Genomic DNA, 288,358 nt, shown 5'->3' on the forward strand with positions numbered 1-288,358 from the left:
GAGCAATATGTTTTGATACGATCCACCCTAGCTTGCTGTTCCTTAGAATACATTTGTGCTGATATTTGTGTTTCCAAAAGCACCTCAAAGGTCGTTAATCTGTGCATTAATGGCTATCCAGCGACGAGGAGTCATACTTCACTTCCTTTTCACACACTTACTTTGCAGCTGTTCCGCTGGTTTTGAAATGGCCCCTTATCGTTATTCCAAAGCAGTTAAACTGGAGCCAAACCCGACAGCCAGATTAATTCTCCATCGCTTTCCCAGCTCAGAGTGAATGCAGACACGGAATACAACAGAGCACAGACTTTTTGGTGCTCGCGATGCGGGGACAGGTAGCATTTCTGTGTGCTCACAGTCTCTCCCTATAAATAGCCCAGCCACACCACCAGCAATCTCACATGACTTGCAAAGTGCTGGCATGTACCACTTCTGACTGCAGGGGGGTGGGATTATACCTTTTCCAGATGAAAAAGGCAATCCTTTTGGATCGATCAAGGGATTGGGTTTCAAGTAAGGTGTGTGGCTTGGAGCGAACTCTGTGGCCCAGATAGAGAGGCTTGGGGGGCCACATTCAGTGCGAATTCCCCCAGTCATGCAATGTATCCCAGCTGGTATAGCTCATTTGGTAGCGCATGAGACTCATAATCTCAGGGACGTACTTTTGAGCTCCACGTTGGGGGAAAGATTCCTGCATTGCAGGAGGTTGGACTTGATGACCCTTGCGGTCCCTTCTACGATTCTACAATAGATCGTAAAACAATAGCACGCTGCCGCATGCTGACAGCTTCTAGGAGCCACAGGTGGGAACTGAGTGCAGGATGAAGACCAAAGATGGACAAACTGCCCCATATGGTGCCCCAGACCATAGGTATTATTCTTTCTTCTTTGGTGATCACTCATAGCTGAGTAAGATTCTCTTCCATAAACACGGTTTTAACAGTGGATCCGTAAGTGACTGTGGATGCCAATTCTGAATCCACATGTCCTTCCATAGTGGGGACATATTGCAGGTTTCCAGGTGGGAATTGTTCTTGGTGAGGGTTTGTCAAACAGATCTTCCTCTTAGCACGTTTCTCCCTTTTGTCCTGAGTTCAAGCGTCTTCAAAGCCCATGACACCTTTGGTAAAGGCTGTTCTCCAATTGAAGCGCTCGCAGGCCAGTGTTTCCCAGTTGTCAGTGTGTATACTACATTTTAAAAGATTTGCCTTGAAAGCGTCTTTGAACCTCTTTTGTTGACCACCAGCATTACGCTTTCCATTTTTAAGTTTGGAATAGAGTAGTAGCTTTGGAAGACGGTAATCAGGCATCCGCACAACATGACCAGTCCAACGAAGTTGATGTTGGAGAATCATCGCTTAGATAAATAGAAAATTCTTGGAAGTAACAAATAGGCTTGGGGTAGAATAAGGATATGTGGTAGTAAATATTAAGGATTAGAATATTAATAAAGGAGAAGAAGTTAGTAAATGAAAGGAGTTAATATTATTAGAAATATGAACTTGGAGAACTGTTATAAAGGTGACATAATGAAATTCAGTTAGAGGGGATTTGAGGAAGTCTGTTATCAATGTGATGAAAGTTTGATATTTGAAGAGAGAATCTTTTTTCTTTTTTCTGTATGTTTAGTTTATTAATGTGTGGTGTGTTTCTTTTTGTGTGTGTGTGTATTGTGTTACTTTTGTGATAAATGTTGAAAAGCAATAAATTTTTTTTGAAAAAAAAGAAAAGAATCATTGCTCCGATAGAGATACTACCCCTCCCTTAACACCTCATATACCCCATGGGGATGAAACATAATAGTGTTATTATAATCAACAAATAGATCCAATGCAATGTGCAGGTTTCTGAGTCACACAGAACTCTTTCTCACAAGAACATACGAAGAGTCCCTCTGAAGCAGGCCTAAGGCCCACCCGGACCAGCATCCTGTTCTCACAGTGGCCAACCAGATTCCTGTGAGAAGAATGTGAGCAGAACTTGCGTGCAACAGCGCTCTCCCAATTGGCACTCAGTGGCTTAATACACACTCTCTCAGAAATACGCAGACATCCATGCACGTTGCTTCAGAAACTGGAATGGTATTTTGCCTGCAGTTAACTCCCTAATTAACCAATCTTTGGATTGCAATGGAGGAAAAGCCTGGATGGCTCATTAGGTGAGATTGGTCCCTGTGGCGTTTGCCCTCCTAGGTGGGTCATAAGGAAAGGGTTAAATGAGTGTGAAGTGATTGGCCAGTGGGAACCCAAGGGGAGGAGTTAGAGTTGGAGTTGTTTGGAAGTCAGTTGGGAGTTGGAGAAGGAAGAGGGAGGATAAGTCTGTGGGTTGGTCTAGTTTTAATGTGAGAGAGTGAGAGGAACTGTTAGGTGGAGTCAGATAGATAGTTGGGATAATCAGTTTGAAGTTGTTAGGAACTATGATTAAGAAACTGTCAAGAAAAACTAACTGAAACCATAAGCTTGTTCCTGCATTTAAAAATAAACTTGATTATTTGTTAATGTTAACAACTGTCTGGACTCTGTATGTCCCCGTGAGAAATGGGGTGGTGGCAGCGAGGAGGCAATCACAGTGGTGGCACAGGGATCAATAGACCGTCAAACATCTGGGGACCCTGTATGATCGCCACAGTCCCTTATGCAAAAGATCTTCTGGGGCATGCTGGGGACAGAGAAACAAATGGAGAGCCTCACTTCAGAAACATAATACCCAGCCATTTCCCAGATGTTAGTAGGAACGACAGGTCACCTGCACGTTCTATGACTCTCATAATACTGATATGTAGCCCTCTGGCTGTAGAAAGGCCACATGTCCACAGATACCTATTCCCCCCGTCCCTTCCATTGTGCCCCCTCCCCCCAAACCCCCCGCATAGCGCTAAGCAAAGGGCACCTGTCTAGATTTCTTATGGCTGAAGCATGGGCTGGGAAAATCAGAGCAGCTGCCCTTTCTCTTCTTGAAGTCTAACAAGTAGCTAGGCTCCCTGGAAACAAGAGTCTCAGGCTCCTTGACTTGATTCATGAATTGTGCAGGGGGAATTGAACCGCAGCTCAAGCAAAGGCAGAACTTCTCAGTTGGCATTGGAAATTCAGGCACCTGGGTGAGATCTCTGATGGACTGAGCTCCAGGATTTTTCTGTGGGGAGGGGGAATGGCATAGTAGCCTCCCTTTCTGAGTTGGGTCTACATCCCTAACACCTTTAACACTGCCCATACGCTTGTCCCTGGGAATAAATCTATGACAGTCCAGGCGTTTGGTAAATTACAGACCGAGTTACGGCAATGCATTCTATGTAGGGTTTTTACTTATAGTTGCTCTGGAAGCTATAGCCAGTGCAGAATGGAGCAGTGAGGCTGTTAAAGAGGGTGCAGGTACTAGCTTTTCATGTGAGCCAAGTTTATGGCCTTGCTATTGGCATATAAGGGACGCAGGTGGCGCTGTGGGTTAAACCACAGAGCCTAGGACTTGCTGATCAGAAGGTCGGCGGTTCGAATCCCTGCGACAGGGTGAGCTCCTGTTGCTCGGTCCCTGCTCCTGCCAACCTAGCAGTTCAAATGCACGTCAAAGTGCAAGTAGATAAATAGGTACCGTTCCAGCGGGAAGGTAAATGGCATTTCCATGCGCTGCTCTGGTTCGCCAGAAGAGGCTTAGTCATGCTGGCCACATGACCCGGAAGCTGTACGCCGGCTCCCTCGACCAATAAAGCAAGATGAGCGCCGCAACCCCAGAGTCGGCCACGACTGGACCTAATGGTCAGGGGTCCCTTTACCTTTATTGGCATATAAAGCCCTGGGGAACTTCAAAAAAGGTTACATTCAGGAACATACCCCAGTCCTGTCATTTCGATCCCCAAGAAAGACACTTTTCGCAATGCCCTGTGCTACTCAGGGTTGTCCAACATCCTCTAAGAGAGCCTTTCTCAACCTGTGGGTCCCCCCAGATGTTGTTGGACTACAACTCCCATCACCTCTAGCTAGCAAGGCCAGAGCTCAGGGATGATGGGAGTTGTAGTCCAACAACATCTGGGGACCCACAGGTTGAGAACCGCTGCTCTAAGAGGAGGACCTTCTGTGTGGTGGCCCCTTGGAATGTGCTTCGAAAGAACATTAGGCAAAATTGGCGTATAGGAACCTGCTTTCTGTCTGGTTCGTCAGCAGTGGTCAGTCAGATTATTCCAGGAATCCAAGGAGTATAAAGGTTTTGAACTTAGATGACCTATTGTCCCTTCCAATTCTACAATTCTATGATTCTATAACTACCCCCCTCATTGTTTGACCTTAGCAGCTGATATTTAGGGGTATATGCCTCTGAAGCTGGAGGCTCCATTTAGCTCGCCTGGGCTAACTGAATGTCATTTGACCTCTTCCGTAAAGGGAATCTCATAAATTAACCCCCAAAGAGAGCCTTTTCTGGGGCGTTCTTGTGGATCTGTCCTTTCAGATAGGCCAGCAGAGGAATGGTTTTCATTGCGAGCGATTTGTCAGGAAGGAGATATCACCCTGTGCTACCCGCTTGCATTTTTATGATGCTTTATTTTTACAAGCGTAAACATCATTAAGGCTGTGCTTTGCTCTCGAGATAATACCGGCAAAGGGAGCTGCATATTACTGTGCGTTGCAAATCATTCATCCAATAAAAAATCTTTGCAATTACAAGCGGGGGGGGGGGGGGAGAGGGAGGAATCCAAAAGGGCAGTAAAGATATTTTCATTATTATTAAAATAAATAGGAATCGAACTACCTCTGCTCTGTTCTGCAAAGATTTGTGCTAAGTACTCAGCAGAATATGTTTATAGATGAACCATTTCACACAAACATAATGCTCATGAGGTCTTACATATTCTTTGTGTCAGTTTCTATCTGTCTGTCTGTCTGTCTGTCTGTCTGCCTATAATTTTTCAGTCAAAACTCAGTTCCAGCACCTCTCAGATGGGCACCATTACCATTTTAATAGAACAAGAGAGGAATTCATGATGAGTTCTGGCATCCCATTTTCTAGAAAAAACAGCACCGAATCTATGAATCTCCTGACTTTTAGAAGATATCTGAAGGCAGCCCTGTACAGTGGTACCTCGGGTTAAGTACTTAATTCGTTCCAGATGTCTGTTCTTAACCTGAAACTGTTCTTAACTTGAAGCACCACTTTAGCTAATGGGGCCTCCTGCTGCTGCTGTGCCACCACTGCATGATTTCTGTTCTCATCCTGAAACAAAGTTCTTAACCCAAGGTACTATTTCTGGGTTAGCGGAGTCTGTAACTTGAAGCTTATGTAACCTGAAGCATATGTAATCCGAGGTAACACTGTATACAGAAGTTTTTAATATTTGATGTTTAATTGTGTTTCTAATATTCTGTTGGGAGCCGCCCAGAGTGACTGGGGCAACCCAGTCAGATGGGTGGCATATAAATAATATCATCATCATCATCATCATCATCATCATCATCATCATCATCAATCATCTATCTATCTATCTATCATCTATCTATCTATCTATCTATCTATCTATCTATCTATCATCTAATCTATCTATCATCTATCTATATCTATATGAATCTATATGAAACCTATATCTATATCTATCATCTATCTATATCATCTATCATCTATCTATCTATCTATCATCTATCTCTATCTATCTATCTATCTATCTATCTATCTATCTATCTATCTATCTATCATCTATCTATCTATCTATCTATCTATCTATCTATCTATCATCTATCTATCTATCTTTTTGTAACCGGGATCACTTACAAGGGGGCTATAGGAAAAGGGACAACCAGAATGATAGCAGAGGGGAATTGTGTTTCTCTCTCTTTCTCTCTCTTGCCTATACAGTGGTACCTTGGGTTACAAATGCTTTGGATTACAAACACTTCGGGTTACAGAATCCACTAACCCAGAAGTAGTACCTTGGGTTAAGAACTTTACCTCAGGATGAGAACAGAAATCGTGCGGTGCGGCAGCAACTGGAGGCCCCATTAGCTAAAGTGGTACCTCAGGTTAAGAACAGTTTTAGGTTAAGAACGGACCTCCGGAACGAATTAAGTACATAACCAGAGGTACCACTGTATTTCCTTTTAGCTGATCCCAATTATCCAGCTTCTTTCTCCAGTTTCATTGGATGACGCATGATTCTAGTATTACAGTGGTACCTCTGGTTATGTACTTAATTCGTTCCGGAGGTCCGTTCTTAACCTGAAACTGTTCTTAACCTGAAACACCACTTTAGCCAATGGGGCCTTCCGCTGCCGCCACGTGATTTCTGTTCTCATCCTGAAGCAAAGTTCTTAACCCGAGGTACTATTTCTGGGTTAGCAGAGTCTGTAACCTAAAGCATCTGTAATCTGAAGTGTCTGTAACATGAAGTGTCTGTTACCTGAGGTACCACTGTATGGCGTCTGTGAACACAATGGGCATCTTCTCTGGCCATGAAGTTGTGAGGTGATTACCCCTTCCATCTCTGAAAAGTACCCAGAGCTGAAGCAGGAGGTGGGAAAGCTCTATGTGCTTTTTCGAGGCTCCAATTAATTCTACTGGATCTGACCTGGTCTCAGATCCCTTGGAAAAATGAAGAGCTTTCTCTCTGTCTCTGTGACCAGAAAGGATGGTGCCCCTAGCACTCACTCAAAACCCCATATGTGCCCACAGGATTAAAAAGGTCAGTGAGCCCCACATTATAGCAATGACATGGCACACATCCCTACTCTGAGCCCCACCATCGCTGTGTCTTGTATCTATAATATCAGGGTGTGTGTTCAGGATCAATCCAAGCAACCCGGTTTCACAGCTTGGCGGATTGCAGCCCCAGCCACGTTTTAATCTAATTAAAAGCGAAAACATGGCCTGTGATGATTTAAATTGCCCTGCTCCCATTTCAAATAAAAAAATGCTGAATAAGGTTTGTTAAGCCCATAACTTGACGGAACATTATCGCCAATGACAGTTGTTCATTCGGCACACAAACATTTACATAATTATTACTGTTTGCGAACTGCTGCAATGCCAAATTATGTGCTGACAGCTGAGAACGATTGCCAAAAATGCTGCAATTACTATTATTGGTATTTCAAAAACAAAAATAAACATAAAAAAAAATCTACTACATGGAACCAAGGCATTAGTCCTATGTCACACAGGGGACAGTCTTCTCTTTCCAGAGACAAAAAAAAAAAAAAAAAAAGACAGCTCCATGCTTGCAGTGTCCAGCTGGGTTTAAACGAAGAATAGAAAGCCTAGCTCTCTGGAATAAACTTGTAGAGTGAGCTTTAGCACAGGGGCAAAGCAAGAAGACTCATCTGAGAAAAATGTTGTTGAATCCAGCGAAGTCACAGCGCAAGTGAAACAACGTCCATGGACAAAACAGAACATTCCCTTCCTCTCACCTTGAGCACTCCATAAGCATCCACTGCACCCACAGATTTGGGGGGAAGTAAGGGGACAGTGTAGGAGGGACATGGGTGGATCTGTGGTCTAAACCATAGAGCCTAGGGCTTGCTGATCAGAAAGTCGGAGGTTCGAATCCCCACGACGGGGTGAGCTCCCGTTGCTCGGTCCCTGCTCCTGCCCATCTAGCAGTTCAAATGCACGTCAAGTGCAAGTAGATAAATAGGTACTGCTCCAGCAGGAAGGTAAAGGGCATTTCCATGCACAGCTCTGGTTTGCCAGAAGTGGCTTAGTCATGCTGGCTACATGTACACCGGCTCCCTTGGCCAGTAAAGCGAGATGAGCGCCACAACCTCAGAGTTGTCCGCAACTGGACCTAATGGTCAGGGGTCCCTTTACCTTTACCTAGGGGCACAGCGTGGGAGGAGAGAGAGGGGAAGTCATGTTTGGGGACTTCATGGAGTGACATTGCTGCATGAATCTCTGTATCTGTAAAGGACTGAGCTAGACTTCCACATGTTTTCAAAACTGTGCATGCATCTCTACAGTTTCATCACATATAAAGGTAAAGGTACCCCTGACCATTAGGCCCAGTCGCGGACGACTCTGGGGTTGCACGCTCATCTTTCTCTATAGGCCAAGGGAGCCGGCGTTTGTCCGCAGACAGCTTCCAGGTCATGTGGCCAGCATGACTAAGCCGTTTCTGGCGAACCAGAGCAGCGCACGGAAACGCTGTTCACCTTCAGGCCAGAGCGATACCTATTTAACTACTTGCACTTGACGTGCATTCGAACTGCTAGGTGGGCAGGAGTTGGGACTGAGCAGTGGGAGCTCACGCCGTCACAGGGATTCGAACTGCTGACCTTCCGATTGGCAAGCCCTAGGCTCAGTGGTTTAGACTACACCGCCACCTGCATCCCTGTTTTATTTCATATAGTACAGGTAAAAAAAAAAAAGTAAAGGACCACTGGATGGTGAAGTCCTGTCAAAGGCAACTAAGGGGTTGTGGTGCTCATCTCATTTTCAGACTGAGGGAGCCAGCATGTGTCGGCAGACAGCTTTCCGGGTCATGTGGCCAGCATGACTAAACTGCTTCTGGCGCAATGGGACACTGTGATGAGTGCCAGAGCACACAGAAATGCCGTTTACCTTTCTGCCGCAGTGGTATCTATTTATCTACTTGCACTGGGGTGCTTTCAAACTACTAAGTTGGCAGAAGCTGGGAAAGAGCAATGGGAACTCACCCCCTTGCGGGGATTCGAACTGCTGACCTTCCGATTGGCAAGCCCAAGAGGCTCAGTGGTTTAGACCACAGCGCCACCTGCGTCCGTAGTACAGGTAAGTCACAAGTGTCTCCTGACGCCATATTTTGTGACCGCAAAGGCTTCGGGAAGCTACAATTCCCAGAGTGGTTTAACAATCAATCCCTCTTCCCAGTGATTTCTGGGAATAGTACAGGCAACTGTTTGAATGGAGATTGCGTTCCAGGTCACCCCCAACCCTTTCTGCCCCAACCTGCCCCCTTCCAGGGGCCCTCGAATTTACGGGACCGCCTCTCCTGGTATGCCTCGCAGAGGACCTTAAGGTCCATGAATAATCATAGTTTAGAGGTCCTGGGCCCTAAGGAAGTCAGATTATCCTCCACCAGGGCCAGGGCCTTCTCAGTGATGGCTCCGACCTGGTGGAGTGCTCTGTCCCATGAGACCAGGGCCCTGCAGGATTTAACTTCCTTCCGCAGGGCCTGTAAGACAGAGCTATTCCACTTGGCTTTCAATTTGAACTTAGCCTGATCTTTTATTCCCCTTCCTTCCCTCCTCCTCCCCTTTTTATGAAGATTACCCGCTCTGGGATCCCACAGCTAATTCTCCCCTGGTCTCCTCGCTGGCCCAAATAGGACTAATTTAGCCTGCTAGCCCTGGTGATCATCTAATGTTTATTGGATGGATTTCCCCCCTAAATTGATTTTTGAATTCTGAATTTATTGTTATTCCTCTTTTATACTGTATTTTATGCTGTTTTTTTGTTACATCAGTTAAGTGTTTTAAATTTTTTGTTAGCTGCCTTGAGCCTGGTTTTCTGAACCGGGAAGGGCAGGGTATAAATAAAAATTTATTATTATTATTTATAAAAACAACATGTGCATCAGTTGGATGTGCACAAAATGGTTGCCACCTGTAGTTCTGTGATGGGAATAGATGTCTCCTAACAACTCACGCAGCCGTAGCTATAGTTCCCATGATCCTTTGGGGAAAGCCCTGACTTTTAATGTGGCATAATATTGCTTTAAATGTGTATTGTGGATGTGGCCAAAATTAATCACACATCCGAGTGGTGGTTCTACCCTCATACACTCTGAAAGTAAAGTGTTGTGGGGTTTTCTCACTGCCTCCAGAGTATTAACTTGTGTGAAGTCTCAGCTTACCAAGAGTTTTGGGGGAAACTGTCCTACTTTGGTCTCCTGCTGCCCGACTGTTGATTATAATGTTAAATAACAATATATCACCATCTGCAACACATCACAAAGAACCCCATGGAACCTTTAAAACAAACAGGGAGATGTGCATGATTTGCCTACGTTTAATTAAGATGACAAGCAACGGTGAGACGTGATAGGTTTCCGTCAAAGAGAATGATGGCATCTGTTAAGGAAGCCTCAAACCTGTGTTTTCCCAAGGAAAACAGCACACCGATAATTCCAGCCAATAAGTGAGTCAGGAAACTGTGCTGTGCCACTGACAAACCAGGAGCCATTTATCATGCGATACTGCTGTGAAATGACGTGAGACAGGCATATTCGGAGAGAAATAAAGAGGCAAAAATGGACAGGAGGGAATTAGCTACCTACTGAAGCCTTCTGTCAGGTGGCAAAAGCAGACTCTTGCTCCCATACACCTTGCAGAGTTGCATTTTTGTATAATCTCCCTGGATTATAAGAGGGCATCAATTTACACAATGCTCACATGTTTTTAAAAGTTGCAAAATGCCCAACTTCAGGGATCAGCAGCATGAGCCTTGCAACTCAGTTCGATAAAGCGTGGTGCTAATAATGCCAAGGTTGCAGGTTCGAGCCCTGTATGGGACAGCTGCCTATTCCTGCATTGCAGGGGGTTGGACTAGATGATCCTCAGGGTTCCTTCTAACTCTACAACTCTATTATTCTATGTTTGTGGACACAGTGTGCCCTTGATGGCTTCCCGAGATAATCACAAAGTCTCCAAGAGCCAGTGTGGTGTAGTGGTTAAGAGCGGTGGACTCGTAATCTGGTGAACCGGGTTCGCATCTCCGCTCCTCCACTTGCAGCTGCTGGGTGACCTTGGGCCAGTCACACTTCTCTGAAGTCTCTCAGGCCCACTCACCTCACAGAGTGTTTGCTGTGGGGGAGGAAGGGAAAGGAGATTGTTAGCCGCTTTGAGACTCCTTCGCGTAGTGATAAAGTGGGATATCAAATCCAAACTCCTCCTCCTCCTTTTCTTCTTCTTCTTCTTCTTCTTCTTCTTCTTCTTCTTCTTCTTCTTCTTCTTCTTCTTCTTCTTCTTTGTCCTCCTTCTCTTAATAACGCCTTCTTGGCCATGAGATGTACTTCTCCCTTGAAAAGTACACAGAGCTGAAGGAGGAAGTTGGAAGAGTGACACTCTTTCCCACTTCCTCTTTCATCTCTATGTGCTTTTCAAGGCTCAGATTATTTCTACTGGATCTGGGTTTTACACAGATCTTCTGGGAAAGTGAAGGGTGCATGTGAACATTTTCTCTCAGTCTCGTGGGGCAGCTGATCTCGTGGGGGAGCTGACCGATGTCCTCATGGTCTTAGGAAAATGGGTGATCCCTTCCTTTTTCGCAGGCTTTGCAAAAATATCTGGCGAGGTGCTGTTGGCAAAAAGTTGATGCACTAGATCAGGCTTCCTCAAAGTCGGCCCTCCAGATGTTTTTGGCCTACAACTCCCATGATCCCTAGTAGCAGGACCAGTGGTCAGGGATGATGGGAATCGTAGTCTCAAAACATCTGGAGGGCTGACTTTGAGGAAGCCTGTGCTAGATGGATATCTGATCAGATCTACCAAAGTTCATTTTATGTTTTCTGACATGGCACAGTCCTCTCACAGTCCTAGATGGTCTGTACTGTATGCTTTCTCCAAAAGTTTAGATCAAGGGTAAAAAATGTGTTGCCCTCCAAATGTGACACTCTGACTCCCATCAGACCTAGCTAGCATGGCCAGTGGTCAGGGATGATGGGAGTTGTAGTCCAAAACATCTGGAAGGTCTCTCTCCTGCACTTAATGGTCTTACAGAGATTAGCATTTTATCGTTGTGGGTTGCATTTAATGTCACTCTTTTAGCAGCACAAGGATTTCTGCCTGCATAGTAGGACTCCCCCCCCTTCTGCTCATCCTTTCTAAACATGTTCTAGGGATTCCCCGAACCCTCTGGAGTAGAACTGGAAATCATTGTGCTAACAGCATGCGATAGTTGGATACTGCCCAATGCGTATTGTTTTGCTTCATGGTAGACCAGCGATGCTCAGTATGGGGGTGTTTAATGAGCACAAAATGTGATGCTAGTATGCACTGAAGTTAAAACTTATGTAAAGGTTTGCATTAGCAAAACAAAGAAGTTTTCATTAAGCAAGAGGTTTCACTCTAGGTGAGAGCAGAAGGTTGGTGCTTTCCCATTTTGGAGGGTTTAGGCTACCTGATGACTCATCTGAAATCTGAGCAAGTCCCTCATCAAACCTGAGAAGCCAGCTGTGTTGTGGGAAGCCAGCACAGAGATCACCAGCTCAGTCTGTTGGGAGAAGGAGTTTCCAGCATAATGGAGTCTCTCTCTGGGATCAGAGATAGAAAAGATTGGACTGTATTAAAGGATTTAAAGGACTGAACCGTATTGACTGCTACTTGAGTGCAATGTGTTACTTGGTGTTTTTGTTCCTTGTAACATTTGTATGTAACTAGTTTTAAGACTGTTCTAGAGTAATACTTTGAAACTCATTCTTGGGGTGGAAAGCTCATTTATTTCTACACAAGATTCCAATCAGGGATTGTGCTGAACAACTCTAAAGTGGGAGTGTGTGTCCTCCTGCTCATTTTGCTAAGTAGGCACATGGTCATTTGCCTCCGGAATCCTGCCCTTGACAGTACCCATGAGCCTGAGTGCCAGCTGTGAGGACAAACAGCACAGGATGCCCACCATCTTTGTGCCCCTGCTGATGAGCAGAGTTTTCTGGCTTGGTAGGTAGTGGGACTCAGCACTGCTTGACAAAGGATGCTGTTTCATCGGCAAATCGTTTCACAAAGGATGTTCCCTGCGGAGAAAGCTGCATTCCAGCAGCAAGCTGGCAATTCCAGGCTTATCAATTAAACACTGTACTGTTTTAAAAGGCACTAAAAATAAAAATAAAAATGGAATGGAACAACAGAATGGGTAGGGAATCTTTAAAAAAAACCACAAAACAGGTGAAATTACACTCCTTTTTTATTATTATTTCAAGCCTCTTCCATTTTAATGCCTTTTATGGGCACACAAGTATACAAAGTATATAGGTTCCAGAATGGGTGGGATCTAATTCATTCATTATGCCAGAGTAGGAGGAATAATAGATTTTACAGGCACCAGCTGTTGGCAATCATTCTTCCTGGGGCTCTCAATAGACACCGGCCATAAGAATCGGCAGATAACTTGCATTGGAGGAAATTCAGGGAGTGGGTCAATCGTGTATGGCACTGAATCGGAATATAATGAAGCAGTCAGGAAATTTCCTCTTCCAGAATCAGGATACAAGAAAATATTTTCATTTAAAAATCACAACATCTATGTATTGCTCGTGGGAGGGGGTGGTTTCTGGGGTAGAGTATATACTTTGTGGAGTGAGGAAGACATTTGAATCAGTTCACATTTAAAGGCAAATCTGCCTAATTTGTACTTTCCGAAATTTGTACTTTCCGTTGTTCGGGATTCTCATTTCTCTGAATTTTGCAGTGCAGTTATCCAGCCAAGGGATGGACGCAGAATTATGGAATCGTATAATTGGAGAGTTGGAAGAGACCATGAGGCTCAACTAAGCCAACCCTCTGCAATGTGCGAATCTTTTGCCCAACGTGGGGCTTGAACTCACGACCCTCAGATTAAGAGTCTTATGGGCTACCAGTCGAGCTATGTGTAAAGTGTGCAAATAAATACATAGGTTGGTGAAAATGCAAAAGGCATTTAAGTCAGGCTGTGATGGCCTGGGAATCGGATTCAGAGGCTGAACCTAAAATCCCAGCCTGCACAGGAGTCCCTGCCTCCAGGAGCAGCTGAGCCGGGGCTGGGGCTTGAACCTGAAGGGCCCTCACCTGTGCCAGATCCTCAGGAGCAGACACCAGCTGAGTCTGCTCTGGCTCCTGAGGTGATGGAGGACCCATTGCCTGCAGGTGCTCCACTCTCAGCCCTGTCAGAGGAAGCTGAGGTTGCCTCTGGGTCTGGTAATCCTCCAGCCTCTCCTGAGCTGCGGAGGCTCAGGGCAGAGAGGCGGAGGGAACTAAGTTCCTGCAGGAGGAGTGCTCACCTCCAGGCCAGGAGAGGCGAGTCACCTGTGGACCGGGACCGCCATATGCCTCGGGGCAGATAAAAGCCAGCCAGCCCGCCCAGTCCCAGGTTGAGGGAGCAACATTGTTGCTAGCCTGTTCCTGCCTGCACCCTGTCCTGCTCTTCTGCCAGGGTTCCTGACCCCACCTGACTCCCTGCCTTGGACCCCGCTTCAGCCTTGACAGACAACCTCCATACCACACCCTCGACCTTGGACTGGACTCGGACCATGCCTCATGGTAACCCCCCGGGACCAGCACACAGGCAAAATATGACTGCTGGGCCAAATATGCTGTGCAGAGATGTGTATACTAGGCCAATAATTGTGTACAGAAATATGCATATTCAGAGGAACTGGTTCCAAAATGCTGATGACGTTTCATGAGGGCAATTGACAAAAACAAATGAATTGCAAGCTGGTGTGGAATTGTGCAGAATGGAACTTAAGTTTAGGAAAATGAGGAATAAGGGAACCAGAACGGAAGGGTTCACCTGACCCTAATGCTTTGTACATTTGGTTGGCATCTGTCTGTCTCAGAAGACAATGGATTGAATGTGTCATTGGGGGTGAAGTCAAACCATTGGAGATTTACAGCACCTGCTGTGGCTGTAGAGACTGATATGGGAGGGACATGTTTTGTTGCAGCTGGGGCAGATGAAGGCATCTGGTTGTGCTGCTGCAGATGCACCATGGCCTTTCTTCTCTCTGCTTTCCTCCTCTGGTCACTGCTGTGGATCCACAGCCTGTCTGTCTGTCTGTCTCCAGGCAATGTGGTTGTCTGCGAGGGAAAGGCATTGAAAGGGCCGGTCTCAGCTGTCCAGCACTACAGCTGCTCTTTGAGGCAGGAGGCTTCCTAGCAGAAACCCCTTTGCCTCATTCTTGTTGTTGTTGTTTAGTCGTTTAGTCGTGTCCGACTCTTCATGACCCCATGGACCAGAGCATGCCAGGCACTCCTGTCTTCCACTGCCTCCCGCAGTTTGGTCAAACTCATGCTGGTAGCTTCGAGAACACTGTCCAACCATCTCGTCCTCTGTCGTCCCCTTCTCCTTGTGCCCTCAGTCTTTCCCAACATCAGGGTCTTTTCCAGGGAGTCTTCTCTTCTCATGAGGTGGCCAAAGTATTGGAGCCTCAGCTTCAGGATCTGTCCTTCCAGTGAGCACTCAGGGCTGATTTCCTTCAGAATGGATCGGTTTGATCTTCTTGCAGTCCATGGGACTCTCAAGAGTCTCCTCCAGCACCATAATTCAAAAGCATCAATTCTTCGGCGATCAGCCTTCTTTATGGTCCAGCTCTCACTTCCATACATCACTACTGGGAAAACCATAGCTTTAACTATACGGACCTTTGTTGGCAAGGTGATGTCTCTGCTTTTTAAGATGTTGTCTAGGTTTGTCATTGCTTTTCTCCCAACCTCGGGTTAAATATGCTTTAGGTTGAGCATTTTCAGGCTACGCTCCGCAGCAACGGTTTCACCGCTCGCACATACGCAGAAGCTCAAAATGACGTCATGCGCATGCACAGACATGGCAAATCGCGACCCATACAGACACGCAGACGTGGGTTGCGTTCGCTTCAGGATGCAAACGGGGCTCCGGAATGGAACCCATTCGCATCCAGAGGTACCACTGTACAAATACGCATATATTTGGGGAAAGTGTGCGTTCTAAAAAAGAAAAAAGGCATCTGCTACTGAAAATGGCACACAAATGTATTTGGGGAAATCGCTTGCAAAAATGTGTATATTTGAGATGCGCACACTAAAACACAGGTGAATTTTCGCGAGGACTTAAAAAAAATGGCAAAAAAACAGATTGATGCAGAAGTGAACTGTGGATTTGAAGAAGAAATTAAGGGAAACTAAAATTGACAGGTATCCATCCCTAACCTAAACAGAGTGAATGAAACACAGTATTCAAAGTGGGAGCACAACATAGATTTATATCCAAGCATCACAGAAGTGGATATTTCATTTTCTGTCCCCTTCCTAAGCAAATAATTTCCATTGCTGAGTTCAATGGCTTTTCAAAGCTGCAGCACATTGAAAGAGGAAATCAGGATGGTAGATCACCCACCCACCCCAGAAATTTCAGGTTCTAACTATGCAAAACTGCCTTCCTTTGTAATTTATTCTGAGCTGGGCTTCTGGGACTAGGCATAACATATGGTGTTCACAGAGTCCTAACATGAAGTTAAACCTACCGATGCATCTCTGATTGGAAACGGCGATAATGTAATGGAGAACACAAGAGCCCTCCAAGCCTTTCCCCACAAACCCCTGCCCTGCTTGTTGGAGTGAGATCAGAGAGTCTTTATACGCAACAGCAGAGTTTGGAGGAGGCTGAAGGGAAGACAATCCCATCTCACATGCTGGCAGAATTTTGCGCTTTTGTTTTCTTGAAAAAACAACAACACCGGAATTCTCTGCCAAGCAAAGCTGAATTCCTTAGCCGTCACAAATTATGCAGATTCAATTTGCAGGATTTCTCTAATGCTACATATTTTATACTGCTATTTGGCATAATTTATTCTGCCTCTGCTTTTCGTGGGGAAGGGCAAGAGCTGTACGGAGTGCCAGATCTCCACTTCTGGGATGGGGAACATCTGTCCTTCCAGGTGATGTTGGACTCCAACTCCCATCATTCCTCACCTTTGGCTTTGTGGTTGACAGAATGATGGAAATTGGAGTCCAACAGCTTATTGAGGGCCATAGATTCTTGTTCTAACCTTCATCTATAGCAGCCTTTCTCAACCTCTCAAGGATGATGGGAGTTGTAGTCCAACAACATCTGGGGGCCCACAGGTTGAGAACCGCTGATCTATAGGAACCAATCAAGCTTTGCTCAGACCTTTGACTCTCAGCAGGTGTTGCTCACAAACTCTGAAGCTTATCTTTGCAACCTTATGGTCCAGAAACTTACTTCCAACAACAATCCAGAAAACTCATTTTTTTACTCACGGGTATGTTGTGTGGTTGTTTTTCCTCTTCCTGCAGAGAATTGTGATCTATACAGAGCACTGTTTGCTAAGGCCTTTCACAGATCAATTTAAAAGCAGTTGAACGTAGCTGCTCACGTTGCCTTAGGATTGTTGATGAACTATGCAGAACTGGGAAAAATGACAGACAAATTAAGAGAAAAAAAGACAACAGTGACTTTGAAAAAGAATGGGAACCATTTATATTATACTTGCGGAAACAAAGAAAGTCTATAGACTTGATGGCAGGATTGAAAGAAACATTCACATTGTTAGTATTAGAAAATGTGTAGAAGATAGAGAAATAATAAGGTGTATTCATTGTTATCTTTTATGTTTTTAGGTTTGATGTTATTGTATAAATATGTTATTAGTAACTTTTTCTTTTAGGAGGCAGCAAAGTGGGTGAAAGGAGAAACAAACCAGGAGTGGAAGTTGGGGGAAACCTAGGAGGGGAGGGAGGAAGGAATGCATAGCAAATGTTATGAATATGAGATGTGTGTAATGAATGAAAAAGAAAAATGAATAAATTTTTATTTTTAAAGAACCTGCAACCTTGGCGTTATCATCACACTCTAGCTGATTTGTACGAACAAGGTACTGCACTCGATGGACCACTGGCCTGTTCCAGCTCTTCTTGAGTTCCTGAGGCTAATTCCTGCCCCTTCCATTGTTGAGGAACCTTGAGACTGAGACTTGGACAACGGTGGTTTTGTGTCTTGATGGAACTTCTGTGTAGGGTTGCCACCTTTGTTGTGGCAAAATAGAGGACCGGGTGGTGTGGTTGGAGGGCGATTCCCCCGCCCCAACCGATCTGGTGCTGCTGTGACTTCAAAGCAGCCCATAACAATCTATAGCAGCCTAACAGGGTGGCCCCTCTGGAATTCGTTGCACATGCACACTCACACATACGCATGAATATGTGGATCTGTCTGTACTTGGCTACGGAGAGCTTAAATACATGACCTTTCACACACCCTTCCAACACATGCATTTGGATGGGATCCCTAACTTGGCAGAGGGAGAGAGAGAGAGAGAGAGAGAGAGAGAGAAGGAGAGAAGACCTAAAATACAGGACAAAACTATATCAATAAAGGACATAGCATTTTGCATTGAAATATGGGACAATCCTAGTGGCAACCCTACTTCTGTACGACAGCCAAATTTCCGGAAAATGGGAAGTCTTTTCTTGGGTTTTCCTTGTGTTTCCTTTGGGGCTCTGAATGTGCCTTAAAGTACCTCCCCTTTCCAGTTGTCTCTTTCATTGTGCATCCAATTAAAACCAGCCGTATAAAAAACAAAACAACACCCCTCTAAAATAAGTGGATGCTGTTTGCACCATCAGCACATTGTTATGCAATCCAGATGAGAAAGCAAGTGTGAAGTTATGGGACACATTCCATGGCAACCGCCATAGATGTTGAAAACAGTTCTGCAGCATCTGGTTTAGGGATAGTCCGACTTGCTGCTTATGTGGGTCTATATCCAGGATTTTAAAAATCCAGGATTTTATTTTAAAAATGAAGGCCGGGTGGGGGGTGGGGGTGGAGAAAGATTTGCTGCTACTTCTCCCTGCTGTCTTGCTTGGAGCGCTTATTTTTCAACAGCTTCGTTATTATAAAATGTGAATCTGCAATGGGGTGGCCTGTCATGTTTTGCCGCCTGGGGTGAAATGAGAATGTGCTTTCCCCTCCCCCACCTACTACCATTGTCAGAACGCCCCTTTTCTCACCAGACTTGGTGAGAGCTATAGGGCTTCTCAAAGTGTTGCCACTCGTCTTCTCTGCCCAGGGTGGAGGAGATGAGTGGCAGAAATTCCTTGCCTCTCGCTGAACCCGGAGAGAGCTGGCACGCTCCTCAAGGCACTGCCACTCACCTTCGCTGCCCTTAGTTGCTGGGCAGAGACTCGCCACCTGGGTCTTGGCTCCATTGGTTTCAGGTGATGGCCTGGTACTTAATTGGCTTCAGGGGGTGAGTCCTGTGCTCTCAATCTTGCAGTTCTTCTTCCCAGCCACTCCAGCTGTTCTGCCCTCCTAATCCTCTTCTTGGCTCTTGGAGACACAGGACGGGAGTGTCATGTTCCTCAAGGTTCCTAGCTCCCTCTGTGCTGGAGGGCTGTGTGATCTCTTCTTTCCGGTGCTCCTGTGTCATGGACAGGTTGTGCACAGACGAAGGGTGGGAGGAACCAGCAGTGGAGCCCACAAGGGAAGAAGGCTCAGAGCCCAGGGAGTAGTGGTGGAACAATGATGAGCGGTCAGAGGGAGAAGACAGGGAGGAGGAGGTGCTGGAAGCTAAAGAGATAACAGGGCTAAGTGAGCTGGGAGAGTCCACGGTAAAGAGAAGTCCAGAATCAGAGACAGAAACTGAAGCAGGAGAGGAGAGATGCCAAGAGACAGAGATGAGTCTGGCTGGTGAAGAGTCACTGGTGTCTTCCCCTCCTGCTGTGACAAGCTCCTCTCCCCACTTGTTTCCCAGAATCTGAAGAGAGCTGAAATGGGCAGAGCAGTGGCAAACTGCCTGCAGGCGCAGTCTCCAATTGCTTGGAAAAAGCCCTGCAGAGGAGAGGACTTAAACAGGGGTGGTGAGATGAGGACAACCGAGTCATGGGGCCAGATCTACAAAATACATTCCAAAAACAAGAACAAAACAAGCCTATAAGGTTTATATTTTTTAACCCCCTGGTCTCACAAAACAGTACCTATTTCTGGATTTTACCACTGCAGGTGTGATGGCCTGGGAATCCGATTCAGAGCCTGAACTGGCGGAATCCCAGCCTGCACAGGAGTCCCCGCCTCCAGGGCCAGCTGAACTGGGGCAGGGCCTTGACACTGAAGCGCCTGCACCTGTGCCGGATCCTCATGAGCAGGCACCAGGTGAATCCACTCTGGCTCCAGAGGTGGTTGAGGACACAGGTGCGCCTCTCCCAGCCCTGTCAGGGGAAGGTGAGTCTCCCCCTGGGTCCAGTAACCCTCCAGCCTCTCCTGAGCTGCAGAGACTCAGGGCAGAGAGGTGGAGGGAACTGGTTTCTCCCAAGAGGAGTGCTCGCCTTAAGGCCAGGAGAGGCGGGTCTCCTGGGGGCCAGGACCGCCCCTGGCCTCAGAGAAGATAAAGGCCAGTCAACCCGGTCCCAGGTTGCGGGAGCAACGTCATTGAAGAGCTGTTTCGGCCAGTGCCCAGTCCTGTTCCTCCAGAGTTCCTGTCCTTGCCCGGCTCCTCGCTTTGGACCCCGCTTCGCCCGTGGAGGACTGTCTGCCGACCCTCAACTCAGGTCCTGGACCTCGCCCCACGGTAACCTCCCCCCGGGACCAGCACAGCAGGTAGGAGCTCACAAGATTTTATGCGCCTGATTAAAAAAACATACAACCAACACCCTTCACATGGAAAAGTAGCATGTCAGGCTCAAGGGTTCTAGTTTAGCTTTCTCTCCAGAGAGAGCCAGTGTGGTGTAGTGGTTAAGAGCGGTAGACTCGTAATCTGGTGAACCGGGTTCGCTTCCCCGCTCCTCCACATGCAGCTTCTGGGTGAACTTGGGCTAGTCACACTTCTCTGAAGTCTCTCAGCCCCACTCACCTCACAGAGTGTTTGTTGTGCGGGAGGAAGCGGAAGGAGAATGTTAGCCGCTTTGAGACTCCATCGGGTAGTGATAAAGCGGGATATCAAATCCAAACTCCTCCTCCTTCTCCTCCTCCTCCTCCTCCTCCTCCTCCTCTTCTTCTTCTTCTTCTTCTTCTTCTTCTTCTTCTTCTTCTTCTTCTTCTTCTTCTTCTTCTTCTTCTTCTTCCGGCATGCTACTTTTCTACACACAGGGAAGATTTTCATGCAGAAGCATTCAACACTGTGCCATTTCCCAGCTGTAACCTGAAGTTGTACATTACATAAACAGATCTACTACTTCCTCTGCTCTTTGTGAGAACTGGGATTAAGTGTGAGAATTGGCTAAGCACAGGGGGAAACCTGTGAGTTTCAGCTTTATGGGGAAGAATGCCTCCCACCCCCACAGCCCAAGCCAATCTTTGAGTAAGCGATCAAGATCGTATTTATGAAATTGGTGACCTACGTGAATTGGTGTCATATGCTTCCCTTTTAACAGACTGTATATTATCATTCTCAATGAAATATGACAATGGAGAGCTCTGTTTCACTGGTTAGTCATCTCCAGCTGCTATGAAAATAATATGTTTGGTATAATTCATTTGAGATCTGATGGGTTTAAGGCTCCTCTGACAAGATATAATCAGCTCATTATGGAGAAACAGAAGCCGTCCTTGTTGCAGATAAATTGTTCAGAGTTGTGATTAAATTACGGTATGTTCGGCAAACTGGGGGTGGCTGGGCTTCCAGCACATACAGATGTTTCATTATCGCCAGACCTGCGTGATAAATGTTGAATGGATTCACTTTGTGCTTTTGAATGCATGCATGTGTGTGTGTGTGTGCACGGCCTCTTGGACAATTTGATCAATGGCTGGATTAACCACCACAAACCCACAAACCAGCGAAATCTCCTTACTCTCACTGCCTACATTTTTGCTACTGTTTATAGATTTTTATTTTTTAAAAAAAAATTAAAATATTCCATTCCTTTCTCTCATGTTTGATTTCGGAATCAACACTGACTTATACAGATATTTTAATTTACATCTGACTCAGTTTTGCATGCAGACATCATAGAAGCAGGGTCAATTCAATTTGCTGGGGTTTGGGCAGCTAAAATGCTGAAATGAGATTCCTTGGGTGTTGACATTGTTATAATGTTTCTTAAGCATCCATACATTTAAAGCAGGGATGTTCAAAACAGGCCTTGGTTACAAGCCACTTTTAATATTTCTAATGGACTTGTTGCCTTGGTTACAAGTCACTGTTAACTTTTCTAACTAGCAGGAAGTCTTCCTTACTTCCTCTTCCTCAACTCTAGCTGGTGCCCTCTAGTGGCTCCTTGGACCATTGCCAGATCTTCACCAACACTGAAGATTAAGCTAATTTCACCCCACTGTTAGTTTTGGTTTCATATTAGATTACCCCCAAGTAATATCTGGATGGGCAAATTGCTCCATTTTGGCTTCTTTTGTTTCTCACTTTCTCAATTGTAAATTCAGTTTTCCACATCAGCTTGTGAATTTGCTAAAACAAACAAATGAACAAAATGAAACTCGTGAAAATTCATCAGCATTTTAAGGTAAATTGATCCCAAAATTCACATTTTTAAAAAATGTAGTTTTGCCTAATATACATATTTATGCAGGGCAATTTTCCCCAAGATATTGCATTTTTTAACCTGTTACTTGGCTTTGAGAACCAACATTCCAAAAGTCTGAGAAGTACAAATTTTGAGGGATGGCTATTTTTGGGTTCGTGTATTGTTTCAGAAAGTGTGAATCGGATGAGTTGGTTTGTAAATGTGAACTGAATTCTATCCCTTAGTACTGTTTATTAGGGATCATACATTTTGTAGTATGTGATTTTGCCTCGCTGCACCTCAGTCTCCAGGAAGAGCTAGCCAGCGAAGTGGAGCAGGAGTGGAAAACTTTCCGGATAAAAGGCGTCAAGGTGATCTCTAGTATTAGGAACATAGGAAACTCCCTTGTACTAAGTGAGCCCATTAGTCCATCTAGCTCAGAATTGTCTATCCATGCTCTCAGATGTACTTGGAGATGCTGGGGACTGAACCCAAGACCTTCTGCATGCAAGTCTGATGCTTTGCCACTGAGCCATGGACATCTCTCAAGGTGTTAAAAGGTAAAGGTAAAGGTACCCCTGCCCGTACGGGCCAGTCTTGACAGACTCTGGGGTTGTGCGCCCATCTCACTTAAGAGGCCAGGGGCCAGCGCTGTCCGGAGACACTTCCGGGTCACGTGGCCAGCGTGACAAAGCTGCATCTGGCGAGCCAGTGCAGCACACGGAAACGCCGTTTACCTTCCCGCCAGTAAGCGGTCCCTATTTATCTACTTGCACCTGGGGGTGCTTTCGAACTGCTAGGTTGGCAGGCGCTGGGACCGAGCAACGGGAGCACACCCCACCACGGGGATTCGAACCACCGACCTTTCGATCGGCAAGCCCTAGGCGCTGAGGCTTTTACCCACAGCGTGTCTGGTATTACTGGAAAGAAATACCAGAAAAGCAATGACAAACCTAGACAGCATCTTAAAAAGCAGAGACATCACCATGCCAACAAAGGTCCATATAGTTAAAACTATGGTTTTCCCAGTAGTGATGTATGGAAGTGAGAGCTGGACCATAAAGAAGGCTGATTGCTGAAGAATTGATGCTTTTGAATTATGGTGCTGGAGGAGACTCTTGAGAGTCCCATGGACTGCAAGAAGATCAAACCTCTCCATTCTGAAGGAAATCAGCCCTGAGTGCTCACTGGAAGGACAGATCCTGAAGCTGAGGCTCCAATACTTTGGCCACCTCATGAGAAGAGAAGACTCCCTGGAAAAGACCCTGATGTTGGGAAAGATGGAGGGCACAAGGAGAAGGGGACGACAGAGGACAAGATGGTTGGACAGTGTTCTCGAAGCTACCAGCATGAGTTTGACCAAACTGCGGGAGGCAGTGGAAGACAGAAGTGCCTGGTGTGCTCTGGTTCATGGGGTCACGAAGAGTCGGACACGACTAAACGACAACAACAACAACATTACTGGAAAAGGAAAGGGAGACTTGAGGCCACTGGTTTTGGTGGCAGCTATGAATTTGCTGCCATATCTAGTCCTGAGCCTCTTTGATGTCGAGACAATCAGCTCAAGTCCCCTGAATCTTGGCTAAGCAAACACTGCAAGTGTTGACAGAGTCGTCTGAGTTTTCAAACGCTGGCAGCAGATTAGACTTGCTGAACTGTAACAGTCTGCCTCAGAGTTGTTCGCGGCAAAACCATCTGCCTGGTGCAAGCTTTCCTTTTTTCCTTGGTTACCATGGGGACAGAAGCAGCAGATTCCCGTAGCCAATCGGAGCGAGTCCACCTGAAAGCATTATATGAGAGGATGTTTGCTCAGCTCCTTGATTTGAGCTATCAGGAACATTAATCTATTTATCTGGCGAGAGCTCAAAAGGCAGTGGAGGGTGGGTGGGGAGGGAAGACTAAGTACTTCTGAAGGAGGGGGGTGAGAAATCACTTGATACCGCCATTTAGAAGATGGGATTTAACGAAGTCTGCACATTTTCAGACCTGGCTGGTGGTTTCGCAGCACTGCAGCTCCCTGTTAAAAACCCAGATCACAAACGAAAGGAAACAAGTCTAATAAATTGGGATTGATTTCTGTTTTCTTTTTAACCGCGCCGAAATAAAATCCATCGTATAGACAGTGCACTGTCAATACCAGAGCCATTGCCTCCCGCCAGCAATAAAGAGGTAATTAAAGATCAGTTTATAGAACCAATACAATCATTTATACAATCATTATGAACGTACTAAACAACGCTCCGGCTGTGTTTAGGCACAGTGGATTATGATTAATTTAGTGCTCTTGATTAAAAAAGCATCGGATTCCCTTGCTATGGGCACGGCAGTGTTTGCTGTTCATAAATAATTACTCGAGAATTATTATGGAGTAGCGTTTCGGTTTGTAAGGCTGAGTCAGGAGGCGCTACGCTGCAGGGAGTTTACGTCCTGCATATACCCCTTTTGGTGATGGGAGTGTGAGCATCTCTGCTGCGGCCAAAACTAGGTCAAGGAATCTCAAAAGTGGCCAAGGAAGCAGGCTGATCTGAGCGGAGTAGTACAGTAATACCTCTGGTTACATACCGTCCTCCTTGCGAAAGCTTCAGGTAACTAGCTCTGCTAACCCGGAAATCCGCTCCACTTCCAAGTGAGGAGGAGTTGCGATGGACCATGTGGTCACCCACTCCCCTCCAGGGCTTTGTCTCCAGGGACTTTGTCCCCCGTTGCCCGGGGCATCCTGGCCATGTCAAAGCCCGGCCAGCCAATCTGCTGGCTGGGGTGTGTGGCCAGGTCCCTTTAAGTAGAGGCGCGAGCCGGAGGGCTTCCTCTTTGGCTCGCTTCCTCAATCATCCGCCCTCCCTCCTTATTTGCAGGTTTTAGGCACTGGCCTTGCCAGTGGCGTAGCGTGGGTTGTCAGCACCCGGGGCAAGGCAAGTAATTTGCGCCCCCTAACCCGTGGATTTGCACCCCCTAACCTGTGGATTTGCGCCCCCTAACCCGTGGATTTGCGCCCCCTAACCCGTGGATTTGCGCCCCCTAACCCGTGGATTTGCCCTAACCCCAGATGTTGCGCCCGGTGCGGCCGGCCCCCCCTGCACCCCCATGCTACGCCACTGGGCCTTGCTATGGACCTCGGTTGGCCGCCCTCGAGGGGCCTGGTAGGATTTTTTCCACTTGGCAAATTGGCACCGGCCATTTGGTTTTCACCTACCTCGTAGCAATCGTCACAACTTTGTTAGGGTTGCGGTTAGGCATTGTTTGACCTTGGGGGGGGGAGGTGTGGCCATCACCTGCCCCTCCAAGTTTAAGGGTATTCCGTTAAAGGAATCCGGGGGTGTTGATCTCGTCTGAAGCCCCATCGGGGGCTAGGGCCACGACACGACCCCGATGGGAACACCAGGGGGAGCTTGAGTTGGTTCGCATCGACAGGGCTCCTCCTTCTGGTGGTTTACCCTTACTGGACTTCCTGTGCATCGGGCAGTAGTCAGATATAGTTGGGTCCAATCAATGCCTAAGCCAATACCGCTCACATTCTGTAATTCAATAAAGTTGTGGCCAAATTTGCCCAATAACATAGACCTAATATCCGTGTCCTTGTGTGTGTTATTTCCCAATGAGGGGGTGGCTACGGGGTCTTGACACGCAAGTAGATGCTCCTGGAAGCAAACTTTGCCCCGGCATGCGAGCGGAAGTTGTTTGCCAGAGGCGCACACAGCGGGAGGCCCCATTTGCAAAAGCGCGCCTCATGTTAAGAACAGTTTCAGGATAAGAACGGACCTTCAGAATGAATTAAGTTCGTAACCGGAGGTACCACTGTAGTGGTTGTAAAAGTACAGCTCAACTTTCTCCTTCTCTGCCTTTTCTATGGATCTTTTCTCCTAGCCATAACCAAACAACCATCTGGGAAACATGGCTTGGAAAAAGAGCTGGATGAGCACGTTCATGAGAGCCCAAGGTACTATTTCTGGGTTAGCGGAGTCTGTAACCTGAAGTGTCTGTAACCCGAGGTACCACTGTAAATAAACAATGTATGCACTCTCCCCTAATATACACACCTTGGTACACGCTGTTTGGTTGGAGAATTGTACTGTGAAGTTTATAGGTGGCCGGCTGCATTCTGTTCAGTCTGTTTTGTGAAGTTCAGATGGAGTAGCTTGAGGCCAGGTTCACATTACAATGCAAAACAAACTGAATTCCACCTCCCCTCTCAACACACAACAAGGATGGCATAACTGAAAAGGCTCCGCATAGCTGGAAAGGATCTGTGCACAGTGAAATGAAATTGGCTGTTACCAAACAGCTGTGTTTTGTTTTTCAGAGATGCAATCTTACCTGTAGAGTGCTGAGTCATGGTGAGCACGAAGAATTTTGTTTTGCATATGTGATTTTTCCTTCTTCTTTTTTTAGTGTGTCTAAGGTGGCATGATTTTTTGTGTGTGTGCTTAAGCCATCCTTCCTTGATATAGTGAGGTCCAGCTCCAAGGGCCTTCTGATAGTTTCCTCACTGCGAGGAGTGAGGTTACAGGAAACCAGGCAGAGGGCCTTCTCAGTGGTGGCACCTGCCCTGTGGAATGCCCTCCCATCAGATGTCAAGGAAATAAACAATTACCTGACTTTTAGAAGGCATCTGAAGGCAGCCCTGTTTAGGGAAGTTTTTAATGTTTGATGTTTTATCGCATTGTTGTTGTTGTTTGTTGGGAGCCACCCAGGGTGGCTGGGGAAACCCAGCCAGATGGGTGAGGTATAATCAATCAATCAATCCAGTGGCGTAGCGTGGGTTGTCAGCACCTGGGGCAAGGCAAGTAATTTGCGCCCCCTAACCCGTGGATTTGCGCCCCCTAACCCGTGGATTTGCGCCCCCTAACCCTAAGCCCCAGATGTTGCGCCCGGTGCGGCCGGCCCCCCCCGCACCCCCCACGCTACGCCACTGAATCAATCAATCAATCAATCAGGCTCTTATGTGGGAACAAAGGAACTCAGAAAGGTGCCTTATCCTGAGTCAGGCCATTGGCCTATTAACTCAGTATTGCCTACACTGACTGGCAGAAGCTCTCCAGAGTATAATGCTGAGGATTGAATTTGGGACCTTCTGCATACATGACAGGTGCTCTACCACTGATGCTCTATATGAGCCAAATCGGACACTACAGTGCCTTCAGTGGTGCCACCAGGAATGCAATGGGATCTAATCTGTCCTGGTTAGCTTCCAACGCTCTTCATTTCTAAGCCTCCCTGCAAGCTCTCATCTCCTACTATTTAAGTACAGCTTGTTGCTCCAGCGATGAAGCAGAGCAAATAAGGTCCCAGTGGCCATCCAATTGTTCTTAGATTCCCACTGCCACTAGCCCCAGACACTGCCAGAATTACACACCAGTTCAGTAAGTTACAGTTTAGGGCCTCGGACTGTGATTCTGGGGTGGGGAACTATATATCAAGTTTAGAAAATAATGAAAGGACACACGCACAGAGGAGGTTAAGGGGTGATATGATAGCCATGTTCAAATATATAAAAGGATGTCACATAGAGGAGGGAGAAAGGTGGTTTTCTGCTGCTCCAGAGAAGCGGACACTGAGCAATGGATCCAAACTACAAGAAAGAAGATTCAACCTAAACATTAGGAAGAACTTCCTGACAGTAAGAGCTGTTCGACAGTGGAATTTGCTGCCAAGGAGTGTGGTGGAGTCTCCTTCTTTGGAGGTCTTTAAGCAGAGGCTTGGCAACCATATGTCAGGAGTGCTCTGATGGTGTTTCCTGCTTGGCAGGGGGTTGGACTCGATGGCCCTTGTGGTCTCTTCCAACTCTATGATTCTGAATACCAGTTGCTGGAAACCACAGGAGGGGAGAGTGCAAATGTGCTCAGGTCTTGCTTGCAATCTTCCCATGGGCATGTGGTTGGCCACTGTGAGAGCAGGATGGTGGAGTAGAACCATAGTTGGGAGGGACTTGGAGGGCAATCTACTCCAACCCCCTGCAATGCAGAAATCCTTTGCCTGGTGTGGGGCTCAAACCCACAGTCCTGAGAGTCTCATGAGTGAGCTGTTCCACTAGATGGGCTCTTAGCCTGATCCTGTAGCACTCTTCTTATGTTCATTCCCAGAGTAAGGATCAGAGGGCTCTTTCACAATTCCTTCCAGTGACCACACAGCCTTGCCCAAGGAAGGGTTTAGAGGTGGGCTGTCCAACTGAATGAGTTGGAAAGAGGACCTGATTTCAATGCAGAATAACACTAGAGCCAGAGAAGAGCTCACCTTACACTTGAGACAACCATCTCAAGCTGCTGAAATCCACACTTCAGAGCCGAGAAGTAAGAATCTCAGCAGCAACATAACTAATGAAAAAGTATATCGCTCTTGAAAAGGATCCCTGCGCCCGTTTCACTTCCTTAACGCTTTTCACAGAAATATGCTGCCCATTTAGCGGGTGGGGTGGGGGCATCGTTTGACTCTGGGGAGGATTGTTCCAGGATTTCCAGGGTTAATTTCCAACAATTTTCCAAAGCCCTTAATCTCCTCAAACATATTATAACCCAGCGGTGCCCAGTGTGATGAGGCAAAGAGAGACGTATCGATCTTGGGGCCTCATTACAAGTTGTACATCGTGAACTTAGCATCCCTGGTCATGCCATTAGTGCAATTATCTTATTTCATTAGGGAAAGTGCCACTTTGCATTAGAGCATGTTGGTTCACTTTAAAAAGAAATGATGTTTTCCAGCAAAGGGAAGACATTCATTAATTTCGGAGGAGGCACCCGATCTTTTTGCCAGCTGCTTCAGAAACGTAACTCGAGGAGGAGTCAATATCTAGGCTAGCTGATCACCACAATCGTGGGTAACTCCTTTGAAAAGTTTCAAAACAGTAAGATTGTGGAGCAGAATTCAATGTAATTAATGGCTAAGGGAGCAAACTCTACTCATATCCAGAGTGCAGCCCCTACGATGGTTGGATGGTGCCTTTTCTGACTCCTTCTGGCAACTCCTGTAGCTAAGCTGGTGCCAAACACATTGCTCTGCTTTCCTTTGTTTTTTTATCTATAATCTTTATTAAAAGAAATTCTGTTACATATTTCTTCTTCTTCTTTGGCGATCACTTGTAGTCGAGTAAAATTGTCTTCCATGAACACGGTCTTAACAATGAGTCTGTAAGTGACTGTGGAGGCCAATTCTGGATCCACACGTCATTCCACAGTGGGAACATAGGTTTCCAGGTGGGAGCTGATCATGGTGAGGGTTTGCCAAGCGTGCCTTCCTCTTAGTGCGTTTCTCCATTTTGTCCTGAGCTTGAGCGTCTTCAAAGCCCATGACACCTTTGGTAAAAGCTGTTCTCCAACTGGAGCGCTCACAGGCCAGTGCTTCCCAGTTGTTTATACTACATTTTTAAAGATTTGCCTTGAGAGAGTCTTTGAATCTCTTTTGTTGACCACCAGCATTACACTTTCCATTTCTAATTTTGGAATAGAGTAGTTGCTTTGGAAGATGATAATCAGGCATCCGCACAACAAGACCAGTCCAAAGAAGCTGATGTGGAAGGATCATTGCTTTGACAATAACAATTTATACAATAACCTTAAAGGGAGTGAAAGGCGGGATATCAAATTCAAACTCTTCTTCTTCTTCACCTCGAGCTCCTTAGAGGAAGACGCAAGGTATAAATGCAATAAATGAATGCAATAAACGAATAAATGAAATGAACAACACAGTACACTCCACTCACTTTCACGAATCACAAATTATTATTTTTTGCCCATTTTACAGAAGGAAAACTGAGGTTTAGGTGATGTCTTGGGAGGGATCACCTAAGCCCGCATTGCCATCCTCAGTACCCCGCTCGGAAGTGCGTGTATGTACTCACAGGTGCACAAAGACAGCTATGGCACAATTCCACCCTTTTCGGAGAAAATGGGACTTAATTGCTTTCCTCCGCCCTCTGACTCGGTGATTTTATGCACTGTGAAGAATGGCGTTTTCAATTTGACGTTACAGGGAGTTGCGTCAGTAAACAAATAGCTTCTTTTTCATGCTCTGATTTCGGCCCAGCAGCTCCGGCGAGAGAATAATAGGATCATGGTGTTTACTGCGAAGTCAGGGTAGTGGAAGTGGCGTTCTGGCTACAATCTATGTTAAGTAACTAATCTGCTATGGAACAGCTGTTTCCTTCAAGATCTCTGGTATCAGATGTGCGTATCCATCCCCCCCCCCACTAATCTCCTTTTTCATGCTTCTCTCCCTGTTGCATTTTCGCCTCCCTCCCTCCCTGCAAAACCCAAGGCTCTGGCTGTTTTTCTTGTAAAACTATTCTCAGGGAACACTTCATAATTATCTGATCTCGGAAGCAGATACAAACTTGCCATGACCGCAGAACGAAAATAGAGGACTTACCCAGTAGGGGAGAACAGCCGACAATATCCCTGGGTATATTCGCATCACTTTCCGGGTAGGGAATGCATTAAGGATAATTGCAGGAATGAAGGAAAGGGTTGGAAGCAAACCAAGTCGTCGAAAGCTTCTGCACATCAAGTGCTGGGTCTGAAATCAAAAAGGTTTTGTAATAAGAGTTGTCCATTCTGTCATCTTTCCCAGTAGTGATGTATGGAAGTGAGAGCTGGACCATAAAGAAGGCTGATCGCCAAAGAATTGATGCTTTTGAATTATGGTGCTGGAGGAGACTCTTGAGAGTCCCATGGACTGCAAGAAGAACAAACCTCTCCATTCTGAAGGAAATCAGCCCTGAGTGCTCACTGGAAGGACAGATCCAGAAGCTGAGGCTCCAATACTTTGGCCACCTCATGAAGACTCCCTGGAGAAGACCCTGATGTTGGGAAAGATGGAGGGCACAAGGAGAAGGGGACGACAGAGCACGAGATGGTTGGACAGTGTTCACGAAGCTACCAGCATGAGTTTGACCAAACTGCGGGAGGCAGTGGAAGACAGGAGGGCCTGGCGTGCTCTGGTCCATGGGGCCACGAAGAGTCGGACATGACTAAACAACAACATTCTGTCATCTGGACTAGAGAATGAGTTTGGGTCATTTAAATGTTAGTTCAAGGGAGACATTTGTGGAAAAGCAGTTCTAAAGATGGCTACAGTTGAAGAATGGAAGCCTTTATCGGCCTGTTTAAATACTATACAGTGGACGCTCGGGTTGCGATTGTGATCCATGCGGGATGCACATTCGCAACCCGCAGCATTCGCAACCCACGTCTGCGTGCATGGGTTGAGATTCGGCGCTTCTGCGCATGGGCGATCACCGAAACCCGGAAGTAAACTGTTCTGGTACTTCTGGGTTTCGGCGGTCCACAACCCGAAAAAACGCAACCTGAAGCGGCTGTAACTCAAGGTATGACTGTAGTATGATGAATTCACCATCAGGATTTGAACTATGAGCAACAGAAGGAATTAGAGATTAATGTGTTATTGTCATGATACGAGAGAGAGAAGATAGGGTGCAGCAAGGGAGGGGAAAAAATAAAATAGCACCATAGATAATGGGATGGGAAGTCATCAAAACAAAACAAAAACCCACTATGTATTGGAGTGTATATGCGAAATTTTTGAACATTTAATAAAATATAACAAAACAGTAAAGACGGCTACAGATCTGCTTGAATGCCCAAGGAGAAGCTTAGCTCAGTGGTACATAAGCTTCAATCAGGTTCAGTCCCCAGAATATCCATGTTGGAAAAGACCTTGGAGAGACTCTGCCCATCACTGACAACAATCTGGTACGCTGACTGAGACCTTACCTGTCCACAGACTGTCTTGCCAGAGTGGTGCATGCTCACGTTATCTCCTGCTTGGATTACTGCAATGTGCTCTATGCGGAGCTACCTTTGAAGGTGACCCAGAAACTACAGCTAATCTAGAATGCAGCAGCTAGACAGGTGACTGGGAATGGCCACCAAGACCATATAAAACAGCTCCTGAAAGACCTACATTGGCTCCCAGTACATTTCTGAGCACAATTCAAAGTGTCGGTGCTGACCTTTAAACCGCCTCGGTCCAGTATACCTGAAGGAGCGTCTCCATCCCCATCGTTCTGCCCGGACACTGAGGTCCAGCGCCGAGGGCCTTCTGGCGGCTTCCTCATTGCGAGAAGCGAAGTTACAGGGAACCAGGCAGAGGGCCTTCTCGGTTTTGGTGCCCGCCGTGTGGAATGTCAAAGAAATAAAGAATTCACTAATTTTTCTTACAAGGTGAAAAAACCAAATCAGATTAAAATTCACACCGGCATTTCTAATCATCTGGGTAGGCTTGTGTAAACAAGAATGTTTTTAAGCAGGTGCTGGAAAGAATACAGCGAGGGTGGCAGCTTGCTTTCAATAAGCGGGGAGTTCCAAACACAATAAAACATCAAACATTAAAAACTTCCCTAAACAGAGCTGCCTTCAGATGTCTTCTAGAAGTCAGATAATTTCCTTGACATCTGGTGGGAGGGCGTTCCACAGGGCAGGCACCACCACTGAGAAGGCCCTCTGCCTGGTTCCCTGTAAGCCTACATCAGTGACATGTTGCTGAATATATCAGCGAAAAATCTACCACTTGTATGTGCTGCCTCTGTTTTAATTTGCCCTAAATAAAATCAATTAGGGTTGAACAGATCGGTCTATTTCTAGCCTGTGCCGTTTTCTAATATGTTCCGTCACAGATCTGTCTGCCCCATTTCTGCATTAATCTGTGTTTAGAAAAAGAGCACTGTATGACAAAAATGTATTTAAATGCATATTCAAATGCTCTGTTTTATGCATTTAAGTACGGATTTTATCTCAATGCACCTCTTTCTTGACACATTGCACTTGAAGCAATGCCTTTAAAAACGCATTGCTTTTTCTATGGGCGCCGGGGACAGAGACGTCCAAAATCCAGAGGATCATTATGGTTCCAATCTGCGCGTTAGTCTGGGAGGTGCGGATCGGATAATTTCAGATTCTTCAAGCATCACTGTCCGAGCCAGCTAGCTGACTGACGCTTTCATCCTTAAGTGTGCCAAGCACAGAAAAATATTCAAGAAGAGCCTTCCTTGCCCCTCTCTGGAGGAGATGGCAGGACAGAGAGGTCAGCCAGTTGAAGGATATGAATGGTTAATGGGGCGTCTTCTCCTGCTGAACACAGACAGAACTGCAGTGCCGTATCAATAATTCAGTTTTCACTCGTCTGAGCCAGTCTGGCACTGGTCTTATATGGGTCACAATCATTCCGCTATTTAACAAATCCACGCTTTGCGATGCTAAGGTACGGAAATCTCGCTGCTCACTATAACGTTCTCCTTTCGTTCCTGCTACAGTAATTGGGCTAGGAGACTGAAGTGCCATCTGGCTGCTATATTTAGCAAATTACACATGGATGGTTGGTAGATATCGAGACATGGGTCTAATAACCTGCAGAGATGCAGATAACCCATTGGCAAACTCAGAACGTGACTCCTTTGACCAGGGCTTCCCAAACTTGCATTTGGACTACAATTCCCACCATCCCTGACCACTGGCCCTGGTAGCTAGGGATGATGGGTGTTGCAGGAAACCCTGCCCTAGATGTTATCGGACAACAGCTCTCATCATACCCAGTCAGCAAGGCCAAGGATCAGGGATGATGGGAGCTGTAGTCCAACAACATCTGGGGCATAAAATATTAGACAATTGGTTATCTCCGTATCTGCAGCTTATGACACTCATCTTCCATTGTCAGTTCGACCATCTGACAACATCTGGCTACTCCGTTGCAAGGTTCCCATCATTATGGCAGGTGGAAGGATCCATAATTGCAGAGATCCTTGGGGAGAGAGCCCAGTATACCTATTCATTTGTTGCATTAGTATCCCACCTTTTCCTCCAAGGAGCTCCAGGGGCCATTCATGTCCCCTCCTTCTCCTCATTCAATCCTGCAAGGTAGGTCATGCTGAGAAGCAGTGATTGGCCCAAGATCAGCCAGTGAACTTCATGGCCGAGTGGGGATTTGAACCCTGGTCTCCCAGTGCCTAGTCCGGCACTCTATCCACCTGGCTCTCAAAGTACATACACAGCAGCTCTCATGATCTCACAGAATTGTACAGTTGGAAGGGACTCTGAGGGTTGTCTAATCTAAGGTTACCAGATTTTTTTTTGCAAAGAATCCAGGGACACCTTTTTTTTTTGAAAAGAGAATTTTTTTTTAAAAAAAGAGAAGGAATATCTTCTCTTCTGTGGTCTCCTCTGTTGCGCAGCATTTCTCTCGGCCCTGGCCTGCTCTCTTAGAGCACTAGCCACCGTGGAGAAGGCTCAGGTTGGCCCTGGGCTCAGCCATGTGTCCTTGCCCTCCCGGTGCTCTCCTACCTTTCCTCCTCAGCGGCAAGGTCGGGGCTCCCCTCTTTTTTGTCCTTCCTCTTCCTCTTTCTTCCTTTTCCTTGTCCTCTCCTCCTTCTTCCTGTGTCAGCTCTGGGGTTTTTCCTGGCCCCAGAGCACTGCTGGGCAGTCAGCTGGCTGGCCGGGCACTCTCACTCCCAGCTCGATTTGGGTCGTGGGGCGGGGTCAGTGGTTTTACCAGTTGACGCGCCAGGCGTCCCCGGTTCCCCTGTGGCTGCGGTGGCAGTCTCAGCAGCCCAGAGCCAGCCTGGTAGTGCAGTTGGCTCTGGCTGGCTTCAGGAGCTGATCGCTGACATGGCACCCGCCATTTTGCCTCACCGGAAGTCCCCACATGATGTGTCTTGTGTCGTCGGACCAATGACACAACATTCATTCCCTACTAATAAATCTACAACACTTAAAATACTTAAAGCATTTAAAATATAAATCCGGGGACAGTAAATGAAATCTAGGGACATTCCAGGGATGGATTTTGTCCAGGGACAGATTTGTAAATCTGGGGACTGTCTCCAGAAAACGGGGACGTCTGATAACCATAGTCTAACCCAACCCCCTGGGCCCATCACCTCCTGGCAAATAGAAGGCGAAGAAATGGAGGCAGTGAGAGATTTTACTTTCTTGGGCTCCATGATCACTGCAGATGGTGACAGCAGTCACGGAATTAAAAGACGACTGCTTCTTGGGAGAAAAGCGATGAAAAACCTAGACAGCATCCTTAAAAGCAGAGGCATCACGTTGCCGACAAAGGTCCGTATAGTTAAAGCCATGGTTTTCCCAGTAGTGATGTATGGAAGTGAGAGCTGGACCATAAAGAAGGCTGATCGCCAAAGAACTGATGCTTTTGAATTATGGTGCTGGAGGAGACTCTTGAGAGTCCCATGGACTGCAAGAAGATCAAACCTCTCCATTCTTAAGGAGATCAGCCCTGAGTGCTCACTGGAAGGACAGATCCTGAAGCTGAGGCTCCAAGACTTTGGCCACCTCATGAGAAGAGAAGACTCCCTGGAAAAGACCCTGATGTTGGGAAAGATGGAGGGCACAAGGAGAAGGGGACAACAGAGGATGATATGGTTGGATAGTGTTCTCGAGGCTACCAAACTGCGGGAGGCAGTGGAAGACAGGAGTGCCTGGCGTGCTCTGGACCATGGGGTCACGAAGAGTTGGACACGACTAAACGACTAAACAACAACCCAACCCCCTGCAATGCAGAAATCTCAGTAAGATCATAAATGACAACCTCTGCTCCAAAACCTCCACGGAAGGAGAGTCCACTAGCCAGGGTAACCTAGGATCATTTTTATGCATTTGGGGCAAAGAATGGGGGGGGGGGCGAGTTTGACATAGGGGAAAACAGATCTATGTTCTGCAAGTGGGTCAGAGGAGAAGCTTTAGATGCCTTCAAATGCATACATGCTGTTTGTTTTGGAGGGGAACCAGGTATGGCATCTCCGGGTGCTTGTCTGTTCTTCCATGCTCAACATGTACATTTTTATAAACCTTATCTCAAATGGGGGCAGAAAATGTTCGGCCCTGCACAGTAAGGGTGAGCTGAGTTTTTAGGTTGGGAAAATGACAAATTAGGTTTGGGAAAATGACAAACTGACAAATTAGGTTGGAAAACGACAAACTGACAAATTAGGTTGGAAAAACGACAGACAGTTTCAGCCATCCCTCCCTCCCTCCCTCCTTAATGGTACTAATCCTATTTCAATTTATTCTTCCTCTAGTTAAGGGGGTGGGGTGGGGAAGTTGTGCCAAATGTTGTGCAAGTTAGCTTCATTCAGTATTTCAGCATCCAGGATCTCTTCGTGGGCTGCCAGCTTCAAGAAATCATGTGTGCTTGTCTCTGTATTAGGTACTTCGAATGTTGGAAGATTGTTTGCACCTGATTTTTTGGGTAAATGTTCTCTGTTCTTCCTGCCCCCTTTCCTCTCACTTGCTAAGTAGGTTGTTTCTGCATGAGTGTTTTAACATTGCTCCTCACCAATTTACCTGAAAAGCAGCATCCTGCTTTTCAAAATTTTATTTTGAAGCTAGTAAGAAAAAGTTTTATGCTATTTGATCCTTGATTCACTGGCTTGGCAAAGCGCAGCTGAAATGAAGATGGTTCAGGATCTCTTTTGTGATCTCCTTGCTCTTTAAGATACTGAATTTTCAGGATTCTGTTTCCCGCCCACCCCCCCTTCAGCACCACAATTGACAATTAAAACGACTTGATGAAGTGTAACGGTTTATGGACCTCAAGAGCATTGAAAAGTGCTTTGGGAACACACCGCAATCTTCATCTCTGTTAAACATAACCAACCAATGGTTTCATTAGGCAGTTATGGGGCTGTGACAAATGCCCCTTAGCAGAATATACAATTCAAAGGACGGGAGGATGGTTTTAACTGGCTAAAAGAGAATCAAGCATTTATCCTAGGAAAAGCAGCCGCGAGGCTTTTAAATGCAAAGGCCTTAATGCGTTTCAGTGCTGTGAACAGTCTTCTTTTTGCACAAAAGTTTTGTAGAATGGTTTCCCCCCCCCTCCTTCAGACTGATCCCCTACTTTTGAAAATGGGGACTATTGGGGGGGAAAGGGCTGTATAAGGATCATGACCGAAAATGTCGTCACACGAAAAGATTCTCCCTGTACAGAGGCAGGCAATCATCTGTCTGCCAAGCATCAGCTTTCCTTAGGGTAGTCTTTTTGGGGGTGCGTGCTGCCAGTAGGCAGGGCCAAAGCCAGAAGTGGAGCAACAACAAAAAAGCTCCTCCCTTTTCCCTCTTTCTGACACCCCTGTCAGGAGGGAGACAGATAATTCTTGAAAGAATGCTGAATCAAGTGCTTGTAGAGAGGGATGAGGGAGAAATTTGATTCAGTACTCATTCAAAGCCTATCTATCAAATTTTATGAAGTTGGCAGTTTCCAATGCAATGTGGGAATCGAAGCACAGCCACCCTTCAAAACCTGCACTTACCTGAATTACGCAATGCAGTTCTCCAACCCAACAATGTCTGCTTGGACAGGCGGAGTCCCCCAAACCCTGGGCGGCCCCCGTGCGGAATAACGACTCAAGACAACGTGCTATGGGATTAAAATTGGCCACAACTTTATTATGTTTCAGATGTGGGTGTTTATCCCTCCCAGTCCCCTGCCGGGGATCTGGGGAACATCAGGATTATCCAGTGGGGGGGGGGATGGGCTGGCTCTGGAGAACATATGTTCAAACAGAGAGAGCCCGCCCCCGTTATGCCACCGTTGCAGGGGAGAGCAATGATGACCTCTAGGCGTACGGCCAACGCCTCCCCTCAAACAACCCCTTTAATGGGGAAGCCTGGTATGACCGCCGCGAAGAGGAGAGGGGTGTGGGTCACCGCTGCACGCCTCCCCCATTTAGGGAAGATAGACTTAAGGATTCCGCCCAACGCCTGATACCACCAAAGTTGTGACATTTTGCTTCAGGAAAGGCAAACCTGCCAATGCAGGAGAATTCCTTTCCAGCCCTTCAACAAGGACCTTGACGTAGCAGCGCCTGCGTACCTGTGGAGAAACGGTTAACCTGCAAAAGAAGTCTTAACTGAGGGTGGGTAGGGTGGGAGAAGCTCTGGAGCCAACTGATGATTCCTAGGTGAGTTCTTCCCCCTATTGTGTGGGCAGGGTGGTCCCTCCCCCTACCTGGCCTGGTCACCTTGGCAACGCTTCCCCAGGTGGGATTGGGCAACTGGCTGAGGTAGGCGGAGACCTCCAGGTATCCCACCTGGGGGGAGGCAAAGCCAAGCCTGTGCTAATGGTGCTGCATAGGGTCCAGGGGGCTGCACAAGACCATGCAAAGTGCGCCCCCCATTTAATGTGGGGAGCGGTCATTATGAAATTGCATATACTGCAGGGCGGAGGGAATGTGGATGAAATTAAAATGACATACAGCAACGCACCGTATTCGGAGAAACTGCTCCAGAATTGTGCTTCTTAGGGGAAATTTGCAACGAAACGCAAATTGCTGCAGAAGTGTGGATAACCAAGTTTAAGATTGGAATAATGGGAAAGGGAGAGGACCAAAATGGGCAGATCCTTCTATCCCTACTTGCACGTCTCTTTTGAAATTGATCCGAACCCCCCACTTTTCTTACCCCAACCGCAAGAATTCACTCTGCCTCTCTGTTTCCTTAGCAAAATATTTTTTAAAAGACTGGGAACTCTTCATGTTCTACTTACAGAAATACGGTAAAGAAATGGACTCACTAGCAGGGTTTGTTTAAACACTTGCAACTAAGAAAACAAGCTGAAAGGTTAAAAAACACTTATATGAAATGTAATTGAGTGTAAGACGTACAGTGGTACCTCGGGTTACATACGCTTCAGGTTACATACGCTTCAGGTTACAGACTCTGCTAACCCAGGTTAAGAACTTTGCTTCAGGATGAGAACAGAAATCGTGCTCCGGCAGTGCAGCAGCAGCAGGAGGCCCCATTAGCTAAAGTGGTGCTTCAGGTTAAGAACAGATTCAGGTTAAGTACGGACCTCCGGAACGAATTAAGTACTTAAATCGAGGTACCACTGTAATTATGAAAGAAAATTTGGGATAAAATTGATAAGAAAATAAGCGCATTTAAGTATAAGATCGTAAAAAATAAGACAATTAAGCAGAAGTAGTAAATATTTTAAGAAGTTGAGGGATGTCATGCGGAAGGGGGAGATTTTTATTTATGATAAATGTTATATCTTGTTATGTGGCTGAATATTAAATTGTACAATTCAATAAAAACTTTTTTTTTTAAAAAAGGAAAGCTGCAATAATAATAAAAAAACCTGTCATTCATGTTAAGGTAGAGCCATACCTTGCCTTGACTACTGCATCCTTCTTCCTCCTGGCCTTCCTTTCTATCCTTTGACATCTGTAACAAAACAGTTTGCAAAATAATTTTCTATTTATTGATTCACTAGCAGCCTCATAGCCGGCATTGTTTGGGAATTCCAAGAAACCGAAAGAGCAGTGCAGTTTTGAAAGGTTCAGTCGGCCATATTGATTCAAAATGGTGTCCAACTGTATTCCAACATAGATGGAAAATTGCTTCTTGACCCCAAAGCAAAAGACAATGTGTCTCCAGATGCTTAGAAATAAAATAGATTTTATTTTCAAAGCAGCCAAACACATTTCAGCCAATATTTGTTTAAAGGCCTTCGTATATACTCACTTTTTTGGGGGGGGGGACGGGACGGGACTGAATTGGGTGAAATGGGAAAACAGTCTACAGGGATCTCTGCTAGCTATATCTGCGATTAACAGCAACCCGGGGACTGAAATTGTTATCTGAAGGCAAGAATCGTACACAGGTGTTGTTAATATGCGATAAAAAGTCAAGGTCTTTCCTTTGTAAGCACCACAGGCCAAGAAAAGCTCAAGGGAGCCTCTACAAATAAAATATCGCTTACCACTTTAGTCAGTTACTTTATGGAACAAAATAAATCTGCAACAGGTCTGAAGATTTGGGCTGTGGAAAAGCGATATACAGATGATGATAAGATCTTGTTAAGGAAAGCAAGTGGAGCAGATATTGAGGTTAAAAACTTTGCTCCCATGTGGGATTAATGATGAGTTGGGTCTTCTTTCTCTGTAGAGAGAGAGAACGTTTGTTGATGATCCTGTAAGTCTGTTTCTTCACTGTCCTGTTCAGAAGTGGAAGTCATTAGTTTTTTTTAAAAAAATTATTATTATCCTATATAATATACAACACCTGTGTATGATTCTTTAGGGGGAAACATAATTCTTTAGGGGGGAAACATGTGTAAACATGTTTACTCTAGGAATGTTGTTGTGATGGCCTGGGAATCAGATTCAGAGGCTGAACCTGAGGAATCCCAGCCTGCACAGGAGTCCCTGCCTCCAGGGCCAGCTGAGCTGGGGCTGGGTCTTGAACCTGAAGGGTCCTCACCTGTGCTGGATCCTCAGGAGCAGACACCAGCTGAATCCGCTCTGGCTCCGGAGGTGATCAAGGACCCATTGCCTGCAGGTGCTCCTCTCCCAGCCCTGTCAGGGGAAGGTGAGGCTGCCTCTGGGTCCGGTAACCCTCCAGCCTCTCCAGAGCTGCAGAGGCTCAGGGCAGAGAGGCGGAGGGAACTAAGTTCTCGCAGGAGGAGTGCTCACCTCCAGGCCAGGAGAGGCGAGTCACCTGTGGACCGGGGCCGCCCTATGCCTCAGAGGAGATTAAGGCCAGTCAGCCCAGTCCCAGGTTGCGCGAGCAACATCGTTGGTAACCTGTTCCTGCCAGCACCCTGTCCTGCTCTTCCAGAGTTCCTTACCACGCCCAGCTCCTTGCCTTGGACCCCGTTTCGCCCTTGATGGACAGCCTCAATACGCTCGACCTAGGACCGGACTCTGACCACGCTGCACCGTAACACCCCCCCCCCCGGACCAGCACAGGTGTACTTGACTGCTCTTGTGTTTCACATCCCACATAAGAGGGACATTTGGAGGGTTTGCACTAACTGATAGCAGCTCCCCAAGATTTCAAACAGGGGTGTTCCAACCTGGAGATGCATGCAAAGAAGATGCTCTCCTTGTAAGCTATGGTGCTTCTCAGAAGCTCCAGCCCTTCCCTTCTTTGCTATGAATATTGTTCTTCAAATATTTGAGAAATATATTTGTTGCCGCTGCGAGTTTCTTTGGCAAGAAAGGAGTGGATTATGAGGTGGCCTGGATGTTCCTAATAGCCAGAGGTTTCTTACGACTGAACAGTGAGCGCATTCAAATTTGCAGTCTCTAGCAGCGAGGACATCAAATATTCATTGGAACATGTTTGTAAATGTTGCTTCTTTCTCACTCGAGTTGACATCAGGGTTAGGAGAAGTGGTCCGGAAAAAAATTAGAAGTGACCTCAAACTTCACCCGCCATCCGAACAAGAACTAAAACCATTAGTTTAAAAAAGAAAAAGAAGAAAAACCTGCATAAAGTCAACACTATAGAATAATTCATACCCAAGCTCAAGATTTCCAAAGTGTGCTTAGTTCTCTAATAAGCAGAGACATCACCTTGCCAACAAAGGTCCGTATAGTTAAAGCTATGGTTTTCCCAGTAGTGATGTATGGAAGTGAGAGCTGGACCATAAAGAAGGCTGATCGCCAAAGAGTTGATGATTTTGAATTATGGTGCTGGAGGAGACTCCTGAGAGTCCCCTGGACTGCAAGAAGATCAAACTTATCTATTCTGAAGGAAATCAGCCCTGAGTGCTCACTGGAAGGACAGATCCTGAAGCTGAGGCTCCAGTACTTTGACCACCTCATGGGAAGAGAAGACTCCCTGGAAAAGACCCTGATGTTGGGAAAGATGGAGGGCACAAGGAGAAGGGGATGACAGAGGACGAGATGGTTGGACAGTGTTCTCGAAGCTACCAGCATGAGTTTGACCAAACTGCAGGAGGCAGTGGAAGACAGGAATGCCTGGCGTGCTCTGTTCCATGGGGTCACGAAGAGTTGGACACGACTAAATGACTAAACGAAAACAACAACAAATATAGATGGGTTGGCGGGAAATTAAGTACAAGAGTGCAATGTGTGGAAGCAGCTAACAAGGAACTAGTGAACGTTGCTATTTTTACTGCCCGGTTCTGTTCCTTTGTCTTTAATGAAAGGGTTCGTACACCGCAATTTAGCAAGTGAAGCTTGTTTTTCCTGGAATAAAGCATTAATTGATTGCATTTCTATTCTGTGTCTATCAAGATGTTCTTTCCCCACATTTTATGATCACAATAACCTTGTGAGATTGCAACTAAAAACAATTCTAGCTTTAAGGGAAATAAGAGACAGCAAAAAAGAAATGTCAGCAGTGATTGCCCTTTTCTGAGCTTTTTCCAGGCTGTACAATATCCTTTTTTCCATATTAATAGGGAATCTTTAGGGAAGTTTTTAATGTTTAATGCTGTACTGTGTTTTTAATGTTCGGTTATGGCCGAATATTATATAAATAAACAAATATTTTTATATAAATAATAAATTATTATTATTATTATTATTATTATTATTATTACTACTACTACTACAGTGGTGCCTCTGGTTGTGAACGGGATCCATTCTGGAGCCCCGTTTGCAACATGAGCAGAATGCAACCCACGTCTGCACGTGCGTGGGTTGCAATTTGCAGCTTCTGCGCATGTGCGTGATGTCATTTTGAGCGTCCGTGCATGCGCGAGTGGCGAAACCTGGAAGTAACCCTTTCTGGTACTTCCTGGTCTCCACAGGACGCAACCTGTAAACGCTCAACCTGAAGCAAATGCAACACGAGGTATGACTGTATCCTCATCATCACCATCATCATCATTTTCATATTAATATCTTTTTTCATATTATTTTTACTAAAGACAGATCTCTGGATGCCAGGTTCCCTACTTGACTCCTCCATCTTTCTTAAGCAGTTAAGCAGAAGAGTTTATTTACTGCATTTATTTCCCACCTTTTTCTGCAAGGAGTCCATGGTTCACCCCCTCCTCAGTTAATTCCTTCAGCAACCCTTTGAGGTAGGTTAAAAGCTTGCCACTGACTCCCAGGTCACCCAGTGAGCTTCATGACTGAACCCTGATCTCCCTAGCCTGACACTCTCAACCACTAGGCCAGGCTGCCTTCCTAGAGTTCTTCTGTTATGGGGCTGCTCTGTGAATTAAGTAGGGAAATAATTTGGGGAAAGCAAGATGTCTCTTAGTGAAGATCTGAAATATTTTCCTTGAAGCTTGAATTTGTTTTATTCTGGATTGTTTTACATGTTTGCATGTGTTGTAAATCACTTTGAGATTTTTTCCCTTTCAAAATATAAAGCAGAATAGAAATGGAAATAATAATAATAATAATAATAATAATAATAATAATAATAAATTTATGTCAAAACAAAATCAAAAAAATCCTTCCAGCAGCACCTTAGAGACCAACGAAGTTTGTTATTGGTATGAGCTTTTGTGTGCATGCACAGTATCTGAAGAATTGTGCATGCACACAAAAGCTCATAATAATATAATAATAATAATTTATTATTTGTACCCCGCCCATCATACCAATAACAAACTTAGTTGGTCTCTAAGGTGCTACTGGAAGGATTTTTTTTTATTTTGTTTCGACTATGGCAGACCAACACGGCTACCTACCTGTAAATAAATTTATGTGTAAAAAAGTTTTAAAAGGCACCTAGACATTCCATTGTGGCAACCGTAACCTAGGTTTAGGGTGCTATTTGGCAATTAGCTTATATATCTAAGTTTCTAACACTGGACTGTCCCACATATTATGGAGTGGGTGAACTTGACAGAGAACTCCCATTTATGGTAGCAGCCCTGCGTTTTGCTTCCACCCCACGAAGCTGCTTCATTCTGAATCTGTACTGTCAGTATTGAGTCAGTATTGTCAATGCAGACTGGCCTTGACTCTCAGGACTTCAGGCAGGGGGACAGTGCATGGCAAGTCCCCCCCCCCAGGTGGAAATAATGACACATGACACAACTATTAAGGTTAATGGGCTAAAAAAGGCCACAACTTTATTGGTTACAGGTGATGAGCGGTATTGGCTTAGGCATTGGTCCTAACCGACTATATCCGACTCCAGCCCGTCTCCTTGAAGTCCTGGAAGGGTTAACCACCAATAGGGGGAGTCCTGCTGGTGCATATCAACTAGGAACTCCCCCGGGGTCACCGCTAGGGGGCATGCCTTAGGCCCTCACCTCCCTAGGCTTCGGACAGGGCCATGCCCCCCGGAATCCTTTAACGGACTACCCTTCAATATGTGGGGCAGGTGATGGCGCTACCTCCCCTCTTCCATCTACAGAACAATACCAATGCCTAACCGCCAACACCCAGACAGTTGCGACGATTTGCTACGAAGTAGGCGAAAACCAAGTGGCTGGTGCCAATTTGCCAAGTGGAAAAATTCCTACCAGGCTCCTCAATGGCGACCAACCAAGGTCCATAGCAAGGTCAAGGAATTATAACCTTATAGAGTGGGAGGGTGGGAAAAAGCAGGAACAGCAGGTGGGTGGCAAAGAGGGAGATCCCAGGCCAAGTCCTGACTTTATAGGGCAGGCCACGCCCCCGAGCTAGCCGATTGGCTGGCCAGGGGGTGACATGGCTGGGAATTCCCCCAATTGTGCGGGGCTGGCCTCCGCTTACCGCGCACGTGGAGAGGCTGTGAAGCCTGCAACCCCACCTCCACCTTAGGTGGATGTGGCTTTCCCAACCCAACGTGGAAGTGCCAGGAATTGAACCTGTTCAGATGTTGCTGAACTACTCGTTCCTCCCCAGCTGGTCCACAATGATTGGCAATGGCTCTCCAGGATTTGAGATGGGGTCCTCTCCCAGCCCTTGCTGGAGATGTTGGGATTGAACCTAGGACCAGACAACAGCTGCTCTACAATGGAGCTGCAAACCTTCCCCTTAAACAAATGAGAATCAGATTCTGCTTTGAAGGAGAACTACTGGAAATAGATTTACAGGTAGTATTTAGCTTTGAGTAAGCTTCCTAAGATGTATAAGGCTGAATCAGATAAATGCTGGAGCCGCAAAGAGGTGGAGGGAACGTTTTTTCATATGTGGTGGACTTGTAAAAGTGTATTGGGAAATGATCCATAATGAATTGAAAGAAATGTTTAAAGGACAGTGGTACCTCAGGTTAAGTACTTAATTCATTCCGGAGGTCCATTCTTAACTTGAAACTGTTCTTAACCTGAAGCACCACTTTAGCTAATGGGGCATCCTGCTGCTGCCATGCCTCCGGAGCACAATTTCTGTTCTCATCCTGAAGTATATTTCTTAACCTGAAGCACTATTTCTGGGTTAGCGGAGTCTGTAACCTGAAGCGTATGTAACCTGAGGTACCACTGTACTTTCCCCCCAAAAAACCCAGAGTCCTTTCCGTTGGGGATAATTCAAACTGAAATTCCCAGGTGTCCAAAAAGGTTGTTTATGTATGCCATTACCATGGCCCATGTTTTGTTAGCCCCAAAATGGAAAACGAGCGAGGTCCCAACCAAAGAAGAATGGCAACTTAACTTGACAGAATATGTGCAGCTTGCAGACTTAGCATATAGAATAAGAGAACAAGAAGAACATACTTTTAGAGAAGATTGGAAAACGTTTATTGAATATATGGGAAATAACTGTGTACAGCTGAAAACGCTGGCAGCATTAAGATAAATTCAACAGTGTAAATAAGTTTTGAAGGATGCAATAATGGAATACTGAATGGTTTGGTTTTTGTAAACTATGCAGGGATTTATGATATGTAAAATAAATAATGGAAAGAGAAGAAGGGAATCATTGATATCTTAAGGATGTAAAAATGAGTACTTTAAATGGTAAAACAGAAAATTTAATAAAAAATTATATATATTTCCCTGACTTGTCCTGGGCATTTAATCTGAATTTCTTTTCAAACTCTATTCTCTGCTCCCCCCCCCCCTACAGCATAACTCACACCAAATCATCTCAGCAGCTGGTAGACTTTCCTTCCTTGGAGATTTGAATGTCCCTCGGTCAGGGATTCTGTAGTTGTGATTCCTGCATCCCAGGGGGTTGGACTAGATGACCCTTGGGTTCCCTTCTAACACTGCAGTCCTATGACCCTAAAAGCCCAGTGACTGAAAGAAATAAAAAAACCATGGAGGATCCCCACCAGCACATCCCATATCTTTGCCTTCTTTCAGTTCATTATGATAAAGTACCGGTAATAGAATCGATCCGCCCAGTTGTTTCTCCCACCCACCTCGGGGGAAAAACAAATGGAGAATCTTTTTTTGTGTGTGATGTCCCCACGATTGCTAGATTAATTAAACCATCCTGTTTGCTGTCTTTCTCCTCCTTTTCTCCAAGCCCGGCCGGAAAAGTCAGCAAAGCTGAACTTCTCCAATTGAAACCCGTTCATGGGCACCGTTCCTCTGTCAGTTGCGGGTCTTGGGCGGTAATTGTTTGCTCGGTGGAGAAATTAATCTCCTTGGAGCAAGGCAAACCTAATTACCAATCCCAGTGGAAATGGCTGGCCCTGCTCTCGCTTGCTCAGATGCCCAGCTGGAGGGGAAAGGACAGGGACGCCATTCAATTAATCCTTTTGGGAAATGGTTCAAATCTGCTTCATATCGCAGCCAGTGACAGATCTATTTTAGCATCTGGCGTCTGAACGTGGCTTAAATGCCTGTCAAAAGAAGAAGTGGTCTTAAGCCTTCCTGCCCGCCCCCATGCCATGGTCCCCAAAGGAACATCCCTCCAGCCAGCAACCTGCAACAGAGGCACAAGAAGAAGAGTTTGGATTTGATATCCCGCTTTATCACTACCCAAAGGTGTCTCAAAGCAGCTAACAATCTCCTTTCCCTTCCTCCCCCACAGCAAACACTCTGTGAGGTGAGTGGGGCTGAGAGACTTCAGAGAAGTGTGACTGGCCCAAGGTCACCCAGCAGCTGCATGTGGAGGAGCGGAGACACGAACCCGGTTCACCAGATTACGAATCTACTGCTCTTAACCACTACACCACACTGGCACTCCTCAATTGGCCCTCAGCTCACCTCCCTCCTGAACAGCCCTTGTATAACTCGGCAGGGAGAAGGATGAATGACATAAGAAAATCAGAAGATTCTGCTGGATCAGTGGCCCATCTAGTCTGGGATCTGTGGGATGTAATCCTCTAGAGCAGACAAGTACAACATTTCCTGTTTGCCTAGAGAGAACGTGCATGAGGAATGTTGGTCCAGCCAGTTGAACTTCCTGTTACACCTGGCTGGAGCATCTTCCCTTTGCATGTGACTAGTAGGTGGGCGTGACCTTTCCAGACCTGGTAAAAGGCCAAGTCACATAGCCATCTCCTTCTCTCTCCTTTCTTTTTCATTCTGTCTGCTTCCTGCTTTACCTGGACTGCACTGCTGGCTGTGATGTCAGCCAGCAGTCCCTAAGTTATCTCCCATATGGGGTAAACCTGTTTGTACATACAGTGGACGCTTGGGTTGCGAACATGATCTGTGCGGGATGCACGTTCACAACCTGCAGTGTTCGCAACCTGCAGCTGTGCATCTCCGCACACGTGGGTTGCGATTCGGTGCTTTTGCGCATGCGTGACCGCCGAAACCCGGAAGTAACCCGTTCCGGTACTTCCAGGTTTCTGCATATCTCTTGTATGAATGGTGTCCAGAAGAGTTGGATTTGGGGACATTCCCACCACATATGGAGGTAAGTGCCTGTGGAGGTCCTTCCTCTCCAGCATTTTGGTGAGGGTCCTGGGCGTATTAGCGCTAGTTTCCGTGCTGTTAGGTACCATAGGGCCATTGACTGTTTAATCAACCCAAGGCCTGATTGAAGATGAATGTTTTTGCCTGGTGCATAAAAATATTGTTACAAGCCACCCCAATCTCTGAGTGGTGCAAGATTGTGTTTACTCAAGGTCCTTGTTTCCTTTTGGGAATGAGGCACAGAGGAGAATGTGGTGTCTTTATGATATAGGGTTTATTTGCAATCTGAGCCCACAATGGAGGAGATCCTCTTGCACTCCAAGAGGATCTTGTTTCTCCTGTAGCTGCAACTTAGGTTCTAAGCAGACATCGTGCCTTTACCTTTCTGCCTCCCCCAAGCTTCTAACTCACATTGCATTTTCCGTGAAGTAAAAGGGGCCCCACTCCTTTGCCGTATCTCACAGCATGCCTTTGACGCTCTATTCTCTTCTAAATGGCCCATCCCCAGTATCACCCCATGAGGAATTTAGCCTTGCTGAATTAGCCCTTAACACATGCTAATTCCAGAGGATCAAAAGTGTCTAGCGTAATTAGCTTTTAACGCTTGTTGATTACAGAAATTAGAAGTGTCTAATACACAGCACAGTTCTGTCCTGATGCATGTGAGTCTAAGACACATAGGTCTGGCTATGTTTTAACGATCTAAGCCTTAATTAAATTCTAGCACCTACCGAACCCAGTAATTTAGGGGAGCCTCGCACTCACAAACTCATAACACTTTGTAATGAAGGTGCCAGGCAAGCCTCTCTAGGGAGAGCATACCACAAATGCGGGGCCACCACAGAAAAAGCCCTTTCTCATGTTGCCACCCTCCCGACCTCACAATCGTTGTATGAATTTTCATTTTGTGTAAGTATAAAGGGTCTGTTTACAATGGTCAGCAGTCTTAACTAAAGTTCTTTTTTGGGGTTTCTCAGAACTCTTGAACAACCCTGGGTCTGCGACTGCAAAGCCTCTCCTCCTAACAGAGGGGAGGAGTTGTGAGTGGGAGCTGGTTCTCGCATCGGCAGGGGGGCGTATTTGACCCCCTGCATCAGCTTACCTAGCTGCCACACTGCGCCCATAAGCCAGCTGGCAGCTCCATCTTTTCATTCTGCACCCCTTCATCGTCGGGTATTGGGAGTTAGGCATTGAAATATGTGTCATGTGTTGGAGGGCAGCTGTGGCCATCACCTACCTTGTTGGGTATTCTGTTAAAGGAATCTGGCGGTCATGGATCCTGTCCAATGCCCTGCTGGTGGCTAGGGCCATGGCGCGACCCCCAGTAACATCAGGGGAAGCTTCAATTGTATTTGCATCAACAAGCTCCTCCCTCTGGTTGTTAACCCTCAAATGACTCCCTGCTGAGCAGGGTGGAGTCATGTATAGACTGTTCGATCCAATGCCTAAAGCCAATACCACTTACCGTATTTTTTGCTCTATAAGAATCACATTTTCCCTCCTAAAAAGTAAGGTGAAATGTGTGTGCGTCTTATGGAATGAATGCGGGCTGTGCAGTTATCCCAGAAGCCAGAACAGCAAGAGGGATTGCTGCTTTCACTGCGCAGTGATCCCTCTTGCTGTTCTGGCTTCTGAGATTCAGAATATCTTTTTTCTTGTTTTCCTCCTCCAAAAATTAGGTGTGTCTTGTGGTCTGGTGCGTCTTATAGAGCGAAAAATATGGTACATGCTGTAACCAATAAAGTTGTAGCCTTCTTTAGCCCATTAGCCTTAAATTCATGTGTTCCTGTGTGTTATTTATCTCTAAGCAGGTGGTGGGTCCTTGACTCACAAGTAAATAATACATTTGATGTGTTCTATTGTTGTATACTTTTCACATTGTAAGTTTTTATCACGTTGCAAGTTTAAATGGTTGCGAGAAGCGCACGAGCACTAGACAGGGAGGCTGCTTTTCTTTCTTTCTTCCTTTTTACCACAAATAAATAAACTTGCTGCTGCTTTCTCTTTATTTATTTTAAAAGAGAACAGGTTCACTTTGGCTGAGAAATTGCTGATGGAAAGGCTTACGAAAAAAGGGGGTCTGAAAAAGCTTGCAATTCGCGTTTGCTTCCCTGGGGACATGGGAGGGGAGCGGGGGAGGAAATTCCGCAGTAATCCATATTATAGAAAATGCTTGAACACATGTAATGCCAATTATTGCCACCTGCTCAATCTTGTCTCTGTTATAACACTCCCGGGACAAGAGCACTTATGGGGCTTGTCAAAAGAAATGTCAGTTTTACTCCTTTCACCAGATACAATCATTTTCTCTCCCCCTCCCCTCCCTCTGGCCTCCCTCCAATGATCCGCCCAGAATCCCATGTGAAAATACCTTTAAGCCTTTGGGAATGGGGTGTCTAGAACGGCAGCTCTAGGATGTCAAATTGACATGGTAGCTTTTTATGAGTGCCGCACAGCTTTGCTGTAATGCGCTCTCTCTCCCCCTCTCCTGCCACCATTTCTCAAAGAGAATAGGAGAATCATATCAGTTTCTCTGCTATTTGATTGGATCATATGCTTTCTTTTAATTAGAGCTGCGTGGGTGGTCTCTCTGTCTCTCCTGCTCTTGGGTGCTCCTGTGCAGTTCGTGAGAATACGAGAGAGACAGAGGCGCATGGCAGGCTGAGAGTTTGCGCACCTCACCCATTACTCCGGCTTCAGTACGTTTTCACTCCTGTTTGAATCCATGTAGCACTGCGGTCTAAACCACTGAGTCTCTTGGGCTTGCCAATCAGAAGGTCGGTGGTTCGAATACCCACGGTGGGGTGAACTCCCGTTGCTCTGTCTCAGCTCCTGCCAACCTAGCAGTTCAAAAGCACCCCAGTGCAAGTAGATAAATAGGTACCACTGCAGCGGGAAGGTAAACGGCGTTTCCGTGGGCTCTAGTTTCCGTCATGGTGTTCCGTTGCACCAAAAGTGGTTTAGTCATGCTGGCCACATGACCTGGAAAGCTGTCAGTGGGCAAATGCCGGCTCCCTCGGCCTGAAAGCGAGATGAGCGCCGCAACCTCTTAGTTGCCTTTGACTGGACTTAACGGGCCATGGGTCCTTTGCCTTTTCTTAACCTTAGACATGATTACCCACAATCCACTGTGTAGTCAATGTCAGGATTTGGGATTCTGTGCCAGGTTAGTTCCAGCTGGGGGTGCTAAGGGCTTAGCCTGACTCTGAGAGGGAGGGTGAGTAAGGGGAGGTTGGGATAGATGGGTAGATTTGCAGGCCTTACATCCTTCAAGCAAATGAGTAGATACTGGGCACCTGCTTATCTCTCCAATTAGCCTGTTCAAGGCTAACTTGAGACTCTAGTAATGACCACAATTCCATTCAGCTGCAGAGGCAACAATATCATTCAGCTGTGGAGGCAGAAGACTCCGTTTTCTTCTCCTGAGCTGGTTGAAAAACCAAAGATACCACAAGAAGCCTTGGACCCAAATAATTACCGCCCAGTCAGTCTGACATCAATACCAGGGAAGATTCTGGAGCAGATCATTAAGCAAACAGTCTGTGAGCACCTAGAAAGGAATGCTGTGATCACCAATAGTCAGCATGGATTTCTGAAAAATAAGTCATGTCAGACTAACCTGATCTCGTTTTTTGACAGAATTACAAGCCTGGTAGATGAAGGGAACGCAGTGGATGTAGCCTACCTTGATTTCAGCAAGGCATTTGACAAGGTGCCCCATGATATTCTTGTAAAGAAGCTGGTAAAATGCGGTCTTGACTATGCTACCACTCAGTGGATTTTTAACTGGCTGACTGACCGAACCCAAAGGGTCCTCATCAATGGTTCCTCTTCATCCTGGAGAAGAGTGACTAGTGGGGTGCCACAGGGTTCTGTCTTGGGCCCGGTCTTATTCAACATCTTTATCAACGACTAGGATGATGGACTCAAGGGCATCCTGATCAAATTTGCAGATGACACCAAACTGGGAGGGGTGGCTAACACCCCAGAGGACAGGATCACACTTCAAAACGACCTTGACAGATTAGAGAACTGGGCCAAAACAAACAAGATGAATTTTAACAGGGAGAAATGTAAAGTATTGCACTTGGGCAAAAAAAATGAGAGGCACAAATACAAGATGGGTGACACCTGGCTTGAGAGCACTACATGTGAAAAGGATCTAGGAGTCTTGGTTGACCACAAACTTGACATGAGCCAACAGTGTGACGCGGCAGCTAAAAAAGCCAATGCAATTCTGGGCTGCATCAATAGGAGTATAGCATCTAGATCAAGGGAAGTAATAGTGCCACTGTATTCTGCTCTGGTCAGACCTCACCTGGAGTACTGTGTCCAGTTCTGGGCACCACAGTTCAAGAAGGACACTGACAAACTGGAACGTGTCCAGAGGAGGGCAACCAAAATGGTCAAAGGCCTGGAAACGATGCCTTATGAGGAACGGCTAAGGGAGCTGGGCATGTTTAGCCTGGAGAAGAGGAGGTTAAGGGGTATATGATAGCCATGTTCAAATATATAAAAGGATGTCACATAGAGGAGGGAGAAAGGTTGTTTTCTGCTGCTCCAGAGAAGCGGACACGGAGCAATGGATCCAAACTACAAGAAAGAAGATTCCACCTAAACATTAGGAAGAACTTCCTGACAGTAAGAGCTGTTTGACAGTGGAATTTGCTGCCAAGGAGTGTGGTGGAGTCTCCTTCTTTGGAGGTCTTTAAGCAGAGGCTTGACAACCATATGTCAGGAGTGCTCTGATGGTGTTTCCTGCTTGGCAGGGGGTTGGACTCAATGGCCCTTGTGGTCTCTTCCAACTCTATGATTCTATGGTTTCTATGATTTGCTGGTGCAAATAGGGAGAACCATATATGTACTCCTCCAATGATTCACTCTTTATTGTGGTTGGGCTCCTGGCTGGATTTAGGTTTGATGAGGCCCTAAGCTACTGAAGGTAACTGGGCCCTTATGTCCAGCTGTCCTTTGTCAACAACAAATTGTCGCTGTTTTTGTGTTGAATATATGCTATATGGTAATTTATGGACCTAATGGGTATCTAAAGCCATTTGCCGATGTTGCCATGCAACGAGTCCATGCAGAATGTAGGCACCCTATATATAGAAATGAGCAAACCAGTGATATTTTAGGGAGCAGGCTAGCAGGCAGGACTCATGACTTACATCATAGGAGCCTACACAACACAAAACGCTGTTGCTGTATGTAGGTTTTATTTCATTTGTTTTTTATCTTATATTTTGGAAATGTACATCGTTTTTCCCCTTTACTTTTTTTTGGGGGGGCAAGAGAGTGGGGCTCTAAGCTATAGCTTGTTTAGCTTATACATAAATCTGACACTGGTTGGGCTATATAGACTCATGTAAAAATCTTGGCTCAATGTAACTGCATCTCTGTAATTTGTATTTTATACTGAATATACTGCATGCATGGGTCTGTTATGGTTATGTGCTATTTCGCACAGATGTTTATATTTAAATAAAAAAAATATTTTAAATAAGAAGAGCCTGCTGGGTCTGCAGCTGCTTTGGGACTACAACTCTCATCATTGCTAGCTAGCAAGACCAGTGGTCAGGGATGATGGGAATTGTAGTCCAAAAACAGATGGAGACCCAAGTTTGGGAAGTACTGGGCTAGATCAGTAGTTCTCAACCTGTGGGTCCCCACATGTTGTTGGACTACAACTCCCATCCCTGAGCTCTGGCCTTGCTAGCCAGGGATGATGGGAGTTGTAGTCCAACAACATCTGGGGACCCACTGGTTGAGAACCACTGGGCTAGATGATCTTTGGGTTTCGCTTCCAACACTACAGTTCTTTGACCCCTGTCCTGACAGGTGACTCCTCCCATCCCTAATTCCATTTGTGAAGCAGCTTCTGCCCTTGACATCCAGACTCAACTCAGTTCAGATGGGGATCATGCTCTCTGCCCTGTGTATATATCTGCCGCAAACAAGCTCAGTTGGTTTTGCCTTCCCTGTAAAAATAGCACAGCAGAGTGACAGCCAGTCTCACTCACAATCCATCAAAAGGGCACTTGTAGCTCCGAGACAGAAAACAAGGCGAGGCGAGAGCCGGGTGGGGTGGAGAGAGAGAGAGAGACAGAAGCAGCAACCCTTGCCAGATATGATATGAAAGAAAATCTGTTGAAATTTCCCTATCTGGATATGATCAGGCTACTGGAGCATAGCAGAACCCCAGCTGATCAAGCCCGAAGGCTTTTCCACTTCAAGGATATTTTTTTTGCACCAACAGTTGTAACCAGAGACCATTAAGTAAGTCTACTTGGGGGCTCAGAAGGCGCCTGCGGAGAAAACAGAAACAAAGGAAAAGGAAAATATTTATCAGTGAACCAAGGTCTTTGCAAAAATATCAGAGCTTAAAGAAGCAGACACGGATTCTGATAGGGATGGGCAAAGGAAGAAGGGGAGTGGCTTCATGCCTTTTCATCTTCTCCTCAGATCTGATTGGCTAATAGTCCGGCCAGGGAGGGGAGGCTCTAAATGTAGCTCCGCCTCCTTTTTGAAACCCAATTGGAACTTATTTTTCTAGGGCTGTGAAGACTGACTTCATCTGCTGGGGAAATCCCATGCATAAATATCATTTGGCATCCACAATTATTCATCTGTTTAAGGATAATATCTAGTCTTTGGGAGTCTCCAGAATTGTATATTTTTTAAAAAGTGCAGGTGTCTTCTGTAGCAGGCTTTTGACAAATCAACAGTGCATTGGTTGGGCAAACTGGCCTTCTTGAACAGATATTGTATAAACGAAAAGTATCTAAAAGGCCAAGCTTGAATGGCCATTTTTTCCCATACATGTTACAATTTTACTTTTTATACAAATATTGAGGCACATGGTCGTTCATATCTGCAAATGTCTGGGTCAATTAAGACTATATAGAACCTTCATTCTCAATAATAATGACACTTACAGGTAGATAATACTTTTATTTTTTTGTATAAATCTTTATTATTGAGGATGTGACGCTTTTGATTTTTTATTCTCCTTTCCCCCTCCCTCCTTTGTTATGTTTGGACTGGCTTTTTGTTTGCTAATTAAAAAGAAAATGAAAAATGAGAATAACCGCTAGATTCCATTAGATTCCCAGAAGTGGATTTTATGTCCTGCGAAAAACAACGGAAAACATGAAAATAAACTGGCCTGGATACAATCGGAAGAAGGAATAAAGTACAGTCTGAACGCAGCCAAAACTTTAAACTGGAATATTTGTGGTATAAAAAGCTACAGGATTTGAGCTACAGGAGATGTGATGATTGGAAATGACTGCCCCCAAACATTTGCAGATACAAACATGGTTGAAAGTGTATAACCTCTCTGATATCATAATGAGCAAAACTATAATGAATTCACAGTTGAAGGGATATTTGCAAGGGCCGCCGAAACAATTTGTGGAATAGAATTGGGGTGTGATGCAATTTTATAAATCGGCAAGAGAACAAATCATCATCAATGACACATAGGCAATTTAAAATCAAGAAGAATATGCATTTGCTATGGATCAACTTGCAATTTCAACTAATTTTAAAATTTCCATTAGGCTTTTTAAAATATTAAGAAATAAGGGAGGAAAGGAAGGAAGGAAAGAAGCAGGAATCTTTGGCATCAGACTAAGAACTTGCATGGGTTACCTACAGCTTCCTGGGTATAATCTGTCACCTTCCAGGACATTAGCAATGTTGAATTCTAAACAAAAGTGATGGGAGGTATTCCCACTAATTGCCACTTGTGAAAAGATAATTATATTCCGTGTCTCAGATAATGTACTGTGGCATTTGCAACTAGCTAAGCACAGCCCGTTGTGACCTTTCCTGTTTGTCAATTCAGGGCTGAGCGGTGCGGGGAAAAACAAAGATAATTGAACCGTGGCAAGAATGAATACAGGGCCTTAAAAGGTAATTCATTTGGGCATGAAGAACTGGTTGAGAGTAACTCAACCAGTCGAAGAAGAGTATACCCAGGAATGAGAGACAAAAATGGAGCCAGGTCATGTTTTTTTTTGGTTTTACCTCGGAAGCAAAGGGTTCAAGCACACGTTCCCCAACTTGAGGATGTGTTTTCTTTAGTTGTACACTTTAGATGCTAAAGGTATTGCTCTTCTGTTATTTTCTGAATTCCATCCCCCCCCCACTGCATTCCTGCATTGCAGGGGGTTGGACTAGAACAGCCTTTCTCAACCTGTGGGTCCCCAGATGTTGTTGAACTACAATTCCCATCACCCCTAGCTAGCAAGGCCAGAGCTCAGGGATGATGGGAGTTGTAGTCCAACAACATCTAGGGACCCACAGGTTGAGAACCGCTGGACTAGAAGACCCTAGGGGTACCATCAAACTCTACACTTCTGTGGGGCTGCCTATAATTTAGGGGTCACTAGACATCACGTTGCCAACAAAGGTCCATATAGTTAAGGCTATGGTTTTCCCTGTAGTGATGTATGGAAGTGAGAGCTGGACCATAAAGAAGGCTGATCGCAAAAGAATTGATGCTTTTGAATTATGGTGCTGGAGAAGACTCTCGCAAGTCCCATGGACTGCAAGAAGATCAAACCTATCCATTCTTAAGGAAATCAGGCCTGAGTGCTCACTGGAAGGACAGATCCTGAAGCTGAGGCTCCAATACTTTGGCCACCTCATGAGAAGAGAAGACTCCCTGGAAAAGCCCCTGAAGTTGGGAAAGATTGAGGGCACAAGGAGAAGGGGATGACAGAGGATGAGATGGTTGGACAGTCTTCTCGAAGCTACCAGCATGAGTTTGACCAAACTGCAGGAGGCAGTGGAAGACAGGAGTGCCTGGCATGCCCTGGTCCATGGGGTCACGAAGAGTCGGACATGACTAAACGACTAAACAACAACAGACTTGTGGGAAGATGAAATGGAGAGAGAGAGAGAGCCTTCCATTTTCTCCAGATCCATAGGCTCTGGCTCCTCCTGACATTGACTCTTGCCCCCATTTAATTCCCCCACTGTCCCTTCATATCTTCTTTCTTTTAAAGGGTCCCCTACACCTTGGCTGGATCAATTGATGACTTGTGCACTAGGCTCTGCTCCAGGAAACCCACCCGCCACCAAAAATTGGGCTCTTTGCTGATCCAAAAGGAATTGCTTGACATTTTCCCTGGCAGTAGAGACTTCCACCTCCAGGAGCTTTCCATGAACTTCCTTTTCTCATTATTCCAAGAGTTGACCTGGTGGACTGAGAAGGTCCTACACTGATCTCTACTTAACGCATACTGGAACACATTCTAAACAACCACACTTCCTGGATAGTGGTCTTGGCTGGGTAGTACGTTTCCGAGCACAATTCAAAGTGTTGGTGTTGACCTTTAAAGCCCTAAACGGCCTTGGCCCAGTATACCTGAAGGAGTGTCTCCACCCCCATTGTTCAGCCCGGACACTGAGGTCCAGCGCCGAGGGCCTTCTGGCAGTTCCCTCATTGTGAGAAGCAAAGCTACAGGGAACCAGGCAGAGGGCCTTCTTGGTAGTGGCGCCCGCCCTGTGGAACGCCCTCCCATCAGATGTCAAAGAGATAAACAACTACCTGACATTCAGAAGACATCTGAAGGCAGCCCTGTTCAGGGAAGTTTTTAATGTGTGACATTTTAATGTATTTTTAATCTTTGTTGGAAGCTGCCCAGAGTGGCTGGGGAGACCCAGCCAGATGGGTGGGGTGCAAATAATAAATTATTATATATTATTCTTATTAAGGGACGTGGGTGGTGCTGTGGGTTAAACCACAGAGCCTAGGGCTTGCCGATCAGAAGGTCGGCGGTTCGAATCCCTGCGATAGGGCGAGCTCCCGTTGTTCGGTCCCTGCTCCTGCCTACCTAGCAGTTTGAAAGCACATCAAAGTGCAAGTAGATACATAGGTACCGCTCTGGCTGGAAGGTAAACAGCGTTTCCATGCGCTGCTCTGGTTCGCCAGAAGCGGCTTAGTCATGCTGGCCACATGACCCGGAAGCTGTACGCCGGCTCCCTTGGCCAATAAAGTGAGATGAGCGCCGCAACTCCAGAGTCAGTCACAACTGGACCTAATGGTCAGGGGTCCCTTTACCTATTATTATTATTATAACGACTTCATGATTTCTGGGCAGTTGTTGCGGATGCTTGCTGAGACTGGTCGGTGGAAGGCAGGGAGACCAACAGGCTCTGCCAATGACAGGCAGACCTTGTGATGATAAGATGGGCAGGAGAAGAATCATGTTCCTGACTTGGAGCATCTTTGGAGGAAAGGCAAATCATAGAATCATAGAATTGTAGACTTGGAAGGGACACCACAGGTCATCTAGTCCAACCCCCTGCAATGAAGAATGTCAACTAAAGCATCCATGACAGGTGGCCATCCAACCTCTGCTTAAAAACCTCCCAGGAAGGAGAGTCCATAACCTTCCAAGGGAGACCATTCCACTGACGAACACCTCTTACTGTCAGAAGTTTTTCCTGATGTTTAGTCAGAATCTCCTTTCTTGTAACTTGAAGCCATTGGTTCGGGTCCCACCCTCCGGAGCAGGAGAAAACAAGCTTGCTCCATCTTCCACGTGACAGCCCTTGAGATATTTGAAGATGGCTGTTGTTATCTCCTCTCATTGTCCTCTTTTCCAGGCTTAACATACCCATCTCCTTCAACCGTTCCTCACCAGGCTTGGTTTCCAGATCGGTGGAAAATAATGATTGCAGACAGCTATTAGATCACTTGTGTTATCCAAGCATCACTGCATGTTAGTTAACCGTGTTGCTTTATTCACTGCTATATCTAACATTTGCATCATAATTAATGTCAAATTCAACATGTGAGACTAATTTCAGTGTCTCGCTCTCCCTTTAAAAATGGGAGGCAGCTTTCTGTACTTCACCAGCTCCCATAGCCCACTGATCTGGATTTCAGAAACCAGTAGATTCCTGAGAAACCAAACGGGAAGACGGCATGAGTCAGCAACTTAGCTGCTTCCCCTCAGCTGACTGCTGCTGTTCTTTTCTTGAATAGGGACTGCTTCCAGCTGGACCTGGCTTTACCTCTGAGTTAACAAATCGGGAATCTGTGGGTGGGACCTCATTCCATTGGCCCATGGTTTATAAGAGATGAGCCAGAGTGGAAAGAAACCACTTCAAGCAAGACTTGCACGGCAACTAAGTGAAATCAGATGGGTGCTGACTCAAGTTTGGTCGTGGGGGCGGGGGAGGGGAAAAAACCCCCCAAATGCAAACCCTCTTAGGAAGATTTAAGAGCGTTTTCCCCACCCTGCTGTCATATGGGGTAATTATAAGGCTCTTGCAGCTGTGCAGCTATTTTCTAAAGCCAGAAGCATATCCAATATGTTCCTATCAGCAGCTGAAGTGAGAGGTGCCCTTTACTGCAGCAATGCAGATTGCGGTGTGTGTGTGCGTGCTACGTGCAAAGTCCCTTGATAGCTGTTCTGAATCTCCAGCTAGTACAGAACGCAGCATCCCACCTTCTCCCTGCTTGGGTCACTGAAAGAACAGCGTGATCAGAGGAGTTTTCTGGCTAATTGAGCCGGTGTCTGGACTTAAATGCTCTCGGCAAACCTAAGCTGTGAAAGGCAGGATCATCAGGCGGGGAATCAGATTCTATGTGGCTGGCTAAGGGAAGGAGCTACAAGGCAAGGAGCCCTGTATAAGGTCCTGACACATGTCACCCCAATCTCTGAGTGGCTAGAGAACCCAGGGTTCTGTTTCTTTGGAATGAAAGTTAGCAGAAACTCTGGTGTGTTTAGGACATAGTTATTTTATTTCCATGTGTATACAACCTGAGCGGAAGATGGAGAGGCTCACAGCCGTAACAAGCCAACACATCTTGCTTCTCCAGTAGTCACAGCTATGGATCCATCACTGATCAAGCATGTCTTTGTGTCTCCAGCTTCCAGCCTCCTTCCAGCTAGGCTCTCTTTCCCACCTCTGGCTATTGTTCTCCTACAGAAAGGCCCACCCATTGGCCTGGAGGGCAACCATCACTTAGTTGTAGCTCTTTGAACCTTGCTAATTTTTTTTGGGGGGGGGATGCTGATGAGGACATTCAGATGGGCAGCAAAGGCCATGATCTTATAAAGAAGCTCGTCTGACCAGTTCAGCAACTTCCTCTGTTAGATCTTAACCCTCACTGGGTACAGGATGCAAAGAGTTAAAAATAAGCTGAAACGTGATTCATCTCCAGGACCAGGTGCATGCACTTTATTATAATGTAGCTGCAGATCATTCAGAAGATGTAAAATGTAACTCCAATTGACTCAACAGTTATCAGTCTCTGTTGAGTCAGCTGGTCCACCAACCAGTTTCAATGGTTGCCAGATAGACTGCATGTTTGGAGTTACTTGTTGTCCTGCTTCCACAGTGGCGGATGTTACCTTTGTGGGGCATTGCATTGGCTCGCAGTGGGTCATTCCTTCTCCTCCTTGGGTCGCTTAGGAAACACAAGAGAGGCAGAGGAAGTGGAGCTCGACAAAGAGAGCTGGCAAGCTTTGCTCCTGATTCTGGCAGCTTGGAAGGCTGCCAGTGCCAAGAACATGGAGCCAGCCCCACTTTTAGCAGCGGCAAAAGCTATTAATGAGTTTGCTAACCCTTAGTAACTAGGGTAGTGAGCTGAGTCTTAAAACTGATGGGATTTAATGAGTGACAGGCAAGGGAAGATGCTAAGAGCAAAAAAGAGGATGCTATGATGGCTCTTGATGGGATGCGGAAGGCGCTGTGGTCTAGACCACAGAGCCTAAGGTCGGCAGTTTGAATCCCCGTGATGAGGTGAGCTCCCATTGCTCAGTCCCAGCTCCTGCCCACCTAGCAGTTCAAAAGCACGTCAAAGTGCAAGTAGATAATTAGGTACCGCTCTGGTGGGAAGGTAAACAATGTTTCCGTGTGCTGCTGTGGTTCACCAGAAGTGGCTTAGTCATGCTGGCCACATGACCTGGAAGCTGTCTGCGGACAAACACCGGCTCTCTCGGCCAGCAAAGCGAGATGAGCACTGCAACCCCAGAGTCGTCTGCGACTGGACTTAACGGTCAAGGGTCCCTTTATCTTTATGATGGCTCTCATTTTAAATACCCCTACTATATGTAGGGGCATTTATAGATGCTGTGATATATTGTTGAGGAGGGCATCAGAAGAGAAGAGGAAAGCAAGTCTTCAACCACCAGTTATGTCTACCAGGGTCGTCTTTACCTGGGGGTGCAAGGGGTTTGGGACACCCAGGTGCCGAATTCTGGGGGGCATTACTAAAACCTATACCTACTATTTCACTAAAGGACTTTTGACTTTTTGCGCTCATTTACCAAAGATGTGCCGCACCAGCGGCGGTGCTTGTCATTCTCAACGGCACCGTGCATGTGAAATTAACTAAATTTGCGGGCGCTGGGCGGATCTTTGCACCCTGGCGGTGCATATGCTAAAGATGGCTCTGATGTCTATGTCTCATCCAGAAAGTATAGCCAGAAACATTTTGGCAAATTTAAAAATTCCACCCAGACAGAAAAAATTCACCCCTGAAAAAGAGGGTGTGTCTGGGAAAAAGAGGACACATGGCTGTCAGGAGCTTGTCCTACACTCGAGTAGGACCCTGGTAGAGACACATGCCTGACTGGCATGTTCTCTCCCTCCTGAGTGATCGTTTGGGAGCTTCAAAAGCTTTATTCAGCCTGAACATCACAGCGACTGATGCCAACAGACACCGGCACACTTAGGGATCCACAGAGTCTTAGCAGTTGCATAACAGACCTCAGCAACTCAGCATTTTGGCTAATCTACTTTATTTACATATGAACACACATGGAGCACTGCAACATGGCTCCCTCTCTCTCTAGCATCACACAGCAAAGAGAAAGAACAAAGGACAATAGTCCCACTTCACGGAACACAGTAACACAAACATCCTGTTTCCGTCACTTCCCACTCTGTGGAGTCGAAACATATACCATTATGTGATAGACAACAATCCCATGACTGAAATCATGGAGCAGGAATTCTAACAGTGGCAACCCTAGACTATCCTCAGCTGGTCCCCAACCCACCTGCATTGTAAACTATACAACCAGCCAGGGTGTAGCTCTACCTGTCATTAGCAGAGCCTGTTGGTCTCCCTGCCTTCCACCAACCAGTCTCAGCAAGCATCAGCAACCACAGCCCAGAAGCCATGAAGTCTTTATAACCCAGCCAAGGTCACTATCCAGGAAGTGTGGCTGTTTAGATTGTGTCCCAGGATGCACTAAGTGGATATCAGTGCAGGGCCTTCTCAGTGGTGGCACCATGTTTATGGACTTTAACAGTTGAAACGACTGTATCAGGCACACTGTGTCCCACTAAACCATGACTACCCAACTTCCCTGACACCCAAATCAGGTCAGGGTTGCTAAGACAGAGTGGAAGTGGCAGAGGCAGGTGCCAGGATAACCCTGGGAAACACAGTTCTTACAAGTTACTACCTCATTTCTTCTTCTTTTTAAATGGTTAAATCTCATTCCTACAGTAATGGGAGCTGCTGCTTTTGGGTATCGGGAAAGGGTGTCTGAACTCCATTTCCATACTTACAAGACTCCAGTTGCCACTAAATCTGTTACTGTAATTTATAACCCTGCCTTGTTTGTATCTCCTCCCGGTAATCTTCTCGGCGCTGTCTGAAATGGTGATATATGGGAATCAATTATGAACTGAAGAAGCCAGGATAACAAAACCTGAAGAGATGTATCATCTGGGACAGGGAGGTGAGTTTCTTTGAATCTAACCTGTGAAGAAACAATAATAACAGTAATAGTTGTAGCATTAGTAGTAGTAATAATAATAAATCCACAGAAAATATCAGGATGAACATGTTGAAAAGTTCACCCCCCCCAAAGGCCATATATACTACACTACTGCCATCACTTCTGAATAAATAACAAGATGAAAGTTTTTTTTAAAATGTTTATCTCAGATTTTGACAGTTAAATGAATCCTGTCCAACATTTAACATTGTGCTGGATTAATAGCTTTCCTGGTTCAAATCTCTTTATAACTGGCATTGAGAGAGTCACTATTTCTCAACCTAATTTACATCTAGGAACAGACAGATCTCTCGGTTTTGGTTTCTCCTTTACTAATCTTAACTCCAATTTGCCACACCAGTTTACTTTTAAAAAACCATCATGAAAATTTATTGCTGTATGCAAGTTGGCTTTAACTAGACATTTTCACACACCCCTAATCGTAATGTACTTGTATGTGTTATTTTTCGCTAATATATGCATTTTAACACACTCTTTCCTCACACACACACACATACACAAATATGTTGGACAGCATGCATTGGAAAATGTGTATTTTCAAGAATAGCTGCAGTTCCATTCACATAATGTTTAGGGAAGTCAGAATTAGGTAAACAAATTTTCCTGTGAAGAGGGATCGGTTGTGAAACCTCTGTGGGAATGGCAACAGGAATCTCCCGACAATTCTCAGTGCCTTAACAAAGTAAAGCTCCCAGAATTCCTTGGGGGAAGCCATAACTGTTCAAAGTGGTATCATAGTGCTTTGAATCTATCATGTGACTGCAGCCCAAGTTAGGACAATTGCCTCCATGAGCTGCTTGTGAGCTTCCTGGTGGTATCTGCTGTGGGAGCAAAACACTCAACTAGATGGTCCTTGGTTTGATAAAGCAAGGCTCTCCTTCCATTCTAATGGTCACACTAGTGCCCCAACTAATATACTCCAGCTGTTTTCAGAAAGGATCCATAACCTGCCCTTGCACAGCACATGGGGCTCTGGCCAGATGTTCATGAGGATGTAAACTCGTGCCACCCCACTGATAAGCAATCGATCTTTTCCCTTGTACGTTGGTTGCAGAGTTAATGCTCATCCCTTGCATCTCAGATGCACTCTCTACTTCAGCATCACTGCAGATGTTCTAAAATGGAGCCCCAAGACAGCCTTCAAAACAGATCACAAGTATTGTTGATCAGAGCACATCTTCCCCCAGGAAGCAAGACACGTGGTTTTTCTGGACTACTGCAATGTGCTCTATATGGGCAAACTACAATTAATCCAGAACATGGCTGCCAGACTGGTGACTGGGACCAGCTGCCAGGATCATATAACACTGGTCCTAAAAGATCTACCGGTACATTGACTCCAGGTACCGGTACTTTCCCAAGCCTTGGCCCTGTATACCTGAAGGAGTGTCTCCACCTCCATCGTCCAGCCCGGACACTGAGGTCTAGCACCGAGGGCCTTCTGGTGATTCCCTTACTGCGAGACATGAAGCTACAGAGAACCAGGCAGAGGGCCTTCTTGGTAGTGGCACCCACCCTGTGGAACGCCCTCCCATTAGATGTCAAGGAAATAAACAATTATACCACTTTCAGAAGACATCTGAAGGCAGCTCTGCATCAGGAAGTTTTTAATCTTTGATGTTTCATTATTTTTTTTATATTCTGTTGGAAGCTGTGCTTTTTTTCCTGGGGGGATGGAGGGGTATGCATACCCCTAAACATTTTGTGAATCTTTGTACTTTTGTCCATTTACTGTATTTATTTTCCCCGATTTGAACTATAAAATGGTGATTTTCTTGAGTCAAAATGAGAGTACCCCAAAACATTTTAAGGGGGGGGAGCACTGGTTGGAAGCCATCCAGAGTGACTGGGGCAACTGAGTCAGATGAGTGAAGTATAAATAAAAAAGTATTATTAATATTTCTGTACAAATGAAGGGAGATGCTCATGAGGGCTGTCATAGATTGGTAGAATTCTGTGCATGCTGGTGCTGTCTCCGCCTAAGCCCTTCCAGATTGACTCTGTTTCTGATTTCACCACTTTCTCAGTGGCATGTTCCCAGGACAGAAAGATATGAAAGAGGAGAATTTTTTTGTGGGCAAACCCTTCTGCAGATTATTGGTTTCCCCTCTTCCTTCTTCCTCAGAAAACACCTCACCACAAGAGAGCCCCTTTCCTCCACTTGCTGTGGCAGATGTTACCAAATTTTGCACACCTGTCTCTGCTGCGCGGCATTTCCTTGCGAGAGTCAGCCGAGCAAACGGTGAGAATTAACCATAAGGACGTTTCTCTCCCCCACCGCTCGGCAAATCCTTCTATCTATTATCCTGACACAATTGCTGCGTTCTGGGCACTTAACCCAGGAGATTAAATCTTTATGCACCAGTGCAGAAAGATCATATCTCTGTAATTTTTCATATCTGTAATTTTCCAGCCACCTTGTTTTAAGCCTGTCACATTTATGGCACAACTGTAATTTAGGGGCACGTTTTTGAATGCCATTCTCAGAAGACATTTCTCTCTCGGGGTGCTACGAAAAAGGAAGGCTTCTTTTAAGCAAGCGCTGAGTTGGTTCTATTTCTCAGCCTATGATTTCTGAGGTTTGGTGTACAAGATGATGAACATGTAGCTAGAAGTCATCTTCCAGTTGTTTGAAATGTTGAAGACTTCCTTTCCAGTAGCACTTAGAATGGATGGCCGAAGCAGTAAAGACTCCCATGAGGGCCGGCCCTATTATTAGGCACAGTCAGGTTGCCTCAGGCAAATGATTTTGGCAGGAAATTCTACAGAAGGGTCAGGCTATTTCTGTCCTGCGTAAGTTTTACATGCATTCAGTCCCAAGTAAGGATGAACAAATCTGTCAATGTTGGCTTCTCTCGGTTTCTCATTTGGCACTCTTAAATTCAGTTCTCTGCAAAGCTGCTTCAATTTGAAATTGCCTTTTTTCATTTTTTAAAAGTCCTCATGAAAATTTGCCAACATTTTATAGAACCATGGAATTGTAGAGTTGGAAGGGATCTTGATGGTCATCGACTCCAACCCTCTGCAATGCAGGAATCTCAACTAAAGCCATCCAACACACACCCACACACAGCACTTTTAATGGTTCTCCAAGACCTATGGGGGGAGGAAAAGGAAAAACCGGGACATTCCAGGATCAGATCAGAAACTGGGATGGCTTCCATAATTCCAGGACTGTTCCTGGAAAAATTGGAGCATTTGGAGTATATGCATTGGGCATAGAGCTGGATTTTACTGCTACATGTAAAGGTAAAAGGACCCCTGACCGTTAGGTCCAGTCGTGGACGACTCTGGGGTTGCAGCGCTCATCTCACTTCACTGGCTGAGGGAGCCGGCGTACAGCTTCCGGGTCATGTGGCCAGCATGACTAAGCCGCTTCTGGTGAACCAGAGCAGCGCATGGAAATGCCGTTTACCTTCCTGCCGGAGTGGTACCTATTTATCTACTTGCATTCTGACGTGCTTTCAAACTGCTAGGTGGGCAGGAGCTGGGACCGAGCAACGGGAGCTCACCCCGTCGTGGGGATTCGAACCATTGACCTTCTGATCAGCAAGCCCTATGCTCTGTGGTTTAACTCACAGCGCCACCCGCCTCCCATGTAGTAAGCACATATTCCTCAGTTGTATAATAAACGATTGCAGATCTCCAAGGAACAGTAGCCATTTTTGTGTTTTCATTCTCCTATTCATGTTCAGCAACTCAAAATCTATCAGAAATGGCTACTTCTATCTCAGAGTCATGGCTTTTGTCAAAATTAGTTGGGCAGTGTTATGTCTCTCTCCCTGCTGCACCTTAATCTGTGATTTTGTTGATTTCCATTTTTTCTGCTGTACTAATTCTGCTTTACAGCAGCCAGCAAGGTAAACAGTCATTCCAAAGCAGCTTTCTATTTCCCTCCTTCAGTTATTCTGTACAAATTCTCTTTGGATCAAATGGGATACAGTGGTACCTCGGGTTAAAAACTTAATTCGTTCTGGAGGTCCGTTCTTAACCTGAAACTGTTCTTAACCTGAGGTACCACTTTAGCCAATGGGGCCTCCTGCTGCCGCTGCACCGCCGGAGCACGATTTCTGTTCTCATTCTGAAGCAAAGTTCTTAACCTGAAGCACTATTTCTGGGTTAGTGGAGTCTGTAACCTGAAGCGTTTGTAACCTGAAGCGTCTGTAACCCGAGGTACCACTGTAACTGAAAGTCAACTCTTAAGGAAAATGCCATACTGGTGCCAAGGCCTTGCAGGAGAGGAGGGAGGAAATGGTTTAAAATCCAGCTTTGAGCCTGATCTCCTCTCTCTTTCCCATCACTGAGCTTTCCTTCTTGGCTCCCCCCCCTTCTTCTTCTTCTTTTTTTGTGAACCAAGAAACTACATAGCTTCCCTGGGCTCTGAGCAGCGCAACCTCAAAAGACAGGCACCTCTAAACAGTTGTGCAATGCAAGCAAACAGCAGCCGGCACATCCTGCATTTCTGACGGCACATTACTGATTTATGGAATTCTTTGGGGTTTGGATGGCAATGGTGATTTTGAAAAATGCTGGCATTTCCAAGAACACCGGCGGTCCAGAAAGAGCAGGTCCTTTCAGAGAAGGAGGGGATGTGTGCCACATCACACTAACCGATCTGACCACGCTTGGCATCCTCCTTGCTAGGCTTGGAAAACAGCCTGGATTCAGAACCAGCTCAAAGTGATGGTTCTCAGAAGTTTCCCCCCAAAAAGGATGGGTGGTTGTTAAGGGAGAGATGCAAGATTATTCCTAGTGTCCTGTCCCTTCTTGAGCAATGGAGGGGCACAAGATTAAGGCTATGGTTCCTGATTCTTTTGTGGCTGGTTTTCTTTTTTAAAAAATGTATTCTTTATTGAAAGATTTTTTAAAAAACAGATAATTACAAGTGCACAGAATAAGAAAGAAAAAGAAAGAAAAGAAATAGTACGATGTAGAAAACAAAACAGAATAATAAAAAAAAGTTTCTGTATTTGTTATTGTAGTTAACCAGACCTTAACCTAACACAGTATTTCTGAAAATGAATTCCAAATATCATTGAATTTATCCATGGCAAGCCTACTTTTTGTATGCAATTTGTTTATGTGTAGTGAGTTTGTACATACAGTGGTACCTCAGATTAAGTACTTAATTCGATCCAGAGGTCTGTTCTTAATCTGAAACTGTTCTTAACCTGAAGCACCACTTTAGCTAATGGGGCCTCCTGCTGCTGCCGTGCTGCCTTAGCACGATTTCTGTTCTCATCCTGAAGCAAAGTTCTTAACCTGAAGTACTATTTCTGGGTTAGCGGAGTCTGTAACCTGAAGCGTATGTAACCTGAAGCCTATGTAACCCGAGGTACCACTGTACCTTCAATCCAATCATTAAGGGGAGACACATTTTTGTTTTTCCAGTTCATCAATACCTTTCTTTTTGCCATAGTTAGTGAATGGCTTGTTTTCCTTTTAAGTATTCAGATGACCTGATTATTGAGCTTTCATGGCTTGCACAATCCTTATGAGGAGATTAGATTGCGTCCAGTGGCGTAGCGTGGGTTGTCAGCACCCGGGGCAAGGCAAGTAATTTGTGCCCCCTAACCCGTGGATTTGTGCCCCCTAACCCGTGGATTTGCGCCCCCTAACCCTAACCCCCAGATGTTGCGCCCGGTGTAGCCGGCCCCCCCTGCGCCCCCCATGCTACGCCACTGATTGCGTCTGGTCTCCGGCTGCATTCACACGACAGTTTATTCAGTTTTCACAATGTTTCCCTAACTGTTCATTCCCACATTGTATCTGAGCTTTTGCATGATGTAAAAGCCACATGTATCACTTCCATATTCCTAGTACAGTGGAATATAGCACAAGTTTAGCACTCATTTCCATATTATTTGCAAACAGATTCTCTCCCCCCCCCCCAGAAGCAAATAACATGGAAATGTTCACTGAACCTATGCTGTACTCCACTAGATTTCCAGATGTGGCTTTTATACTGTGCAAAAGCTCAAATATAATGTGGGACCTAACAGTCTGGGAGAAGTAACAAAAACAGAATAAGCTGCCATGTGAATGCAGCTTTTATTGAATATTTGTTCTGCTTTATTTCTTGGGAGGTCGTACGACAACGAGCATTCATTCTGCATTCATCCGAATTTGCTTGCAGGTTGTTTTCTAAACTTTATATTGACTTTACATCTCTTAACAGATCATCCTTCCCCCTATCCATTTTTGCAATAATTCCATTAATACTCCTCACAAAACTTCTTGCAAACCTACAAACATTGTCTGCTCTTCACAAATGCTTTTCAGATAGTCCATAAATTTACTCCAGTCTTTCGTGAATTTCTGGTCCCGCCGGTTTCGAATCCTACCTGTTAGTTTATCTAGTTCTGCATAGTCCATTAACTTCATCCTCCATTCCTCAATCGTCGGTAATTCTTCTTGCTTCCATTTTTGGGCCAATAATATTCTTGCTGCTGTTATTGCATATAAGAAAAGCTTACATTGCTTTCTATTTATATCCCTCTCAACAATGCCACGTAAAAATGCTTCTGGCATTTGTTCCACACTTTTCAATGCATTTCACTGCCACTTTCTTAACCCACAATCAATCACTTTCCCAGGGAATTATGGGAGTTGTCAAACCACAGTTCCCAGGATCCTTTGGGAGAAGCCATGGTTATTTAATGTGGTGTGAGATTGCTTTAAGTGTACAATGCAGAGGGGGCTATAGGTCAGCTCTAATCTCCTGTGCCCTGTTTTAGACGTAAGACAGACAAAATATGGCCCCATTATACATGACCAGGGCAGATGCAGAGAGGACAAACCTCCTATCGCGTGTTGTTGAGCCCTGGGCGACTGCCATTTTGTTCCCTGGTCTTGGCAGAGCTGTTTCCTTGCTCTTCATCTGTGGCACAGACTTTTAGACCTCACAGAGGCTGCCCCAGAGTCAGCGAGAGCTTGGCTGAGAGATTCTCTTCCCATATTAATCATTCATCCGAAAGCTCAAATAGACGGCGCAAAAGGCAACAGATCAGTCAAGCCATAGATCTGCCCAAAGTGCATAGCAACATAACCGCCTCCCGCTGCATTCCACCTTGTCTGGATAAGGCTTGTTTATAATTGTTTACATATATTGCTGGGCTTGCAAGTTCACTCTAGGCAACATTTAAATGCACCATGATTTTGGTGCACCTTTTTTTTTAATAGAAAACCCCAATCAGCTTTAATCGCTTTTCATGGGGCAAACATGAACTTGATTTCCTCCCCAACTGAAATCAATAGGATTTTAATTTATTTTTTGCAAGAGACCAGGCATCTTGAAGCAGTGACTCCTTCAAGACTCTTTACTCTCACCACCACTTTTGCTGATTATCAGAGGGTGTAACGATGGCCAACTCCTTGGGGTGACTTTATAGAAGATTAGAAAAATTCCTGGTGAATTGGCCCAACAGTGGCTACCAATCTCAATGGCTATTATTTTCTCCTTCCACTTTTTTATATATAACCATCATTTATATACAGCCTTTTGTGGCATAGCCCACTCAGGCTGGCTTACAACATTAAATAATATTTTTATTTATCTATTTTTAAGTATTTATGGGTAGCCTTTCCAGGCAAATGGCTGCCCAAGGCAATTGGCAACAATGCAGACCAACAACTAACATTATCGGAATTCAAAGACACATTCCAGACAGGCAAAAACAGTCAAGGAGGCTGCAAGGCAGGGCAGGCGAGGAACGTGGCACAGGGAGAGTGGGTGTGGCCTAGGAGAGTCCCAAGAGCCTGATGGAGAGGCCTGATTCAGCCCCTGGGACACAGGTTCCCCATCCCTGCATCAAAGTCCTTCAAAACATTTCAAGCATTCTGTAGATCTAGTGACAAGGAGTTCCAAAGCCATGGGGCCACCACAGAGAAGGCTATTACCTTTGTGACCCCATACCTAACTGATATGGGTGACAGACACTCTAGGATACAATGAAGAACGCCAACAGCAGGAATGGAACAATCCATTTGAAACAATTTGACGCATAAGACCGGTTAAGACAAATAAAGCAGTATACATGAAAGCAGTCTCAAAATGCTGCCTTCAGGGCCAACTCCTAAAAGGTCTTTTGCTAAAAGCAGCCGGAAAAGAAGAGCACTTTCATCGCATGCCAGCTATCATATATCTATGTAGTACCGAAGTAAAGCGATGCTTGCATTGTCAAAGACGTCCCACCCACCCACAAAAGGGGCATGGCTGTAAGATACCGAAACACCGGTGGCAAAATGTGAAACATCAGTTTCCACATTCGGCTTTGGCATTTGGCACCGAATATTATCTGTTGTCAAATGCAGATACTATGGTACCTCTGGTTGCGAACGGGATCTGTTCTGGAGGCCCATTTGCAACATGGAAAGAGCGCAACCCGCAGTGGCGCGGGTTGCGACTCGCTGCTTCTGCACATGTGCGTGGCGTCATTTAGCGCTTCTGTGCATGCGCGAGCGGTGAAACGTGGAAGTAACCCTTTCCGGTACTTCCAGGTCGCTGTGGGATGTAACCTGAAAGAACGTAACATGAAGCGGCCGTAACATGAGGTTTGACTGTACAGTGGTACCTTGGGTTACATACGCTTCAGGTTACAGACTCCGCTAACCCAGATAAATCATCTCGGGTTAAGAACTTTGCTTCAGGATGAGAACAGAAATCGTGCTCAGGCAGCAGCAGGAGGCCCCATTAGCTAAAGTGGTGCTTCAGGTTAAGAACAGTTTCAGGTTAAGAACGGACCTCCGGAACGAATTAAGTACTTAACCCGAAGTACCACTGTATAAGAATATCTGGGAAATACTTGACATAAAAACCCCAAAAACCTCAGGAAGAGAGGAATTCAGAGAAGCTATCTTGGGAGCAGAACTGCATATACCATTATTAAATGTATGGAAAAGTACTCTTGGGCAGGGCCATAGCATGGGGGGCCAGCAGGGCCTTAAGCCCAGGTGTACAATTTTCAGGGTGCGTGAACCAGACGCCCCTATGAAGGAATCCTCGTTCCACCCTGCCTGTCGCCAGGGGTCTCTGGGACCCTGAACTTGGCCTGGCCTGGCCTCACCACTGCCTCTCTGGTCCCCTCACTTAATGGCCAGCATTGGGAGAATATGCCCACCACGAGATGCGCCGGCCGGGCTCCGACCTGCACGGGCGAGCAGGCAGTACAGCATGGTCCTGTGAGCCCTCTGTGACCCGGTGTTATCGTCTGCGACAGCTGGGCTACTGCAGCGGGTTTTGTTCACACTCTGCTCCCTATCTCCAGCGCCCTGGGTTCTGGCAAATGCCACAATGCCACTGTGCTTGGGGATTGTCCTCCATCTCTAGCCCTCGTTCCTTCCATCGATTTGGAAAAGTCTGAGCTTAAGGACTGTCTTCCTTTCTTAGGATTCAGTTCCATGGGTCCTGCTGAGCCAAGTTCCCAAGTTCGTGAAAGGAGAGGCCAGCAGACCCAAGCTTTTGCTGAAGAATTTGTTAGAACCCGTTTTTAAAAAAAATATTATTATTATTATTATTGTTACTCCAGCCTGCTGGTATTGCCTGATGTGTGAATCCCTTTGACTGCTGACAACGAAAGCGTTATCAAAGCCTCGCTTTCTTGAAGCAATTCTGGGGACATCAAAAGCATTCCTTCATAATCAGGTCAAGTCATCACAAAGCAGAGCATTCCCTGTGGCGGATGCTTGGCGCTCCTTCGAGTGCTTTTTTTTTCTTTTCAAGAAACACCTCACAACATGCACAATCAATCCCATTGCCCTGCTTAATTAACTACACCTTGAGAGGTCCAAAAGAAATGAGGTCAGGCAAGGTAAATGCTTGAAAGTGCCTCTCCTAAATGTTGTTGTTGTTTAGTCGTTTAGTCATGTCCGACTCTTCGTGACCCCATGGACCAGAGCACGCCAGGCACTTCTGTCCTCCACTGCCTTCCGCAGTTTGATCAAACTCATGCTGGTAGCTTCAAGAACACCATCCAACCATCTCATCCTCTGTCGTCCCCTTCTCCTTGTGCCCTCCATCTTCCCCAACATCAGGGGCTTTTCCAGGGAGTCTTCTCTTCTCCTGAGGTGGCCAAAGTATTGGAGCCTCAGCTTCACGATCTGTCCTTCCAGTGAGCACTCAGGGCTGATTTCCTTAAGAATGGATACGTTTGATCTTCTTGCAGTCCATGGGACTCTCAAGAGTCTCCTCCAGCACCATAATTCAAAAGCATCAATTCTTCGGCGATCAGCCTTCTTTATGGTCCAGCTCTCACTTCCATACATCACTACTGGGAAAACCATAGCTTTAACTATACGGACCTTTGTTGGCAAGGTGATGTCTCTACTTTTTAAGATGCTGTCTAGGTTTGTCATTGCTTTTCTCCCAAGAAGCAGGCGTCTTTTAATTTCGTGACTGCTGTCACCATCTGCAGTGATCATGGAGCCCAAGAAAGTAAAATCTCTTACTGCCTCCATTTCTTCCCCTTCTATTTGCCAGGAGGTGATGGGACCAGTGGCCATGATCTTCGTTTTTTTGATGTTGAGCTTCAGACCATATTTTGCGCTCTCCTCTTTCACCCTCAATAAAAGGTTCTTTAATTCCTCCTCACTTTCTGCCATCAAGGTTGTATCATCTGCATATCTGAGATTGTTGATATTTCTTCCGGCAATCTTAATTCCGGCTTCGGATTCATCCAGCCCAGCCTTTCGCATGATGAATTCTGCATATAAGTTAAATAAGCAGGGAGACATTATACAGCCTTGTCGTACTCCTTTCCCAATTTTGAACCAATCAGTTGTTCCATATCCAGTTCTAACTGTAGCTTCTTGTCCCACATAGAAATTTCTCAGGAGACAGATGAGGTGATCAGGCACTCCCATTTCTTTAAGAACTTGCCATAGTTTGCTGTGGTCGACACAGTCAAAGGCTTTTGCATAGTCAAAATACTATGGGTTTAAATGCAGAGAGTGTGGCTGAAGCGAAGCTCTGAAAGTTATCACTAACTAATATTTCACCTCCCACCTTGCCTGCATAGTTTTGGTCAATGCTTTCGTTTACAGCGATGGCAAGTGCAAATAGGAAGGCTTCTTACACTTCTTTTTAGCGCTAATCGCCATCTAAGGAAGGTGAGGGGTTGTCCTGAGATTGCAGACAGGAAGGAAGACTAAAAAACCCCTTCCTCGTGGCTGGGGTGCAGATGACAATCCCATTCTCTCTGCCTGGCACTTAATTTTCAAAAGCTTGCAATGTGATTGCTGATGGCACCATGAGCTTAATGTTTCCACAGGCAGCTTGCAAAGTTACATTTCATAGAATCATAGAATTGTCGAGCTGGAAAGGGACTCCGGGGGTAATCAAGTCAAGGGTCTGGAAACCAAGCCTGATGAGGAATGGTTGAAGGAGCTGGGTATGTTTAGCATGGAAAAGAGGAGGTTGAGAGGAGATATATTAGCCATCTTCAAATATCTCAAGGGCTGTCACATGGAAGAAGAGAAGAAGAGAAGAGTTGGGATTTGATGTCCCGCTTTATCACTACCCAAAGGAGTCTCAAAGCGGCTAACATTCTCCTTTCCCTTCCTCGCCCACAACAAACACTCTGTGAGGTGAGTGGGGCTGAGAGACTTCAGAGAAGTGTGACTGGCCCAAGGTCACCCAGCAGCTGCATGTGGAGGAGCGGGGAAGCGAACCCGGTTCACCAGATTACGAGTCTACCGCTCTTAACCACTACACCACACAGGCTCTGGAAGAGGGAGCAAGCCTGTTTTCTCCTGTACAGAGGGTAGGACTCAAACCAACGGCTTTAAGTTATAAGAAAGGAGATTCCGACTAAACATCAAGAAGAACTTTCTGAGCAGCTCGATAGTGGAACAGGTTTCCTCAGGAGGTTGTGGACTCCCCTTCCTTGGAGGTCTTTAAGCAGGGTTTGGATGGCCATCTACCATGGATGCTTTAGCTGAGATTCCTGCACTGTTGGGGGTTGGATTAGATGACCCCTGGGTCGCTTCCGACTCTACAATTCTATGATTCCATAGTTCTAGGTATATGGCTGTCCACTGTGAGAACAGGATGCTGGACTAGAGGGGCCATTGGCCTGACCCAGCAGGCTGCTCTTATGTTCTTAAGAAAAACATATTTCCACAATAGTTACCTGCTCTCACATTTTCATCTTTTCTAATGTATGGTTTTATGCACCATTGTTGTAAACCACTCTGATTTCTTTTGAATAAATATTTTTATAAAACAAACAGACACATAACCCCACAACCACTGAGGCCCAAATCCCAAATATTTCCTGGGGAGTAAGCCTGTACCCTTAGTGTTTCCCCCCCAAAATGTTTAGGGGTACTCTCATTTTGACTCAAGACAATCACCGGGAAATGAAAGGAAGCCAGTATTGGAGGTGATAGCAATGAAACTGACCAATCACCGTGCTAGATTCCAATTCCTACTTCACACATTAAATGCTCGCTTCCGTCTGAGACTCGGGAAACACCATGACAGGAAACAAGGCTGCCATCGGTGGTGGCAACGGAACTGATGATTCACCATGCAGGAGAAGAAAGCACCGCATTTTTCCGTCTATAAGACGCCCCCATGTATAAGACGGCCCTATTTTTGGAGACTCCGTTTTTAAAAAATGGGGGGAGATCTATCCGTGTATAAGATGCCCACAAATTTTGGACATTAATTTTTAGGGGGGGAACTCATACACAGAAAAATATGGTATTTTTTAAAAACAACAACACCACATTTGTTTTCCCCATTAGATTCACAAAATGTTTAGGGGTATGCATACCCCTGTGTCCTCCCAGAAAAAAAGCACCACCCTTAGCTGTAAAAGCATGGCGCAGTTGTGTAACTGAAAGCTGGGTAATCCCCGCTCCATGCGCCTGGCTGTCAATAGACTCCCCATCAAAGAAAATGTTTCGAAGTTGGGATCTCAATGGGGGTAATGCTGCGTGAGGCAGTCCTAATGGTTTAAAATAAATTGATTCCAGATTTATTTTTGAAGCGCCAAGTCTGGAACACCTGAAGCTGGAGAGATTGGCAGTGAAATGTCAAGTGGTACCCTGGGGGCTGTTCAGAGCTCGCTCGTAAAAGCAGAATAGGTAATTAAATATTTAAAGAACAACTGGAAAAAAAGGTTTCAAAGAGTTTGCTAAGCAGTAAGGAAATTATCTTTTTTCTTTTTTTTCTTTTTGCAAAGAACAAACACTGTATGTCTGGCAATCCTTTTCTCAACATGATTTCTTATAATAAACACAAGAACATTGATATACGATGCAACTGGCAGTTGTCGATGGGACTGGCGGAGCAATCCGAAGTATCTCTGCTCAGAACTGAAAGCAAGTTCCCATTGAGATCAAAGGGAATTAACACTGAATCAACTTTGTCTAGGGCTAAAGTTAGTGTACTTTGGCCACCTCATGAGAAGAGAAGACTCTCTGGAAAAGACCCTGATGTTGGGAAAGATGAAGGGCACAAGGAGAAGGGGATGACAGAGGACGAGATGGTTGGACAGTGTTCTCAAAGCAACTAACATGAGTTTGATCAAACTGTGGGAGGCAGTGGAAGACAGGAGTGCCTGGCGTGCTCTGGTCCATGGGGTCACAAAGAGTCGGACACGACTAAACAACAACAACAACAAAGTTGGTGTGCACGGCATTAGGGTATTAAGCGGTTGAAATGGGTTCAGGATTGCAACCATAATTCATTGCCTTGGGCATAATTGCAGGGAAAGAGAGAAGGGCTGATGTTTTGGAATTATGATGAGTTCTGTGAAAATGTCAACTCTGTGCAAAGCAGCAGTGAAAAAGTTAGAAATTAAAGGATCCACTCTGACCTGGACTCTCAGACCTGGAAGTGGCTAAGAGGTTCCTGGTACATATCTCACCTCAGCCATGAACTTGCTATGAACCATAAACCTTAGGCAAATCCCCTCAGAAACATCTCATCATAATAGCAGCATTTGCCTAACAGACTGCTGTTATGATTACTAAAAGAATGTACAAAAAGAAGAAATAGTAGTATTGTTCCCTCTACTGCCACTATATAAAGAGTTGCAAGACTATTGGGTCAAGGGGGAAAGAAAAAAGACAAAAAAAGAAACAGATTACGCTCACTTTCATTGATTATGTGGGAAGCCACTAAGCCACTAATTGGACTAGGAGGTTCTCCTGCACAAGCCCCATTTAAATGCATGAAAAGTTTGATTTTGCTCTGATGCACTCCCCTGGCATTTGAGCAGGAGAACTTCCCAGTGGAATTTCTCTTGGGTCTCCAGCACTCTCTTTTCTAAAGCAGTGATGGCTACCCTGTAGCTCTCCAGTTGTCACTGGAATACAATGCCCACCATCCCTGAACATTGGCCATGCTGGCTGAGGCTGATGGGAGTTGGAGTCCAGCCACACCCGGAAGACCAGAAGGTAGCTGCCTCTGCTCTAAAGGAAATAAATGCTGCACTGTTTATGTGCATTATAACCAAGCCATATGCAGCCCATCAAAGCTATCATGATGGACCAGGGAATAAAATGGCAGAGTTCTGTTCAACATATTGGCAGCCCACCAGGGTCTCTTGTGCTTCCCCACCCCCCTTAGCTTGAACTGGAAAACTGGGAGTGTTGTGTGTGCATCTGTCAATTTCAGTTTCTTTCTCCTTTTTCCAGCTTTAAGGATAGCTTTCCACATTTCCACATGTGGGTTTTTGTTTGTTTTCCAAACTCCTCCTGGAAATTCAGCAAGACTTCAACATGATTTTTTTTGGGGGGGAGGGGGATATGCAATTTTACCCAATGCACACATTTCTGCTAGCAACCTCCCCAAACATAATGCATTTTAAATATTGTTTTCACTTATTTGTTTTTCTTTTGCACACTTATGCAGTTTTGTACACGTCACTTGGTTGGAGAACTGCACTGCAAAATTCAGAAAAGTGCGAATTTGTGTTTGTGGAAAAAGAAGGAATAGTATTATTTTTCCCAATTCTGCCACTATATAAAGATTTGCAAGATTTCCAAGGGGAAAAGAAAAAGACAAAAAAAAGAAGAAACCCAGTATATGCATTTTGTATGCATTACCTGGTTGGAGGACTGCACTGCAAAATTCGGAGAAGCGTGAATTTGTGCTTCGTTTTTGCATATTGGTTTCCGAAAAGCCAATTCAGTGAGTTCTCCTTTAATTGTGTACTGCATCAAATTCCTCCCCCCCCATCAAGTATCAGGCCACAAACACACAGCTGGTGGGTTGCATTCTGCTCGATGGGTCACAAATTGTGCCGACCCAGGATGCCTGGAGCACATCAGTGCATGATTTGAATGAAGAGTTGAATTTCAGTTTGGAGCGGTGGAGCAAACAGCCCATGGGCTTCCTTGACATCATGGCTTGACGAGAAGCAATGCAAGGAAATAGGAGCATTTAACAAATGACCCTTCTGTCTATGGGAATGCAAACAATTTGACGTCCGAAACCATACATAATGGGGAGCTCAGTCCTTGCCATCATCCAGCGTTCTTCCCACAGGGAATTTGGATGCTGAAGGGAATTGATCTCCATCATCTCTTTCCAAGTGCTGTCAAGATGGTCGGCTTAAACCCCTGCTACTGCAAGGAGAAGCCACTTCAACTCCCCTCCCTTGTTGGTCAAGAGAATACATTCTATTCCCACTACAGCAGATTAAATCCTCCATGAAGATAATGGCTATAGGCTCCGTTTTACTTGGTCTCAGTCATGGTGTATATATTTATATAAAATAGTATATTTTCTCAGCCTAACCGGAGGGAATGCTACCAACTGAGAAGAACATCTGCTTGAAGGATGATGGCGTCTTTCTCCAAGCCCACCATGAACGGCGGAGTTGCGAAACAATGGCCGCATTTTACACCTCCGGGACCATTCCCCTCAGAACACCTCAAAGCTTGTTATATGCACGTTCCGATGGAATTCTGCAGCAATCCCACGGGTTGGGTATTATCCATGTTTCACAGAGGGCAGCGGGTCAAGTATCATTCACATAAAGTCACATAATGAATCTTGGAAAGAGCTGGGGAAGAGGGGAGGGAATCAGCCAGGATTTCTGGCTCACGGGAGCTGTGTTTTAATCATTACATCATGTGCCGGCCTCGGTGCTCCATGCCAAACCACCTATGTATATCTCTCTAAGATGTGCAGCTGTTAGAAATAATGCATTAATTGCTGGAACGAACCGTTCACCAGTAGCCAGAATCGACGCAGCAGATTAATAGTTGTTCCTAGGAGCAATAACATTTTGTGTGTGTGGTACGGAGGGCAAAGAGTGTCAGGAAATTGAAACCTTTACCTGGGGAGCCCGGAGAGCATTTTATTAGCAAGTTGGCTGAGGTCACTCATGACCACCACTTTTATTAGGCTGTAGTCACCTCTTTGATCTTGCTGCGCATTGGACATCCGATAGCCTTCTCCCGATCACAGTCAAGTTGTATATATGTATTTAAAAAACGAACAGAAGCACAGATGTGCAATTCTTTTTCTTCATGGCTCCGGATCAGATTTGTTTCTGAAGGTCAAGTCGTTTCCTTCTAGGAAATCTGATCTCCTGAGATTCTTTCTGGCTCCCTTTCTGCTGCATGAGGGGTTCCCAAATTCTACTCCATTAGCCCTCAATGTTTCTAAGTCCTATTGTTGCAGTAGCACAGAGGTAGGGGGCCTTTTGTCAGTCTGAGGGCAGCATTCTCTTCATTTTCAGCCTTCTGTGGTTCACCTCCTAGTGGTGGGTGGTGTCCAAGCCAAAGGTTGTTGTTTAGTCGTTTAGTCGTGTCCGACTCTTCGTGACCCCATGGACCAGAGCACGCCAGGCACTCCTGTCTTCCACTGCCTCCCGCAGTTTGGTCAAACTCATGCTGGTAGCTTCGAGAACACTGTCCAACCATCTCGTCGTCTGTCGTCCCCTTCTCCTTGTGCCCTCCATCTTTCCCAACATCAGGGTCTTTTCCAGGAAGTCTTCTCTTCTCATGAGGTGGCCAAAGTATTGCTCAGCTTCACGATCTGTCCTTCCAGTGAGCACTCAGGGCTCAGCACTCCTTTCCTTAAGAATGGATAGGTTTGACCTTCTTGCAGTCCATGGGACTCTCAAGAATCTCCTACAGCACCGTAATTCAAAAGCATCAATTCTTCGGGGCTCAGCCAAAGGTAGGCATGGCCAGAGGCAAAGTTTGTGAAACAAGCCACACTGCAGCCCTGCAAGTCAGAGGTTTCTCTAAACCAACAAAGGTCCCTCCATCCAGGCAAGCAAAGCACATTATCACAGCTGAAGAACACATTGCAGCCAGCGCTATCCCCATCCACATGCTCATAACTCCAATGTCTACTAGATGGAGGAGCATCAGGGTACATAACGGCAGTGTGGGGTGATCACAGCCACAGAGGTTTTCCCAGTTCAGGCACAACCTGCCATTCATTCATGTGAAAAGGATAACTGAACTCACTCCCTAATAACGGCCCGTGGACGACCGAGTATTTAGAGACATGATCTTTATTTGCCAGTAAGTTTCCGAGCACAATTCAAAGCGTTGGTGCAGACCTTTAAAGCCCTAAATGGCCTCAGTCCAGTATAGCGAGTGAAGGAGTGAAGGGGTTGAAGGAGCGTCTCCACCCCCATTGTTTTGCTCGGACACTGAGGTCCAGCGCCTTCTGGCAGTTCCCTCACTGTGAAAAGCCAAGTTACAGGGAACCAGGCAGAGGGCCTTCTCGGTAGTGGCACCCGCCCTGTGGAACGCCCTCCCACCAGATGTCGAAGAGAAGAACAACTACCAGACTTTTAGAAGACATCTGAAGGCAGCCCTGTTTAGGGAAGTTTTTAATGTTTAATAGGTTCTTGTATTTTAATATTCTGTTGGAAGCCACCCAGAGTGGGCGGGGTATAAATAATAAAATATGATGATGATGATGATGATGATGATGATGATGATGATGATGTTTTGGAATGACAAATGCCAGAACACTATTCAGCCATACTATAATTGTAACTGTGCTCATGTGTCCTAGGCTCCAGAGCAGGAGAAAACAAGCTTGTTCCCTCTTCCATGTGACAGCCCTTGAGATATTTGAAGATGGCTATCATAAGTCCTCTCAGTCTCCTCTTTTGCAGGCTAAACATACCCAGCTCTCTCAACCGCTCCTCATAAGGCTTGGTTTCCAGACCCTTGATCATCTTGGTTGTCCTCATCTGCACACGTTCCAGCTTGTCAACATCCTTCTTAAATTGTGGCCCCCAGAACTGCACATTCCAGGTGTGGTCTTACCCATGCAGAACAGAGTGGTATCATTACTTCCCTTGAGTGGAGCACAGTACTTCTGTTGATGTTTTAATATAAGAGAAAAGGAGGAAAGTTGTAATAGGAACACATGAATGTATATTGGACTTACGAAGCTGGGAGACCTCCCAAACACCTAGCTGTCTTTGAGTGAAATTGGACCACATTATGAAAGTGACCCACTTGCTACCAAGATGGGTCTGTTCGTTGTTATGGGCCTTGAACGCTGGCATCTCGCTGACCCAGAGAACCCCCTTCGCTCTTCCCTCCTTGCAGCCGAAAGATTAGCCGAGAGCACAGGAGGTCAGATCCATCTCCATAAAAAGTCACTGAAAATGGCGTAAAATTAAAACAATTTCCTGCGAAAGCTGAGGGCATTCCTTCGTTAGATGTCTTTCCTGTTCGAGGTCATGTGGCTTTTCTTTGGGAGTGCAAAAATAAAAGCATGCCCCAGTTTCCTGTGCCCTGAGGACTTTGAGAGAAGACTCCTCACCAGTGTAGTTTTAAAGAGCGCATATGGAAAAGTGGATCTTTTTTTAAAAAAAGTCGGAATGGTGATTAGAGCAGCTGACAGAAGGCTTTTGCAGAAGTTTGCATTAAGCCAGAGAAAGAGAGAAAGGTAGTAAAGGTCACTTCATAAAATATTTGGAGTAATCAGCTCCACTAGAGGCAGAATGTTTGTGGGACAGGAGGAGAAGCTTGTAAAGAAGCTGGTAAAATGCAGTCTTGACTATGCTACCACTCAGTGGATTTGTAACTGGCTGACTGACCGAACCCAAAGCGTGCTCATCAATGGTTCCTCTTCATCCTGGAGAAGAGTGACTAGTGGGGTGCCACAGGGTTCTGTCTTATTCAACATCTTTATCAACGACTTGGATGATGGACTCAAGGGCATCCTGATCAAATTTGCAGATGACACCAAACTGGGAGGGGTGGCTAACACCCCAGAGGACAGGATCACACTTCAAAACGACCTTGACAGATTAGAGAACTGGGCCAAAACAAACAAGATGAATTTTAACAGGGAGAAATGTAAAGTATTGCACTTGGGCAAAAAAAATGAGAGGCACAAATACAAGATGGGTGACACCTGGCTTGAGAGCAGTACATGTGAAAAGGATCTAGGAGTCTTGGTTGACCACAAACTAGACATGAGCCAACAGTGTGACGCGGCAGCTAAAAAAGCCAATGCAATTCTGGGCTGCATCAATAGGAGTATAGCATCTAGATCAAGGGAAGTAATAGTGCCACTGTATTCTGCTCTGGTCAGACCTCACCTGGAGTACTGTGTCCAGTTCTGGGCACCACAGTTCAAGAAGGACACTGACAAACTGGAACGTGTCCAGAGGAGGGCAACCAAAATGGTCAAAGGCCTGGAAACGATGCCTTATGAGGAACGGCTAAGGGAGCTGGGCATGTTTAGCCTGGAGAAGAGGAGGTTAAGGGGTGATATGATAGCCATGTTCAAATATATAAAAGGATGTCACATAGAAGAGGGAGAAAGGTTGTTTTCTGCTGCTCCAGAGAAGCGGACATGGAGCAATGGTTCCAAACTACAAGAAAGAAGATTCCACCTAAACATTAGGAAGAACTTCCTGACAGTAAGAGCTGTTCGACAGTGGAATTTGCTGCCAAGGAGTGTGGTGGAGTCTCCTTCTTTGGAGGTCTTTAAGCAGAGGCTTGACAACCATATGTCAGGAGTGCTCTGATGGTGTTTCCTGCTTGGCAGGGGGTTGGACTCGATGGCCCTTGTGGTCTCTTCCAACTCTATGATTCTATGATTCTATGAGAGGTTGGTGGTTCAATAACTTGCCTTGAATGCACTGTCTCCAGTTTAAAATAAGGGGCTCAATGCAACTGACTCAGCGCACTAGCAGAAGATAGCAAGGGGTCTAGCCAGTGCAGAACACACAAACCAGGACACTGGCAGTCAGAGATAGCTACTGGTCCCAACATAAACCAGAAAGCTTCATGACTATGAACTGGTTTGTGATCCTGGGTGGGGTGCCCTCAGCACTTGGTTCAGAAGCTGTAGCTGCTGCAAAATGCAGACTGTTGATGGGGACAGATAATAATAATAATAATAATAATAATAATAATAATAATAATAATAATAATAATTTTATTTATACCCCGCCCTCCCCAGCCAAAGCCGGGCTCAGGGTGGCTAACACCAGTAAAATTACGATGGAAACATAATAGGGGAAAGAAAAAAAAACCACACCCAATTTAAAATACAGGTTAAAATGCAATTTTAAAAGCAGCCTCATTTTAAAAGTAGCCCATAAGTCAAAACCGTAAGGGGAGGGAAGACATAAGGGTCAGACTGAGTCCAAACCAAAGGCCAGGTGGAACAGCTCTGTCTTGCAGGCCCTGCGGAAAGATATCAAGTCCCGCAGGGCCCTAGTCTCTTGTGACAGAGCGTTCCACCAGATCGGGGCCACAGCCGAAAAAGCCCTGGCTCTGTTTGAGGCCAGCCTAACCTCCCTGTGGGCCGGGACCTCCAAGATGTTTTTGTTTGAAGACCATAAGGTCCTCCGTGGGACATACCAGGAGAGGTGGTCCTGTAGGTACGAGGGTCCTAGGCTGTATAGGGCTTTAAAGATTAAAACCAGCACCTTAAACCTGATCCTGTACTCCACCGGGAGCCAGTGCAGCTGGTATAGCACTGGGTGAATGTGATCCCGCAGCGAGGACCCCGTAAGGAGTCTTGCTGCGGCATTCTGCACCTGCTGAAGTTTCTGGGTCAGTCTCAAGGGCAGCCCCACGTAGAGTGAGTTACAATAATCCAGTCTGGAGGTGACTGTCATGTGGATCACAGTGGCTAGGTCAGGGCAAGAGAGGTAAGGAGCCAACTGCTTAGCTTGGTGGAGATGAAAAAATGCCGCCTTTGTTATAGCTGCAATCTGCTCCTCCATGGAAGGGGAGGTGTCGAAGATTACACTCAAACTCTTAACGGATGGTGCTAGCACTAAATGTGCTCCAGCAAGAGATGGGAGTTACCCCCCCCCAATCCCATATCGTCCCGAACCAGCCAAAGGACCTCTGTCTTTGAAGGATTTAACTTCAACCAGCTCCCACATAACCATCCAGTCACAGCTTCCAAACATCTGGTCAGTGTGTCGGGCTGATTCAGGATGGCCATCCATCAACAGATAGAGTTGGGTGTCATCAGCATACTGATGGCAGCCCAACCCAAAACTCCGGACAAGCTGGGCGAGGGGGCACATAAGGATGTTGAAAAGCATCGGGGAGAGTATCACACCCTGCGGCACTCCACACACCAAGGAGTGGCGCGACGACAGTTCCCCCCCAAGCACCACCCTCTGTTCCTGACCAGAGAGAAACGAGTGCAGCCATTGAAGGACTGCGCCCTGGATCCCCACATCGGCGAGGCAGTGGTCCAGGAGTTCATGACTGACCATGTCGAAGGCTGCTGACAGGTCTAAAAGAATCAGCAGTCCTGACCCGCCTCAGTCCAAATTATAAATAATTTTATTATTTATACATTGCCCAACTGACTGGGTTGCCCCAGCCAGTCTAGGTGGCTTCCAACAGGTATAAAAACATAATAAAACATTTTGAAACTTCCCAAAAAGTTTAGTTGTCTTGTAACGATTGTATCATTACTTATCTGTTTGACATCTGATGGGAGGGTGTTCCACAGAATGGGTGCCACTACTGAGAAGGCCCTTTGCCTGGTTCCCTGTGACCTCAATTCTTGCAGGGAGGGAACTGCCAGAAGACCCTCGGAGCTGGACCTCAGTGTCCGGGCTGAACAACAGAGGTGGAGACGCTCCTTCAGGAATACAGGGCTGAGGCCATTTAGGGATTTAAAGGTCAGCACCAACACTGGCTCAGGTTCAAAGTGTGTTGATTTACAAGGCCCTTAACACATGGGTGCAGGCTTGCGGAAGGACTGCCTAGTCCCTAATATCTTTCAGGTCCTAGAATAATAGAATCAAAGAGTTGGGATCCCAGGAGTCATCTATTCCACTCCTGTGCAATGCAGGAATGTTTTGCCCAACATGGGGCTTGAACGTGCGATCCTGAGATTAAAAATCTCATGCTGTACCAACTGAGCTATCCCAGGTTTTCTTTTCCAGGTATTTGGGGGATTCGCTGATGGTGGTCCCCCATGACCCAGATGCATAGCTTGTAGCTACCAGAAACCATACATTCAGTGCAGCAGGCCCCAAATATGTGGAACTGCCTCCCTTGAGCTTAGATGGACATCTTCCTTGCTGAGCTTCAGGTGCATGACTAATAATTTCTTGTTCCAGCAGAGATTTGAAGGTAGTGTTTGGTTTTGTGATAGTTCGCCTGGAGTCTCTGGGAATAGAAATTCATGGTAAGGTTTTCCTCTCATTACAACTGTTCCCTTTTCTCCGCTTTTTATGTATGCTGCTTAGAAATGAGAATCATTAAGCAGTATATGCATATCTTAAATAAGTAAATAAATAATGTTGCCCAAAGCTGATGTTTGTGGGTTGTTTTTAAATCAGTTACACTTATACTTTGGAAATTGTGGGAATTGTTATGCAATGTTTCCCAAGGCTTGAGATGGTGGGGAAGTGTATTTTAAAGGCGCAACAAATCTTTAAGGATGGAGAACTTCCTCGGCTCCATGGACCAGATCCTTATCGGGATCGGCCTCGTGGGTCAAATTTGACAGGTAGGTGAAAAACATGCAAACTGGTTTGGAACTGAAGCAAAAAGACTGGATTAAAATGAGAAATGGTGAGAAACCAAAACTGACCCATATGACCATGCCTACTCAGATAATGACAAACCTAGACTGCATCTTAAAAAGCAGAGACATCACCTTGCCAACAAAGGTCCGTATAGTTAAAGCTATGGTTTTCCCAGTAGTGATGTATGGAAGTGAGAGCTGGACCATAAAGAAGGCTGGTCACCGAAGAATTGATGCTTTTGAATTATGGTGCTAGAGGAGACTCTTGAGAGTCCCATGGACTGCAAGAAGATCAAACCTATCCATTCTGAAGGAAATCAGCCCTGAGTGCTCACTGGAAAGACAGATCGTGAAGCTGAGGCTCCAATACTTTGGCCACCTCATGAGAAGAGAAGACTCCCTGGAAAAGCCCCTGATGTTGGGAAAGATTGCGGGCACAAGGAGAAGGGGACGACAGAGGACGAGATGGTTGGACAGTGTTCTCGAAGTTACCAGCATGAGTTTGACCAAACTGTGGGAGGCAGTGGAAGACAGGAGTGCCTGGCGTGCTCTGGTCCATGGGGTCACGAAGAGTAGACACGACTAAACAACTAAACAACAACAACACTCAGACAACAGTCCCGTTGTATTCACTGAGACCTTACATGCAGGTAAATGTAGGCAGCATTGCAGACTTCATAATCCCATGTGAGATTTTAGGCGTACATTGGCTCAAAAAAGAATAAGCTCCAGCAAATTTTCGCAGTGGTACTTAGTTTATTTAACACCACAGAATTTCAATGTGTTGATAATGGAAGTGCTCTACCAAGCTGGAAACGGTGTTCAAAGCTCGCTTCTCTGTTGCCTCCTTTTTTTTTTAATAAAAAAAAAAGGGGGTGTTAAATGAGCTTCTAAAATCTGATGGTGTTGAAAGGCCGAAAATGTTGAGGAACACATTTGCAAAATAGCTGTCTCTAATGAGATGTTTAGACAGCTGGCTTAGACAGTAGGAAAAGCCAAAAGGGTATTAACGGATACACCTAGGGTAGTGAGCCAACTCTCGGGCAGAGCAGCATTTCCACCGCAAGATTTTAAAAGAGAATGTTTATAAATTCATATCTGCCGAAAATGATGAGGAGGAGCTTAGCTGTTGACAGGCTTCCTATGGGAATCATTTGTGCATTTGAATAAGTCGGTGAGGAAATACAATTCTGATTTATTACGTGAAACAAGGAAGTCTCTGATCTGGAGGATAATCTGAAGGCAGGGTAGGTTCAGCTCTCATTTGGTAGTGTTTCTTTGCGTGGCGAGTTCCCACCTCCCACCAGAAGAAATAAAGACACAAGACACCATAAAGGTAAAGGTAAAGGTACCCCTGCCCATACGGGCCAGTCTTGACAGACTCTGGGGTTGTGTGCCCATCTCACTTAAGAGGCCAGGGGCCAGCGCTGTCCGGAGACACTTCCGGGTCACGTGGCCAGCGTGACATCGCTGCTCTGGCGAGCCAGAGCTGCACACGGAAACGCCGTTTACCTTCCCGCCAGTAAGCGGTCCCTATTTATCTACTTGCACCCGGGGGTGCTTTCGAACTGCTAGGTTGGCAGGCGCTGGGACCAAGCAACGGGAGTGCACCCCGCCGCGGGGATTCGAACTGCCGACCTTTCGATCGGCAAGCCCTAGGCGCTGAGGCTTTTACCCACAGCGCCACCCGCGTCCCTACAAGACACCATAAGTTAAGGTTAATGGGCGAAAATTGGCCACAACTTTATTGATTGCAGGAAATGAGCGGTATGGGCCGAGGTATTGGTCCTATCAACTATTCAAGCTGTATGCCTGAGAGGCTGGGAAGGGTTAACACCAGCAGGGGGAGTCCTGCTGATGCACATCAACTAGGCACTCCCCTGGGGTCACCGCTCCGGGGTGTGCCTTGGGCCCTGGCCTCCCTAGGCTTCGGACGGGGTCACGCTCCCGGAGTCCTTTACCAGACTACCCTTCGCAACCGGGGGAGGTGATGGCGCTCTTCCCCCCCATCCATCTACATAGCAATACCCCGACCAATGCCTCACCACCACTCGAGCAAAAGCTCGCCGCCAATACCCTCAAACCTGCAACCAATCCCTAATCCCCACAGAAATGTCAGCCAGCCAAACATCGTTCCCCTCATTGGACAGATGTATGCCATCCCCATGGTAGAGGGTCTCCTTGCTGAATCGAATGTTGGTGTGGTCAATGACCCCCCCCCAGCGACACCACTCTACGAGCCACCGAGCGTTCCAGTAATTTCCTGGACTTGTGAATAGCAGTAGGACATTTGCAATCTCTCCATTTGCACCTTTCTAGCAGGGAAGACCAAATTATTACTAGCTTTGGGTAAGTATTTTTCAATTCGTCAAAATCAATCATTGTAAATATTCCACATTATGTCCACGCCCTTCCTGTAAGCCAAATCGTTTTCCCCCAACTGAATGACAAGGGCATCCGGTGGACGACTTTGGCCTTCACCGTGGGCAGAAACTCAGCCCAACGCATTCCACGGCGCCGGCATGTTCCCTTAGCCCATGTTCCTAGTCCTCAAAGACTATTGTTGCCCACTGTTCTGCCAAAGAGCCATGAGAGAGAAAGAGAGAGTGTTTGTGTGTGTGTGTGTGTGTGTGTGTGTGTGTGTGTGTGTGTGTGTGTTTTAAAGATAGTCTTCTTGTTCAGGGTCTACATCTAATGATGACACAAAACATCCAGCCCCCTGCCCACTCCTGATAGTCTTCCATGCTGTTATTTCCATTGCGCGAACCAACAGAAAAAGGAGAAGGATATAAACCACTGACGCTTTCAAAGAATAAAAAGCTTATGAATAATTGAAATGGGACCAGAAGGATTTGCAACTCCCCGTAGACCCGCTGTACATTACCAAGTCTTTATAAATGGTTACATTATTGTTATTCTCTCTCTCTCTCTTTCAAAAAGAAAGAGCAGTAGCGGTACGCCGAGTTTATATGCACAATTACTGGACTTCAGCCCAAATTGCGAACCAAATTTGTTAGACCTCGTTCCCTGATGGCTGTTAAAGATAGAATCTGGTTGGAGTGCAACAGCAGGCATTTGGGCATGACTTTTAAATCATTATACACTTCTGCGATGGCTGCAGTTCGTCTCTCTCTCTCTCTCTCTCTCTCTCTCTCTCTCTCTCTCTCTCTCTCTCTCTCACACACACACACACACACACACACACACACACACAAACACAGAAGTACCTTTGGGGAGAAGAATGGGGTAGAATCCAGTGCCTGAATGGAATTTGTTCCAGCAGAGGCCTCTGTTAATGGAACAGGGGAGGCAATTTTCTCTTATTCTCTTATTCTCGCTTCCCCTGTGCAATTCCCCCCCCCCACTGCCTTCCAAGCTGTTTGGGAGGGTCTTACAACTGTATAAAGTGAATTTTAGTGGGCACAGAGGAGTGGGGCAGGAAGGGAGAATGGGCAAAATCTCCTCTTCCGTTAATGGAAGATCAAAATGGAATAGCAGCACTGGATTAAACGTAAGGTTTAATTAAAAAAAAAATCCTGTGGGATGAAAGCATAGGTCCATCAATTTCTTTAGTTTTCTTTTAATTGTTATTGAAAATATTTCAGTTAAACAAAATAAGGTGGAGAAACAAATGAAAAAGAAAAAGAAACAAATAGTGCATTGGAAAACCAAAACCACACCCAAACACTTTAATTCTATACATACTTATTTAATACAATGGTATATAAATGGAAAGGGATGCGGGTGGCGCTGTGGGTAAAACCTCAGCGCCTAGGACTTGCCGATCGCATGGTCGGCGGTTCGAATCCCCGCGGTGGGGTGAGCTCCCGTCGTTCGGTCCCAGCTCCTGCCCACCTAGCAGTTCGAAAGCACCCCTAAGTGCAAGTAGATAAATAGGTACCGCTTACTAGCGGGAAGGTAAACGGCGTTCCGTGTGCTGCGCTGGCTCGCCAGATGCAGCTTGTCACGCTGGCCACGTGACCCGGAAGTGTCTTCGGACAGCACTGGCTCCCGGCCTATAGAGTGAGATGAGCGCACAACCCTAGAGTCTGGCAAGACTGGCCCGTATGGGCAGGGGTACCTTTACCTTTACCTTTATATAAATGGAATTATTGTACTAATCGAACATTCTCGAATGTTTTGGCTCCCAAACGATCGAAACCCGGAAGTGACTGTTCCGTTTTTCGAATGTTCTTTTGGAAGCCAAACATCTGATGCAGCTTCAGCGGCTTCTGATTGGCTGCAGGAGCTTCCTGCAGCCAATCAGAAGCCGCGCTTTGGTTTTTAAACGTTTTGGAAGTCGAACGGACTTCCGGAACGGATTCCATTTGACTTCCGAAGTACGACTGTATCTATAGCCTACTATATAAAAATGTTGTCCAAATATCATATTTGTCCATATACAGTGGTATCTCGGGTTATAGATGCTTCAGGCTACAGACGCTTCAGGTTTCAGACTCTGCTAACCCAGAAATAGTACCTCTGGTTAAGGACTTTGCTTCAGGATGAGAACAGAAATCGCGCAGCGGCATTGGGAGGCCCCATTAGCTAAAGTGGTACCTCAGGTTAAGAACAGTTTCAGATTAAGAACAGACCTCCGGAACGAATTAAGTTCTTAACCCGAGGTACCACTGTACAGTCTATGAGAGTAGCTCAGTTGGTAGAGCATCAGATTCTTAATCTCAGGGTTATAGGTTTGAGCCCCACTTTGGCCAAAATATTCCTGCATTGCATGCTGAAGGAAACCATACTGAAGTGGGGGAGAAATGCAATGGAAGCAACAAGTGGTGGCTTGTCTTCTTCACAGCCACTGCTGCCATTACTAACCACTGCCTATGAACTTCATTTAGGAACCTCTACTGAAACCTCAGTACCAGAATGCGGATTATTTTTTTTTTGCTTCATGCAAAAAATGGCATGCATCAACCTATAACTGTACCCCCCCCAAAGGGCAGGCAATTGTAGAATGCTGCTCCATGACTCTTTGTCTTTCCCTGGCAACAATTTTTTTTTTAAAGAATGGCTGACTAGGTTAATCTGAGTCGACAGGCCTCCTTCATATTTTATATGCTCTTCAAATTCACGCCCTCGTACTTTCTGCTTACGATGCTAATATAGGAGTTTCCTTCCCTCTTGCTGCCAAGTTAACAAAACAGCTTGCCGTCTCCAGACTGCACAAGGCTAGGAATAAAGACATCCAGGACACAGGCTTTTTCCAATGGTCAAAGGGGGAAAGTTCACCAAGGTCAGTCAGGTTATTATACTCACTGGCCTTCCTGCTTTTCATTAGAGATGCCATCATGGTGTGCCGGGCCGAGATCAAGAAATGAGGTTGTTAACGCTTGCAGCAGAGGAGAAGCGAAGGTTAGAAGCCCCCAAATTCTTCTCTGCCTCACATTAAAATCCAAGCCAGAGAAGAATTCCCAATAAACACACGATACGTAACCGGCTGTACTTTGAATAAGTAAGGTATACTATTCATTGTATCAATTTGTAGATTTCAACAGAAGTCTCATAAAGTTCAATGAAAAAAGCAGAAGACCCAGTGGATCAGTTCATTCTCTAGAACAGGCTTATGTGTAATATTACAGAATGTTGTTGTTGTTTAGTCGTTTAGTCGTGTCCGACTCTTCGTGACCCCATGGATCAGAGCACACCAGGCACTCCTATCTTCCACTGCCTCCCGCAGTTTGGTCAAACTCATGCTGGTAGCTTCGAGAACGCTGTCCAACCATCTCGTCCTCTTTCATCCCCTTCACCTTGTGCCCTCCATCTTTCCCAACATGAGGGTCTTTTCCAGGGAGTCTTCTCTTCTCATGAGGTGGCCAAAGTATTGGAGTCTCAGCTTCACGATCTGTTCTTCCAGTGTGCACTCAGGGCTGATTTTCTTCAGAATGGATAAGTTTGATCTTCTTGCAGTCCATGGGACTCTCAAGAGTCTCCTCCAGCACCATAATTCAAAAGCATCAATTTTTTGGTGATCAGCCTTCTTTATGGTCTAGCTCTCACTTCCATACATCGCTACTGGGAAAACCATAGCTTTAACTATACGGACCTTTGTTGGCAAGGTGATGTCTCTGCTTTTTAAGATGTTGTCTAGGTTTGTCTTTGCTTTTCTCTCAAGAAGCAGGCGTCTTTTAATTTTGTGGCTGCTGTCACCATCTGCAGTGATCATGGAGCCCAAGAAAGTAAAATCTCTCACTGCCTCCATTTCTTCCCCTTCTATTTGCCAGGAGGTGATGGGACCAGTGGCCATGATCTTCATTTTTTTGATGTTGAGCTTCAGATAGTGGATCTTATAGCATAGTAGTGGTTGCAGTAAGTGTTCTACTGATGAAGCCTAGGATGGCAAACAAGGCTAATATTCTGGAAATCATTGTCTGAGACTTTGTGAAAGGATTCTGTGGAACTGTAACAACCCTACATGTGGATTATTGGAGTCTTTGAACAGACAGGTGGAATAGATACTTATACATGTATGGACCTTATGCATGAACTGACTAGAGAATGAACCGATCCACTGGGTCTTCTGCTTTTTTCGTTGAACTTTATGAGACTTCTGTTGAAATCTACAAATCGATACAATGAATAGTATACCTTATTTATTCAAAAGTACAGCCGGTTACGGTTTGTGTGTTTATTGAGCATGTTCCATGTAACCATAGGTTTGTTGTTGTTTAGAGAATAATTCCTGGCTTGCTTCTGCTTTTTGTGGAGCACCTGAGAAAACTGCTGCTAGGAAGCAAACATGTGCTTGTCAGCCTGCCTTCAGAAAGAGACATATTCCTGCATGGCAGGGGGTGAGACTAGATGACTCTAGATGTAGTTCAACAACATCTGAGGACCCACAGGTTGAGAACTGCTGCCTTAAGTGATGATGTTTTCTTCCTGAAACACAGATGATCATTGTCTCAGAAAACCAGAGGAAGCTCAAAATCAATATATTGAACAAAAGAGGAGATAAAGAACCCAGGGTGGACTTAGTGTCGGGCTGCCCATCTATAAGCAACAAAGAGATGAGAAAGAATACGTTAGCTTTCAGGCACTAAGAGTGGGGATTTTGCTGTCAAAACACCCACAGCAAGGCTTGGCTGAACCAGAGAAAGAGTGAAATGTTCAGATTTTCCTTTACCATAGGATTCCTCTGTGGTGCAGCCTTGGATGTTTCAAATAAGTTGTCTCCTTCCCGCTACGTCCCCAAAACACACACACACACACAGAGAGAGAGAGAGAGAGAGAGAGAGAGAGAGAGAGACCGTAAATCTGTTGTGAGCAATCAATGACCTCTCTTTACTTGAAGGAAAAACTGAACGGAGGACGAGAGGGTGGGAGGGTGGTTGGGGAGGCAATTAACTAATTTTAACCATAAAAATGGATCCCTGTTGGGAAGCCAGCTTATAAATAAACAATTCAGTTTGTTCACTGAACTAAACTGTCATGCGAGCTGAACTGCTGACTCAGACAGAGATAAATAATTTGGAACGTTGACATCAATGACTTTAAGCTGGGGCTTGTGGGGTGCGGGGAATTGCCCCTATCTTTAGCGCACAATGTGCAAAGAAACCAAAGAACAGCTAAGTAAATTGGTGATGGGGGGATCAAAAGTATTTTTTCCTCCCCCCCCCCAAAAAAAATAACCCCCCTGGATGCTGATCACAGATCAAGGCTAGGCTAGCTTTGGGTGCAAAGTGAGGCTGTTTGCAATGACATATATATCCAGCAGCAGATATAGCCTGGCAGTCCAGACGACATTTCAATGCATGAATGCCAGGGCCAAACGAGACGACGATTGTCTCTCCCTCCCTGCTCGCTTTCTCTTTGTTTATAAATAGCAGCCACGAGAGGGAAGAACTGTGATGCCACAGGCCCTTAAATGGCGCTGTTTGTTGCAGCGACATCTTGGGGGATTTCTGGCGGGGCACTAGTGCAGCAGGAAAGGGTTGCAGCCCTGTCCCTGCGTGGCGCAGTCCCAATCTGGATTCCCACCTCCCTGTGACTTTTAGCTCTAAACAGAACAACAGTTGGAGATAGGATAATATGTTTAATATAAGGTTGGGGAACACCAATTTCAAGGGCCAATGCAGCCCTCAAGTCCTTTCTGAAGAACCAGGTGCGCAGCCTGGGAGTCATTTTGGACTCACAGCTGTCCATGGAGGCTCAGGTCAATTCTGCGTCCAGGGCAGCTGTCTACCAGCTCCATCTGGTACGCAGGCTGAGACCCTACCTGCCCACAGACTGTCTCGCCAGAGTGGTGCATGCTCTGGTTATCTCCCGCTTGGGCTACTGCAATGCGCTCTACGTGGGGCTACCTTTGAAGGTGACCCGGAAACTACTACTAATCCAGAATGTGGCAGCTAGACTGGTGACTGGGAACGGCCGCCGAGACCACATAACACCAGTCTTGAAAGACCTACATTGGCTCCCAGTACGTTCCCAAGCACAATTCAAAGTGTTGGTGCTGACCTTTAAAGCCCTAAACGCCGTCAATTCCCCAGCAACTCTGGGCGGCTTCCAACCAAATATTAAAATACAGTAATGCAACTGTATTTTGGGTTTCCCTAATGTATACAGGCTGCAGAGTCTTGGTTTTCTAGTCACATAATTACCAGGGTGCATAATTCCAGTTGCTTCTTTATTAAAGTACAGAATGCACCCAGTTCTGAATAAGATCAGCTGTACTTCCTAACATAATTGAGGACGCATGGAAGAAAGGGGTTTTTTTTGTTTGTTTTTTTTTAAAACCAAACCCTCAATTGGAGTCTGTCTACTACACAGTCTATTTGATTAAGGCACTTTATTTCCCGGTATGACATGTTATCATCAGGAAAAAGACAGGAGCTGGCTGCCACTGGAGGCTGCAGCAGAAGCAGGGGCGTGAATATATTTTTAAATGGATTATAAGCACTTCCTCTCTTCGACTGATACACTGCAAGAGATTAATCCATAACTGCTCATTAACCAATGCTCTGCATCACCGTTAAGTGTGCTGGTGAAGCTTAAGCTGAGGGTGCCCATTCGTAAGCCTTCCAGAGCATTTTTCAGATTTTCTCTTAAAGGGGTACCATCCCATGAAACGAGTCGTTCCTTCTGCTAAGAAATGTATTGCCTGCAGGATCTTTTCCTCCCAGCTCAGATGCCTCCCTCACACCTGTCCTGATCTCCTTTGCCATGCCTAAGACATTTTCTATCACTGCAGATGGTGGCAGCAGTCACGAAATTAAAAGATGCCTGCTTCTTGGGAGAAAAGCAATGACAAACCTAGACTGCATCTTAAAAAGCAGAGACATCACCTTGCCAACAAAGGTCTGTATAGTTAAAGCTATGGTTTTCCCAGTAGTGATGTATGGAAGTGAGAGCTGGACCATCAAGAAGGCTGATCGCCAAAGAATTGATGCTTTTGAATTCTGGTGTTCGAGGAGACTCTTGACAGTCCCATGGACTGCAAGAAGCTCAAACCTCTCCATTCTGAAGGAAATCAGCCCTGAGTGCTCACTGGAAGGACAGATTCTGAAGCTGAGGCTCCAATACTTTGGCCACCTCATGAGAAGAGAAGACTCCCTGGAAAAGACCCTGATGTTGTGAAAGACTGAGAGCAGAAGGAGAAGGGGACGACAGAGGACGAGATGGTTGGACAGTGTTCTCGAAGCTACCAGCATGAGTTTGACCAAACTGCAGGAGGCAGTGGAAGACAGGAGGGCCTGGCGTGCTCTGATCCATGGGGTCACGAAGAGTCGGACATGACTAAATGACTAAACAACAACAAGACATTTTCTGGGCAGGCTGGAAAAGTGATATAAACAAAATGGAACATTGCTACCGTGTGCTATCGTGAAAAGCAGGGGTATGGGATCTCAGGCCCTGGGCCCAAATGCAGCTCTCTAAACCTTTATTTCTGGACCTTTGGACTCTCCTCAAACTACAGCCCCTCTCCACATCAGCCTGGGGCTGTGTCACAAGTAGAGATCTTTCTTTTTCACTGGTCATGCTTCAGATTGAATCGGGGACGTCCTGTATGCAAAGCATGCACTTGCCCCTCAATAATGGCCTTTTGCTAAGACTGGGTAATCCAGAACTCCAAAGCCTAGGGAGAAATGTCATCATGGTGAGACTTTCAGAAGCAAAGCTAGCAATAGCCAGCAAGCTCTGCCAGTTCAGCAGAGACAGATGTATTACCAGGATCAATTCAAGGGGTTGGTGGTAGAAAAAACCTGGACAAAGTGGGACTTAGGTGGAGTGCCTTTCTTTAAATCATCCGGCCTTGGTTCTCAGATTGGCAGAGGGGGCCATTATTTTTGCACCACAGCTGAATGTTGCTATCTTCCTTGGTCATTCCTCTTAGCCTGTGGAACTCCCTTTCCTTTGATGCACAGATGGCCACATGGCTGACGAGCTTCCGTTGGATAATTACAACACCTCACTTTCCCCAGGTCTTTGGAGATCTTGGCTGGGTCTGTTCCAGGATTTAGGTTTGGTTTGTTTGTTTTTCAAGTACAGTGCTACCTTGGTTCTCAGCACTGCAAGCCCAGAAGTAAGTGTTCCAGTTTGCGAACTTCTTTTGGAAGCTGAACGTGTTCCGTTTTGAGTGTTACACTTCCGATTTGAGTGCCATATTTCCGTTTTGAGTTTTTCCATTTTGAGATGTTTCCAGGGCTATTCCGCCCCACATGTAAGACAAGAGTTGAAGGATATTCTAGGATTGGGGCTGGCAGTGTGCAGGGGAAGGAGTGTTCAATCTTTGCGGTGAGGTCTTCCTTTCAGGAATTTTCATGGTTGTTTAGCCCTGTGCCAGGAATGATCAACCGGTGTTGCTGAACTACAGTTCCCATCAGCCCCTGCCAGCTTGGCCAATGATTAGGGATGGTGGGAGTTGTCGTTCAGCAAGATCTGGAGGGTCTTGATTGTGTTTTGGACCTCAACCAATTCTCTTTGCCTGACTTTGCCTTGCGGACTATACAGCATCTTGAACCTCACTCTCTTGGGTTAGTCTTTTTGTAATGGGTCATTTGTTTTTTTGCTGCTTGGCAAGGGATCTTATCCCTTGAGGACACCTCCTGCAGAATCATCATCATCATCATCATATATTTATACCCTTCCCATCTGGCTGGGTTTCCCCAGTCACTCTGGGTGGCTCCCAACAGAATATTAAAAACACGATAAAACATCAAACATTAAAAACTTCCCTAAACAGGGCTGCCTTCAGATGCCTTCTAAAAGTCAGATAGTTGTTTAATTCCTTGACATCTGGTGGGAGGGCGTTCCACAGGGTGGGCGCCACCACCAAGAAGGCCCTCTACCTGGTTCCCTGTAACTTGGCTTCTTGCTGGGAGGGAACCGCCAGAAGGCCCTTGGAGCTGGACCTCAGTGTCTGGGCTAAACGATGGAGGTGGAGATGCTCCTTCAGGTATCCTTGTCATGCTCCTTCAGCATGACAAGAGGCAATGAAGGTGAAACACAGCTTTGGATTGAACAGATCAGATCTGGACCAGAATAACAAATCAGATTGGAATGATGACTCTGATGTGGATCGTGCTGCTTTCAAATGCTATAGATGCAGACAAAAGGCAAATATTGTGGTTGCTCCATAAACCTACTACATAGTCTTCTGCGGAGAGGTATGGGCAAAGCTTAGCCTCTACTCTACAGGGAATCTACTTAGACGTTTAAGGGGCTGTGCTACTCATTGGTGATGGGATGCCTTCTGCAGTTCCTGGGCTTGGTAGGGCAGAAGAGGAGGGTTCTTTGGGGTTGCCAGTAGTTCAGAGAAGCGATCACTTGAATCCAAGGAGAAGGATGGCAAAGACACCTCCTCCATTCCCAGAGATGGAAGTCTCACTGTCTGCCTGCTTTTGGAGCCCACACTCCTCTTAGCTTCTGGAAACGCTGTAGGACATCAGCCCAGGGAGCCCTCTACTTTGAGACAACAAAGGGCTCATTTTAGGATAGACCTATTTCCCCAATATCTCTTCCCATGAATTCTAGGGGCAGACAAAGCTCGCACATATTATTCTTTGGCTCACACTTCGCCATCTGTCAGCTTCCTTCTACCGGACAGAAGGGAAAAGAAAACAGCTGCTTCCCAATTAAAGCCGGTGCCAATGGATCGTCAAGTATCTCCCCAATTGTGCTGAATAAGCCAGGTTTTTTCTTCCTCTTCTTACTTTTGTATGCTCCGGGTAGTCTGCCTGCACCAATACTCCAGTGTCCTTTGTTCCTGGAGAGGCTTCATTGTTTTAATTCTGGTCTATGTTTTCGCAAAGGAATATTAAACGAAAGACATTTTGAAGGCATCATCTGGGCCGTAAGGTGGGATGCTGCATTCATGAAATGGACCTCCAAAATCACAAAAATTACAGCTTCCAAGGTCTGTGAATTCCCAGCTCAAGGGACAGGGTTGCTCATTTGAGGGTGTTCTTTGGGATGATCATAAAAAGGGAAGAAATATTGCGGGAACTGTGCTTTTGTATATATTTTTTGAAGTCAGCTGGGTCCCTGATCCTGAATATATTTCCATTGAAATAAGTCACACTGTTTTGAGTTGGATCTATTTCCAAGTAAGTTCCAAAATCAGTAGCTACTGAAATGGAGTGAATGGACTTTCCAGATGTCAGACCTCTGCTAAAACCAACTGTTGTCCCAGCAGGAAGAGGTCATCACTATTTTTTCTTACCAAAAGCTGCTGGAGTCCTCTATTTTGTTAACTGAATCGTTATTGTTGGTGTGGATCTTTGCAGTGGGAAATATCAGGGGTGCCGACAGATTTTCTGGACTCGGTACACTGCATGTGGGTTGTGACCTTAGATAGACTCATAAAACAGGACGCAGATTTGCATGTGTCCTGTGCCAATTTCTGTCCATTTTTTGCAGTTGGAGTGGAGAGCCGATAAATAATTTGGTGACCACACACATAATAAGGTATCTGACAGACAGAATGTAAACAGGTGAAACGTTTTCCCCAGTTGTATTTCCATGCTAGAAAATACTTGACCAGTTGAATTTCCGTCTGCCACACAGCTGTTAAAGGCAGAAGAACTCTGTTTTTATGCAGTGCTTAACCCTAAACAAAAAGCTAGGTTGCCATTTTGTACCCAGGAAAAATTCTATACTTAGGGTGGAAGGAAGGGAAACTAGGGAGATTCCTGGGATGAGAAAATGAGACAAAAGCATGAAAATGCACTAAAGGAGAGAGCAAAACAACATTCCTTTAGGACTCGAGGGATTCCTATTGCCTGGTGTCCAAACAACACCTTCACGACCTATATGTTTGACTTCACTCACTGGCTAAAAATGCTGACTGATTCTTGCAGTTCCTTTCTCTGATTCATAGCCCTGGTGGTGCAAGAAGTTCCAAACTGATGTCTTACTCCCTCCTGGTCCAACCTTTGCAAAGGGCTCTGAAGGTGCCACAGACCAGCTGATCGTTGGTGGTGCCTGCAAGTCCCCCTTTGGCACAGCTGCATCTTTAACCTGCCACACACCTGTAGAGCAGGTGGGCATGGCTTGGGCAAAATGTCCTCATTGGCCAACTGGGGAGGCCTGGTGGTTCTAATTAAGCCCACAGGCCTAACTGCTGATCTAGAGCATTAGGCTTGGATTAAAATCATTACATAGCCATGATGCTCACTTAGTAACCTACATGGTCATGAACTCCCAGCCCCACTTACCCTACAGGGTTCTTGTGAGGAAAAAACAGCAGCAGCAGCAGCAGCAACAACAACAACAACAACAATACAGTGGTACCTTGGAAGTCAAATGGAATCCATTCCAGAAGTCCGCTCAATTTGCAAAATATTTGGAAACGAAGGCGTGGCTTCTGGTTGGCTGCAGGAAGCTCCTGCAGCCAATCAGAAGCCGCGGAAGCCACATCAGACATTGGGGTTCCAAAGAATGTTCACAAACCAGAACGCTCACTTATGGGTTTGCGGCGTTCGGGAGCCAAAACATTTGAGTTGCAAGTTGTTCGTCAACCAAGGTATGACTGTAATAATAATAATAATGTGCCCTCCATTTGGGTGGCTCCCAACAAAATATTAAAAGCACAATAAAGCATCAACTATTAAAAACTTCCCTAAACAGGGCAGCCTTCAGATGTCTTCTAAAAGTCAGATAGTTGTTTATTTCCTTGACATCTGATGGGAGGGCGTTCCACAGGGCGGGCGCCACCACCGAGAAGGCCCTCTGCCTGGTTCCCTGTAACCTCACTTCTCCCAGTGAGGGAACCACTAGAAGGCCCTTGGATCTGGACCTCAGGCTGAATGATGGGGATGGAGATGCTCCTTCAGGTATACTGGGCCAAGGCTGTTTAGAGCAACAACACCAACACTTGGAATTATGAATAGAATAATGCCTCGAAGGAGCTCAGGATCCAAAACAGTGAAGGGTTGGATAATTATCCGCCTGAATCTTACTCCCCCCCTTTTTTGGTGCTTTTCAGCCTGTGATCATGGAAGCATGGCTTGTACAATTACTTCTCGGACCCTTTCAGTTCGCGATCTAAAAAAAGAGCCGTGACGAAAGGCAGATCGGTTCCAATATTCCTTCTTGGAAAGTGTTAAATAAAGAGCTCACCCAGCTGCAAGATGTCACTCAAGTCCAAAGTTCATCTCCGGCCATTGGCACGAAGGGAAAGGGGATGCCTGAAATGTTTGGGATAGCTGGGCAAAGGGAGAGGCTAATTCTGGAAACCCCGCTGCCAGTTTAAATGTAACGAGTCTCTCCCGAAGCCAGATTGGCCGCTCGGTGCTCCTGGCCCCAGCTTCTGCCTATGGCTCAGCATCAAAAGCTGAGTCAAGCGATTGCTGGAGAGAATTCTTGCAGCCTTCCGTCAGTGCCAAGTTCGTAGCCTGCTGCTCGCTTGGTGGCAGGGAAAGCTCTGTGTAGATTTCTGCTGGCTAACTAGGTACAAATCCTTAAGTCACAGCTGGAAAATGTGCTGCTCCAGTAAAATCACTTGGATCCTGCCCTTGTCTTAAGTTTGGCATGGGGTGGAGGCTTGGGGTAAGGAAAAGCAAGTAAGAGCAGCAGCTGCCTGATAAAGTGAGGGATGGAAGCAGCCTGAGCATCTACTGGTGAAACTCAGAAAATTAGAATATCGTGGAAAAGGTCATTTATTTCAGTAATTCAACTTAAAAGGTGAAACTAATATATGAGATAGACTCATGACATGCAAAGCGTGGCATGGATGCTATCAGCCTGTGGCACTGCTGAGGTGTTATGGAAGACCAGGAAGCTTCAATAGCAGCCTTCAGCTCTTCTGCATTGCTGGGTCTGATGTCTCTCATCTTTCTCTTGGCAATGCCCCATAGATTCTTGGCAATGCCCCATAGAATCAACTCAATGCCACGCTGCATTGAGGCAGTAATTGATGCAAAAGGGGCCCCAACCAAGTACTGCGTACATGTGCATGCTTCTACTTCTCAGAGGTCCAATATTGCTCTATTTGCAGTCCTTGTTTTGCTGATTTCATTTAATATTCTAATTTTCTGAGATTGTTAATTTGGGGTTTTCATCAGCTGTACGCCATAAACATCACAATTATAACAAATAAAGGCTTGACATATCTCGCTTTGCATGTCATGGGTCTATCTCATATATTAGTTTCACCTTTTAAGCTGAATTATTGGAATAGATTAACTTTTCCACGATGTTCTAATTTTCCGAGTTTCACCTGTACAGTATTTTATTGATTCTCTCTATTGGCAAGAAAAAGCAAGTTGCTTCCATGAGGTTTAGTAGACGGCGATATCAGGGAGATCTTTCCTTGCCAAGATTGTGTTGCAAGAAAGGAGCCTCTGCAGAAGTAGGTGCCTGCATTGGCTACTGGAAATGGTAAGCCTCACAGCAGGCGGAAGACTTTTGTTCACGCAGCCTCTTGTTGAGAGGGTAATGTGAAATCCCAGCCTAAGTCCTATTGGGAATTGAACTAACTGCTACTAAGGCTCCCTCAGCCTGAAAGCAAGATGAGCGCCGCAACCCCATAGTCGCCTTTGACTGGACTTAACCATCCAGGGGTCCTTTACCTTTTTTACCTATCTTTTATTATCTATTACCTGTATTATATTTTATCTGTATTATCTGTATTTTTCTTATCTTTTATCTGTATTGTATTTTATTTCATCTGTGTTATAAAGATGTCTGAAAACATGACATGAAAACTGGCAAAATCAACCCCACTGTGTGGGAATCCCATTCAGGCAACCACAGCACCTGGAGGCAGTCAAGTCAGGTATCCACTGGAGGAGGAACGACCGCTGGGAGGTGTGCAGAGACAATAAATTCTATGGTGCATTTGCCACAGCACAATCGGACACCTTCCTCTGCCCCAACTGCAACAAAACATGTCTCTCCTGTATTGGTTTCTACAGCCACAGCAGGCGCTGCAATCTCCCAACAGTTTTACTTCACCCCCAAAGGCATACTCCTTCATTGTCTCCCGAGACAGACAGATGCTAACCAGCATTAGGTTTGAATTGGTGTGAGCTTCTTTGTGAATATTTGTCTGATACAGTGGAACCTCGGAAGCCGAACGCCTGTAAACTTGAACATTTCAGCTCCCAAACGATCGAAAACCGGAAGTGATTGTTCCAGTTTTCGAATTATTTTCGGAAGCCGAACATCCTCCGTGGCTTCCGATTGGCTACAGGATGCTCCTGCAGCCAATCGGAAGCCGTGCCTTGGAAGTCAAATGTTTTGGAAGTCAAATGGACTTCCGGAATGGACTCTGTTCGACTTCAAAGGTACGACTGTATAATGCATGATTAGGAGGCTGTGTGGTTGGAGAAAAAATACATAAATAAATGGGTTACAGATTCCAATTCCAGGTGGCTAGTGCACCTTCTAAACTCCCTGTTGCAGTTTCAAAGTTCAGCCTGAGCACTTGAAAATGTTACCATTCCAAAATGTCACCCTTGAAAAACTGCTGCTGGCTGCTGCATCAGATTTCTCACCTTCTGAGAACAACTTATTTGCTTCTTAGAAACTACCGGTGCAACACCCTCTGCTGTCCTTTAGCTAATGAACAACATCTGTTTTCCAGAAAAGAAGACAAAGAGAGATTGGGAAGGTGCAGCTTAAACATGCTGGGGTTGTGGCGATAATACACATATACTGCAAAAAAGACACAATACATGAGATGTTTTGCTCCATTTTTTTGTCCAGTCAGGTTATAAAACCAGCTTTTGACCTGCACATGGGAAACATGAGAATGACGTGCTCAGTTCTAGAATGTTTGGCATGGAACTTCTGGAAATAGACTTGAGATATGATAACTGCAGCTCACTCATGAAGAAACCAGCGGGATTATGAGAAGAGGGGGTCTGTGTGCATGAGTTTACAGTAGAACTCTTGCCCTAGCTCTCATACAAACAGACTTTTAGCAGGTGGGTGCAAAGAACAGGGGCTTTCCAGTTGCTCTGGCCCTGATGGGCTATGATCTGGGAGATGTCTTCTCTAGAGAGATTAATATGGCTGTATACAGGGGTAGCTGACTTAATGGGATGCCCTCCAGATGTTGTGGGACTGCAACTCCCATCAGTCCTACCTAGCACAGCCAATGCTCAGGGATGATGGGAGTTGTTGTGTAAGCAACAACTTAGACAACTTAGAGGGAGGGGGAAAAGAAAAGGGCTGGTTCAAGACATTTTTCTGCCTGAGACAAGAGGGCATTCTTTTCTCTTCCACACAATGAAGTCAAGTGTTGGTGCTGACCTTTAAAGCCCTAAACGGCCTTGGCCCAGTATACCTGAAGGACCGTCTCCACCGCTGTCGTTCAGCCCGGACACTGAGGTCCAGCTCCAAGGGCCTTCTGGCAGTTCCCTCACTATGTGAAGTGAGGTTACAGGGAACTAGGCAGAGGGCCTTCTCGGTGGTGGCACCCAACCTGTGGAACATCCTCCCATCAAATGTCAAGGAAATACAGTGGTACCTCGAGTTAAGTACTTAATTCGTTCTGGATTCTTAACCTGAAACTGTTCTTAACCTGAAGCACCACTTTAGCTAATGGGGCCTCCTGCTGCTGCCGCGCCGCAGGAGCACGATTTCTGTTCTCATCCTGAAGCAAAGTTCTTAACCTGAGGTACTATTTCTGGGTTAACAGAGTCTGTAACCTGAAGCGTCTATAACCTGAAGCATATGTAACCCGAGGTACCACTGTAAACAACTATCTGACTTGGAAGTCATCTGAAGGCAGCCCTGTTTAGGGAAGCTTTTAATGTTTAATACTCTATTGTATTTTAATATTCTGTTGGAAGCTGCCCAGAGTGGCTGGGGAAACCCAGCCAGATGGGTGGGGTATAAATAATAAATTATTATTATTATTATTATTATTATTATTATTATTATTATTATTATTATTATTAGGGCTGAGTCTCAATAGCCCTGGTGGAACAGCTTCCACTCCACAGGCCTGTTTAGGAAAAAATTTATAGTGGCTATAATACTATAAGATACAGTGGTTACCCCATTCAGGACCAGGAAGTCCTCCACACCTGCCCGTCCCCTGTCCCCCCAAAACAGTACTTCTGTCTTGTCAGGATTCAACCTCAATCTGTTAGCTGCCATCCACCTGCCAACAGATCATGCATCAAATAAGGTTGTTAAGTTTGTTAATCACTGCAAACACTTTAACAGCACTATATATCAATACTCAGCATGACATTTTAAACAACAGCATCATACAATACTATAGAGTGGAACACTTGAAGGAGCTGCGTATGTTTAGCCTGGAAAAGAGGACACTGAGAGGAGATACGTCAGTCATCTTCAAACATCTCAAGGGCTGCCACATGGAAGATGGAGCAAGCTTGTTTTTTCCTGCTCTGGAGGGTAGGGCCCGAACCAATAGCTTCAAGTTACAAGAAAGGAGATTCTGAGTAAACATCAGAAAAAACTTCTGACAGTAAGAGCTGTTCGGTGGTGGAAGAGTCTCCCTTGGAAGGTTGTGGTCTCTCCTTCCTTGGAGGTTTTTAAGCAGAGGTTGGATGGACATCTGTCATGGATGCTTTAGCTGAGATTCCTGCATTGCAGTGGGTTGGGCCAAATGGCCCTATGAGTCCTTTCCAATTCTACACTTCTATGATAATATTGTGTTATGAAATAATACTATAAGGTACAGTGGTACCTCGGGTTAAGAACTTAATTCGTTCTGGAGGTCCGTTCTTAACCTGAAACTGTTCTTAACCTGAAACACCACTTTAGCTAATGGGGCCTCCTGCTGCTGCCGTGCGATTTCTGTTCTCATCCTGAAACAAAGTTCTTAACCCGAGGTACTATTTCTAGGTTAGCGGAGTCTGTAACCTGAAGCGTCTGTAACCTGAAGCGTCTGTAACCTGAGGTACGTCTGTAATGTTATAGCCTGATATGGTTCATGTCAGAGCCCAAGCGTTCATCAAGTTCAAGTGAAGAAGTATTTTATTCATCCACACATTCATAACAATCTGAGCCCTATGTCTTTTGTGAATGAAGCAAGTTTAATAAAATCTCTGATAAAAACCAGTTTTTTAAAATTGTGCATAAAAAGAGCTGTCGCTGGGTTGCGAAGTGTGCTCGCCACATTCTTGCCAGACATCTCTAATACAGGATTAAATTCAAGGGTGGGCATGTTGCAGTCATGCGCCGAGTGTGCACAGCACTGTTATGACACCACCAAGATTTGTTTCTTGTTGTGAATGGACCTGAGGAACTTTGATTTAAGGAAGCCTATAAGTTACTGCAAGGGACGCGGGTGGCGCTGTGGGTTAAACCACAGAGCCTAGGACTTGCCGATCAGAAGGTTGGCAGTTCGAATCCCTGCGATGGGGTGAGCTCCTGTTGCTCGGTCCCTGCTCCTGCCAACCTAGCAGTTCGAAAGCATGTCAAAGCACGGCGGGAAGGCAAACGGCGTTTCCGTGAGCTGCTCTGGTTCGCCAGAAGCAGCTTAGTCATGCTGGCCACATGACCTGGAAGCTGTACGCCGGCTCCCTCAGCCAATAAAGCGAGATGAGCGCCGCAACCCCAGAGTCAGTCACGACTGGACCTAATGGTCAGGGGTCCCTTTACCTTTACCTTTATAAGTTACTGCAATTAATTGGCTGGCTGGCTAATTGGCTGCTTGATTAAGCTCACTAATCAGTGAGGGGAAATGAAAAAGGGGAAGGGGCTTGGGAGGGCAGCTTTGGGGAGGGAGGTTGGGGCTGAGGTTGGCCAATGAAGCAAGCAGCAGCCCCAATATATAAAATTGTCGCAGGAAACCCCCCCAATCATTCAGTTTGTACAAACTCGACACACACACATACTCACACACGCTACGCTTCTCTTATAAATTCATAGAAAATCAACCATACACCGGATCTGCACCATTCCACTTTTATTTTACTCCCTGAAGGAAGGACTACAAAATGGGGAAGGTTTGATACAGGGCAGCCATAAACCCTTGAGCATACCAGCACATACACAGGAGCCCTGCCCAGTTGCTATGCCAACCCTGATGGTCCTAGACAGAAGACCATCAAGGTCACAAAGAACTTGCATATAGGAGTGGATTCAGCACAACTGGAACAAAGGACAATGATCAGCTCTTCCCTCTGGGGGCAGGAAACTGCAAACTCCCCTTTGTCACCTGGAAAGTACTCATGGGGAGGGGGAAAGGGGGAACCAGCCAGGTGACAGGACACTCAGATTACCACCACAACTCCTCCCTCAACCCCTCCTTTTTGTGATGTATCAATGATGTAGTTGTGATGTAGTTTTAGGGGTGTAGTTTGGGGGATTAGTAACAAATAAAAGTTGGTGTCAGCGCTGCCCAAGGTCCCAGCTCACACAAGACCAACGCTGCTTCTTCCTCAAGTAAAAAAGTCTTTATTGAAGTTCAGTTTCATTTCCAGATGCGCAGCGCGCAACGCTACGTCTATGCCCTAGACCGTAGAAGTCCCATCTGAATCTCCTCCCCCCCTGACACCAGCTTAAGATTCTAGCCTTATTCCACCTCTTCCTCTGTTCCTTCTTTCTCTGGGTCCTCCTGCTAGTCGGAGTTTCAGCCCTCCTAGATTCTTCTGACGCTGAGTCCGCCGACTCTTCTCCCCCCCTCCTTCGGGCTTTAGGACCTGGCTCCCAATCCGGGTTTTCTGCTGTCCCGCGCTCCTCCACATTTGAACTTGGTGCGCGCGCGCAGCCTCCCACTTTCCTTCTGACCGTTACACTTGTGTCACTGCTCCCTCTTTCGGGGAGGCTAGCTGGACCTGGCCTTCCCTCCGTTTCCCCACTCCCCGATGGGGGCGTGGTTACCCCTGACTCATCTTCTCTCCCCGCTGGAGAAGCTGGTCCTGACTCTTGTGACTCTTCCCCCCCACTGTGCTCTGGTGGGGGAACTGGTCCTGATCCTCCGCTACTCCTTTGGGACTCCCCTCTGGTTCCTTGTTTATGGAACGTCCCCCCTGGGATTCCCCTCGCCCTTACCATAGGCGCCCCCTCCTGGGAATCTTCTGATTCGCTGGAGAAGCTCATGGAATCTCTTGGGCCACTGTCATATTCCCCTACGCTCCCCTCTGATTCCTCTCCTCCGCTCTCTATTTGCTCTCTCCCCTGCTCTTCTGCTCCTGAGCCTCTGACATCCGGGGTCTTCTTTTGTTCTGGACTTCCATCTTGCTTCATCTAGTTGTGGGCGGGAGTCCTGTCACGACAGTATTCAATAAAGGCCAAGCCTACAGGCTGCTGTTTTGCTCCAAGTTCTCCTGGTTGGTGTCTTTGTTTTTTGTCCAAGGGAGCCCTCGGATTCCTCCATTAACAGAATGAAACAAGTGATAGCCACTTGAAATATGGGATGGGAGCAACGCGAATCATGGAAACAGCAATCAAACCGCTGTTAAATTTTGTGCACTTGTTGAAGGAAGATTGCCTGCCCCTCTGCCATACATGACACATCATCTACCAGTTGCTTCAGACGACTAGTAAAGTCATATCTTTTTGCCCAGGCCTTCCCTTACGCATGATTGGAGCCTGTCATTACATAATTCCTGTTTTTATCTCTTTTTATAATCCTTTTTAATGCCACGTCACGGGTTTTTATGGCATTGTTTCAACGTTGCATTCTTGTTCACCGCTTAGAAGCTTTTTTTTTTTTGCTTTTAAAAAAATATATTAAGCAGTTTAGAAATGCTCTTAAACAAACAAAATAAACATACCGGTAATCTTGGCATGCACCCAAAGCTTTTAAGATCTCACCTCAGTTTGAATCTATCTGTTCAGGAATTCTTGGAAGGGAGGCTGATGGTGGGTATGTGTGGAGGGGGACGGGTGATGGGGGTCTTAAAAAGCACAAACTCTTCTGTTCTGGCTGCATTCCACGTTTAGTCATTAAACTCTAATTGGTACCACACTGAGCTTGGTATTGCCCTTTGACTACTCAGTGTTTCCTAGGTCATGTCTCTTCAAGATGTTCTCTGCCCCCTCAGGCCCTTCTATGGCCTGCCCTTATGAACTCTTAATCCTATCCGACCCCCCTCCTCCCCCCAAAAGTATTAGCAGCTTGGATCGCTCTTGAAACTACTAGATTTTTTTCTTCTTCATGTGCTTAATTTCTCTCTTCCTTCCTTCCTCCTTTGGTGATCATTCAAGGTTGACTTCTGGGAACTTAATTGAAGGGCAACAGGTCTAAGCCATGCATTTTGTGACTAAATTTCTGCCCTTGGTGAATGTTAGAAGAGCTCGTCTTCCGTCATCTTTCCCCCCTCTATCTGTCCCTTTCCTGGGAAAATAAAACCTTGGCTCCAATATTCATACACACTTTGTCTTATGCGTATTCAAACAGCATTCATATCGGCACTGGAGTCCATTAAATATTTCTTTATTGAAATGGCATTTGTCAGAGTGTTTATTGGGTACTAGAATAAGGTTACCAGATTTTTTTTCCAATGAATCCGGGGACAGTTTTCAACTTCCTACTAAATAGATGGATTTTGTGAGGGGTCTGATTTATAAATCTGGGGACTGTCCCCAGGAAACGGAGACGTCTGGTAACCTTATACAGTGGTACCTCGGGTTACATACGCTTCAGGTTACATACACTTCAGGTTACAGACTCTGCTAACCCAGAAATAGTGCTTCAGGTTAAGAACTTTGCTTCAGGATGAGAACAGAAATCATGCTCCGGCGGTGTGGCGGCAGCAGGAGGCCCCATTAGCTAAAGTGGTGCTTCAGGTTAAGAACAGTTTCAGGTTAAGTACGGACCTCCGGAACGAATTAAGTACTTAACCTGAGGTACCACTGTACTAGAAGCAAGTTTGCATGGTAGGAATTTTGAGTCTATTTGAAACTGATGGGCAGAGTATTCTGGATGGGAGAAAAGAAGTCCCCTCCTACACAGTGCCTAGTAAGATATGGCGGGGGCCACTTAGAACTTAAAGGATGATTAGACAAATGCAAGGTAGCTAGGCCTGTTAACGACTGATAGTCATGTTGCTACCATTGCCCCTGTTTCCAGTGTTCAGCCTGGGAGCGCTGCTATTTATCTAGCCAAAAGAGCACCATTGCAATACTGCACAATAGAGTTCAGTTGTGATAGGTGTCCCATGTTTTACAGTATGAAATTTCCCAGAGTGTTTTAACAATCAATCTAGGGCTGCCATATGCCCAGAATTTCCCAGACATCACCAGGATTTGGCTGCTGGAAAAACTGGGCAGAAATCCCTTAAATGTCCGGGGAAATCTGGGCATATGGCAGCCCTTGTTGGAAGTGTAGATTTTGGCGAATTCCCTTAAAAATAGCTCTAAAACTTCATTTCATCTCTCCCCCCCCTTTTTTTTTGAGATAAGAACTTTGGCCAAAAAAGCTCAACAACTTTTGTTTCCGGATTTCCACTTTTCGAAATATGGCAACCCCAGAACAATCCCCAGGCAACTTTGGGAATTGTAGTTCTGTGAGGGAAATAGGGATCTCCTAATAAGTATCAGCACCCTTAATGAACTACGCTTCCCAGGTTTCTCTGGGAGAAGCCATGATTGTTTAAAGTGGTATGATAGTCCTTTAAACATGTGTGCTTATGGCCACAGTCGACTTAAGTGGATTGCGGCTTTGGCTGTAAATCATGCATCATTTCTAACAGCAGCAGTTAGTGAACCATTGCAGGAGGGAGCTCAGGTTCTGAACTGTACTCCATAAATGGCTAGCAAGTCTCACTTTGAGGCCATAAGCAGCATGTTACCACTTGCGCACATGAACTGACTCAGGTGGTTGATGCTGGCAGGAGTGTGGGCATCCCTGTGGCTCTTCCCGTTAAGCTCTGGTCCAGCTCTGAGGGCCTTCTGGCAGTTCCCTCACTGCGAGAAGCCAAGTTACAGGGAACCAGGCAGAGGGCCTTCTCGGTAGTGGCACCCGCCCTGTGGAACACCCTCCCATCAGATGTCAAAGAGAAAAACAACTAGCAGACCTTTAGAAGACATCTGAAGGCAGCCCTGTTCAGGGAAGCTTTTAATGTTTAACAGACTATAATATTTTAATATTTTGTTGTAAGCCTCCCAGAGTGGCTGGGGAAACCCAGCCATATGGGCCGGGTATAAATAATAAATTATTATTATTATTATTATTATTATTATTATTATTATTATTATTTTATATCACTCATGTTGATGATATAATTGTACTAGTGTGCCATTTCTTAACCTGAATGCCTCCCAATGCTTTGGACTACAACTCCCATCAGAGTCAATGGGATTTGTAGTCCCAAACATCTGGTAAGCACCAGATTGATGAAGGCTGTATGAGTGGAGACTCCAAAAAAATGTTACAGTATGAAGTGCTTCTGTTCAGAACGCCAGCAATGTAGAAAAGATGCCATAAGGGCCCTACGTATCAAACACAATCAGCAATAGCACCAACAAATGTGAAAATACACTGGCCATGTACTTCAAATAACAAACACAGAAAAGTAGGACAAGGGACAATAACACCACGGAACAATTGCTTGTAGATCCATTTTGATCATTAAAGTCTTTTTCAAATATGTCCCAATTAGTTCTAAGTCCCTGGGAAAGGTTTTCTAAGCGATCTTGTTTGTCCTCTAACATAAGGAATGGGCATAAAAGCTCTAAATGCTATAAAAGCGATAGTCTTTATATCAATTTTGTATGATGGAGAATATGTCTTTGCAGTGAACAGACTATCAACGAAAAGGAAACTGCTGAGCTAAAAGGCTTCTCATCAGCCACCGATGTAGCAGAGGACTCACTGGTGACACATTCCCCAAATGAGATTATTTACAGGTATATTACAAGTACAGTGGAACCTCAGTTTTTGAGCATCTTCGAAGCCAAAGGTTTCGGTTTTTGAGCATGAAAAACCCAGAAGTAATTGCTTCAATTTTCGAACGCGTCTCAGAAGTCAAACGGCTTCTGCTGAGGTTTTTTTCAATTTGCTCCATTGAAATTGAAGGCTGCCCTTTGTGCCTTTGTTTTTGAGCATTTCGGAAGTCGAATGGTCTTCCGGAACTGATTACATTTGAAAACCAAGGTTCCACTGTATGTTTTTATATTCAGGACTTCAGACAGCTAGAGCCCTTTTCCAGGATCTTCCATTCCACCTGCACAACAATAATCAGCATTAACTTTCTCAGTCTTCACTGAGCAATGGGGGAGGGGGGATGTTGTCTCCTTAATCTATTGATTAATTGGCACTTAGGATTCACTCAAGCCTGTTGATTACTCCCCATTGCGAGTGGAAGGTGCTGGGAGTGGAGGTCCTGCATGATAGTTTTGCATGGGGCCAAGGACAAAAGAAAGCAGGGCAACAGGTGTAACTCTCAACTTTGTGGAACAGATTGCACAAGGAAGGCATGCAACCCAGGTAAGGAAGGCTTCAGCAGGGGCAGCGCTTTCCTGTTTTTCCTCAGGCGGCAAAATGGGATGCACCGCTCCAAGGCTGCCTTCCAACCACACAAAAGTGGAGGTTTATGCACATCTCCAACCATGCAAGCGAGAGGCATTATCACACTTCAAGGATGAGGGAGGAGAGACTCTTGTGTTGGCCACCAAGGGATGGCTTTTCTCACCTGCATCTTCTTCTTCTTCTTTAGCAATCACTCATAGCCGAATAAGATTGTCTTCCATGAATATGGTCTTAACAGTTTGTCCATAAGTGGCTGTGAAGGTCAATTCTGGATCTGCACATCCTTCCACAGTGGGGACATAGGTTTCTGGGCAGGAGTTGATCACGGTGAGGTTTTGCCAATGTGCCTTCCTCCTAGCTCATTTCTCCCTTTTGTCCTGAGTCCATGCTTCTTCAAACTCCAGGAAGCCTTTCTTGAAGGCTGTTCTCCAATTGGAGCGCTCGCAGGCCAGTGATTCCCAGTTGTCCGTGTTTATAAAGGTAAAGGGTAAAGGGACCCCTGACCGTTAGGTCCAGTCGTGACCGACTCTGGGGTTGCGGCGCTCATCTTGCTTTATTGGCCGAGGGAGCCGGCGTACAGCTTCCGGGTCATGTGGCCAGCATGACTGAGCTGCTTCTGGCGAACCACAGCAGCGCACGGAAACACCGTTTACCTTCCCACTGGAGCGGTACCTATTTATCTACTTGCACTTTGACGTGCTTTCAAACTGCTAGGTTGGCAGGAGCAGGGACCGAGCAACGGGAGCTCACCCCGCCATGGGGATTCGAACCACCAACCTTCTGATCGGCAAGTCCTAGGCACTGTGGTTTAACCCAAAGATTTGCCTTGAGAGAGTCTTTAAATCTCTTTTGTTGTCCACCGGCATTACACTTCCCATTCTTAAATTGGGAATAGAGTAGTTGCTTTGTAAAATAATAATCCGGCATCCAAACAACATGACCTGTCCAATGAAGTTGATGTTGAAGAATCATTGCTGCAACACTGGTGATCTTTCCTTCTTCCAGTAGACTTAGGAGCCTTCAGAAGGGAGCTGTTTCCAGAGAAAGAACTGTGATGGGGAGAGAGATTATGCAGCTGCCATCAGGAGATCATTGGTTTCACCTGTGTTTTCCCTCCCTCCAACACTCCTGATCTAGACAAATTAGCATGCTTTGCTTCACTCTATTTGCACTCTATCATAGTCTGAGTAGCACACAAATGACACATTAAATCCTCAAGAGTTGTCCAGGAAACCACTCTCTCCTTTTCATTTGTAATTCTGGAAATGTAGATCTCACACTATTGTGTTCCACATTATTTAATCTGGATAAAATCCCTTCCCCTAGACTTTCCTGGGCATTAAATCTGCTATAAAATTTTAGGGTGCACACACACACACACACACTCCACAGAAAACCAATCCTTCACCCTTTAGAATTTAGGAAATATTCCCTGAGAAAATTACACTTTGCTTTAGCACACAGAACAATCCCCGAAACACTCTTGGTTCTCCTAATAACTCCGAATGTTTTCTCTGCAGAAGGAAAGGTCTCGGGGAACCTTTCCCAATAGTTCTCTCACTTACAAATCCCGTCTTAAGGGCAATAGGGTAGGTCTGTGGCCTGTGTTCAAGAACTAAAGTATTGACCATCTCAAAAGAACGGCCACATTGGCTAGGTAATGCAATTAGTGACTGAATCAGGATTGAAGTTGTCACACACCACCTGTTATATGGGGAGTTCATTGCTCCTTTCTGCCAAGTTCGGGAATGCCAGCCAGTATCCCATCAGGAACTAGCTGGGATGTGCTTGAGCTGAGCAGGAATGAATTGAGCAGGAACTGCCAGCCAGCTTCTAAATAAAGCAGGATTGGGCTGCCTGTGCATCAGCTTATACACTGGCATAGCTAGAGGGATGCTGTCTAGGTTTGCATCTTAAAAAGCAGAGACATCACCTTGCCAACAAACGTCCGTATAGTTCAAGCTATGGTTTTCCCAGTAGTGATGTATGGAAGTGAGAGCTGGACCATAAAGAAGGCTGATCGCCGAAGAATTGATGCTTTTGAATTATGGTGCTGGAAGAGACTCTTGAGAGTCCCATGGAGTGCAAGATCAAACCTATCCATTCAGGAAATCAGCCCTGAGTGCTCACTGGAAGGTCAGATCCTGAAGCTGAGGATCCAAGACTTTGGCCACCTCATGAGAAGAGAAGACTCCCTGGAAAAGACCCTGATGGGAAAGATGGAGGGCACAAGGAGAAGGGGACGGCAGAGGACGAGATGGTTGGACAGTGTTCTTGAAGCTAAGAACATGGGTTTGACCAAACTGCAGGAGGCAGTGGAAGACAGGAGTGCCTGGCGTGCTCTGGTCCATGGGGTCACGAAGAGTCAGACACGACTAAACAACTAAGCAACAACAAAACTAGGGGGATGTAGAGGGGTCGGGTCGGTCCAGGCGGCACTTATCTTTTGGGGCGGCATGGAGCCCACCGCATCCCACTCAGGTGCCCTCCAGTTGGAGGGTGCCCAAGAAGGATGCAGTCACTCCAGTGACATAACCTGCCACCACTGCATGCCCCACTTCCACTCGGTGCCACACACACCCTGGGCATAGGTGGAGAACGCTCCACCACTGAGTTTATGTGTTGGTATCCAATCCTGTGTACAGAGACAGTGGCGGCAGCATAAGCACAATGCTCAACCCTCCCCTGGGTCGCTCCGAGGAGGAGGAGAAGGTGTTGGACGATGAGGACAATGAGATGAGCCAAGGCGAATGCAGAGGCAGCGAGCTGGGCAGCAACGAGAGCACCGGCAGCAGACTCTCCTTGTCAGTGGTGGTAGCAGCGCTGCAGAGCCCCACAAGCAGCTCAACAACTTCCAGTGATCCTTTTGGGTTCAAAAATAAAAGAGAGAGGTTGTCTTATACAGTGGTGCCTCGGGTTAAGTACTTAATTCTTTCTGGAGGTCCGTTCTTAACCTGAAACTGTTCTTAACTTAAAGCACCACTTTAGCTAATGGGGCCTCCTGCTGCTGCCGCGCTGCCGGAGCATGATTTCTGTTCTCATCCTGAAGCAAAGTTCTTAACCCGAGGTACTATTTCTGGGTTAACAGAGTCTGTAACCTGAAGCATCTGTAACCTGAAGCGTCTGTAACCCGAGGTACCACTGTATAGTTGAGCCAGTCCTACCCAGAGGCAAAGTGAGTCTGCTTTAGAGAGTAACTGAAACCAAACCAAACCAGCCCCTGCCCCAAGGAAATTGCAATCTAGATTTTGATAAAGGAAGGGGAGCAGGAAGAGAAGGAAGTGGAAGATAAGAGGGGATGATTTATGTCTGGATATCATCATCACCACCATCATTTTCTAGGTAAAGGGACCCCTGACCATTAGGTCCAGTCATGGCCGACTCTGGGGTTGTGGCGCTCATCTCGTTTTATTGGCCGAGGGAGCTGGCGTACAGCTTCTGGGTCATGTGGCCAGCATGACAAAGCCGCTTCTTGCAAACCAAAGCAGCACACGGAAACGTCGTTTACCTTCCCGCTGGAGCGGTATCTATTTATCTACTTGCACTTTGACATGCTGTTGAACTGCTAGATTGGCAGGAGCAGGGACCGAGCAACGGGAGCTCACCCCTTCACGGGGATTTGAACCACTGACCCTCTGATTGGTAAGCCGTAGGCTCTGTGGTTTAACCCACAGCGCCACCCGCATCCCTCTCATTTTCTAGAGGAGTGTTATTCTTTCAGAGAAAACATTTCTCCTTCTGAAACGGCAAATTTCAATGCTGGAGGTGGTGGGAATGAACTTCGTGAAAACCTGCCCCTTCCCTTTTTCACAATTCCCCAGTTCCAATTCTGAAAATAAAACTGGTCTAAATATCTCCCGCCATCAGCACTTTTGCAGGAACATTCGTCTCCTACGAAAGTGGAGGGAGATAGAAGGATATTTATTTGCATCAACTACAAGCTGTTGGAATTTGGTTCAAGCGTATATCAGTGCAACTAAACAGATAAAATTGCCAAACTAAATTACAAAATCATACAACTTAAAACTCAGAGGGTGGCATCTTGGCCCTTGTTTTATTAGCGGTTGCTAGAAATGTGGTGCTCTTTGCAGCTACTAGCTTATCTTGATCAGAAAGGGGGAAAGCCGCATAATAATCAGCTGAATGTCTTGCCTAAGATAATAATATTGTGGGAGAGACAGGAGAATTAAAAAAGTGTGTTTGTGTGTGCGCAGTCTTAAAACATGAGTTGTATGAGGGGTATTCCTTCATTTCTTTTGAGTTATTTATTGTTTAATAAAATGTATACACCACTTGCTTGTAAAAGAACCTCGAAGCAGTTTTCAAAAGATAAAACAGTAAAAACAAGGGGGGAATGTCCAATGTACACACAAATGTTAAAGCACTTTAACAGATTAAAATTACCTCCACTTTCTAAGCATCTAAGTCTAAGCATCTGCGTAGGCTTGTCTAACCGGGAATGTTTTTAGCAGGCGCTGAAATGAACACTTTGCCTCTTAACCTCTCCTGGTCTCTGCCCCCACCCTGGCAACAAAAGGCTTGACTTCTCTGTTGTGTATCTTAAGACAAAATGCTCCTCTCCATCCCAATAATGTGACAGGGCTGTTAAGCCTCATGGTGGAATGGGAAAAGAAACAAAACCATGTTATATTTTCAGACCCTACAAGTGTCCCTATTTTCCAGGGACAGTCCCTGATTTACAGACGCCACACCTGTTTTTTATTTGATCCCAGAATGTCCTGCTTTTCTTTAGGATGTCCCTGTTTTCACCAGAGAAATATTGGAGGGTATGGAGTTGGCAAGGAGATAAGTAACTATGCAAGCTTTAGGAGACATCTGAAGGCAGTCCGGTATAGCAATTTTTTAAAAAAATGTTTGATGTTTTGTTATATTTTTATATATATTGGAAGCCGGCCACAACTAGCAAAATTCAGCTGGGGCAGATATTTTATAATAATAATAATAATAATTTATTATTTATACCCCGCCCATCTGGCTGGGTTTTCCCAGCCACTCTGGGCAGCTTCCAAAAAAACACTAAAATACAATAATCTATTAAACATTAAAAGCTTCCCTAAACAGGGCTGCCTTTAGATGTCTTCTAAAAGTCTGGTAGTTGTTTTTCTCTTTGACATCTGATGGGAGGGCATTCCACAGGGCGGGTGCCACTACCAAGAAGGCCCTCTGCCTGGTTCCCTGTAACTTGGCTTCTCTCAGCAAGGGAACCGCCAGAAGGCCCTCAGAGCTGGACCTCACTGTCCGGGCAGAACGATGGAGGTGGAGACGCTCCTTCAGGTATACTGGTATTTTGGCCCAGCACAGCTTGAAAACCACTTCTGCAGACCATTGTTTACAAACCATGAGGACATCTTGAACCAGTCACAACCACACCTCTGATGTCACATAATCATTAGGTGTAGGAAAGGTAAAGATGCGATTGGGCCAAAAAGGAGCTTTGAGGCAACCCAAGTCAGCCTATTAGTGGCTCCTTAAAAGCCCCGTGTATAATGCCTTGCGTGGCTCTTTGCAAGCCATGAAAATCAGCCAGTGGATTGATGCTTGTAGAGACCTGTATAGTGCGCTTTGAAGTCCCGATATTAGCTGATTATTGGGGCTGCAAAGCACCGCATGGGGTGAAAATGGCTACCCTGCCCACCTGTCAAACATGGCCCATAGGAGTGGATGGGTGGGGTATAAGGGTCTAACCCCCCAACCGGATTCAGTTTCCCACCCCTGCAGTAATAAATGGTAACAACAACAGAATAATAATAATAATAATAATAATAATAATAATAATAATAATAATAATTTATTTATACCCCACCCATCTGGCTGGGTTTCCCCAGCTACTCTGGGAGGATTCCAACAAAGTATTAAAATACAGTGGTCTGTTAAACATTAAAAGCTTCCCTAAACAGGGCTGCCTTCAGATGTCTTCTAAAAGTCAGGTAGTTGTTTATTTCCTTGACATCTGATGGGAGGGTGTTCCACAGGGCGGGCGCCACTGCTGAGAAGGCCCTCTGCCTGGTTCCCTGTAACCTGGATTCTTGCAGTGAGGGAACGACCAGAAGGACCTCGGCGCTGGACCTCAGTGTCCAGGTAGAACAATGGGGGTGGAGACGCTCCTTCAGATATACTGGGCCGAGGCCGTTTAGGGCTTTCAAGTGCATCAACACTTTGAATTGTGCTTGGAAACGTACTGGAAGCCAATGTAGGTCTTTCAAGACCAGTGTTATGTGGTCTCGGTGGCCGCTCCCAGTCATCAGTCCAGCTGCCGCATTCTGGATTAGTTGTAGTTTCCGGGTCACCTTCAAAGGTAGCCCCCACGTAGAGCGCATTGCAGTAGTCTAAGCGGGATATAAACAGAATGTTATGATAACATTATGATAACCAGAATCCATGTTCCACTCTGTTCCCTTTTGGCCCAGAGCAACTCCCCAGTTTAGATGTGAGTCTTAGCAGCATCTGGCCTCACACGTTGATCAGCAGGTGTCAGTAAAGGCAAGAGAGCCAGGGAGAGATCTGTCATTGCTGGCAAAGAGATCTCTGGTGGGGGAAGGGGAGAGAGAGAGAGAGAACAAAACACCCAGCAGCTTGACTTCAGGAGGAAATGCAAGAGACTTTGCCGTCTTTTCAATGGCTGGAAAGAGAACACAGCACTTTTGCTTTTGCAAATCAAAGATAACATCCCAGCATAATAATGCTGCCTGGACAAACGCTGGCAAATGTTGCCAAGAGGACCAGACAGCTCTTCCTTTCTAGAAGTAAATTATCAGAGCGGCACTGTGCTTGGAAGTTCCGGAGTGAGGATTGTAGGGGAAAGTTCAATCCATCCCAGGCAGGTGGCCAAAAGCTCTGCTCAGACTCACACTTTTCCTCTCCCACATTTATTTCAATTTTATGCTTCTCCCCCCCACCCCACCAGCAAAACATGGTCCTAGGACTTGCAAACAGGTTAAGAACACCTCAGTCTTGCAAATGCCCCAATGCATCCCTTCCTTTTCTCTCTTTTTATTCTGTAACCCCCCACAAGCCTTTCCATCAGTCTTAAGAACACAGATGCACTTTAAAATATAGATATATATTTTAAATATGTTCAAATCATTACCAATTGGGGTTTTTTTTATACTTGACACCCCAGTGCGAAACCCTCTCCTTATTCACCTCTCTCTTCATCTCTGCTTAAAAAAGCAATTAAAATAAAATAAATCAGGTGGACCATTGAGGGGAACAGGAGGAGAAATGTGTATAGGGGACACATTATACCTGGTGAAGACATTCATCTTTCAACAAGTGGAGATCTCTACCCCAATCTATAAATGCTTTGGATTTCGAATTGTTTTTTTACATATGGAATTGCCTTTAGCTCTTTTTCTTTCTTTTTTTTACACATGGGAATTGTTTCTAACTGTTTTCACATAGGAAAGAGTTTTTATGTTTTCAAAAAGAATATTATAATTGTTTTCTATATGAAATTGGGTAATGGTTTTTATCGTTGATATTCTTATTGTGAATTTGCTTCTAGGTATTTAATTAGGGTTGCCATAGCCGTTATTCAGGCATCCAGGCGGAATTTACTGAAATGTCCAGGAAAATCCAAACGTATGGCAGCTCATGTCGGTAGTGTAGATTTTGGCGATAGCCATTAAAATAAAAAAGTTCAACAACTTTGCCAAAATGCTCATTATGGCAATCCTATATTTAATGCAAAGCATTTAATATATAGAATTAATACATAGAACTACATACCCTCCAACATTTATCCGATGAAGATAGGGACCTCCATAATGATAATTTTACTGTTTATACTCCACACATCTTATTGGGCTGCCCCAGCTATGCTGGGCGGCTTCCAACATATATAAAAACATGAGAAAACAATAAAAATTTATTTAAAAACCACTCATCCCTATACAGGATTGCCTTAGGCGGCTCAGGAGTCAGATAACTCCATACCCTCCAACATTTCTCCGATGAAAAGAAGGACATCCTAAGGAAAAGTGGAACTTTCCATGATCAAATCAGAAACCAGGACGGCTTCTCTAAATCAGGGACGTTCTTGGAAAACAGACATTTGGAGGGTCTGGAATTAAACAGTAAACCAATCAATCCCAATAATCAGCTATACAGTGGTACCTCGGGTTAAGTACTTAATTCGTTCTGGAGGTCCGTTCTTAACCTGAAACTGTTCTTAACCTGAAGCATCACTTTAGCTAATGGGGCCTCCTGCTGCTGCCGCGCCACTGGAGCACAATTTCTGTTCTCATCCTGAAGCAAAGTTCTTAACCTGAAGCACTATTTCTGGGTTAGCGGAGTCTGTAACCTGAAGCGTCTGTAACCTGAAGCATATGTAACCTGAGGTACCACTGTATCTCTTTTTATAGAGGTAGAATGAGAAAGGATCAAAAGGCAATGTGGCTCTTTTAAAAATATTAGGAGGTCTTTTCCCCCTTTATTTGGGGTGGGGGCATTGGAATCTTGTATATGCCCAAGGGCGGAGACTTTGAATCATGCAATCTCTCTCTACCCCCCCTCTCTTACACACAAAAATTGTGTGTGTGCTGGGAGATGGGATGGGAAAATCAACAATGGACACCTGTATGTGAGGCATTAAAGGGCCACAGGTGTTGGGAGTCTGCCAGGGAGACAAAGTCCATCTTAGCCCCCAAGCCGGCTGCCGGACGATCCATCGATCTCCCGTAGACACGCAGTATCAGCAATTAGCGACATGAAGCCTCAAGAATAGATTGCCACATTCTTAGGCTGGTGCACACTCTATCAGCAGAATTCACACAGCAAAAGATGCACAGCAGGAGAGCATTTTTCCAAGTTTATTCAGCGTTGATCAGAACAAAGAAAAACATGACCGCCTGCATCGGTATGCTTAGGCACGAAGGAAGAAACGAAAGCAACGACACAACAGAAACAACCTGTGAGACAGGAAATACGCAGGCTGTGACACAAACATCCTGCTCCCTTTTAAGGTGGAACGGAAATATCCTAACAACAGGTTCATAGGAAAGGGCTGTCCTTGATGTAATCCACCTGACTGAGTTTGCCTTGAAGCAGGGGTGCAAAACCTGAGGATGCTCAAATGTCATTGGACTCCCAACTTCCATCAGCTCCATCCAACCTGGCCTATAATTTGGTTTGACAGGACTTGGAGGGCCCTGGGTCCTCCACTCTTTCGCTAAACGTAACAGCCTACGAAGAACCTTCTGGGTCAGGCCAATGGCCCATCTAGTCCAGCACTCTGCTCTCACAGTGGCCAACCAGATGCCTGTGAGAAGCCCACAAATGGGAGCTGAGTGCCTCAGCCCTCTCCTCACATGTACAACTGGGATTCAAAGGCACAGGGGAGGCAGAATGTGTTCGCTGTGACCTGTAACCATTGATAGCTTCATTCCCCCATGAGGGTACCTTTAGGACGCAGCTGGAAACGGCCCATATTTGAGAAGACAAGACACAAAAGAATTTACAGAGCCTCTCCAAATGCAACGCTAATTGAAAGGTGGTTTGAAGCTTTTCTAAGGAAGAATAACGTCGCACCTTTCAGAGAGATGTGGTTTTTTTGTGTGTGAGAGAGAAGTTCCCCCTTGACTGTCTGAGAAAACCAGATCTTTCTGTTTCATCCCCATCAAAGTTTGCTCAGAACGCCACACCGTAGGGAGCTCTTGCTGATGCCTTGCGTATTCATAGATGGCCAGATGGTTGCAAGGGTGCTTCTTGCAAACGCTGACAAACGAAACCTTGGGCCAGTGTATTCTGAAAATTATAGAAAAGAGGATAGACAGAGATTAAAAACAAAGCCTCCTGTTGATCTGGCTAAGAGCAGAAATGCTTGGGAGTTTGTTGCAAGAAAAAGAACCCCCCCCTCTCTCTGTGTGTGCCTCGCTTGAAATTACAAATCTGAACGTCTTGAAGATGAAAGAGCCTTAGTTAATTTTAGACAGAGCTCTCCTATTTTGGTTGCGGACTGGAAGGAGAGAAAAGTAAAATGTTTACTTGGAGAACTAGAGAGCTGGGCTCGTGGCCTAAATACATCTCCCTCCATCATTTGTTTTACCACATAAGATATGGCTCATTCCAGTCCAGCAGTAGATATTTACAGCCATGACTGAGCTACGGCTGTGCTCCCCAGAAAATGTATTATCCGTTTACCTGGGACACAGCCCTGGGTCTATTGTAGAGCTGGGGAGCTTGTGACTCACCTCCAGATGGTGAACTCCAGATCCCATCAGCCCCTGTCAACATAGCCAATAGTCAGTGTTATGTACTGAGTTGAATAGGATCCAAAAGGTAGCAGTCTGATTGGTCCTAGAACAAAAGGGTCCAGAATGCAGCAGTCTGATTGGTCCACAGGAGCCACCCAATCCAGCTCCAGGTGGAAGTGAATCCGCAACCTGATTGGGCTACAGGTGAATCCCGGAATTAGCCAATCACGTGGGGCCCATTGTGTAAATAATGTATATAAACAGACATTCTGGGGGAACTTCCATTCCTCCTCGCCACTATGAGCTGAATAAAGAGCATGAAATCCACTCTCGACTCCGAGTATATTTCTGTCAGGGATCTTGTAGTCCAAGACATCTAGAGAACTAAGTGCTGAAACTCGGATCCTCCAAGCGTCCCTATTTTCTAGGGACAGTCCAATGATTTACAGATGCCATCCAAGTTTTTGATTTATACCTGGAATGTCCCACTTTTCCTTAGGGACGTCCCTATTTTCAGTGGAGAAATGTTGGAGGGTATGGAGTTATCCAACCCCCGAGCCATCTGAAGGCAGCCCTGTATAGGGAAGTGATTTTTGTTTAATGTTTAATGTTTATTATGTTTTATATATATTGGAAGCCATCCAGAGTGGCTGAGGCCACCCAGTCAGATGGGCAAGTTACAAATAGTAAAATTAGGATGGAATAGGATGTCCCTATTTTCATTGGAGAAATGTTGGATAGTACAGAAAAGGAGAGAATGGGCTGAGGGCCAGGAAGTCGCTGAGTACAAATCTCATATAAAAGCAGCTGGGTGAGAGGGCAGTGAGTGAAGAAAGAGTAGTGAGGGGAAGGGGGTCCTCTTCTTATCCTTTGGACCCTCTGGGGAAATCGACAAACCTACTGTACCTGGAACTGGATGCAGAGGGTGCCATCGAGTAGGACACAGTTGTGGGCAGCCTGAAGGAAATACCATCCACCATAGAAGCAAATGGAGAGCAAGAGACTAGGGTGATGTCCGCTGTTTCTAGGAACTTTTGTGAGACTTTTGTGGGCGAGCTGAGAGTTTTGTTGGACCCTGGATGAGAACCCGGAGGCTGAGTGGGAGAGTGTGTCAGAAGGGAAATGAATAGATATGGATTCAAATAGATTAGTAACTTTGTACTGATGTTCTTATGTGTAACAGTGTCTTTTTGTAATACTTTCTTCGTTGTTGCTTTGCTTTTCAGTGTGGTGTAGTGGTTAAGAGCAGTGGACTCGTAATCTGGTGAACCAGGTTTGATTCTCAGCTCCTCCACATGCAGCTGCTGGGTGACCTTGGGCTAGTCACACTTCTCTGAAGTCTCTCAGCCTCACTCACCTCACAGAGTGCTTGTGGAGGAGGAGGAGAAAGGAGATTGTTAGCTGCTTTGAGACTACTTAGGGTAGTGATAAAGCGGGATATCAAATCCAAACTCCTCCTCCTCCTCCTCTTCTTCTTCTTCTTCTTCTTCCTCCTCCTCCTCTTCTTCTTCTTCTTCTTCTGTATCCCGCTTAGAGATTTTTTTTAAATATAGAGTGGTACCTCGGGTTACATACGCTTCAGGCTACATACGCTTCAGGTTACAGACTCCACTAACTCAGAAATAGTGTTTCAGGTTAAGAACTTTGCTTCAGGATAAGAACAGAAATCGTGCTCCTGTGGTGCATCAGCAGCAGGAGGCCCCATTAGCTAAAGTGGTGCTTCAGGTTAAGAACAGTTCCAGGTTAAGTTCGGACCTCCGGAACGAATTAAGTACTTAACCTGAGGTACCACTGTATTAAGTGGTGTAGAAATTAAATAATCTATCAATCACCCTTGGTCTAAAGCAGAGCTTTCCAAACTTTTCATGTTGGTGACACACTTTTCAGACATGCATCATTTTGCAACACAGTAATGCCCACTGCACAAGGGACTTTGCCAGCCCTATGCTGGCGGAGCTGCTTCCTGCAAACACATTGGCAGAGCCAATCAGGTGTCCTGGCCAGTGCGTTTGCACCGTGCTGACCTCACAGCTCCCTCCCCCTCTCCCCCTGCTGGGAAGCTAACTCAGCAGCTCCACCCCACTCATTGAGCCACGTCTACCTATTTGCCCCTCCCATTTTCTGCATTCCAAGGTGGAATCCTGCATGCATTAGCCCATATCCATGTAAGAAATCAAGCCTTCTTCCAGCTTGGGCTGGCATTCTTCAGCTCCAAATTGCTACAAGAAGCAGAAGGAGCAAGATGGAGCCATGCCAGAGACGTCCGCAGGTAAGCTGTGGGCTTCAGATGGTGCAACATGAACCAAGCGACAGATGATTGTAGAAGGCAAGCACAGAACAATAAGGTTCCCTAGCCATCGGGACATTATAGGGTGGGGTGGGGGCTATATTGTTGCTGACCGCAAGAAATCAGCAAAGCAGCCCATCTCGTTAACCCAAATCAATAGGGAATTACCATGCATTGATTTTGATGGTGTCAGATGAACATATATTGAACAAATTGTTTCCAATACTGGACACAGAAGAGTGCAACCTGGTGAAAATGAAAGTAGCATTTGTTACTTGCATGTGTCCTGTTCCTATACGAAGAGGAGAGTCTAATTTTAGTATCCATAGGGCCCACAGGTAAGGAGAGCTGAGCCCACTTCGCTTCAGTTGTTCATTTCCCAACCTGCTTCACTTCCAGAGCAAGGAGGACTTGGTGTGAAGGGCATTCCAGGGATAAGAGTGGGGAAGAGGGAAGGGTTCAGTCAGGGCCGTCTTTAGCATATGCAGCACCATGGTGCAAAGATCTGCCCAGCACCCCCAAATTTAGTTGTTGTTTTCTAGGGGGCCTCCCAATATTTAGTGAGCTTTTTTTAGGGGGCCTATCATCATCATCATCATCATCATCATCATCATGTCATGGTTAAACTGTCCAACTAGGACCTGGGAAACCAGGGTTAGAATCCCTACTCGCCCATGAAGCCCATTGGGTGACCTTGGGCCAGTCACTGTCTATTAGTCAAACCTACCTCACAGGGTTGTTGTGATGATAAAATGGAGGAGGAAAACCATGGACACCACCTTGAGCTGCCTGGAGGAATGGTAGGGATATACGAATAATAATAATAATAATAATAATAATAATAATAATAATAATAATAGGCAGCCCTGTTTAGGGAAGCTTTTAATGTTTGATGCATTACTCTATTTTAATATTTTGTTGGAAGCTGCCCAGAGTGGCTCGGGAAGCCCAGCCAGATGGGTAGGGTATTAATAATAATAATAATAATAATAATAATAATAATAATAATAATAATAATAAAATCACACTCTTTGGAAAGTCGATGGAATCTGGAAAGGCACCAAGTTAAAAATGAAGGCAAAGCTGTTCAATTAGCAAGGCAACACCTGAATGCAGCAGAGATCAATATTTGTTAATTGCCAATGGGCTGCATTTATCATGGCAAAGCATGCCCCTCCCCCCCTTGAAAGCTTGGCGAGCTAATATATGATCACTTATCAAAGTAAGTGGATTAGCCAGCAGCTGGAGCTTCCGAAGAAGAGGCTTTTAAGCCTGCAGATTGCATCACCGCAGTTCTCCAAAGTAGGTGAACCTCCTGTGCAAAGGGAAGGAAAGCACTTTCTAATCCCCTGGGATCAAAGATGCTGCGTAGAGATGTGGCGCGATGCTTTGGAAACCACAATGCGCAACGTTTTGGGGCGGGCACTTTTAGGACCATAGGCCTTACACAGAGTCGGAGTCTTCATCCACTGAGCTCAGAACTGTCTGCACTGGCTGGTAGCAGTTCTATAGGGTTTTTAATGGGGTCCTAACCCAGCCCTACCTGGAGATGCCAGGGACTGAACTTGGGGGTCTTTTGCATGCTGAGCAGATGCTCTTCCACTTAGCTACACCCCCTGCGCTTCCCCCGCAAAAGCTCCAGGAATGTAGGAAGCTGCATTATACTGCCTTAGACCATCAATCCATCAGTAGTTCAGTAGTGCCTATGGTGTGTCGGATCTCTCCTAGCAATACCTTATCTGTTTTTCTCCACTCTTTCTGGCTCTTTTGATCCACAGGATCAAAGTAGAGTTGGAAGATGCCAGCAGAGAGGAATCACCAGAGGAGGAATTGGGTGTACCTGACTCTCCACCTCCAGAGGAGGAGGAATTGGCTGCACCTGAGTCGCCAAGAAGTAGGAGGCGGAGCAAGCGATTAGAGCAGAGGTGGGCCAGAAGGAGGTGGGAAGGACGTGGCGTATATCTGGCCTTGGGAGGGGTCAGAAGCCAGTCACGTCAACTGACTCTGATGGTGAAGGATGAGTTGTGGAAGCTTGGACTGTTGTAAGCCTGTTATTGAGAAATTGTGATGGCCTGGGAATCTGATTCAGAGGCTGAACCTGAGGAATCCCAGCCTGCACAGGAGTCCCCGCCTCCAGGACCGGCTGAGCCGGGGCTGGAGCTTGAACTTGAAGGGCCCTCACCAGTGCTGGATCCCCAGGAGCAGACACCAGCTGAATCTGCTCTGGCTCTGGAGGTGATCGAGGACCCATTGCCTGCAGGTGCTCCACTCTCAGCCCCGTCAGGGGAAGGTGAGGTTGCCTCTGGGTCCAGTAACCCTCCAGCCTCTCCTGAGCTGCAGAGGCTCAGGGCAGAGAGGCGGAGGGAACTAAGTTCCCACAGAAGGAGTGCTCGCTTCCAGGCCAGGAGAGGCGAGTCACCTGTGGGCCGGGGCCGCCCTATGCCTCAGAGGAGATAAAGGCCAGCCCGCCCAGTCCCAGGTTGCGGGAGCAACATCGTTGGTAACCTGTTCCTGCCTGCACCCTGTCCTGCTCTTCCAGAGTTCCTGACCACACCTGGCTCATTGCCTTGGACCCCACTTCGCCCTTGATGGACAGCCTCCATACCCTCGACCTAGGACCGGACTCAGACCACGCCGCATGGTAACCTCCCCCCCCCCGGGACCAGCACAGAAATAAACCTCAGCTACTTAAACTGCCAGCGTACTGTGTCTTGTGTGGGAAAAGTGCTAAACCTGACAGAAGGGATCCCAAGGGTCATCTATTCCAACCCTCTGCAATGCTGAGATCTCAACTGAAGCAGCCATGCCAGACGGCCATCCAATCTCTGCTTCAAAACCTCCAAGGAAGGAAAGTCCGCCATCTCCCGAGGGAGTCCTTTCCACTGTTGAACAGCTCTTACTGTCAGAAAGTTCTTCCTGGTGTTGAGTCAGAATCTCCTTTCTTGTAACTTGAATCCATTGGTTTGAGTCCTACTCTCTGGAGCAGAGGAAAGAAGCTTGCTCCATCTTCCACGTGGCAGCCATTGAAATATTTGAAGATGGCTATCATATCACCTCTCAGTCTCCTCTTAACCTTGCTAAACCTGCTGTCATCCTAATCTGTCCCTGGAATGTCCCCAGATATGCAAATCTGTCCCCGGGAAATGTAGCAGTGGCAGCCTCAGCAGCCCGGAGCCAGCCTGGTAGCGCAGTTGGCTCTGGCTGGCTAATAATAATAATAATAATAATAATAATAATAATAATAATAATAATTTATTATTTATACCCTGCCCATCTGGCTGGGTTTCCCCAGCCACTCTGGGTGGCTTCCAACAAAACACTAAAACACAATAACCTATTAAACATTAAAAGCTTCCCTAAACAGGGCTGCCTTTAGATGTCTTCTAAAAGTTTGGTAGTTATTTTTCTCTTTGACATCTGGTGAGAGGGCGTTCCACAGGGCGGGTGCCACTACCGAGAAGGCCCTTTGCCTGGTTCCCTGTAACTTGGCTTCTTGCAGCGAGGGAACCACCAGAAGGCCCTCGGCGTTGGACCTCAGTGTCCGGGCAGAACGATGGAGGTGGAGACGCTCCTTCAGGTATACTGGACCGAGGCCGTTTAGGGCTTTAAAGGTCAGGAGCTGCTTGCTGCCCGCTACCGCCGCCACTGCTGAAGGGGAACCAGGGATGTCCGGTGGCACAGATCTCCTGCCCCCTTCCCCCTTTGTTTTGACAGATCGGGGGGGGGGCTCAGGAGTCACGGGAGGGAGCCGCGCCATTGCCCAGTTTTTAAAAAAACTCTGCGCATTTATGTTTCACAGGGTGCAAAAGAAGGGCTTTGCAGCTTTATACAATATGCATGTGTGCTTGGGCCCAGGGTTTTTTGCCTCACCATCCCCACTACTGACTCCCTGTTGCTACTCAGTTTTTTAAAAAAGTGTCCCCGGATTCATTGAAAAAAATCTTATAACCATAGTTTACTGGCTCATTGCACCACGGAGCCGGCCTCTCAGGGGCGCCCCAGTGAGTGGGGGAGCTGCACAGCTTTGCCGGCGGCCTCCCCTTTCCCTCCTGCACGCCCGCCAGCTGTGCCCCGCCAACCATATGGCTGGCGGGCGTGCAACTTGCCTCCCAAGCGCCCACGGGAGGGGAGCAATTCCCACAGAGGCTTGGGAAAAGGTCGACAACTCTGGGAAACGGGGGGGGGGAGTGTATGTGTGCCGGAGGGATATTTGTACCACGGCGCCGGATATGCTTAAGATGGCCCTACACCTCTACTCCAAAATGGAGGTGTTGGCATAATCGACCCACTGTTGGGCCTGAACTCTTCACAACGTCCCACCCATTCAAGACCAACAGACTAGTAGCTCATTGTCTTCCTCCGTTACCTTGTCTGCCTGTTCTTGGTGCAATGCCAATCACAGCCTCAGATTTATGGACCAATTCCGAATGGTTTTTCTGCACATGACTGGTCCCATCCGAGCCAAGCGGAGGGTTAGTTTTACTCTCCCCCCTCCCACACGCAAAAAGGTGTTCTGCACCTTCTCCAGAACATGTTTCACCACCCACACCCTCAACCTCTGATTATTTACAGAATGTTTATTCAATAAAAGCTGAATGATGGCATCTTGCGGCCCATAAATCTAAAAACAATTACCTGCAATGTGTGTGGGGTGAAGTCACTGCTGGAGGCAGAGGCTACTCTATTTATTTGGTTGTCATTTGAGGCAACGGGGAGGAGGAGATGGCTTGAGAAAACAAGCAGCCCCACCAAGATCCATTTAACTTTGTTCAATAAAAGGGAGGTGTGTTTGTGTATCTCTTTCTGTGTGTGTTTGTGTTTTAGAATGCTGGTGGTAAAATCCACAAGTGGAATCTGACCACATGTTTATCTTTCCAGAAACCAAACTAGGAATTTGCTTGTAAAGTGTTCAGTGTGTTATTAATGAAGTTTGTTTTCCCATACTGGTTGTCTTGTTTTTTTGTTTTGAAAAAGGAGAAATCTATGATCTGATCAGGTTTGGCCTTCTGGAACTGCTGTATATGAGAAACCGAGGACCTAAGCAAGTCACTGAGTAGTTACATAGTAGTCATTGGGGATAAATGTGATGTAGTTCACCTTTAACAATGAATCTCCCTAACTCACATTTTCCAAGACAATATGCAACCATCCTTTGATATTTGTGCATCTCCAAATTTAGCAATGCAGTTCTTCATCTAAGTAATGTTGACAGAAATATGCACACTAGAGCAAAATGTGAATTAAACATAATAATATATTAGTGACAGTAATATGCAAAATTGCATTACAGTGGTACCTCAGGTAACATACACTTCAGGTTACATGCACTTCAGGTTACAGACTCTGTTAACCCAGAAATAGTACCTCGGGTTAAGAACTTTGCTTCAGGATGAGAACAGAAATTGTGCTCCAGCGGCGTGGCAGCAGCAGGAGGCCCCATTAGCTAAAGTGGTGCTTCAGGTTAAGAACAGTTTCAGGTTAAGAACGGAACTCCAGAATGAATTAAGTATTTAACCCAAGGTACCACTGTATATTAAAGAAAATTGCTTTGCAAAAATACCCATAACAGAGGAAATCGCGTACAAAAATGCCCAGTTGTTCAGGGCCTTACAAATCATTGCAAGGACCTTGAACCTGGTTCAGTAACAGATAAGCAACCATTGCAGATGTTTTCACAATGGTGTCCCATGATGTCCGCTATCTACCTCCAACAGAAGTGTAGCCATCGCCTGCACCAGCTGCAGATTTTGGACCAGGCTTAAGGGCAGCCCCACACTGCACACATTGCCATAATGCAGTCTCAAGATTACCAACCCAGCGGTCATACTGTCCAGGGCGCAGCTGCAACTGATGGACCAGATGAAGCTTGTAGACATCCCTCCTGGCCATTTGAGACATTTGAGCTTCTAGTGACAAAGATGTATTCAGGAGTGCCCCCAATCTGAATACCTGCTTCTTCAGAGGGAGGGAGATCTTGCCTATCCCCCAGAAATGGGAACCACCAAAGAACCTTCATCTTTCCAGGATTCAAACATATATATGTTGCAAGCTGCCCATTGGGGCAACCCATTCAGATGGATGGGGTACAAATAATAAAATTATTGCGAATGATTATGCATCTATGTCCCCGTTTTCATCTCCCGGCCTGGGTGGACCTGCCATTTCATACCAAAGCAAATATGAAGGCTTTAAAGGTCCTCCCCGCCCCCAGTTCTTTCTTCCTTTTTGGTCAGGAGGAATCAATTGAGTTGCCCTCCTTCTTGTCTTTTTTTTCTTTTGACATAGACTCTAATTAGGCCTTTTAGCTCTTCAGCCACAGCTCTCCCCCCACCGTTAAATTAAAGAAGCGGGGAGGGAACAAAGCCAGGGTGCTGGTGGGACATATGGAAGAAATTAAACCCCTGTCCTTTCCCACTGATCTGTGTCGAGTTCCAGAAGAATAAACACTGAACAGTGAAGTTTGCCTGCAGCAAAGCAGAAGCTTGAATGAAAAGGGATGTTGTGGCTGAAGTCTTCAGACCACTGATTTTGGACTCATTTGCCCAAAGTCCACGAGGGTTTAATTGCAATCCCTGGCCATTTCCGTTTCTCCCTTTCCTTTTTCTTTTTTATTTATTTAAAAAACTCCTTACATCCCTTTTCTCTCAAAGCACATATGAAGACGATTGAAGCTCTGCAGAACCAACCAGTTCAGCATTTTCTTTCCCACAGGGGCTGGGCAGACGATTCTCGGAATCTATGCAAAAATGGGTGTTTCTGACCAGCTTTTGTCTATGGTGCCTGTTGATTTCTTCCCTGGGGAAACTGGTCCTGGCCAAGAACATATCTACCCAGTGGCAGCTGGCATCATCATCATAGTATTTGTCACGAAATTAAAAGACGCCTGCTTCTTGGGAGAAAAGCAATGACAAACCTAGACAGCATCTTAAAAAGCAGAGACATCACCTTGCCAACAAAGGTCCGTATAGTTAAAGCTATGGTTTTCCCAGTAGTGATGTATGGAAGTGAGAGCTGGACCATAAAGAAGGCTGATCGTCAAAGAATTGATGCTTTTGAATTATGGTGTTGGAGGAGACTCTTGAGAGTCTCATGGACTGCAAGAAGATCAAACCTCTCCATTCTGAAGGAAATCAGCTCTGAGTGCTCACTGGAAGGACAGATTGTGAAGCTGAGGCTCCAATGCTTTGGCCACCTCATGAGAAGAGAAGACTCCCTGGAAAAGACCCTGATGTTGAGAAAGATGGAAGGCACAAGGAGAAGGGGATGACAGAGGACGAGATGGTTGGACAGTGTTCTTGAAGCTACCAGCATGAGTTTGACCAAACTGCGGGAGGCAGTGGAAGACAGGAGTGCCTGGCGTGCTCTGGACCATTGGGTCACAGAGAGTTGGACATGACTAAACGACTAAACAACAACAACATGCCACCCATCTGACTCCCATTAGGGAGAATGGGGACACTGCCCCTCCATCTTTAGTCTGCCATCACCCAGCCCCCACCTGCCTGCCATCCTACTTACAATCAGGCCAGAGGATAGTGCTGTCTGTCAGCTTCCTCTTTTCCAATCTCAGTTTTGCCCTTGTAAATTTCAACATGGAGGAGGATGGGGACAGAAATAGAATGAGGTGGCTCCGACTACCATCATTGCCTCTGAGTCTACCTTCTTGACAGGAGTGAGCCAGCAGTAAACCACACCTTTCAAGTTGGAGTTAACGCTTTATTGGCAAGATCACGATTGGCACAGACTTGGCACAATGCCAGGCCCAGTGAGCATAGCAGCTCATCCCCAGTAGCTCTTGCCCCATGGATCAGTTGCCGAAGCTGAAAGTCCCTGCCTCCCCACAGCCGTCTGAGTCCCCTCTTATCCAGAGCTTTCTTTGCCTTTGTGATGCCAACCTCTCCTCCACCGTCTTCATGCCTCTTTGGGTTCTGGCAGACAAAGGGGGAGGGGAGCTTGTTGCAACAGGAGGGGGAGACACCTGTGACTCTTCATCATCCTGACTCATCTCTGCCCCTTGGCTTCCCTCATCCCATTCTCCCACTTCAGCTTCTGCCTCTGATTCTGGACTACTCTCTGCCACAGACTCTCCCCGCTCACTAAGCCCTGTTACCTCCTCTTCCCAGTCTACTCCCTCTTCTCTATCTGACCATTCATTGTCATCCCACCACCACTCCCTGGGCTCTGAGCCTTCTTCCCTTGGGGGTTCCCCAGCTGGTTCCTCCCACTATTCCTCTATAGCCAAGCGGTCCATGACGCTGCTGTTGGTCTCCCTGTTTTCCGCCCTAACAGTCCCAATGGCCACCAGCCATCACTGTTCATAGCTCTCCAATGTTCAGGCTGCTTCAGGGCTTGGATGGTTTAGCAGTGCCCAATCACTGCTGCTCTGCTCTGCTCTGAGTTGAATGTGGAGCACCAATTCTTCCTTCCAGACAAGACCATAATAAGTCCTTCCCTCCCTTGATCACTGAACTGGCACCACACCAAAACAGCCCTACCAGGCAACCATGTTCCCCATATGAGACACTGCTAAGAAGACCGCATGTCCCAGAGATGTGCTTGTTACACACTCAAATTGTTGCACTGGTGTTGCAGCTTCGTCGACAAGCTGTAATTAGACATGCACTTGGTGTTTTGATGTTTAGGAAGCTATTGAATATATTTTTGTTTAAGAAGGCTTTCTCTGAGGCTTGACCTGGTCATTTTATGGAATTCCATCCCCACAGGGGACCTTACTATATACTTTATTGTATAGGAAAATACACCTCTTTACCCAAGCTTTTCACATAGTAGATGTGTGTTTTCAGGATCCACCCCGTGGCTATAATTTCTTTTAAACTATTTTTAATGTTGAATTTAAATTATTGTAACCTGCCTTGGGACCTTATAGAAAGGCTGTGCGATGAGCTGAAATCGTTAACGGTAATCATTTTAGAGAATAATAATCGCACAATCATAGAAGCAGCCTTACGGTGCTGAGTTTGTCACTATTGCAATCTTTGGTATCTCATTTCATTCTGTTGCAGCCTGCTTCGATAACTTTGGCTTGGGAAGTGCTTTATAAATCTGAAAACAGATCTTCGCATAAACGAAAGACCGAATTTCTGTGAGAACATACCCAGATAGGACTGCATTCTTCTCTCCACATTAGGCAGACAATGTGCGCATAAGCTTCTTTGCTTCCCCATGTCCCGTGTGCCACACAAGTGCAGTTCTACTCTGAAGAAACACCCCCTTGCACAAAAGGTTCATTACTTTATAATTGGCATCCCTTCATAGTGTGGCTCCTCACTTCATACCCCTTAATCCTTTGTGTGCTCCACAATTGGCGGCCTCCCTCATTTCCTCACAGTTTAGTGGCTCTAGAGAATGCCTTTCATCCCATTGTTAACCCCAATCGTTACCCATTTCCCATCCTAGGCCTCAAATGGCCTGGCTGTCTGTTAGTGCAAAACTGCAGATGACCTCCCTTGTCCTAGGAAGGAGCGCTCCCCTAGGACATTAGTGTGAGAGTCTGGTCTCCCTCTGTGGGCGAGATTGCTCCCTACCCAGGCAAGAAATAGAAGATCACAGTTGGACATCTAACTAGGCCCCAGGTCATTAGCAAGACAAAAAATAAAATAAAATACCTGATGGAATGTGGGGCTTTAAAGTCCATTCCATCCCCGGGCACCAGGAGCGACCTCGGATACGCAGAAGGGACCCCGTAAGGGGCTCCGGAACGTGGAGGGGGTAGCGGTGCTGTGAATCCATCGCTCTTTCCGCGGAAGCGAAGCCGCGCGGCTGCTGCTGATGAGCGCTGACCTTTCTTCTTTGAACATTTGATTGGAAACAACAAACTCGTGAGTAAGAAATTTGAGGCTTTATTTGGACATCAAATTGGTGAATTTCGGCTGAAAGCGGGAGACGCTAAAAAGGAAGTCAGTCTTCCGTCCCTGTTTAAAGTACTGAGCAAAGTTTTTTTTAAAGCGGAAGCGTTGAAAGGAGTTTAAAAGAAGTTGGAACTTACCCTGCAAGTTTGGATTTGATTGTGAGACTGTGCTATACCTCTCTATATTTTGTGGATTATAAAGTTATAAGCCCCAGCTCACGGGCTGCCTGGATACAAAGTAACATCAGACTGTGGCAACTGTGTATAGAGACATAAAGTTACATTGGGCTACTTTGCAGCTACAAAAAAGGAACTGTTGTTCACACCTTCGCAAAGAACTTTTATCATCTGCAGTTTAAAGTGAATTTAGAGGGTTTCCCCCCCTTATTTTGGATTTTACCATATTTGGGAATTAAATGGTGGAAACTTTTGGGGAGCTCCCCCTGCTGGATTGTGGAAATATAAACCTCTGAGAACTGCTGGTTGTTTTGGAAATCTTTTTGCCTGGATGATTGCTTTTCCCATGGGATTTACAATTTGACCTTGAAACCTAGACAGTTGTGGAATGAGTGTGGCAGGAAAAACAAGGGCTGCCAAGAAAGCAAAACAAACTGAACTATTGCAATCAACTTTGCCTGTGCAGCCACGTAGATCATCTGTTCCAATTGTGACAGGTCTGCAAGAAGGACAATTTAAACAGCCAGTTTTGGAGGATATGGCTGCAGGAGGATTAGACCCTATTTCTAAAGAAATATTGGATCAACTGGCAGCATTAAATAAGAAAGCTGATGAACAAGCGGCTAAATTTGACCAGGTTACAGCAACGATTAATAAGTTGACAGACCAAGTTGCTCAAAACACACAGGCGATAGGAAATTTTGAAAAGACTATATCAGAGAACCGAAAATTAGCTGAGGACGCAAACACGAAAGCAGACCAAAACAAAAAAAGGATTGAGGAATTAAGAGGGGAAGTAAGACCACTGAGTAGACAGGTCACTGAACAACAGGCCTATCTGTCTATGGCGGAGCTGAAAAACCGGGAAAGTAATCTTAGGATTAGAAATATTCCAGAACTAGAAAAGGAAGATTTGGCTGGCTTTTTGACTGCAGAAATATCCAAGTTCTGGGGTTTGGCAGAAGAGAAAGACTTCAAAATCGTCACCGCTTTTAGATTGGGAAGAGTGGCCAAGAAAGATAAACCAAGGGATTGCTTGATCATATTGAGATACAAGCAAGAAAAAGATAACATACTTGGCCTACATTTTAAAAACCCATTGGTGATACAGGGAAAGACAGCAGAAATCTTCAGAGACATACCAAAACAATTGTTGGACTTAAGAACTACATACAAGGATCTGGCAAGATTATTAAGAAACAACACAATCCCTTACAGGTGGGAATTCCCCCAAGGATTATCTTTTAATTTGAAAGGGAAGAAGGTGAGAATCAGAACAGCAGAAGAGCAAGAAAAATTCCTAAACGATCACGGGGAGGACCTTCGAAAAGGGACAGCAGGTACCTGGCCACCCCCCACGCCTGGTACAAAAGATCCACCTCCAGACATAGACGAGAAGGGAGACAACCCCATCGGCTAACAAGCTGATCCAGGATGTCTCTGCAGCTTTTTAGTTGGAATATCCATGGGGCAAATTCCCCTGAAAAAAGGAAAAGGATTTTTCACATTTTGAGGAAAGAACAACTAGACGTCATTTGTCTCCAGGAAACCCATGTGACTAGGCTCCACAGAAGAGTGCTAATAAACAAGCGACTAGGCCAAGAATTTATTTCATCAGCTAAAGAAAAGAAAAGGGGAGTCGTGATATATGCAAAGGAGAGCCTAGCACCAAAATTTGTGTTCAAAGATGAACAAGGAAGAATTTTGGCGATCGAAATACAATCACAAGGAGAAAAATTTTTGATAATTGGAATTTATGCACCAAATGAGGGGAAATCTGAATTTTATGGGAAGCTGCATGAGACAATGCTGGACCATATGGACTATAATAACATCATTCTGATGGGAGATATGAATGGGGTTGTCTCCACACACATGGATAAGTCACAAAATCAAAATGTGACTAAAGATGGCAGACTACCAAAGACTTTTTTTGAACTCACAGACAATATGGACTTGATTGATATCTGGAGGACAAAGAACCCCCTAGGTAGAGAGGGAACATTCTTTTCTGAGGCCCACCTATCCTGGACAAGAATCGACCAAATCTGGATATCTAGAGGACTGGCACCCAAGACCAAAAAAGTAGAGATCTGCCCTAAAACTTGCTCCGACCATAACCCCTTGAAAATGGACTTGAGACTTACACCAGCTGGATCCTTCAGATGGAGAATGAATGATGCATTGTTTAGAGACCAGGAGATAGTGAAGAAGGCCCAAAAGACGATGAAAGACTACTTTGAACTAAATTTGAACACTTCGGTGGAAAAAAAAACAATCTGGGACGCAAGCAAAGCTGTTATGAGAGGGTTTCTGATACAGCAGAATTCTATTAAGAAAAAACTCTGGAACGGTAAAAAGGACAAGATCTTGGAAAGGATAAAAGACGGAGAGAAAAAGTTGAGACTAAATCCAAAATCAAAAGAAGTTTTGAGAGAAATAAAATTCCATCAAGCACAATATGCAAAACTGATAAATCAAGAAGTTGAATGGAAAATCAAACAGATGAAACAAAGATCATTTGAATCGGCAAATAAATGTGGGAAGCTGCTATCATGGCAGCTGAAAAAGAGACAAAAACTGAACTTTGTTACCAATCTAGAGGTTGAAGGAGAATGTATTCAGAAACCAGAGGAAATTAGAAAGTGTTTCCAGAGATATTTTAAAAAATTGTTTTCCCAAGGACCCCAAGTGGAGACTGAAATAAATAAATTTTTAAAAAGCTATGGCCTACAAAAACTAACACAAGACAAACAAACTGACCTGAATTATAAAATAACCCAACAGGAAATCGAAAATGCCATTCAGAACATGCAACTAGGCAAATCCCCGGGCCTAGATGGACTTACCTCCAAATACTATAAGATATTGAAGGAATACCTGACTCAGCCATTGATGGAGGTATGTAATCAAATTATGGAAGGGAAGGGGGCACCAGAATCGTGGAAAGAGGCATTCATCACTTTGATACCAAAATTGGAATCTGAAAAGACTCAACTTAAGAACTACCGTCCCATCTCACTCCTAAACGTGGATTACAAGATTTTTGCTGACATTTTGGCAAATAGATTGGAAAAAGTCTTAAATGGAGTTATTCATAAAGACCAAGCAGGCTTTCTCCCTGGCAGGCATTTGTCAGATAATACTAGGAACATTGTTGACGTTCTGGAACTTCTACAGACAAATTTGAATACAAAAGCAGTTTTGATATTTATAGACGCGGAGAAGGCCTTTGACAATATATCTTGGAAATTTATGAAGAAGAATTTGGAAGGGATGGGAGTGGGAAGGGCGTTCCAAAATGGCATAGATGCAATATATTCAGAACAAAAGGCTAAATTGATAGTAAACAATGTGGTGACAGAAGAGTTTAAAATTGAAAAAGGAACACGACAGGGGTGCCCCCTATCACCCTTGCTATTTATTTCTGTCCTTGAGGTTTTGCTAAATTTGATTAGGAAGGATCAGCAGGTGGAAGGAATACAGGTCGGAGGAAAACAATATAAACTGAAGGCCTTTGCAGATGACTTGGTTTTGACATTACAGGAGCCGGTGTCCAGCACAAAAAGAGTATTGGAATTAATTTCTGAGTTTGGTCGGGTGGCGGGATTCAAGTTAAACAAACAAAAAACTAAGGTTTTGGCAAAAAACTTGACACCTTTAGAAATAGATGGGTTTCAGAAGGAAACAGAACTAAACGTTGTTAATAAAGTGAAATACCTGGGGGTCAACTTGACTGGGAAAAATTTGAATCTGTTTAAAGATAATTATGAAAAATGTTGGTCTGAAATTAAAAAGGATCTAGAAATCTGGTCAAGATTGAAACTTTCCTTGTTGGGAAGAATTGTAGCAGTAAAGATGAATGTATTGCCAAAAATGCTGTTTCTGTTCCAGACCCTACAGATCGTGGACAGAGTGGAATGTTTTGGAAAGTGGCAGAGGGACATTATGAAGTTTGTCTGGCAGGGCAAAAAGCCCCGAATAAAATTTAAAATATTAACAGATGCAAAGGAAAGAGGGGGTTTTGCCCTGCCGGACTTAAGGTTGTATTATGAAGCTGCATCCCTCTGCTGGCTGAAAGATTGGTTTTTGCTAGAAAACACTGATGTCCTAGATCTGGAAGGGTTCAACAATGCTTTTGGGTGGCATGCATATTTGTGGTACGACAAGGTAAAGTCTCATAAGTTGTTTAAAAACCATATTGTAAGGAAATCTCTGTTTTCTGTCTGGACTAAATACAAGGACTTATTTGAAAACAAGACTCCGAGGTGGTTATCACCGATGGAGGCTAAAGCCACAAAAATACTTAATATGGGGGGTGGCTGGGCAAAATACTGTGAAATAATAGAAAGAGTGGGTGACACTTGGAGGTTGCAGAGCTTTGAAAAATTGAAAGGGAAGGTGCGAGACTGGTTTCACTATGCCCAAATTTTAGAGATCTTTAAAAAAGATAAAAAAATTGGTTTCCAGGTGGAAAAATCAAAATTAGAACTAGAATTACTTGAACCTAAGACGAAAGTGCTTTCAAGAATGTACAACTTGCTGCTTAAATGGAATACTCAAGATGAGACAGTCAAATCAGCCATGATAAAATGGGCACAAGATATTGGATACAACATTATGTTTGAGGACTGGGAAAGGTTATGGACCACCGGTATGAAATTTACGGCATGTAGTGCCTTAAAGGAAAATATTATGAAAATGATGTACAGGTGGTACATGACCCCAGTCAAACTTGCAAAGATATACCATTTGTCTGATAATAAATGTTGGAAATGTAAGGAGGCTGAAGGAACTTTTTACCACCTCTGGTGGACATGCCCGAGGGTGAAGGCCTTCTGGGAAATGATTTATAACGAGTTGAAAAAGGTATTTAAGTATACCTTTCAGAAGAAACCAGAGGCCTTCCTCTTGGGCATTGTGGGCCAGAGGATACCTAAGAAAGACAGAACCTTCTTTCTATATGCAACGACTGCAGCAAGAATTCTCATAGCTAAATACTGGAAGGCACAGGAGCTACCCACACTGGAAGAATGGCACACACAACTGATGGACTATATGCAACTAGCCGAAATGACTGGCAGAATCCGAGACCTGGGAGAAGAGGCTGCGGAAGAGGATTGGAAAAAATTTAAGGACTATTTACAAAAACATTATAAGATATATGAATGTTAAAAATTTGCTAAGGTTTGAGGTAAATATGCTTCAGTATTGAAATTCGGAGTTGATAGAAACAAAGTTAATGATTGAGAAAAGTTTTAATTTCAGAGTGAATAATTAGATGAAAATACAAAAACACAGGAAATAAGGTATTAATTTGCTGTTTATATTTATTATAAAGAATGCAGGGATGGAGGAGATGGGGAAGTCCAGTGGATGATGAAAAAAAAAAAAAGACTTCGAAAAATGAATTTTTTCTTGTTTAATTTCTTTTTCTTTCTGTAAAACCGCTTTTGTTGTGTTATTGATGATGGATTTAGATTCTGGAAAAAAGCAATAAAAAAATTTATAAAAAAAAAAAAATAAAGTCCATTCCATCCCCAGAGAGGAAGGTTTCTAAAGAAAATGGAAGCTCAAAACATGAGAGGTTTCCTTCATTTTTAAAGAAGACAAGGGAAGATTAGTTTACTGACAACAAATCTCAAGGTTTAATTGCATGGGGGGTGGCGGTTGGAAGGGTTCTGTTCTTCAGAGAAAGCATTGCCAATTGTTATGCTCGTGAGGTGACATCTGAACCGAGACTATTTTTTCCAGCTGTGTTTTTCAGTTAGAACAAAAAGCTTGGAAGATAAAAGTCTCAAATAAAATTTTCAGCCTCAGACTTGCTGATTGGACTCCAGGGGGGGAAACTCTTCTAATTTGAACAGTTTGATATTGTATTATTTAGCATAACTACATGCTAAATAATACAATATTTAGGTGTTGTAGAACTCCTATTGATTTTCTATTAGGCTCTGATCAGATGCACCGTCGTTATAAAATTTATGCTCCTGAAGTAATTGTTAGGTCTTCAGTTGTACAATCTGCATTTTGACAATCCTCCCAACCATGGTTTGGGGGACTGAGAATCAACCATGGCTTAAGCATACCCTCCTCCTTCTCCCCCTTACACTCCGCCCCTCTTGCAGACTGCTTAATGCTTTGATCAAACTATGGTTTGTTGTTACATCTGAACCAATAAACTGAGGTTAAAGTAAGCCCTTCAAACCAGAATTGCAAACCATGGCTTGATCTTAGCTTGCAAACCTGCTTCAGAGAGCTCACTCAAACCACAGTTTCCTAGTTCGGCAATCATGGGAAACTATGGTTTATTGATTTCTTCTTTATTATTATAAATGCATTAATTTATTCCATTTTTATCCCACTCTTCCTCCCAAAGGAGCCCAGGGCAATTTGATAAAATCTGCTAGCAATTGATTAAGCCATGCACAAGAGGAGGGGATAGCAGGGGTGAGGGATGGAAGGAGTGCTTGAACCCTTGGTTCATTCCCAGTCACAAACATTTGGGAGATTGCTTGAATGAACAATGGGAGAAAAAAGTCAAAGATAGTAAAACATTATAAAGCTTTTAATTACTGAGGATAATCCCTAAATATTTATTTGTTAATCAAAGCAAGAACATCAATGTTCTCTTCCCTTAAAATCAAATTACCTCCCCACCTTTAATGGGCATTTGAGGGAGCTGGGGATTTCTTTCTTTCCATCTCCGCCAAGCTAAGCAGTTGGCTCCTTACCTCTCTCGCCCTGACCTAGCCACTGTGATCCACGCGACGGTCACCTCCAGACTGGATTATTGTAACTCGCTCTACGTGGGGCTGCCCTTAAGACTGACCCAGAAACTCCAGCGGGTGCAGAATGCTGCAGCGAGACTCCTTACGGGGTCTTCGCTGCGAGATCACATTCATCCGGTGCTATATCAACTGCACTGGCTCCCGGTGGAGTACAGGATCAGGTTTAAGGTGCTGGTTTTAACCTTTAAAGCCCTATACGGCCTAGGACCCTTGTACCTACGGGACCGCCTTTCCTGGTATGCCCCACAGAGAAACTTACGGTCTTCAAATAAAAACATCTTGAAGGTCCCAGGCCACAGAGAAGTTAGGCTGGCCTCAACTAGAGCCAGGGCTTTTTCGGCTGTGGCTCCGACCTGGTGGAACACTCTGTCACAAGAGACTAGGGCCCTGCGGGACTTGACATCTTTCCGCAGGGCCTGCAAGACAGAGCTGTTCCGCCAGGCCTTTGGGCAGGGCACAGCCTGACTCCCTCCCTCGGCAATCTTGGCGGAGCTCTGGCCCAATGGTGGCCAGTGGCTTGAATTTAATTATTTTTATAATGAATGATTTTAGAGTGTTGTTTGTGTTGTACTTTTGTATTGTTTTATTGTTGTTAGCTGCCCTGAGCCCGGCTTCGGCTGGGGAGGGCGGGATATAAATAAAAATTTTATTTTTATTATTATTATTATTATTATTATTATTATTATTATTATTATTATTATTAATGGATAACTAACTGTCCTATATATGTCTAATCAGAAGTAAGTCCCGTTGATTTCAGTGATGCTTGCTCCCAGATAAGTGGACAGAGGACTGCAGCCCAAGTCAATATTTCACTTAACGCAACACAACGCAACTCTTTTGAGCTTTTGATGCCAGCTGAAGACTTGCCTGTTCACTCAGGTCTTTGGCTAGAGCTGGCTGCTCTGCTGTGAAATGCAAATTTTGGTTTTGTTTATGTTGATGCAATTTATTGATATATTGCTATATTTTTATTCTGTTCATAGACATCATACCCTGCTTTGACACTACTAGCAATGAATGAAATATATGAGGCAGTAAGCTACACAGAGTATACTGAAGCCCATTACTACATTCTGATATTCCATGCAGCAAGCAATGGTGAAATAATAAAAAAATCGTTTGGATGCATATTAATATAAGTGGGAATCTTTTTAAGGTGCACTTTTAGAATGCATGAAAATCTCTATTGTTATAATAAAAAAATTGTTTGGATGCATATTAATATAAGTGGGAAACTTTTTAATGTGCACTTTTAGAATGCATGAAAATCTCTATTGTTATTTTTTTAGTGCATAAAGTAAGATACGGTTACCCCAGACTTAGGTGCAGAATAGGGATGGCAGATGAATTCAATTCACTTTGCATCTTAAGGCAAGTTTACCTAATTCATGCTTTCCAAAACAAAATGTGAACTAAAATATAGGCATCCCTCAAAATTGACACTTCTCCATCCAAGTAATATGTGCAAAATTACATGCGCTAGGGAAAAGTGTACAGTGATACCTCAGGTTAAGAACTTAATTCATTCTGGAGGTCCATTCTTAACTTGAAACTGTTCTTAACCTGAGGTACCACTTTAGCTAATGGGGCCTCCTGCTGCCACTGCGCTGCCGCTGTGCGATTTCTGTTCTCATCCTGAAGCAAAGTTCTTAACCCGAGGTACTATTTCTGGGTTAGCGGAGTCTATGAAGCGTATGTAACATGAAGCGTCTATAACCCGAGGTATCACTGTACATACAAATGCACACATTATATTAGGGGAAATTGCTTTGAAAAAAATGGTGTATTAGGAGAAATTTGCACTAAAATACTAGTGAACATTCATGAAAACTTTTTTTTCTTAATCAGACTCATACAGAAATGTGAACAACTGAATTTAGCATTCATCTGAGAAAATAAAAAACAAAATGACATATTTGCCCATCCCTGGTGCTGATTCATGAAATCCATTCCTTTCCATTTTTGATGGGAAATAACTACATTGTGTGGAACTCAATCTGAGTCACACACTGGAGCAAAGAATTTGCACTGCTGTGGGAAAATAATCTTTGGTCAAGGGAAGCAAGTAAAATGAGACCAACACCATTCAGTGACAAACCCACACAGCAAAACAGGCAGTTGGCCATATGAAGTGTGGGCAACTTCATGTACTTTTAAGTCTTATGTGGGACGTGTCCTCTTTTCCAGGCTAAACATACCCAGCTCCTTCAAGTGTTCCACTCTATAGTATTGTATGATGCTGTTGTGTAAAATGTCATGCTGAGTATTGATATATACTGCTATTAAAGTGTTTGCAGTGATTAACACACTTAATAACCTTATTTGATGCATGATCATTTGGAGGATCGATGGCAGCTAACAGATTGAGGTTGAATCCTGACAAGACAAAAGTACTGTTTTGGGGAAAAGGAGGTGGGCAGGTGTGGAGGACTCCCTGGTCCTGAATGGGGTAACTGTGCCCCTGAAGGACCAGGTGCACCGCCTGGGAGTCATTCTAGACTCACAGCTGTCCATGGAGACACAGGTCAATTCTGTGTCCAGGGCAGCTGTTTACCAGCTCCATCTGGTACACAGGCTGAGACCCTACCTGCCCGCGGACTGTCTCGCCAGAGTGGTGCATGCTCTGGTTATCTCCCTCTTGGACTATTGCAATGCACTCTACGTGGGGCTACCTTTGAAGGTGACCCAGAAACTACAACTAATCCAGAATGTGGCAGTTATCCTGGTGACTGGGAGCGGCCGCCGAGACCACATAACACTGGTCTTGAAAGACCTACACTCACTCCCAGTAGGTTTCTAAGCACAATTCAAAGTGTTGGTGCTGACCTTTAAAGCCCTAAACAGCCTTGGCCCAGTATACCTGAAGGAATGTCTCCACCCCCATCGTTCAGCCCAGACATTGAGGTCCAGCTCTGAGGGCCTTCTGGTGGTTCCCTCCCTGTGAGCAGTGAGGTTGCAGGGAATCAGGCAGAGGACTTTCTCGGTGGTGCACCCATCCTGTGGCATGCCCTCCCGTTAGATGTCAAGGAAATAAACAACTACCTGACTTTTAGAAGACATCTGAAGGCAGCCCTGTTTAGGGAAGCTTTTAATGTTTGATCTTTTATCACTTATTATTAATAATAATATTCTGTTGGGAGCCACGCATAGTGGCTGAGGAAACTCAGCCAGATGGGCGGGGTATAAATAATGTATTATTATTGTTGTTGTTGTTGTTGTTGTTGTTGTTGTTGTTATTATTATTATTATTATTATTATTACTTCTACTACTGTAGGGCTTATTTTCCGCCAGAACTCAGTTCCAACACCTCTCAGGTGGGCACCATTGACATTATAAGAGTGTACAAGGGAGGCATTCATCATGAGTTCTGGCACCTCTTTTTCTAGAAAAAATAGCACCGATTCTATGATTCAATTGTTTTTGTGCATTTCCCCACAAAGAAGTGCTGTGTGCTGAGATATGCATCACATGCAAACCAACCAAACATTCCAGCAACTGGCACTGAGTTCAGGATGTCGGCGAATCAGATTTCTTTGCAGATAGTAACTTAAAGTCAGCTAGTCCCTTTGCTTCCATGGTACTTTGGGGACAGCGGTACTTCAGGGTGACAGCAATTGCCAACCTATGACTGCAGGAAAGGGATCCTGGGGGTTACTAAGAGAGACCTCACAGGAAGCTCAGAGACCTAGAAAAAGGAAGGTCATAGAGGAAAGGTCATAGAGGCTTTGGGGGGTAAATGGGAGCCAATTATCACCCAACAGCAGTCACGAAATTAAAAGACGCCTGCTTCTTGGGAGGAAAGCAATGACAAACCTAGACAGCATCTTAAAAAGCAGAGACATCACCTTGCTGACAAAGGCCCGTATAGTTAAAGCTATGGCTTTCCCAGTAGTGATGTATGGAAGTGAGAGCTGGACCATAAAGAAGGCTGATCGCCAAAGAATTGATGCTTTTGAATTATGGTGTTGGAGGAGACTCTTGAGAGTCTCATGGACTGCAAGAAGATCAAACCTCTCCATTCTTAAGAAAATCAGCCCTGAGTGCTCACTGGAAGGACAGATCCTGAAGCTGAGGCTCCAATACTTTGGCCACCTCATGAGAAGAGAAGACTCCCTGGAAAAGACCCTGATGTTGGGAAAGATGGAGGGCAGAAGGAGAAGAAGACGGCAGAGGACGAGATGGTTGGACAGTGTTCTCGAAGCTACCAACATGAATTTGACCAAACTGCGGGAGGCAGTGAAGACAGGAGTGCCTGGCGTGCTCTGGTCCATGGGGTCACAAAGAGTCGGACACGACTAAATGGCTAAACAACAACAATCACTCAACTAGCAAAAGGCTACAGGCATCTCCCAGCAGCATTCCTGCAGCAGGACCACTATAGGGATTATTACCCAGAGGAGCACTAACAATGATAGGAAAGATGGCCCACCTTCTGAAAGCCTGGGATTCAAATGTTTTCCAGCCAGGACTTTCTAATTAATAACTCACACACACACACACTAAAATGCCCATGATGGTTGTGATCACAATTGTATAAAATAAGATAAAATTGCACACTCATGAGTGGACCAGAGTTCTGTTTCACTGTGTGCTGGAGTGAGAGAAGCAAACACAGGGATGTAGAAATATAGGAAGCTGCTTTATACCGAATCATAGCATTGGTCCATCCATCTCAGTGTTGTCTACACCGTGTCAGGCTTCAGGGAATTGACTTCCTCCCTCGTGGCAGTAGATAAGCAGAACAAAGGAAAAGAAGTCTTCTTATCAGTTAGAAACTTTAATAATCACAGCGAGAGAACAAAGAACACATCTTCTAGAAATTGTGGTGCTCCCAATTAAGGATCTCACCCCCTTCTGTCCCTATTAATTTACATCACTTCTATGTTTTGTAATCTGAGCTTTCTGTTCTGCCATTTTCTGAGCTCTCCGTGACTTTGGAAGAAGAAGAATAAGAGTTTGGATTTGATATCCGGCTTTCTAACTCCCCTTAAGGAGTCTCAAAGCAGCTAACATTCTCCTTTCCCTTCCTCGCCCACAACAATCACTCTGTGAGGTAAGTGGGGCTGAGAGACCTCAAAGAAGTGTGACTAGCCCAAGGTCACCCAGCAGCTGCATGTGGAGGAGCAGAGACTGCCACTCTTAACCACTACACCACACTTGGAGAAGGGGGGTGGATGCTGTCTAGAGACTGTGAATCTGTTAGCCCTGTCTCTCCCAGTGTTTATTCTCCTAGCTGTTCCCCATCTAGTATATCCCAGCTTCTGCCTTCTGAACTATGTCCCTCTGCAAACCGCTGTTCCAAATCTATACTGTCCTCCTGCTTCTGGGAAAATTCAGGATTCAGATCCGCAGCAGGGGGGAGGGGGAGGCTCCCGCCATTCCTCCTCAGTGCAGCCCACCTCAGCCCGGTCCCTGACACACAGACTGCCAGCAGGTCTTCAGGATTCCAGACAGAGATTCTTTCTGAATCTTACCTGGAGACGCTGGGGATTGAACATGGGACTCTGCCACTGAGTTATGTTTGTTCCCCTTCTTCAGGAGATGCAATGATCCTGAAGACACGGTAGAATTTTTTCCCCATCTGTAGCGGCTGGCCTGATGCTTCTACAACAGGGTGCCATGAGCTGGCTGGATGCAGAGGAGTGCTGAGAGGCACTGGCTGGGGAACCCCCAGAGGAACCCCCAAGGGAAAGAGGTTCAGAGCCAGGGGACTGGTGGTTGGAAGGCAATGAGTAGTCAGAGAGTGAAGATGGGGTAGGCTGGGAGGAGGAGGTGTCGGAAGCTGAAGGGGCAACAGGGCTTAGTGAGCAGGAAGAGGCCAGGCCAGAGAGCAGTCTAGAATCAGAGGAAGAAGAAGAGGGGCAGGAGACCAGCTCCCCTCTCCCTGGTCTCCCAGAACAAACAGAGAAATGAAGAGGGCAGAGTAAAGAGATACAAGACGATGGAGTTTTAGGCTGCTGGGGAAGGAACCAGGTGAGAGAGTTGGGGCAGGGACCTATAGAAGAATGGCTGATAAAGCTATTGGATCTGGCTGAGATGGCAAAGTTAGCATGTTTGATTAGAGAAAAATCATTACAAACATTTGTTAAGGATCGGAAATATCTTATGGACTTTTTGCATGAAAGGGAAAATGAAGTTGTAATATTGGGATTTGAAGATTGGGAAAAAAATACTGGTTTATAGAATATAGAAGGGTTGGATTTTAAGGAATGAATATCATATGTAGCTGCAGTAAAGAGAGGCAGAAGTCCTTTTACTCTTTTCTACCTTTCTGTAGTTTTACTTTTCTTTCCCTTTTCTCTTCCTTTTCTTGTCTTTTCTTCTTTCTGACTTTGTTCTATTTTAGACTATTTTAGACTAAGTAGCTGCCTTATCTTAGTATATAATTCAAAGGTTACTTTGCAATAGATAAGTACTTTTGTATATCTATGAATAAGCATCAATAAATGAGTTAATAATAAGGCATGAACACTCCAAAAGATCTTGCTCCTTCATTCATCACAGGTTTGGGTCCAGCCCAGATCAAGCATGGCTCTGTCCAGCTTTTCAGTCTGCTACTGGCCATTGCGTATCTATCTTCCAGCTAGCAAAGGCAGGGGAAAGGCCCACCCACCTGCCCTATGGCACAGGGCAACCTCTCTGGTGCTAATCATGATGCTTGACTACTCAGCCACACCCATTGACTAGACAAAAGGATGCTAATGAAGGTACTTTACTGGGCAGCTAAGGCCATTGTCTTCCAACTGCCTAGTTCAGCAATAGGATCCTTTTATCAGTTTTTAACTCTTCCTGGGTACAGGACCCCAAGAATTGGAAGGGACTCAGTGCATTTTGCAGGCTGAACCCCCACACCTGTAAGATTTTCATAATGTTGCTTGGAATTATGTTATGCATTTTTGGTGATGCGTTTCAATGACACCAAACAGCCCCAAGTGGGAGGTGAGAAGGAAAATAGTTTTTCTGCCATTTCACATCCTGCAGGAAAACCTGTGAAATTTACAATGCATATATAAAACTGAGCCGTAGAGTCAGGCACTTTTCTTAGTTAATTGCTCTTCAGTTTCACATCTCAGCTCTGCTTTCTGCATTGATTTATTAATAAATCTGGATCAAAATTAAGAGATTTACCAATTTTTGGCTAGAATTGGCATGCGCTGTTCATCATTCCCCCCTGCAATGATTTATGCAAACTCCTCCAGATCAGTCTCAGGCTCCTGCCTTCTCAGATAATGAAATCTTAGTTATTCATCAAAATCTATATTTTATGTACTACATGCTATGAGCTATTCTACACACAAAAATGGAACTCTAGAAAGCTTAAGCTGACATCTAAGAGCGAAATCAGATGTAGAAATTGACAAAGGCCAGTTCTCAGTTATTGCACCCTTCTCAAAATTGGTTGTTATGGTTTACTGAGGGAGACAAAATTGTTTGGAGGAGCAAATTGGAGGTCCAACAGGATAGTTTTTGTACTTAGCTTGTACTCAGCGACTTTATTATTATTTTTTAATTTGGGGAAATTCAAAATGGCAGCTGTCATACAAAACAGCAGAACCAAATAACAACCAAAGGATGCAGAGCTACACTGAATCTCTGGTAGACTTTGTTGCCCAGGAAAGGTCCTCTTGTACACCTGGAAGGATTCAGTGGCCTGTCTGGATGGAGTCAGTCCAAAGTCAGGGGGAAATCTGCTGCCGATTGCAATGCAGCAATTTGCAGTTTGGTGGCTTTCCACACTGAACTATCATATGCAGTTCACACCTGCACCATATATTTAAAGCACTATTATACCACTTTAATGTTCATGGCTTTCCCCAAAGAATCCTGGGAATTGTAGTCTGCAAGTATGTGATTGACCTGCAAGAGCTGTTCATCAGTGGAACGGACTCCCTTGAAAGGTGCTGAACTCTGCTTCACTGGAGGTTTTTAAGCAGAGTTTGGATGGTCATCTGTGATGGATGCTTTAGTTGAGATGCCTGCATTACAGGTGGTTGGGCAAGATGGCCCTCAGGGTCCCTTCCAACTCCACAGTTCTATTAATAATGGTGCAAAGAGTTGTTAGATAAAGCTAAAGGGACCCCTGACCATTAGATCCAGTCGTGACTGACTCTGGGGTTGCGGCGCTCATCTCGCTTTATTGGCCGAGGGAGACGGCATACAGCTTCCGGGTCATGTGGCCAGCATGACTAAGCTGCTTCTGGCGAACCAGAGCAGCTCACGGAAACGCCGTTTACCTTCCAGCTGAAGTGGTACCTATTTATCTACTTCACTTTGACGTGCTTTCAAACTGCTAAGTTGGCAGGAGCAGGGACCAAGCAATGGGAGCTCACCCCGTTGCAGGGATTTGAACCACCAACCTTCTGATCGGCAAGTCCTAGGCTCTGTGGTTTAACCCACAGCACCACTGTTAGTAGACTGCTATTCCCTTCACAGAGTTTCTTGGGAAGAGGCATTGATTGTCTTTGGGGGAAGCCATGGCCATTAAAATGACATGATAGTGCTTTGATGTATAGCTGTCCAAAGTTGCTAAGACACCCCTTTATTATTATTCTTATAGTGCAGATGTGAGCAAAGACCCACATGGGTTGTACCCAATGTTGTGCCAGCAGGGGTCTACTGGTGCAATCATGCCTCCGTCTCTTCTCCTCCCACCGCTTGCCCCACCAAACCAGCTCCAGGGAGTCCACCAACCCTCCAGATCTGATTTCGAGAGTGCCCAGTGAGCTGGAGGGGACAGAAAAAGGAAGAGGGTGCTCCATTGCACCAGTGAAGTTTCACCACGGGATATGGCTCCATCTCTTTGAGTTTTGGCAGCTCCCGAGAGGCCAAGCTGGAATTCCTCGTGGGAGAATGCAAAGATGCACATGAGAGCCAGCTAAACACTTGGCAAAGATTGCTCAGATCAAAGAAGCCAGGTCATAACAGTGTCCATATTCGGGAGCTTGTGAATACAGGTGAGCCACGGTAGCAGGTATTCCAGCCATCACATCTACAAGACAGGCATCTGTCTGGGTGCCTTGTACTGCTGCTACTGCTATAATTCACATCAGCCTCAAGAACTTCCAAGAACTCCTCTCTACCCTCTCGGAGCTATTGAGAACTGCAGATTGCTTTGCTCGCTGTAATTAATTTTAATCATATTTGCTCTGTGCTTATCAGTTATTAATAGAGCTCTTTGACCTGATTAGCTTCCTTTCATGTAATTAAAGAGTGAAGTCAAGCAGATGCCTCGCACGCTGGTTACAATACTCAATGTGGCTTTTAACTACCTGTTGGAAACACCAGCAGGAGATCTTGGGGGTTTTTGCTGCTGTTGTTGTTGACCTGAAAACTTCAAAGGAGCTGCAGAGCTATGCTCTTATTTTTAAATGTGCTGATATTACTCTACAAGCCATGCATGTTACACTTTGATTTCGCAAAGTGCTTTATAATTTTGATTACAGGGATAAGCCAACACAGCGCCCTCCAGGTATTGGCAGGCTACATCTCCCATCAGCCCCAGCCAGTATTGTCTGGACTGATTACAGTCCAACATCTGGAGAGCATCATGTTGGCTACCTCTCATGAGGACATAAGAAGAATCATAGAGGAATTGTAGGGTTGGAAAGGGACCACAAGGGTCATCTGGTCCAGCCCCTTGCAATGCAGGAAAGAGCTCTGATGGATCAGGCCAATGGTCCATCTAGTCCAGCATCCTGGTCTCACAGTGGCCAGCTAGCTTCCTATTCATCTGCTGCCCATGCAACAGCTTTGTTAGGTAGGATAGTGTTCCTTTCCACTTTACAGCTGGGGAAACTGAGGTCTAACGATAGCGATCGCTTAAAGGCTGCATGCTCAGTCCATCTTAGAGGAAGGATGTTTAACAGAGATCCAAGCAACCCTTCTAGCCACTGTACCATACCTACGATGGCTGGCAAATTAAGCATACTGGCTATTATTTCCCGCAGGAAGAGATGAAATAGTGGAAGAAGCTTTAAATTGTAATGACCGAAAAGGTGATTGAAGACACTGTCCAAATTCACACAACTTAAATGAGCTTCTGCTGTGGGGGAATCACCTGTTTCTCTTCCCCTCCCCTTCCCTCCCCTGGAAGTGGAGCCAAAATTTCTCAGAGACATCTTTTTCTGATAATTGTTTTTTGTTTTCCCCACTTTTCTCCCCACCATTTCCCCCTTGACAACGCCTCTGAACAATGTAAGGTCCCGGGTTTCGTGAAGGATGCAAAATGATGGACAGCTTGGTAACACAGTTGCTGCTTATGCTGTCCCTTGCCATGGCAAAAGCAGCAATGACTCCAAGCCAAAAATCTTGAGGCCTTTTAATGGGTAGAACAGAACTCCAAAGATCACCATGCTTTCCACTGGTTACACCTGGCCTCCCTGCCAGTAGGCATTAGATGTGCTGTGCTAAACGGCTGTATGAAGAGCCTCCCCACCTCTGTGAACCTCGCTGCAGCCATGTTTAATGGGGGCAGGGGGAGGCAAACACAGTGGTTTGCTAAGCCACACTATGAAACACCTCCCCGCTGTGTTAAACAGCTCAGCTGGGTTGCCTGCCGTTTGTGCTCCTTGCTCATTTGCCTGCTGCAGTGTGACAACAACCTTAGATTTTCATCTATATAGGAAGATAAAGATATAGATAGCTGATAGATGATAGATGGATGATAGATAGAAAGATGATAGATGATAGATATAGATAGATGATAGATAGATGATAGATAGATAGATAGATAGATAGATAGATAGATAGATGATAGATGATAGATGATAGATAGATATAGATAGATGATAGATAGATAGATAGAAAGCTGATAGATAGATAGATAGATAGATGATAGATAGATAGATGATAGATAGATAAATGAAAGATAGATGATAGATAGATAGATGATAGATAGATAGATAGATAGATAGATGATAGATATAGATAGATGATAGATAGATAGATGATAGATAGATATAGATAGATGATAGATAGATAGATGATAGATAGATATAGATAGATAGATATAGATGATAGATAGATAGATAGATAGATATAGATAGATAGATATAGATAGATGATAGATAGATAGACGATAGATAGATATAGATATAGATAGAGGAAGGTAAAGGGGACCCCTGACCATTAGGTCCAGTCGTGACCGACTCTGGGGTTGTGGCGCTCATCTCACTTTATTGGCCGAGGGAGCCGGCGTACAGCTTCCAGGTCATGTGACCAGCATGACTAAGCCGCTTCTGGTGAACCAGAGCAGCGCACGGAAACGCCGTTTACCTTTCCGCCGGAGCAGTACCTATTTATCTACTTGCACTTGGACGTGCTTTCGAACTGCTAGGTTGGCAGGAGCAGGGACCGAGCAACGGGAGCTCACCCCGTCATGGGGATTCGAACCGCCGACCTTCTGAACAGCAAGTCCTGGGCTCTGTGGTTTAACCCACAGCGCCACCCACATCCCGGATAGATAGATAGATGATAGATAAAAATACAGAGTTGTAAGGGGCAAGAGCAACACTAAGCTTTTTTTGGGGGGGGGAGGCTGATCTAATTTGGGAGGGGGTTGTTGCTGACATCATGCTTTGGTTAGGAAGGAGGGAAATATTTCTGAATTCAGCCCACACAATGGCCAATGCACACCCTGCTGCAGTGATACACCAAAGCACCTCTTAAAAAAACCAAACCAAACCAAACCAAACCCACAAACTACTCCAAATCCCACCAGTACCATGGGATGTCCATATTCAGTAGAAGTGTTGGCATCAGTTCCAGTGTTTCTTTTTTCTAGAAGGAACGCCAAGCTGGCTTTACAAGCTAAATGCAAAATTTCTGGCAGATTCGGGTTTAACCGGCATGGGATCCCCCCATTCCCCACCCCCACCCCACCCCCAGTATGAAAACTGGCACTGAAAGGAGGGAAACAGTTCTTTGCACTCTCCACAGAAGGCGAGGGTGGCACAGATCTCCGGCGACGGCATTGCTGATGTATCAGAGTGCAGATTTTATGCTGAAAGGAAGATTTTAGTTGATTGATGTACCAATTAAACCGACACTGGACAAATCGGACGTCCCCAGATCCAAGGAGAGATAAGATGGGGTCCTCCACAAGACTGTTGAAAATAGGCATTGTTGCGCTCATAAATATTGTATCTCTCAGCCATTTTGCGTGTTACCCTTTGGGATTTGATGCTGACATTGGAGCGATGACCTCTCCTTCCTCCCGCCCCAAACGGTAAGTAATTAAGGCGCGACCTTGACAACTGCTGTCTCCACAGGAAAAGCGACACAAGCAAGCTCACACACGATGCTCGTAAGAAAAAAAGCCTCGGCAATAATGAATCCTTTTCTGCTTTAGCTCCTTAAACTTCCCTTCCCTTGGGGGCTCGGAGGGAGTGCGGAGGACCCATTTAGCATTCTTCCTTTGTCTCTGCCTTTCATGCCCCGAGAACTCGACAATTAAGGCAGATGGATTTATTAAGCTTTCCTAAGCTAGGGCCCTTTTTCAGCCTGCTCGAGGCTGCAGAAGTGCACCTTGGTTCTGTCCATCTGAAGTGGGCAGGATGTCGCCAAAGCATTAGGGTCCAAAGAAAAGGCCCGATGTGACTTTTGTCGCCGTAAAGGTTTTGTGTTGCACTTCACACCCACATACACACACAGAGAGAGATTCTTTTGTGCTAATTTCGCCCGCTTGTCCCCAAAGAGAGGTTGGATTCACAATAAACAAACACTCTTTGGGCCGGGGCGAGAGAAGACAAGAGCAAAAAGCTGGTCTGAGAAGAACAGGTGTCCTCACCATCTGCCACTGCCTGGCCAAAAACAGGAAGCAGCAAATATTTCTCTTGCACTAAAGGCTCTCAGAGTGTGGTCAACAGTTTCGGATCAGGATCTCCTTAGATTTCTGCAGCTTCCTGAGCATTCTCTCTCCTGATAATACACATCTTCCAGCATGGAGATATGAAAACAGAGACTGTTACAGAAATTACGGGGGGGGGGCATCTTTAAAGCTGTTAAATGTTACAAATATTATGCATAAATGTATCCTTTTGACTTGACAGTTCTTTAAAAATCATATAAAATCAACTCAAAACGGAGCACGTTCGACTTCCGAAAAAAGTTCGCAAACCGGAACACTTACTTCTGGGTTTGCAGTGTTTGGGTTCCAAGTTGTTTGAGTACCAAGGCATCTGAGAACCAAGGTACCACTGTATTCTTACAATATGCACTCCCATGAAACCATCTGCATTCCCATAATGTTCTCCCCATTTCATGACAAGCCCTCTCTCGTTTTATGGGATTGGCTTGCCTCTTAATTTGCGTCATGGATTTGATGGTTCCAGCCTTGTAGCTGGAGCTAACGCCAGGCTTTTGCTCGCTGCAAGGGGGGGGGGGACAAAAAACAAAAAAACACCAAGTTCTGGTCTGAATCTGTAACCGACGTGTCAAAATCAGAGCAAAAGGCAACAGATGTCTCCCAAAACTGGGCAGGGCATCCAGTTATGGAAATAAGCCTTTTAGAAAAGAGAGGTAATACACACACACACACACACACACACACACACACACACACACATTCTGTTTGTAGAATGACTGCCCAGGAGGGACTTAAAATTAAGATAAAGCCTAATTTGTTTAATGCCTTTCATACCCAGAAGAATAGGGATGTGGTCTGCCCACAAATCAGCAGCTGGATGTCTGGAAACCTTTAAAAGGGGGGCTGGGGGATGTTTTAAAAAGGGATAAGCATCTTTTTGTTACAGGGGGAAAAAAACCCTCCCTCTTCTTCTTCTTCCTTTCCCTCTTTCTAGTCTTTATTTAACCCATCCTAGAGCCCCGCTGCTGCGCTCTGAGGCTAGTAAATCTGTTTGGCAGGTAATCTACCAACCATCTACCAGCTGCTTCTTTGGCAAAGCTAGCATCCCTGTTGCCATGGTGAAAATCAGGCAGGCAAGGGACATGTAGGCCTTGGACCTTGGCCAAGGTAATCTGATGGCGCAGGCCTCTGTTAATAAAAAGAGGGGGACCGGCTGATGCGGGCTGCCTTTCTTTGCCAATGAAAGCTGTACTCTGCGGCTCCGAGTGGAGCAGGGGCCTAATTAGTTGCCTCCACCAGCTGTTGGCTGGAGCGTGCCAGATCAGACAAGTGGCAAGAGCCGGCCTTAACTCTTAACTTTTGTCATGTTCCAGAGAATGAGCAAGCAGCCTCTTCCTGGTGATGTCATTGGAGCATTTGTTGCATTCTCTCTTCTGGGAAGGAGGAAGAAAAGGGTTCTCTGACAGAGGAAGGAGAAAAGGATCCTCTCTCTCTCTCTTTTTCTCCCTGTTTCAATAAGCATTTTGTAGCTCCTTTGCTAGACTTCCTGGTGCAGTTGTTACCAGGACTGGGCGATGTCTGGTTTTCAACGCACCATATATCACCAGCTATACATTGCAATACAGACGTACCTGGGAAGTCAAAAAGAATCCGTTCAACTTCCCAAATATTTGGGAAGAAGAAGAAGAAGAGGAGGAGGAGGAGGAGGAGTTTGGATTTGATATCCCGCTTTATCACTACCTGAAGAAGAAGAAGAAGAAGAAGAAGAAGAAGAAGAAGAAGAAGAAGAAGAAGAAGAAGAAGAGTTTGGATTTGATATCCCACTTTATCACTACCCGAAGGAGTCTCCAAGCGGCTAACAATCTTCTTTCCCTTCCTCCCCCACAACAAACACTCTGTGAGGTGAGTGAGGCTGAGAGACTTCAAAGAAATGTGACTAGCCCAAGGTCACCCAGCAGCTGCATGTGGAGGAGCGGAGACACAAACCCGGTTCATCAGATTACGAGTCTACCGCTCTTAACCACTACACCACACTGGCTCTCCTGCAAACAATTGGAAGCTGTGGAAGTCGTGTAGAACGTTTGGGTTCCAAAGAATGTTCGAAAACCCAAACAATCACTTCCAGTTTTCGATCGTTAGGGAGCCAAAACGTTCGGGAACTAAGCCATTCAAATTCCAATGTACGACTGTATGTCTGAAATAAGGATGGAATTATGTAAAGGTGAAAGGTAAGGCTGGGCGGTATCTGGTTTTCGACATTGTGATATTTCACCAGCTAAACATGGTGATAAAGTGGCACCTTGTTTTGAGTCCGGGATCCGTTCCAGAGCCCCGGACGCTTGACAAAAGGGACGCTTGACAAAGCGCCGCTCTGTGCATGCGTGTGAGCAGTTTTGCAGTTTTGCGCATGCACGAAGCGTGATTTAGCGCTTCTGCGTGGGCGCGGGCGGCAAACTCAGAAGTAACCCATTCCAGTACTTCCGTGTTTGCTGCGGACATTCCACGAAATGGACACTAAACAGGGTGGACTCAAAACTAGGTATTGCTGTATACCAATATATCACGATGTCTGAAATAAGGATGGAGCTATGCAGAGGCACTGGCTGGCTTCACGGTTTCCTCCACATTGTGATTTTTGCATAGCAAACACCCACACATATCATGATTCGCGATATATTGCCAGGTGAAAAATTATGAAACTGATATATGATATCAAATCGGTTTTGGAAAATATATTGGTATATCACCCAGCCCTTGCTGTGACAGGCTTGTGAGTCTCTGAGGATCGAAACACTGCAACATGGTGATCCATATCCTGCACTGCCAAATGGATTGTGCAACCTGTATGCGTGACAGGTGAGGCCAACTGAATATAAGCAGAAGTCCCTAGAAAAGCAGAGTGGCATTCCATTAGCAATGACAGCCCCTGGAAGGTCATTGGTGGTGTTAAGTTGTGGGCGAACATATCAGACGACACAGCGATTCTTCAGACAGCTCTTGTTTATTCAGAGGCCAGAACAGAACTGAGCTGAAGGGCTCAGTCAGCCTGCTTATATAGAGCTCCAGTACAACGTTACTGTAACAACTTTCTAAAACTATCCAATCACTGAACGTCACTTTCAATCCTTCATTTGCATACAAACTATCCAATCACTGAACGTCACTTTCGATCCTTCATTTGCATACAAACTATCCAATCACTGAACGTCACTTTCGGTCCTTCATTTGCATAACTATCTACAGTATTCCCCTGCTGGCCCAGGGTGAGAACTTCAGTACATAACAGGTGGAGGTGTAAGAAGGCATTGTTTTGCATTCTGCCCTTTGTCCATCCCCTGCAGCACTGCTTCCTTTCCGCTGCGGTTCATCTTTCAACAAAATCTCATGTTATTTGGCTTGCTGCTTGCACTGGCTAAATTACTTGGTCCTTACATTATTTCAACCCATTTGTTCCAATGCAAAGGGAAACACAATGTCAACAGGGAGGGAAATGTAATCAGTTCTGTATCGTTTGGATACAGATCCATATTCACAAGATTGATTTCCATTTTGGACATGAGAAGAATAAGGAAAGGCTGATCATTTGTAAATAAATAAATTTCTGCTCTCCAGCATCTCATAGGTGAAAATGAGGTATTGTTTGTAACCCCGCAATCTGCCATAGCAAAGATCATTGTTTCCCCCTGACATAAGGCTAAAGGATCTAAGATTATTATTTACTATATCTATATTTATATTATTTATATTAATTATATTTCTATACTGCCCTTCTTTTGAGGATCATAGGGCAGTTTGCAATGTAGAAAGACAAAAATACATACCATAGTAACAAACAAAAACAAAAACAACCCCTCCCCACAGTTTGAAGGGCCATAGATTGCTGAATTAGCCAAAGGCCTAGGAGAAGAGTAATGTTTTTGCCTGGCATCTAAACATATGTAATGAAGGTGCCTGGCGGACCTCCCTGGGGAGATCATCCTGCAAGCAGGGAGCCACTGCAAAAAAGGCCCGTTATCAGGGACTGTGCTGAGAAGGGCTTCACTGAGGAGGAATGGTGGGAGCCTCCCCCTCCCCCCTGCTCCTGATCCAGATCCTGAATTCTCCCAGGAGCAGGAGGACAGTATAGATTTGGAACAGTGGTTTGCAGAGGGACATAGTTCAGAAGGCAGAAGCTGGGAAGTACTGGATGGGGAACAGCTAGGAGGAGGAGAATGGGGAGAGAGAGAGTTAACAGACTCACTTTCTCTGGAAAGCGTTCATCCACACAGCCCAAGGTCAAGAAAAGCAGATAAGGCAGCAGCACAGAAAGCACAATGGTTACAAGATCAGGTTACCAGTCGTGGGAGTGACGTGGGTGACTAGGGAGGAAGAGGCCTGTTGCATCAGGCCAAAGACACATCCCACCCACCATCCTGTTCTCACAGTGGCCAACCAGATCCCTTTGGGAAGCCTGCAAGCAGGAGCTGAGTGGAATAATAATATTATAATAATATTATAATAATAATTTATTATTTGTACCCCGCCCATCTGGCTGGGTTTCCCCAGCCACTCTGGGTGGCTTCCATAAAAACCAAAGATACAGTAAAATATCACAGTTTAAAAACTTCCCTGAACAGGGCTGCCTTAAGATGCCTTCTGAATGTCACGTAGTTATTTATCACTTTGACATCTGATGGGAGGGCGTTCCACAGGGCGGGCGCCACTACCGAGAAGGCCCTCTGCCTGGTTCCCTGTAGCTTTGCTTCTCGCAATGAGGGAACCACCAGAAGGCCCTCGGCGCTGGACCTCAGCGTCCGGGCAGAACGATGGGGGTGGAGACGCTCCTTCAGGTATACTGGGCTGAGGCCGTTTAGGGCTTTAAAGGTCAACACCAGCACTTTGAATTGTGCTCGGAAACGTACTGGGAGCCAATGTAGGTCTTTCAAGACCGGTGTTATGTGGTCTCGGCGGCCGCCCCCAGTCACCAGTCTAGCTGTCGCATTCTGGATTAGTTGTAGTTTCCGAGTCACCTTCAAAGGTAGCCCCACGTAGAGCGCATTGCAGTAGTCCAAGCGGGAGATAACTAGAGCATGCACCACTCTGGCGAGACAGTCCGTGGGCAGGTAGGGTCTCAGCCTGCGTACCAGGTGGAGTTGGTAGACAGCTGCCCTGGATACAGAATTGACCTGTGCCACCATGGACAGCTGTGAGTCCAAAATGACTCCCAGGCTGCGCACCTGGTCCTTCAGGGGCACAGTTACCCTATTCAGGACCAGGGAGTCCTCCACACGAGCCTGCCCCCTGTCTCCCAAAAACAGTACTTCTGGATTCAACTTCAATCCATTAGCCGCCATCCATCCTCCAACCGCCTCCAGGCACTCACACAGGACCTTCACTGCCTTCACTGGTTCTGATTTACAAGAGAGGTAGAGCTGGGTATCATCTGCATATTGATGGACACCCAGTCCAAACCCCCTGATGATCTCTCCCAGCGGCTTCATATAGATGTTAAAAAGCATGGGGGAGAGGATAGAACCCTGAGGCACCCCACAAGTGAGGGCCCAGGGGTCTGAACACTCATCCCCCCACCACCACTTTCTGAACACGGCCCAAGAGGAAGGAGCGAAACCACTGTATAACAGTGCCCCCAGCTCCCAGCCCCTCTAGACGGTCCAGAAGGATGTTATGGTCGATTGTATCAAAGGCCGCTGAGAGATCCAGCAGAAACAGGAAACAACTCTCACCTTTGTCCCTAGCTCGCAGGAGATTATCAACCAGCGCGACCAAGGCAGTTTCAGTCCCATGGTGAGGCCTGAATCCCGATTGGAAGGGATCCAAATGGTCCGCATCCCCCAGGTGTGCCTGGAGTTGTTCAGCAACCACGCGCTCAATCACCTTGCCCAAGAATGGAAGATTTGAGACTGGGCGATAGTTGGCCATACTGGCCGGGTCTAAAGATGGTTTTTTAAGAAGCAGTTTAACGACCACCTCTTTCAGCGGATCTGGGAATGTTCCCTCACAGAGGGAAGCATTCACCACCCCACAGAGCCCATCGCTCAGCCCTTCCCGGCTTGCTTTTATTAGCCAGGATGGGCAAGGATCAAGGAGACAGGTGGTTGGTTTCACGTGTCCAAGCAGCCTGTCCACACCCTCGGGGGTAACGGATTAAAATTGATTCCATGCAACTTGACCAGACAGAGCTCCAGCACTCTCCCGCCCCAGCCCTGCTCCCACGGTGGTGTCTAGCTCCTTCCGAATATGAGTCATTTTATCTGAAAAAAACTTTGCAAAATCGTTGCAGGACATCTTGGGGTCTTTACAAGGCCCCGGTGGTAAAGGTGGTTCCGTTAAATTGCGAACCACCTGAAAGAGTCTCCTGCTACTATTTTCTGCAGATGCAATAGAGGCGGCGAAGAAAGTCTTCTTCGCCGTCGCTATCGCCACTTGGTAGGCTCGACGTTGAGCTCTAACCTGTGTCCAGTCAGATTCGGAGTGAGTTTTCTGCCACCGACGCTCTAGCCGTCTCAGCGATTGTTTCATCGCCCTCAGCTCCGAAGAAAATCACGGGGCTGTCCGGGTTCCATGCAATCGGAGAGGGCGCTTCGGAGCCAGACAGTCGATAGCCCTGGTTACAGTACTCGGAAACGTACTGGGAGCCAATGCAGATCTCTCAGGACTGGTGTTATGTGGTCCTGGTGGCCGCTCCCAGTCACCAGTCTAGCTGCCGCATTTTGGATTAATTGCAGTTTCTGGGTCACCTTCAAAGGTAGCCCCACGTAGAACACATTTCAGTAGTCCAAGCGGGAGATAACCCTCTCAGCACTTGTGATTCACAGCCACTGATATTCAAAGGTATGCTGTCTCTAACAATGAAGATAGAATATAGACATTGGGGTCAGTAGCCATTGAATGCCTTGTCCTCCATGTGCTTGTCTGAACCACTTTTTATTTTATTTTAAAAATATTTTTATTGGTTTTTACACATATTTTTAAACATAACTTCTAACTTATATATAACATAACAAACATTTGCCTTTAACAGCCTAAGAGTTCCATCCTCCTCGACTGATGGTTTTCCAAATTACTCTCTGGTATTGCATTTTGTTATTATAGTTATTACTATAAATAAACAAATTATAAACTATAGTTTGCAATAATTAGTGAGATTAATTACTGGTATGAGCTTTCGAGTGAAATCCACTGACAAACTCATTTTCTTTCTTTCTTTCTTTCTTTCTTTCTTTCTTTCTTTCTTTCTTTCTTCTCTTATTTCTTTCTTTAATACTTTCCATTGTATTTTCTAATCTAATATTGTATTTTCTAATATAGTATTTTCTAATTTGTAGTTTGTAATCTCAGACATAGTGGGACGCGGGTGGCGCTGTGTTCTAAACCACTGAGCCTCTTGGGCTTGCCGATCAGAAGGTCGGCGGTTTGAATCCCCGTGATGGGGTGAGTTCCTGTTGCTCTGTCCCAGCTCCTACCAACCTAGCAGTTCGAAAGCATGCCAAAAAGTGCAAGTAGATTAATAGGTACCGCTCTGGTGGGAAGGTAAACAGTGTTTCCGTGCACTGCTCTGGTGTCAGTGTTCTGTTGCACCAGAAGCGGCTTAGTCATGCTGGTCACAGAAAAGCTGTCTGCGGAGCGGACAAACGCCGGCTCCCTCGGCCTGTAAAACGAGATGAGCGCCACAACCCCAAAGTTGTTCGCAACTAGACTTAACTGTCAGGGGTCCCTTGAATAATAATAATAATAATAATAATAATAATAATAATAATAATAATAATAATTTATTATTTATACCCCGCCCATCTGGCTGGGTTTCCCCAGCCACTTTGGGCGGCTTCCAATGGAATATTAAAATACAATAACCTATTAAGCATTAAAAGCTTCCCTAAACAGGGCTGCCTTCAGATGTCTTCTAAAAGTCTGGTAGTTGTTTTTCTCTTTGACATCTGGTGGGAGGGCATTCCACAGGATAGGTGCCACTACCGAGAAGGCCCTCTGCCTGGTTCCCTGTAACTTGGCTTCTTGCAGCGAGGGAACCACCAGAAGGCCCTCGGCGCTGGACCTCAGTGTCCAGGCAGAACGATGGGGGTGGAGACGCTCCTTCAAGTATACTGGACCGAGGCCATTTACCCTTTACCCTTTATCTCTTTAATCTCAGACATAAGAGGCTGACTATGATTACTCTAGTAGGATGTACTCTCATATACACTGAGCTATCCGAATTCCTTTCAGATACTGCCTTCAGGTTTGCTTGCTTCTCCCTCTAACCCTGCTGATGCTGCTGAAATACAACTCCCATTATCCCTGCCCATTGGCTATGCTCATTAGGGCTGATGGAGATTGTAGTTCAGCAAAGTCTGGAGAGTCAGAGGTTCACCACCGCTGCACTAGAAGTGCCCTCCATCAGTTTTGGACTACAGTTCACATCAGCCCCAGCTAGCATGGCCGGTGCTGAGGGATCGTGGGAGATGCAGTTAAGACAACAACAACAACAACAACAACAACAGCTTGATTGCACCATAGTGGGGGAGACTGAATAATAATAATAATTAATAATAATAATAATAATAATAATAATAATAATAATAATTTTTATTTATATCCCGCCCTCCCCAGCCGAAGCTGGGCTCAGGGCGGCTAACAAAAATCAAATAGTGCAACATTTCATTATAAAAATTAATTAAAATCAAATCAAATTGATGGCAACCATTAAGCTAAAGTTCTGTGAAGATTGCCAAAGGAGGGAGTCAGGCTACGCCCTGACCAAAGGCCTGGTGGAACAGCTCTGTCTTGCAGGCCCTGTGGAAAGATGTCAAGTCCCGCAGGGCCCTAGTCTCTTGTGACAGAGTGTTCCACCAGATTGGAGCCGCAGCCAAAAAAGCCCTGGCTCTAGTTGAGGCCAGCGTAACCTCTCTGTGGCCTGGGACCTTCAGGATGTTTTTATTTGAAGACCATAAGTTCCTCTGTGGGACATACCAGGAGAGGTGGTCCCATAGGTACAAGGCTCCTAGGCCGTATAGGGCTTTAAAATTTAAAACCAGCACCTTAAACCTGATCCTGTACTCCACCGGAAGCCAGTGCAGCTGGTATAGCACCGGGTGAATGTGAAGCTTCTCCAAAATGAAATCTTTGATTCTCCAAGGTACCAGTTTGAACACCGGAGAGGAGATTCCATGCTTGAGCAGTAGTGAACTTGCAGAATGCACCAGTCCTCCAGTGCTGGAGATTTGCTTGAGCCTGAAAATAACCATCTGGCCCATCGTTCAGGCAGAACGGCGAGGATGCGATAAAGCAGGCACGTCAGCACTGCTGTGACCACCAGGCAAAGGCAGAAGAGGCAGGAGCAATATAAAATAAAAAAGGGAGGCTTGCTCACGTTAATAGATTTGCCTTCCACCTCGGTATAAATATCTGGCAGGTGTTGTGTACTGTAAACACAACGCTGCTGGCACACAGGCTACTGCATGTATTTAGCAGGGGCTGGTGCCGTACCTGCTAGATAACCGGCAGATTTATGGGGAGCATCGCTCACACAGAAGACTCCTTGGGTCCTCCTGCGCAATAACGCCTCGTTGCCAAAACACCGCAGCTCACTTTCGTCCCGTCTGTCCACGTCCCCGGCAGCTGCTGTGCCCTGCGGATGTTCCAAGATGGATGGCTTTGTTTGGAATTAGATGGGCACGAACAACCTGTGTCATCAATAACACCGAGGGTCCCGTGCACACAACACTGCCTGTAAATTCTTGGCTTCTTATAAGAGCTCTGTGGCTGGTAAGAATCAGCTAGGAGGAGGAAGAGGAGGAAAAGAGGGTGGGGAATCTATGATGGGGTGCCTTTGAAAAACCAGCGCTTACTCCCCCAGGAAGCAGTGATGGCCACTAACTTGGATGGCTTTGAAACAGGTTTGGACCAGCTGTGGCTACTGTGACTCTGCTGTAAAAAGCAGTAATACTTCTGAATACTAGTTGCTGGAAACCACGCCAAGGGAGTTTGCTCTTGTGCTGGTGGTTGGCTTTTAGTAACCAAACAAACCCGTGTTGCAAAGAGAATGTCAGCAATATCTAGGCAACACAATGACCATGTACATACACAACAGACAATCTTTATAGAATTCCTTCAAACCATAACAAGTACAAAATGAAATCTTTAGTCTCCAAGTCTCTGAAAATCTTTAAATGAAGCGAGGTACCAGACTTAGTACGATGAAAGATAAGCTGTGAAGCTTTGTGTATTCAGCAAATACGATGTCCAACACTGAACAGTGATTCCGTATATTGACAACTGTTTCGTAGAATTCTTCGTCAGCGTGGTGGGAGGATATAGAATTGCTTCATAAACCCATCTTATTTCGAATGAATGTATGTAAATGAAAATATCAAATGCTGTGGAACAGTGCTCATGTAATAATGTAGTCACTGCAGTTCCAAGAGTTCTGTTACACCCTCATGTGACCAAGAAACAGAAAGCAAGGCAGGGCTATGTAGGCATGGTACCACTTTGAATAGTGATGACATTTCCTAAGGAATTCTGGGATCCGTAGTTTGCTAAAGATGCTGCGAGTGTTTTGGAGGCCCCTTATTTCCCCCACAGAACTACAAACCCCAAAGTTCCCCATGAAGAGGGATTGACTGTTAAACCACTCTGGAAATTGTAGCTCTGTGAGGGGAATGGGGTCTCTCAGCACCCTTAACAATAACCATAACTATATGATAAACACGATCTTTAACAATTTAAGGAAAAAAAGAAAATCCTAATACATAGAAACAAAAGCAATTCCCAAGGTGACAAATCCTGGGTCTGGACAAAAGAAAATACATAGATAGGTAAGGAATTGAGAGAACCAAATCTGAGAGATTAATCCATCCTAGAGTGCTGCAACATTGTGATATCCACATTTATCTATTCTGCTACTGAGCTACGGCCCATCCCTCTGTTGATATACCCCACTCTAAGTATTGATTTGCCATTGCAGCAAATCCTAGCATAGGGGAGCAAAGGTCAGTTAACTTTTCCTGCTACGGTTGTAAAATGTATGAGTCTAATACAAAAATGATCCCCTGTCATCTACTTTAGCTCCAGCCCCTTCCTCCTAATCTCTCTAGATAGACATGCTTTTCATTCTTCGCTTCCTCAAAGTCAATAGGAGCTGGGAGTGGATCCAGGTATCTGAAAATTAAGACCTAAGTAGACAGACAGGGGAAACGTGTATCTTTTTCTAAACTGCAGCGTCTCGGTGTTGGCCAAACAAAACTAGATTGTTTGACAAATGCTAATGCGAAGCTCCATGTGTTTTCACAGCCTTGGATTATGGACTGGCCGGAAGAAGGTCTGAATCGAGTCAATAATAAAAAGGAAACTTCCCTTTGTCTTAAAGGAAATTCTTGGTGTTGTGCTTGAGGAAAGAGCTGCTGGGTTAATAGGGTTTCCTGTCCAAAGAGCTGGGAATAAACTCCAAGTAGAACTGAATCGGAAATCCCACGCACAGCCTAATGAATTGCTGATGGGGAATAATGAGTCTTGTCAATGACTGTGTCAGATCCATCTCTGAGCTTCTTTGTTCACAAGGGAGAGAGAAAACTAAAGTGAAAAACAACAACAAATGCATTTCCTGACAAATCTAGGAGATACTCCAGAAGCACAGTTCATAGCTACATTTAGAACAGGCCTGCAAAGCATGTGACCCATGGCCATCACTTTCGCAGCATGACTCCTGATTGGCTGGGGTCACCCATTGAGCTGAACCACGAATGAGAAAGGAGAACCATCCATGGCACTGAACAAGATTTGGCAGGGTGAATATTCATGCAAAAGTGTTCCTTTGGGGGAAATGTCCACCTTGCTGAAATAGATTTCATCCAGCCCTAAAGAGCCTGGTATATGTTTATGTAGAAACCAAGCTACTGTAAAAAGTAAAATTTAAATTGGTTCTGCCCAGCTTCATCTCTGACTGTGCTCAGTTTTGCTTTTGGCACTGATATGTGACACACACAGAGAAGGAGTGCAGCCTTCCAGCTGATAAAGGTTCGTCTTGCATAACTTGAGATTGCTCAGTGCTGGTTAGTGGCACCCTAGTCCTAAATGTATTTGTATGGGCTTGTGGGGTGCCTGGACCCCCTTTCTAATTCCTGGACCACCCTTCTAATTCCCGCGGGCCAGGCACGGGATTTAGCAAAGTATTAAAGTACAGGCCAAACCAGTTTTCCCTGTTCAGGAAATCACCTGGGAGATGGGCCATTAACCAAATACAAAGGGATAGCAAAGGACCATTAGGAAAGCCATTAAGCAGGCAAAGACTTTGCCAATCAGCAAGGGGGTGGACAGCTCTGAGTTTGCAGGAAAAAGACCCGATTAGAAGGAGAGTAGTGGTTTAGGATTTCAGTTGCCAAGGATATGAGTTGAGAGAGGGAAAGTGTGGTGTAGTGGTTAAGAGCGGTAGTCTCGTAATCTGGTGAACCAGGTTCACGTCTCCGCTCCTCCACATGCAGCTGCTGGGTGACCTTGGGCCAGTCACACTTCTTTGAAGTCTCTCAGCCCCACTCACCTCACAGAGTGTTTGTTGTGGGGGAGGAAGGGAAAGGAGAATGTTAGCCGCTTTGAGACTCCTTAAAGGGAGTGAAAGGCGGGATATCAAATCCAAACTCCAAGTGGCAGTTTGTGAAACACAGCAAGCTGGAGCAGAGGGTCAGAGAGCCATGGTGGATTTCTTCACAGCCATGGGAGAGCAAGACCCCCCTTTGAGTGTCAGTGCTGCGAACCCCTCCATCGCAGGCTCAGGTTGTATATGTGTGTAAATAAGCCATATATCCTAAAGGCACCAAAGTCTCTTCATTGCCTCATTTCCAAAAGGAAACACGCGCCTTGGGCAGTATTTACCAGCAAATCATGCAAGCTTTAACTGAAGGAGAATGCAAGTTTGAAAGCAAGTTGTTGAGTACAAAATAGAAGTGTCAAAGCGTCTGAGAATGTTGTATAATAGCTAGCCACATAAAATGTTTGCTGGGAGGGGAGGTGGCTTTCAGAGAAGGCAGGAAACAGCGGTTTTGCAACAGGAAAAAAAATACTGAACATTAAAATCTATTTATAGTTTCCAAAGGAAAGCCAAACTGAAATGGTTACACACACACACACACACACACACACACACACACACGTTCAGTTGTATAAGAAGATAAAAAGAGGAAGGAGGGGAGAGAAATAGGTTAGCTTGGGACAAATGCTTCTGCAACCCTGCAAAATCCCAGGGGTGTGGTTTGAAATTTCAGGGAATATTGGTGATGGGGCTTGGCAGAGATTTAGGTGAAAGGGGGCTTCAGCGGAGTCCCAAACCCTGCTGCTTAAAATGCAGGCAAGCAGTATGTGTGAAAATCTCGTGTGATATTTTAATTATCATTGCTTTTTTTTTTAGCCCATACTGAGAGGCGCAGCAATGTAAAAACAAGCAAATGTAGAAAGGTCATTGGTCCGGCAAGTGCTTCACTCCCTACTCCAGCCTTCCCCAAACGGGTGCCCAACAGGTGTCACTGCACTATAGATCCCATCATCCCTGGCCACAGCTCTCCAGTATCTTGGGGAGAGGACTTTTCCCACCACCTACTCTATGGGAGATGCCAGGGATTAAACCAGGGTCATTCTGCCTGCAGAGCTTCAGCTGTACCACTGAAACATTCCCTCTCTCTGAAACAATGTGAACTTTTGGCATTTTCATTAATTTATTATGTTTATATTCTATCTTTCCTCCGAGGAGCTTGAGGTGGTGTACACATGACTCTACCCCCTCTCCATCTCCTCCTCACAACACCCTTGTAAATGAACAACTCTGGTGATTACTCCCAGAATGAACTACTGTAATGCTCTCTTTATTGGGCTGCCATTGAAGACACTCCAGAAGTTTTTGATTGGAGAAGACTGTTTTTGGATGGCCTGTACATGCAGCCTTCATTGGCAGGCTATACTTTTTTTCAGCTCAAAGAGTTAGTTTCATAATTTAAGGTTTGGGGTCAGCCTATACCCTTAGAAGGGACGCGGGTGGCGCTGTGGGTTAAACCACAGAGTCTAGGACTTGCCGATCAGAAGGTTGGTGGTTCGAATCCCCGCGACGGGGTGAGCTCCCGTTGCTCAGTCCCTGCTCCTGCCAACCTAGCAGTTCGAAAGCACCTCAAAGTGCAAGTAGATAAATAGGTACTGCTCCAGTGGGAAGGTAAATAGCGTTTCCGTGCACTGCTCTAGTTAGCCAGAAGCGGCTTAGTCATGCTGGCCACACGACCTGGAAGCTGTACACCGGCTCCCTCGGCCAGTAAAGCGAGATGAGGGCCGCAACCCCAGAGTTGGTCACGACTGGACCTAATGGTCAGGGGTCCCTTTACCTTTACCTTTATACCCTTAGAAGCCTATCTGGGTTCTAAGATTAATTTCAGAGACCATGTTCTATTTGACCCACCACCAGATTGGTGGGTACCAGAGGCAGGGCCTTCTCAGAGAGGCCCCACATTTTTTTAACTCCCTCTCCTGAGAAATCCATTAACCTCCTCACTTCAAATTTGCATGCTTTTCTATTTCTCCAAACCTTTGTAACTTTGTTTCTGGCTCTGATTTATCATGCTGGTTCCCTCTCCCCATTTCCTTCTAGTAATTATGATGCCAACTTGACTTTATTGCATCGGTTTTCTTTTTAAAAATTACAGTACCCCACCTTTGTAAATAATTTAAACAAGTAAACAATGGTAATTCCATCCACTGGGCATAGCCCTTCCCTTTTGTGGGCTGAACTCGCTGGAGGAGGAAAAAAGAGAGGAAATAAGAAGTAATCGCTGACTGTCTCCAAACCCTGTCATCGTTTCTCAGATCAGTTGCATAACCGCCATGCAAATCTGTGAAACAAAGAGGTTGTGTCGTTGCAATTATATGCATCTCTACTCTAAAGAAAGCCCGCTGACTTACTTCCAAGTAAATTCTCTCCCCAACCCCACCTGCCGGCCTCTATATTGTCTTTTGAGGCTTCAGTCCTAAAGACACCTACTGACGAGTAAATTCAATTCAGCTCAGTGGGTTTCAGTTCTGCGTAAACACGCTTCGGATTTTTCTGCCTGTGTTTCTTTGAATTTTAACAATAATTTGAAAGGAGGTTGTCATAGTGAGACAGCCATTTATCGTGACATCTCTTATCTGCTATAAATGACCACAAAGGCAGCTGTAGATTTCTAAGAATGGAAGATGAGAAGGACAAGATGCTACTGGGACAACATTTCAGGTTTTAGTGGGTGGTTATCTGTAAAAGGGTTTTCCCACTTTCCCACGAAGGCTTGCAAGTTTGGTCAAGAATTTTCTCGTGGCCTTTTTAGAGGAGGACATGTCCTCCTGCCCACTTCCTGTTTCATGAAAACCATGCACCACTTCCTTTCTATGTACCTGCACAGCAAAGACACCTCATTAAAGTAATTCATTCAGCTTGAAGGAACAGAAGCCTTTAAACCAGAGAAACTTGTGGAATTGGAAACCCACATACATGTCTATTTTTCTGCCCTCCTCTTTTATGAATGAATCAGGCAGGGCCTGCTGTTGATACAACACAGTGTTGTTCATCCCAAGTAATAGATTTAGTTTTGATAGAGAGAGTTTTAAAAACTGCTCTTCATTATAATAATTTTGGAAAAGATTCAACCGGCAAGCCACACTCCACTCTACTGATATTTAAACACACATTGACTATTGATCCCCACCTCCAAACCCCACGATCCATCAGTTTTATATTACTTTATTGACTAGATTTCTAGCCATTGTGGATCTTCAGCTTTCACAGCACAAACTGGCATTGCAAAGATATAAATGCTAATGAACTAGCCATTGTTAACGGTGCAGGCCAGACATTTTGCAGATTTACCACCAAGCAATTGCATTAAAAATTGGATATCTAATTCAATCCTATGTCAAATGAAAGAGGAACAAACCATTTTGTGTGGTATCCAAGCCTAAGATGCTATTATGAATGGTTATGAAGCACTGAGAAGGTGATTGTGATGTGGCCTCTAACTTGCAGTTTCTCATTATATTTATTTTAAAATTTTATTTAAGCCACTTATTAATAGATCCTGGTGGTTTACATTTAAAAAAGCCAAAACCCTCCAGTATATAGCTATGTGATAAACACAACCGTTAATCGTTTAAGAAAAAAGGAAAGTCCCTAGATATTGTCAGGGACCGTGCTGAGGAGGGCTGCACTAAGAAATGGTGGAAGCCACACACACACACACACACACACACACACACACCTGATCCTGATCTTGAATCTTCTCAGGAGCAGGAGGACAGTACAGATTTGGAACAGTGGTTTGCAGAGGGACATAGTTCAGAAGGCAGAAGCAGGGAAGTACCGGATGGGGAACAGCTAGGAGAAGAAACACTGAAAGTGAGAGAGTTAACAGATTCACAGCCTATGGACAGCATCTACACACCCGTTCTCCAAAGTCACAAAGAGCTCAGAAAGTGTTAGAACAGAAAGCACAGAGGGTACAAACTCAGATTACAAGACACAGGAGTGACATAGATTAATAGGGATAGAGGAGGGTAAGGTAAAAGTAAAGGGACCCCTGACCATTAGGTCCAGTTGTGGCCGACTCTGGGGTTGCGGCGCTCATCTTGCTTTATTGGCCGAGGAGGAAGGAGCTGGGTTTACCCTGGCAAAAACAGAGAAAGAGGAGATATGACAGCTGTCTTTAAAGGGATTTCACATGGAAGAGGGAAGAAGCTTGTTTTCTTCTGCTCCAGAGAGCAGGATCCGAACCCATGGCTTCAAGTTACAAGAAAGGAGATTCTGACTCAACATCAGGAAGAACTTTCTGACAGTAAGAGCTGTTTGACAGTGGAATAGATTCCCTCAGGAGGTTGTGGACTCTCCTTCCTTGGAAATTTTAAAGCAGAGGTTGGGTGGCCATCTGTCATGGATGCTTTAGCTGATATTCCTGCATTGCAGGGAGTTGGACTAGATGATCCTTGGGGTCCCTTCCATGGTTCTATGATTCTATGAAATGAAGCTATTGCATCAGTCTTCCTCTGATTTGTGCTAGCTGAATTTTGAATCAAAACTGGAGGCATGGTTTACTCATATAGCAGAAAAGGTTGGTTTTTAATATAGAAAGGTACCCAGAAGGGCCTACACCGTACATTTATATGCAAGTCACTAGTCAAGGTGGGCCATGTGGTAGAAAAGTGCTGCTGTGCTCTCATCTTATGGTGGAGCTGTCCAGTCATAGGTCAGGGTCCAAAGTTTTCAAAATAGCAAGGGAGCTGTCCAACTTAGGAGCTACTGAGAGCTGAGCAGGAACTGCTGAGCACTGACTAAGTTGGTTTGTGCATTCCTGAAGAGCATGAGCACAACCCTGTTCCTGAGCCTGTGCTGGTCCTCATCTTCTGTTCAGGGATGGAGGATCTTGAAATGTCAGGTGGTGGACTGCAACTCTTCATTCTTCCATTTAACTTGCTGTTCCTGGAGTTAGAGAGCCAATCTGGAAGGGTCTGGCGTTGGGGTGGACGAGAACCACAAGGGTTTTCTCAGGTCCTCTAAATCTTCATCCTCCTCATGCAGTGCAGTTGCCTGGATCATGGTCTAGGTTCGTGGTTCCCAAACTTTCCATCCCCTGCATGTTGTTGCTGTTGTTGTTGTTGTTGTTGTTGTTTAGTCGTTTAGTCGTGTCCGACTCTTCGTGACCCCATGGACCAGAGCATGCCAGGCACTCCTGTCTTCCACTGCTTCCCGCAGTTTGGTCAAACTCATGCTGGTAGCTTCGAGAACACTATCCAACCATCTCGTCCTCTGTCGTCCCCTTCTCCTTGTGCCCTCCATCTTTCCCAACATCAGGGTCTTTTCCAGGGAGTCTTCTCTTCTCATGAGGTGGCCAAAGTATTGGAGCCTCAGCTTCACGATCTGTCCTTCCAGTGAGCACTCAGGGCTGACTTCCTTCAGAATGGATAGGTTTGATCTTCTTGCAGTCCATGGGACTCTCAAGAGTCTCCTCCAGCACCATAATTCAAAAGCATCAATTCTTCGGCGATCAGCCAGCCTTCTTTATGGTCCAGCTCTCACTTCCCTCACTTTATGGTATTGTGCTATGCTAGATGCTCTACCATGTTTAATTATACTTTTTGCTGCTTCATTTATTTCTTATTTTGTATTTTATTGTATCCTAATCTGCATCCCACAGAATTCAAATTGTAATACAAGAAAACGCAATGAGAGAAATAAGAGAAGCACTGGATGAGCAGCACTGTCCTGCTGGCCACCTCTGGTCGTCAGAATGATTATGGAGTTGGGTAGAGCCAGTAGGCTTATCTGTCCTGGCTTCCGCCCCAATGCCCACAAGCAGATGCTATTCTACTCAATATTGAGTAGAATTTCAATGACAAAGCAAGGCCCTTTCTCAGCCTTGCTGATGTGGTCCAAAGGAAGGCAGAGCAACCTGTTTGCCACCAGCTTGGCTGCAGGAGTTGCTGGAAGGTGGCATACAAGGCACCATCTAACCTTCTTAGAGAATCTACTCTGGAATTGTGTAGGGTTTAGGGTATACTCCTTAGATTATTCTTCATGTGTGTTGGTGTGTAACTGCTTTTTATACTTTGCAAACCACTTAGTAACCTATTTTAGCATTAAAGGTAAAGGTAAAGGACCCCTGACAGATAAGTCCAGTCGCGAACGACTCTGGGGTTGCAGTGCTCATCTTGCTTTAATGGCCAAGGGAGCCGGCGTTTGTCCGCAGACAGTTTTTCCGGGTCATGTGGCCAGCATGACTAAGCCACTTCTGGCGAAACCAGAGCAGTGCACGGAAACGCCATTTACCTTCTCGCCGGAGTGGTACCTTTTTATCTACTTACACTTTGACGTGCTTTCAAACTGCTAGGTTGGCAGGAGCAGGGACCGAGCAACGGGAGCTCACCCCATTGCGGGGATTCGAACTGCCGACCTTCTGATTGGCAAGCCCTAGGCTCAGTGGTTTAGACCACAGCGCCACTCGCGTCCCATTTTGGCATTAGGCACTGTATAAATGAATGAATACTTCATTTATTCATAATAAGAACTCCTCTCACCAAAATCCTAGACGCTGTTGCAGCCATGGAGTGTGTGTGTGTGAAATATGGGACTGTGGGCCATTTAATACACGTTGGAGGTAAAATAAGTTTTGCTGCAACAGCACCTGAGGATCAGGTTCCCCAAACTAAAAAGGAAAAGGCCTTGTCCCTCTCAGTCTCAGATGCAAGCCAACAGCCTCATCCTCTGTGCCCCCCTCCTGGAATTGTCGCTCCCTTTCTTCTTCTGCACAGAGACAGTAGGGAGAGGCCAGAGGAGGGCAGCCAGGATCTGGCAGAGGAAGAGGTGAACGGAGTAAACAAAGCTTGAAGTGATGTCAGAAAACTCAGCACACCTGGAAAGAAGAGTAGCAGGCAGGAGGGAGGGATGGAGTGGCTGGAGAATCAAAACAGAAGTGGTGCCTCAGGTGGATTTCGTAGATGACAGGCAACACTGTGATTTTGCCTTCATTTCCATTTTGCTGAAGAGCAAATATCGCAAAAGGAAGCAGCAATGTTGACAAATTACGTTATCTGTTAACTTCATCGTCTGTGTGCATACCTTCCAACATTTCTCCGATGAAGGACATCCTATTCCATAATAATAATAATACTTTTCTTATTTATACTCTGCCCATCTGACTAGGTTGCCCCAGCCACTCTGGGCAGCTTCCAACGTACATAAAAACATTAAACATTTTTTTAAAACTTCCCTATACAGTGGTACCTCAGGATGCAAATGGGATCCGTTCCAGAGCCCTGTTCACATCCTGTTCGCAACTGCGTGTCTGTGCGTGTGTGGGTTGCGATTCGCTGCTGCCGAGCATGTGTGTGACATCATTTTGAGCATTGAGCAGCAAAACCCAGAAGTAACTTGCTCCGTTATTTCCGGGTCACCTCAGAGCACAACCCGAAAAGGCTTAACCTGAAGCGACTTGAACCCGAGGTATGACTGTACAGGATTGTCTTCAGATGGCTTGGGAGGTTGGACAACTCCATCCCCTCCAACATTTCTCTGATGAAAATAGGGACGTCCTAAGGAAAAGCGGGACATTCCGGGATCAGATCAGAAACCAGGACAGCTTTTGTAAATCCTGGACTATCCCTGGAAAATAGGGACACTTGGAGGGTCTGGTGTGTGTATGTGTTTGTGTAATGAGCCTATTCTGCTATTCAGCTTTTCCCTAAGCTTAACAGCAGCACAGTGGGGGAGGGGTGGAATTTCCTTCAGAATTGTGAGAGGAGGGAGGCAGGTTTTAAGACTTCTCTGTCTCTGCAGTCTACCTTGCATTGCTCAGCTGAATGGGGAACAGCTGAGAGTGGCAAGAAGGGAGCTGGAATGCATCTCATGAGGCTGATCTTTATTTGAACCCACACTTCTTCCTGCTATGTGGCTGATCAGTGGGAGCAGGTATGCCATGGACCACTTAAGATTAGGTGGTGGTTCGAAAGCAGTTCAGCAGGTACAGATCTCTAACTTCTGAAAAAGAAATAGTGAACAGGCATGCTTCTTGCAGACTATGCATACTTACTGGAGAACATGCATATTTCCTGGAGAATGTACAAAATTCAGCCACGATACGAATTTCTCCTATTATACACATTTTACAAGCAAATTTCCTTGATGGGATATTTGTGTGTGTGTATGGATGTTATTTGCACTAATCATAGAATCATATGATTGTAGAGTTGGAAGGGGACCCTGGGGGTCATCGTCCATCTCCCTGCTATATGCATTTCATACACATTGCCCAGTAACATATGCATTTTTGTGAGCCAGCGTGGTATAGTGGTTAAGAGTGGTGGACTCGTAATCTGGTGAACTGGGTTCGCATCCCCGCTCCTCCACATGTAGCTGCTGGGTGACCTTGGGCTAGTCACACTTCTCTGAAGTCTCTCAGCCTCACTCACCTCACAGAGTGTTTGTTGTGGGGGAGGAAGGGAAAGGAGATGTGAAAGGGGGGATATCAAGTCCAAACTCCTCCTCCTCCTCCCTCTTCCTCTTCTTCTTGTACACATTGTTTGGTTGGAGAGCAGCATTGCAAAAATTGGAGAGCTGAGAATTTTGAAGGATGGTTAACACGTAGATTTGAGGAGTGTGAGTTAGTAGTTTCTGATGAAAAGGCAAAACAATTAAATCACTGTAGCATCCCTCGCCATCTAGCTCGGAAAAAAGCAGGATGAGTAGGAAAGAAGGCTTGGAAGGCAAGGCTGGTGGCAGACCCTTTGGAGGGATGGAAGTGGCTTGGTGGAGCTACTGATACCCACAGCATCATAGCAGTGGATAGGGTTTGAGAATAATAATCCTTTGTCATTCCCAAACAGAGTGAACAGCTATGCTCTGAGTCTTGGCAAAACCCATTCACCAAGGGTACTTCTAGGCTGTCCCCATTCTCAGGTGGAATTCAGTTGGATACTAGGAATTTCAGATAATGTAATTACGTTTGATTGAAAGGTTGATGGCAACAAACTCGACTTCTGAAAAGATCAGACATTTTGCAATAAGAAAAGTGACAGGAGAATGCATCAGAAACAGTAGGATGACTTGTGTTTTGAGTCATATAACCTCTGTGCAAATAGATCAGGACAAATGTTTGATAAACAGGGAAAACGTGGAGGCACCCTGAATGTCCCAAGTAAACGGTTGAAATACATTAGATGGTGGGGCTTCCATAGAAGGACCTCTGCTGAAGATGTTAATGAATATTCTAAGAGCTGCTGCCTTATCTCCATCTGCTCCTCAGCCCCTCTTAACCCATCCAATGCCTTTGTCAACCTCCCTTTCCCCACACCTGTCCTCCCCTGCCTTTACACTTCACCCACGTCCTCACCTACCCTTTCAAAACTTACCTCAAGCTCTACCCCCTTTTAAAGGGGGAGGCACTTTAGGCAACAGTTTTCTGAAGCACCTCTCCCCCTCGGTTAAACCTCATTGCAGCAAGGTTTAACAGAAGCGAGGAGGCACTGGACTGCCTGTCCTCAGTGTTGTACACTCATGTGCCTGCCTGCCCTTTGTCATGCTGGAGTTGGTGTGGCCACCTACTGGTGGCCACGTGAACTACACTGTGACAACAGCATAACATTTTTATGTATATAGGAAGGTGAAGACAGGTATCCTGGTCCTAAGCTGCAAAGTGCTTTAAAGCCAATGGACTTGGAGATGGTGAAGAGTGCCATTCTGTTCTCTTGAAAGTATGTTGCAGCACAGGGTTAGAAGATTGGAAGAGGTGCCCAGTTATCTGAGCACCACACAGACATTTTCCCATATTGCACATGGCACTGTGAGATGGGTACACATGTGCAATGCTGGGGTGCAAGTATACAGCATGTAAATACTTAAGAGGTAGGTTTTCAGCTCAGCTACAGAGGCTAAGCTGTGGCTCACCTGTTCAATTTCCTGGTTTGGAAAAAAATATATATACATGCATATTTGCTTTAAAATCATTTGATTAATCAGTCAATTTATCAGTGTAAAAGCAGGTGATTAACCAACAACGTTTCTGCAGCTAGCAATAGGATTCATATTCATCATCACACAAATACCTTTGTGAGTCATGGCAATCTCAGAGGGAGAAGGCTGTCGTTTTTACACACTCCGTGTTATGGGTAGTGGTTGGGTGGAGCGGAGTGTGTGTGCTTGGTTGATGGCATTATTTTCAGTCACTTCTCAAGCTCATTTTTGCTGCTGTTGACAACAACCTACAGTGATTTATATATTTACCCCATATTGATTGTTTATACGAGGTAGTCGTGAGACAGTCTGTGATCAATGCAATAAACAGGACTTGCTACAGAGCAGCTGAGTGATTTGCCATGTCTCAAGGCAGACGTGGGCTTTTAGGGAAGACGAGAAGGAATGACAATGCAATAGCCTTGGACTGCTTTTTCCAGACAGCCTCGTCCAGGCATGGGAAGGGGGGCGGGGAGCAGCATGAATAAGAAAAGGATGAAGGATGCTTATGGGGGTTAATTAACTAACAAGGAGAAAGAATCTGATCCTGCCTCTTTGAGGCATACGTTGTGGTTGTGTCTTGGTCAGGAGTTGCTGTTCATAGTAGCTTTCTCATGGAAAAATCCTCGATGGTCACAAACTTTTACATGATAGTCCTGTGATGTGGAGACTAACAGATGGGCCACAAAAGTAGACACACACCTCCCTAAGCAAAGAGTCTTGTACTTTAAGGTTGGAAGGATACGAATCCGTGATCCATTACTCAATGGTCTGAAGACATAATTGTCCTGTATGCATTTCCACGTGTATCTGTGCTGGGGCCAGGGGTAACCCATGAAACGCGGTCCAGGATCCAAAGGTCCCGCTGGGAGTCAGTCTGTTTTGTTTTTTTTAATAGTAATATTTATTGAAGTTTTAAGAATACAACAGAAGAAAAAAAACAGCAACAAGAACATCGGAAAAAAAAGAACATTCAGACAACAAAAAAGAAAATACACAAAAATACAATAAACCTTCCATGACTTCATTTGCTTGTTTCTTTGACCTCCTCACACCTCCCTTTTTTGTATTCTGCTTCAATTAGCTATTTCAGCAAATCCTTTCCATCTTTCCCCAATTTTTATCCATTAATTTATCTTAACATAATATAATTTTACCTTTCCTCGTTCCCTTCAACACTCTATTTGACTTAAGTCCTTTATGATATTTATGCAAAAGTCACATAACTTCATTCCAGCCTCCTTCTAAACTTCCTCAATTTTGCTATGTTTCTGTAGATAAGCTTCAAATTTCTTCCAATCCTCTTCCACCGACTCTTCTCCCTGGTCCCGGATTCTGCCAGTCATTTCTGCCATTTCCATGAAATCCATCACCTTCATCTCCCATTCTTCCCGGGTGGGTAGATCTTGTGTCTTCCAATATTTTGCGATCAGTATTCTTGCTGCTGTTGTGGTGTACATAAAGAAAGTTCTATCCTTCTTTGGCATCAATTGGCCGACCATGCCCAGGAGGAAGGCCTCTGGTTTCTTCAGGAAGGTATATTTAAATACCTTTTTTATTTCATTATAGATCATTTCCCAGAAGGTCTTGATCTTTGGGCATGTCCACCAAAGGTGAAATAATGTACCTTCAGACTCTTTACATTTCCAGCATTTATTATCAGGCAAATGGTAGATTTTTGCAAGCTTGACTGGTGTCATGTACCACCTGTAAATCATTTTCATTATATTCTCTCTTAAGGCGTCACATGCCGTAAATTTAATACCTGTGGTCCATAACTGTTCCCAGTCAGCCATCATAATATTATGTCCAACATCTTGTGCCCATTTAATCATAGCTGATTTCACAGTTTCATCCTGAGTATTCCATTTCAACAGCAAGTTATACATTCTTGACAAATTCTTACTTTTGGAATCTAACAGCAGTGTTTCCAGTTTTGATTTTTCCATCTGAGATCCAATTTTTTTGTCCAAATTATATGCCTCCATTATTTGATAATAATGGAGCCAATCACGCACTTTATTTTTTAATTTTTCAAAGCTCTGTAGTTTCAATCTATCTCCCTCTCCGCTGGGAGTCAGTCTGACAGGACCAAGGCAGGACACGAGGCAGGAAACCAGGCAAGGACAGGTGCAGGATCTAGCATACAGCAATGTTGCTCCCGCAACCTGGGGTGGGGTCCGACAGCCTTTTATCTTTGTCGGGGTAGTAGCTGGTCCTGGTCCCCAGGCGACTCACCTCCCTGTTTCGCCCAAAGGCGAGCACTCCTCCTGTGAGTACTCAGGTCTCTTCTTCTCTCAGACCTTAGTCTCTGCAGCTCGGGAGATGTTGGTGGGTTACTAGACCCAGGGGCTCAGCCTCCGCCTCCCCTGACCAAACCAGTAGTGGAACAGCTGAAAGTGATGACCCAGCTGAAGGCCACTAGGTAATCCCCACATCTGGAGCCAGGGCAGGCTCAGGCCCCTGACTCGGCCCAGCTGGTGTTTGTTGCAGGGGAACCTGTGCAGACTGGGACTCCTCAGGATCAGGCCCCAGACTTTGTTCAGATGATGCCTGAGGCAAAGGATCCAGTGCAGACTGAGTCTCCTCTGGTTCCAAGTCCGAGCCTGAGTCCCAGGCCATCACAGTATCTTAAGAACATAAGAGCCCTGCTGGACCAGACCAAAGACCTGTCTAGTCCAGCATCCCTTCTCATAGTGGACAACCAAATGCTCATAGAAAGCAAATAAGCAACATCTGGACACAACAGCCCTCTCCTCACCTGTGATTCCCAGCAATTGGCATTCAGAGGCAAGCTGCCTCTAACAGTGAAGACAGAACATAGCTGTCAGGGTCAGTAGCCTCTATGAATTTGTCTAATCCTCTTTTAAGGCTATCCAGGCTGGTGGCCATCACAAGATCTTGGGGGAGCAAATTTCAAAGTGCTGTGTGGAGTAGAAGTTGTTCCACCAGGGCTACTGAGGCACAGCCCTCCCAATGAGACTGTCAAGCAATTAAAAAACAAACCCAAAACCTCAAAGCTAGTCACATTTTATACTTCCAGAAGCTGGAAAACCCATTGGCATTTCAGTGTGAATTTTTCAGAATAAACACACTTTTGTATGACATTTTGATGGCTGCACCCATTTTTTGCAACAGCAAAACCCACCAATATACTGCATTTTTGTGTTGTTTTTACTAAAAGATTTCCCCATACATCCTCACACACATTGGCTGGTTGGAGAACTGTACTGTACTGCAAGTTCAGAGGAGTGTGAATTTGTGTTTCGGTTCTCGTATTGTTTCAGCAAATGTGAATTTGATAGATTTAAATGCAAACTGAACCAAGTCTCTTCTCTCCCCCAACCCTGCTTAAGACTCTCTATCCAGGCCACATCCCTCAGCAGCCCTGCTCTGCATTCGATTGCTTCTCCCTGATTGGAATGGGCCTTTCAACTGTGCTTGTGCTTCTTACTTGCCTGGATGGAGAGACGAGTGTGCATGTGTAGGAAGCAACTACTTTCACGCAGCTGGAACGTACCGTATTTCTCCGTCTATAAGACAATATTTTTTCCTTAGTACTAACAGGCAAAAATTGCTGTTGGTCTTATACACAGATAGCAGAGGGTGGAACGGGTGATTGGTGGCAGCAACCAGCAGGAGATTTGCTGCGGCTGTTGGGCGTGTGATTGGTTGCTGTGGCAAGGCCTGCTGAAGATTGGCTGTGGCTTTGGCAATTGGGCGGTTGATTGACATCAGCGCTGAGGCATGCGAGCAATTGGCTTTGGTTCCGTTGAGTGGGCAGGTGGGATTTTGGGGTTGAGCGTGCAGACGGTTATTGGTTGTGGCGATGTGTGCAATTTGCCTTGGTGGTCTGGCCATAGAGCGATTGTCGGTGGTTTCCCCCTCCAAGGAAAAGCTCCACAACTCTGGGTAATCTCCCCCCCCAAACAAAAAGGCTCAACACCTTTGGGCAACCCCCCCCCATTTTTTGTTGTGGCCCCCCAAAACAGGGGTTGTTTTATACATGGCATTATACACAGAAAAATACGGTACTTTACTGCCCAAAATAAAGTCACGCCTCTTGCTCTGGCCACCTCTGCCTCATCCACCTCTTGCCTCTGGCGACACTCGCCACTGGCACGCAACTCCTGCTGCCCCCCCGAAAGGCTTCCCACAAGGAAACACAGCCCTCAGGCTGAAAAAGGTTCCCCACCCCTGAGTCTAGCATCGCCGTGCCAGCAGTTACCAATTTTAAAAGCTGTCATTGCTTCTGAATTGATGGCCCAAAGAGCAATTTGCTGGTCCTTGTTATTCTTTTGCATAAATGAAAGATTAGCAGTGTTCAACCACAATTTGAGTTCCTGAAAATTGCTTTGGCAGAGAAAGATGACATGAAGTTCATTATTACGTTGCTGTTAACAAGTCTCTCTTTCTCCCCGCCCCCAATATTTTCAGGAAAATCTAAGAGGTGGCAGAGAGTCATATTTTACCTTGAGCTTAATTCCTTACGCCAAGCTGTTTTTCTTCTTAATGCGTGATGCTGTCTCATTAAAACAATACAAAGGGGCATTTCAGATTTCTGTGTACAGTGAGACTCAAATGGCTCATTACAGTCTCATTCCCAGTTATCTGTTGAGTATGCAAATGTAGCTACAGTCCTCTATGCATTTTGGCTACTTGATTCAAATGTGTTACAAAAGCCTGTCTCAGCAATAACTGGTTTGTGGTGGGCAGGTGGTCAGGCTGGTGCTTTTTTTGGCTGACATCATTTGAACTCGAAGCAGAATTCACCAGCCACTGGAGTTCAGCAGTCCCAGAGTTGGGGCACAATCTTGCGAAAGCGTGGCATACAAATAAACAGATGGGATGAGATGGACTTAGGCCTCCTCCCTCCCAACCCTGGATTCACAGATATTTCCATAGCACCAGTGAAGCTTTCCATGGAAATAAGAGATACACCTATGAAATAGCAGCCTTGCTAATCTGTCCAGCAGAGTTGACTTTCTTTTTAAACCAAACCTTGATCCAAGTCTGCATTTTCCTCCAAACATCTGTTTTCCATTTTGCATAACGTGGTGAGTCCAGATAGACTAACCTCATTAACACATCACATTAGGTCTGAGCTAGAATGACACCCATGTTAGTAATTTCTCTCTCTCTCTCTCTCTCTCTCTCTCTCTCTCTCTCTCTCTCTCTCTCTCTCCCCCCCCCTCTCTCCCCCACCCCCTGTCAATTGCAAAACGCAAGATTTGTCTTTGGGTCCCTTCTCAAAATGTCTACATTCATTTGAAATTAGTTGGGAATGGAAATAATATGATAGATTGTAACTGTATCTTCTTCTTCTTCTTCTTCTTCTTCTTCTTCTTCTTCTTCTTCTTCTTCATTTCATCTGTATACTACTCTATATTCTAAAGGAAATATTTCAGAGAGGTTGACAGCACATTAAAACATCAAATAAAAGCAATCCAGAATAAAACTAATACAAGATTCAAGGAAAACATTTCAGGTCCTTCTCTAAGTGACATTTTGCTTTCCCTATGTTTCGTAACCTACTTAATTTATATAGCTGCCACATAGCAGAAGTGCTCTAGGGAGCCAGTGTGGTGTAGTGGCTAGAGTGTTGGACTGGGAGATCAGGGTTCAAATCCCCACTCAGTGAGGGAAATCACTGGGCAACCTTTGAGGTTGCTTTGAGGTTGAGCTGCTTTGAGGTTTCATTACAGGCTGTGAAATAAAATAAATAAATAAAAGACCCAAAGATCTCAGGAACCCGCTGCACAATAACTCTGAGCAGGGCTTTCAGTGTGGCTGTCCCTGTTCAGTCGTCGTGACTAGTAGCTAGCTACCTCTGGCTAGAAGTGAACACAGTAGCAGCAAATCAGCTGCAAGCTACGACTGCCAAAACAAAACAACAATAATAATTTATTATTTATACCCCGCCCATCTGGCTGAGTTTCCCCAGCCACTCTGGGCAGCTCCCAGACGAGTGTTAAAAACAATACAGCATTAAAAATTAAAAACTTCCCTAAACAAGGCTGCCTTCAGATGTCTTTTAAAAATAGGATAGCTGCTTATTTCCTTGACATCTGATGGGAGGGCGTTCCACAGGGCGGGCGCCACTACCGAGAAGGCCCTCTGCCTGGTTCCCTGTAACCTCACTTCTCACAATGAGGGAACCGCCAGAAGGCCCTCGTCACTGGATCTCAGTGTCCGGGCAGAATGATGTGTTCCCCAACTCTGTATCACTTGGGGAGCAATCCTGTGCACAAGAAGATGGTGTGGATCAAGCTGGTGAAAGTTAAGCCAGAGTAAAGTTACACCAGATCTAAACCCCATTCTGCAGAGGGGCTGCTGCTCTCCTTATGCCTGGCAGAGGGGAAACAAGCCTTTAAAATAGTGTTGTATGCTAAGTTGCCAGGCCATGTGACTGAGCTGAACATGTTTGGGATTTAGCTCAAGTCATCTCTGCCTGGTCTTGCCCCTGCCACCCAAATTCTAACAGGCTTCTCCCAACAATAGACTGCCTAAGGGTAGGACTGGCATAGGATGTGATGGCAGGGGCATGGCTAATAAATGCTTCTCTGCTCTCTCTCCATGTGGCAGCCCTATGGCAACATCTGTTTGGATGAGCAGTTTAGGATGCAAAGAATCTCTGGCTCAGCTGGGCTCAGCCCGCATTAATTCCTCACTCCTGGGTCAGCCAAACATACAATGCTGAAAAAGCTGAGCTGAGGTTGATGGAAGCCCCCAACCAGGCCAAATCAGACTGTTGTTGTTTAGCTGTTTAGTTGTGTCCAACTCTTCATGACCCCATGGACCAGAGCACGCCAGGCACTCCTGTCTTCCACTGCCTCCCGCAGTTTGGTCAAACTCATGCTGGTAGCTTCGTAGTCACAAATGATGGCAGACTACCAAAAACTTTTTTTGAAATGACTGACAATATGGACTTGACTGATATTTGGAGAGTGAAGAACCCCTTGGGTAGAGAGGGAACCTTCTTCTCTGAGACCAAAATGACATGGACAAGAATTGACCAAATTTGGATAACTAGAGGACTGGTACCTAAGACTCGAAAAGTGGAAATTTGCCCTAAAATTTGCTCCGACCATAATGCTGTGAAAATGGAGATGAAATTAACACCAACCAGTTCCTTCAGATGGAGGATGAATGACACCTTGTTTAGAGATCAAGAGGTTACCAAAAAGGCCCAAAAAACCTTGAGAGACTATTTTGAAATAAACATGAACACCACTATTGAAAAAAGAGTAATATGGGACGCAAGTAAAGCAGTTATGAGGGGGTTTCTAATTCAACAGAATGCAATTAAGAAGAGAACCCAAAATGAGAAAAAAGATAAAATTTTAGAAAAAATAAAAGAGGGCGAGAAGAAACTGAGAGCGAAACCCAAGTCACAAGAGATTCTGAGAGAAATAAAGTTATACCAAGTGCAATACATGAAAATGATGAATCAGGAAATAGAATGGAAAATTAAACAGATGAGGCAAAGGACATTTGAGTCGGCTAATAAATGTGGAAAGTTGTTAGCTTGGCAAATGAAGAAAAGACAAAAGCTTAACACTATTACTAATTTGGAAATAGAAGGAAAAAATATCCAGAACCCAGTGGAAATTAGGAAATGCTTCCAGAGATATTTCAAACAGTTATATACACAAGGGCCACAGAAAGAGTTTGATATAGACCAATTTTTGAAAACAAACGGACTGCAGAAAATCTCTCAAGAAAACAAGTCAATGCTGAACTACAAGATCACAGAACAAGAGGTGGAAGGTGCCATACAGAATATGCAGTTGGGCAAATCTCCAGGACCGGACGGAATAACTGCAAAATATTACAGAACTTTGAAGGACTGGATAATTCAGCCATTGAAGGAGGTTTGCAATGAAATTATGGAGGGGGAAAAAGCGCCTGAGTCGTGGAAGGAAGCTTATATTACACTTATACCGAAAACTGAGTCTGAAAAGTCACAATTTAAGAACTACCGACCCATATCCCTGTTGAATGTGGATTACAAAATTTTTGCAGACATTTTGGCCAAAAGGTTAAAAAAAGTATTAGTGGAAGAGATACATAAAGACCAAGCCGGCTTTCTCCCGCGTAGACACTTGTCTGACAACACAAGGAATATTATTAATATTTTGGAGAAGTTGCAAGTGAACATTAACACTAAAGCAGTACTAATCTTTGTTGACGTGGAAAAAGCCTTTGACAACATTTCTTGGAGTTTTATGAAGAAAAATCTTCAGGGGATGGGGGTCGGTCAAGGGTTTGAAAATGGTATAAGTGCAATTTACTCAGAACAAAAAGCTAAATTAATAGTTAACAATGTGGTGACAGAGGAATTTAAGATAGAGAAAGGGACATGACAAGGCTGCCCAATTTCCCCACTGCTTTTTATTTCAGTCCTGGAGGTTTTGCTAAACATGATCAGAAGGGATGGTTTGATTAAAGGTATACAGGTCGGAGCTAAACAATATAAATTGAAAGCTTTTGCAGATGATTTGGTATTGACGTTACAGGAGCCAGAATCTAGTGTTAAAAGAGTTTTAGAATTGATTCAAGAATTTGGTCATGTGGCAGGATTTAAGTTGAACAAGTCAAAAACTAAAGTTCTTGAGAAAAACTTAACACTGATAGAGAAAGAAAGGTTTCAGAATGAGACAGGGTTAACATTGGTTAAGAAAGTAAAATATTTGGGGGTTAATATGACTGCTAAGAATTTAAATTTATTTAAAGACAATTATGAGAAATGCTGGTCAGAAGTGAAAAAAGATCTAGAAATATGGTCAAATTTGAAGCTTTCCTTGTTAGGCCGAATTGCTGTGAGAAGGTTAAAGCCCATAAAGCATTTAGAAATCATATTGTCAGGAAAGCATTGTTTAATGTCTGGACAAGATATAAAGACTTACTTGAGAATAAAACCCCAAGGTGGTTGTCACCAATGGAAGCAAAGCCTCAGAAAAAGCTCAATATGGAGGCCAAATGGCCGAAATATTGGGAAATTTTGGAACAGGAAGGAGACAAATTGAAATTGCAGAGTTTTGAGAAACTAAAAGATAAAGTGCGAGATTGGCTTCATTACTATCAAATAAGGGAAGCTTATAATCTGGATAAAAAAATCGGCTTCCAGGTGGAAAAATCGAAATTGGAAACAGAATTGTTAGATCCTAAAACAAAGACACTTTCAAGAATGTATAACTTGCTGTTGAAATGGAATACTCAAGATGAAACGGTTAAATCTGCTATGATTAAATGGGCACAGGATGTTGGACATAACATTATGTTTGCTGACTGGGAGCAGTTGTGGACCACCGGTATGAAATTTATGGCATGTAATGCCTTAAGAGAGAATATTATGAAAATGATATACAGGTGGTACATGACACCAGTCAAGCTAGCAAAGATCTATCATTTGCCCGATAATAAATGCTGGAAATGTAAAGAAAATGAAGGTACATTCTTTCACCTCTGGTGGACGTGCCCAAGGATAAAGGTTTTCTGGGAAATGATATATAATGAAATGAAAAAGGTATTTAAATATACCTTTCTAAAGAAACCAGAGGCCTTTCTCCTGGGCATAGTCGACCAATTGGTGCCAAAGAAGGATAGAACTTTCTTTATGTATGCTACAACAGCAGCAAGAATACTCATCGCAAGATATTGGAAGACACAAGATTTACCCACTCTGGAAGAATGGCAGATGAAGGTGATGGATTTCATGGAAATGGCGGAAATGACTGGCAGAATCCGGGACCAGGGAGAAGAGTCGGTGGAAGAAGATTGGAAAAAATTTAAAGACTATTTGCAGAAATATTGTAAAATTAATGAATGTTAAAATGATGTTGGATTGGATCTAAGTGGACTTAGTAACAAAGTTAACAAGAATATGTAAAAATGAATTGATAATGGATGAAAATATAAAGCCATAAATATGTTGAGATGTTGAGCTAAATTTAAAGAAAGAGGGTAAGGATTTGCTGAATTAATTATCTGAATGGGAATACAAGAAAAGGAGGTGTGAGGAGGTCAGAGAAATAAGATAATGAGAATTCTAAAATTTGGAAAAATTAATTGGTTTTTAATCATTTTTTGTGTGTGTTGTGTTTTATGTATTTTTTGTATTTTTGTATCTTTTGTTTTTCTTCTGTATTTTTTCTTTTTCTTTGTTTTGACATTTTTGTCTTTTTTATAAAATCTTAATAAATATTTATAAAAAAAACCAAACTCATGCTGGTAGCTTCGAGAACACTGTCCAACCATCTCGTCCTCTGTCGTCCCCTTCTCCTTGTGTCCTCCATCTTTCCCAACATCAGGGTCTTTTCCAGGGAGTTTTCTCTTCTCATGATGTGGCCAAAGTATTGGAGCCTCAGCTTCAGGATCCGTCCTTCCAGTGAGCACTCAGGGCTGTTTTCCTTTAGAATGGAGAGGTTTGATCTTCTTGCAGTCCATGGGACTTTCAAGAGTCTCCTCCAGCACCATAATTCAAAAGCATCAATTCTTCGGCGACCAGCCTTCTTTATGGTCCAGCTCTTACTTCCATACATCACTACTGGGAAAACCATAGCTTTAACTATACGGACCTTTGTTGGCAATCAGACTGTAGGATTTTAAAATTCCCGTATTTTTGTTTTTTCAGCCAGTAGTAAAATAACGAACTGTTACCAGATAGAAATAAGGCAAGAGTATTCAGATTCTGTCAAGGGTGCAAGTTAGCTCTCAACGCTTCTTCATTAGCTTCCATTAATGCTAATGAAAACAATGCTTTTTGCCTGTGGAAGGGAGAATATGGAGCCCTCTGTTGATATATATTTATGAACGTAGATATGTTTATTCCTTTAGCTAATTTAAAACCCTACCATCTGTAGCTTTAAATTTATTCATTGATGCCTGCAAATTGAAAGAGGCAGCATGGAGCCAACATTAATTTAGAGGGAGCAATCTGATTATGCGGTGAAATATGTCAGTCATAAGGCACAAAATGAAGGTTGCAATTTCGCTTCCCCTTTGCCAAGATTAGAGAGACACCAGGCAGAGCTCGATGTTATTGCATTGAGATCAATTGTTTGGGGAGAGGTTAAAATGCACAGGTTAAAAATTTATGGCACAATTATCAACAGGATCATTAGTGTCACAAAGGGTCCCTATTATTCTCCATAACCACCTGATCAGCCTTAATGCTTTTATTAAAAAGAGTGAATTCCTAGAACAATAGCTTAATTTGGAGCAGGGTGAACCTCCTGGCCTGAAATAGCGAGGGAGTAGTCTAGGTGTGGCAATAGTTTTAACCACAGTAAAGAATCCTATGGCCCTGTGAAACACAGACAAATGCACTGTGGCATAATCTTCTGTAGGTTAGGAGCCATTTCATTAGATGTGTGGAATATACCTGGCAAATTGGGCTATAGCCCATAAAAGCTTATGCCTGTGATGTTGCCAGCGCACTGAGAGATACCATATTTTTTGCTCTATAAGATGCACCAGACCACAAGATGCACCTAGTTTTTGGAGGAGGAAAACAAGAAAAAAAATATTCTGAATCTCAGAAGCCAGAACAGCAAGAGGGATCGCTGCACGGTCAAAGCAGCAATCCCTCTTGCTGTTCTGGCTTCTGGGATAGCTGCGCAGCCTGCATTCGCTCCATAAGATGCACACACATTTCCCCTTACTTTTTAGGAGGGAAAAAGTGAGTCTTATAGAGCAAAAAATATGGTACTTGCATTTGGGAGACAGATGTTCAAAGATGCAGTACCAGTATTGCAACAGATGCAGGACAGACAAGGCACAAATTCAGCTGTGCCCATGTACAGCTCAATTTCTCTGTACAGTGGTATCTTGGTTCTCAAACTTAATCCGTTCCGGAAGTCTGTTCCAAAACCAAAGCGTTCCAAAACCAAGGCACGCTTTCCTACAGAAAGTAATGCAAAATGGATTAATCCGTTCCAGACTTTTAAAAACAACCCCTAAAACAGCAACTTAACATACATTTTACTATCTAATGAGACCATTGATCCATAAAATGAAAGAAATAAATGATGTACTGCAGTCACACAACCAATCAATCAGTAGCTGAACTGGGTTCCACACAGTCACAAAAATGAAACAAAAAGAGCAGCAAAAACAAAAATGCAAAATCAAAGCAAAACAAGACAGCCCTCAGAGTAACACTCAAAACAGATGTGTGGCACTCAAATCGGAAGTGTAACACTCAAAACGGAGCATGTTCAGCTTCCGGAAAAAGCTTGCAAACTAGAACACTTACTTCCGGGTTTGCAGTGTTTGGGTTCCAAGTTGTTTGAGTTCCAAGGCATTTGAGAAGAAGGTACCACTGTACACTGCTTTCCCATGTATATTGCTCTTGGTGCAGTTCACAACACAGCAACATGACATCAGAGCAACCACGCCCATGGCATGGCAATACCGCTATCTCTCTCACCTCCTCTGAATGTTCATGCATTCAGTAAAGACCGCTTGCCTCTTTAAGTGCCACTGCATGATCCATTTAATACACAACATTTTATTCTGCTGAATATGTGATCGGGACCCAACACGGGCAAGCTTCCCTTTCCTTACTGAAAGTGTCAGCGTTGTAAGTGCTAACAGCTGCACAAATAAAGAGAGAGGGAGTAGCTAACCACAGCCACTGACCACTTACATGGAGAACGTTGCATTTCCCAAGGCACAATAGCCTGTGGTTTTTCTTTTCCATGCCAGCGAAGGCCGCAATCTCTCAGGCTATGGCTGTAAACCTTGTTGATTCAAGGCACCAAGCCCCCAACATACGTCACACTGACCACTGGAGCATGTGTGTAATGGATAACATCAATCCAGGTTGGAGTGAAGTCATACTGGGGACCAATTCATAGATCCAAGCTGGATCTACACTGACCTGTTCACGAACGACTATTATAGATAGAGAAAAGAGGATTTACTTGACTCGACTATTTTGGGAACAGGTTACAGCAATGTATAAAATCCATAGCAGAAATTGGTAATTGAACAGGTGATGTGTAGGGAGAAGGGGTGAATGTATTTTGAAATGATAGTTGGAAAAAGTTATTTTATTGGGAGCAGTAAAGGAGGGAGGAAGATAGAGGGGACATCTTGGGTGGGTGGGAAGTCAGCTTTTAAATGTGTATTGAATTTGTATCAATTTGGTGACAGTTTGTGAAGAATTATGGAAAATCAATAAAAATAATTGGCAAAACAAAACACAAAAAAACCCCACCGACCTGTTTAACGTTATTTCCCCCTATTAGATATGTTGTTCTAAAACATCACCTGGGTCTTTTTATTTAAATGTAGGTAATACCCAGCCCCACCATTTTCCAAAATACTGTTTCTTTCCCTGCTGGTGGTTGCTGGCAGCTCTCCTTTTACACATTTTTAATCCTCCCTCCCTGTCCTTTTTTTATCTGCCCCTCGAATACCAAACTCTGAGTGGTGTTGGATGCAAAAAAAAAGGTAAAACACTACATAGGGACATGTGAGCAGGGTTTTACCAATATAGCAGCATAAAACGATTAAAAAGTAAGTGATAAAACAGACAAGGTAATAGTGCATTATGAACGTAAAAAGTAGCACATCATGTGTCCATCTACGTTATCGAAAGCATTTCTTAACCCTTCCTTAACGTTAAAAACCACGTGTGTAGATCTGCCCTGCCAAGATGCATGATGAGAATGGGGCTTGAGTGGGTTCATGCTGAGTTTAGCATGTGGGAAAGTGGGTGTAGATTATTATAATTGTTCATTAATCATCTTCCATATATCATATCTATATCTATATACAGTGGTACCTCGGGTTACATATGCTTTAGGTTACATACACTTCAGGTTACAGACTCCACTAATCCAGAAATAGTACCTTGGGTTAAGAACTTTGCTTCAGGATGAGAATAGAAATCGTGCTCCGACGGCGCAGCAGCAGCAGGAGGCCCCATTAGCTAAAGTGGTGCTTCAGGTTAAGAACAGTTTCAGGTTAAGTACGGACCTCCAGAACGAATTAAGTACTTACCCCGAGGTACCACTGTATTACAATGACTAAGTAAACAGAAATTTTAAATTCTTATCTCAAATTGTTTTGGCCTTCATCATTTGCTCTGATAAAAATGATGCTGTTCCCAAAGAGGCAATTAACATTTGGGAAGGCTGCATGTCCTGCACTTTGCCTAGGCACCAGGGAACATTTTTCCCTCTCTCCATCCCTTCCCCATTAAAGTAAGCAGCATCTTGAGCATACACTGAGAGGAGAGGCAACCTTACTTTGGCTGCCTAGTCAGACCAGCTTTGCAAAATGTGCTGATGAAAAGAGAGTGAGAGAGAGAGATTATCTCATAATCTTCTTTTTAATTACAAATGCATTATGAATTACAGCGCATCAGAGTCGGGGCTCAGAAATTGCAAACAAGTGAGATTTGTGGTACGGCTCTACTAATTACCAGTTTCATCAGCATCAATAGCTCTTATATAGGATGATCTTGTTCATTTTGGTTTTATCGTTGTGTTTTAATTATAAATCACTCAGAGAGAGATATTTAAAACTCTCTTTCTCCATATATATAGGCTGAACTCTGGCATAAAAGTATAACACAAAGAGAAAAGAAAGGAGTGGCGTCAGCTAACATTAGCAATAAAAATAAGTCCTCAATCCTGACTTAAATGTGTATACTAAAGTAAACAGTCCATATGTCATAATAGCTATGAGACTGAATTTTAATATATGAGTTCGAATGAAGAAAAGTGAGATCTTCAGTCCATTTCGAAACGGATGCTGGGGGTTTACCCTTCCAGTTTTGAAGTATATGTCAATTCTAAGGATCCAACTTGTGTTGCCCATCTGTTAGTCCCTCGCCTGCAGGAATGCAGTTTAAAGTTTGCGAACACCTGCAGATATCAAGGATTTCTCCAAAGCAAAGTTAATATGAGCATTAATTTCTGAGCAGCTCCCAGAATTCTTTGGGGGAATTCCTTGACTGTTTAAAGTGGTGTCAGCGTGCTTCAAATGTATGGTGTGAATGTGGCCCAAGATGGGTTAGGGAATTCAGGATCGGGGGCCAAATGTGGTCCTCCAGGCCTGAATACTCTCCACGGGCCACCCCACTTTCCATGCCCTTCTTGGATGTTTCTGCCTGACTAGACTATGTCCTTGTAGATGCCCCTTGTTTACCTCAACACAAAGAGAGATGTCTCTGAGTGGAAAACTCTGACCTACATGTGGCTGGAAGACAACCTACCTTATACACACAAGTGCCGACTCCTAGGGGCCGAGGTAGTTTTGGGGCCCCCAACATATATTTTGAGGGGTTTGGGCCCCCTCAATTTTCAGAGGGTATTCAGCTCTGCCCCCTGGCTCCTTGTGATGTTGCATCAGGCCTCCTCAATGATCAGAAGATGCCGGCACCTCTGCTTACAAAGGTAAGGGCCGCATCCGTCCTCCCCCCCAAGGCATGTGCCCCCCAAATGTTGTCTATGAGGAAATGAGAGTAATCTTTTCCCACCCCTGGGTTGGAACATATGCCCCACCCCGTGATGGATTAGCACTTAAGGCAAAGTTTCCCAAACTTGGGTCTCCAGCTGTTTTGGACTACAATTCCCATCATCCCTGACCACTGGTCTTGCTAGCTAGGGAAGATGGGAGTCATAGTCCAAAAAAACCAGTTTGGGAAACACTGACTTAGCGCATGGTGTCAAAGCAACCCTCGGTTATTTTACTGGCAGGATCTGGGAGGATTTTATTCGCATCTTCCCGCTTCTGAAGAGGGCAAAACGATGAGTCATGCGCCCCAGATTTAAGATGAGAAAGAAGATGATGCCACTTATTCCCACAAACTGACTCCGGTAAGAGCACAAGAAATGACTCCCCCTGCGAAACGGCAGGTAGCAGTTTCCATCCTGTGGTCCATTTATGACCATCTGCATTACAGAGGAGCAGCGTCTGTCGTAAACGATACTCCTCTTTCTGGGGGAGGTTGCATAAGTCTCAGATTACGTGCTGATTGAAATATATATGTCACCTTTGCTGCCAAAAGAAAAAAAAAAAGAAAAAAGCAATTGTAGAGGCCTACATGTTGTTCAGAGAGCAGGAAATCAGACTTGTTTTTTTCAGTAATGACTTCTCTTAACCCACCGGCAGTTATCTTAAGAAAATGTTACGAACAACACACATCATAAGGCAAACAACCGCAGTGCATTTTCAAACCCCATCCCGTTTTCTGCTAGAGGTTTAAATGGTTTGCGTGGGGTCCCAATTTTCTTTGCATCCCCTTTCAAAGCTGGATTGGCTGAGGGCAGCAAAGGCCAAGGGACTTTCCCAAAGTTCTACAGGAAATCGGAAGCTCAGACGGGATTAGAAAATCCCACAATTCACTTGGCTGCTCTCCTTTTGCTCTTCAAGCAGGACGGTGCCTAAAGGCAGGTTTAAAACTGAGTGTGTTTTTGTAATATCTGGCTTCTGAATCATTACTGGACTTCTTCCAGCAAATAATAAAACTTACATTGTCAGTCACAATCCATGACAGTCAGCAGCACAGAGCAAACTGTATGGGAACTCAGACAGAAAACAGACTCGTTGTGTAGGGTTACAACTCTATAACCTACAGAACAATACAGGTTGCTGCCTTCCATCTATTCAGGGTCTCTAGAGGAGAGCATAGAGATCTGCTATGGGGTGGCCCTAGCTGTGGTTGCAACGGAGAAAAGGTTTGCAATGATATTCCCTACCTACTTATGTTTCCATGGGATGCGGATGGCGCTGTGGGTTAAACCATAGGGCCTAGGACATGCCGATCAGAAGGTCGGCGGTTCGAATCCCCGCGACGGGGTGAGCTCCCGTTGTCCGGTCCCTGCTCCTGCCCACCTAGAAGTTCGAAAGCACCTCAAAGTGCAAGTAGATAAATAGGTACCGCTCCGGCGGGAAGGTAAATGGCATTTCCGTGCGCTGCTCTGGTTCGCCAGAAGCGGCTTAGTCATGCTGGCCACATGACCCGGAAGCTGTCTGCGGACAAACGCCGGCTCCCTCGGCCAATAAAGCGAGATGAGCGCCGCAACCCCAGAGTTGGTCACGACTCGACCTAATGGTCAGGGGTCCCTTTACCTTTACCTTTTTACTTATGTTTCCAGGCACAACTCAAAGTGTTGGTGCTGACCTTTAAAGCCCTAAAAGGCCTTGGTTCAGTATACATAGTCTGCATAGTCGGGACAGAGCGCAATCTCAGAATACCAAATGGAAAGCTCTTCCATATATCCACACCCTGGAACAGATGTAGGAGACTTTCCATCTTTCAGATGTTGCTGGACCACAACTCCCATCATCATTGGCCATGCCAGCAAGTGCTGTTGGGAGTTGGAGTACAGCAATTATGGAGCGACACAGGTACATCTGTGTCCTAGAAAGTCATCCATAACTTAGGCTCTCAATCTTATCCCTGAATGACCTTCTTTTTTGAAGCTGCCCTTATCCATAGCAAAAGGCAACCCACATCTTTTCCAGCACATCCCATCTATAATCCTTCCTCTCTCACAAGCCTCTTCTTCTTCTTCTTCTTCTTCTTCTTCTTCTTCTTCTTCTTCTTCTTCTTCTTCTCCTTCTCCTTCTCCTTCTCCTTCTCCTTCTCCTTCTCCTTCTCCTTCTCCTTCTCCTTCTCCTTCTCCTTCTCCTCCTCCTTCTCCTTCTCCTTCTCCTTCTCTCTTACAGGAAACATACCAGGTGTACATTTAGCAAATCAATTTCCATGATAAAATCAAGGATATTAAAAATTATAGAAGATTATACAGGGAACCGGTCTCCTGGCAGCAGACAGAATGGCAGTCAGCCATTGTTCCAAAAGATTGGATCAGTACTGAGAATCAGATGACTAAGCTACTTGGTCATGAATGAAATATTTGTTTTTACTACTCTGTGTGTGGAAGAGTTCTGGCACCACCAGAAGGAGCTTGGAATAAAACGAAGATGGCGGAAGCACTTTTGAAGGGCATCAAATATGACTTTCTCTAAACCAGCAGCTCCAACTTCAGTTCCCTTCTAACTTGGGTTAATAACAGACTTGATGAAAATATGAGCAAGGGTGATGGTTACTTTCGTACATTGTGGTTGTGGTCACATGCCAATTCCTTGACAATGAATCAACTGGAAATCAAGTATTCAAAGGTTAATGGAAAACTGGGAAGTAATTAGTCCTGGTCAAAAGTCCAGCGATGCCAACATGATTTTCTAAGCCCAGGACACTTGGGGTCTCTGCTCCACTCATATAAAAAAATACACATATTTGTGTGAAATTTGCATATGCTTGGTGTGATATGCAAATGTGTGTCCTCTTCTGCAGGGCAGGTGGAGGGCCCTGAAATAGATCAGGGGCCACAGGTGAGTAATGAGATCTCTATCAGAGAGAATATCAATAGGTGAAGCATTTCCTCTTCCTGTATTTCCATGCTAGGAATGTATCTTATTTATTGAGCAAGATGTATAGACTGCTTAATAAATAACTATGTGAGTGCTTTAAATAAAATAGGAAAATACATAAGATAGTAAAAGCTTTAACCTCTTGAATTTCTGCTGGCCTTCTTTCGCTTCGAGGCAGAATTGTAAGCCAGTTATATTCCTGAAGGTTTTTCGTCAATTGTTCTTAGGCTGATCTATTGATCTTAGGCTGGCAGTACTACCTTCAATGCAAGACCAGGCATCGTATTTCAGTTGGCTGAGGGTGTCAAAAGAGATTTAAGATTTACGGTAACCAAGGTCAAGACGTCCATGCTAGGATAAATTCAATATTAAATTGTTTAAAAGGAAGCAGCATGGTCTAAGAGAATTTGTTATGGCTATTTATTATTCATGCTTCCTAACAACTCTAGCAATGTTATCATCTAGCTCAGCCAATAGAGCAAGAGACCCTGAATCTCAGGGTTGTGGGTTTGAGTCCTACACTGGGCAAAAAGGTTGTTGGATTGCAGGGGGTTTGACCCTAGGGGTCCCTTCCAGCTCAACAATTCTACAGTGGTGCCTTGCAAGACGAAATTAATTCGTTCCGCAAGTTTTTTCTTCTTGCGAGTTTTTCGTCTTGCGAAGCACGGTTTCCCATAGGAATGCATTGAAAATCAATCAATGCGTTCCTATGGAAACCGCCTTCAGACCAGGTCCGGGGACAGTCTGTCCCCCGACCTCTTCTGAAGGCTGGGGGGACGGCAAGGGCTTTTCTTCCCACCGCCAGCCTTCAGAAGGCTGTTCTGAAGGCTGGCGGTGGGAAGAAAAGCCCTTCTCCCCACCTCCCACCCAGCAAGCTCCGGGGACAGGAGGGCTTTCCTCCCGACTGCCAGCATTTTAAAAGCCCCCAGGACAGCGGAGACTTCTCCGCCGTCCCGGGGGCTTTTAAAATGCTGGCGGGCAGCAGCGCAGCGTCCGCTGCCGCCCGCCAGCAGTTTCAGATCGCCCCGGGGCAGCGGAGAAGTCTCCGCTGTCCCGGGAAGGCAGGCGGGGGGAGCAAAGACTTTTGCCTCCCGCCGGCCTTCAGAAGAGGTCCAGAACCTCTTCTGAAGGCCGGCGTGGGCCAAAGTCTTTGCTCCCCCCGCCTGCCTTCAAAAGCCGTAGGGATAGCGGAGAAACGCGCTGCGCTTCTCCGCTATCCCGGGAAGGCAGGTGGGGGGGAGCAAAGACTTTTGCCCCTCGCCGGCCTTCAGAAGAGGTCCAGGACCTCTTCTGAAGGCCGGCGGAGATTTCCCTATGGGCTTTCTTCTTGCGAAGCAAGCCCATAGGGAAATTCGTTTTGCGAAGCACCTCCAAAACGGAAAACTCTTTCGTCTTGCGAGTTTTTCGTTTTGCGAGGTGTTCGTCTTGCGAGGCACCACTGTATCTAATCAAGAATAATAACCAGAACAGGCAAAGATCATAAGACGACCTGGACAGTCGCCAGATTCTGTGTACGGATCTGTAGGCGGAGACCATCCCCCATTAAGTTCATTAAGAAAATCCCCAAACTTGGTTCCATGGGTGACTCTGGGTCATCTCTCTGTGGTAGCTTATCTTAAAGTTTTAAGCGTCTATACGCTTATCGCATTTATAAATTTTAAATTTATTGTTGTACATGGTTTTAAATGTTTGTTTTCCTTCCGGGATTGTACCCCCAAGTGTGTTTTATAAGCTGGTCTCCGACCGTAATAAATTATCTATCTATCTAGAACAGGTCAAACAGCTTGCCTTCTTTTTTCTGCTGTTGTTGTTGAGCAAAAAGGATTTGGGCCTTTGACATAAACACACCCATTTTACAGTTTGTACCATCAGCCAAAGATGGTACCACCCCAAAGAATATTCTTGCGTGAAGAGGGCGATCCCCTATGGAAGAGAGAACAAGCTTATTTTCTCCTGCTCTGGAGGGTGGGACTCAAACCAATGGCTTCAAGTTACAAGAAAGCAGATTACGACTCAACATATGGGGAAATTTTCTGATAGCTGTTTGATAGTGGAATGGTCTCCCTCAGGAGTTTGTGGGCTCTCCTTCCTTGGAGGTTTTTAATCAGAGTTTGGATAGCCATCTGTCATGGATGCTTTAGCTGAGATTTCTGTGTTGCAGGGGGTTGGACTAGATGACCCCTTTCCAACTCTACAATTCTATAAAATCCTGGAAAGCCACTGCTATCCAGTGAGGACAATCTGAAGCCAGATGGACTAAATGGGTTGACTTGGCAGCTTCCTTTTTTCTTCTATCTCTGAGGGAAGGGCAATGTGTGTGGAACAGGTTTCGATTTCTAGGAATGGAGTTGAGAGATGACCTAACCTGGGGAGAAAACAGCAAAGACCTGATGAAGAGAGCACAGCAGAGGTTATATTTTCTGAGAATCCTCCGGAAAAACAATCTCTCAAAGGACCTGTTGATGGCATTTTACCATTGCACTGTGGAGAGTGTATTAACTTACGGTCCGTGTGTGTGGTTTGGGAGCTGCACGGTCAGGGGAAAAACAATGCTGTCCAGGGTTGTAAAGACTGCGGAGAGAATAATTGGGTGCACTCTTCCCACCTTAGATCAAATCTATGCTTCCAGGCACCATAAGAAAGCTGCAGAGATAGTGCAGGATAGTGCGCACCCTGGAAATGATCTCTTTCAGCTTCTGCCTTCTGGAAGAAGGTACAGGGTTATAAAGACTAGGACTAGCCGCCTGAGAAACAGTTTCTATTCAAATGCAATTTTGGTTTTAAACACAGTCTAAGGTAGTCTCAGGATGCGGGTGGCGCTGTGGGTTAAACCACAGAGCCTAGGACTTGCCGATCATAAGGTTGGCGGTTCGAATCCCCGTGATGGGGTGAGCTCCCATTGCTCAGTCCCTGCTCCTGGCAACCTAGCAGTTCGAAAACACGTCAAAGTGCAAGCAGATAAATAGGTACCACTCCGGCAGGAAGGTAAACAGCATTTCTGTGCGCTGCTCTGGTTCACCAGAAGCGGCTTAGTCATGCTGGCCACATGACCTGGAAGCTGTACGCCGGCTCCCTCGGCCAATAAAGCGAGATGAGCGCCGCAACCCCAGAGTCGGCACGACTGGACCTAATGGTCAGGGGTCCCTTTACCTTTAAGGTAGTCTCTATGGGAGTATATTGTATTTAATTATGGGGTATTAGAGTTTTTAGGGGGCTAATCAGGCTTTGATAGCTGGGATAGCAGGCTTGTTGGTTTCTGAATGTCTGATGCAGATTTTCAATTTCGTTGTTCTGTATGGGACAATGACAATAAAAATTATCGTATTGGAAGAACATCAGTCTTGCACACAGAAAGTCCCAGGTTCAGTCCCCCGCCTCTCTAGATAGGGCTGGGAATATTCCCTGGCTGAAACCCAATAGAAACTGCTGCCGGTCAGTTTGGACATGCCTGAGTTGGATGGAGCAATGGTGGGGCTTCCTATAAGCGGCTTCCTAGATTCCTAAAACCAGTCGTGATTAACTTTAGTGCATGTAATCAACCTCAGAATGAAACCCTTGCTCATTGCACCAGCTTTGGGTTTTATCTGTACGAGAGAGCTTTGTAAACAAGGGGCTGAAAGGCATGAATTCATGCAACCAAAGTCCAAGTCTGCAGCGAAGAGGTGGCACCCACAGAAAACCGGTGCCAGTTCTGCCGTGGACTTTGAAGTGCCGCTGTGCAACGATTAGCTGGTGTTGTTTAACAAACAGGAGCCTGGCCCCATCCAACTCTTTTGTGACTAGTAGCCAGGTGACAATTTTCCCTCCACAGCCAAGGACTTCAAACTTCTGGACAAAAGTTATCCAGCTGGATGGAGGCACAAGAGGTCAGAGCACAATTGTTCTGGGGGGGGGGGGGGGAATGGCAGCGGCTTTTCTCATGGCCCTTGGATCAAAGGGAGATTTCCTTCCCAGTGAAAGGCCAGTGCTATCAGAGTCTCGCTACCGGACTGATAATATCATTTGTTTTAGCTTCGCTCTTTTCCATGGCCAAGTACGTCCAAGTTGTGATTATGCTTCAACATATTTTTAAAAAAAGAAATCCAAAATAGGGATTCTCATCCCTCTGTGAATAGGAAAGGATGGATTTTTGCTCCTGTCATATTTCCAATCTTAAATTCAGTTTGCCACATTTCCACTTCCATTTCAGTTTTTTTTTAAGTCCTCACAAAAAGTATCAGCGTTGTCACTTGCATTCCCTAAATGTTCAAATTTTGAAAGAATTTCCTCTAATATCCTCTTTAAAACACACACAGAGCAACAACATGATTTTCACTTCTGTACGCAATTCTTATGCCCACGTTCTGCTAATGATACAGCTGTTTGCACATTTCTTAGTTGGGGATCTATATCTCAAAATTGAATGAAAGTGAGTTTTGAAAGAGGGTTGCATTTCAGTTTGCTTACAAACCTAGGAAGCTGTCTTATATGGAATAAGGCCAGTTAGGAACTCTGACACACTTAGGCTATTCAGCAGCACAGACTGCAAGGTAATCAGGGCATCAGATGTAATTGAAACATAGATCCATTGTTTCCCATATTGGATTAGGCTTCTAAACTTGGTCATGAAGAGCCTCAGTTTTAGTAACCCAGGTGCTAACCTGAAATCCCTTCTGCCATATTTTCACATGGTTTCTCCTTATGTTATTTTCCTCCTCGATTTGATGTCAAAACTATTTGATGCCTGGATAAGGGGAGACCGAGAGGAGGTATGATAGCCACCTTCATAGAGCCAGCGTGGTGTAGTGGTTAAGAGCGTGGTGTAGTGGTTAAGACTCATAATCTGGTGAACCGGGTTCGCATCTCCGCTCCTCCACATGCAGCTGCTGGGTGACCTTGGGCCAGTCACACTTCTCTGAAGTCTCTCAGCCTCACTCACCTCACAGAGTGTTTGTTGTGGGGGAGGAAGGGAAAGGAGATTGTTGGCCGCTTTGAGACTCCTTAAGGGGAGTGAAGGTGGGATATCAAGTCCAAACTCCTCTTCAAATATCTAAAGGACTGTCTCATGAAAGATGGAGCAAGCTTGTTTTCTCCTGCTCTGGAGGGAAGGACCCAAACCAAGAGATTCAAGCTATAAGAAAGGAGATTCCAACTAAATATCAGGAAGAATATTCTGAGAACCAGAGAGCTGATTGAGAGTGGAATGGACTTCCTTGAGAGGTGGTGAACTCTCCTTCTTTGGAGGTTTTTAAGCAGAGGTTGGGTGGCCATCTGTCATGGATGCTTCAGTTGAGATTCCTGCATTGCAGAGGGTTGAACTAGGTGATCCTACTCCCTTCCTACTCTACATTTTTATGGTACAGTGGTACCTCGGGTTACAGACACTTCAGGTTACAGATGCTTCAGGTTACAGCCGCTTCAGGTTACAGACTCCGCTAACCCAGAAATAGTACCTTGGGTTAAGAACTTTGCTTCAGGATGAGAACAGAAATCGCGTGGCGGCAGCGGGAGGCCCCATTAGCTAAAGTGGTACCTCAGGTTAAGAACAGTTTCAGGTTAAGAACGGACCTCCAGAACAAATTAAATTCTTAACCCGAGGTACCACTGTACTATGAAAAATTAGGGCAATCTGCTCCTCTGTACCACATATCCAAGCTGTCAACAGCTTGGACTGGAAAAGGGCGGGTTTGGGGGGGCATCTGCTAAATTGTTTGATTTGGACTAACGCTTGTCCCTTGAAATCAAGTTACGTGGCTAGCAGTGAGAGTCGGTGCTGCAATTTGATTCGAGTCCCTTCAAGAAAAGCTTTCGGCCACCCGGCTCCACTCCAGAATACAGCAAGCCTTGGGACATCTGCCAGGGAAATCCAATAACATGCAGGACATAATGGAATAGCAGGGCTGGACCCATATGTCATGGGTTGTACATACTCTCTCTCTCGTCTTATATTCTTCCATGCTCAGTTAGCTAATGTTTCCACAGTAGCAACCAAAGCTAAACCCAAGGGCAGCATTGAAAGATGGGGATTTCAATTTTCCTTTAAACAGTTCCCAGTGATCACGATTTTCTTACAAGTAGCCTGGGACCATCCCCACCCCTTCCCTTCCGCCTCTGGTGTTTCTGTTGCTAGTGCCTCTTCGGCTATAGAAATTCAAGGCAAGGTAGAAGATTAGAGTGTTTATCCAGTCCATTTTACCATCTTCAAGTGGTTCCACGTGCTTTATCTTTGTAATTCTCTCAAACAGCCCTGCAAGCGGGACATGATACCTGCAAACCTGCGCTTGCTGGCATGGTTAGTGATGGAGAGCACTTCTAGAAGGACGTTCCTGGGAGGCTGTTCTGCTTAACTTCTTCCACAGCCTCTAGTTCTCCTCTGCAGATGATTTCCCCAGGCCACCGTTTCCCACAGCCTGGCTTCCTTCAAGTTTCAGACCCCGGCTGAGAGAAGGAAATAATTAAAAGCAGTCAGGGGGAGGTATCTGCATGGAGAACTGGGCAGCAGGGGAAGGATTAAGATCCCCAGCTGTTCCTAGCAATTCGGTGTACGTAAATCTTGGGCTCCGTGTGATATCATCGTGCAGATGCAGGAAGCCCAATTGCAAGAGCAGTCTTCTGCTTTGAGAACTGAGTGGGCTTTCAGCTGACCATCACCCCTTGAGAGAGAAGATTTGGGCTCGATCAGCCCCTACTCTGACCCAGTAAGGCTATTTGTAGAATTCTAATTGTTTATCCTTCGAAGAGAAATAAAAGTTTCTCTCCTACATAAAAGGAGACAGAGTTAAAAGTATGTAAACACAACTTCTGATTTCTTATCGTAGTTCTGGTGGGGTCGGGACTTTGAGAGTTTTCAAAAGTAATATCCCTATATAAGGAAGTCTGTAAAACCACTTCCCATTTCATAGGACAGGATATACCGAAGTAATGAGACAGCTTTGGCATGAGTAACAAAAACGATTTCAACTGTATTTAAATGCTCTGAGAACATTTAAAGCCATCTTGGGATGTAAATCCCACTTTGATCACATCCACCCCCCAAACTCTAATTTAAAGTGTATTTTTCTTTCATTCATATGTTTTTAGGGGCAGAAGGATAATAGGGATGTGTCAGTTATGAGCACAGAAACCTTAGACTTCTGTCCTAACTGATGCAAGAACCCTGAGTCGGTACTATTATCCTTCTATATGTTTTATAGAAACACAGTCACTTTCTCTAGCTTAACTGTTACAAAAACACAGTTACATACAGTGCATCAATACAAAATTATGAATACACATAAACCAATGTCAGTTGTTTCTTCTTCTGCAACACCTCCCCTGTCAGCCTCCTTGGCTCTCACCCAGGACTCCACCCATCCAATTTGGCTGTCTCCCAGTGACAAAACAAGCTCACAGCCCACCCACAAAATTTCCCTGAAGAGGGTTCCTTCAGTGGAGAACGCTGAGTTCTCAGGTTAGAGCGGCACCCTATATGATGCTAGAATTTGGTGCCCCTTCCTGTCTCTTGTGCTTTGTTCTACAGCATTGTTTTGGTCCACACACACACCCAGCACAGCAAACTGGTCACACTACCCTAAAGCCACCTCTGGTTCCTTGAACATCCTCAGTTTACCCTAGCCTCTCCCTCTAGACTTGCTTATAATGGGCAAGTCCAAGGTGGACAGAGCATCCTCATTCTGTGCATAGCTGTGTCCCATTTGGCAGTCAATTGCATTGTCCGCATGCCGTTCCAGATATGGTAGGCTGGGTAAATTTTGCAGGAGGTCCCAGAAATGGGGAAAGGACATTGCTCCATGCATGCTTCTTCATATGGCCTCTGCCCTCTCCTCCTCCTCCTCCTCCTCCTCCAGAAGAAGAAGAAGAAGAAGAATTTGGGTTTGATATCCCACTTTATCACTATTCCCCCACAACAAATGCTCTGTGAGGTGAGTGAGGCTGAGAGACTTCAGAGAAGTGTGACTAGCCCAAGGTCACCCAGCAGCTGCATGTGGAGGAGCGGGGAAGCAAACCCGGTTCACCAGATTACAAGTCCACCACTCTTAACCACTACACCACACTGGCTCACTACACCAGCAGATTCATGCAAGCCCCACCACATGTTGAAATTGTCTCTGACATATTGACGTATGTAATGGAGGAAAGCTGGGATATAAATGTAATACAGTCGTACCTTGGATCTGAATGCTCTGAAACTCAAACATTTTGGCTCCCGAGCATTGATTGTTTCGGTTTGCGAACGTTCTTTTGGAACCTGAACATCCAACAGGGCTTTCACGGCTTCTGATTAGCTGCAGGAGCTTCCTTGCAGCCAATCAGAAGCCGCGATTTGGTTTTCAAACATTTTGGAAGCCGAATGGACTTCCAGAACGGATTCCGTTTGACTTCCAAGGTACGACTGTAAATACATCTCCCTAGAAAACGCATTTGCCTTTCAGATTTTGTCTGGTTTCAATCGCTCTGCAGTACTTTGGAAATCATTAATGACTCACTTTGATGTTTTTGATTACTGCGACACCTCTGCAGATTTTGTTCCCATTTGCGCTGTGCAAACGTAAACAAAACCTGCAAAAGCATCACAGCGAGTCATAGGAACAGCAGTGACTTGCTGTTTATGCATGTTCCTGCACGTGTTTATTTCAGTTGCAGTCTGGCTTTTGGATTTTGTACTTCCGAAGCAAGCACTGGGAATCTATGGGCCTCTGGACACCGCAGGACTCCAGCTTCTTGCATCTCCAGCCAGCATGGCAAAGCATCATGGAGGAAGGGAGTTCATAATTTTCATACACGTTATCATTAGGAACTCATTGTCCTTGTGTTGAAAATGACTAATTACTGGAAGAAGAAAAAGCTAGATTCCTATTCTAACACTTGCTGTTTCAGAACGACTGCATCAATGGGACCCATTATTTGGCTCCAACTATAACGTATAAACATTATTACTATATCATAGGAATGGCTGCATAGGAAATTACAAGTTTCCATTCTGCTAGTGTCAGAAAATGAATGCACGCTGCTGCAGGCAGCAGAGAGACTGGGATGAGACTAATAGCCGCAGCACTCTCTAGCAAATCCATGCACGTGTTGCTAGAAGGTCACAAACTTCCCCTCTGTTTTCTAGCAGGCCATTTCAGTCAATATATTTCCCAACTTATTGGGTCACCGTGGGCCAGAAAAATGGTGCCCTGGCTCCATGCATCTCACCAAGCAAGGCTTAAGATCACGCTGAGCTGTGTGTAGTTAATCAGTTGCTAATTAGAAAAGGAATAAAAGGAGGAGGCTGCAAGTGCCCTTCTAGCTCAAAAAGACATGGGAGAAACTAGACTGCAGGATCACTTAGAGAATCAGTATGGTGCCAGACAGCTAACGGTACTTGCTGCCAAAAATAAAGACCCCAGAAGCTCCATGTCTCACATATTATCTGTGATAGGCCTTTCAATCAGAAACAGGAGAGGGAAGGGAGAAAGAGGTCCCGGCGTAAGACAAAGAGCGAAAGTGACAGACGTATATAGAAATCTTGTTTTGTTCTTGTTCTGGAGCACGACTTCTGGCTGGATGAGGAAGTAAGCCTGTCAAACAGCTGGGAAGCTTCCTTTCCACATGCAAACCAGTTTGATTTTCAGATCCCTTTTGCATTCTGCAGACACAGTTTCATGTGCTAAAAATTTAACTTGGCTTCCATTTGCCAGCTCCCAACCCAAAGAGTCTCCCCTTCACCCTGAAATCGTCTCCTGGATCAGGAAATAAATCTTCTCGCATCCTTGCACACCCCATCCTTGGAAGCCCTGCTGTTTTTGTTTAGTCGTTTAGTCGTGTCCAACTCTTCGTGACCCCATGGACCAGAGCACGCCAGGCACTCCTGTCTTCCACTGCCTCCCGCAGTTTGGTCAGACTCATGCTTGTAGCTTTGAGAACACTGTCCAACCATCTCGTCCTCTGTCGTCCCCTTCTCCTTGTGCCCTCCATCTTTCCCAACACCAGGGTCTTTTCCAGGGAGTCTTCTCTTCTCATGAGGTGGCCAAAGTACTGGAGCCTCAGCTTCAGGATCTGTCCTTCAAGTGAGCACTCAGGGCTGATTTCCTTCAGAATGGATAGGTTTGATCTTCTTGCAGTCCACATCTAACTGTTATAAGAGTCCCCACGCAGCTCTCCCCTGAAACTGCATCTCTTCACGCCACTGCCATCTATCACTCCCTGACCCAGCAAGTAAGTGGCTATAGCTCAGTGGTAGAGAACACCCTTTGCATGCACAAGTCCCCAGGTCTCAACCCCCAGAATCTCCAGGTGAAGCTTGAAAATGCACGTAAGGAGAGCATTTCTGGAACAGAAACCTAGGCAGCTACTACCAGCCAGTGTAGACCAGGGAGTTCTTCATCCTAAAAGCCACATTGCGTTCAAAGCAAACTCCTAGGGGCCACATGCTGTTGATGGGCAGAGCCAGAAGCAAAGGTGGGTGCAATGAGATTAAGGGCCACTATCTGAACGATAATCTTGGTCATCTGATTGTCCTTTTTACCCATCATTGTCTTTTTAATTGTATATATTGCTTGTTTTATGTTGCTATGGCCGTTGGCTAACGCGAATAAAGTTTATCTGTCTATGACCTCTCCATTCTATCTATAACCTCTCCATTCTGAAGGAAATCAGCCCTGAGTGCTCACTGGAAGGACAGATCATGAAACTGAGGCTCCAAGACTTTGGCCACCTCATGAGAAGACCCTGATGTTGGGAAAGATGGAGGGCAGAAGGAGAAGGGGACGACAGAGGACGAGATGGTTGGACAGTGTTCTGAAAGCTACCAGCATGAGTTTGACCAAACTGCGGGAGGCAGTGGAAGACAGGAGTGCCTGGTGTGCTCTGGTCCATGGGGTCACAAAGAGTCAGACAGGACTAAATGACTAAACAACAACAATCGATGAAAAGGTGGGTGAATGATGAGTGTCGATTATTCATGCATTCCTCTCTGTTCGCCACCCAGGCAAGCAAGAAGCAGGAGCCGAGTGCAAGGATTCATTCTAACCAGGCAGAAATACCTGAGGAGGGTACATCTGAAGGCAGCCCTGTTTAGGGAAGCTTTTAATGTTTGATGTATTACAGTATTTTAATATTTTTTTGGAAGCTGCCCAGAGTGACTGGGGAAGCCCAGCCAGATGTAAAGGTAAGGTAAAGGGACCCCTGACCATTAGGTCCAGTCGTGGCCGACTCTGGGGTTGCGGTGCTATAAATAATAAATTATTATTATTATTACAAAGCAAGGCTGGAGCCTGCAGGAAATGGGTGCAGCTGGGGAGGAGATGGCCTATGGTGTATCCTGAGGGCCAAACAGAGAGACTTTGGTGGGCCGCATTTGGGTCAGAGGCTTCCCATCTCTGGCACAGACAAGTTCTGAGCTTGGTGGAACTGTGGCCTGACTCTGTATAAACTTCCTACGTGCCCCAAGCCCAGCAACTTTCTCTCATGCCTTTCACCTACAGGTCATCCGAGGATAACAAGCACTCATCAAGCTCTTTAAAACTTAAATGTCTTTTGGCCTCCGGGTTGTCTCAGCACTTGCACAGGATGTGGCTTGGGTTGAGCTTTCACAGGAGGCAAGCAGGAAACAAACAAGCCCTTCCACCTTGTCATGTCGTTCTTCAACTTCTTGCGGTTTCCTAAAGCTCTCTGATGTTCAGAGACTTCTTAGAGCAGTTTCCACTACCGTGTTGGTAAACATGAAAGCCCTGCCGCTACCCAGCCTTTGAAGAGGTGGCACCTGGGCCAAAAAGAGAAGTCAGAAGACTCTTCTTGGGCTAGAATCAGGTTGCGGGTGAATTCCTGTGAACTGGAATGGTTGTGTAAAAGCGATAGACACACAGAAAGAGTAATCTGAAGCTGGGAGTATCAGCAAATGGACAGCAACAGTTTTCTTCTTCTCCTTTCAGAACTTGAGGGAGTTAATCCCCTTTAAGAGCCTCTCATGTCCCCAAAGGAGCCCAGGTGACAACTAATCCCCTGGAATATCATGCTTTCCTTGGCAGCTGAGTCATCTGTTTCAGGGTGGGCAGCCTCACCGTTGCAATAAGCTAGCAAAGCAACACAGAATTCTTCACTGGGGCAGAGTTTGCACGCTCTTAAATCAACAGAAACTTGCATAGCAAAAGGGCCTCACCTTGCTGATTGCACACCACTTTATTCTCTGGGATGACACGGCCGCTGCTATCTGCAGCTGATAAAAAGACGAATGGAATCTGCTAAGATGCACGCAGTACGTATTCTATGATTCTATGATTAGCCTTGATGCCAAATATTGGTCCAGTTCTTTGATCAACAAAGCATCTCTTTTAAGACTTAGAGTGCTGCTTACATCACTAAGATCAGAGAAGGCACTCAACAACTTAGAAACATAGAATCATAGAGATGGAAGGGACCCAAGGGTCATCTAGTCCAACCCCCTGCAATGCAGGAATCTCAGCTAAAGCATCCATGACAGATGGCCACCCAACCTCTGCTTAAAAACCTCCAAGGAAGGAGAGCCCACCACCTCCCAAGGGAGACTGTTCCACTGTCGAACAGCTCTTACTGTCAGAAAGTTTTTCCGTATGTTTAGTCGGAATCTCCTTTCCTGCAACTTGAAGCCATTGGTTCGAGTCCTACCCTCCAGAGCAGGAGAAAACAAGCTTGCTCCATCCTCCATGTGGCAGCCCTTGAGATACTTGAAGATGGTTATCATATCTCCCCTCAGTCTTTTCCAGTCTAAACATACTCATCTCCTTCAACCATTCCTCATAAGGCATGACTTCTAGACCCTTGATCATCCTAGTTGCCCTCTTCTGCACACATTCCAGCTTGTCAATATCCTTTTTAAGTTATGGCACCCAGAACCGGACACAGTATTCCAGGGAAGGGTGGGAAAGAAATTTCATTCAGTTCCCCATTCAAAGGAGAGCCAGTCAAACCCACACTGAAACACGGGGCATCCTTCAAAATTTACACATCTGCAAATTTCGCAGCGCCATCCTCCAGGCAAGTAATGTGTTCAAAGTGGGCATACGAATGCACAGATTTGTGAAAATAACATGCAAAAATGCATTACAGTGGTACCTCGGGTTAAGTACTTAATTCATTCTGGAGGTCCGTTCTTATCCTGAAACTGTTCTTAACCTGAAGCACCACTTTAGCTAATGGGGCCTCCCGCTGCTGCCGCGCTGCCGGAGCACGATTTCTGTTCTCATCCTGAAGCAAAGTTCTTAACCCGAGGTACTACTTCTAGGTTAGCGGAGACTGTAACCTGAAGCGTATGTAACCTGAGGTACCACTGTACATCAGGGGAAATTGCTTTGCAAAACTCTGCTTAACGGGCAAAGTTGCATGCGAATGCTTGCATGTTGCGGAAAATTCACAAGGAAATGCTGATGAAAAAATTAATGAGGGCTTGTTGGCGAGGGAATTGCAAAAGGGCGAAAAGGTGGAGAACTGAATTTAAGAGTGGGGTGAGGGTGGGGAATGGAAACTAGGTGGAACTGAAATTGACACATTTGGCCATCTCAGCCATCAGACCACTGGGTTGGGCACCCCAATGCTGTGTTCACTTCTATTTCTCACTGCCCATATTGGTGGGATCCTGCCCAGAAAAAACTTACTGGGGGAGGGCTGTATCAGGCCCCTAGGCTGGGAGTCAGCCATCTCGCCAGGATAGCCCTGACAACTCAGTTGGTTAGAGCATGCTGCTGATAACGTCAAGGTTGCGGGTTCGACTCCCGTTTGGGACAGCTGCATGTTCCTCCATTGCAGGGGGCTAGACTAGATGATCCTCAGGGTCCCTTCAAACTCTACGATTCTATGATTCTATAGGTTTCTGCAGAATATAGGTATCCTTGGAGCGTCTCTGGATGCACAGTCATGAATATAATCAGCTGTCTATAAGCAAAACATACAGTACAAAAAAATCCCTGTACTTTTCTGTTATTGATTTTTTCTGGGGTTCCACTTGTGGCAAAGATAAGCTTTTTCATATGTGGCATCTTTATTTTTAGTTTAATGGCAAGTGTTGCATTTATTTAATAGCAAGCGCTCCTCACACTTGTCTGTTTAAATAGCTCTCAACACGCAAATATTTTCCCAGAGCATCGGTGTAATTAATGTATAAATAAACCGCATTTTCTTCTAAGTGGCTGACATATGTTTATGAAATATTTGCCAGCACGCAGCTGCCGAGGCTGACTCCAGCACCATCCAGCAATGCCACCGTTTTGGAATCTGCCTACAGCAAAATGCCACAAAGAAGAATGGGGAAATGGGTGAGTGGGAAAGGATTCCAGGATGCGGTGCCATATGGCATTTGGGCAAAGCTTTCTTGATGGAGAGCTGCCTTGTGCACTAGTCAAATTGAACGGGTGCAAGAGAATTGTTGCCAGCTACAAAGCCTTTTCCAAATGCTCAGAAGTGTGGAAACACAAGTTTTTGTTTCGTGCCTGTTTGCTTTTTAAAAAGAAAACCCAAGCAGACTTTGTGCATTTAATAGCAGCATGATGGGCAGAAATTCAGGGGGAAAGCTTCACCTGTTCAATATCTGCCCATTGTTTGGTTATTTAAAACAGTGTGTCATTGCATGGCAACCCAGCACCCTTCAAAAACTGCATTTCTTTGAACTTTGCAATGCCATTCTCCCGCCAGGTAATGTGTACAAAAGCGCACATATAGTAGGTCTGCAACTTATACGGTGAATATGTTCCAAAATCACATATAGTCAAAACCCATTGGTGGGTGGGATTGCCAAAGTCTTTTTTCCTGGACAACTGCCCTCTTTCTGCCCACTTTTTATGTATGTATGTATGTATGTATTTATTTATTAATTTATTTATTTGATGAGCACATAAAGTTGAATGCACACAACTTAAATGTGCATAACTTGAGGGCTTACTGTGCATCAAAGTGTACATCAAAATGCATGTATTGGTGAAAGATAAATACAAAAGTATGATATATTGGTGGGTGATTTTTTTTGCAAAAATAATAATAATGTATTTAACAAGCAATATTGCATACATAAATGTGAAGGTAAAGGTAAAGGGACCCCTGACCATTAGGTCCAGTCATGGCCGACTCTGGGGTTGCGGTGCTCATCTCGCTTTATTGGCCGAGGGAACCAGCGTACAGCTTCCAGGTCATGTGGCCAGCATGACTAAGCCACTTCTGGTGAACCAGAGCAGCGCATGGAAATGGCATTTACCTTCCCGCCGGAGTGGTACCTATTTATCTACTTGCACTTTGACGTGCTTTCGAACTGCTATGTTGGCAGGAGCAGGGACAGAGTGACGGGAGCTCATTCCGTTGTGGGGATTCGAACCGCCGACCTTCTGATCAGCAAGCCCTAGGCTCTGTGGTTTAACCCACAGTGCCACCCGCGTCTCATTACAAAAATGTAGATTCCCACTAAAAACACTGATGAATTTTCATGAAGCCTTTCTGAAACGTAAATAAATCAGAAACCAAGATGGAAATGCCAAGAACTGGACTTAAGTTTGGAAAAATATGAATGTGAGAGAAACCAAAATGGGCAGATTTGCATTTAGCCTTTGGCTACCACTAGTTGAGCTGTTGAGATCTTGCAGAGATGTAAGCTGGCAGAAAGGTCTGTGGAGCAAAGAGCAGGAGAAGGAAGGGGCTTGGGAAGGAAAGAGGAAGGAAACAAGTCAAGGGTCACGGCAGTGATGGCCAAACTTGGCCCTCCAGCTGTTTTGGGACTACAATTCTGATCATCCCTAGCTAACAGGACCAGTGGTCAGTAGTCCAACCTACTAAATGGACACTTTTCAAAAGAATATGCAAACTGAAACACAGCTCATCCTTCAAAATGTGCACATATCAGAATTTTGCAGTGCAGTTTTTGAGCCAAGTAATGCGTCCGAAATACATCACGCCAGGGTAAAGTATGCATCAAAATGCATATATTATTGAAAATAGAATACATACAAATAGAATAGAAAATAGAATATGCATACAAAGATGCTTATACGAGGAGAAATTCATACTAAAATGGTGCTCGGTTTTCAAATGGACATTTTTTAAAAGTACAAAATGGCAATCTCATTTGAAAATGGGGAGAACTGAACTCAATATTGGGGGGCGGGGAGGAAGGAATGGAGAGAATCAAACTTGTTCAGCCCTAGCTAGGACAAGAGGCTTGGAAAAGCGAGAGGTATAGAGGACTTAAGGGAAGAAGAGGTCAACAGAGCATTCATTTCTGAAAGGATACACTCACTCTGGTGTAATCTTTCCCCATAAAGTGACAGAACCGCCAAAGAAACCCAAACAGGTTTTTCCCTTTCATTTTGAAGGTCACCGCTTCTGACACCTTTGTCGCGTGCTAGAAGCACTTCTTATGAGCTAGACTGAGGAAGTCCGGAGGGAGCAGCAGCAGTCAATACTCAGAGCGTCTCATCACCCATCAGCACTTCAGTGGCAACAACCTCCGACATCCATTGGTCTCATGATCTATGAAAGGAAAGAGGAGAAATACTAGGCAGGAGATTCTGTCCAAGCAGCAGCATGGAAAAGATGTTTTCGTTTGTGGAACGGACAAAATGGCATGGAAGTTATCACCAGGGCAAACATTCAGGGCCCTGCCAGAAGGGTGTTTTTCATGGGTGTATTCTGCAACATGTCAATGGCACAATAATAGTGCATTGAGCCCTTCTGTGGTTTCCAGCAAATGGTATTCAGAAGCATTAGTGTTTCTGAATGTGCTGGCAGAACTCAGCCATCATCACTAGTAGCCTGATCCAGCAGGATCTTCTTATGCCCTTAAAGGTAAAAGGTAAAGGGACCCCTGACCATTAGGTCCAGTCGTGGCCGACTCTGGGGTTGCGGTGCTCATCTCGCTTTATTGGCCGAGGGAGCCGGTGTACAGCTTCTGGGTCATGTGGCCAGCATGGCTAAGCCACTTCGGGAGAACCAGAGCAGCGCACAGAAACGCCGTTTACCTTCCCGCCGGAGCGGTACCTATTTATCTACTTGCACTTTGACGTGCTTTTCGAACTGCTAAGTTGGCAGGAGCAGGGACCCAGCAATGGGAACTCACCCCGTTGCGGGGATTCGAACCGCCGACCTTTTGATTGGTAAGTCCTAGGCGCCACCTGCGTCCCTTGCCCTTAAAGGACACCCCAGTAATTCACTCCTCACCACCTCCATGCTATAGGAGCCCACAGTTACAGAACTGGGCAATGGGCCTTTATAAAGGAGGCAGGTCTTTAGAGTGAGGCGGCCCCAGTAGGATGTTCAAGCCCACTAGGTTTAATAAGGCCACAGAAGCCTTCAAAAAGTGAGCCCTAGCGAATGCTGGGCACCCTGAGCTGTCCAGGGTGCTGACAAGTTGCATTTTGACCTGCTGGACATCTTGCAATGCTGGACCTGACTACCAGATGTGCCTGTCTTTATTTTATTTATTTTTTAAATTTAAATTTATGTCAGAATTTTCAAATGTTAAATTGTGATCTCCAGAGCAGGAGAAAACAAGCTTGTTCCCTCTTCCATGTGGCAGTACTTGAGATATTTAAAGATGGCTATCATAGCTCCTCTCAGTCTCCTCTTTCCCAGGCTAAACATACCCAACTCCTTCAACTGCTCCTCATAAGGCTTGGTTTCTAGACCCTTGATCATCTTGGTTGCCCTCTTCTGCATTCATTCCAGCTTATCAACATTGTGGTGCCCAGAACTGGACAGAGTATTTCAGGTGGGTCTGACCAAGGGAGAATAGAGCAAATTTATTGCTTCCCTTGGCTGTGACACTAGACCTCCGTTGATGCAGCCTACAGTAGAGTAGCATTAGCATTTTTTGCTGCTGCATCACACTGTTGATCTTTGTTTTCATGTGTGAGTGGGGTGGGTGGGTGTTTTGGATCAGGTTAGCCATAATGATTTGTATGCTGTTGGTGGATTTTTGTCATTGTCTTGTTGGGCTGTGTATGTGATAAAGGGGAGCCATACTGGGGTGAAGGTGTCTTCTTCTGTTTGTCCCCGTGTCAGTTTCAGTTTATTGGTTAATTTTTCTAGTAGGGCTGCTTCCTATACTATTTGGTACCATTGGTCCATGCTTACTCCTGACAGGTCTCTCCAGTGTCTGGTTATGATGTTTCTGGCTGCTGGAAGTAGGTGGGTTATGAGTTCTTTGTGGTGTAAGTGGGCATTATTGTCTTGGAAGACAATGTATGACTGTTGTCCAGAATAGTTGGATTTTGGGAGGTATGTGCCTGTGGAGGTGCACCCTCTCCAGCATTTTGGTGAGGTTCTTCGGTGTATCTCCATCTTATATTTGTGCATCCAGTTCTCCCTGCCTAAGTGCAAAACCTTACATTTGTCCCTACTGAAAATTCATTTTGCTAGCTTGGGCCCAGTTCTCCAATCTGTTAAGATCATTTTGAATTCTATTTTTTTTAAAAAAGAATATTTATTAAATTTTCCAATTTTTTAAACAAACAAAAACAGAACAAACAAAAACATTAAAAAAGACATGTAGTTCATAAATCATACTTTTCAATAACAAATTTCTCAGACCTCCTCATACTTCTCCTCCTCGTATCCCACTTAAAGTTATTTGTTCAGCAAATCCTTCACTTACAGCATTACAGCTTATAATATTACCTTATTTTTCAAACCTTTTTTTCCCATCTATATTCCTTTATATCATTACAGCTAGAAACCACTCAATTTCAATCCAACACCATTTAACTTTCCTTAATTTTGCAATATTTCTGTAAGTAGTCCTTAATTTTTTTCCAATCTTCTTCAGCCGACTCTTCTCCCTGGTCACGGATTCTGCTCGTCATTTCTGCCAATCCCATACAGTCAATCAGTTTCATCTGCCAAGATCATTTTGAATTCTAATTCTGTCTTCTGCGGCGTTAGCCACCATTGCAAATTTGATGAGCACTCCCTCTATTCCTTCACCCAAGTCGTTGAACCACAGCAGGCCTTTACAACGTGACTTACAAGAGATACGCAAACATAAACTGGGGGAGTACCAAGAACAAAAAGCTCAGACTTGCCTTTATTGACCCACCTCTTTGGGATGTGACTTGTCTCTTATCAAGTCCCCTGGCATCAAGCTGACCTTATCTGGGTCCCTCATTTGGGACAGGCAATAAGAAGTGCTAGTCTGGTTGGCATCTGCACATGGGATAGAGCTGGGATATCTTCTGCCTTGTCCTCAGTCAGGGAAGTGTATTGAGCTGTCATTTCCAGGGGATCACAGGGGATCTCCTAGGCGTTGCTTCTCTAAAGAGGCAGAGGGACTGAGCATGTCAAAGGCAGAATACAGAAGCCCTTGTCCCCATCAGTCTTCCAGTGAAGCTCACATTCCCCTCTGTTGCTTGCAAGCTGAGCTGACAATAAGTCAATCCAGGCACCTCCTCCTCTAGCGCAACATTTCCCCCCCCAAAAAAAATTTGGGTGGGTGTGGATTGCACCCTAAAATTACTGTATTTTAATATTTTGTTGAAAGCTGCCCAGAGTGGCTGGGGAAGCCCAGCCAGATGGGTGGGGTATAAATAATAAATTATATTTATATTATTATTATCATTATCATTATCATCATCATTATTAAATTTAACACACACACGATGGGAATCGGTGGTCAGAACAAGGAAGGTGATATTTTATAAGCTAGACAGATACGGTATAATTCAAAGGGCACATACTCATGGCTGCTGAAAAAATATAGCCCAGCGTAGAGGAGAAATGACCTTCCCTGGGTCTTTTATTTCAAATCCTTTTGCAAACATTATTAAATAAGAAGTGCTGAGCTAAGGAATCTCAGGTGCTGCTGCGGACATATCTTTCAGCTATTCTGAGTTCGAAAGTCACACATGATGATGGTGCAGGGGAGGCATTTTTTCCCTGGGTTTTATCTTTTCTTTCCCTGCCACCGCTGTATATCAGGTTACATGATGCCTGGTGACTTCACACAAAGTAATAATAATAAAAAGGCTAATTTAGAAGGAGCAGGCATATGCTATATTCCAACTACAAAACCAGGAATTAGGAATGGAGTGTCGTGAAAAAGAGCATACCTAACTGAAAGGGACGCAGGTGGTGCTGTAGTCTTAACCACAGAGCCTAGGGCTTGCCGATCAGAAGGTCGGTGGTTCAAATCCCCGTGATGGAATGCGCTCCCGTTGTTCAGTCCCAGCTCCTGCCAACCTAGCAGTTTGAAAGCACGTCAAAGTGCAAGTAGATAAATAGGTACCACTCTGGCGGGAAGGTAAACGGCTTTTCCATGCGCTGCTCTGGTTTGCCAGAAGTGGCTTAGTCATGCTGGCCACATGACCCGGAAGCTGTCTGCGGACAAACGCCGGCTCCCTCAGCCTATAGAGCAAGATGAGTGCGCAACCCCAGAGTCGTCTGCGACTGGACCTAACGGTCAGGGGTACCTTTACCTTTAACTGAACAGGAGCATGGCACACACGCCAAGGTTTTGTTGGTGGTTCCCCTGGCATACACTAATGGTAACCTCGGTTCTTTGGATGTGGAGTTTCCTGGAAAAGGGCAGAGCTGGGTGGTTGGAGCCCTGAACAACTGGAACCCCTCACACTGCAACATTTTGTTGCAGGTCCTACTTGTAACATACAGTATCCAGAACCAATCCTAAAAAAACCAGACCCAACCTCAAGGAATAAGGGGTGAGAGCATCATATTATGAAATACAGTGGTACCTCGGGTTAAGTACTTAATTCGTTCTGGAGGTCCATTCTTAACCTGAAACTGTTCTTAACCTGAAGCAGCTAATGGGGCCTCCTGCTGCCGCCACGCCACCAGAGCACGATTTCTGTTCTCATCCTGAAGCAAAGTTCTTAACCCGAGGTACTATTTTTGGGTTAGTGGAGTCTGTAACCTGAAGCGTATGTAACCTGAAGTGTATGTAACCCGAGGTACCACTGTAAATTCTCTGCTACTAGTCATTATTTATTATGCCAGAGCTCCCTTTTTTTTTTAGTCCAATCTATATAGGTTTGGGTATATTAGGTTTTCCTTGTCTCGCTGTCTTTTCCCCCTGCTTAAAACACACACCGTGTGTCTGCTGTTCTGACAGCAGTATTTCTTTCAACTCTTCAGGAAGAAATCCCTAGACCTCCCTTGGCCCCAGCGAGAGCTTATAACCTCCAAAACCCAATGCCAGGGATGAATATGCTTTCCCTGCAGGGAAACATTTCAAAGTCCCGCTCTCACATTTCCAGAGTAAAATATTGCCTCTATTAAAGCAAAAACAGCTCAGCTGTGATTTGGAATCCAGCAGGGAACAGTGGTTCTGCTGCGCACAGCATTAAACCTGCCTCATCTTCCACTCTGTACGCCTCTTCCGGGGATTTGCTGGGGCTACTTTGGCTCCCTGAGCAAATGCCTGATGTTTCACAAATCTCTAGTCCTTAGCTGAAGGGCAGCGCTGCTCGGCTGGTTGCTGCTTTCGGGTCTCAGCTTCCATCACTTCTAGAATGGAGATGAACTAATACGTCAAGCATCCCTGCACATCCCTTGTTAAGAATACAGGTGATAAGAATTTGCTCTGCAAATTTGGATTCCAGATGTTTTCTGCACCTTTGGAGCATTACCAAATATCCACAAACTATTCAGTATCTGCATTCTTCTTCTTCTCCTTCCTTCCTTCCTAGTCACCCAAGTCTAGAGCTGTTTAAGACTTTAAAGCAGGAATTAGGCCTTCCAGATTATGTTTGTTTGTTTGTTTGTTTCATAAAATGTATACAGTCGTACCTTGGGTTACAGACGCTTCAGGTTGTGTGTTTTCGGGTTACGGACGTGCCAAAACCCAGAAGTACCGAAACGGGTTACTTCCGGGTTTCGGCACTCGTCTGCGCATGCGCGGGTTGTGATTTGGTGCTTCTGCGCATGCGCAAAGCACGATTTAGTGCTTGTGCGCATGAGCAGACGTGTTGCGAACGCTGCGGGTTGCGAACGTGCCTCCCACACGGATGTTCGCAACCCGAGCATCCACTGTACAATGCTTGATTGTAAACAACAACAGAAACAATCCTCAAAGCAAATACACACACACACACAAAATAACATTAACAATAATAAGAATTAGCAACGGTGACTTAAGACTTCTTTTTTTTAATGTCTATTGTGTTATTAATATGATGTTAGCCGCTCTAAGCCCAGCTCTGGCAGGGGAGGGCAGGATACAAATAAAAATTATTATTATTATTATTATTATTATTATTATTATTATTATTATTATTATTATTTCAAAAATTAAAATGACTGAACTAAAAGCAGATTAAAACTCACACCGTCTTTCTAAATATCTGGGTAGGCTTGTCTTAAGCAAAAATGTTTTGTTTTGTTTTGTTTTTTGAGTTTTTGAAATAACTTTTATATGATTTCTACAAATGCAGAGTTATAACAATACAAAATAGATAGCCATATTTAGAGATTTCTCTGAATCTTGAGACTTCCCACCACCTCCTCCGGGGGTCCTGTTGTCAACCTTTTCAACTGCACATTATTTCATAGTCCATATTTTAAATCTCTCCATATTATCCATATTATTTGCTACATTACAAGTGTTATTAAAATCCTGCCAATGTTTTCATCTGCTTACAGTGGTCTCCTAAATAAATTATAACACACACACCCCCATTCTTTATTGGAGTTTTTGTCTTCTTGGTTCCTGAGCTTCCCGGTCAGTTTTGCCATTTCAACATCTTCCAACAGCTTGACTTACCATTCCTCTCTGGTGTGGATTTTGCCTTCTTTCCATCTTTGGGCTAACAGCATCTGTGCAGCTTTGGTTGCATACATAAAAAGTCTTTTCTGTTCCTTTGGGATATCGGTACTTACAATTCCTAATGAAAAATCTTCTGGGGTTTTTTAATAGGTTATTTTAAACATTTTTTTCAATTCATTATATATCATTTCCCAGAATGCTTTTATTACCTTACACGACCACCACTTCACTGTGCCAAAAAGAGCGCAGTGAAGACGCCTGGCTGATATCAATTGGCAAGGAGTTCCATAGGGTCATGTTAGGCTCAGGTTCCCATTATCATTGACTATTGGTGGGAATTGGAGTCCAATATTCTCTTGAAGATTGCAGGTTCACATCCCTGCTTTGAAAGCATCTTTTTTAGCACAAGGATGGAAGAATGAGGAAATCCCAACGAAAGAACAGTGGCAAGAAAAATTGATGAGTTATGCAGAACTGGCCAAATTGACATATAAATTGCGTGAAAAGGACAACTGTGACTTCAAGGAAGAATGGGAACTTTTTGCAAACTATCTAAAAAGACAACAAAACGAACTGGACTCTTTGGCAGGTTTTGAATAAACATTCACAAATTTATTAGCTGAACATATGATAGATAAAGGAAGGATATGTACAATTTTATAACATGCAGAAAACAAGTTGTGTAAAAAAAATCAGGGAGGGGAGCTGAGGGAACTCCTTGGGGGGGTTGAGGGGGGGATAAAGGGGGGAAATCAATGTAATTGATTAAGAGGATTGACAAATTGTAATGTTGAAATTGGTTAATATTTTTTTTTTAAAGAAAGCATCTGTTTTTGATCCCAGAAACAAATTAGGAGGCTTGTCCTGTGTGAATGCACATCCTTCTTGCAGCCCCAACAAAAATAAGCGATCGCAAAACCCCCCCTGCCCTGCCGCACAGTCCTCGGTCATCACACACAAAAGACCTATTCTAATGAGGCGAGAGGATTTTGAGAGACCTAGGCAAAAATGTCATTGCCCCCAGGCCCCATATATTAAAGATCTGCTATTTTCCCTGTGACAAGAGGCAACGAGAATGTTGACTGTTTCCCTTTATAGTAACCTTTGCTGATTAATCAATGCTGTGACTCTGAAGCCAGTTCCAGAGGGGAAATAATTGCTGTCCTTTCACAGACGCAATATGGAAATAAGATACCAGGATGGCAGGCACGATTTTGAAGGGCTGGCAAGAAAGACCAGATCAAAGATCAGCATGTGACAGACCACGAGTCAATTAGGAGAAAGAAAGAAAAAAGATCTGAACATGGGAGCCAGGAAGGAAGGAAAGTAAGAAAGGAGGAAGGAAGGAAGGAAAAGTTATGAATTTTTTGTTGTCTGAATTAAGTGCTGATGGAACCTTTTTAAAGGCACAACACAGCCAAAGCTGAGCAGTTTTAACTTTGATTTCCTAACTTAGACTTATATTGTTCTGTTGTGTTCAACAAAAACAGAAATCTGTTTATTGCTCAGATGTGCGCACCACTCTTCAGGCATGTTGTCAGGACACCTTGCGGTGAAAGAATAGATAAAATAATCTGAAAACAGCTAATCTATGGAAGCAGCACAAAAATAACAGCAAAATAATCGCAAGAAAACAGATCAAGAAAAGTGTAAGCGCTTCTCTTTTTTTAAGGCTGTAGAAATCAAAAGGTTTTTGGCTCAGAAAGATAACTGAGTAGGCAGCAGGCAAGATTGTTCCAAAAGCCAAGGGGCCACCACTGAAAAGACTTTCCCTCTGGCATCTATCTGCTGCACCACAGATGGTGGAAGGAACTGGAGAGGGTGACCTCTGATGATGACCTCAAAATACCATTAGGGAGGATTTACAAGACTGGAGGAATGAACAGATCAGACCTCAAAACTGTAATCACACAATTATTCCTGTAATGACTGTGTGTCATTCCCCATGATGTAATCATCCAAAAGTTTACAGGAATTGAGAGTTTGCACTGACCACAAGATCTGGTCAGGACTCCATTTTGGTGCTTTGGAAAACAGTCAACCTTGGTCTGAGGAGCTTTGTAGTCTTTCCAAGTCTGCTTTGTTACCTCCCACCATTCACTATTGGGAAATGGGAGAAACAGCTATAATTTTGTTTTTCCTTTAAAAACCTGGAATTTTCTGGCAGAGTAGATAAAGCCTACAAAATAGGCAGCTGACAAATAGGTCCAGGAACTTTTGTGCTGGGCACCTTTGATTTTGATTTAAAAATAAATAAAAATAAATTCACTTTTAAATTCTGCCCCAAATTTGTTATGTGAGGCAGAATCGGATGAAATTTGCCGGCAAGGTAACTGCTCCTGTGAGCATTTCAGGAGGAGAGCTCCAGTTGTTTTCCTGCAACAATTTTGTGGTAACTGAAAAGGGAATCACATAATCTTGATCTAAAAGATTCGGATGTGAGAGAGGTGGGCCTGCGTAACCAGCCTGCCAAAATTGCAGTCATATATGTCCTGGGGGTTTTGTTAAAGTTGATCCTGGTTTGGGAAAAACTAAAAAGTATTCCCTTTTCAGAAAAAAAACATTGCCTCTGATTGCAAGCCTGACTTGTCAGTCGCAACACAGAAGTCTCTTCCCTTTTTCCCCATTCTGGTGTTCGCTGTCCCTGCATCAGCTCGCTCTGGCATTATGGTAGCAACATTGGTTCTGCTTTCTTCAGTCAAGTGTCGACAGCATTTTTAAAAAGTGTGGCAGGGGTCCCTGTTCCTACTTGTGCTGATTCATAGAGATCCACCCCTCTTTCCTTCTGGCAAGACAAAACAAATGCTCCTGTTACATATGACTTTACCTCAAGCTTTGGGGTTCATTCAAATCTGACGCACACCCATAACAAGAATGCTTCGAAAGTTGTGAGCCAAGGTTCTGACATGCATTGGTCGAAAGGCAAACTGATATTAAAAATCTGCAGTCTACCTTTCAGTCAAAGGTCCATATAGTTAAAGCTATGGTTTTCCCAGTAGTGATGTATGGAAGTGAGAGCTGGACCATCAAGGAGGCTGATCGCCGAAGAATTGATGCTTTTGAATTATGGTGCTGGAGGAGACTCTTGAGAGTCCCACGGACTGCAAGAAGATCAGACCTCTCCATTCTTAAGGAAATCAGCCCTGAGTGCTCACTGGAAGGACAGATCGTGAAGCTGAGGCTCCAATACTTTGGCCACCTTATGAATAGAGAAGACTCCCTGGAAGAGACCCTGATGTTGGAAAGATGGAGGGCACAAGGAGAAGGGGATGACAGAGGACAAGATGGTTGGACAGTGTTCTCGAAGCTACCAGCATGAGTTTGACCAAACTGCAGGAGGCATTGGAAGACAGGAGTGCCTGGCGTGCTCTGGTCCATGGGGTCACGAAGAGTCGGACATGACTAAACAACAACAACAACCTTTCAGTCAATGCATGTAGGGAACTTAACTCACTGATAGAGCATGTGATTTAAACACAGAAAGTCTTAGGTTCCATCCCTGGCACCTCCTGATAAAAGTCCAAGGAGCAGGTGGTGAGAAAGGTCTCTCTCTGTCCGAGACCCCAGAGAGCTGCTTCCAGCCAGAGGAGACAGTGCCTGTGAAAATCCCACAATCTGGGCTTTAACACAAAAACATTTCCCCCTCCTGCCATTTCCAGCAACTTGTATTCCAAAGCACTGCTGCCTCCAACTGTGGAAGGACACCACGTATAGGAGAAGGCACACGTTTTACCTATTTTAGGTTTTTTGTCTAGAGACCAGTGACATCCTTCAGAAGGACCTAGGCTTGGACTTCGTCATCAGTCATTTTATGAATGGAGCTCCGGACAGACCTTGGCCTCACCCCAATATCTGAGCGGAATATATGGCATTTAACTCCGGTTCCATTTTGTCTCTTCCTCCCCTGCTTCCCCTTGATTCAATCAGATCCTAATCACAAGCTCACGTCACGCAAAGGTGGGCACTAGAATAACTTGCTCTCGGAGACAATGACCCATTTTGTTACACACACTCAGATAGGCAGATGACAAGTCACATTTCCGGCTGATATAAGGCTGGTGTTGATGTAAAATAATTGAATTTATCCGTAGGTCCTGGTGTATTTATCTCCCAAGTTCATGCCTGCATTATCAGGATGGCAGAAGAACAAATTCTCATTACATTGATGGAAATCAGATTTGCTTCCCCCGATATGCCCAGGCAATGCCATTCCCTGATCAGGATACGGCCATGTGGTTCTACAATCTCAGTGATTTGCTACAGTTGTACTTGATGACTGGATATATGAATGAATGAATAAGTCAGTGGGAAGTCATTAGCTAAGACAATGGCTCCTGGCTTTCTGGTGCTTTAAAATATTTATCTTAATTTTCAGATGAACAAGAGGGCAGATTCATGGCCAGACCAGACATTCTCTTAACTGTGTGGATGCAATTAATGCATATGGTTCCACCTCCCGTTCCCCCACAATGTACAGGTGAAACTCGGAAAATTAGAATATCATGAAAAGTTCATGTATTTCAGTAATTCAACTTAAAAGGTGATACTAATATATGAGATAGATTCATGACATGCAAAGCGAGATATAGCAAGCCTTTATTTGTTATAATTGTGATGATCATGGCATACAGCTGATGAAAACACCAAATTAACAATCTCAGAAAATTAGAATATTAAATGAAATCAGCAAAACAAGGACTGCAAATAGAGCAATATTGGACCTCTGAGAAGTAGAAGCATGCATATGTACTCAGTACTTGGTTTGGGCCCCTTTTGCATCAATTACTGTCTCAGTGCGGCGTGGCATGCATGCTATCAGCCTGTGGCACTGCTGAGGTGTTATGAAAGACCAGGAAGCTTCAATAGCAGCCTTCAGCTCTTCTGCATTGCTCGGTCTCATGTCTCTCATCTTTCTCTTGGCAATACCCCATAGATTCTCTATGTGGTTCAGGTCAGGCGAGTTTGCTGGCCAATCAAGCACAGTAATCCCATGGGCATTTAACCAGGTTTTGGGCAGGTGCTGGAAAACAAAGTCAGCATCCCCATAAAGCTCGTCTGTGGAAGGAAGCATGAAGTGCTCCAAAATCTCCTAGTAGACGACTGTGTTGACCCTGGACTTAATGAAGCACACTGGACCAACACCAGCTGATGACACGGCTTCCCAAATCTCTTTTCTGATGAGAGCAGCTTTTGTATCCCATTTGGAAACCAAGGACCCAGAGTCTGGAGGAAGAATGGGGAGGCGCACAATGCCAGATGCCTGAATTCCAGTGTGAAGTTTGCACAGTGTGTTGATTTGGGGAGCCATGTCATCAGCTGGTGTTGGTCCACTGTGACCCTCTATAAGTTGTTAGACTCTAATTCCCAACACCCCCAGCCATCACACGTAATGATTAGGGTTAAGAACAGTGGTGCCAGCTTATCTGGATGATTGAGGGAGCCCGACGCAACGTCCCAATGTCCCACGTGCAATGTCCCACAATGTCCTGATGTCGCTGGTGAGGCCATCTGAATATTGAAGTGGCCTGGCCCCCTCCAAAAAGAGATCAGGGGCCTATAGTGTCTTGACCCCCAGGAGCCAGCACCCTTGGTTAGGACAGTGGGTCTGATTACATCTGGAGGGCCAAAGATTCTCCATCCCTGACCTAGAGAGTTTCTGCACTAGCCAGTCAGAGGACTGGGCTTGGAGCCCTGCTGAGTTCAATGGAAGTGCTGTATATTCATTGCGAACCCATTAGCATAACTGACTTGCGTATGTGGCTGTCAACATGAAATGTGTTTGCCTTTTATCATAATTCTTCCCTTTGGTGGTGCTCCTGTGAGATCTCTTGACAAGTTATTTTTTATGGAGCTTTTGGTTTTGGATGAGAATGATTTGGACCCTCCTCCTGCACTGCCACCACCCCAGCAATGGCCAAAATTGTGGATAGGGAGGAGATAAAGGAGTGGAGGGGGGTATAAATGGTAAATATTGGGGGGGGAGTCATTATGATTCAAAGAATCATCAGGAAAGACGTCATAAGTCAATGAGTCAGCAAGACAGATGATGCGGAGCACGTCAGGAGTCAAGGAAGTAAATGCAATGAATTTCTGATGAGGGATATTCAGCACGGCAAATTGTTTTCTCTGATATGAGACCGAGCCTTGTCGCTACATAACCCTTTAGGAGCCACGGCAAATATGCATTTTCATCAGACTTACACATTTGCTTATATATGCCTGAAGAGGGCTCTGGTGCCAAAGCATGCATACTTCCGAGTTTCTTACTAGGTTATATCCAAGTCTCAAAACCTGAGGTTCTAGGATCAAGTCTGAGATGCACTAATAAATGGATATTGTCTGGTTCCCACCCAAAAAATGACAGCAAGCGCTGTTACTTATAAGTAAGGATGTGATGCTTTATTAAAGCAGGTGATCGATACAGACTAAGGGGCATGAAGGAACCAGATACAGTCCAGATATACTGTATTTTTTGCTCTATAAGACGCACCAGACCACAAGCCGCACCTAGTTTTTGGAGGAGGAAAACAAGAAAAAAAATATTCTGAATCTCAGAAATCAGAACAGCAAGAGGGATCGCTGCGCAGTGAAAGCAGCAATCCCTCTTGCTGTTCTGGCTTCTGGGATAGCTGCACAGCCTGCATTCGCTCCATAAGACGCACACACATTTCCCCTTACTTTTTAGGAGGGAAAAAGTGAGTCTTATAGAGCAAAAAATACGGTAGTCTAGGAACTCTTCCAAAGGGTTAGCAGGAATACGATCTGGTCTAGATGCAAGAACCAGGGTTCATCAGTTCAAGATCAGTGACAAGAGTCTCAACAGCTGTGAAGTTCTTCCAACAAGTGACCCAGCCTACCTGCCGAGTTTTTACACCAAGATGTAGTTAACATCTTCCTAGCTCTTCCTAGAGTTCCTAGCTCTAGTGAGCAGCTTACCACGCCCAGAAACTTCTACTGGGTAAGCCCATGGTTGGGACGAACACCAGGAGGCATTTTGATGGGCAGCTTATCAAACCTGGAGCTGCCTCTTCCAAACTTTGCCATTTATTGGCACACAAACAGAGGGAAGGAGGGAAGGATCTTTAATATTTATGATCAGGCTCGCTGACCTTTCTCTTAATAGGTCCCAGCTTTCCCATCAGTTGACTTCTGAAAAGTGTGCGACTGATTGAAATCGGGAACGTTCAATCACCCCTCTGTCAAAACATGTTGCTCATTAACTTTAGGGAGGTAGATCGCCCCCAAAGTTTTTATGGTGCATTTGAGCTTAATGCTTCCTTTTCAGAGCACAAAACCACAATGTATGTGGCAGTTTGGTCAGCGGGGGAAATGGGAAGAACGAGGCAAGAGAGCGCTTTCTGAGACAGGAGGGATCACTGACCATGCATGTTGTGGACATTTGCCTTGGCCAGGAATATGAAGCAGATACTCAACGCATCATTTGGTAATAAGCCTTCCTTGAAAAACAGTGACTGTGACTTCCTAAAATATTTGTTTGTTGTTGTTCCCATAAAGCAAACAGCAGTGCAACTTTCAAGTAAGTAAATGAATTACGATTGTGAGCTGCAAGTGTGTGCATTCATTTCAAAACAAATGAACATTTGACTCAGGGTTTCCCAGACTTGGGTTTTCAGCTGTTTTTGGACTATGATCCCCATCATCCCTGACCATTGGTCTTGCTAGCTAGGCGTGATGGGAGTTGTAGTCCAAAATAAGCTGGAAACCCAAGTTTAGGAAACTCCGATTTAACCCAATGGGGTCCATTTTGCTCAGCTTTCATTCATTCCAAAATTAAGGTAGAGAGGAGCCAATGATGTAGCACAGAGCCCAAGTTTCATGATAATGGAGTCCAGCAGTGACTGAGCCGCCAAGTCAGAGGTCACAGGATTGGATCAGGTTCTTGACTCTGAGACTGCAAGTAGGACTTGAGTGGAACACAGCACTTTCACCACTCGTGATTCCCAGGAAGTGACATTCAGAAGCATACCACCAGACTCCCAAGAAACCCATGCCTATCAGGCCCATCCATCAGCCAAAGAACATGATTAGAGCCATGCTGGATCAGCCAAGGGCTCATCTGTAGAGACATTCTGTTCTCATAATGGCCAACCAGATGCCTATGGGAAGCTTGCAAGCAATACCTGAGTGCAATGGTGCGGGGAGGTGTGACGTTAACATATGAGAGTGCTGGAGGTGAAATAGTTAAACAGGTTACCCAATCAGGACCCAGGGGGGTGGAGTCAGAGGGACTATAAAACCAGCTCTGGGAGGGGCGAAGGGAGGAGTTCGTAGGGAGGTTGGTTGGAGTGGGAGTGAATTGGGATAGAGTCTGTGGGTATGTTGAGTTGTTGTTGTTTAGTTGTTTAGTCGTGACCGACTCTTCATGACCCCATGGACCAGAGCACGCCAGGCAATACTGTCTTCCACAGGTTGAGTTAGTGTAGAGAAATAAGCTGAGTGAGGAACAGTTAGGAGCTAGGAAGACAAGTAAATATCTGAGAGGTGGTTTAGTGAGTGGAGCAGGTAGCGGATGTTATAGGTCTGGATAGGCACCCCATGATTGTAATTGACCGACACCGTTTATGAAACCACACGCTTGTTAAACTGCAATAACTAAACAAAAGTTTATGTTCCAATTTAACCCTGACTAGACTCAGTATTGTCCCAGGTAGGGCCTGGGTGGTGGCAGCGAGAAATAAAGTGGTGGCACAGGGATCAATAGATGGTGAAATGTCCGGGGACCCTCTGTGATCTCCACAGGAGGGTACCAGGTGAGATGCACTGGAGAAAGAAGCACCTGTTGCCAAGCCAGAAGGTTCGCTCTTAAGTTTCTGCAGTTGCGTGGCAAGTCCCCTCCCCCATGTGAAATGAAGACACCGGACACAGAATTTTAGGTTAATGGGCATAAAAAGGCCACAACTTTATTGATTACAGAATTGGAAGGTATTGGCCTTAGGCATTGGCTCCTATCGACTACCCGGCATGGGGACCGGGGAGGGTTGTCCACAAGCCGTGGGAGTCCTGTTGAAGTACGCCAACTAGGATCCCACGGGTGTCACCGCTCTGGGGCGTGCCGGAGGCCCTTACCTCCCTAGGTTTCGGACAAGGCCACGCCCCTCGGAGTCCTCTACCGGACTACCCTTACTTTTGGGGAAGGTGATGGCGCTTCCTTCCCCCCTTCATTTGCATAACAATTGACCCCTGCCAATGCCTAACCGCCAATACCAAAATAAGTTGTGACGTTTGCTACGAGGTAGGCGAAAAAACCAAAAGGCTTGAAGTGCGCCAACTTGGAAAAATTCCTACCAGGCCCCTTGCGGCGACCAACCGAAGTCCATAGCAAGGTCAAGGCTAGCTAAACCTAAAGGGAGGGTGGGATGGGAAAACCGCTCAGCTGGAAAGGGGGCAAAGAGGGCGGTCCCCGGCCGTGCCTAGTCTTAAATAGGCTAGGCTACGCCTCCCCGGCCCGCTGATTGGCGGGCCGGGTCGCTGACACGCCCGGGGATTCCCTAACCACGCGGGGGCAAGGGCCAGCCCCCGCGTGTGAGATGTGGGAGGGATTTCTGCCCGCAACCCCCTCTCCTCCCAGGTCGGAAATGGCTTTCTCCAACAAAGGGGATGTAATGCAGGAGGTCAGAAGCTCCTCCAGCCATCATTGGAGTCAGTGACTCGCTAGGAGCCCTCCTTTGTTCCGGAAAACTGCTTTGGCCAGCGGGCTCCTCTTCAGGACCAGGACAGGACACCAATCCTACGCCGATGTATAGGAAAGTAAATTCCAGTGGTTTCAGTGCATAGGATTGCAGCTTCAGTTGCCCATACCAACTGATGCTGTGGTAGAGATCTGCATAGCTAAACCCATGGGTTTGATTCCTGGCCATGCATCATAAATATTTCTTAAATGAAACAAGCAGGTTGTACACAAGAATCAGGTGGTGTAGATCACAGCTTTGGTCAATAGTAGAACTGCATGGACAGGTGCAGAAAAATTACCAACAACCAAGGTCTTCTAGGGTGGCTGGGTGGCCTCTGTTTGAAGGAATCCTCTATTTGGAGGTCTGTCTGCTCCAAATCTGGTCTCTCTCTCTATATATATAACATAAGAAAGGAAAGCAGGGGAAACCTGGAAGCTACATCAACAGTTGATACCTAGACGGCAGACTGAGCAGGCTCACAGGTCACCTGGTCAGAGTTTGGCTCCACATTATGGTGAGCTGCATTGTGTTTCCAGTAATTATTTCTAAGTTTGCATCCCTACCTATAAATTAGCATATGTAAATTTTATGCAAATCAGCATCCTCTTTCAAAACCCCCCCCCTTATAGTGATGCATTTCCCCATGATCAGCAATGCATAAGTGGCCACCCAGGTGTCTGCTGGCTTTGCCCTGCAAGTTTTCTTTGATGTTGCAGTCAGCCACTCAAGTTCAGGCTCATTGGTCTCCACTGCCTTTTGTGTCACACTGAACGTAGCGCTTCCAGTTTCTCTGAAGTTTTTGCTTTGTAGATCAAAGGCCTCAGGTGTGGCCTGTGATTCTTTCGGAAAGTTTGACCAAGAGGTCTGCTTTGTATTTGGAGTAGAGGAGACCTTGGTGGTTGCCAGTGTTGTCAGCTGAGGAACACTTTGATGCCAGGAGGTCCAATTTATACCCTTTTGAAGACTTCTTTTCACGTGTTCCCAAAATCTTTTGATCGCATTCTGCTTCCACTTTCTCTCTCTCTCTCTCTCTTTATTAAATTTTTTGTCAGTCCAAGGACTTGCTTTTCTGGAGAGCAACAAAATAAAACTGTTGACAAAGGAATACAATAAAGTTACCCAACCTGTGGTGCAAGCAGATTCCAATATATTTTTCCAGGAATGGAAAGGCAGGTTTGTTCATACGGGCTGTTTATCACCATTTCATCGTCGTCCCCCCCCAAGTTTCTGAAAGCTAGGAACAGGGTTAACCCAAGGTACGTAGGCTCCAGAACATAAAATCAAATGTCCTTCAAGCTTATCTCCTTGCACTTGGATCAATATCATTCTTCTTCATTCTCTTTGTAGTTTGGGTGATAAGACACAACAGCTGGTGCTTATATTTCAAAGGCATATAGATGTTGTTCCCGTAACTTTTGGCACAGTTGGATCCGTCTGGATGCAAAATCTACTGTTGTTTCTGCCAAGCTGATAACAGAGCTGGTAAATTAATTGCTCGCTACTCAATAATAACTAAAGCAAATGAGGGACTCGTGGAGCTTCAATGCCATATGTTCCCCAATGGCTGCAGCATTCCCAAACAGTTTGGCACTTTTCTCACACGTTGAGAAGTCACGACCCACCAACCCAAAAGGCAGAGCGCCTACAATGTCCTGAAGATGGTCAATGCAGTGCTGGTGGTCTTTCTGTATAAAGTAGTAAACCATAGGAACATAAGAACATAAGATAAGCCTGCTGGATCAAGCCATTGGCCCATCTAGTCCAGCATCTTGTTCTGGCCAACAAGGTGCCTCTGGGAAACGTTCAAGCTGGACATGAGCACAGCAGTACTCTGGCCACTTGTGATTCCCAGCACCTGATATTCAGAGACAATCGAGGAAGAACACAACCATCATGGCTGGTAGCTGTTGATAGCCTTGTCCTACAAAACCAGAAGGTATATTGAACTTCTAGATAGTGGGTGCTCAGCTTGGTGACTGTGAGTTGTGCTGGCCTACATTTCCAATCTCTTTCAATGCACTTGTCTTTGAAGCCAAGTTCATGTGCACCAGCCTTTGGGACAGGAGCTAAAAGCAGTTGTGTCCTTTTTGTCTGGTTGTAGCTACTTTGTGTCATGGACCGGTTGGACACAGAGGAATGGTGGGATGATCTAGCTGGGGAACCTACAAGGGATGAAGGCTCAGAGTCCAGGAAGTGGTGGTGGGGAAATGATGGGTGATCAGTGGGAGAAAACTGGGAAGAGGAGGTGTCAGAAGCTGAAGAGGTAACAGGGCTTAGTGAGCTGGGAGAGTCTGTGGCAGAGAGAATTCCAGAATCAGAGGCAGAAGTTGAAGCAGTCAAGTGGGAGGAGGGAGGCCAAGAGGAGTCTGGCTGGTGAAGGGTCACAGGTGTCTCCTCTTCCTGCTGTAATAAGCTCCCATTCCCCCTTGTCGCCCAGAACCAGAAGAGGACTGAAAAGGGCAGAGCTGTGGTAGGCTGCACGCAGGCGCAGTCTCCGATTGCTTGGGGGAAAGCCCTGGAAAGGAGACTTAGACAGCTGTGGGAAGGCAGGGACTTTCAGTCTCGGCAACTGATTCATGGGTTAAGACCTACTGGGGATGAGCGGCTGTGCTCATTAGGCCTGACACTCAGCCAAGCCTGTGAAGTTTGTTTGTTTGTTTTGCCAGGAAAGAGTTAAGCCAATTTTGAATGGTGTGATTTACTGCTGGCTCACCTTTTGACATTTTGAATGTTGGCACCATATCTAAGAGGTGGAGTATGGGCTCAGTACCTGACCCTCGTTAGAAGATGCAGTCTTACCCAAGGTGTTGCGGAACTGCAACTGATCGGAATGTTCAGCTTTGCACTTGGAGAGCCAATAGATTTGTTCCGTACTCAGAGTATTCCGTTCTATTCCCAGTGTCACGTGGTTAGATTCTTCTAGTGGCAGCCTAGTACTACTCCTAGTTATAAAGCCATAACTTTCTCTCATTGTCTCAGGCAGGTATTATACAACACCTGCAGCCTGGCAAGATCTACTCCTGATTGCATGCACACACCCTGCAATTCCTGTCTCTTTTTGGTAAATGTATTGCATGTTTGGAAAAAGAGCTGTTTCAATAAAAAGGATAACGTTGAGTTTAGCAGGGCCCATGTGGTACAGATAGATCAGCACAAAAACAGTGAATTAATTGAACTACAATGGGTTACCCCTGCCACAACAGGTCACAATAGCTGGTCTTTGCAAGAGTCTTTTGGAGAGATGGCTGTGTTACCAGCACCAGTGTGGGGTAGCCTTCCTTGTGGCTTCTTTCCACACCACTCACTCCATTAACATATGTATCCAAGAACCATCTCAGCATGCTAATGTTGTGGTTCTGAGCATTTCTCTTTCTCCTGGCAGAATGATGAAAGGATGGTAAACAGAAGAAACTATGAGACCACTCCTCCCCATGTAATACAGAGATACAAACATTTCTGGAGTGGTTTATGAAGAAGTTATGAGAAAGCAGCCCCGACACTGCTGCTGGCAATGCATGAGTCATCCCTAAATCATGCACTTGGTGTGATGCTTATAGGAGCTCACCTTTGCCTTATCTCTACTTCCCTGGAGCAGGGCTACTTACATGCCCTTGGATTGTTGACATTGCTACAGATTCTGGCTTTGACAGGGAACGACCACCTGGCCCTTTGATAAGTCCACCTCATCTTATTTCGCGGGGGGGGGGGGGCTGCTAAAAAGGTCCTGGATCCACTCCAGAAATTCATACACTGTGAGTGAAAAATTGGGTTGCATCCAATGGAACGCTAGGCAATGTGTTCCATTAGCACACGGATTTATGCTTGCACAACATAATATTCCTCCCTCTTCTCCCCCTTTGCATTCCTTAAATCTGTTCTAGGTTTTCTCCCCGAACAGTAGGGAGTTTCAATGGAATGAGAGCATCGGATGCTGGCCACAGTTTCCAGATCAGATTCCCAGTTGAGAATCTAGACCAGGGGCAGCCACCATGGCGACTTCCATATGTTGTTGGACAAGACCTCCAGCCAGCATGGAGTTATGAGGGGAGTTGTAGACCAGCAAGATCTAGAAGACACCATGCTGGCTGCTCCTGATCTAGACCACCCCTTAGAGTATTCTGGATTCCCATTTCTAACCCTTGACTTCCCTGTCTCCTTGTACTACCTGGACCCAATACGGCCTAGACATAAGTATCATTGGTGGTCCTGGTCCTGGGGCGGGGGGTGGGAAGCTCCCCTGGTCCCAGCTTGTGAAACATGTTTATTCCAAAAACAAAGCAGCCATTTGTTTCAGGCCAGTCATTCACTTTTACAGCAGTGTCGTTAATCGCAAACCCCAACGGGGCATTGTGTCATGGGGCCCTCACTTTCTTCCAGCCGTGTCTCCTGCTTGGCACTCATGTGACTTATCCAAACAAGCCAGCTGACTGCACTTTGCAGCAGTGGCCCATTACCTCACAGTGAGCTCAGGCTGAATCACTGCCCAACGGAGGGATCAGATGAGTTTTCTCTTGGCTCAAATACCAAAAGGCTTGAGATCACTGGCCAAAGCCACTGTGCATTCCTGATTATCAGCTACCGGGAGAAGAACCCTCAACAGCAGCTCTGGTGTCAGGGAATCAGGAGCAGGAGCACTGGGGAGAGAGGATTGGGAGAGCGAAGGGGAAGAATCTGAGGGCAGCGTAGGGGAGTATGACAGTGGCCCGAGAGATTCCATGAGCTTCTCCAGCGAATCAGAAGATTCCCAGAAGGGGGCGCCGATGGTCAGGGCAAGGGGGGTCCCAGGGGGGACGCACCAGAAACAAGGTGCCAGAGGGGAACCCCAAAGCAGCAGTGGAGGATCGGGACCAGTTTCCCCACCAGAGCATAGTGGGGGGGAGGAGTCACATGTGTCAGGGCCAGCGTCTCCTCCAGAGAGGGAGTCAGGGCGGACCATGCCTCCATCGGAGAGTGGGGGAACGGAAGGGAGGTCAGTTGCAGCTAGCCCCCCCGAAGGGGGAAGCAGTGGCAGCAGCAGTGAAACGGTCAGGAGGAAAGCTGCTGGCTGGGCGCGCGCGCCAAGTTCAAATGTGCAGGCGCGCGGAACAGCAGGAGACCCGGATGGGGAACCAGCTCCTAAAGCCCGCCGGAGGGAGGGAGAAGGCTCAGGGGAATCAGCGGGAGAAGAGGCTAGAAAGGGCGGAACCCCGGCGGGCAGGCGGACCCAGAGGAGGAAGGAGCAGCGGAGAAGGTGGAGCAAGGCTAGGATCTTAAATTGGTGTCAGGGGGGAGGAGACTCAGACGGAGCATCAGTGGTCTGACACTTTAGACGTGGGGCTGCGCGCTGCGGCTCTGGAAGTGAAACTGAACTTCAATAAAGACTTTTATACTTAACAACGAAGCAGCGTTGGTCCTTTGTGAGCTGGGACCTAGGGCAGCCCTGACATCTGGGTTGGGGCTAGATTCTCGTGTTAGTCACATCCTCTTAATCAAAGGCATCCCAAGTTCATTTCCAGGAGGAAATTAAAAGTAAAAAGTGGCCAAAGGTCTCTGCAAAAGCGTGCCAGATTGAGAAAGGTTAATGGCTTGCCGTCAGTGTCCGCCTAACTCACGATGGGGAAACCATTAATGTGGCGGATGTTTTGTATGCTATAGACAAAAGCAGGCTGCGGAGAGGGGTAGCAAGGAGCGGGAAGCAGCCAGGCAGTCAAACCACCAATAAAACAGACAGCGGCAGCCGCCAATAGCATCATCAATGAGGCAAAGGCACAAAGGATGTGAGCACACAGAGCTGCCTTATGCTGGGTCAAGCCATTGGTCCACCTGGGTCATTACTGTTTACTCTGACCGGCAGTGGCGTTCCAAGGTCTCTGGCAGTCTTTTCTATCCTGGCTTCCTCATATCCATATAGGGAGTACAACTCCCTTCCTACAACAGCTCCACTGGCTATCAGTCTGTTTCCAGTCCCAATTCAAAACACTGGTTATGACCTATAAAGCCCTGTGCAGATTAGATCCAAGCTCTACATTGCTGTAACTTAAGGTTCAGGTGGCCTTGGTAGCACAGAGTGCCTTCCATGAGCTTCAGCTGGTGGCCCAGCTACACCCATATCTGGACATATTTTTTTATTATTGATACTTTATTGGAAAAAATCAATTATAAAGCAATAAAGTGATATGAAAAGGGGGGGAACTGTGCATAGGGGGAAAACATTATATGAATATATACAAAAACACCCTAGGCCATACATTCTTTTATAAATTTGATATTACTATCCTAATACTAATATAAATATTAGTAGCCTACTACATTTTGTATAAATTTGTTCCAGATATTGTATTTATCCAAGCAGAGTCTACATCTGTAAGTACTCCGTTCATAAGTTGCAAGTGTTATCATATTATCAATCCACTGATTAAAGGAGATCATATCTTTATTCGGTCAATATCAGTCTCTTGGTTACCATTAGAGTACATAAAATCCATTTTTGTTGCCCTGTTACTAACTTCCATATAGTAGGTACTGGTATATGGTAGGACTGCCATACATAGCTGGGATTCGACCATCAAAAATGAAGATTTTGCAACAACTTTTATGTCCGGATTTTCACTTTTTGAAGTATGGTAATCCCAGTATATGGTATCCTCTAGGCTAGATTACTGCAACATGTTATACATGGGGCTGCCTCTGAAGTCAGTTTGGAAACTGGTGCAGATTTCAGAGACCAAGTTGCTCACTGGAGGAAGATGGTTTGAGCATATAACGCCAATCCTGACCCAACTGAACTAGCAGCCAATTAGTTTCTGGGCCCAACTCAAAGTGCTGGTTTTGACCTATGAAGCCTTAAATGGACAGCAATACGTCAAGGATTGCCTCCGCCCATATGAACCAACCTGGACCTTGTGATCATCAACTGAGGCCCTTCTTTGTGTGCCTCCCCCATGAGAAGTCCAGTGACTGGCAACTGCTAGGTGAGGGTTGAATTTAGGGATGGTAAAAGGTAAAGGACCCCTGGATGGTTAAGTCCAGTCAAAGGCGACTATGGGGTTGCAGCGCTCATCTCACTTTTCAGGCCAAGGGAGCCAGCGTTTGTCCACAGACAGCTTTCCAGGTCATGTGGCCAGCAGGATTAAACGGCTTCTGGCGCAACAGAACACCATGATGGAAACCAGAGCGCATGGAAACGCTGTTTACCTTCCCGCTGCAGCAATACCTATTTATCTACGTGTGCTGGTATGCTTTCGAACTGCTACATTGGCAGGAGCTGGGACAGAGCAACGGGAGCTCACCCTGTTCCGGGGATTCGAACCGCCAACCTTCCAATTGGCAAGCCCAAGAGGCTCAGTGGTTTAGACCACAGCGCTACCCGTGTCCTTACTTACTTACTTACTTACTTACTTACTTGCTTGCTTGCTTGCTTACTTACCCTTTTTTACTTAGGAACAGCAGAGCAGTCAATTGCCAAGCCCTGCCACTTGCACATGTTTGCATTCCAGTAATGGTTTTCCAAGGAGGACATGGCTGCTGCGCTAGTTTTGTAGCAGGTGAGTTGCTGTTGCTTACTGGAAGGAGCAAGGACGCGGGTGGCGCTGTGGGGTTAAACCACAGAGCCTAGGACTTGCTGATCAGAAGGTCAGTGGTTCAAATCCCCATGATGGGGTGAGCTCCCGTTGCTCAGTCCCAGCTCCTGCCAACCTAGCAGTTCGAAAGCATGTCAAAATGCAAGTAGATAAATAGGTGCCACTCCGGCGGGAAGGTAAATGGCATTTCCGTGCGCTGCTCTGGTTCGCCAGAAGCGGCTTAGTCATGCTGGCCACATGACCCGGAAGCTGTACGCTGGCTCCCTCAGCCAGTAAAGCGAGATGAGCGCTGTAACCCCAGAGTCAGCCATGACTGGACCTAATTGTCAGGGGACCCTTTACCATTACCTTTTACTGGGAGGAGCAGGGGAAGGGCATGGTCCAAGCTCACTGGCAGGAGCACTAAGTTGGCTCTGCCAATGTGCTTGCACCACCCTGACCTCCCTGCCGCCTCGTCCCTTCCTCTCCTTTTTGGATGTGTCTAAATCCAGCCATCCACCGGGTTCCCCTGCTTCTTTAAATTCACCCAAGATGTAATGGCCAGGGTGAAACATCTACAAAAGTGGTGCTGCTGTCCACCAAGTGCTAAAACACCACACTGGCACCTGGAGGAGGGTGGTATGCAGTGTGGATGCTGTTGTCATGGCAATGGCAGAAGAAAAAGACAACTGTGCGACCATATAGGGGGTAGAGTGTGTTTTGGCAGTGGGGAGCCCTCAGTGGCCATTTTCCAAGTGTCCCCTAAAGTCTGGCAGCAGATTTGAGAGAATAATAATAGTAAAAAATTGTCTCTGAACATGGTGGTGCCAATAAAAGGAGGAAGAATAAAGTGCAGAGGTTGTTGTGAAGGAGAATGAAAAGGAGGAAAAAAACCTATATGAATAAGGGCTGGTGCCTACAAAGGCACATTAAGATTTTGCTGATTCAGATATATTGCTTTTCATTTGCATTCCTGTACCGTCCCCCCATTAGAGAAGGGATCTGCAGCAAATGCATATTAATGATGCTGCACATTTGCATATTATGAATCCATAATACCAAGAGTGCAGTTTGTGTGGGGGATTTGTCGGCACACACACCTCTTTGTGGTAAATGTGGCAAGGGTGCTGCAATAAATTTTCTTACTACCTTGCACTTTTAAAGCCCTTTCTTTAAAAGCCAAGAAATAATCTCAGCCTCCAGAAAGATTCCTATGTTAAGGAACTAATGGCCTTAAAAAAAAATCCTTTTTATAAAATACAATATTTGCAGAGGCTGGTGCCAAATTTAGGGATGGCTTCCAGCTTTTCATTGTGCTGATCTCTCTCTCTCTCTCTCTCTCTCTCTCTCTCTCTCTCTCTCTCTCTGTGTGTGTGTGTGTGTGTGTGTGAATTCTGTTGAGCAATCTCAAATATTGTTACGCCTTTTCTTTTTTAAAAAAGTACCACCATAAATATAAATGCTGTTTCATAGGGCAACTTAAGCAAAGCAAGCCACATGCCTGCTATGTGGAACTCAGTTTCCACAGTGGAAGAAAATGTTTTTTAAAAGGAGGAAAGCATAACAGAGAAAAAGAGAGGCTGTATCTCAGTGGTGCCAATGGCGCCATGGATGCTGAAAGTCCCAAGTTCAGTTCCCATCATCTCCAGTCAGAAGGACCAGGCAGATGCGAAGACTCTTCTCTAGAATTAGGGAAGAGAAGAGGGCAGCCAGGTTTGCAATGGTACCAAAGTGTTCAAGGTATTTAAAATGAAAAGGGATTGTGATAAGCTAAAAGGGGGTATCTCCATACCCGATGAATGGGAAGGGAAATGGCAAGAGAGCCAGTGTGGTGTAGTGGTTAGAGGGTCAGACTAAGACCTGGGAGAGCAAGGTTCAAATCCCCACTCATCCTTGAAGCTCACTAGGTGACCTTGGGCCAGTCCCTCTAACCTACCTTGCAATGTTTTTTTGCAGGGGATTAAATATGGAGGGGCTACCTAGGAGAAAAATGTAGGATATAAACACAAGTAAATAAAACAAACGCGATTCACTGTAAGTGCTGCCCATCAGAGCAAAAGATCCTAATTTCTTTTCTTTCTTTTAAAAATTTTATTAAATTTTATTAGATGTTACCCAAAAAAAAAGGAAAAGAAAAAGGAAAGAAGTAGAAACAATACATTGTGGATCGAGGGCCCGACCCCCGCTATGTGAAATAAACACACAAGGACACGTGATATAAGGTTAATGGGCAAGAAAAGGCCACAACTTTATTGATTACAGCAGTGAAAAGGTATTGGCTTAGGCATTGGATGACTATAGGAGGTGGGTTTATTCAACAGTAGGTGGAGCCTGTTGATGCTAATCCAACTATAGGCTCCCCCCTGATGTCACCGAGGGTCGTGCCATGGCCTCCCGCCAAGCAGGCATCGGACGGAATACACGACCGCCAGATTCCTTTAACGGAATAACCCACGGTAGATAGCTTAGGCGATGGCCACACCTAGCCCTTGACACACATGAATCCAATGCCTAACCTACCCACCAATACCACAAAAGTTGTGACGATTGCTACGAGGTAGGCGAAAAAACCAAAAAGCCTAATGCCAAATGGAAAAATTCCTACCAGGCCCCCCAGACAACCGGGGCGACCAACCTAAGGTCCATAGCAAGGCCAAAAAACCTAGACCCTGAGCTAAATGGGAGTGGAGGGTGGGTGACTCGCTGCGGGACGACGACGACTGAGGAGGAGGTGGAGCTGGAGCCACAGCATTAAGCTGCTAAACACGCCCCCCGGAGACACCTGGTTGGCTGCCTCTGGTGGGCGTGGGCGCCAGCCAGGTGAGGAGGGGCGGAGCTCGGGCTCCCGCCCACAACCACTCCCCTCTCTTCCAGGGAGGAGAGTCTTAACCATACATAAAAACATTTATCTACACAATTTTCCAGAATGCAGACGAATTATAAAAGAAACTCCAGATATTCACATCGTTTACTTAACCATTCCCTTTTTGTTGGGATGTTATTTCCTTTCCAGTAACTGGCCACCAACGTTCTCGCTGCTGTTGTTGCGTATAGGAGTATGTTAATCAAAAGATCCTAATTTCATATATGCTAATGGGGCCTGAACTGGTGGCATGAGAGGAGTTTAAGGCAGTTTAAGACCGGTCAATTGTCCAGGTTAAAAGTTAAAGGCTAATTCCCTAAGAAACTTGCATATGGAAAATCAGGCAGCATCCCTGGAGACTTGTCCATGTGCACCAGCTGTTTGGTAGAGAAACTCCCCCCCCCCCCTTATATTGCATGGGAGGGACTGAGAGTGGTACCTACCTAAAGCACTGCCTCTACCACTCAAATTGATGCACATCTTGACTGCTGCTGCAGCTACCCCAATTGCACCCTTGCTGAGATTTTCCTTGGTCGGCTCTGGCATTAGAATGGTCCTCAAGCTAGGCTTGATTTTAGATCCCAGGCAGATGAAAAACAGCACGATAGTTCGAATTTTCACATGCCCAGTGAAAAATTCCGGCATTTTTTATTTTTAAAAAACCTCATAATTTTGAGAAGCAAATAGAAACGCACAGGGATTCAGGCCAGGCCTTATAACAATTGGTTTCGCATTCTTGTCTGCCCTGCTTGTTCCCGAAAGTTCAGCTCAGCTGTCAGTTTATGGGGCTGAAGTTCCAGCGTTGGAAGCTGGCAACCAAAATTCAAATGAGCCAGCCTTCTGGAACTGCAAAGGCTTAGCTCTTTCAAAAAAAAAAAAAAAGGAAAAAAAGGAAAAAAGAAAAGAGGAAAGGATGTGGGAAACGGAAGAATTAGTAAGCCATGAGAGCGTTGTCCAATGAGATAATATACTTCCATACTGACAAGGGCTCTTTTGTCTTTTGTGGGCTCGCCTCCAAATTCCAGATGTATATCTACAGATAAAATATTCAAAACTAATCTAGGGTTTAATGTGTTGGACTTGGAAGCACAAGTACTTTGCTGTCACTTGATGGGTGCATGTGGGTTCTAACTCCCATTCATTCATTGAAATTGCGTGGCGCTGTTGGTTAAGCTACAGAGCCTAAGACTTGCCGATCAGAAGGTCGGCGGTTTGAATCCCTGCGACGGGGTGAGCTCCCGTTGCTCGGTCCCTGCTCCTGCCAACTGTTCGAAAGCACGTCAAAGTGCAAGTAGATAAATAGGTACCACTCCGGCGGGAGTTTCCGTGTGCTGCTCTGGTTCACCAGAAGCAGCTTAGTCATGCTGGCCACATGACCCGGAAGCTGTACGCCAGCTCCCTCAGCCAATAAAACAAGATGAGCGCCGCAACCCCAGAGTCGGCCACCTAATGGTCAGGGGTCCCTTTACCTTTAGGGTGTGCTCAGGGAAGGTTGAGAAGTGTAGTTATGCAGGGTAGTATACTGAACTGCGAAGTGTAGAGGACACAGGAGGGGAAGTACGGTTGCCACCTTGACGTCCTTTGAATAATTTCCATCTGCTCTGATAATTCCTTCTGCTAGTTTTTGTTACAGTGAGGCTTTTAAAATTTGTAGTTATACTTGTCTATTTTCAGCACCGTGAGTTGCGATTTGACAAGTCTGCTCCCCGTTCTTTAGCACAAGTCTGGATTAAAGACTTTAAAAAACCTAAGAAAGCAGAGCAAGACTTGTCAAGTCACAAACCACAGTGCTGAAAATAGTCAAGTATAAACCATATAACTACAAATTCCAGCAGAGGACCATATTCTGTAAAGTAGGAGACATTGCTATCTTCCCCCCAGTTTAACTGTCACAGTATCCCTCAAACCATGTTGGAAATCATTTTGGTGAGTACTTGTGATTCTTTATATTTAGATGTGCATCAGACTGGACAGGGTATATCCACTGAAATTAATGGACCTAACTGTTCATTAATTTCAGTGGATTTACTCTGAGTAAATCTTTGTTGACTATTGCTCAGGACTGTCATCTGGGAGCCCCTAAAACAGAGGACCTTAAAGTTGGTCACACGGTCCCCCTAATGGTAGAGCTGGCCCCAGTGGTGGAATTACATTTGGGGGCCCCTGAAGCTTGTACTGTAATTGGGGGCCTTTTCTCAACCAACAACAAGGTCTGGGTAACCGCTACGATCTTCTTCAATGTGTTTGCTCCATGACAGATCACCACACCTTTACAACATTGGTGCTCACAACTCTCAAACATTGGGATTGTTGAAATATATACAGTGGACACTCGGGTTGCGAACGTGACCCGTGTGGGAAGCACGTTCGCAACCCGCAGCGCCACGTCTGCGCACGCGCAGGTCATGATTAGGTGCTTCTGCGCATGTGCAAAGTGCAATTTAGCACTCCTGCACATGCACAAAGCACAATTTAGCGCTTCTGCTCATGCACAAGCGCCAAAACCCAGAAGGAACCCATTCCAGTACTTTTTGGGTTTGGCGCAGTGCACAACCCAAAATAGCACAATCCGAAGCGTCTGTAACCCAAGGTATGACTGTACAACAAAACTAATCAACTACTAGACAACAATGTGATCCAAAGTCACTTCTGGGGTCCCTCTGGGATTAGGGGCCCTGCAGCTTAAGCTTCATTCATTTCATAGTAGATCTGCCCCTGACTGCTCCTACAACGTATAAATCGGCCTTTTGTAGCTTTCTCTAAGAGGGTCCTGCTATGCAACAGATTATGTGTGCAGAGTGAGCATTTCTTGCCATGCTCTTACAATGTTGCACGATATGGGGTGGGGATCAAAGATCCAAAAATTGCCCTGGGAGCTGCTTCCACAAAGGGCACCTTTGTAGGACATGCTAGGCTCGATTTGGAGAGGTTGCAATTGGCTCTCTTTTGTTATTTGGCTTGGCAGATAAAACACAAGCCTGACACGTTAATTCTTCCAGAGATGCAATGGAAATACGGCCCTGCCAGGAGAGCGAGGTGCTCGGCTGTGTTAATTGTGCTGCAGAGGCATTCGCCACTCCGGCTCCTCGTTCTCCGGGCTGCCTATCGCAGCATTTTCAGCCCAGCCAGCTGATCTTGGGGGAAATTAAGCTGCAATAAGATTCCAAAGACATTTGAGTCTAGACGGCGATATTGATCAGGGAACAAGCTGCAGGATGGAAAGGAAAGTGGCCTCAACGTATACAAGTGAAGCTACTCAATATAAATGTGACCTTTTGCAAATGGAAATGTGCTAGTTAAAAGCATCGTGCGCCTGTCCCCGAAACATATAGGGATGGGTTGTTTTGGGGTGGGGCTCACGGCGTCATCAAGACCCACAAAACCACAGCATTCTCCGTCCAAGGAGAAAGTGTTCTGCTGAAACTCCTGTTTGTCCAATTCTTCCTAGGCTCTCACTTGGCCTAGGGCAATATCTTCTAACTATTAGTGGGGCTTTGAGTGGTGGGAAAGTAAGCTGTGATTCCTTCATTGCAGGGAGTTGGGCTAGAAGACAGGGGCGAAGGAAGGCGCCATGACACCCGGGGCGGGCGTCACTACGTAGGGCGCATGTGTGGCATTGCTACGTACGACACATGCGCCATATATAGCGATGCCGCACATGTGCTGTACTTAGCGGTTTGCCGGCGCCACTCCAGTGCCGTATGGATGGTGCCAGAATCCTTCCATCACCGCTACAGCCGTGGACGGAGGATCCTCTGTTTGCAGCTGTAGTGGTGACAGAGGGATCCCAGCACCGTCCGTATGGCGCTGGAGCGGCAGCACCGGCAAACTGCTATATAGAGCATGTGCAGCGTCACTATGTACAGCGCATGCATGCGATGCTGCACTTAGCAGTTTGTCACCGGTGCAGGGATCCTCTGCTCATGGCTGCTCAAGAGCCAGTGTGGTGTAGTGGTTAAGAGCAGTAGACTCGTAATCTGGTGAACCGGGTTCGCATCTCCACTCCTCCACATGCAGCTGCTGGGTGACCTTGGGCTCTAGTCTCTCAGCCCCACTCACCTCACAGAGCGTTTGTTGTGGGGGAGGAAGGGAAAGGAGAATGTTAGCCGCTTTGAGACTCCTTCAGGTAGTGATAAAGCGGGATATCAAATCCAAACTCCTCCTCGTCTTCTTCATCATCATCTTCTTCATCATCATCCTCCATATGTGGCTGCAGTGGCGCGATGGCTGCTAGCGCCGCCACGAGCCCCCACGGGGTGACTTCTTGTCACCTCCGCAGATATGGAACCTGGGGCGCACCTCCCCCCCCCCACCCGCTGTTGCAACGCCACTGCTAGAAGATCCTCTAGGACCCTTCCAGATCAACATGATTCCAAGAACACGCAAATTGTGAGGTTGAAGCCAGATTTCAGGAGTCAATTTTGGGTCAGATGCAAACCCCCTTCAGAGTCAGATCTGATGGGAAATTGATCTGTTCAGAGGTGGGATATAAATCTAACAGCAGCAGTGCTTAAGGAGCTGCTAACCACTACATCACACCGTCTCTCTATTATTTTTTATTGCATCATATTGCAAAAAATAAAATAAAATGGCAAAGTATCAAGTTTCAGAAAGCAATCAAAGTGGATGGGAAGCAAGGAAATGATTGCTGGCAGTCCTGTGAGAGATGCTGCCATGCCTTAGGCCACCAATGAGATCACGGCAGAGAATTTAGCAGCACAACTCCCCAGGGACTTCGTGGCTAATTTTGCAAAAGATTTGAGAGTTGAAAAGGCTGCCTGGTCAACTTTTCCAGCGTGCCCTGCCCATTCCCTTGCATTCCGGAATGCATGCTCAGATACCAAATGAGAACAGGCCACATCAGAGCCAAACTATGCTGCCCTCTTGGAGCCAGAAAAGACAACTTCCTCCTGCAGCAGCTGATGTTAGCCATCATCACTGACATGCTACATGTCCTGGGGAAAAACTCATCAGATGAATCTCATTGTGGTGCTTGATTCTTTGGGAAAGTTTGTGTCATTTTCTTCCTAACATTGCTGTGTCGCCCCACTTTTCCTTCTTCCTGAGGAACCAGATTGGGAATATATTTATCTATCTATCTATCATCTATCTATCTATCTATCTATCTATCTATCTATCTATCTATCATCTATATCTATCTATCTATCATCTATTAATAATGATAATGATAACGATAATGATAATGATAATGATAATGATAATGATAATGATAATGATTATTATTATTATTATTATTTATACCCCGCCCATCTGGCTGGGTTTCCCCTGCCACTCTGGGCAGCTTCCAACAAAATATTAAAATGCAATAGTCTGTTAAACATTGAAAGCTTCCCTAAACAGGGCTGCCTTCAAGATTTATATACCACTTCATCCACAAAAATGTCTAAGCTTTTTACACAGAACAATATAAAATAAGACTATGCCAATAAAGTCAAACTTTATTTTACTTTTTTAATTTAAAAAATCTGTCTATCTATCATTTGTCTATACACACAATATACAAGGTTTTGTGTCTAGAATCATAGAGTTGGAAAGTACCTAATGTGCGATCTAGTCCAACCCTCTGCAATGCAGAAATATTCAGCTGTCCCATATGGGGATTGAACCTGCAGCCTTGGTGTTATCAGCACCATGCTCTAACCAACTGAGCTATGCCATTGGACTTCACCTCCCCTCATCCTGAGCTGACATGTTCAGTGAGGATGGGAGTGGGAGTGCAACAACGTATGGATGGCCACAGGCTACCCACCCCTGCTACACACCTGGCAGTAAGTTCCAGTGCGGTTCTGAAAGGTTTGACCCTTCACCTTTATTCAAAATGGTGTCCAATTGTGTCAAAACATAGTTGAAAACCTGCTTCTTGATCTGAGGAACTGTCACGCCAAATTTGGTTCAATTCAGCGCTCAATGTTCAGCCTGCCATCTTGATTCAAAATTGTGCCCAGCTGTATCCAAACAAAGCACGCGGGTGGCACTGTGGGTTAAACCACAGAGCCTAGGACTTGCCCATCAGAAGGTCGGCGGTTCAAATCCCCGTGATGGGGTGAGCTCCCGTTGGTAGGTCCCTGCTCCTGCAAACCTAGCAGTTCGAAAGCACGTCAAAGTGCAAGTAGATAAATAGGTACTGCTCCGGCGGGAAGGTAAACGGCGTTTCCGTGCACTTCTCTGGTTCGCCAGAAGGGCTTAGTCATGCTGGCCACATGACCCAGAAGCTGTACACCGGCTCCCTCGGCCAGTAAAGCGAGATGAACGCCGCAACCCCAGAGTCAGTCTCGACTGGACCTAATGGTCAGGGGTCAGGGGTATCCAAACAAAGTCAAAAATGTGCCCTTTGAGTGAATTCCATTTTTATTGTACTACTTTATTGGCTAACCATGAAAGATTTGGATTGATTGAGTCTACTTTTCAGTAGGTCAGGGGTCACCAACATGGCACCCACGGGTGAAATGGTGCCCACGAGGACTTTTCTTGGTGCTCACAAATCATTTGATCCTCTACACACACTCATTGTTCCTAGTGGCGGAGCTTCATGCTCCAGCACCGAGGGCGGACAGCAGGCAGGGGCAGGGCTGGTGCGCATCCTGGGGGTGAGGTGCGCCGCCTGCAGGGGTGGGGTGCCCAGCACGGGCGGGGCTGGCACCATGGGGATCACACTGCCAGGCGTGGTGTGCTCCCCCTGCACTCCTCTTCCTCCGTCAGTGATTGTTCCTTTGGTCATGAGATGGTGAGGGTGGTTACCTTGTTCCCCCCTGAAAAGTACATAGAGTTGAAGGGGGAAGTTGGAAGAGTGGCACTCCTTCCCACTTCCTCTTTCTGCTCCCCATGTGCGTTTCAAGCCTCAGATTAATTCTACTGGGTCTGTTTTATATTCCCTTTTTGTCTCTTTGGGGCAGGCTAATCGGTGACGCGGTGACACCCACGCGGGTGGCGCTGTGGGTAAAAGCCTCAGCGCCTAGGGCTTGCCGATCGAAAGGTCGGCGGTTCGAATCCCCACGGCGGGGTGCGCTCCTGCTGCTCGGTCCCAGCGCCTGCCAACCTAGCAGTTCGAAAGCACCCCAGGGTGCAAGTAGATAAATAGGGACCGCTTACTAGCGGGAAGGTAAACGGCGTTTCCGTGTGCTGCGCTGGCTCGCCAGATGCAGCTTTGTCACGCTGGCCATGTGACCCGGAAGTGTCTCCGGACAGCGCTGGCCCCCGGCCTCTTGAGTGAGATGGGCGCACAACCCCAGAGTCTATCAAGACTGGCCCGTACGGGCAGGGGTACCTTTACCTTTACCTTTAATCGGTGACCAGAGGCGATGGTGCCCATGGTGTTTGCTTGAAAATCCAGTTATGCTCATGGACCTAAAATGAGTGCTGACACCTGTAGGGCCGGATTTAGGTTTGATGAGGCCCTAAGCTACTGAAGGTAATGGGGTCCTTTATATGTCCAGCTGTCCTTTGTCAGCAACAAATTGTCACTGTTTTTTGTGTTGAATATATGCTATATGGTAATTTATGGACCTAATAGGTATCTTAAGCTATTTGCAACCAGTCCATGCAGAATGCAGACACCCTATATATAGAAATGAGCAAACCAGTGATATTTTAGGGAGCAGGCGGGGCCCATTACTTACATCATAGGAGCCTACACAACACAAAACACTGTTGCTGTATGTAGGTTTTATTTTATTAGTTTTTTGTCTTATATTTTGGGAATGTACATCGTTCTTTCCCCTTTACATTTTTTTAGGGCCCCCAAGGGAGTGGGACCCTAAGCTATAGCTTGTGTAGGTTATACGAAAATCTGGCACTGTACACCTGCAGTAGGTTATGCCTCTCTGATGTCTCAGACAGACCTGGAGAAAGAGAAGTATCAGGCATGCAACTCACCCAGGGCAACTTTTAATCAATGGAAAGATTATTAGTTGATTCGTTTTTTACAGTGAAATCCTGTGCACCTCTTCTCAGAAGTAAGATCTGTTGCGATCAATGGAACATACTCCCAAGTAAGTGCATTTAGGTTTGCAGACTCAATGAACTAAACGTTCTAGGCATAGTTACAAGGGGGCCAGGGAAAACATGAGTTTCCTTTCTGTTCTTTGCACCTTTTCCAGGTTGAAGTGACGCATCCTGGCTACATCCTGAACAAAGATAGCCTCATCAGGTCTTTGTATGCAGATAGTACATTCCTCTCCTTACAAAATAAAATACCTCCTAGGGGCATGATCCCAAGAATGGAATTTGCCCTCTTTGCTGTGATTTCACAGTGGTGGCTTACAGTTATCTTGTGATCAACCAGTGCCTTTTCTCTTTCCATCCCATTTGCTGCCAGCCCTAACAAGAACATTTCCTGTTTGCCCACAAAGATTTGAGCTTGCACTTGGTGCTATTGAATTCCATTTCTATGACTCAGGCTCATGAGTTCACCAAATTCCCCCTGCATAGTTACATAATGGGCAGTGACTCTCATCTATTTATTTATTTCTTCACATCACTGCTTTCAATAGGCGGCATGGCTCCTTGCCTGAGTCATCTCTAACTTTTTTTGGTGGGCTTCTGTGTGTTTGTAGCACAGTGCTGGCTGCATCACGAAGGCTGATCTGCGAGGGGATGGGTGTTTGTGAGTGGGTGGTCCCACTATTAAGATGTTCCCTGAGCATCCAGATGCAGATGGTGACAGCAGTCACAAAATTAAAAGACGCCTGCTTCTTGGGAGAAAAGCAATGACAAACCTAGACAGCATCTTAAAAAGCAGAGACATCACCTTGCCAACAAAGGTCAGTATAGTTAAAGCTATGGTTTTCCCAGTAGTGATGTATGGAAGTGAGAGCTGGACCATAAAGAAGGCTGATCACCGAAGAAGAGAAGCTTTTGAATTGTGGTGCTGGAGGAGACTCTTGAGAGTCCCATGGACTGCAAGAAGATCAAACCTCTCCATTCTGAAGGAAATCAGCCCTGAGTGCTCACTGGAAGGACAGATCCTGAAGCTGAGGCTCCAGTACTTTGGCCACCTCATGAGAAGAGAAGACTCCCTGGAAAAGACCCTGATGGTGGGAAAGATGGTGGGCACAAGGAGAAGGGGACAACAGAGGACGAGATGGTTGGACAGTGTTCTCAAAGCTACCAGCATGAGTTTGACCAAACTGCGGGAGGCAGTGGAAGACAGGAGTGCCTGGCGTGCTCTGGTCCAGGGGGTCACAAAGAGTCGGACACGACTAAACGACTAAACAACAACAAAAAGCATCCAAGACTTGGGACAGAGGCTCTCATCTCACATCTCACTCTACATCTGACTGGGCATCCTGGGCCCCTCCCTCACCTCCCAGAAGTATTTTGACCTTTGGTAAAATAGATGCAAAGGTAGATTCCTGTGCTGTTAGGGTGGATGCCTATGAGAAGAACTTGAATGCTGAGCATGTGTTTGTTACAAGATCAGAGCTGCAGCCTCCCTAAGGCTAAAAGTGGAACATTTTCCATTCACCATCCCCCCAAATAAAAAAGAAGCCTGGAGCAGCAAAATGGGCAAGAAACAGAAGTATGGTTTGTGTGTGTGTGATACTGCTTCTGCTCCCCAATAAATGATAGCATTTATTCATAACCTGCTTGTTTGCTTCCACCTCTTCCATGCATGTCATCTCAAGGTCAGTAGCTCTTTGCTCCTCCATAGCAGTAACCCCTGAAATTAACACAAATGGGCTTTGGGTTTCTTTTAAATGTCACAAAGGGAAGTACAGACCTCCTGAGCTAAATAAGTAGCATCTGTCACAAAGGCAGGGACAGGGTAGAAGTTAAAGCCAACAAGAAAACCCAGACCAAAGGAGTTGCAAGAGTTGCCTAAAGCATGCAAACCGTACGGTTGTAGAAGGAGACGTCCCCTTGTCAGATGAGCTAGCTGATGTCACAAGGAAGCACAGTCTTGGCTGGGGATTTGGCGTGGCAGAGTAGGTAGCACAGATCTTTCCATACTGTAAAGGATATGCATATTTTAAAAAGGTAGCTCACTGACCAATATCATAAAGATAATAGTTTCATAGGGGTCAGATGTAAACACAGCAAAAGGAGGTCACACATCCAATCGGATTAATTTAGTAACATGCCCAGCAGTGGATTATGTTAATTTGGACAGTAATTTTTTCGTACTTGTCATGCAAGCCTGTTGTTTGATGGCAGGAGGGCTGAGCTGTCTCACATCTTTTTCCTTTGAGAAAGCAAGCGTCAGCTAAATCAAGGTTCCTAGTTAGTTAAGTACTTGGAAACCAGCTAACAAAACTCCTAAATGCAATGACGAGGAAGAAAGCGGTTCTGCAGGTGGGATGGAGTGGAGTATGGAAACTGGTCCATCACGCATTTGCAATATCAAAGCCAGTGTTAGCCGATCTTTGGATGCAATTACTGTGGTTTTAAGGAGACAAACAAGGTCTCAAATTAAGGCAGAGAACATGCAGATATATGCAGAAATATGGCGGTTTTGCCAATTAACCTCCCTATCAGATACATTTGAGTATCTCAAGGGCAGGGGAAGCAAATGGTAAACAAAGTCCGCAGCCTTTTAAGCCTATTTAACTGTTGGCAGTGAGATCTGCTACTGAAGCACAGATTATGGCAACCTTATGAGTTGGCAAAATACAAATAAAAATGGGAACCTCTTAATAATACAGCATTTTGCAAATATCAGGCAGGAACCTCTTTATAAGAAAACAGAGAGTATAAGAGTATTAGAGAGTATAAGAGTATCTCTCTCTAAAGTATCATGTCCATGATGGCACTATAAAAATAATAATTTATTGGGGCTGAGCCTATGTTCACTCCACTCACCAATACTCCATCACACCTTCTTCTTCTTCTTCTTCTTCTTCTTCTTCTTCTTCTTCTTCTTCTTCTTCGGTGATCACTCATAGCCCAGTAAGATTATTAACAGTGTGTCCGTAAGTCACTGTGGAGGCCAATTCTGGATCCACACGTCCTTCCACAGTGGGGACATAGGTTTTCGGGTGGGAGATGATCATGGTGAGGATTTGTCAAACTTGCCTTCCTCTTAGCTCGTTTCTCCCTTTCGTCCTGAGTTCGTGCTTCTGAGAAGTCCATGATGCCTTTGGTAAGGCTGTTCTCCGGTTGAAGCGCTCGCAGGCCAGTGTTTCCCAATTATCAGTGCTTACATTTTTTTTAAAGATGCCTTGAGAGTGTCTTTAAACCTCTTTTGTTGTCCACCTGTACATCGCTTTCCATGCTTAAGTTGGGAATAGAGTACAGTGGTACCTTGGGTTACATACACTTCAGGTTACATACACTTCAGGTTACAGACTCCGCTAACCCAGAAATAGTACCTCGGGTTAAGAACTTTGCTTCAGGATGAGAACAGAAATCGCACAGCGGCGCGGCGGCAGCAGGAGACGCCATTAGCTAAAGTGGTGCTTCAGGTTAAGAACAGCTTGAGGTTAAGAACAGACCTCCGGAACAAATTAAATACATACCACTGTAGTTGCTTTGGAAGATGATAATCAGGCATCTGAACAACATGACCAGTCCAACAAAGTTGATGTTGAAGAATCATTGCTTCGACACTGGTGATATTTGCTTCTTCCTGTACACTGACATTAGTTCACTTCTCTTATGAGGCACTACAAACCCTCCAATGGAGGCTGCATGACAACAGCTTTGCATTTTTATTATATAGTAAGATAAGATGCACCATACTCAGGGACATGCTGCCCCTTGGTTGACCCTGAGATAACCTAGGTTGGCCATGTTGCTTTGAAGAAAGGTGAGGGGGCAGTATTTTATTTTTTTTAAGCACCTCGGGGCCTCCCGCCTAACCTAAAGTGCCACCTATTTAACGGGTGTCTGAAAGTGCCATTAAAATCTATGAGCAGCAATAAAAGACCAGCGAACAAGTTCAAAGTAATTGCTTCCCCAGCCCATATGCCAGTCGTATCCAATGTCCCCACAAGGCTCCTAGCTAGCAAAAGACAGGCCCACATGCTGATGTGATTGCACAGCGGTAGCCTGTTGAGGGGCAGATGTTAGAAGCAACTGTGGCCGGGGAAGAATCAAGAAAGGTGAGAACAGCTGTTGCTGCAATTAAAGGAGTAACCAGTTGCAATAATAAGATAGCGCAGAAGGAAAAGAAAGTCATTAACGCAAGAGAAGATGCTCTTGCAGCCTAAAGACAGAGAGCACGGTAAAGAATCGTCACAGAGTTTTTGCTGCAAAGGCAACTAAATATCTCAAGGGCTAGACTAGAAGTTCCCAAACTTTTTTCAGGCCATCACCCCTTCGTTCCATAAATTCATACTCTACCCTGCTCTGATTAATATTCCTCAGCCTTTTAAACGTGTTCGAGGGAGGGATGGCTATTGTTTTGTTGTTTTCATTTGAACTATTTATTTGTGCTTTTACCTTGTATTTTAATCTTGTGAGCCACCCGAGATCCAATAAACAAACAAACAAAGCCCTATAGAAAAAGCATTATTCAAAATAGTGGTTGCGCAACTTACTAAGAAAGATAATACCACAAGTTCAAAACAGTAGCCATTAATTGCACTTTCCCCCAAAAATTCAATTAAAACCTTTTAGCTTAATTGATTCAATGAAACAGATGAACTTGACCCAGTGATACCAGCTTTTCCGCTCAGTGGGAACCACTGAGCTAGACCATTGTCATTCCATTAATATTCTAATGATGGGATTAGACATATTTTGAAGGGCTTGCCTGAAACTTTTGTGTCACATAATCTGCAGGGTTCTATCACCAAAAATTTGGACTTAAATTTGATTAAGGATTAGCACTGCCAAATATTCTCTAGGTTATTATTATTGTTATATTATTGTTATTGTTATTGTTAATTATTTTACCGCAAAGAGGTATTTTAGTGTAGATCCTTAAACACACTTTTGATTGCACAAACATTCAGGTATGGCATGAGCCACTTGGCTAAGCCTAGCCAATCAGAGGTCCCATAGTGAACATAACAATAGCACAATGTTCTGTAACCAACCTGATTTGTCAGTTGATGATGTCACCGAGGGTAAATAAATGCAGCGGAGAAGGAGGACCATCCCAGCCAATCAGCCAAGGGGTAATCTCAACTAACCAGCAATCACACTGGATGATGTCACCTAAGAATATGAGAAGAGCCTGATGAATCAGGCCAATGGCCCATCAAATCAAAAATCCTTGTTCTCATAGTGGGGAAACTCTCAAGGAGGACCTGTAGTCCTGCTAGTGCTACAAGGACACTCAGCTGAGGCCACTGATTGAAGGAGTCAAGTCTGGGCAAACAAATGAATCAGTGAACATTTCTCAAGGAGCCAATTTTTTAAGAGTGCCATTTTATCAAAAACATCAGAACATTCAAGAAAGATCCACCATTTGATCTGACAGTGGTCAGAGAAGTGTATCCATTCTGATCTGTCTTAAGTTTGTATCCTGTGTCCTCTAAACTGATAAATCATTCCATGGCTGGAGAAGGCAGACAGGACGGGTAACACACACCACGCTGATGATGACAAGGACGTGTCACAGACTGTCTCTCCCACTCGCCTCTGCCCTTTTGGACTGAAAGATTCTTATGACCTTTGGTGGCATTTTCAAGGAGCCATTTTCTCTGGATGTTCCCCAGTTCTATTGATCTCTGCAAAGGATTAATCTTAGACAAATCGGCCATATAATTTATGTAAACTGTCCAGGTAATTAAATCCCCCTTCCACCAAAGGTCAGGAGCAGAATATTTAAGATTTCATTTTAGCCAAAGAGAGGGAGGACCAACGTGAGAAACAACTTTGGGCTGTCATATCAATTACTGGAAGGACAGATCCTGAAGCTGAGACTCCAATACTTTGGCCACCTCATGAGAAGAGAAGACTCCCTGGAAAAGACCCTGATGTTGGGAAAGATGGAGGGCACAAGGAGAAGGGGACGACAGAGGACGAGATGGTTGGACAGTGTTCTCGAACACTAACATGAGTTTGACCAAACTGTGGGAGGCAGTGGAAGACAGGAGTGCCTGGCGTGCTCTGGTCCATGGGGTCACGAAGAGTCGGACACGACTAAACGACTAAACAATAACAACAAAATCAATTAAAATGGTGTGGAGTTTGTCCTGCAGTAGATTGGAAAGTTGTAGGTGTGTCCTGAGTAAATTGCTCAGGGTGGAGTGGTCAAGGTCACCATTCAAGATGGTCATCACCTGGGCAGATGAGATGCACAGTCAGAGGAGTTTTGGAAGTTTTGTTGTTGTTGTTAAATTAGCTGGTCACTGGTACATTGGATAAACCACTTTTCCATTTAAAAACCAGCTCCCCTATTCTACCAAGTGATGGGCTGCAGTTACAACTTGCAAAACATTTTTTATCCAGAGATGTGCTTCTCCTCTGCCCCGCTATGACGGACTATAATTGCAGCCCAAAGCTCCAAAGGCAAATTTGCATGGAGCTCTGCCAGAGATTGGCTGCATTGTATTATAAATGTAGCCCATCTTCGCAAGTCACCGGGGGCCCTGGGCTAGATATATGTGTGAAACTTGCAGAAGGAATTAGATCTGCAAACCCTTTTTCTTGGCCTCAAAGAGCAGATATCCGTGGAAAATCCATTTGCCTGCTAAAATTCAGGCGACTAGATTTGCAATGCAGTCCTCGGCTTCCTGGCTGAAGTGCTTCCAATGCAGTTTTGCTCGGAGTCATGCTGCGTAATGGGTTTTGTAGTCTTAAGATTTTATGTTAAACATACAGTCTACCCAGAATCACCATATTTTTCACTCTATTAGACGCACCAGAGCATAAGATGCACTTAGTTTTTAGGGGAGGAAAACAAGAAATAAGAAAGGAATGCAAAGCATTCTGAGCTAAGGGGGAGCGCTCCTCCCTTTTCGCTCAGGAGGGTTTGCGGGGCTACCCCTGAAGCCAGGAGAGCAAGCTGGATTGGTCCCTCCTGCCCTCCTGGCTTCAGCGAAAGCAAGCCTCCTGACTTTCCCCCCACCTCCCACAAGAGCCGCGCGCTCTTTAAAGGGGGCACGGCTCTTGAGGGCTTTTCTGGGAGGTGGAGGAAGGGACAGAGCCCCCACCTCCTGCAAAAGCCAGGGATAGCCGCATGAAGCCTCTGCAGGGCAGCGGGATGAAGGCTCCCCGCTGCCCTGTGGAGGCTTTGCACTGCTAAGGCAGAAGCTAGAACAGCAAGAGGGAGTGCTGCGCAGCACTTCCTCTTGCTGTTCTGGCTTTTGGCTTAGCCTCGCAGCCTGCATTTGCTCCATAAAGCCACTTCTGAGCTAGAGAGGAGGTGGGGTTGCGGGCTTCACGAGCCCCCATGAGACTGGGGGAATCCTCAGACGCATCATCTCCCTTGCCAGCCAATCGGCTGGCCCGGGAGGCGTGGCCCGTGCTATTTAGGGCCAGCATGACCAAGGATTTCCCTCTTTCTTCGTTCCAGCTGCTCTGGTTTCCCATCCCTCCCACCTTGTAGGTTTTGCTCTCTGACATTGCTATGGACTTGGTCGCCGTCAAGGGGCCTGGTAGGAATTCTTTCCAAATTGGCACCAGCCATTTGGTTTTTCACCTACCTCATAGCAAATCGTCACAACTTCCTCAGCATTAGGCATTGGTAGGGGTATTGTTATGCAGATGAGAGGGGGGAAGCGCCATCACCTTCCCCCATAATGAAGGGTAGTCCGGTAAAGGATTCTGGGGGGCATTGCCCTGTCCGAAGCCTATGGTGGTGAGAGCCTAAGGCACGCCCCCGAGCAGTAACCCCGGGGGAGCTCCTAGTTGATGTGCATCAGCAGGACTCCCCCTTTGGCGGTTAACCCTTGCCGATCTTCAAGCAATCAGGCTGAAGCCGGTTAGTCGATAGGACCAATGCCTAAGCCAATACCGCTCAATTCCTGTAATCAATAAAGTTGTGGCCTATTTTTGCCCATTAACCTAAAATACCGCGTCTTGTGTCTTTATTTCCAAGGGGGAGGCGGGAACTCGCCACGCAAGAGCGAAAAATACAGTACATGAATTATGAAGCACACTACATTACAAGCAGCAGCATGCGGAATGAGTGCTTTGTATAAAATGACATGATTCCAGCAGGGAGAGGATCAAGCACGTGCCAGAATTGTGGTCAGCTACAGGGGACCTGAGGTCCGTGTGTGACCATCAGCTTAGTTTCATGCTGTTGTGTCCCATGGGGCAAGGGAGATCAGAAATTACAGGACCATGGATAGCTCTAAGTGAGCAGAGTGCTCCGTCAGGAGTAGACAGCAAACTGAGATTTTATAAGCCTCTTCCTGCCCCTCCAAACTACCTTCCTTGGGCTCCACCCCTATATGTTGTGCCTATATTCTTAAAGGGCCAAGACTCCTGAAGATGGACACTATCTTTACATTCTATGGCCTCCTGTCTGGGGCACTCCTTGTGCCAGTGGACCAGCAAAGTACTATGGGAAGCACCGGGTTCCTCTGACTCAGGAGAAGACACCTGTGGAGGCCTGGCTCCGGTTGTACACACACTGGATCTATGGGAGATTGTTCTGCAGGAATTCTGTCAACTGCAAACCCAGCAATCACCCTGAACCTGGACCAGCTCCTTAGCTGATGCCTCTGCAGCCTCTGACTCTGTGTCTGCATTGCTGCTGGATTCAGGGGTTGTGCTACGTGCACCCCCAGGTCTAGTTTTTTTAAAATAATAATTTTTATTAAATTTTTCCTTTACAAATTGATCAACACAACCATGTTCTCAAATTTCCAGTTTTTGTACTTCCCCCAGCTCCTCCACCAATCATCCATATTTTCTATCTTTACGCATTTTCTATATTTAATATTGCCAATTAGTATTATCCTTTCATCTGTTTCTTTTTTACAATACACCTTTAACTATCACAAAGCCTCTTTAAAACCCACTAGCGTTGTCTGTTCATCACATCTGTTTTTCAGATAATCCGTGAACTTTCCCCAGTCCTCGATGAACTTGTGATCCCTTTGGTATCTAATTTTCCCAGTCATTTTGTCCAATTCTGCGTAATCCATAAGTTTCATTCTCCACTCTTCAAGGGTCTAGTTTTAAATTCACAGGCTCCACATGCCCTTGCACTGGCTTCAGCTCCACAAACCGTTGTCTCTGGCCCCACCCAGTTTTCTCTTTTGCCCTGCCCACATCTAGCCTGCAACCCACACCATTCCCCAGAAGATTAGGCCCTGGGAATGTGGTCCCCCACACCTGACTTAAGAGGATAATTACAGCTTCAAACACCTTTTGCAGCAGAACTTGGAACCACCCCTTGAAACAGATCGGCCATAGATTCAGCACAGAAAGAGGAACGTATCTTTTTCCATGCAAGACTTAATTCATTCTGGGAATACTGTGCTACAAGGGGTAGCCATGGCTTCTGACTCAAGATATCTTGAGTTGATGGGAATCAAACAAGTTCATGGGGAAATAGACTGATCAGCGGCTACTATCAATAATATTGAAATGGAAACTCCAAGATCAGAGGCAGTGGCTGGAGGGTCACTAAAGGGAAGGGCCATAGCATTTATGTCCTTCTTGTGAGCGCCCTGAAGATGGTTTCTTTGGGAATCATGGAACCATAAAATTGTAGGGTTGGAATGGACTCAAGGGTCATCTAGTCCAACCCCCCTGCAATTGTTAGTATTTCACACCTCCGATGCTGCAGATGAGATTGGTGTAAATCACATGCCTGTCTGGGAAGAGTGTGGGAATGGAAGACAGTCTTATCTCTTCCGCTGCATTAGCTACAGTGGTACCTCGGGTTACGGATGCTACAGGTTACAGACGCTGCTAACCCAGAAATAGTACCTCGGGTTAAGAACTTTGCTTCAGGATGAGAACAGAAATCGTGCAGTGGCAATGGGAGGCCCCATTAGCTAGAGCGGTACCTCAGGTTAAGAACAGTTTCAGGTTAAGAACAGACCTCCAGAATGAATTATGTTCTTAACCCGAGGTACCACTGTATTGTACTTTACTTTTGCTTTTAATTCTGCCATTTCTTCTCTCAGAGCTGGGAGAGAGAGGACGCCATAATTCCTTTGTCTGTACATAGTGTGTAAATAAATACGTAGATTAGCTCTACAATGTCTCACGCTTCTTGCTGTGTTATGCTAGAAGATTAGTGTGCATATATCATTTGATATATGTCACTGAAGCGCCCTGGAGAAAAAGAGAAGAGAAATGCCTTTTCCAGAGCTGCACATACTGGAGGACACTCAGAGTTCAGGAGCTGCAGGGGCAACCCAGGGCGTTTTCCCAACAGGATTCTCAACCAAAGCATCCATGACAGATGGCCACCCAACCTGTGCTTAAATAGCTCCAAGGAAGGAGATTCCACCACCTCCCAAGGGAGACTGTTCCACTGTGGAACCACTCTTACTGTCAACAAGTTCTTCCAGATGATGAGTCAGAATCTCCTTTCTTTAACTTGAAGTCCTTTGTTTGATTCATACCCTCCAGAGCAGAAGAAAACAAGCTTGTTCCCTCTTCCATGTGACAGCCCTTGAGATATTTGAAGCTGGCTATCATATCTCCTCTCAGTCTCCTCTTTTCTAGGCTGAACATACGCAGCTCCTTCAACCTCATCAGCCTTGGTTTCCAGACCTTTGATCATCTTGGTTGCCCTCCTCTTCACACGTTCCAGTTTGTCAATATCCTTCTACACAAAAAGATTTATGGACTGCCTTCCAGGACACAACAGCCCTCGCAAGGAGTTATGGGTATGAATTCCAAAAGAAGAAAACATGACAACATAGAAGATCACCAGATTTCTTTTCATTTAAAAAGCCTTTAAAGGGAACATTAGAATTCAGTCCAACTAATGTCTTGCATTTCACTGTCTTTAGCAAGCGCTGGAACCGAGAACACTGGCAATTTCATTAATCACGTATCAGCCTGGGACTAATTTTGAGCGTAAGCCCTGCTACTTTCCCATTCTTTTCGGATAGCATTACCAGAATTTCCATCCAAGCAGCTTGTTAGTGCTGCTGTTCTTTGAGTTCCCACAAGTGTCATTAATGGCTGACGTTCACAACTAGATAGTGTGAACCATGAACTTTCTCAGTTTGGAATGACCAGTGTTTCCCAATCTTGCATCTCCAGATGTTTTTGAACTGCACTTCCAATCAACTCTGACCACTGATCCTGCTAGCTGGAGTTGTAGTCCAAAAACTGCTGGAGACCCAAGTTTGGGAAACACTGGATTAGGCTGATTTGCAAGCTGAGCTCAAACTTACTTTGGCAATAATAATAATATAATAATTTTTTATTTATATCCCACCCTCCCCAGCCGAAGCCAGGCTCAGGGCAGCTAACAACAATAAAATAATACAACATTCTAAAATCCTTTCATTATAAAATTAATTCAAATCAAATTGATGGCAACCATTGGGCTAGAGTTCTGTGAAGATTGACAAAGGGGGGAGTCAGGCTGTGCCCTGGCCAAAAGCCTGGTGGAACAGCTCTGTCTTGCAGGCCCTGCGGAAAGATATCAAGTCCCGCAGGGCCCTAGTCTCTTGTGACAGAGCGTTCCACCAGATTGGAGCCACAGTGGAAAAAGCCCTGGCTCTGGTTGAGGCCAGCCTAACCTCTCTGTGGCCTGGGACCTCCAAGATGTTTTTGTTTGAAGACCGTAAGTTCCTCTGTTAAGAAGCTGAACAGTTTAGGGAGGAGCCTGGAAAATCCCTGACTGGACTAACAATGTAGTTTGAACCAAGTCAGAAGCAAGTCATGTTGATTTCAATTGGGTTTACTCCCCAGTAGGTGAGACATCACCTGGCCAACAAAGGTCCGTATAGTTAAAGCCATGGTTTTCCCAGTAGTGATGTATGGAAGTGAGAGCTGGACCATAAAGAAGGCTGATCGCCGAAGAATTGATGCTTTTGAATTATGGTGCTGGAGGAGACTCTTGAGAGTCCCATGGACTGCAAGAAGATCAAACCTATCCATTCTGGAGGAAATCAGCCCTGAGTGCTCACTGGAAGGACAGATCCTGAAGCTGAGGCTCCAGTACTTTGGCCACTTCGTGAGAAGAGAAGACTCCCTGGAAAAGACCTTAATGTTGGGAAAGATGGAGGGCACAAGGAGAAGGGGACGACAGAGGACGAGACAGTGTTCTCGAAGCTACCAGCATGAGATTGACCAAACTGCGGGAGGCAGTGGAAGACAGGAGTGCCTGGCGTGCTCTGGTCCAGGGGGTCACGAAGAGTCGGACACGACAAAACGACCAAACAACAACAAGGTAAGATAAGGACCCCAGCGTTAAATTCCACTGCCACATCCCCAGGGTAGCCATTGGAATGGAACAAAGCTATCCTTTGAGCCCATTAGATACCTGCCACGTCAATTTCTCACGATCACAGACTCTGTGGCTTCGTTCCATCTGCTCCACACCATCCTGAATCACAACTCAAGCCCAGTTTTCATGCGGAAGAAAAAGAATCCAGATTTAAGGGGGTCGAGACTCTGCTCTCTAGCCCAGAATCTGCTTGTTGTGATGAATGAGCAAAGCGGGGCTCCTTTTTCTTGCAAATCACCGCTGGAAACCCCAACAGGGAAAACAGGAGGAAGAGGAGCCCGCCGTTCGGCAGAGTTTCAAGGGAGCATCTTCCCCACTATCAATTATTAAGCAAGGTCAATATTGATGGCGCAGGGAAGCATTTTAGCATGTATTATTTATGCGGTGATTCGCAATGATCGTTTCATGCTCGGGTGGAGAGTGCATGTCGTGGTGTAATTTTTAATCAGGGTGCCGCCTGGCACAGGAAGCCAGCTCTGTCTTCCTGGGAAATGGCCTCTGTCTGTGTCTCCTTCCTTCCTTCCTTCCTTCCTTCCTTCCTTCCTTCCTTCCTTCCTTCCTTCCTCTCTCTACTTAGTATAGTGTGCTGTACAGCAGGTCATAGAGAGCAGAATATGGTCAGGGATGTAGGAAGCTGGCATATACTGAGTCAGCCCATTGGTCCAACTAGCTCAGTATGGTCTACTCTACACTGTCTGGCAGCTGCTCTCTGGGGTTGAAGGCAGGAAACATTTCCGGCTGTCAGGAGTGAGCCAGATCCACTACCACTGAGCTGTAGCCCTTCTCCGATGTTGACTCACAGTTAAGTGGTATCTCTGAAAGTAAGGATGTGCCCAAAGCAGAGGCCCAAAGAATCCCAGGATATGGTCCAAAGGCTCATGAGGCCATCAAGTAGGCCTGGATCCGGTCAAGTGGAGAGGTGGAATATAAATGCTCTGAGATGCCAGTTCCACTAAGGTCATTCCAAAATTCTCCCAAAGTTCTCTTTCACTTCCTTCCTTCTTCATCCCTAGTTTTCTGCAGTCGTTTTTTTAAAGTACTTCTAACTCATGTGGGATCTTCCCCTTCCCCTTTGGGCCATCCATCCACATATATTACCATAGTCTGCACACATTCTTGCCAAGCTCCTGCATTCGTATATATATTCAATTAGCTTTAAAGTAAACACAAAAGTAAAACAAGGATGTACCCTGTCCTTATTCCTGTTTATTCTGGCAACCAGTTGCAGGATGAGACAGTAAATTACAAAGCAAGAAAGGGGAAACTTTTTTGTTGAAACTGGAGACACATTTAGAAGAATCAGAATATGCAGGTGATCTTAACAATTCTTTCTAGCATTTTTCTCTATTAAAAAAGAAAAAGACACACAACCGCTTCATTCTTCTTGATGTTGTTTTTTAAAGTGCATTCTTGCACTTAAAAAAAATTATAGCACTTTTACAACTGCGCTACAACTTATATCACATTAACAGAGCAAACTTACATGTCCTTACCTTGAAGTAAGTCACAAAGGGTTGACTTACCCCCAGGTAAGTAAATAGAGGGTTGTAGCCTTATTCTTACATTTTTTTCAGCTAACGCTCCTACTTGCAGTGGGACAGCAGGTTCTCCTGGTGGGAAGAGGATTTTGCTTTGATTTTAAGCATGATATATTCAGAGCTACATTTAGTCCAACTCCCTGCAATGCAGGAATCTTTTGTGTGCCGAGAGCCCCACAGCCACCCCCTCGTTGGAAAATAACTCACACAAGGACACAGATATTAGGTTTATGTTATTGGGCAAATTTGGCCACAACTTTATTGAATTACAGAATGTGAGTGGTAATGGCTTAGGCATTGATTGGACCCAACTATATCTGACTCCTGCCCACTGTGCAGGAAGTCCAGTAAGGGTAAACCACCAGAAGGAGGAGGCCTGTCGATGCGAACCAACTCAAGCTCCCCCTGGTGTTCCTGTCGGGGTCGTGTCATGGCCCTAGCCCCCGACGGGGCTTCAGACGAGATCAACACCCCCGGATTCCTTTAATGGAATACCTTTAAGCATGGAGGGGCAGGTGATGGCCACACCTCCCCTCCCCCACACAAGGTCAAACAATGCCTAACCCCAACCCTAACAAAGTTGTGACAATTGCTATGAGGTAGGCGAAAACCAAATGGCCAGCGCCAATTTGCCAAGTGGAAAAATTCCTACCAGGCCCCTCGGACAACCAAGGCGACCAACCGAAGTCCATAGCAAGGCCAGTGCCTAACCTGTAAATAGGGAGGGAGGGCGGATGTTTGAGGAAGCAAGCCAAGAGGAAGTCCTCCAGCTCGCTCCTCGGTTTACACTGCCCCGGCCACGCCCCCCCTCCTGGCCAGCGGATTGGCTGGCTGGGCTCTGACGTGGCCAGGATCCCCCAGGCAATGGGGGACAAAGTCCCCTGCCCCAGTGGGGAGTGGGTGGCCACGCGGCCCACCGCAACTCCTCCCCACTGGGAGGTGGAGCAGATTTGCCTAATGTGGGGCTTGAACCCATCAACCTGTGATTAAGAGTCTCATGCTCTACTGACTGAGCTATCCTCAAGGCTCTTCTCCAGGCTAAAGTTGCAGAGCCCATTATGTGGATTTGGCTTACTAAATGGACCTTCGTTCTAAAGAGTTGTAGATTAGGAAGCGTCATGGCTTAGCAGCATGTAAGAAGTCCCGGGGTAATTCCCCAGGAAGAGACCTCTACCTGAAAACCTGGAGAGGTGGGCCAATGGTCTCACTAGACTTTTTTCTGTTTTGAAGTGGGATTCAGTCACATAGTGGCAAACACAGGTTGCAGAAATACAGTCGTACCTTTGGTCCCGAACGCTGCAAACCCGGAAGTGGTTGTTCCAGTTTGCGAACGTTCTTTTGGAACCCGAACGTCCAATGGGGTTTCTGATTGGCTGCAGGAGCGATTTGGTTTTTGAATGTTTTGGAAGTCGAATCGACTTCCAGAACAGATTCTGTTTGACTTCCAAGGTGCGACGGTATATATATTCTTGATTGGGAGCTTGTGCACATCAAACCTGCTTCTCCACAGATTGGGAAATGCTAGAACATTTGCAAAGCTAAGCAGGGTCTGATATGGCTTTCTATGATTCTATAGCAGAACTTTTCAAACTATGTGTCACACACATTAGTGTGTCAGTTGCAGTGTGTAGGTGTGTATGGCAAACAATCCCTATGCTCCTCCTGGGGCTGAAAAGGAGCTAGTTTAACCTCTGGTTTGCTGGTAAAACTGAATTAAACATAAAGGGACCCCTGACCATTAGGTCCAGTCATGACCAACTCTGGGGTTGTGGCACTCATCTTGCTTTATTGGCCGAGGGAGCCGGCGTACAGCTTCCGTGTCATGTGGCCAGCATGACTAAGCCGCTTCTGGCAAACCAGAGCAGTGCACGGAAACACTGTTTACCTTCCCGCCGGAGCGGTACCTATTTATCTACTTGCACTTTGACGTGCTTTCGAACTGCTAGGTGGGCAGGAGCTGGGACCGAGCAACGGGAGCTCACCCCGTCACGGGGATTCAAACCGCCGACCTTCTGATCGGCAAGTCCTAGGCTCTGTGGTTTAACCCACAGCGCCACCACTGTGTCGCAAAATAATGCACATCTAAAAAGTGTGTCACCAGCATGACAAGTTTGAAAAGCTCTGTTTTATAGCTTTGGGCTTTCCTTATATATTTTTAGACACGAGGCAAAAATGTTTCTCTATAACCAGGCCTTTGGCTGATTAACATTCTGTGGCCTTTTAAATGTATTGGCGGAAAGGAGGTGATGGGCTTGTTTCTGTTTCCGCTTTATTGTGCAATTTGCGTTCTCCTTTTGTATTTATATGCTGCGAACCACCCTGTGATCTTTGGACAGAGGGTGGGATAAAAATTTAATAAAAAAGGAATTTTAGAAAAAGGAATAAAAGTGATGGGGAAATATACTGGGAAATGTGGGCTAGGACTTGCTTTGATGTCGCCTCACCTCCCTGCAAGCAGAAAAGAAAGAATGCTCATTAAATAGGCAAAGGTTGCCTAACCTTCCTGTAAAGAAATTGGGAAGAACGCTTGATAAACAGGTCATCTGGAAGAACGCCCTCCGTATAAGGCAGCCTCCTCTGTTCCTAAAAAGAAAAGCAGTACCAGCCCAGACCGGCCGCCTGATGCCAGGTGACAACACTTGCGCTGGCTTGCATCAGCCAGACTGGGTGTGATTGTATTACATAGCATTAATCTCCTTACGCCAGACCTTCTCAGCTTCCATTTTCTGATCTCTGAGCACTCTCTTCTTGGCTGATGTTCTCTCTCCCTCTCTCTCTGGCTTGGCTGGGGTGTGATCGTAAGCTCGTGAGTGCGCATCCCTTCCCAAACAGTTCCGCAGTGCAGTGCCGGGGATTACAAATCATCTCATTAAAGCCAGGCAGGCACTCAGCTGGATGCAAATTACTGACCTCCTCAATTGATGAATGTCAGCCTCTGCGGGGGGGGGGGAGTTGTGGGAGCAGGGGGGGGAGTGGGGTGGCTGCGGAAAATGTTCCATTAAATAGTATCCATCAACTTGATCACATTTATAAGATGATAAAAAAAGAAGAAGGAAGGAGGTTAAAATGAGGTTCACCGGCATTGGCTCCTTCCATCAGGGGGCCAGCTGGCTGCATGAAATATTAATAGGAACAAGGCATCTCTCTCTGCGTCAGGCTCCAGAGAGGGGGAGGAAGATGACACCGTTATTGGTAACGTCTTGTCCTGCCCATTCTCCAATGTGGCATTTCCCAGCTTCCCAGATGGCTGTCTCGTGTCAATTGCACTGCCCGTGACATGACAGGCCTCTCGTGCCCAGCCATTAAGGGCAAAAATCGCCTGCGTTTAACTGTGGGTGTTTGAGCTATTATTATTATTATTATTATTATTATTATTATTATTATTATTATTGGCACCCACCCTGTGGAACGCTCTCCCACCAGATGTCAAAGAGAAGAACAACTACCAGACTTTTTGAAGACATCTGAAGGGAAGCTTTTAATGTTTAACAGACTACTGTATTTTAATACTTTGTTGGAAGCCACTCAGAGTGGCTGGGGAAACCCAGCCAGATGGGTGGGGTATAAATAAATTATTATTATTATTATTATTATTATTATTACTTGTACCCCGCCCATCTGACTGGGTTGCCCCAGTCACTCTGCACGGCTTCCAACATATGTAAAAACACAATAAAACATTGCACATTAAAAGCTTCCATATAGAGTGGTACCTCAGATTACGAACTTAATTTGTTCCGGAGGCCGAAACCGTTCTTAACCTGAGGCGCGCTTTTGCTAATGGGGTCTCCTGCTGCCACTACACCGCCGGCGCATGATTTCCATTCTCATCCTGGAGCAAAGTTCTCAACTTGAGGTACTACTTCCAGTTTAGTTTGTAACCCAAAGTGTTTGTAATATGAAGCGTTTGTAACCCGATGCCTACAGGGGTGCCTTCAGATGTCTTCTAAGAGTTGTGTAGTTATTTATATCCTTGACATCTGATGGGAGGGCATTCCACAGGGCAGGCACCACTACCAAGAAGGCCCTCTGCCTGGTTCCCTGTAACCTCACTTCTCGCAGTGAGGGAACCACCAGAAGGCCCTCGGAGCTGGACCTCAGTGACCGGGCTGAACGATGGGGGTGGAGATGCTCCTTCAGGCATACAAGTCCTTTTGACTTGCAACCCTGTAGGTAATAAACCTCTTTTCCCCATTGTTCTGGAGCAACTCAGAAGTTTCCAGAAGCCCTGTGACTAGACTCAGAATGTTTTATGAACGTGGCATCAATTCACCCAGAAAGGGTCTCTGCATAAAGTCTGTTGCCTGAAGTTGGTCAGGTCAAGCCCCAGGGCAGAGGCGTACCTAGGTCCACTTGTCCCCTTGGCACAGTGATTTATTGCCAGCTCTGAAGCCAGCAGAGACCATGGACCAGAAACTCTAAAAGCTTGTTTCTTGTCACCTTCATAGCCCCCAACGTTCCTCTGTTGGAAACTGGGATGCTTGTCTTTTGGTGCCACACTGTTACAGCAGTTAGCTAACTCACAAGTGCCAACTCATCCTGTTACCTGGGCTCTTTAAGGCTTTGTTCAGTTCTAGGTTTTTCTAATTTTTTCCTTAAACTTTTTGATTTTTGTTATTTTGTTGAATTCTATAAGGTAATATTTCTAGTCAATTACTTCTTGTTTCATGGATTTTCACGGTATTTCATTTGTTTTGTGTAATAGTGCAGCCTAGAATGGCTTGACAGGAGGTCACCCTGGCCCATACCGGTGACAGTCATGTGACACGCATGGCACCACACACATGTGTTGCACATCATTCACAATGTTGGGCCAGACTCAGCGCACCTAGCTCCTGCCATGGTTGCCCATGGTGGCTAGAAAGGCCCTCTAAATTTAGTATTTTAAAAATACTAGGATTATTATTATTATTATTATTATTATTATTATTATTATTATTATTAGATTTGGAAGAGGCTATGCCATGCCAACCTAGACAGCATCTTAAAAAGTAGAGACATCACCTTGCCAACAAAGGTCCGTATAGTAAAAGCTATGGTTTTCCCAGTAATGATGTACGGAAGTGAGACCTGGACCATAAAGAAGGCTAATCGCCGAAGAATTGATGCTTTTGAATTATGGTGCTGGAGGAGACTCTTGAGAGTCCCATGGACTGCAAGAAGATCAAACCTATCCATTCTGAAGGAAATCAGCCCTGAGTGCTCACTGGAAGGACAGATCCTGAAGCTGAGGCTCCAGTACTTTGGCCACTTCATGAGAAGAGAAGACTCCCTGGAAAAGACCCTGATGTTGGGAAAGATGGAGGGCACAAGGAGAAAGGGATGACAGAGGACGAGATGGTTGGACAGTGTTCTTTAAGCTACCAGCATGAGTTTGACCAAACTCCGGGAGGCAGTGGAAGACAGGAGTGCCTGGCGTGCTCTGGTCCATGGGGTCATGAAGAGTCGGACATGACTAAACAACAACAACAATGCCATGGCCAAAGATGGGTTCTGGTTCCCTGAGCAACTTGATGAAAGGAAATCCAGCCTCTGCTATTTCCTGCACGTCTCCCCTTTCCCTTCCCAGCTCAAAATCCTGCCCGTCTCTGGCTTCATGTATTTAAACGTTATGCCCACAGAAATGCCACTTAACATCCCAGGGCAATTGAAGGAAGTCTGTCGTTAAGTCAGCTCAGGCTTTTTTTGAATGTGGCACCGATTTTCTGAAAGCAATTATGCAAGATGACATTTGTGCCTGAGAGTCTGTGCCTTCAAAAGATGCATCTCTGCCAAGATTCCCTCTGGGTGAGGAGAAAGTATAAATGTGATTTATATAAACCATCCTCAAACCATTGATTGCTGTCTGGGAGCCACAGTTGTTAAACGCCAGCCCTTAAGGCAACAGAATCGCACACCTGTCTCTTTAGAGAGGAAACATATATTAGTTTCCTTTCACTTGGCATTTTCTGCGGTTACCACATCAAAAGCTGAACCTTTTCCAATAGGCCAGCCAGGCTTTTGAAACCAGAAATTGACCCCTTAAGACAGGATGTCCAGGAGAAATAAGAAACACAGTTTAATTTAGGGTGGCAATGAAGTGTTACTTCCCAACATGCTGTTCAATTTGATGCTGAGTTTATTCACATTATCTTTCAAAATGTATATCCTTAAACTAGGGTTGCCATATTTCAAGAAGTAAAAATCCGGACACATAAAGTTGTTTAGCTTATGGTGGTGAGAGTGCTGGACTGGGAATGGGGAGACCCAGGTCCAGATCTCGACTCAGCCATGAAATAAACTGGATAAGAAAATATGATGAACCTGCTGGATCAGACCAATGGCCCATCTACTCCAACAGCCTCTTCTCACATGGTCAACTAGATAATAAATAATAATAATAATAAATTTTTATTTATACCCTGCCCTTCCTGGATCAGAAAACCAGGCTCAGGGTGGATAATAACAAATTTAAAACACTTAATTGATGCAACAAAAAACAGCATAAAATACAGTATAAAACGTGAATAACAATAAATTCAGAATGCAAAAATGAATTTAGGGGGGAAATCCATCCAATAAACATTAGATGATCACCAGGGCTAGCTGGCTAAGTTAATCCTATCTGGGCCAGTGAGGAGACCAGGGAGAATTAATTATGGGATACCAGAGTGGGTAATCTTCATAAAAGGGGGGGGAGGGAAGGAAGGGGAATAAAAGATCAGGCTAAGTTCAAATTAAAGGCTAGGTGGAATAGCTCTGTCTTACAGGCCCTGTGGAAGGACGTTAAATCCTGCAGGGCCCTGGTCTCATGGGACAGAGCATTCCACCAGGTCGGAGCAATCACTGAGAAGGCCCTGGCCCTGGTGGAGGATAATCTGACTTCCTTAGGGCCTGGGACCTCTAAACTATGATTATTCATGGACCTTAAGGTCCTCTGTGGGGCATACCAGGAGAGGTGGTCCTGTAAATACAAGGGCCCTAAGCCACAAAGGGCTTTAAAGGTCAAAACCAACACCAGATACATGTGTGTAAGCAAGACTCGAGCACAACAGCACCCTCCCACGCTGTGGCTTCCAGCAATTGATATTCAGAAGCATTGCCACCTCCAACTGTGGAGGCCGGCCATAGTTACTGTGGCTAGCAACCATCAAGACCTGTATCCTCTTTTGCCCCGGTCATTCTCTCTCAGATCATTGTTATTTTACCATCAGTGCTGTTCCTTGTAGAGCTCATTAGGGAGAGAATGGGGTCAAACCCAGAGTGAATTGGTTCTGCCTAGCTGTGCCCCCACCTACTGCTGCTCCTAACCTTCTGCCTTACCTGGTGGGCACCAGCCACCACTAAGTTGAAGGTGACCTCTTCACAACAACCCTGTGAGGTTGGTTAGGTTGTGTGCTGGGCCCAGGGGTAACCCATGAAACGCGGTCCAGGACTGGTCCATAATCTGAAGGTTCCACTAGGAGTCAGTTCGACAGGGCCAAGGCAGGACACGAGGCAGGAAACCAGGCAAGGACAGGTGCAGGAACTCAGGCAGGATCTGGCATACAGCAATGTTGCCCCCACAGCCTGGGACGGGGTACGACAGCCTTTTATCTCTGTCGAAGTAACAGCCAGTCCTGATCCCCCAGTGACTCACCTCCCTGTTTCGCCCAAAGGCGAGCACTCCTCCTGCGAGTACTCAGGTCTCTCCTTCTCTCAGACCTTAGTCTTTGCAGCTCGGGAGATGTCGGTGGGTTACTAGACCCAGGGGCCGCCACAGCCTCCCCAGACCCAACCAGTAGTGGAGCAGCTGTAAGTGGTGGCCCAGGTGAAGGCAACGAGGTAATCCCCACATCTGGAGCCAGGGCAGGCTCAGGCCCCTGACTCGGCCCAGCTGGTGTTTGTTGCAGGGGAACTTGTGCAGACTGGGACTCTTCAGGATCAGGCCCCAGACTTGGTTCAGGTGATGCCTGAGGCAAAGGATCTGGTGCAGACTGAGACTCCTCTGGTTCTGAGTCCGAGCCCAAGTCCCAGGGCACCACAGGTTGAGAGGCACTCATCGACCCAAGGTCACCCAAGTGAGCTTCATGGATAAGTGGGGATTTGAAGTCTGGCCTCCCGGGTCCTAGTCAAACACTTTAGCCATTAAGCCAAACTGTCTCACAGGGTTGTGAGGGGAGAAATGGGGGTGTAGAACCAGGTCTACTCCCCTGAACTTCTTGGAGGTGTGGTGGGATACCAGCCACTCCATTTTACCCCCACCAGGCAGGCATGGGGAATGTGGCGGGAGGGCTCTTGGACCCCGTTGGAGCATTGCGTCTCCCTCCCTAAGCCAGGTAGAAGCTTCCCAGATTTGGGGAGGAGGCTCCAGGCTTTAATACCTTAATACAGTTGTACCTCGGGTTACAAGGGACGCGGGTGGCACTGTGGTTTAAACCACAGAGCCTAGGACTTGCCAATCAGAAGGTTGGCGGTTCGAATCCCTGCGACGGGGTGAGCTCCCATTGCTCGGTCCCTGCTCCTGCCAACCTAGCAGTTCGAAAGGACGTCAAAGTGCAAGTAGATAAATAGGTACCGCTCCGGCGGGAAGGTAAACAGCATTTCCGTGTGCTGCTCTGGTTCACCAGAAGTGGCTTAATCATGCTGGCCACATGACCCAGAAGCTGTACGCCGGATCCCTCGGCCAATAAAGCGAGATGAGCGCTGCAACCCCAGAGTTGGCCACGACTGGACCTAATGGTCAGGGGTCCCTTTACATTTACATTTTTACAGTTGTACCTTGGGTTACAGACGCTTCAGGTTACAGACTCCACTAACCCAGAAACAGTACCTCGGGTTAAGAACTTTGCTTCAGGATGAGAACAGAAATCGTACAGCGGCAGAAGGAGGCCCCATTAGCTAAAGTGGTACATCAGGTTAAGAACAATTTCAGGTTAAGAACGAATTAAGTTCTTAACCCGAGGAACCACTGTACTCTGATTTACCGGGAACATTTAGGGGAGCAGCCTAGACCCCCCCCTAGTCCACTGACCACACACCACTGCTGAAAACAACACAGTGGTAAAGATCTCCCTCCTTTCCACCCATCTTGAGCTATCTTGGGCATAAAGTATTGATCCATTAAGGAGGGGCAGCGAATGGCTGTAACACACTCCTCACTTGCAAGTGGAAGCTGAACCTAATCAGGAACGGAGCTCAGCTCCGGGAACTTTGCCAAATGCATTTCATCTGCGAGCTGCCAGCTCTAGTGTTCACCTGGCTGGGGCAGTCTCGTTTTGTGCCTGTCATTGCTTAGCAGTACAGCAGGTGCTTGGCTGATGAAACATCCTGCAAACTGCATCCCAGATTAAAGGAGTCATTGTTTCCATGGAACAAGCACTTCTTTATTGCCTCGTTCCAGCCTCCTATACTTTCTTCTCCCCTCCCCGACTATCACCCCGCGGTCTCTTTGTTTCCACCCCAATAGCTCATCTCCTTCCCTTTCAGGGCTGCCTCGGCGTGAATGCAGGCAGACTGCTTCCTCGGAGGGGGACCGGCACGCGCCCCCCATCTCATCTGCTAAAAACAGTCGCGGAAGGCGCAAGCCTGTGCCAAGAAGTGACTCAGCAAACAGAAATCCCCTCTTGCCTGTTAGAAGTCAAGTTAGAAGTCATACATGGCCTGGTTGGGGGGGGGTTACAGGGAGGATTGGTGAGGCTAATTTTATGTCATGCAGTAGTGCAGTTAGGTAATTTTAGATCCTGGACGGAATGGTCCAGTTGGGAGCGACAGTGCTCTTTAGATGGTAATAGCATTGGATCACTCATTTCAACATGGAGTAAGCCAGCCCAAGTTGCAGGGGGCTGTTCTATTCATTCTAGAGCCAGTGTGGTGTAGTGGTTAAGTGGTAGACTCGTAATCTGGTGAACCAGGTTTGATTCGCTGCTCCTCCACATGCAGCTGCTGGGTGACCTTGGGCTAGTCACACTTCTCTGAAGTCTCTCAGCCCCACTCACCTCACAGAGTGTTTGTTGTGGGAGAGGAAGGGAAAGGAGATTGTTAGCTGCTTTGAGACTCCTTCCGGTAGTAATAAAGAGGGATATCAAATCCAATCTCTTCTTCTACTACTGAGTGAAGCCATGGAGTTCTGCCAAGGCCAGGGTGTTGTTCATTGAGCTCCACAGGGCTTGAACCTCAGATCTTTCTCTTTCCTTCCCCTTCTAATTTCCATTCAGTGCTCAGAGTAAAGTGCTATCAGGACCTTTGCATTAGGAGATTGGAAATAAAGAGACCAGGCACAGTTTATGGGGTAAACACTTGAGAAATAGTAGACTCGAGGGCTTATTAAAAATAGACCATGTGCAGGAAGTTTCCCCATTCTCCCTCAAGCTCCTAAGCCTGCCTTGCATGGGCGAGCCTACCTTGCAGGGAGCCAAGCAGGTCTTAATCCTAGCTCTTCCCCCCTGTTAACCCTTTAAGGTCAAGCTGGCACAGGTTCAGCTCAAAGGTGGGTCATGCCCTCAGTAGTGTAGCAGGTGTTGCTGCTGTCCGGGGCAGGTTCGTGCATGCCAGGGATCAGACATGTGCATGCTGGTGGAAAGAGCCTGCTGTGGCAGCACCAGCCCAGCCCTCACCACCGACACCGCTGCTTCAAATTAGTCTGATCGGACTGGTTTAAAGGGGGTAGTCATGCTGCTGGGGTTGGACTTCTGGTTCCAGCCTCACAAAGCGGTGGAGGGTGCATTCACATGCAGAAAAGAGTAAAGGTGCCACCACCTCTCTTCTTCTCTGATGCTTCCGACATGGGTCAGGCTGGACCTGGTTGTGGAGCTCTGACCAGCTGCCAACATTGGGCTATCATGCAAGGAAGCTGTCTCTGCAGTTCCCTCGTGTGCCAGAGCCCAGCGGAGGAGAGGGGCATGTGCCAATCTGGCAAGAACTCCCAAGGAGAGTATGAAGCAGAGGAGTGGGGGAGGATGTGGAGGAGTATCAAGGTCCAGATAAAAGGGTCTAGATGGGAATTGGACCTAAGGTTCCCTACCCCCGAAGTATTGCAGTCAGCATCATGTCCCTTCGATGCCTCCCAAGCATTCATTCACAGGGAGAGCATCTCAGATCATTCATTCTCATGGGTGAGTCACTTTCAAAACATGCCAGTATGGTAACAACTGATTGGTTCGAAACTGGGAAAGGAATACGACAAGGCTGTACAGTGGTACCTCGGGTTAAGAACTTAATTCGTTCTGGAGGTCCGTTCTTAACCTGAAACTGTTCTTAACCTGAGATACCACTTTAGCTAATGGGGCCTCCCACTGCTGCCATGCCACCACCGTGCAATTTCTGTTCTCATCCTGAAGCAAAGTTCTTAACCCGAGGTACTATTTCTGGGTTAGTGGAGTCTGTAACCTGAAGCATCTGTAACCTGAGGTACCACTGTATATTGTCTCCCTGCTTATTCAACTTATATGCACAATTCATCATGCGAAAGGCTGGGCTGGATGAATCCCAAGCCAGAATTAAGATTGCCGGAAGAAATAGCCTCAGATATGCAGATGACACAACCATGATGGCAGAGAGTGAGGAGGAATTGAAGAACCTTTTAATGAGGATGAAAGAGGAGAGTACAAAATATGGTCTGAAGCTCAACATCAAAAAAATGAAGATCATGGCCACTGGGCCCATCACCTCCTGGCAAATAGAAGGGGAAGAAATGGAGGCAGTGAGAGATTTTACATTCTTGGGCATCATGATCACTGCAGATGGTGACAGCAGTCACGAAATTAAAAGACGCCTGCTTCTTGGGAGAAAAGCAATGACAAACTTAGACAGCATCTTAAAAAGCAGAGACATTACTCTGCCGACAAAGGTCCATATAGTTAAAGCTATGGTTTTCCCAGTAGTGATGTATGGAAGTGAGAGCTGGACCATAAAGAAGGCTGATTGCCGAAGAATGGATGCTTTTGAATTCTGGTGCTGGAGGAGACTCTTGAGACTCCATGGACTGCAAGAAGATCAAACCTATCCATTCTGAAGGAAATCAGCCTTGAGTGCTCACTGGAAGGACAGATCGTGAAGCTGAGGCTCCAGTACTTTGGCCACCTCATGAGAAGAGAAGACTCCCTGGAAAAGAGCCTGATGTTGGGAAAGATCGAGGGCACAAGGAGAAGGGGATGACAGAGGATGAGATGGACAGTGCTCTCAAAGCTACCAACATGAGTTTGACCAAACTGTGGGAGGCAGTGGAAGACAGGAGTGCCTGGCGCGCTCTGGTCCATGGGGTCACGAAGAGTCGGACACAACTAAACAACTAAACAACAACAACAACTTGGGAACAGAAATCCCTATGCTGGTTTTGCCTATAAATACTCACATTCTAATGAGATGCTCTTTTCTCTAATTAATTGCATTTAAAAAAACAAAAACCCTTAGTGGGCATGTAGCAGTGATATAGAAGTAGCCACAGGCAGAAATCAGTATACCTGCAGAACTGACCTTTAGATTTTAAGCGAACATAGGGAAAACCTGCTGAATCAGGCCATGGCCCATCTACTCCAACCAGATGCCTGTTGGAAACTCACAAATAGGACCCAAGCATGAGAACGTTCTTCTCCACTCCTGTGGTTTCAACTGCCGTTCGAAAGCATTTCTGCCTCCAACTTTAGCAGCTAAGACCCAGATCCCATATGAGGGAACAGGCAGTTTTAGCCCATTGGTAGCATTGTCACTGGGATGCGGGTGGCGCTGTGGGTAAAACCTCAGCTCCTAGGACTTGCTGATCGCATGGTCGGCGGTTCGAATCCCCGCGGCGGGGTGAGCTCCCGTTGCTTGGTCCCAGCGCCTGCGAACCTAGCAGTTCGAAAGCATGCCAGTGCAAGTAGATAAATAGGGACCGCTTACTAGCAGGAAGGTAAACGGCGTTTCCGTGTGCGGCTCTGCCTCGCCAGGGTAGCTTCGTCACGCTGGCCACGTGACCCGGAAGTGTCTGCAGACAGTGCTGGCCCCCGGCCTCTAGAGTGAGATGAGCGCACAACCCTAGAGTCTGTCAAGACTGGCCCGTACGGGCAGGGGTACCTTTACCTTTACCTAGCGTTGTCACTATTACTCTGAAAACAGCAAGCAAGAACAAACGTTTACTTAATGCTTATTTTATTGGTTCCCATTAGCTGCTGCATTTCAGATCGCCTTCCAGCGTCGTCTCGAGAGCAATTGAATTCACAAGAACCAGGCTAGCTCTCAAAACAAAAATTAATAAATGCCAGCAATCAAGCAAGGGTCGTTCACCAAAATGTCACACACCACCGAAGAAGGCTAATTTTTGCCGTTGCGCCCCTTGTCTTAACTAGCCACATGCAGGATTATTATTATTATTTTCATAAAAAAGCATTATACTATTGCAGAGGAAAGATAGAGGACGCCCAGTCTTGCACAACATATCCTGCCTTGGCCCTCGACATTTCCATCCCTTGCCTGCCTCTTTTTCTGGTTTCTCTTTATTGCGTCCTGCTGGATTGTATTAATGAGGAAGATGATAGTTATTTAATATCCCCTTCTGAAAAAAGGCACTCGACCAAAGCACACGAGGCCTCGAAATAATTAGGAAGATATAATTGGGACCATTATGAAGGGCATGAAATTAACTGTAGCTAAATTAACTCCTTTCCCTCAAACAAGCATAAAGGAGAAGTCACAAAGAGCACATCTTTCTCATACTAATTGGAAACCGAGGCAGCCTCTTCAGTCTCCCAGGGTTGTGTTTTGAGACACAAGAACCTTTGCGTTCTCTCCTGCATGTCACATGCGAGGCTGGGATGGCCCTAGTTCAGCTACAGGGAGGATCAACGGGCTCCTTTGCTCTCACCACTTAATAAAGCATGATGAAGAAGAAGAAGAAGAAGAAGAAGAAGAAGAAGAAGAAGAAGAGGAGGAGTTTGGATTTGATATCCCGCCTTTCACTCCCCTTCAGGAGTCTCAAAGCGGCTAACAATCTCCTTTCCCTTCCTCCCCCACAACAAACACTCTGTGAGGTAAGTGGGGCTGAGAGACTTCAAAGAAGTGTGACTGGCCCAAGGTCACCCAGCAGCTGCATGTGGAGGAGTGGAGACGCGAACCCGGTTCCCCAGATTAGGTGAATACCGCTCTTAACCACTACACCACACTGGCTCATGAATGTGTAGGATATCAGTGTCCAACATTTGTATAGTGCTTGTGAATGTTTACATGCATTCCCAAACTCGCAACTGCCCTGTACATATTATAGGGATGAAGGGTGAAGAGAGATGAATTTTATTCAGCTCTCATTTCAAGGTGATCTTACTTCATTTGCACTCTCCGAAACAATGCACAATAACTTTCTGACAGAAAGAGCTGTTAGACAGTGGAACAGACTCCCTTGGGAGATTGTGGACTCTCTTTCCTTGGAGGTTTCAAAGCAGAAATTAGATGGCCTTTTGTCATGGGTGCAGGGGGTTGGACTAGATGACCCTCTGGGTCCCTTCCAACTCTACAATTCTATGCTTCTGTGAAACACAACCATCTTTTGACATTCACACTTTACTGAACTTTGCAATGTAGCTCTCCAGTCGAGTAATGGGTTAAAAAATGCATATGCTAAAGTGAAGCATGCATAAAAACGAATAGTTTAATGATAATAGCATGCAAAAACGCAATACATTAGGGGAAAGTGCTTTGCAAAATTGTGCATGTTAGGCAAAATTGCATAGGGGGAAAATATTATGAGAAATTCACGCTATAATGCTGACCTTTCATGAAGACTTTTTAAAGAAAAACCTGGTGAGGAGATGTGCAGATTTGAATTTAGGACTAGGAAAAAGAGAAACTGAGGGAGGACATAATATTATGGTGGCTGACTGGGAACAGTTATGGACCACAGGTATGAAGTTCACGGCATGTAATGCCTTAAGAGAGAATATAATGAAAATGATTTATAGGTGGTACATGACACCAGTCAAGCTCGCAAAAATTTATCACTTGCCTGATAATAAATGTTGGAAATGTAAAGAGACTGAAGGTACATTTTTTCACCTTTGGTGGACGTGCCCAAGGATTAAGACATTCTGGGAGATGATTTATAATGAAATGAAAAAGGTATTTAAATATACCTTCCTGGAGAAACCAGAGGCCTTTCTCCTGGGCATGGTCGGCCAATTGGTGCCAAAGAAGGATAGAACTTTCTTTATGTATGCCACAACAGCAGCAAGAATACTTATTGCAAAGTACTGGAAGACACAAGATCTACCCACCCTGGAAGAATGGCAGATGAAGGTGATGGACTACATGGAATTGGCGGAAATGACCGGCAGAATCCGAGACCAGGGAGAAGAGTCGGTGGAAGAAGATTGGAAGAAATTTAAAGTTTATTTACAGAAACATTGTAAAATTAAGGAATGTTAGAAGGATGTTGGAATGAAGTTATGTGGTTTTAGCAGAAATGTTATAAAGGACTAAGAAAAAACAGATTGTTAATTGGCGAAAAGAGGGAAAGTAAAGTTACATTATAGTAAGATAAGGACAAGAATTGGAAAAGATGGAAAGGATTTGCTGAAATAGCTAACCGAACTAGAATACAAAAAAGGGAGGTGTGAGGAGGTCAAGGAAGCAAGTGAATGAAAGATAAGTTATGGGAAGGTTTGTTGTGGTGTTTTTTTAATTGTGTTTATTTTTCTGTTATTTTTTCTGTTATTTTTTCTCTTTTTTATTTTTCATAATTGTGATGTGTTGCTTTGTTTTTGTTTAATATGGTGTTCTTTATTTTTCCTTTTTGTAACCTTTAAAACTTTAATAAATATTATTTCAACAACAAAAAAGAGAAACTGAGGGAAACTGAAATTGACAGATCTGCCCCTTCCTGAAGCATTATTATCCTCCATAATGTACATGGGGGGGACCAATAAAGAAAGAGGAAGGCATTTTCCTGGAAGCCACATTCTGAGTGCATGGCAAAGATGAGATTCATTTCTTCAGTTCCATTGTTCCACCACTATTTCATTGGGATCTCGCTTTCCCTTCTCCCCTTATGTCTTTCTTCATTTAACCAACCTAATCTCAATTGGCCTTCTGAGCAGGATTCTGTCCCGCTTCCCATTGCACAGAGACCCTCCTCATCTTAACCACTGTGGAGTTTCCTCAGCACCACCCTCATTCATTTATTTCTTCAGTTGCTATGAACATCATCAGGTGGCCCAGGCCACTCTATCATCCTGTTGTTGTTTAGTCATGTCCGACTCTTTATGACCCCCTGGACCAGAGCACGCCAGGCACTCCTGTCTTCCACTGCCTCCCACAGTTTGGTCAAACTCATGCTGGTAGCTTCGAGAACACTATCCAACCATCTTGTCCTCTGTCGTCCCCTTCTCCTTGTGCCCTCCATCTTTCCCAGCATGAGGGTCTTTTCCAGGGAGTCTTCTCTTCTCATGAGGTGGCCAAAGTATTGGAGTCTCAGCTTCAGGATCTGTCCTTCCAGTGAGTTTCTCATCCTAGTCGACCTCATAGAGTTGTTGTGAGGATAAAATGAAGAGGAAGAGAACCATGCACACCAGCTTGAGCTCCTTGGAGGAAAGGGCAAGAGTATAAGCACAACAGATAAATACATCCACCAGCTGTCCATCCACCAGAAGGTAACATCTAAATCAATAAATGCAATAATTACCACAGAGACATTAATCAAAACATTTTTTAAAAAAACCCAATTACGCAACAGCCAAAGAACAGCATTACTTCTGAGCTACACCAAACCTTCACAAAAGCTTGAGTGGAGACGTGTGTCCATCTAAAACTCAACACTGAGGAAGCTACTGGAGGAAGGCCAACAAATTCCATAGGTGATGTGCCACCACTGAGAAGGCCCTGCAACACCTGACAACAGGCTTTGCCTGTCAGCAAGACCCACCAACAGGACCTCTCTGGTGGATGTTAAGGCTTGGGATGCCCGTTACAGTGGAGGAGATCTTTCTTGGCTCATTTCCCTACTACAATTTCTTCTCACCTTTCCCTTAAATTTCCTTTCTCCCTCCAGGCTCCTCCTTCTCAACCCATTGTCTTCCCTGCACCCTTATTTCAGGCTCCTTCACTCTAGGCTCCCTGTCTGGTATCAAGGCCCTGAACCAAGACTTGGAATCCCCCAGCAACTGGAACTCCAAAGAGGGATAGAACCATACTCTGGTCTCTTCCAGAGCCCAGCTCCCTTCCTCTGAGCTCCAGGGAGACACCTCTGCCACGAGACTCTGGGGCCTGGCCCACAGACTCCTTGCGGGATCAAGGAAAGCCTTGCAATAGATCCCCACTGCAGCAAAGCCCATTACCTCAAAGGAGGTGATGACTGCAGAGGGAAGCACTGGCCCTTCAACTGGCCTAGAGGCAGCACTCAAGTGAGTGGGGCCTCCTCAGTGATTACATAGCCCTGCTATAAAACTGAGCTGGCTACTCCAGGAGAACTAGTGTGTTTGGCTTCAGTCAGGAGCAGTGCTGTCTGTGGTCCTGAACCCACACCTTCATTTCCTTCCATGGGGCTGAGAGCTTGGTCATGTTCACACTGTGATCTGTGTGGACACCTGCCACCAAGGTGATTGGTTTAACAATCAATCCCTCTGCCCAGAGGACTCTGGGAACTGTAGCTCTGGAGGGGAAATTGGGGAGTTTCCTAACAACTCTCAGCACTCTTAACAAGTTATAGCTCTCAGGAATCGCTGGGGGAAGCCATAAGTGTTTGCTTTGTCTTGCTTTGATGTCCTGCCTACCTGGGGAACAAGGAACTAATGGCCTTCCAGGCGCATTTTGCGACAGGGAATTTCATTAGCGTGAGCAGTTTCTGAGCTCTGGGCATAGTACTGCGCCTAAGATTTCAGATTAAAACTGCAGAGTGGAAGGAAAGGAGGACCATTTTCAGCCTCCCCACTTCCAGCTACTCTCTGAAGACTGGCGAAGAGACCCTCTTAAGAATATTAGGGGGGTGGGCAGGGGAAGGACTAGACCATGTGAATAACATAATATATTAGCTGCAGTTCATTCATTTTCAGCTTTGCATTCTTGTTATTAAAAAAAGCACCTAGACATTCCATTGTTGTGCCCATAGGTTTAAGGTGCCATTTAGCTCCTAGCTTTCATATCTCAGTTTCTAACGCCACCTAGGACATCACCCTCCTTGGTGGTGATCATGACACCTCCCTCAACCCTTTCCCAACCTCCAGTCTGCCTGTGTGAGAGGTTTAGTCCCGACCAAACTGACAATTTCCCTTACACTCACAGAAACTGGAAGGCACATTCCTTGAGCAACTCCAGCTAATCATTGTGAGACGTCTCAATGCCACAAGTGCAATATGATACATAGATTATTGAAGGTAGTAGATAAGGGCTTGAAAGGGGAAGGGAAACCAGTAGTCTCTCAAATAGGTACCCTGGACAGATAGTGTTGGTGGATCTGAACTAGCATTTCAATGCCTGTCAACTCTTAGCGGTATTGCAATCACGGCAGCATGCCTGGCGGATGATAGGGCTGCCTGAGCAATTCTGGAGAGAGAAATAAAGTTCCCTGATGTATGGTCAGAGAGAACAGATTAAATGGCACCCAGGCCCAGTCCTTGTATTGATTTCCTAGTAGTTCCATTAACATGATACTTCAGATAAACACTCTATAATTCAGAACAGCTTGGGAATGTAAATAATTACGCTACTATTTTCCTCACTGACACATCTTACATCTCTGCTTCTGTGGCTGCAAGTCAGTGCTGATCAGTCAAACCTCTGATAGGGCTGCAGAGGGATGGTACCCTGAGCATCTCCCTGATATTTGGCTGGACAGTCACATTCGGCAGCCACAAAAAGATATTCTAGGGCACAGCACAGCTTGCAATCCACCAAGCTAAATGCAGCCCGTCAGCTGTGTATTGTGGCCTGATGAGAGCCTGACAACATGTCGGGGCAACCGTGGATTGTCTTTTTTTTAAAAAAAAGATATTTATTAAAATTTTCCATTGTAATACATTAAAAAATCAAAAAAGAAAAAACAAAAAAGTTTAAAAACACATAGAATTCACAATCCTTATTTTCAATAACATATTTCCCTGACTTCCCCACACCTCCCCCTCTTGTATTCCAATTCAAATTGTTGGTTCAACAAGTTCTTATCCCTAATTTTTAACCTTTTTATATTTAGTTCATTTTAAAAAACCAATTTTGCCTTATAAACATCAATAGTGATACATCAGTGCTTATTCTTAAAACCTTTTTCTGAAGTCGGCCTAAATTCCCTTCCACGATTTCCTCAATTCTCAGACAGATAACAAAAGTAAAAACAAAACAGATTATAATTATACACCCTTTGGATTCCTAAACTCCACCCCCCCTTTCCCGGTTTCAATCCCCAACAAACGTCCATCAATCAATCTACTATCAGCCTGGAGATTGTCTGGGTCATTGGTGTGACGGTTTGCACATGGCGCTAAATCAAACTATGGTTTGGTGCAAACTTGTGGGCTCCCGGAGTAGAGATCACAACCACTTTGTTCCTCGTACAGTTCTGCTACTGCTGTGCTGCTGTGCACTGAGCCATGATTTAGCATGTTGTCTGAACCTGGGCTCATGGTTTGCCTCACTCCAGGCAAACCGTGAACTGTAACTTCATATAACAGTATGAAACAGTATGAGGGCAATTGAGACATTCATGGGAAGCTACAACCTGTGGAATAGTTCTTCTTAAACATCTTACTTTCTTCCCTTTGGGCATCTAAGCAGGATGTTGTTTGTGCTTCTAGAACTCAGTGTGCATTGACACAGCCCCTCTTCTATCCTTTAGTGTCCTCTCTCGCCTCCTGTACCTGTTGCACCACATTCCTGCGTTTAGCACTCTGGATGAGTCAGAGGAAAGTTTCTGGTGGCTGTGTGCAAAACTTACTAATTTGCACAATTTCCCCATTAACCGTTAAGTGCTGGAATTTCTAAATGTTGTAGATTTTGCACAGCTATTAAATGTTTTAAGATACTATTAAGGGCTTAATAGCTAGCTGAGAATTTAAAATGTTTAAAGTAAATCCTAGTGCTCAGTTTTGTTTTTTAATGGAAGACGGAGCCTTCTTTCCCCTTTGCAGTCAGTTGATGATTGACTTAGCCCAGGGGTTTCTCGATAAGAAGATCAGTCAAGCTTCTATGAAAGGCAGTTTGTCCATCATTACTGATCTCCCCCTGCAAAACACAATTACCGGGGAGCAGGGGCTGTGTTCTACATGGGAATGGATAAATTTGTACATCTAAATCTCTCATTCATCTGATTTTAAGTTCTCCTATTTCTGTAATAGTTTGTGATTTTGTTGTGTGTGGGGGGGTTTTGGGAGGGCGTCTGTATTGAGTAACAGAGGCAGCAAGTTCTGCACGACATTGGGAAGGGGGGCTTGTCGCATGTGTGTGATGTCACACATTTGATGCACACACACCACACTGAATGCATATATACATATACCCTTGTACAAATTAATTGAAACAAACAATGTAGTTTATTGTACAAAACTCACATATACATGTACAAAACTCACATACCATATAACACCAGTCCTGAAAGACCTACATTGGCTCCCAGTACGTTTCTGAGCACATTTCAAAGTGTTGGTGCTGACCTTTAAAGCCCTAAACGGCCTCGGTCCTGTATACCTGAAGAAGCGTCTCCATCCCCATTGTCCAGCCCTAAACAGGGCTGCCTTCAGTTGTCTTTTAAAAGTAAAATAGTTGTTTATTGCCTTGGCATCTGCTGGGAGGGCGTTCCACACGGCAGGCGCCACTACCGAGAAGGCCCCCTGTAACCTCACTTCTCACAGTGAGGGAACCACCAGAAGGCCCTCGGCACTGGACCTCAGTGTCCGGGCTGGACGATTGGGGTGGAGACGCTCCTTCAGGTATACAGGACTGAGGCCCTTTAGGGTTTTAAAGGTCAGCACCACCACTTTGAATTGTGCTCAGAAATGTAATGATCAACTGACTTTTCATGTTTGTTTTGAGTACAGGATTGTGAGTAAGATAGAAAACATGCTTTGTTTCAATTAATTTGCACAAGGGTTTACACTGCATATTTCCTCACCGCAGTTACGTCATCTGAAACTGCAAACCCCACTGGCTCATTCATGAAGTGTCTATCATGAGTACAACAGCCATGTGTAGTGGACACGATAAATAACCTTCATGAGGTTTTTTTCTGAAAGCACTGTGATTGAGGTTTTTAAGTTATCCAACGGCAATAGCATCTGTTCTTTCTTTTGATGAATCTGCTACAGGACCACAAAGGTACTATAAACCCCTGGCCTCTTATTATTTTGACTATAAGCCATCACTAAAACACCAGGTCCACTCAAAGAGCCTTTTGCTCTCGGATTCTTATTTTCTGTTGTCAGGAAATCTTTACATAAAATACAGTGGCATACACTTCAATCAATACCTGTTAGAGAAGCACCCCTATTAAAAAGGCAAAGGTAACTTGCAGGGATAAGTCAATGTGTGAAAAGAATAAAACTGCTGCAGGAATATGTTTCTGCACTTCAGATCAATAATAAATAAGAGCGATACAATCACCTCTGCCTGTCCTGAGCTGAGCTCAAAAACGAAAATTCAGATGGATTTTCTGTGTACAGAGGTCAAGAATTTGAGCAAATTTCTAATGTTACATGCTGGCTGCAAATCGCTGTGGGATCATCTTTGGGATCATCTTGTGTTAAAGGATACGTAGAGGCTGTTGCCTTGATCCAGCAACTGTGCTGTGTACAGTTCTGATTGCCTCACTTCTCTTGTAGAGCTGGAAAAGGTTCAGAAAATGGTCGCCGAAATGATCAAGGAGATGGAATGTCTCCCCCATGAAAAAAGGTTGCAGCATTCAGGACTTTTTTTATTTTTTTCAAAAAAAAAATATTCATTTTATAACACAAATAAAGAACACAAACAGAAAAACAAACAATACAAACAGATTCTTGCCTTATATTTATTTTTCTAAACATTGTTAGGTGGGCTTCCCCAAGTCCCACCTATCTGATTTTCATTTTACTTCATCTTTAGTAGTTTACATATATCATAATTTCTAACCATCTTTTTTTTAAATCACACTTACTTTAACCATAAAAAGCTTCACATTTTATCACTTACAAATAATACTATTTTAAAATACACTATCTTCTACTTTTAACCCTACAGCCTATATCCACTTCCAAAGATATTCTAAGATTTAAATATTAACATATTTTTTCAAATATTCCTTAAACTTCTTCCAAACTTCTTCCACCGTCTCTTCTCTCTGGTCTCGGAGTCTCCCGGTCAATTCGGCAAGTTCCATATAGTCCATCATCTTCATCTGCCATTCTTTGATAGTTGGTAAATCTTGTTTCTTCCAGCATTCAGGACTTTTTAGTTTACAGATAAAGTTGATAAGAGGTGACATGAGAGAAGCTTATTCAATCGTTCATGGCATGGAGAAAGTTAGTAGAGAAAAGTTTTCCCCCTCTGTCTACGAACAGTAGAACTCATGGACCTCCAATGACGCTGAATGTTGGAAGATTCAGGGTAGGTATAAGAAAGTACTGCATCATAGTTAAACTATGGAACTTGGCCCCACAGGAAGCACCAACCTTGGATGGCTTTACAAGAAGTTTAGACAAATTTATGGAGGAGAGGGCTATTGATGGCCACTTGCCATGATGGCTCTGTTCTGTATTGTGCTAGGCCCAAGGGTTAACCCGAGCAACGTGGTCTAGGTCCGGTCCCAAATCCAATAATTCCACAAGGAGTCAGTCCAACAGGGCCAAGGCAGGAAACCAGGCTAGGTCAGACACAGGGTAACAGGCAGGTTCCAGTAAACAGCAATGTTGCTCCCGCAACCTGGGGCGGGGTCCAGCAGCCTTTTATCTCTGTCGGGGTAATGGCCGGTCCTGATCCCCCAATGACTCACCTCCCTGTCTCGCCCGAAGGCAAGCACTCCTCCTGCGAGTCCTCAGGTCTCTCCTTCTCTCAGACCTGAGTCTCTGCAGCTTGGGAGATGTCGGTGGGTTACTAGAGCCAGGGGCCGCCTCAGCCTCCCCTGACCCAACCGGTAGTGGAGCAGCTGTAAGTGATGGCCCAGCTGAAGGCAACGAGGTAATCCCCGCATCTGGAGCCAGGACAGGCTCAAGCCTCTGACTCGGCCCAGCTGGTGCTTGTTGCAGGGGAACCTGTGCAGACTGGGACTCTTCAGAATCAGGCCCCAGACTCAGTTCAGATGCCGCCTAAGGCAGAGGATCTGGTGTGGACCAAGACTCCTCCTGTTCCGAGTCTGAGCCCGAGTCCCAGGCCATCACATGTATCCACAGTTGGAAGGAGTTGGAGATAGTTGTGCTTGGCTCCTGCTTGCAGGTTTTCAACAGGCATCCATGTGGCCACTGTGAGAAGAGGATGCTGGACTAATTAGGTCATTGGCCTGATCCAGCACGCTCTTCTTATGTTCTTATGAGCCATGAGTGCAAGAGGCCCCAAACCCCAACATCCCCAGGATGGGTTGGGATAGACTGTCTGAAATCCTGGAAAGCTGCAGCCAGTCAGTGTAGACAATACTAAATGGACCAATGATCTGAGTTGGTATAAGGGACCTTACTATGTTCCTATGCCATAGCCCAAATCCAGTTCTGGTTGTTCACAGTGACATGTGACCAGTGGTCCATCAGGATGACATGCTTGTATAACCATGTTCAATGGAAACCCAATAAGCATTGCATTGTTCCCCCAGCCAGGCTACACCCATAGATTTCTCTTGCTTGATCAAGGTAAGCAATTTGAGAAAGGATGCTGCCAAAGTACAAAGGGAAAACATGCTTTGCCTTTCAGGGCACCATCAGTATTGGCATTCTGCCGACTCTTGGAAACACACCTGCATTCCCTTGACCTCCTGGCCCTCTTAAATTGTTTTAACTCTTTTAATTGTTGAGCTGTTTGAATGGACTTGTTTTATTGTCTGTTTTAATTGTGGATCTTTATTTTAATGCTTTTATGAAATTGGTTTATTTTGTGTTTTAATTACACGTGCTTATATTATTTGCAATTGGCCTTATACTTGTAAATTTGTTCTTGCTTGTTTTTGTCATGCGTTTTGTGTTCTCATTTTGTATTTTTACATTGTGAACCACCCGGTGATCTTCGGATGAAGGGCAGTAGACTAAATAAATAAATAAATGTCTTAGATGCCTCCTTGGCAATTGAGCAGTACATCATTTATATTCTCTTCCTCCACTCTTCCTCTTCCTCCTCTACTTCTTCATTCAGGTTCTGCCATGCTGGTTGGCCAAGGCTGGGAAGGAATTGTCTGTTTGAGTTTGCCGAGGCCAAGAGCTGGGAGGAAAGCAAACTGTTTGCATAGCACTAGCGAGGCAGAGCCGAAGGAAAGAAGTTGTTGTAGATAATCAGGATTGCTCCAGGTCACCCAGCAGTGATTAATGGGCAGTGGAATTACAAATATGATCATGCACCTGCTTGACACAGACCAAAAGATGGATTGCTAAACGGTCTGTGCAAAATTAAAGGATGATGAGAGAGGGAGGAGAAAGGGAAGGGATGTTGAGTGGGGCCGAAGCAAGTCCATCTATATTTCAATGTGACATTTCCATTGCTCAGAAGAGAGAGAAACCAATTCCTGAATTTCCACTGGTTTGGAAGAGGTGGTGCATTGGTGACAGTGGTAGGGAAATTATCGCTTTTTTTGTAGGAAAGAGAAGTGGCTGATTAGTAACTTAATAACTTTCATTTGCAGCTCTTATATGGAGCAGGGAGCTGTCCTTAGTCTCTTTTCCAAGGCTGCCTTCCGTGCCTCTTTTGTTTGCATGCCACGGCAGTGATGGAAAACCCTGGATTTCAAGCTTGAATTTAATAAGGAGAACGATGCGAAACTTGACTTGATGATGAAGTTAGAGGCTGCTTAGGCAGCTGGTAGGTTAGGAAAATAACATTTTTCAAGAGCTTTGCCGGCACAGAGACCTATGAATAGCTTTAGCCTTATCTACGAGCTGACAAAACTTAGCCTAATAAGCCCTGGACTTAATTAGAATGCCGCAGTGATGAGCCTGACATTTCAGATGGGATTGCTACTAAATGGAATAGAGTATTTGATTTTGATTTTTTTTAAAAAAAATAATGGTTGAGAACAGAGAAATGTCTATAAATAAAACTTCTGCTTGCTATTTTGGATTCCCAAAGAGAACTAGGGCAGGTACAAGCATACCGTATACCATAAAAATAGAAAGCTTAGGAATGCAGTTCAGAGCACACCTTAGTCCCTTTTCAAGCAGGCACAGTTAACCACTCCTTCAGGGTTTTTTGAGAGTGTCAGTGACCATGTGGAGAGGGCAGTAGTGGTCAGCAGGGCCACTGACATCCCATCATCAGCAACACTGAGAAGGAGAGGCAGCAATGAGGTCAGCGCAGAGCCAGCCCAACACCCCTGCTGGTGTGTTTGCACTGCGCTGACCTTCCCATTGCCTTGCCCCTGTCCCTTTCCCTCCCAGTAATCCACAGCAACTCCAATGATAGCAGGTCAGGTAAGCACCACAGCAACCATGACGGGGATGGCGGGATCAAAAAGAAATTGTGCCAACAAAAAAGACAAATTGTTAGAGTATATTGAACTGGCCAGATTAAGAGAGGCAATTAGCAATCACACCAGACAAGAGTTTCAAAAAGCATGGGGGAAATGCAGAGAATACTTCACAAAACAGTGCCCTAAAATACATAGCTGGACTTGTTTCGATTAATGTCTGCAGGAGACTTTGAGGATATTTAAGTTATAATTAGAAAAATCTTAATAATTATCCATAAAGGAAACAGCTTATAAGAAGTAAATAAGCATCTTAAAAAGCAGAGACATCACCTTGCCAACAAAGGTCTGTATAGTTAAAGCTATGGTTTTCCCAGTAGTGATGTATGGAAGTGAGAGCTGGACCATAAAGAAGGCTGATCACCGAAGAATTGATGCTTTTGAATTCTGGTGCTGGAGGAGACTCTTGAGAGTCCCATGGACTGCAAGAAGATCAAACCGATCCATTCTGAAGGAAATCAGCCCTGAGTGCTCACTGGAAGGAAGCTGAGGCTCCAATATTTTGGCCACCTCATGAGAAGAGAAGACTCCCAGGAAAAGACCCTGATGTTGGGAAAGATGGAGGGCACAAGAAGAAGGAGACAACAGAGGACGAGATGGTGGGACAGTGTTCTCGAAACTACCAGCATGAATTTGACCAAACTGCGGGAGGCAGTGGAAGACAGGAGTGCCTGGTGTGCTCTGATCCATGGGGTCACGAAGAGTCGGACACGACTAAACGACTAAACAACAACAACAACAACTGCTCAATTGCCAAGGAGACGTCTAAGGCACATTCATTTATTTATTTATTATTTATTTATTTATTTAATATGTTGGCAAAGATGGAGGGCACAAGGAGAAGGGGACAACAGAGGATGAGAAGCTACCAGCATGAGTTTGACCAAACTGTGGGAGGCAGAGGAAGACAGGAGTGCCTGGCGTGCTCTGGTCCATGGGGTCACGAAGAGTCGGACACGACTAAATGACTAAACAACAACAACAACAAGGAGGTCAGATACAGGATAAAGGAAGTCTCTTATTTGGTTGTTTGGATTATTGTATGTTATGCTTATTGTATGTTATGTTCACGTTTAATGAGGGTGGATTTCTGTATTGGGGGTGGGGGGTTTATAATATGTTATAAATAAAATTTCTAATAAAAAAATGAAAAATCAAAAAGCCCTCTTCATACAGCACACAGTTAATTTTTGGAATGCGCTCTCAGAAGATGTAGAGATGGACACCAACTTGGACGGCTTTAAAAGAGATACACAGAGGGGAACCAGTGGCTACTAGTTCTGGTTGCTGTGCACTGCATACAGTCTCGGAGGCTGTATGCTTCTGAATACCAGTTGCTGGAAATCATAAGGTCCTGCTTTAAGGTGTCTCAGAGGTATTTGGTTGGTCATTGTGAGAACAAGATCATGGACTAGATGGGCCATTGGTTCTGCAGGACTTTTCTTTGCCTCTTCTGTTTAACTCCGGTGTGTTTGGATGAGGGGCGTCTTATGTAATTAATTAATAAAACACAAAGAGGGCCAGATGATGTCCAAACTGCTTAAAAGGAGGATTCCCCTATCACACATAAACACACACCTTTGGCTTGGCAATGATTCCCATTCCTTCTAATGAATATTTTATTGAAACCTTATATTAATCACACCATCACCATGCTACCTTGCCTGCGGTTCTCATTATCCACCGCAGCCTTAAATATCTCTAATTAAAAAAAACTTCTCTTCGGAGCTGAGCTGATACCTGTGTGATTGATGGGGTCTGGCTCTCGTGGAAAATGCGTGGGGAGACTTTAAGACCCCGCCACCCTGCGAAAAGGCACAAAAAGGTGCCCTGTCAGTTTGAAAGGCGTTTATTAAAGCGGCCAGGCAGAGGTCTTGCGTGTTTGAAAGAGCTCTGCATCATTAATACCTAGATAAGATGTCCAGGGAGGAACCTACAGCAGACTATTTCATTATTTAAAATGAGACCCGGCTGTGTAAACAGGAAAGAGGAGTGTCTCCCCGTGAATACCAATTGACCATTTACCAAGCGATGATAACTCACTGTGGGGGTGGAGACGCTTGCAGCCCCCTGGAAGGCTGTGAGGGCAAAACCTGTTTGTAGGCAAAAAAAAAAACACCCGGTAGGGTTTTGTAGGTAGTTTTTTTCCTCTCAAACCAGAATCATTTGTGCTCATCTGCAACAGTCTGCTTTCAGTCTAGATCGACACTAGATTCTGCAATCAAGGGTAGTCGTCAATATAGAGTTGTTATTCGAATCAGTGCTGCAACCTCTGTTTGGAATACAGTGGTACCTCGGGTTACATACGCTTCAGGTTACATACACTTCAGGTTACAGACTCTGCTAACCCAGAAATAGTGCTTCAGGTTAAGAACTTTGCTTCAGGATAAGAACAGAAATTGTGCTCCGGCGGCACGGCGGCAGCAGGAAGCCCCATTAGCTAAAGTGGTGCTTCAGGTTAAGAACAGTTTCAGGTTAAGAGCAGACCTCCGGAACGAATTAAGTACTTAACCTGAGGTACCACTGTACCGGGTACTGTTCTGCTCTCCTCCCCTCAAAAAGGATGTTGTAGGGTTGGGAAGCGTTCAGAAAAGGCTGGCCAAAATGATCCAAGCTGGTTATTATTTCATTCATTTGTCATGAACAAGAACATGAAATTTATTACGGTCAGAGACCAGCTTGAGAAACACAAATGGAGCTACAATCCCAATAGCAAAACAAACATGTAAAACAATATACAACAATAGGTTTTAAGTTTAAAAGTGTGATAGGCATATAAACACATAAAAACTTTAAAATAGACTACCTTAGAGAAATGACCCAAAGTCACCCGTGGATCCGGGTTTGGGAATTTTCTTAACAAACTAGATTGAATTGGGGGATGGTCTGCACCTACAGATCTGTGTGCAGAATCTGGCGACAATCCAGGTCGTCTTGTGGTCTTTGCCTAACAGGAGAAGATCAAATTTTTGCTTTACCGGGAGGAATTTGTAATGAAAGAAATTGACGACTGCTGTTTTCGGAGCCGAATCATCGCAGTGAATAACCTATCTGTGCAGAAATGAATCTGTTGTGCAAAGGTGATGTTTATACTCGCTGTTCCACCTACTTTGCCTCTGGCCTTTCCCACCACTGGTACATGGCCTCCAAAGAGTTGCCTAGAAGGGACAATAGACCTGATAGCTCACTTGGTTAGAATATAGTGCTGATAACACCAATATCACAGGTTCGATCCCCATAAGTGACAGCTGCATATTCCTGCATTTCAGGGGGTTGGGCTGGATGATCCTCAGGGTCTCTTCCAATTCCATGATTCTATGATAAGTACACAGCCTAATGTTCGGACTCAGAATAAATCAGTTTCCTGTATTTCTCCTTCATAACGCTGGATTAGGCAGCACATGCATTAATGTAGGCTATTCTTTTTTTAAAAAAAACAACAACAACCACAGAAACCTTTATATTATTTAGCCAATATTTACTGGATTACTCACATCCAAGCAGGTTATTATTTCATTCATTTGTAATGAAACAAATTGATGCCTGCTGTTTCCAGAGAGGAATCATCGCAGTGAATATTCTGTGTGTGATTACAATTGTAGACAAGATGATTAATGCATCTTTTTTCAGATGCTAAAAGCGGTTCATCAAGACCACTGCCCTCGATTCATTAAAGGGGTTGTTTTGCGTAGACTGGCTCATCCTGATTTACAAAATCAGCCAAGGTTGCCATGGTCAGATGGGAGGTCTAGGCTGGGTAGTAGAGAGCCAGCGTGGTGTAGTGGTTAAGAGCAGTAGTCTTGTAATCTGGTGAACCGGGTTCGCTTCCCTGCTCCTCCACATGCAGCTGCTGGGTGATCTTGGGCTAGTCACACTTCTCCGAAGTCTCTCAGCCCCACTCACCTCACAGAGTGTTTGTTGTGAGGGAGGGAGGGAAAGGAGAATGCTAGCCGCTTTGAGACTCCTTGGGGTAGTGATAAAGCGGGATATCAAATCCAAACTCTTCTTCTCTTCTTCTTCTAACTG

This window comes from Podarcis raffonei, chromosome 7, assembly GCF_027172205.1.
Source record: "Podarcis raffonei isolate rPodRaf1 chromosome 7, rPodRaf1.pri, whole genome shotgun sequence".
Lineage (NCBI taxonomy): Eukaryota > Metazoa > Chordata > Lepidosauria > Squamata > Lacertidae > Podarcis > Podarcis raffonei.